Genomic DNA, 288,358 nt, shown 5'->3' on the forward strand with positions numbered 1-288,358 from the left:
GACAGAAATAATAAAGATCAGAGTAACACTTAACAAAATTGAGACTAAAAAACATACAAAGGTTCAATGAAATGGAAAGTTGTTTTGTGAAAAAACAAAAAGAAAATAGTAAACTACTAGCTACACCCACCATGAAAAAGGAGGTAAGACCCAAATATACAAAATCAGAAACCAAAAAGGATATGTTACAACAGAACCACATAAGTACAAAAGATCATCAAAGACTACCGTGAACAGCTAGATGCTAACAAACTGGAAAACCCAGAGGAAATGGATAAATTCTACTTATGGACCCATAAAACCTACCAAGATTGAATCAGAAAGAGAAAACCTGAACAAATCAATAAAATAGTGAGATTGAATCAGTAATTGAGTCTCCCAACAAAGTGAAGCCCAGGACCAAAAGACTTTATTACTGAATTCTATTAAACTTATGAAGAATATCTAACACCAATTCTCAAACTATTTCACAAAATTGTAGAGGAAAGAATTCTTCCTAATTTATTCTATAAATTGATAAATGTGCACAGAAATGATAAATATTGGGTGTGATAGATATTTTTAAATTGAGTTGATTCTTACATGTCATTTGCATGTAACAAAATATCACATATACTACATAAATATGTATGAATATATGTATTAATCAAAAATTACACATCAAAGACAATTTAAAATCCTTATTCTATATGCATCAGTGTGTGTGTGTGTGTGTGTGTGTGTGTGTGTGTGTGTGTGTGTGTGTTCGAGCTTTTCAAAAAGCTGGAACCAGTATTTTGGTTTTTTATTTCTAACAGATATATCAAAAAGTTTCAGAACTGTCTTATTATCTTTTGCTCTTAATACAATTTGTTATGTGGGGGAGTTTTTGAGAACAGGCTTAAGCCTTCCAAGGCCCAGTAGACCACACAGTTAAATATCAGTGACTAACATTTGTACTTTAATCATGATCATAACAATTTAGGACACATTTTTATTAGCTACAACTACTATAAATCTCACCAGCTAAGAATCTGTGTTTTGGTGCCACTTATGAACAAAAATGTTTTCTTTTGGCTTTAACATTGCAACGCACAGAGAAGTATTGTGAGTGCCGTGATACTTTTTATATATATATCAGATTAGCATAATAATTAATTTTAAAGAAAAAAAATAGGGAAAGTATACATAAAAAACTCTGACCTAGAATACATCTTGTCAACTCAAAAAATACCTGTTTTCAAGGTTTTGTTACCAGTTTTCTGGAGTAGAGGGCATTAAAATATTGCTTTTAACAAATTTCTTTGAAATGTTTGCAAAACTGCTTGGAAAAGCTAAGATAAAATTTCTTAAGAAATAAGCTGAAAAAAAAAAAAGCAGTAGCAAGACTGCTGAAATAAAAATGTCTGCTCAGAGTCAAGTATGAAGTGGTGTTAAAGAACAAAAGCTCTGAATTTGAACAAACTGAAGTTTTAATTCTAGGTCCATCAGCTGGTTTCTGTGTTATTTAATCTTTGTTCTTCAGTTTTCTTATTGTTAAATGAGTAAAATATGTTTTAATATCTCTCAGGATTTTAAGTATTTAAATGAAAAGTACTTTACATAGTATATTGCATATAACAAACTGTCAGTAAATGGTGATGATTTTGGTGATAATGATGATACTATTTTGGAGAAAGCAAGGCAAGAATAGGGCAGTGTTTTCTACAACTGGCTCATCAGTTCTCAGGCTTCACCCTCTTCCTATTAAGGCCGAATTTTAGAAAGATTTTTTTAAAAATCTCCTGGTCAATGTGTTAATAGGCTAATTTTGAAGGCCACTGGAATTTTGTATAGGTTGCTGGCATTCTACTGACTTTTGTGATGAGAAAGACATCATAACTGCAAAATATCTCAAAGTAACCAAGTAAAGAACTTGTGGGTGAATCATTACCTGAGCTCCTTCTTTGTACCGGTGTGCATCTCTAGACCTGGTGTGGAGGTTACCCTCCAGCTACACACAAAGCTAGTATGCTAATTTAAATAATTTCTTTAATGAAAAAATAGACCAGTGTTAACATTCTCTGTAAGGCTTATAAATTCATTGAAAAAGTAAATAAGCCTATGTTGATTCATAAACAATATCTCCAACTTCTGAAAATATTACCCAGCTATGAGCAGACTGAGACTCAGTGAGACCTGAGGCACAACTTGCAAACTCCACTTACCTTCATGTTTCCATTAGTGGTTCTTGAAGCCCACTCTGGAAAGCTAGATGCCACCAAGTGGCCAAAACCCTAATCCTGACTCTGCAGTTTTCAGCTCTGGCAGGGAAGGTGGATTCATGGACATTTCCAGGCATCCTTAATTGGGTAAGACTGAGCTCTGGGACGTCAATGAATGTGAATTGGATTGGAATGTAGAGAAAACAAATGAAATTCCTTCACTTTTAAGAAATGGCAGTGAAGATTCCTGAATCCCTTCCCCAGTCCATGTAATGTATTTATTTTAGGTACTTTTGTAACACTCCTATTCTCTGGACTCAATGTTGATCACATGTTCTGAGATGTATTCTATAAAGAAGCATCACCTCCTGTGATACACTCCAGATTGCCGTTCAGAGTAAGACATTGCATTATATGATGCACAATTTAAAAAAATCAGTTTGATCTCTGGGAGACTGACAGGGGGAAATAGAGTATAACCCTTAGCAGAACTTTTTGGGGAACAGCAATGACAAGACAATAATAATAATAATGTAACCCTTATGCAACACTTTATAATTTATAAAAAGCATTGCAAATGTAGTCTTACATTTCTAGGTTTGAGAAACCTTATTTTATTTAGTTTGATATTTATAATCAAAAATCAAACAAAAAGGGCAACATTAAGAAATTACTTGCCTAAATTTATCAACTATTGACATTGGATTTTTATTTCCAATTCTTAATTCACTTCATTACTTTAAGTCTAATATTTTCACTGTTAAGGTGATTTGATCACAATTTATATGTAGTAGGAAAATATTATCTGACTGAAACCCTTTGGTGTTGTTCCAAAACTAAATGTAATAGTTCCTTTACAGAGGGTTTTACTGAATTTGGCGGAGGAGCTAATTAACTGAGGCCTGAAGTAGGAGAGAACATCTTATTACTGATCATAATGTGTCTACACAGAGGTATTATTTATTGATTTCAACAATCCTTTCTGAAGTGGTAGTCAGAAAAAAATAAACTACTATATTTAACACAAAGATCATATTTCAAGGTCTTTTTCATGAGGAAGAAGAGCAAGTGGAAAACTTTATATAAAATCTTCAGCCATAATTAAAAAGGTAATAGTAAAACTCCCACTGAATTACATGGGAGGACATGTTGGTTCAATAATAATTACATAGTGTGTCTTAATAACACTCTAAAATCACTAATTAGATAATCCAAATGTCTTTCCTATGCGGTAGGGTGAGTACTGTCAACTTTGTTTTGTCAATGAGAAAATAAAAATGCCGAGTGGTTCCATGACATGCCCAAAGCCATGCAAGTGAGTTATGGCAAGCTGAAATTAGAATACTTAGCTCTGATTCTGTTATTCCTAGAAATTATTAATCTTTTTTTTTTTTCTACCAGTTTTTGGGCTAAAACATTGTTCTTTATGTTTTACAATTATTATTAATTCTGATTAAGTGTTTTATTAAAAGCACGTCATCCCACTGTATGTAGAGCTCCTTTCTTCTGGTGAATTCAAGAACTTGCAAGACATTTACAAGAGTGTCTGTCAAGATTGTATGACCATGCATCTATTTTCTGATTGATATAGCGGGAATAAAGGGGAGGTGTAGAGAAAATAATGAAATTTATGTTATAGGATATGCATACATGCATACCATGTACAAATACATGGGTATGTTTGCACATATCTTAGATTATAAAAACACACATACCTACACACATATACTCTATGCGACTCAAAGTCTCTCAGAATGTACTAATGACTATTTTGAACTGAAATTACTAGGGAATGAAATAAAGACACCCAAAAACATTTGTGGAAATAAACTAGACAAGAGCTACCAGCTATTTTAGCCTGAACCAGATATAATAGAAAAACTATTTTGGCTCTGGTTCCATTGTTGACATACTCCTTTAACCCCATTATCTCTCTGATGATACGTAATCAGAGAAGTAAATATTGCTGTATTAATAGATTCTCATACTGCTGATAAAGACACACCTGACAATGAGTAATTTATAAAGAAAAAGAGGTTTAATGGACTATCAGTTCCACATGACTGGGAAGGCCTCACAATCATGGCAGAAGGTGAAAGACACATCATACATGGAGGCAGACAAGAGCAAATGAATGCCAAGCAAAAGGTTTCCCCTTATAAAACCATCCGGTCTCTTGAGACTTGTTCACTACCACAAAACAGTATGGGAAAAACCACCCCAATCATTCAATTATCTTCCACTGGTTACCTCCCACAACATGTGGGAGCTACAATTCAAGATGAGATTTGGGTGGAGACACTGCCAAACTATATTATTCCACCCCGGTCCCTCCCAAATCTCATGTCCTCACATTTCAAAAACAATGATGCCTTCCCAACAGTCCCCCAAATTCGTAACCCATTTCAGCATTAACTCTAAAGTCTACACTCCAAAGTCTCATCTGAAACAAGGCAAGTGCCTTCCATCTATGAGCCTATAAAATCAAAAGCAAGTTAGTTAGTTACTTCGTAGATACAATGGAGGATAGGGATAAATACACCCATTCCAAATGGGAGAAATTGGCCAAAACAAAGGGGCTAAAGGCCCCATGCAAGTCCAAAATCCAGCAGGGAAGTCAAACCTTAAAGCTCCAAAATTATCTCCTTTGACTCCATGTCTCACATCCAAGTCACACAGATGTAAGACGTGGGCTCCCATGGTCTTGAGCAGCTCCAGCCAGCTTTGCAGGGTACAGAGTCCCTTCTGGCTGCTTTCCCAGTCTAATGATGAGTGTCTGTGGCTTTTCCAGGGGTGGAGTGCAAGCTGTCGATGAGTACCACTCAGGATCTGGAGGACGATGGTCCTCTTCTCACAGCACTATGAGGCAGTGCCCCCCACCCTGCATTTCCCTTTCTTACCACCCTAGCAGAGGCTCTCCACGAGGGCACTGCCCCTGGAGCAAACTTCTGCCTAGGCATCCAGGCATTTCCATACATGCTCTGAAATCTAGGCAGAGTTTCCCAAACCTCAATTTTTGACTTCTGTGCACCCACAGGCTCAACACTATGTAAAAGCTGCCAAGCCTTGGGGCTTGCACCCTCTGAAGCCACAGCCTAAGATATACCTTGATCCATTTTAGCCATGGCAGAGCAGCTGGGATGCAGGGCACCAAGTCGCTAGGCTGCACATAGCAGAGGGGCCCTGGGCCTGGCCAGTGAAACCCCTGAAACCTTGTTTTCTTCCTAGGCCTCCAGGCCTGTGATGGGAGGGGCTGCTGTGAAGACCTCTGACATGCCCTAGAGACATTTTCCCCATTGTCTTGGTGATTAACATTTGGCTCCTTGTTACTTATGCAAATTTCTGCAGCTGGCTTGAATTTCTTCTCAGAAAATGGGTTTTTCTTTTCTATCTCATTGTGATGCTCCAAATTGTCCCAGCTTTTATGCTGTTTCCTTTTTAAAACTGAAAGCTTTAAACAACATCTAAGTCACTTCTTGAATGCTCTGCTGCTTAGGAATTTCTTCCACCAGATACTTTAAATCAACTCCTTGAAGTTCAAAGTTCCACAAATCTCTAGGGCAGGGGCAAAATGCCACCAGTCTGTTTGCTAAAACACAGCAAGAGTCACCTTTACTTCAGTTCCTAAGAAGTTTCTCATCTCCATCTGAGACCACCTCAGCTTGGATTTCATTGTCTATATCATTATCAGCATTTTGGTCAAAGCAATTAAAATAATCTATAGGATGTTACAAACTTTCTCAAATTTCCCTGTCTTCTTCTGAGCCCTCCAAACTCTGCCTGTTACCCAGTTCCAAAATTGCATCCATGTTTTTGAGTATTTTTACAGCAATGCCCCACTACCCAATACCAATTTACTATATTAGTTTGTTCTCATGCTGCTGATAAAAACATACTTGAGACTGAGTAATTTGTAAAGAAAAAGAAGCTTGATGGACTCAGTTTCAGGGGTCTGGGGAGGCCTCACAATCATGATGGAAGGTGAAAGCCATGTCATACACGGAGGCAAAGAAGAGAGAATGAGACCCAAGTAAAAGGGTTTTCCCCTTATAAAACCATTAAATTTCACGAGGCTTATTCAGTACCACAAGAACAGTATGGGGGAACCACTCTCCATGATTCAATTAGCTCCTATTGGGACCCTCCCACAACACATGGGAATTATGAGAGCTGCAATTCAAGATGAGATTTCATGGGGACATGGCCAAAGAGCACTGGTTTCAGAGTCCAAGAACTGGTGTTTTTAAAGCCTGTCTTCACCATGTAAACTTGGGGGACCTCTTTAAAAATTCTTTTTCCTCAGATGTAGCATTAAACAGGTTAGGGACCACAACAAGTTGTGTCCTGCTAAAAATCTGCACATAGGCTATTTATTGATACATGGTTGGCACTGGGGGCCCTGTTGAACCACTGCGCCCCTTTCTTCATCCCAATCCCCCTACTTCTTCATCCACCATGAAGCTTCCCTCTTACTACATCATGTGGTCTGAGGATCCCATAAGATAAAGCGCAGGAATTCTTAAGTGGGTTTGGGGGGGTAGGATGTAAATATCTGTTACCAAAGGTGAAGTGGTATAAAGTAAAAACCAGAAAGGGGTGCAAAGTTATGAACGTGATAGCCACTAAGAAACTAATATGCAACTGCCAAAATTCCTGTGCCTTCCAAGATGAAGCATATATTTTGATTAAACTTGGTTATAATTTGGTTGTAATATATTAAGACCCTAGTAGACATGTGCATTTTCCATACGTGGGACACAAATTATTTTACTGAATTTTTAAACACCCATTATACCTTGTTTAAAACCTCTAGGAATAAGGGCAAGATACGTTTTGAGTGCTCATCTATAGCTGCCAAATTTCCTCTCTGAAAACTTCTGCCTTCAATGATCAGAATCAGTGGAGAAAGTTTAGCTTTATGTGGCATTTTCTTCCCTTTTATTTAGATTTAAAACTTTATAGTAAAGTAATAATAATAGCAAATACTCATACCGATATCTGTGAGCCAGATTTTGTTCTAGGCACTTACGTATCACGCCACTGAATTTTTACAATAACCCTTTTAATACACCAATTTTCCTCATTTTACAGGTGAGAAAAGTGAAGCCTAAAGTTACACAGCTGGTAGTGGCAGAACTGGAATTTGAATGCAGGTTGTTTGGCTCAAGTTTGTGTTCCTTAGTGCTTCATGATTCCACCACTTTGTACAAAAATAACACAACCCTCCAAATTTGATAAATGTTAACATTTGGCATGTTCAATGCAGATTACTTTCTTCTTTGAGTGGTGGCAAGATTATAAACAGAACAGAAACAGTTGACCAATACTTTGTGTCCCTTCCTGAGCCCATTGTTCTTAATAGAGCATTTCCAATGAGCCAACATTAGTCAGGAAAGCATTGGTTTCTTCATGAGTGGCACAGTGTGTCTTTGAAAATTCATGCCTGAAAAATCCCATAGGTATATTTGAAAATATGAGTTTTAAAAGTTTAATTATGGGTCAGATACTTTAAAATGCTAACATGTTCCAAATTTTGCTAAAAATGTATTCTTCATCAGACATTTATCTTTAATTGAAGGAAAAAATATGGATAGTACTGTATGGGATTCATAACCAGTACTGCCTCATTTTTTCACAATATATCATCATAATAAACTCTTTGATTCAGTTATCTTCTTTCAAGGTGTGCATTCTCTTATGGGCTTTGCAGTGGTATTCAACAGCAAGAGTATTATTGTCAGTGCTTTTGTATAATTTAAATAGTGGATTTAAGAGTTAAGATTTAAGAATTTCCATAATACCTCTCTGTTCTGTATAGCAAATAGTTTTCTTACATCAAAAAATAAAATCCACATTAACCTTTAAAATAAGATTGTTAAGATTTGTTGAAGCCCTTGATTTGCTATCTTTCCTAGTTCTTTTAAAACTCTGGTCAAAGTAATTTTAGCATGCTACCAAGCTACAGCAAAGTTTTATTGTGCTGTTTAATAGTTTCTTTGTTTGTTCATTTGTTTATTTATTTATTTATTGAGATGGAGTTTCGCTGTTGTTGCCAGGGTTGAAGTGCAATAGCACGATCTCAGCTCACTGCAACCTCCGCCTCCCAGGTTCAAGTGATTTTCTACTCTCAGCCTCCTGAGTAGCTGGGATTACAGGCGCCCAGCTAATTTTTGGGATTTTTAGTAGAGATGGGGTTTCACCATGTTGGGCAGGCTGGTCTCGAACTCCTGATCTCAGGTGATTCACCCCCCTCGGCCTCCCAAAGTGTGGGAATTACAGGCGTGAGCCACGTGCCCAGCCAGTTTAACAGTTAGTTTAATATCTACAATTCAGTGACTTCTGAATGTGAAATAAAAACTTACTTCTGGAACACATAGATTCAAGCAGCATCTTAATCACATATATTATCAAATTATTCAACAGTGTTTGTCAAGCTTCAATTCTAGGCACTTTTCTAGATATGGGGATACGGACATGGACAAAACCTCCTGCTCTGTGGAGCTTACATTCTAGTGGGGGGTAGGAGGGTTGCATTTTTTTTTTTTGAGACCCAGTCTCACTCTTTCTTAGGCTGGAGTGGAGTGGCGCCATCTCAGCTCACTGCAACCTCCACCTCCTGGGTTCAAGTGATTCTCCTGCCTCAGCCTCTCGAGTAGCTGGGACTACAGGCACACGCTACCACACCTGGCAATTTTTTAAAATTTTTAGTAGAGACGCGATTTCACCATGTTGAACAGGCTGGTCTTGAACTCCTAACCTCAGATGAGTTGCCTGCCTCAGCCTCCCAAAGTGGTGGGATTACAGGTGTGAGCCACCACGCCCAGCTGAGGATTGCATTTTGCAGGATTTTTCTGTCATCAGGAGAGTGGTCAGCTCTGTCTTTGGTGTCCATTAATAAGGTGAGTTACTTTCTGCTGTGGCTTGAATGTTTATGTTCCTCTAAAATTCCTGCATTAAAACCTAATCACCCACATGATAGTATTAAAAGATGAGGGCCTTTGGGAGGTGATTAAATCATGAGGGCAAAGACCTCATGAATGGGATTAACACCTTTAGGAAGGAGGCTTGAGGGAACTGGTTAGACTGTTTTGATCTTCTACCAGAAATGGAGCAGTTTATTTTGTAGCTTCTTGCAGGGTAGAAAGACTCATGTGAGGAAGTTTTGAAACAGGTAAATGCTGCCAACCATATTTTTAAACAGTACATAGCTTAGACAGGAGTTTTTAATTTGCTCTCTCTGGATGGACTTCAGGGTTCAGTGGAACCCTTTACATTATAAACAAAATTTTATCTACATCTGTGTTCCTCTCTTCGATCGCATTATTAAGGGAGATCAGTCTTTCTTATCTAAGGCCATTGTTGCTATTTTGGGTGGAATAATGCTTTTTCATGAGGTGCTGTCACAGGTTTCAAAAGACATATAGCATCCTTGGAAGTTTGTACAATACATTAAATGGAAGTAACAACCTCTAGCCTTTGTGACAACCCCAAACAACTCACGTATTCTCAGACGCCGTTTCAATCCAAACGATTTGGATTGAAAATCACTGAATGTTACATATTTCCAAAGAAGATTGAGGAGCATTGTTTTCCAAAGTTTTGATTACCTCATTGCTGAAGGGTTTTTTTTTGCTTATGGGATGATCTACTTATAGAGAATAGCTGAATGGGACTGGAAACCTCAGTTAGGTGGATTAACAGGTATTATGGGAGTATCTGAGAAAGGGAAGAAGTGTAGAAAGAAGGCATCAGAATGAGGTATCTGACTTTAAGTTCAGAAGTTCAAGTAGTTCTAGATGATGACAAAGTTTAACTGTGTCCATGGAAGGGAATGGCTCCTGTGGGTGGAGATGAATGTCATTAGAGATGAAAAGGTCAAGGGATAAAATGACCCATGTGGTTAGATGAGTTACTCATATGCGCATTGAAAAGACTCAGAACAATGGCAGGGCTTGAAATGAAAGAGAATTGTGCTAGGTAATATAATTTTAAAACATGAGGCTGACATCTGACATTTGAAAAGCTGTTCAGCTTTTCCAGTAATCACGAAAATACAGAGTAAAGAATAATTGGGTTCTGGTTTTTTTGCCAGGTTACCTACTGGGGACAGAGGACACAAATTAACACTCATGCATTACTGTAGGAAATGCTATGATCTTTTTGGAAGAAGATCTGGCAATGTATATTAATTCTTCTATTCCACTTTTGAGAAGCTATTCTGAAGAAATACACTTACCAGCATGGAAGCCACATAGACAAAGCTGTTTATTGCAGTCTTGATAGTATGATAAAAATCTGGAAACAATTAAAATATCCATCAACAGTGGAACAGTGTACCACATTATGAAATAGTAGGCACCTACTAAAAAGAACAAGTTAGAAACAAATGTTTTAAGAGAAAATATCTATAATATAATAGGTAATTTTTTTTAAGTTACAGAATTATGTGGAGTAAACAGAAGTAAATAAATTCTATACCTGTTAGTATAAAAATAGAGAAAGGTATGAATGTTTACCAATTTGTTCACTTGGGATATAAGATTGAAGAGAAGAGAGATTATTTCTACATCTTGACTTTTTTTTAACCTGTTTTAAGTATGATTATTACTTTTACCATTGAAAATAAAACTAACATAATGAGCAAAACAATCCGTTTCCTCAAAAGAAATTACAATTTTTTAAAAGGGTAATAGAAATATACATGTAAAGTAAAAGGCAGAAAAATTGATGATCCCTGAATGAGATCAATGAATTGAGTGTCTTGAGGACATAGTCTAAACAAAGAGCTCTTAGGATTTTTCTCATACCTCATAATATTTCTAAGGAAAAAACACCTATTCACATTTTAATTCAGATGTTGATGTAGAGGTTTTTTTGTAGTGAGATCTGCCTTGTGGGAAATTTTCTTCTTTAACCCCTGCATTAGGGGTATATTAAATTTTTTTTAAATTACTTTAGAATATTGACTCTCTAGTTTTGTAATAATTATAAAACAGTCTTTAGAAATTAATAGGCACTCCCTAATACATGTCTTGTTTCATTGCCCGAGAAGTATCCTTAAAACTATTATCAGTGTTTCTAGATACTGCCTGGAACCAATGCAGCGTTTCATAACACACAACCCCTCTCTAGTCTTTGGCTATAGAGACAGTATGACATGTTATGAAAATAGATAAGGAAAAATAAGAAACGGAAGGCATATGATAGGAATAAATCTCAACAAAAGTGGTAAAGAATTGCTGCATGTGAATAGCGTGCTTTGCAGAACCTGGTGTATAGAAACGACGCCTTCAGCACAAATTGTTATAGTATTACTGTTTTCTTTTCTCCACCCATTTTAAGCTAATAAATTATGTCAGCAGCTATAAACCTGGGAGTCATCAGTGAACTCCACCCCTTACTTCTAGTTTCACAAGAACCGTAAGTAGGTGAATAGGTTGCAGTAGGGTGGTGGCCCTGCCACATCCATCATGCCCCTGCCAGTCCAGTTGTTGAGCCAACAGGAGGCTGCAATGCTATAAGGAATAAAGCACAACTTCTACCCAACCCATTATCTTCAGTTCAACACAATTTGAACTTCACTTGTTACATGATATTGTAAGAGCACTGACATTGGAATCAAATCCTAGCTTTAGAGTTTATAATTGTATGATTTGGAATGCTATTTTCCCCTCCCATCATCAGTTTCTTGCCAGTCAAAATAGGGCTTATACCGTCTTCACAGAGTTTTTGTAAAGATAAAGTGAGAAAATATGTGAAAAGCTCCAAGTACAAAGCATGCTCAGAAAATGTTGCGTCTAAGCCAGTTATGGTACCTCACACCTGTAATACTAGCACTTTGGGAGGCCAGGGCAGGAGTACTTGAGCCCAGGAGTTTGATCAATGTGGGCAACAGAGGGAGAGGGAGAGGGAGAGGGAGAGGGAGAGAGAGAGAGAGAGAGAGAGAGAGAAAGAAAGAGAGGAAAAGAAAAGAAAGAAATGGAGGGAGGGAGGGAAAGAGAGAGAGAGAAAGAAGAGAAAGAAAGAAGAGATAGGGAAGGAGGGAGGAAGGAAGGAAAAAGAAGAGAAAGAGGGAAAGAAAAGAAAGGGAAAGAAAGAGGGAGAAAGGAAAGAAAGGAAAGGAAAGACAAAGAAGGAAAGAGAGAGAGAGAAAAGAAAGAAAGAAAAGAGAAAAGAAAAGAAAACTCTCCTCAGCCACCTGGCTTGCACCCTTTGATGCTGGCCTCTCATTCAATGCTTGACTCACTATCTAGTTCACTTACTTTTTGTCCTTCCTGGCCCTTTTGCTTCTCTAAATGGATTTTCTTTTCTCTGGAACAATTTTTCTTTCTTAAATATTCTGCCCCTTTAAAGTTATATCCACTAGAGGGCTATAAAACAAGATACAATCCACTCTCCCTGACCACATTTGGAATCAGAGGGTGTGATCAAGTAATCATAAAATGCTGAAAAGACTTTAGAAAGCATCTGATCTAACTCCTAACTTTAAGAATAAGAGAACTAGATATTTAAACAAATACAAACAGGTAATTGTTATATTTTTCAAATTACTAGGCCCCTGTATAAATCTGTAGTTAAAAAATAAATTTTACGTTCTTTTAAAAGTTTTCCTTCAAATTACTTATTAAAAAAAACATATGTGAGGGCAAATAAATCTCCATTATTATCAAAGGTAGTTTGTAGATCATTTTTGTTAATTCATTTCAAATAACTCAAAGTCCAAAATAAATCTACATGTTCACCATATTCAGTTAAAAATGTATAATGTCTAAATTTGAAATATCTTAGATACATTTTATTTTTTGCTTTAACATTCAACAAATTGAAATTTGTCTTTACTTAGATATCCAAGCAACTTGATGCTGTAATCACTTAATTTTGAATACCTATTCATTCTAAAATATACACAAACTATGCCAAGTGTTCATACTTACCTGGAAACTAATACAAAATCTAATAACATAATTGAAAAAGTAGCCTTAGGCAAATACTACATGCTATTGAAAGTATAGATTAAAAATTTAAACAACAAAGAATTGAGGCCAGGCACAGTGGCTCATGCCTGTAATCCAGCACACTGGGAGGCTGAGGTAGGCAGATCACTTAAGGTCAGGAGTTTGAGACCAGCCTGGCCAACATGGTGAAGCTCCAGCTCTACTAAAACTACAAAAATTAGCCAGAAATAGCTTGAACCTAGGAGGTGGAGGTTGCAGTGAGTGAGCTGAGATCATGCCACGGCACTCCAGCCTGGGCAACAGAGCAAGACTGTCTCAAAAAATGAATGAATGAATGAATGAAAAATCCATGTAAAATACACAGTCTAGAAGAAACTCTATATATTTGCTTCGGAGTTTCTTCTAGACTGTGTATTTTAGAGTCCATATGTCCAGAAAGACATTTTTTATTTTACTTTTCTTTAAAAAGTAAAATACATTATTCTCACTTTAAAAAAAATGTCACTTTGATGTTTTTGAGAACATATCTGACCCTAGACAATTCTACCACAAAAATTCTGGTGGCAGTGGGAGTTTTGTCTGTGTCTTATATCTGCACTAAAGGGCCCTGAGCAGCCAGAAGCTCCCAAATAAAATCCAGCAAATATGGAAGGTTCAAATATATTCTCAGGCTTAAGTTATATTTTAAGAAAAGGCACACATAAGCTGTTCTTAAACTGGTTCTTACAATTGGCAAAATTAAGCTAACACTTTTATATACATAGAACAAACTAAATTCTGATTTTTAACAGGAACTAGTGACTATACTGTGGAATTCTTGACTTTAGTAAAATGGGGAGAAGAGTTTTGTTGTTTGTTAAACAAATTTATGTTTAGGTGCTTAGAGCATTTTAGGAATCATATACAGGAAACTTAATTGGACAACTTTGAGAGGTAAGCTAAAGAAACTGTTCTCTCTCAATCCCCCAAATATTTACTTTTCATTTTATATCCCTGTGTTCCATTTTGATTGAGTGTGTGTGTTTTTTGGCTAGCAGCATCACCTTTATAAAAAGGACCAAATAATTTGCTTTGCCTGAAAATCTGGTTTGAGCCTTGCGTTGTAAACACTACCCATGATAAAGTGTTATGTATATTATATCATATCTTTGCTGTCAAGTAGGTGTGACTAATACTGGACTCCCCAGGCTACTCTCCCATTACCAAGTGTGCCTAAACTTGGATGCTGCTTCAGGCCACCCTCTCTCTGTGCCGCTCATTTCCTGAGTTCTCTTTTTCCCTCTGCGTGCACTCAATCCACTGGTGATGCCCTCTGGCTCTTAGGAGATTGTGCAAATTTCGTAGACCCCCTCCTGCACTCTAGACACACACAGACATTGCACCTACCTCTTCAAAAGCTCCCCTTGGATATCAAGTAGACACCTAAAATTAAACTGGTCTGAAACTGAACTCATCTTCTCTCTAAGGAAGGCTATACTCTACCATAGCCTTCCATATCTCAGTTGATGGTGTGTCCAGGCTTCTAGTTGCATAAGTCTATAACCTGAGTAAAACAATGACTGGAAAGTAGAGTGTAACCCATAATGCCAGATACCTAAAAACTAAGATAGGTTTGGATATTAGGATTGAATACATCATAAAATCATTAAAATGATGTCTGAAATGTTTAAAGATAACTCGTTTTAAACCTATGATTTAGATTTTTGTTGAATCCAACAGACTCAACAGAGTGACAGATTAAAAATGTACACTGACCCACAGGCTTGCCAGTCAGCGTGGCCAGGGGCCCTCTGCCAAAGTCAGCAGTGGCCCCAATAAGCTGGCAACCTTTGCATTTATTTAGTACAGATTAAATGACAAAGGCCTCAAATAAACACCATTAGAGTGTAATTAACATTGCCCACCCCGCTAGTAAAGAGCAGTTCTGCCCATGAATGTTCGAAAGTTGTCCTTAGTACCACGTGAATAAGCAAGGTATTCAGATAAACTCCTCTACATTCCCTTGTTATCTGCTCTATGCTATTATCTCCAGGTAAGATGGTTAGGCTGTGTTCAGCCGTAAGCTTCTTCCAAGGCTTTTGCAAAACCTTCTGGCCTTCCAAGAAAGTTTGCCTTTTCCAAAATTTCTTCCACTGTTCTGACCAATCATCTCCTATAGATTTTTACATTTTCATTTCTTTTGAATATATCACCTTTTTACAAGCTAAAAAACAGAATCAAATAAAGCAATCTGGTCCTCCGGGGATTCAGGAATCCAGGCTGAGTCTTATAATCATTATCAGAATGGCATCATAAAACAATGTGCTAGCAATAGGGCTATAAACTCGGAATCACAACCACTAATCCACATTTTTTCATTAGAAAACAACCAAAAGTCCAGTCCTTAAATGCATGATCTACAGAACTTTTTGATTTACAAAGGACAAAGTGATCCAAATTATATGTTGTCCAACCTATTGGTAGAACAGATCCAGAGCTGTCCACGATCTGGTGTTTGCATCTTAACAACTTGCTCTATGGAATAAAAAAATTCCTGGTTGCTATCAATAAGAAAGCAAGTAAAAAATATTACAGATGCATCAAAATGAGGCAGGAGAATAGGGTCGGGAGGCAGGCAACCTAAGAACTTCCTAGAACTAAGTCAAATGAAAACACTTCAGCTATGACAGGAAATATCCTCTTCATTTACATAGGGCATATAGTAAATAACCAGTGGAAACGTCTAGAAGGTATTTAAACCCCCTAAAATTCTGTAACACGCTCTTGAGCCCCTATGCTTGGGCCACGCTCACACTGTAGAATGTACTTTCATTTTCTTTCTTTCTTTTTTTTTTTGGAGGGGGATGGAGTCTTGCTCTGCCGCCTGGGCTGGAGTGCAGTGGCACCATCTCAACTCACTACAACCTCTGCCTCTGAGGTTCAAGTGATTCTTCTGCCTCAGCCTCCCAAGTAGCTAGGACTACAGGTGCCCACCACCATGCCTGGCTTTTTTAAAATTTTTTATTTTTAGTAGAGATGAGTTTCACCATGTTGGCCAGTCTGGTCTCGAACTCTTGGCCTCAAGTGATCTAACCACCTTGGCCTCCCAAATTTCTGGGATTACAGGCATGTGTACTTTCATTTTCAATGAATCTCTGCTTTTGTTGCTTCATTTTGTCCTTGCTTTGTTTGGGCATTTTGTCCAATTCTTTGTTCAAGATGCCAAGAACCTGGACACCTTCCACCAGTAACAAACCCACACTGATACTTATTTTGCAAGGTCTTCCAATAAAACATGATGGTAGAGATAAGTATGGGGGATAAAATACTTAGATATTTCAAAACTCTATTACCTCATAATAAGAAATTAGACATATGGCATTCTTCTACTTAGTATAAGAACAAATTGACAGTGAAGACTAAAAGAAATGCTCAACTGTAGTGAGGGTAGTGACAGCAACACTTTCTACTACAGAATCACCTCTCATTTTTGCAGTTAATATATCTATTCTTCCATCATACATATTCCTACTGAAAAACTTGTCCAGAGCTTTTGCCAGGGCCCAGAGATGGAAAACAGAGCATGTCCTAATTAGCTAATTGTAAGCTCAGTTAATATCTTTGGGAAGGGCAAATAAAAATCTAGCTATTGTTTTGTTACACATATGAAAACTACAGGGTTCCTTAGCCCTTTAGCTATAGTTTCTGCTCAATATCTTAAAGTTGGGGCAGTCCCACTGAGACTGATCTCCTCAGGGCTGAGGTGGGTGCTAGTCTTCAAAGTCTGGAATGCCATTGTAGGATCTAAAATCTCAGCAGGAGTGCCAGAATGCCAATGAGCAGGACTGGAACAATACCATCTGCCCCACCCTGGCTGATGTAGTGGACCTGCAGGAGAGAGTCTATGATAATGAGAAAGGCATTAATCAAAAACAGCACAGTGCCAAGTGTAATGCCTTATAAGGAATCATACGAGGGCTTTTCTTAAACTCAAGGTCAATGTAGACATTGTCTGTGCTGGGGGGGCTTGACTATTTCACTTTACTACTGACACACTGACAACTACATTCAAGAAGCAGATTCCAGTTTATCTTGCCACCAATGTTTCCTGCCTTCTAATTTTTCCACAGTCACACAGAGATTAAGTAGAAGAGTGATGACTCAAATCTCGGTTCACGTGATACCATAGCATTGCCTCTCCTCTTCCTCTGTGCAGCATTGCTCCAGGCTTCCTGCGTACTGAGAGCTCACTCACAGTTGGTAATACTCTAGGCCACATAGTCTGGCCCACTTAACAGCTGGCCATCCAGCAAGGGCTGTAGTTGTTTTTAATAATCCCTTTAGAAAATGTTTCAGTGGCTCTACACCAATTCTCTGATACTTAACCTTAATTCTTACTTTTAGCCCTTACACATAGAGAAGAGTGGTAATTTGATTGATTAATTCATCCATTCTGAGAACTAAGCTCTGATTTTTCTTATCTTGCCCAAATTCCCACCTAAAGGGTCTGGGGAGTTATACTCTACAAACCATAAATTCTCATCAGATGGGTTGTTTTTTTTTAATCCTATATATCCTGACTTACTTTCTGATCTGACTCTGGCATAACATGATGTAACAAAGAAAATAAAAATACCCCAAAACACGTTTCTTTGCCATATTTTGAAATGGCCCTACAAAACTGTCCTTTGTGGGAAAAAAATTTGCCTCTGTGAAGAATCTCTGTTAACATAGCTAGATATTTTTCTTCCAGGCCATCCCAATTCTGAAGCGATGAACTGAGAGTCTAGCACTTTTTCAAAGTCTGATTAGGAAACATTTCTCATACATTCTCTCTAAGGGCAGCCACTATGAGACTTCAATCTCCACAACCTTTTATCTTAACCTGAACATTTCCTTTCTGTGATCCCAGGTCTTTAGACAAACTCAACCAATTGTCAACCAGAAAATGTTTAAATTATCTATATACCCTCCCTTCCCCCACCACCTGAATTGTGCTGCCATTCTGGACCAAATTAAGTATTTCTTAAATGTATTTGATTGATGGCTCATGCCTCCCTAAAATGTATAAAACCAAGCTGCACCCAATCACCCTGTGCACATGTTCTCAGGACCTCCTGAGGGCTATGTCATGGGCCATGGTCATTCATATTTGGCTCAGAATAAATCTCTTCAAATTTTTTAGAGTTTCACTCTTTTCATAAACAACCAAACAAATATTCTTGAGTTCCTACTATGGTCCAGGCAAAAGGCCAGAAAAAATTCTAGAGCCAAACAAACAAAAACAAACCCCATAGTACTCGTCCTCATAAAACTGACAAACTAGTGTGAATAGAAATGGAAGGTTGGAAATATTAAAAAGTAATAGCAAAACTGCAATTACTTTTGCACCAACCTAATAGATGTTAGTCAAAGAAAAGTAAAATTACATCTGCGATATAATTGATACAAAGAAGGCAGTGCTGTTATGAGGATTAAACAGGAAAGAGATTTTGAGAAAGCTTCCCTGAAGAATTGAAGAAAGAACATTAATCTGCATGAAAGAATGAGTAAAGTTGATGAGGGGGCAGCTTTCCAGGCAAGTGGAATGACCCATGAAAGACTCTGTGATGTGAGGAGCATCTCCCATCTCAGGAAAGGAAAAAAGGACCCGAAGCACAGAAAGTGTGGTTCAAGAGGAGGCTTCAGGACAAGGGAATTCAGATTATGTATGGGCTTGTGGACAAAATTAAAGATTTTAGTATTTCCCAAGAGTTACTGAAAGTCATTGAGAGAACAATCACAGGATTAGATTTGCATTTGGAAAAGGTCACTGGCTACTGTGACTGGGATGGATGGACCCAAGAGAAATGTGTGCACACATGCAGCACGTGACATGGGTAAACATGTTCATAGCAGTATGCTGCTCTTAATAGGCCTAAACTAGAACCAGACCAAAGGATTATCAAGAGTGGAGTAAATAAATAATTGTGCTGTAAAAGTATTACCATATAATATGAGAATGAACAAAGAATTACACACTTCATGCACATAACATGAAGTAAAATAATGCAGAAAGATATAAACAATATGATCCTATCTGTATAAAGTTAAAGGAAGGCAAAGCTAATGCAGTGTTAGAAGACAGGATAATGATTATACTAGGGGTAGGAAGGGCTAGTAATTGAAAGGAAAGCAACTTAGGGTAGACCTTTGCAGTGCTGGCAAATGCTCTATTTCTTAACCTGGGTGGTGTTTAAACAGATTTGTAATAATGCATTAAGCTAGATGTTTATGTTTTATGAAGTTTTTATAATATGTGTAATATAACATTTTTAAATATTCAAGAAATTTTAAAGAATAAATTGGCAGAGTTATTGAATGGATGTGGAGAGATTAGTGAGGAAGCAATGGCGGTAGTCCAGGTCAGAGAAAACAGTTATGCTTGAACCTTGCTAATGATGGTGAAGATGGAGAGAGGAGGAATTATTCAAGGGCTATTATTTAGGGGGCACAATGAACAGGATTTAGTGGTGAATTGGCTGTGGAGAATGAGGGATGAGGACATGTCATGGATGATTACTAGGGTGAATGAGTTAGGTAGGAAAAGGGGCAGTCCTATGTTTATGAAAAGGGACAAAGTATAGAATCAATGAGGATAAGGGTAAGTTTTTATGTTTGGTGGCAGAATTGTAAAGGGTCAGTTGATTAGCCACGAGAAAAGAAAGAAGGGAGGGCTGGACATGTTCAGAGAGCAGGAAAAGCTTGAGATGAGTTGTACAGAATGGAACAGTGAGTGAACTAAAGAAACAGAGGAGGATTGCTGAATGGTGCTGAGAACGCTTTTGAAGGTGATCATCACGAATTTATAGTGAACTTGCTCCCGCAGCACTCAGCTTCTCTTGTCCAGGTATGAGGAGAACCAGTGATTAGGACCACACATGATTGAAATTTTGCCAGATGGGTATGATCAGTATAGTTTTAAGACAATATGATAAGTCAAAATATCAATGAAAGATTGTGATAAAACCCAATTTTCCATTCCATCTTAAGGACAGAGAATTTTCCATATTCACCTGCCCAGAGTTCCCTGAGAACATGGAAATTTATCTGAGAAGATGAGAGAGAGATGAGTATGACATTTGGACTCTTGGTCATAGGTGATAGGTCTCCAGAATTACTCCTCTCCTTTCTAAGCATAATTTCCATTGCCACTGCAGTCACATGTTACCAACTCTCTTTCCTTTTCTTGTCTGTTAATTATTACTTTTTTCCAAGTCCCTTGCTTTCTTATGTCCTTTTCCTTTGTGGGGATTGTACGAAACATGTAAGCATGAAGTGGACACATTAAAATTGTGTAGGAACACCAGCAAATTTGGATCTGGAAAAACTGAATTGAGAGGAACTTAATGTTTCAGCTTTTTGAACACATTATTTTTACATAGAATCCAGGCTTTAGTAACCATTAGTATCCATTGCAAAGACAGAAAGTCCATACAATTATGGCAAATGTCAATATCTGACATTTGTAACCTTGGCCCAATCTCAAATAAAGCAATTTTATCATTGGCATGTGCCTATCTCCTTTTTCCTTTCTTCTCTTAATACTTTATTTATCAATTCATTCAATCATTCTGTTACTTATTCCACAAACATATATTAAGTAACGACTGTGCATCAGATACTGAGCATTAGCTCAGTATCCTCTATCAACTCACAATCCTTCTGAGGACTCAAAAAGACGTTTCTCTAAAGATGATATACAAAAGGCCAACAGCATATGAAAGGATGCTCAATATCACTAATCATGAGAGAAATGCAAATCAAAACTACAATGAGATATCACATCATACTTATTAGGTTGGCTCCTATCCAAAAAGTAGAAAATAACAAGTGTTGGTGAGGATTTGGGGAAATTGGAGCCATTGTGCACTGTTGGTAGGACTGTAAAATAGTGCAGCCACTAGGAAAAACAGTACAGAGATCTCACATACACAAAAATAAAAACTCAGCAATTCACTCTAGGTATATATCCAAAAGAACTGAAAACATGGTCTCAAAGAGATAATTGTGCAGCCATATTCATACAGCACTATTCACAATAGCCAAGAGGCTGAAGCAACCCAAGTAAGTGGTTAGGCAAAATATGGTATATACATATACTGGATTATTATTCAGCTTTAAAAGGAAGGAAATTCTATCACATGCAACAACATGGAGGAATCTTGTGGACATTATGCTAAGTGAAATAAGCCAGTCACAAAAAACAAATACTGTATGATTCCACTTTTATGATGTATCTAAAGTTGTCAAATTCATAGAAACAGAAAGTAGACTGGTGGTTACTTGAAACTAGGAGTTGGAGGAAAAGGAGAGTTTAATGGATATAGAGTTTCAGATCTGCAAGATAAAGTTCTGAACATCTGCTTCACAACAGTATGAATATACTTAACGTTACTGAACTGTACACATAAAAATGTTAAAGATGGTAAATTTTATGTTATGTGGTTTTTACCAAAATAAAAAAGAATTCAGTAACTTAAATCCTCAAAATATTTATGCTGCTTTGTAATAAGCTTCTAGGGAGTTGTGTGTGTGTGTATGTGCATGTGTGTGTGTATATGTGTGTTAGGTTACAGGAAAATATATGTATAGAAGGTCCCTGTGATTGACTTATGATTTTTCAACTTTACCATTGTGTGAAAGTGATATGAATCCAGTAGAAATTGTACTTCCAGCTTCCAGTTTTGAACTTTGATCTTTTCCTGGGCTAGAGATATGCAATATGATACTCTCTTGCACTGCTAGGCAGCATCAGTGAACCTCAGTTCCCAGTCAGCCACTGATCAGAAAGTAAACAACTAATTCTCTATAGTGCACTGTGCTGCTAGATGATTTTGCCCAACTGTAGGCTACTTTAATGTAACTGAGCACGTTTAAGGTAGGCTAGACTAAGCTACGATGTTTGGTATATTAAATGTACTTTCAATTTACAATATTTTCAACTCACTATGTGTTTATCAAAATGTAACCCTATCTTAAGTCAAAGAGCATCTGTATCTGCTTGGATCTATGTTAACCTCATTTACCTATACCCTACCTATGTGAGTCTTGAAAACTTGTCTCATTTAAACAATGAGCTAGCCTAAACAAAGGGACTTTAACAATTGCTTCATCAGTCTTTGTCATTCTGGAAATATCAGCATCTACATGTTGAAAAATGTCTCATTGTATTAGTTTTCCAATAAGATGTCACTTGACTACAGGACGACTTTTGCACCTTCCCAGGTGAGTCCTCAGACAATTCTTTAGTTTTATACATTTGTAGGTCCAATGCATTTAAATCAAATTTTATATATAAAAATTAAATATACTTCATATATAAGGTTATGCCTTATTTATATGAATTAAACTGACAAATTTAATGATATAGCCAAGTTAATATTATTTCATGTTTATCAATATTTCATTGCCTCATGAATACATAATCTATTTTTAGGTATAATATTAAATCACATAAAAACTCACAGGTGAATACTTAATCTCTTGGTTGTCTATACCAGGTCATAAGTACTGAGACAAGTTACATAACTTTAAATATGTTTAACTTTGGAATTCTTGTTTACTATACAACTATAATTGTTTATATTTATTTTGCTTTTTAGAGCTATCCTGCTACGTTTATCTGCATTTTGTGGTAACATAAGAATTGCTTTTGAATGTATAAAACTGGCTCATTTTACATGATCTGAACTTGAGAAGCTATTTCTTAGGTTTCAAGACAACATGCTAAATATATGGGACCATCTACTGGTGAAGGATGATATAGTCCTATAGACTGGTTTTATTAGAACTTGTAATAGCCCAAGTTGAGGATCATGAGGACTGTGAAGCCCAAAAGCGTATAATCAGGAGAATCCTGCTGCCAATGTACGCTTATTACTTAAATTGCAGCAGAATTGTCTTAGGTAGAAAATACAAGAGCTGAGAAGGTACTACAAAACAAGTAAGTCATTTATATGGAGCCACAACATCTAACAGGCATATATTTGTTTAATATCAATACACTAAAGTATTTCATGAGGGCTCTGACAAGGACTGCCTTGTTAATCTCTGAGACCTAGCACAGTAACTGGTGGCTGGAAGTATTAATAAGTATTTACCTAATGAGTGAATGAATAATGACAACCAGGGTCTCAAAACTTTTGAAAATTTGCCTTATGTTCTCACTTTCCCAGAGGACTACACCCATAATTTATAATAAAAACAATACAAATATGATACGTTACATAAATTTCATTTTTAGCTGAAAAATGCATCTGTTTGGTTAACCAGAAACCTTGAGTCAGTAAAAATTACACTAATACTTGTGTTAAAAATAGTAATAATGAAAAATGACCTAAAATAATTAAAAGGAAGGATATGTGCAGTTGCATAGGCTTTCTAATCAAATATTCCTCATTTCAAATTTTAGCTCTATAGTTTGGCTATTTGATGAGGTTGAATGAATTGCTTAACCTTTCTCTCCTCATTTTCCTCTTTCCCTAAATTACCTTTTTGTGATGATTTAGTGAGTCTGTATATGCAATGCTTTGTGCCTACTTGGTACAATATTAATAATAAATACATCAATTGACTTTTTGTCTGACTGAGGGCGTTCGCTTTCCTAATTTTCAATGTCATAAGCATCTTTGAACAGGGACCACATTTTATTTAGTGATAGAATTTAGCACACTGCCTGGCATAGGTAGATACTTGATAAGTGTGTTGTATTAATAAAGAAAATAAATATTTAACTAATTATTTGGTGGCTATTGTCTATAGTTCTACACATGGTTATATACAATACAATGTATAAGTAAGGTATACATAGACATATATCCAACATGGCCATTTAAAGTATAGAAATAGGGTATTTTCTACCAGTGGAATAATTCGTAATTCCTTCGATTAATCTAGTCTTTTTCTTGATGGTTAAGAAATTCATAAGGAATCATGAACTCAAGTAAATACACATTGGATGGAAATTATATTATAAGGTACTCACACACAGCCACAGTCTCATTTAGCTACATAATGATTTTTACGATTAAGGGCATTTTTCTCATTCATTTTCATGATTATAAATCTGGTTTATAAATAGACGATTGGTTTTGAAAATTTCACACTATAAAATGTAAAGCAGCCCTGAACTTGGTAATCAGGAAAAGCATAACAATGAAGAAGGAATTGGTTTTTAATAAAAATATTTTATACATCCACCCAAAAGCACTCATGTGGCAAATGTTAGAAGTTCAATTGCAAAACATATTCAACATATCTAAATCTATGTCATCAGAACCGTAAATAGCCTAGGTTATATGAAAGTACCTTTCACTTCTAAATTAGGACAATTTTGCCCATAAAATAATTGTATCAAAATCATCTTTTGAAATCAATGATTTAATATATTTACCATCATTTTATGCATATATCAGAAGTGTGTAACATTCTCTGGATTTGGGTTTCAGTGTGTAACAGATTTTTCTTGACTTACTGAATCAAAAACTATTCCAAACAGATTGTAATAGGCCAAGTCTATTGCCAAATATGAAACTATACATGAAACAAATGTCTCAAATAAAAACTAACATATTCATTTATGCCTGTACAGACATTCCAAAATTTGAGACAAAAACCAAATTTCTATCAAGAGAAAACCATTTCCACTGTAAACAAATGTAAACTTTAGTTTTAAGGTATATCATTCTTCTTGATATTATTTGCTAGGGATTATTATATATCATCCTGCTTACAAGAACACAAACTGTTTTAGACTCATGCTTGGCATAACATTACATGCTATAGAAATATAATGCAACATTTTCATAGAATGCAACTTATTTTCCAAGTTTAGGAGTTAACTTAAAGAATACACGTTTTATAATCAAGCTCCATAAACTTACAGCTTTTTTTTCTGACCAAAAATATCAAATGTTTGGGCAAATAGATACAACATGGTAAAAGCAGTTTGAAACTTGAAACATTCCTTTTTCCTTTCCTCTTCTATTTCTTGCTATATTCAAAAATGGCTAGTTTCTCAGAATTTTTCATGTTTTTCATAAAATATAACTATAAGAATAGTAAAATATGATATATCCATTGGATCATTTGAAAACAACTGAATGGTATATAAATACAAGTTCAAAGCAGAGATGTTTTCCCCTCCAAGTTAAGGTCCTGAAAAATAAATTTAGAAAACAAATAGGCACAAAAAGTTCATGGAAAACATGTTCGTATTAGAACCTTAACATTTAAATTACAGTGTATATAGTTTTTAATGCAGAATTTTAGACATCTTTGAATCCTGTACATTATAAATAATGAGTCTTTTTTGCTTTAGTTCATTGATAAAATATATTAAATAATGACTAATTACAAATCTAATATTTGTTTTAGCATTCTTTTCAGTGTTTCAAAACACAAAATATCAGGTTTTTAAAAAGTATGTTTTATTTTTATATTATGAAAATTAAGGCATGAAAATTATACACATCTTTCACATGAGGATTTTTCATTTTCTTCTTATAGCTTTAACAGTTAACTTAAGACACTTGCCTCAGACTTTTCCCCTTATAGCAGTATAAACTGGATAGCTACTTTTGTAGAAAAGATTAATGAATAATTTTTAGCAAGGTTAAGTTTTGGTTCCATGCTTCTTAAAAAAGTCTTTAAAACCTGCCTCACTTTTCTAGCAGGAAATATTGGTAACTGATGAATAAGTAAGTGTTGATACCAACAGAAAATTTTGGACAAATATATTGATTATAATTTTATATTGCATTCCTTCATGTAAGTTGGTTACATTTACTGACAATTAAAAATGCACTCGTTATCACAGTAGAATTGAAAATGTGGAAATGTTATGATGTTCAATAATGACCATTATGAATGACTTCCAGGTACTCTGTCACCTGAGAAGGGCTAAGAATAACAGAGTTAACATATATTATGGCTGTGTCTCAACAGGCAATAAAATTCTAGGCCGCTAACAACTGATCATTCCAATATTCTTTTGGCCTATCAAAGTGGTGTTATAGGCAGCAAGAGATTGAAGTTTCAATATTAGCTTTTGTACTTCCAACTCCAGTGCACACAAATAGAATAAGATCTATTTCATATGACTAATCCATGCAGATTATTTCTCATTATGTTCAGTAAATATTAAATTTACCAAAACCATAATTATTTGCCCTTCTGATTGCTGATGCCTTAGAGGTATGTTCATATTGAGTAAGACTGCATAGTTGCTGAATGATTTGCTAACTTTCTTGGTTCATTTTAAACCACAGAACAATGATCTTTGCACTTTGTACTTAATTTTTACTTCTTATAAACAATAAATAGCAATAAGACTACCATACCAAATTTATTTTATTTTCAACACCTCATCTAATTTTTATTGCTATTATAGCCTAGATTGATTTAAAGGATAATAACGAAGAGTACTAAACCAGAGAGTAAAGAAAACTTCATTTGATTTCTGGATCTTTCCTTAAATAAATTGCACGATTAGGGCAAGTCTGAGTGTCAATTTTCTCAAAAGCAAAGTAGGAAAAATAATATCTGTCTCAAAACATTGCCACAAAAATTAAAGTGAAATGATGTAAATGGGGATTGTAAATTATAAAGTGCTATTCCAATGTATATGATTACTGTGATTCTCAGAATCTTTCAATTCTATTATATCACTGCAATTCTTAAAATCTGGAATCTCATCCTTGGGCAAAAAAACAAGCTGTGTATTTCTGAACAGAAGTTACAATAGATAATTCTATCAAGTAAATTATCAGGCTGAGACAAACATTGTTTGGATGCTCCTTTTCTTTTTCTTTTTTTTTTTTTTTTTTTTTTTTGAGACGGGGTTTATCTCTTGTTACCCAGGCTGGAGTGCAATGGCGCGATCTCGGCTCACCGCAACCTCCGCCTCCCGGGTTCAAGCAACTCTCCTGCCCCAGCCTCCTGAGTCGCTGGGATTACAGGCACGCACCACCATGCCCAGCTAATTTTTTGTATTTTTAGTAGAGACGGGGTTTCACCATGTTGACCAGGATGGTCTCGATCTCTTGACCTCGTGATCCACCCGCCTCGGCCTCCCAAAGTGCTGGGATTACAGGCTTGAGCCACCGCGCCCGGCTTGGATGCTCCTTTTCTATACTGGCAATTCTCTTTTTAAAATGAAAGGGCTTATTAAAAAATACTTCGGATTCCCAGTAAAATTAATTTGTTATATGTCCTCATTAAGATGTTTAAAGTCTAAAATTTTTAAATGTGGCATTTTATACATTTTAGCCATGCTTTTTTCTTTGAACCACTGCCATTAAAACAATTTTTATATTGAAATTATTTATCAAACTGTCAGCTATTTTGTTTAGTTGGCCACTAGCAATGATTAATATGAATTCTAGCTATTAAACCTAATAACTATAAATGGACTAAATGTTACTCATAGTTCTAATTTTATGCACTTGGTATCAACCCAAATGCTGCTCTAAACTTTTTTCTTTTCCAGAATATCCCCCATGTTTGTTAAGAACTTCAGACACATCACATATACATAGTAAATCTGGCATTCATCATGAATTCACCTAGAAAATCCTGCTTTACAAGTGTTTTAGGCCTTCACTAGGAATTAGTATAAGTCATAATGACTGACCTTACATAATACATTTGTTTATTTTTCTTCTGAAAAGTCAGATCATATACTTCCTTAATGCTAAAATCTTATAAAACATGTCTTGCTGCCTTTTTTTTTTTTAATCTGTGCTTAGCTTAACATACTTCATGCAATATAACAGAGTGTCTTTGAGGCTTTGTCTAATAATTAACTTTTGAAATGTGTCAAAACAAATTAAGATGTCTCATCTTCATTTTTAATTGTTTTCAGCACTGAGTCTTCTCCCAAAATTTTACATAGTTCATTGAGTCTCTGCTGCATTTTGGGAATTCCAGCTAGCTGAGATTCTAGCTTTTGTTTTTCTTCACTCAATGTCAAACGGATAGCAGTATCCAATTGTTCAAAGCGCCAACCTCCTTCACCATCAAACTGTAATAAATGTGTATGGTATTTCCTGCATAATTAAAATGAAATAAAATTATTAGCCATAATTTTGAAAAGTCATTTTAGTTGTAGGTTTATCATCCAAATTGATACTCAGGGGCAAATTTTAAGTAGGTGCCAGTTTACATTTGAGTTTTAAGGACATATGAAGAATTTAAATACTGTGATTTTTTTTTAAAAAACCCAAAGTCATTAATCTGATTTTTAGGAAAATATTATTATATTTTTTTATATTCTGGATGTATATTAACTCTAAAGGAAGACATGCTGTTGCATGTATTTAATTTATCTTCATAATTCACTATGACTCCTGAATAAATAGTAAGGAATACTATTTATGTATGGGAGTAAGGAAAAGAAGCTGAGGAAAGAAAGTCAACATTCAAAGGACATAGAAAAACTAAGGAAAATAAAGGAAATACAATAGCAGTTCATTCATACAACATCCTCTGAGAATGAGTTCTTCTATATAAGTAAAGTTTCTCAATAATTAAAGTTTAAAAACATTTTTTAAGACAACTCTTTGATAGAAGAAATATTTTAAAGATACTTCCACATTTTTATATAATTTAATTTCTTTCTCATGGCACAGTTTCATAATTAGGAACTTCACAGAGGTACAGAGATTATTTTACTGATAAGATAGGAGATGATCCATCTTGTGCTGGATGGGAGGCTGAGGCCGCCATTTTGTGGGCTATGCTATGTCGGGGATATTTGGTGACAGAAAAATTGGCAGAGCTGGTCCTGCATGGCTAAGCCACCTACATTTTGTCACTGCCGAAGTGGCCTATATTTTTATATGTCCTCCATTTTTCTGCCTTCCCTTATAGTTTTTCTCACTTCTTGCTTCCTTTTAAGATTTCATATATCATTAACTATGATTGGTGGGATTTTTTTCAAGTAATTTCCTCCTGCTTTTTAAAAAATTGAGATATAATTCACATACCATAAACTCATCCTTTAAAGCATAAAATTCAGTGGTTCTTAGTATCATCACAAGCTCATGTAACCATCACCACTAATTTCAGAACATTTTCTTCAACCTCAAAATAAACCCATTACCCATTAGCAGTCCTTCTCCATTTACCTTTCCACCCAGGCCCTAACAACTGCTAATAACCTTTCTGTCTTCTGTAGATTTCTCTACTATAGATGTTTCATATACATGAGATTATATAATATGTGGCCTTTTGTGAGTGACTTATTTGTAAAAATGATTTCAAGGGACAGAGGGTGGAGGAAGATGGTGGAATAGGACTCTCCAGTGATCATCCCCTTGCAGGAAAACATCAATTTGAACAACCAACTACACACAAAAATAGCTCCACAGGAGCTAGGGAAACCAGGTGAGAGTTCACAGTATCTAGTTATAAAACAATAATAAGAAAATAGTCATTGAAGTGGATAAGAAGTGCAGTTTTACATTCCTCAAGTCACCCATCTCCCAACCACAAAGTACACAGCTCAGAGAGAAATACCATCTACTTGGGGGAAAGAGAGGGATGTAAGCATAAGACTTTGCATTGGAACACACTACCAGGCCTGCCCCAGTAAAATGCAGCACTAGACAGGCTACTACAACCCCTCACTTCTGCTGATAACTGCAGACTGAGTTTCTGAACCTGCCTCAGGGCCAGACAGAAACCTGTAGTCCCTGCCAGACAAGTTCAATTTCTGGTTTGCATCACCACTGACCAACTAACTATAGAAGCTATGGGCTCCAGATAGCCCGTAGTGGCAGGCAGGACTGAGTGGCTGGGGGTTCAGATTTTACCTCAGCACTGTGCCAGCCTTAATGGTCAAGGGATTCCACCCTGGCACTGCACCATCTGTCATGGTCCTGGGCTTAAAGTGTTCCTGGTGTTGCAATAGCTGCAGTAATCACTGTCTTAGAAACCGTAACAGGCGACCTGCCTAGAATTTCTGGATAGGCTTACTGTTGAAGAAATTTCCCAGACAAAGCCAAGCTGTGCAATCTGGAATAAATTTATAGTTCTTTATTGTGTAGACATCTACTCATGACCACAGCGATCAAGAACAATCAGGAAAATGGGACTTACCAAATGGACAAAATAAAGTGCCAGTGACTGACTCTAAAGAGATAAAGATGTATGACCTGCCTGACAAAAAATTTTAGTTTTTTTTAAGTAAGCCCAGTGAATAATATGGTTTGTCTGCATCTCCACCCAAAATCTCATCTTGAATTGTAATCCCCATAAGCCCCACGTGTCAAGGAAGAGACAAGGTGGAGGCAATTGGATCATTGGGGGTGGTTTTCTCCATGCTGTTCTCATAATCATGAGTGAGTTCTCATGAGATCTGATTTTGGTTTTATAAGTGTTTGGTAGTTCCTCCTGCATTCGTTCTCCTTCCTGCCGCCTTGTGAAGAGGGTGCCTTGCTTCTTCTTAGCCTTTCACCATGATTGTAAGTTTCCTGAGGCCTTCCCAGGCATGCTGAACTGTGATTTAATTAAACCTCTTTTTTGTATGAATTACCCAGTCTAGGGCAGTTCTTTATAGCAATATGAAAACAGAGTAATACAGTAAATTGGTACAGATAGAGTGGGGTACTGCCATAAAGATACCCCAAAATGTGGAAGTGACTTTGGAACTGGGTAACAGGCAGAGATCGAAAAGTTTGGAGGGCTCAGAAGAAGGTAGAAAGATGTGGGAAAGTTTGGAACTCCCTAGAGCCTTGTTGACTTGCTTCAACCAAAATGCTGATAGTAATATGGGCTGTGAAGTCCAGGCTGAAGTGGTCTCAGATGAAGATGAGAAATTTCTTGGGAACTAGAGCAAAGGTGACTCTTGCTATGTTTTAGCAGAGACTGGTAGCATTTTGCTCCTACCCTAGAAATCTGTGGAACTTTGAATTTGAGAGAGATGATTTAGGCAGACAAAATTTCTAAGCAGCAAAGCATTTCAGATGTAACCCAAGTGCTCTTAAAAGGGTTCAGTTTTATGCATTCACAAACAGGCGGTTTGGAATTGAAACTCATGTTTAAAAGGCCAGTTGCAGAAATTTGTGTAAGTAATGAGGAACCAAATGTTAGTCACCAAGACAATAGGGAAAATGTCTCCAGGGCATGTAAGGGGTCTTCATGACAGCCCTTCCCATCACAGGCCTGGAGGCATAGGAGGTAAAAATGGTTTCCTGGGCCAGGCCCAGGAACTTGCTGCTTTGTGCAGTCTCAGAACTTGGTGTCCTGTGTCCCAGCTGTGGCTAAAATGGGCCAATGTACAGCTCAGTCCATTGCTTCAGAGGGTGCAAGCCCCAATTTTTTGTGGTTTACACATAGTGTTGGACCTGTGGCGCACAAAAGGCAAGAATTGAGGTTTGGGAAGTTCTGCCTATATTTTAGAGGATGTATGGAAATGCCTAGATGTCAAGACAGAAGTTTGCTACAGGGGCAAAGCTCTCATGGAAAACCACTGCTAGGGCAGTGCATAAGGAAAATGTGGGTTGGGAGCCCCCACACAGAGTCTCCACTGGGGCACTACCTACTGGAGCTGTGAGAAGAGAGCCACTGTCCTCCAGACCCCAGAATGGTGATCCAGTTTGCAGCATGCACCAGGAAAAGCAGAAGACACTCAATGCCCGTTCATGAAAGCAGTCAGGAGGGAAGCCATACCCTGTGAAACTACAGGGGTGAACAGCCCAAGGCTGTGGGAGCCCAGCTCCTGAATCAGCATGACCTGGATGTGAGGCATGGAGTCAAAGATTATTTCCAAGCTTTAAGATTTGACTGCTCCACTGGATTTAGGATTTGCATGGGGACTGTAGCCCCTTCATTTTGGCCAATTTCTCCTATTTGGAATGGTCGTATTTAGCCATTGCGTGTACCCTCATTGTATCTAGGAAGTAAATAACTTTGGACTTGAACTCTTAGGTTAATGCTGGAATTAGTTAAGACTTTGAGGGACTGATGGAAGGGCATGATTGTATTTTGGAAAGTGAGGACATAAGATTTGGGAGGGGCCAGGGTGAAATGATACAGTTTAGCTGTGTACCTACCTAAAATCTCATGTTGAATTGTAATCCTCATAATCTCCACATGCCAAAGGAGAGACCAGGTGGAGGCAATTGAATCATGATGGGGTTTCCCCCATGTTGTTCTCATGATAGTGAGTTCTCATGAGATTTGATTATATTGTTAGTGTTTAGTAGTTCCTCCTGAGTTCATTCTCCTTCCTTCTGTCTTATGCATAAGGTGCCTTGCTTCCCCTTCACATTCTGCCATAATTGTAAGTTTTCTAAGGCCCTCCCAACCATGCAGAACTGGGAGTCAATTAAACCTCTTTCCTCTATAAATTGCCCAGTCTCCAGCAGTTCTTTATAGCAGTATGAAAATGGACTAATGTAATAAACTTCAATAAAATACAGAGAAACAATTCAGAAGTCTATTAGATAAATTCAACAGATATGAAATAATGTTATTAAGCCAGAAATATTTGAGCCAAAAAATAAAATGAAAAAAATTAAAAATGCAATGGAGACATCAACAGCAAAGTTTGTCAAACAAAAGAAAAATATATGTGAACTTGAAAAGAGGTTACTTGCAAACATATAGTCTGATATGAAAACAGAATGAAAAGGAATAAAGAAAACTTATTGGAGTTACAAAATAGTATCAAAAGAGCAAATGTTGCTGGACTCAGCGGCTCATACTGCAATCTCATCAGTTTGGGAGGCTGAGGTGGGTGGATAACCTGAGGTCAGGAGTTTAAGACCAGCTTGGCCAACATGGTGAAACCCTGTCTCTACTAAAAATACAAAATTAGCTCAGCATGGAGGTGGGCACCTGTACTCCCAGCTGCTCAGGAGGCTGAGGCAGGAGAATCACTTGAGCCCAGAAATCAGAGGTTGCAGTGAGCCAAGATCAAGCCATCGCATTCCAGCCTGGGTGACAAGAGTAAGACTCTGGCTCCAAAAAAAAAAAAAAAAAAAAAAAACAGCAAATATATGAGTTGTTGCATTCTAGAAGGAGTTAAGAAACATAAAACTTTATAAATTTATAAAGCTTATTTAAAGAAATCATAGAAAAATTTCAAAATCTGGAGACAGATATGAATATCCAGGTACAGGAAGATCAAAAGTCTTCAATCATATTCAATCCAAATAAGACAACCCCATAATATATTACAATCAAACTGCCAAAAGACAAAGAGAGAAACTTGAAAGCAATAAGAGAAAAGAAGAAAATAACATGTAAGGGATTTTTAATATATCTGTTATCGGCTTTTTCAGCAGAAACTTTACAGGCCAGTAGAGAATGGGTTTACATATTCAAAGTGCTGAAGGGAAAAAAACCTTTCAACCAAGAACACTGTTCTTAGCAAAATTGGCCTTTGGAAATGAAAGAGAAACACTTTCCTACACAAACTAAAGCTGAGGAGCTTTATCACCACCATACGTGTTACAAGGAGTACTAAAGGGAGTTCTTCACATTAAAATAAATGATGCTAATGGGTAATAAGGAAACATTGGAAAGTATAAAACTCACTGGTAAAAGCAAGTACACAGTCAAATTTAGGATACTCAAATAATGTAATAGGGGTATGTAAATCACTTATTTCTTTAGTATGAAGGTAAAAAGACAAAACTACTAAAAATAATAGCTAAAGTAATTTGTTATTTTAAAATATAAAAATATTTTATATGCAATATAAAAATGTAAATTGTGATATTAAAAATTCAATTTGGGGAGACAAAGGGTAAAGTTTGTGCTTTTTTGCAACTTGTGTATACTTTAACAACTAAAATAATTTGTTAAATTATATACATTATAAAAAAAAGTAATTTGTGATATTAAAAATTCAATGGGGAGATAAAGGGTAAAAATTGTGTCTTTTTTGCAATTAAGTTAAAGTTGTTATGAACTTAAAATAACATGTTATAACTATAAGATGTTTTTATAAGCCTCATGGTAACCCTCAAACAAAAAGCTGTAACAGGTACAAAAATAACATGTTTAACTATAAGATTTTTTTGTAAGTATTATGGTAACTACAGAGCAAAAACCTATAGCAGATACACTAAAAATAAAAACAAAGAATTAAAACATATTACTAGAGAAAATCACTTACCCACAAAAAAAGACTGAGAAGAATATAGAAAGAAAGTATCTACAAAACAACTAGAAAGCAAATAAAAAAATGACAGGAGTAATTCCTTACCTATTAATAATTACCTTGAATGTTAATAAGCTAAGTTTGTCAATTAAAAAACAGAGTGTCTGGGCCAGGCACAGTGGCTCAGGACTATAATCTCAGCACTTTGGGAGGCCAAGGCGGGTAGATCACTCAAGACCAGAAGTTTGAGACCAGTCGGGCCAACATAATGAAACCCTGTCTCTACTAAAAAAAAAAAAAAAAAAATTAGCCAGGTGTTGGGTGGGAGCCTGTAATGCCAGCTATTCATGAGGCTGAGGCAGGAGAATCGCTTGAAACTGGGAAGCAGAGATTGCTGTGATCTAAGATCACAGCACTGCACTCCATCCTGGGTGACAAAGCGAGGCTCTGTCTAAAAAAAAAAAAAAAAGACAAAATGTCCAAATAGATTAAAATCAAGACTCAACTGTGCACTGCTCACAAGAGACTCACTTTATCTGCAAGGACAGTATAGGCTAAAAGTGAAGGAATGCAAAAGATATTCTATCTAAGCTATAATAGAGACCAAGAATGTTATTATAAAGGTGTCAATTCAGCAAGAACATGTACTAATTCTGAATATATTTGAATGCAACATCAGAGCACATACATATATAAGTCAAACACTCATAGATCTGAAAGAAGTGAACTACAATACAATAAGAGTAGGAGACTTCAACACCCTACTTTCAGCGATTAGATCATCCAGACAGAAAATCAACAAAGAAACACCAAACATAAGCTATATTCTAAACCAAATGGATCTAACAAACATTTAGAGAAAATTTCATCTAAAAGCTTCACAACATACATTCTTTTCAACTACACATAGAACATTCTCCAGGACAGATAATATGTTATGCCATAAAACAAGTCTTCACAAATTTAAGAAGACTGAAATTACATCAAGCATATTTTCTCTCCTCAATGGTATAAACCTAGAAATCAATAAATAAGAAGAACTTTGGAAACTTACAAATATATGGAAATTAAACAGCATGATGTTGGTTAATCAATGGATCAAAAAAGAAATGAAAAGAAAAATTTTAAAACTTTTCTTCAGAAAAGCAAAATGGAAACACAATATACCAAAATCTGTAGAATACAGCAAAAGCAGTTTAAAGGGGGAAATTTATGGCAATAAATACCTACATCAAAAAAGAAGAAAAATGTCAAATAAACAACCTAATGTTGTAGGTCAAGGAACTGAAAATCAAGAACAAATTCAAACAAAAACTTTTCTTTCTTTTACTGAAAGGAAACAATAAACATCAGAGTAGAAACAAAATGGTGACTGGAAAAAAATATGAGATAACAGCAAAAACAAAAAATCGATTTCTTTCAAAGATTACCAAATTTGATAAATGTTTAGCTAGAATAAGAAAAAAAGAAAGAAGATTCAAATAAATAAAATCAGAGATGAAAAAAGAGAAATCACAAGTGATACTACAGAAATTCAAAGCGTGACGAGACTGTTATGAAAAATTATAAACCAACACATTGATTGACCTAGAAGAAATAAATTTTGAACACGTACAACCTACAAAGATTAAACTATGTAGAAACAGAACATATCAACAGACAAATAACAAGGAAATGGAATCAGTACTAAAAAAAAAAAGTCTCACATCAAAGAAAGGCCCAAATGGCTTAACTACCAAATTCTACCAAATACATAGAGATCGAATATTAGTTCTTCTCAAACTATTCCAAAAATTGAAGAGGAAGGAATACTTTCAAACTCATTGTACAAGGCCAGAATTATCTGGATACCAAAACCAGACAAGAAGACAACAAGAAAAATAAAACTACAGGCCAATATCCCTGATGAACATAGATGCAAAAATCCTGAACAAAATACCAGCAAACTGAATTCAACAGCACTTTAAAAAGATCATTTACCATGATCATGTGCAATTAATCCTGGAGATGCAAGGATGGTTGAACGTATGCAAAGCAGTAAATGTGGTACATGACATTAATAGAAGGAAGGACAAAAAACATATGATTATCTTAATTACACAGAACCAGGATTTGATAAAATTGAACATCCTTTTACGATAAAAATGCTCAAGAAAACTAAGCGTAGGAGGAACATATCTCAACATAATAAAAACCATACATTACAAGTCCACAGCTAACATCTATAGTGAATAGGGAAAAGTTTAAAATTTTTCCTCCAAACCAGGATGGTGGCTCATGCCTGTAAATCCCAGCACTTTGGGAGGCTAAGGTGGGAGGATCACTTGATCCAAGGGGTGTTTTGGTTACAGTGAGATATGATCACACTACTGTAGTCTAGCCTGGGTGACAGAGTGAGACCCTGACTCTAAACAAACAAAGACACAAACAAAAATAAAAGTTTTTCTCTGAGATATGGAACAAGATAAGAACAATAATGCCCACTTTTGCCACTTACATTCAGTGTACTACTGAAAGTCCTACTCAAAGCAGTTAGGCAAGAAAAAGAAATAAAACACATCTGAATTTGAATGGAAAAAGACAAATTGTCCCTGCCTGCAAATAACATGTTCTTATATACAGAAAGTCCTAAAGGCTCCATCAAAAAACTGTTAGATTTATAGATGAATTCAGTAAAGTTGCAAGATACAAAATCACTATGTAAAAATTAGTAGCATTTCTCTACACTGACAGCAAATTGTGTGAAAAATAATTAAGAAAACAATCCCATTTACAATAACTAGAAAAAATTAATACTTGGGCATAAATATAACCAGGAAGGTGTAAGGTCTCTACAATGATAATTATAAAACATTAATGTAAGAAATCAAAGAGGACACACACACATAAATAAAATGCTATCTCATGTTCATGAATTGGAAGAATTAATATTGTTAAAATGCCCATAGTACCTGAAGCAATCTACATATTCCATTCAATCCCTGTGAAAATGCTGATGATATTCTTCAGATAAATAGTTTAAAATCTAATATTTGTGTGCAACTGCAAAATACCCAGAGTAGTGAAAAAAATTTTGAGCAAAAAGTACAAAGCTGGAGCCATCACATTACCTGATGTCAAAATATGCTACAAAACTATAGCAACCCAAACAGCATGGTACTGACACAAAAACAGACACAGAGACTGAAGGGATAAAATAGAGAACCCAGAAATAAATCCTTGTATTATAGTCAACTGATTTTCAACAAAGGTGCCAAGAACACCCTATTGGGAAAGAGCAGTATCCTCAATAAATGGTGGGAAACTGGATATCCACATGTAGAAGAATGAAATTTGATCCTTATTGCTCACCATATCCAAAAATCAACTCAAAATGGATTAAAGACTTCAATGCAAGACCTGAAATTATTAGAAGAATACATAGGGCAAAAGTTTTATGACAGTGAAATTTGGATGTTAAGTTTGAAATGACAATGAAATTTAGGCAATGAGTTTTTGGATATGACTTCAAGAGCATAGGTAACAAAAGTAAAAATAGATCAATGGTATTCCGTCAAACTCTAAAGCTTCTGCACAACAAAGAAAACAATCAACAGAATGAAAAGATACCTACCAAATTGGAGAGAATATTTGGAAACTATATATCTGATAAGGGAGTAATACCCCAAATATATAAGGAATTCAGACAACTCAATAGCGAGGAAACAACCTGATTACAAAATGGACAGAAGATCTGAACAGACATTTCTCGAAAGAAGATATACAAATGACCAATAGGCATATCAAAAATGCTCAACAACACTAATTATCAGGTAAATTCAAATCACCTCACTCTTGTTAGAATGGCTATTAGGAAAACCACAGAAAGTACTGGTGAGGATGTGGAAAAAAGGGAACTCTTACACACCTATTGTGGGAATATAAATTAGTACAGCCATCATGGAAAACAGTAAGGAGGTTCCTCAAAATATTAAAAATAGACTACAAAATGATCCAGCAATCCCCCACTGGGAATATATGCAAAGGAAATTATCTCAGTATGTCAAAGAGATAATTGTACTCCCATGTTTATTGCAGCACTATTTATATAGCCAACATATGGAATCAACCCTAAAGTCCATCAATGGATGAAAGGGTGAAGAATGTGTTATATATATACATGATGAAATACTACTCCACTGTAAAAAAGTATAAAACCTCGCCATTTATGAAAACATGGTAGAACCTGGAGGATGTTACAATAAATGAAATAAGCCAGGCAAAGAAAGACAAATACCACATGATCTCACTCATACCTGGTCATTCATATGTTGGGCAAGTCCCACCTTCAATGTATAATGATGGTTTGGCTCATCACTCTGGTCTTACAACATTATTTGATTTCTACATGGGGGAACCAACAGTGTAGGTGTTTCATACCATGAGATTCAAAGACGTGTTCTATATTACAAGCTGAGATAATATAATATTTCAGGGTTTATCTTTGAGGAATTGAAAAGAAACTGCTATTTTAACTGAAACTCAATTGAGATAATCTTTATACTATTTCCTTCACAAGCAGGATAAAGCTTAGGAAAGTGATGGTTATACAGCTACAACTCTACCCAGGAATCAAAAATTCTAATAAGCTTCTATAATTTTTTACTTAACACTAGTATTGATTTTAATCGTTACAATCAACAATTACTCATTTGTTGTTATGGGAAAAATATGATACATCTTTTCCCACTTCAGAAACCTACTGAGGGAAAATAAAAATTTCATTTTTCCTGAGAGAAAGAATAATCAGAAATGACAACCTAAAATGGCAAAGCTAAATAAAAAATCAGAACTAACATGGTATTTTGTTTTGTGGAGAAATGTACTGTGGGTAGCTACAATTAAAATGTGTTTCTTGTCAAAAGGCATAGCACAACAGATTTCGTTATTTACTTAAAAGACTCTTTATTCCCGCAATTGCGGGAAAAATGGCTATATATGCTTTCCATGCCTGCTAGAGCTACTTGAGTAAGGAACTGAATGGCTCAATAGCGTAATAAATTCATTAACACAGGTCAGAAAAACTTTAAGTCTAACACGTCCCAGCATGTGATTAATTTGGGAGAAAGTCTGGAAATTAAGGTTGATACCAAAAATGGCTCAAGAGTTCTGGCCTAGCTCTGTGTTATCCTTGATTCAGAGGATTTACAGGCACATGTCTTTATTGTCTTAAAGATCTAGGTCCTGTTGATCTTCTTCAGGATAAAAGTCATGGGAAGCATATTCATTGGCTGGATCCTAACTCATGCTGGACTAGATCCAGAAAATACATTTTTAAAGAATTCCAAAAAATCTTAATGTTTAAATTGAGTGTGAAAATAGATATCTTTTCAATAGAAATGAAATTCAGAGTCAAAGAATTTTGAACAATAAAAGCCTGATTAGATGCATACTATTTGCTAACAATTTTAATGTAAACATTCTTTATAAGGTCAGAGATCTAGAAGGGCTTCAAGGATAAATTCAATTTTGCTAACAATTTTAATGTAAACATTCTTTATAAGGTCAAAGGTCTAGAAGGGCTTCAAGGATAAATTCCAGTAATGCTTGCTACTAGGCTAGATTTGAAGGCATGTACATGATGACAACTTTGGCATGAAATCTGATCAGACACCTGCCACAGAATGCTGCAGCCAGAAAGAAGGGAGGAATCCTGTGCAGTCATTTGAAAAATAGGAGGTCAAAGCATATACAGAGTCAGTTACTAAGAAGTCAAAAGGAAAAATTTTGATTGATTAAATAGAAATGCAAAAGCAGAGAATGTAGTATTTATGGCCAATGCTTGAGATATACTTTGAGCTCCTCATAATAAGAGCTGTGTGCTATAGTACAGAGTGTGTCATCATGGAAGTATCTCACTTTTCTAGTTCTCAGTTTCTTCACCTGTAAAATGGGAAGCATAGGTTTCCTAAACTTCACTGGGTTGTTGTGAGGCTTAAATAAGACATACCTGGAACGGAATAAATGCTCAACTATTATGATGCTGATAAATCAATGGAAAAGTAGGGAAAGTGTAAAATTAGTATCTTTATTTGAAGGAGAAATTCAATATAGTTTTATGAGATATTATTTCTAAAAAAAATTCAGCTCATTTTTCTTTAAACCAAATAAAAATAAGCCCACCCCCCCACCGCCACCCATGTTTTCTCCACTTAATCCTTTGGGGGAATATCAAGTTGTGTGTACATGTAGTTTTCTCTGGATTTTACTTTTCTGAGTTTTAAAGAAAGGACTGAAAGAACGATGTACAGTACAATAAATATATTTTTTCCCAGTACTTGTTACTGGGTTGATAAATATTTTCCATTAAAATAAATCACTGGATTTTTCCATGTCTTTTAGGAATTATTGGAAAGTGATAATTCAAATAATATATTAATGATATTAGGTAGTAAGTATCTAAGCTACTAGTGTGCAACTTAAGAGAAATATAGGTAGAAAATAAGTTAAATACCCTACCCTCTACTGTAAAAAGTTTTGCAGTTATTTTTGAGAAACTTAAGGAAATTAGCGTTTCGAAACACTTACCAAAGAGAAGGTCTGTGTGTTATAGACAGTAAGGAAATTCCAGCCCCTTTTGCAGCCTGAAATATCTTTCCTTCAACATCAATGCTGACAGCACTGGTACATTCATCCAGCAAGGCATATTTTGGTCTTTTAAAAAGTACACACAAGAGTTAATTATTTTCCTATTTGAATTGTAATTGTAATTTTCTTTGGACAATATGAATTGCATTGCTGACAATTTTAGAGGAGCAAAAGAGAATATGACATTATTAAAGGCAATAAATGATAAAAGCAAACAAGTAGTTATCCCCCCTTTGGACTAGAACATCACATTTTTAATAAATTTAAATATATTTTCTGATGCTTTTAAAAATAATACAATAAGCTTTATTGTTTTGCAGATGAATGAATCATAAATATGAGGCTAGGAAAGATGAGGCAGGTCACTGAGTACATCACTCCTACAGGAGTAGGAGGCAGGTTCATTTCTGGTGAGAAGGGTCTGACTAATTATATGAAGAATACATTGCAATCACTAATTATCAAACTGGCCACAGCCCTGTTAGCAAAGATTTAATGAGAAGATTATTTTATCAGCAATGTGAATAGCTAAGCATTACTAATGGAATTTCATCACTATAAGACTGCAAGAGTGAATGTGCCTCATCTTACAATTTATAGCAGACATTTAACCTCATCATATTGGAACCATACTCCAGAATCACATTCTTAAGTGAAGAAGTAAATATTTTTCTAATTATATTGGACAATTTTTAAGTGTATTTTTTACTTTGATAGTGCATATCTGTTATCAGAGACACCCTATCACTTGGCATTGTTTCCTTCTGTTTATCCTCTCTCCTCTCATCTCACCCGCTGCTCTTACTTTTCTTTGACCTTTCCCTTTCTTCTTTCCAGTCCCACTGGACTGTTGGTACTTACTTAGCTTAGTTAATGGTAACAGAGTCAACTCTCACACTGTCATTTACTATTCAGTTTGGAGTTGAAAATCAGTATCAAGTATTTGTGAGGACAATTTCCTTTATTAAAAAATTCTGATTTTTAAAAATAAAATGAAGAGAAATTTTAAAAAATGAAAATTGGTAATTTCTTATCAGCATAAATAATTATTTGCCCTGTAAGTTACTGTTCTATAATGGATTTGCTTATTAAAAGGACCCAGTTACCTACTATACGTCCGGTGGTCAAGGCTAATAGATACAGGAGTCAAAGACTCTAACACTGTTCTACATGCAAAGAATAAGAGATCAGTTCCTGTTCTCCATGACAACGTTACTGGAAGTAACGTTACTGGTTGATTTTTGGTTACTGTTCTGGTATTAAGCATTACTTCTTTGTCTCAGAGTTATTTTCTGTTTCGTGGCTAATATTTTTAAGTAAAAAAGAGGAAGAATTAAAGGAAGTATAAAAGAGAAAGGTTGAATAAAATTTTCCTTTTGTGTAAAGCTCTTTCCAGTTACTAACTTGTCTATTGCATTTTGTTTTATTTTTCAGAGTGCTTTGAAGGAAACAGAGAAAATATGCCATTTTAGAATTAGAAAAAAGTATGTATCTTAAACTGTTGTCATAGCAACCCCTAGTCCAGCAGATGTAAGATCACATGTTTTAGTTTCCTTGGCAGTACTGCGGTGTGTGTGTGTGTGTGTGTGTGTGTGTGTGTGTGTGTGTGTGTACTTAAATATATCGAGCAATAGTTAATCTGGTACTGATATAAGTAAATAAGGCATTAGATGATATTGTTTCTCAGGTTTCCTTTCCTTTTTGCTTTGTGTATCATCAGTAGAATGGGCTTTGTGAAGGACTTAATCTACCTCCCTTAAGATAGGACTTTTTCAATCATTCTTGAGTTATTAAAACATTTAAAATCCTCTCAAAAAGTGAATACCATTGGGATGCTTATTACTTCCTGCTAAAGTTATTCATTTTTGCCAGCTCAAGTCTTTCACATCAGAATTCAAACTTTAAATCCTTTGAGAATGAGGGAAGGCAGTTTCCTATAGTTAAACTTTCTCTTCACTAGATTGAATATCTAAAATTCCTTTTATCTTTTGTCAAAAGATTGTGCTTTTAAGCTACTTGCTCTTCTTATAAATCTTTATATGGCTCACTGAATTTTCTTTCCATGGATATACTCTTGACTTACCTTCACTCATTATCACATTATATACAAAATATTTTAGATACACAAACACGAAGTATTTATTTCAGGTTATAAGTATGTGAAATCTCTTTGGATCAACAACTTTTATTAATGCCACTTGCTATTTATTACAAGGTTTATTTTATTAACACACTGATACAGTGAAAAATTTATGGCTAAATTTTGCATTCGCTGTATTATATTTCATTAACTATGCTGGTGATCATATTAGTGGATCCTTATGGCCTAGACCCAAACAGATTCAGGTTGATAGTGGATAACAGCTGGTCATAAATGCCAACCTGTAAAGTTTACTCTTGAATTTCATCACGTCTTCTGAGAAAGGGGTATTCCAAAATACATGTCATTAAAAATCCCAAGTTAGCAAAATTTAGTCTATATTTTTAGCTAGCCATATTCTTAACTGTACATTATTATAAATAACATGCTATGAACACAACTAATACTTTTTTTCACTAAAAATTCCAGCTAAACATGAAAATATTATTTAGTGCATGATTTAATTTACATGAAGTTATACAACAATCAAAACTAATTTAAGGTGATAGGAATCGGAACAGAAGTGTCTAGAGGGGACTGGATTGACAAGGAGGATGAGAAAACTTCTTAGGGTAACAGAAATGTTCTTTATCTTGATGGGGTATTGGTTACACAATGTAGAAAAATTTATAAAAGTCATTCAATTGTATACCTAAAATGTGTGTATTTGGCATATAAATTTCAGGACAATAACAATAAGCTCTGTTTATTATACAGTATTATAGAAAAGCACATAATTACATATGAAATAAAAGATATAAATTATAATATGTTTCATGAAAATAGCTGCATTAAAATAATAAAAACAACAACTAACTTTGTTTATTATCAAGACCGGTAAAAAATATCCCCCAATTTTAACAGTGTTTAAATGTTACAGTAATTTAAAATTTAAATAATTTAAAATATCCAAAATGCCAGTGCTAATAAGATAACAGCTAATGAGATAATAGCTAATGAGATAACAGATTTTTTTCTTTTTTTTACTTACATACATTTTCTACTTTTTAAAATGCACATAATTATATTTTAATACAATTTTTAAAATCATTTTCATATGCTATGGTCTTATTAAAAAGGCTGAACCCAAATCTCATCAAGCTCTTTGCTCTAATTTCCAGTTTACAGAAAAAAAATGAAAGACTGGGGAAAGATAAAGGACCCCTAGATTTACCTGATAAGGTAGCAATGAGGTAAATCTAGAACAGGCAGCATTCTACAGGACAATTAACCCAGTTCCTTCAACAAGTCAAAGGTATAAGAGGTAGGTGGGGCCCAGGAGGAGGAGAGACTCTTTAGATTAAAAAGGAATTAAGCGAGGTAACAATAAAACAATAAAATGCCATGTGTGAAACTTGTTTAGATCCAGGTTTGAACAAATCAAGTGTAAAAAGATATTTTTGAGACTATCAGGGAAACTTAGGATATGAACCATTTATTAAATGACTTTAAATAATATTACCAATTTAATTAGATATTCTTATATGTTATTATATAAGGCTATATTCTAATATTTCATAGACTGTTGTCAAAGTATTTAGGGAAAAATGTCACAATATCTGTGATTTGCTTTAACATACTACAGAAATAAAAAAATGAGTAGGTAAATCAAGTGTAGCAAAATGTTACACTTGTTGAATCAGTGTGATGAGAATATGGAGTTCTTACAGCAATTTCTCTTTTTTGATGAAGTTTGACATTTTTTCCATAATCAAAGGCTTTTAAAAAATGAATAGCCAACTGATTGCTAAGTGTGGGACAACTGATTGCTACATGTTCAATAATACATACTTGATATAATTTTTAAAGTTCTCTGCAAAAATGTTACTACTTTCACTGCAACTCACTCAAGAGTGCCGCATCTGCCATTATTTGTGGCCCATTCATGCATTCATGTACATAACTCTTTGGTCTTTTTTGCCCAAGACCTAAGTATTAAAAGTGAGTAAAATAGTTTCTGACAACCTTCTGTACTGCACAACTGAGGCTCTCATTGCCAGAGATCTAAGAGGTGAAAAGAAAAAAGGAAGAAATCAGGCGAATCAGAAGGACTTTAATATTTCCTTCCAATATCTTGTGCTTGGTATCCTTAAACTCAACAGGGTATAAAGCTGGTTGCAATTAAAAATGTTTTATCAGAAGCAATTGTTTCCTGCCTCTCAATTTTCCTCAGTCCATTGAAACCTAGGCAGAATGGTCCCTTTTTCCATTGACTATAACTTTGATTTCCAAGGGGAGAGCATTACTTGGTTTAATAGACTGCTAAATGGTCAAAAACTTGACTTACCTTGAATTTAAAAATTTAATTCAGAAAATATAACTGAATGTCTACCTATTGGATTTACACAAGTATTTTAATGATTGTATATTCTTCATATTTTAATATTTGAAATACAATTTATTTTATTTCATTAAATAAGTTGTATGAAATAAATTTATTTCATAAATTATTACATAAAAACTTTTATTTCATAAGTTTTATGAAATAAATTTATTTCATAAATTAAGCTTTATCATATAAAAACTTAATTTAGTCCTCTGTATATATTATTTCTATATTACTATACAATAAACAGAGCTTATTGTTATTGTACTAAAATTTATATACCAAATACACATTTAAATTAAATTGGAATTAAAATTCTTCATATTTTAAAATTAGTAATCATTCATTCAAGCTTAGGATACATAAAAACTTAATTTAGTCCTCTGTACACATTATTTCATCTACCATTACTCAACATGAAAGAAAAAGAAAAAATACTTGGAGATTCTACTATGAGAAAAATTAATGTAAGAAATTTAAAAACTATAAACTCTATGCAGTAATTTTATAGTAATATTTTTTAAACTAAAGATAAAGACAATAAATCCTGTCCAAACATTTGTTGTTATTGTTTGGGTTGGTTACAACAATGGAATAGTAGTTACCTGAATTTAATATACTTACTTATGATAAAACATACGAGCCATGCCCATTCTTTGTTTTTCCCCTCCTGACAGGACATCTTTCCAGTCCATAACAGCATCCCATCCTTAAGAAAACAAAAATATATACATTTGATTAAATCGTTTGTTTAATTGTTACTGTTTCTACCCTAGACAAGTGATTCCTGACAAATCCAAATTGTCACCATGAAAAACTTGGTATTTTACAGAACATGTGCTTGGGATAAATGGCAGAGCTTCATGTATAAGCATTTTGTTTTAGAGTTGATATTGTTTTGATGGTAATAATTTCTTATATTGACAAATGATCTTATAAGAATTCTAGACACTGACACTTTAAAATTGTTGTTTGTTTCTCAGTGTCTCCAGTGGGTTGATAGGCTTATACTTATTTTGGTGGGAAATGGGAGAAAAGACCCAACAAATTTTCATAGGTCAATTGCAAAGTCTATGAAAGGAACTAACTTAAGTGGCACCCCTGTGCCTAGCACTTTATGTGAGTTTTGTCATATTTCACAGTTTTGTAAGGCAGATTTTATTTTTTGCATTTTATAAGTGAGCAGCCTATAGTTCATAGAGTAATTGACATGTCTAGGTTTATACAATCAGATGTCAGAACTGGGATTTATGTTTAGGTATATCTGATGCTTTGACTGTTTTTCCATGCATGCTATTTCTTAAAACATCTTAATTGTTGACTTTCTATTTGATACTTATTTAAAAAGCAAGGATTCTATTTTTCTTACAAATAGAGTAGGTCTATGTATATTCATATGGAAATGTGCCTAGAATATCTGTATTTTAAAAATCAACTTTCAGAATTGTGTACATCATCATCTTTCTGTAAATAAACACATAGACACTTTCAGGAACAGAAATAGATTTATTTCCTCAGTTACCTATTTTTATGAATTCTAAAAATTTTACAATAAGCCTACCTTATTTTTGTAATTAGATTTTTAAAAGAAGATTACTTAAAAACAAAACCATAGTTCCGTTACTGGAGAGTCAGATTTTCAAAGAAGAAAATGACTGCCAAAACATAACAGTCACTTAGAGCAAAATTTCTAAATCGTAAGTGTTCAGGACTTAACTCTCCTCTTTGGAAACAATCCATATTCTTTGCCATCTTTATACTTATTCAGCTGAATTTTTACCATTATTAAAATCTTGAAATAATCTTGGTCAATAGGAAAGAAAATAGAAAGTGTAGTCTTCATTGTTTTGTGTGTACTGTGTATCTGAAAAGTCAAATTATCGAAAATGATTATTTGATTCTTCTGCTGGTCAAAATAAAAATTTGGACTTGTTTTTGAAATCCAAAAGATCAGAGGCCTGATGAAATAATATACATTAGTTCTTAAAGATAAAATGCATCTTTATATTTCTTACCATCTTCTTCCTTTAAAATTACCACTACAAAGTACATAGCATTAAAAAATATATAAAAGCATAAAAACGAAACAAAAAACAATGGTTGACTGATGGAGATAGATGATAACTGGATAGAAGGAAACAGGAATCAGATGTTTTTAGGGTACATTTAAAAATACCTTTTCATTTATAAATTATGTAAAAGTGTTACTCCAAAAATTAAATAAGCAAAGGCATATAATAAAAGTAATGCAATATATGAAAAGTTACCAATAAAAAAATATCTGGAGTGAAAAGAGACTTTCTCTGTTTCCCAATAACACCTAAAATCTCATTCTCCAGAGGGGATCACTGTTCATTTTCTTGAGTCTTCCAGAAATTGTCATTTCTTAAAATACACATAGGAAATAGACATATCCTTAAAATTTTATATTAGGAAAAATAATACTGAAATATCATCTGATTTAGAGTTTTTCCTTCTGGGAAAAACTGTTGAAATAAAACTTTCCCTGTGATTGAATTTCATAGTATTTATGAAATATATGTGATGATTTGAGAAATAGATTTGGATTACTACGCAGTGGAGAAATATTCTGGGCTTAACATTTTTTTTCCCTGCCCACTGAAAACATGGCACAAGAGATAGTATTTGGGTCGAAGAACATTTTAACTTTTACATATTTTAATAATCGTGTTCTTTGTTCTACTAAACCCAAAGATTTTTGTAGGCCCTAGTATTGCATGATCACGGAACACATAAATCAAAACTCTGAGTCATAATGTTGCCTCTGATGCTGATTTAATGAGACCAAGTCAGCAAAAAAGAGAATGATTTTCCTGCTTCCTAGAGATGCATATGCTTCTTTCGTTCTGCCCATTTGTTAACCCTTGTATGCTTTCCTGTTTTGTAACCTAGTTGATGGAATGGAATGTAGTTTGTAATTCCATTTTTATTATACTAACCAAAGGATTAGCTAGTCTAAATAGAACGTCAGTAGGCTTCTTTCTAATTGAGTAATGTACTTGCAAATTTAAGTGTTTTCCTGCTTTGCTTAAATATTTCAGGTTTAAGAATTAAGCAAGTAAAACAGGTTTCCTTGAAGTTTTTTTTGTATGCAAGGATATAATCGTTTTTATTATTGTTTAAAAAGTTAGGGAGTACCATAGCGTAGTGGCATACCCTAGCATAGAACACGGACTTTCAAGTCAGATCTGTGTTTGAATCCCTGTCCCAAAACTTGTCATGGGACTCTGAGTAAGTTACTAAGTTTCTGAAATTAATCTTTAAGATGAAGATAGCAAAACCTATGTCATTGTAATATTATGTATATTAAATATTAATATATACAAATTCCACATAGTAAGCACTCAAAAGCCCATAACATTTGTGATTACATTTTTAAGTTTGAAAAATTCTTGGAAATAATTCTAGAATTTCTTGATGACTTCTAAAAGAATATAATATCTCATGTGTGTTCTAAATATCTATTAGATTTCAAACTTCCTCAACATAACTTGCCTAAGATAAAGATGTAGTATTTATTCTACCACAGTCTTTTGAAACTCCAAGGAGTTGGACCTCATGAAACAAAAAACCAATCTGCTTTCCATATATAGTAGGAATTACAAATACCAAAAAAATTAAAAGTATTTTTTTTGCCTGCCTTGATTGTTTATTGTAAGGATCAAATGAAATAATGTATGTGATATTGCTATATAAAACATCAAGCATTATCACACAAAGAGAAAAGATAGTATCAATATTACAACTACTAATATTAACATTAGCTACTAATTCTTCTTTTTTCTTTTCGGAGTTTCACTCATGTTACCCAGGCTGGAGTGCAATGGCGCGATCTCGGCTCACCGCAACCTCTGCCTCCTGGGTTCAGGCAATTCTCCTGCCTCAGCCTCCTGAGTAGCTGGGATTACAGGCACGCGCCACCATGCCCAGCTAATTTTTTGTATTTTTAGTAGAGACGGGGTTTCACCATGTTGACCAGGATGGTCTCCATCTCTTGACCTCGTGATCCACCCGCCTCGGCCTCCCAAAGTGCTGGGATTACAGGCTTGAGCCACCGCGCCCGGCCAATTCTTCTTTTTTCTTCCTTTTTTTTTTTTAAGACGGTGTTTCACTCTTGTTGCCTAGTCTGGAGTACAGTGATGCAGTCACACCTCACTGCAACCTTGACTTTGCAGGCTCAGGTGATTCTCCCACCTCAGCCTCCCAAATAGCTGGGACTTCAGGGGTGTGCCACCATGCCTGGCTAATTTTTATATTTTTTTGTAGAGAAGTAGTTTCATCATGTTGCCCAGGCTGGTTTCAACCTCCTAGGTTAAAGCTATCTGCCCTCCTGAGCCTCCCAAAGTGCTGGGATTACAGGTGTGAGCCACTGAACAGGTATTGCCCAGCTGCTAATTCTTGTGTACTCATATGCCGCTGTGCTAAAGTTTTACATACTTATTTAATTTATTGAATTTAATTGATTTAATCTTCACAAAAAACGTATAAGGTAGATATTTAACCTCATTTTATAGTTGAAGATACACAGAACAGTGCTAATCAAGATTTAATTCCAGAACTCTGAGTTAAAAGCCCATATTCTCGATCACTGTATTACTACTAATACAGTGGGCTAATAATGTAAGTGGGCTGTGAAATAGAATATAAAATCCATTTAAAATTAAACTTGGGGTCTCATTTGTTATTTCAGTCATTTTTCTAGATTACGGATTGTTAAACTACTTGAAAGTGTGACTATTATTATTATTATTATTATTTTAACTTTTAGGATTGGGGGAACATGTGAAGGTTTCTTACACAGGTAAACATGTGTCATGGGGGTTTGTTGTACATATTATCTCATCACCCGGGTATTAAGCCCAGAACCCAATGGTTATATTTTCTGCTTCTCTGCCTCCTCCCACCCTCCAATCCTCAAGTAGGCCTGAGTCTCTGTTGTTTCCTTCTTTGTGTTCATAAGTTCTTATTACTTAGCTCCTACTTATAAGTGAGAACATGCAGTATATGGTTTTCTGTTCCTGCATTAGTTTGCTAAGGATGATTGCCTCCAGCTCCATTCATGTTAACACAAAATACAAGATCTCATTCTTTTTTATGGCTGCATAATATTCCATGGTGTATATGTACCATATTTTCTTTATTTAATCTGTCATTGATGGGCATTTAGGTTGATTCCATGTTTTTGTTATTGTGAACAGTGTTGTGATGACCATTTGTATGCATGTGTCTTTGTGGTAGAATTATTTATATTCCTCTGGGTATAAACCCAGTAATGAGATTGCTGGGTCAAATGGTAGTTCTGTTTTTAGCTCTTTAAGGGATTACCACACTACTTTCCACAATGGTTGAACTGATTTATACTCCCATCAACAATGTATAAGTGTTCCCTTTTTCCCACAACCTTGTCGACATCTGTTATTTTTTGACTTTTTAATAATAGTCATTTTGACTAGTATGAGATGGTTTCTCACTGTGGTTTTCATTTGGATTTCTCTAATGATCAGTGATATTGAGCATTTTTATAATATGCTTGTTGGCTGCATGTATGAACAGAAGTGTCTGTTCACGTCCTTTTCCCACTTTTAAATGATGTTTCTTTCTTGCAAATTTGTTTAAGTTCCTTATAGATGTTGGATATTAGACCTTTGTCAGATGCATAGTTTGCAAATATTTTCTCCCATTCTGTAGGTTGTCTGTTTACCCTGTTGATAGTTTCTTTTACTGTGCAGAAACTCTTAAGTTTAATTAGATCTCACTTGTCAGTTTTTGCTTTTATTGTGATTGCTTTTGGTATCTTTGTCATGAAGTCTTGGTCTGTTTCTATGTCCAGGATAGTATTGCCTAGATTGTCTTCCAGGATTTTTATAGTTTGGGGTTTTACATTTAAGTCCTTGATCCATCTTGTGTTGATTTTTGTATATGGTATAAAGAAGAGGTCCAGTTTCAGTCTTCTGCATATGGCTAGCCAGTTATCCCAATACCATTTACTTAATAATGTCTTTTCCCCATTGCTTGTTCTTGTCAGCTTTGTCAAAGACTAGATGATTGTAGATGTGTGCCCTCATTTCTGGGTTCTCTCTTCTGTTTCATTGGTCTGTGTGTCTGTTTTTGTAACAGTACTATACTGTTTTGGTTACTGTTGCCTTGTAGTATAGTTTGAAGTGGGAAGGCATGATGCCTCCAGCTTTGTTCCTTTTGCTTAGGATTACCTTGGCTATTCAGGTTCTTTCTTGGTTTCATATAAACTTTAAAATAGTTTTTTCTGGTTCTGTGAAGAATGTCACTGGTAGTTTGATAGGCATAGCATTGAATATGTAAATTGCTTTGAGCAGCATAGCCATTTTAATAATATTGATTCTTTCTATCCGTGAATATGTGATGTTTTTCCATTTGTGTCTTCTTTGATTTCTTTGAGCAGTGTTTTGTAATTTTCATTGTAGAGATCTTTCTACAGATCAGCTAACCTCTCTGGTTAGCTGTATTCCTAGGTATTTTATTCTTTTTGTGGCAATTATGAATGGGATTGCCTTCCTGATATGGCTCTTGGCTTGGCAGTTGTTAATGTGTATAAATGCTAGTGATTTTTGTACATTGATTTTGTATCCTGAAACTTTGCTGAAGTTGTTTATCAGCTGAAGGAGCTTTTGAGCTGATACTATGGGATTTTCTAGATATAAAATCATGTGTCTGCAAGCAGGGATAGTTTGACTTCCTCTCTTCCTATATAGATGCCGTTTATTCTTTTCTCTTGCCTGAATGCTCTGGCTAAAGTGTGATTATTATTATTAAATTATTTGGAAGTATCACTAAGCACAGAAAGAGTATCATTAGACCATACTTCTATTTTAAGCTTACGTGTACAAATGTTATTTATACTGTTTCAAAAATGTTTTATGCTGAAAAGCCACAATACAGAAGTTTCTAACTTTAATTCTCTATGTGCTACTTGAAAGCAAAAATGATATTGGTAAGATTGTGGGTCTGAAAGCAAAAAAAAAAAAAAAACCAAGTTCTGTGGTATCAACTTATCAAATTATTTAATTTAATGTTAGCCAAGAGCTTGTAAGGCAAATATTTCTGTCACTGACTTTACATACATCTAGACTGGCAATGGCCTCAGGGACTTTGTACATTCACATATAAAATAAATGAAACATTTTTTAAATGTTAGCTGCACTGACATGGAGACTTGATAAAAACCTAGTGTGCTGCATTAAACATAACACAAGCAGAAAAAGAAATGTAATAATGGAACAGCAATAAATCTCCATCTTTACACTTATGCGCTTATTTCTGATTATAGCATATGTTCTAATTAAACCACAGACTACATATATATTCAAGCTTACTTTTTAAAAGTAACTCTCTTCCCGCCACCCAAGATGCCGAAAGGAAAGAAGGCCAAGGGGAAGAAGGTGGCTCCAGCCCCTGCTGTCGTGAAGAAGCAGGAGGCCAAGAAAGTGGTGAATCCCCTGTTTGAGAAAGGGCCTAAGAATTTTGGCATTGGACAGGACATGCAGTCCAAAAGAGACCTCACCGCTTTGTGAAATGGCCCCGCTATATCAGGTTGCAGCAGCTGAAAGTGCCCCCTGCAATTAACCAGTTCACCCAGGCCCTGGACCACCAAACAGCTACTCAGCTGCTTAAGCTGGCCCAGAAGTATAGGCCAGAGACAACGCAACAGAAGAAGCAGAGGCTGTTGGCCTGGGCCGAGAAGAAAGCTGCTGGCAAAAGGGACATCCCCACTAAGAGACCATCTGTCCTTCGAGCAGGAGTTAACACCGTCACCACCTTGGTGGAGAACAAGAAAGCTCAGCTGGTGGTGACTGCGCACGACGTGGATCCCATCGAGCTGGCTGTCTTCTTGCCTGCCCTGTGTTGTAAAATGGGAGTCCCTTACTGCATTATCAAGGCGAAGGCAAGACTGGGACGTCTAGTCCACAGGAAGACCTGCGCCACTGTCGCCTTCACACAGGTTAACTCGGAAGACAAAGGTGCTTTGGCTAAGCTGATGGAAGCTATCAGGGCCAATTACAACGACAGATGCGATGAGATCCACTGTCACTGGGGAGGCAATGTCCTGGGTCCCAAGTCTGTGGCTTGCATCACCAAGCTCGAAAAGGCAAAGGCTAAAGAACTTGCCATGAAACTGGGTTAAATGTACACTGTTGAGTTTTCTGTACATAAAAATAATTAAAACAATACAAATTTTCCTTAAAAAAAAAAGTGAAGTTAAATGCATTAAAAAAGAATGATGGACTTTACCTCCTTCTCTTTGAACTATGTGATAGAGATGGACATTGTGTAGGATATGTTCTAGATCTTGATCTGTATAACCTTTATCATGCATATCATCCACTGAATCAGGGTAAATGACTTGATCCCGAAGGCTTCCAAGAGACATATATGGCCTGTAAAACACCAAACACACAAAAACCCTGGTGGAAAATCATGTTAACTTACTCAGTGTTACATCTTGGTGGTCTGAAAACATCAGCAAAGACATTAAACCCTACAATTCCAGGATGATATTTGTTACCCGGTAATGAGTACTTATCCCGCAGGCACTGATAACTGCTAAACAATACCGTTATGTTTACATAAAATCTTACTGACACATGGACACAAGAAAAGCTTCTCCAAGAAATCATCTGACATTTTCTTTTTCTAAAAAATTCTATTTTATTTTTTATTTTGTAGAGACAGGGTCTCGATATGTTTTCCAGGCTGGTCTCAAACTCTTGCCTCAAATGATCCTCCTAACTTGATCTCCCAAAGCACTGGGATTACAGTTGTGAGGCACAGAACCCAGCCACATTCAACATTTTCAGCAGAGAAATTCTGTATATACTTTGTTTCACTGTTTTTGATAAATATTGCTTCTGTAATTTATCTATAATTATTTGGGTTACATATTACACAATTTGGGTTTTGACCCAGCAATGCGAACATACAAAACAACAACAACAAAAATAATTCATAGTAAGAAAGACACATATTAAAGCTACCTTGAGTTTCTTACTTATCATATTGGCAAAAATTCAACAACTTGATAACTCACTGCACTGGCAGGCCTATGGGTTAAGGAGCGTTCTCATACTACAGTGAAAATGCAGAATGGTACAACTCTTAAGAAGGGGATTTGGCAGACTGACAGAGCATTTGCCCTTTGACCCACGTCTGGGAATTTACTCTGAAAATATACTTCTAAAATACAGAAAAAGATGCATAAAGTTATTCATTACAGCTTATTTGTAATAGCAAAATATTGAAATACAACGTAAATACCCATGAAAGGAGGCTGATGGAATAAACCATAGTACATCCACCATGCAGCTGTAAAAAGGATGAGGAAGGCTCCCAAACTGATATAGAGTGATTTCCACGATATATTGTTAAGTTGAAAAGCAAAAGCAGGGTTTCTCCACTGCGGCACTTTGGTTTATTGAATCAGATAACTCCTTGTTGCCGAGGGCTATCCTGTGTATAGTGGGATATTTAGCATTATACCTGGTGCCTACCCACTAGATGTCAGTAGCACCCCTTCCTGTAGTGAACCAATAAAATTGTCTCCAGATATTGCCAAATGACCCTGGGGGACAAAATCTTCCCAGTTGAGAACAATTTTTATGTAAAAAGAAAGCAAAATGAAATATATACATACCCATTTATCTTTACAAAAGGAAACACGGGAAGAGTAAACCAGAAACTAGTGAAGTTGGTTAGCCCGAGTATCCGTTCTATTAATACAGTTTTTACTTTTGGAATCCCATCAAAGTGTTCTTATTCAATAAATAAATAAAATTAAACCAACAAAAATGAAGGAAGAGACCTTAAAATTGAACACAACAAGAAACAATTTAACTGAACAGTATATCCAAAGGATAAAGGAACCTCACACAGAGGGGGATGGAGGTGGGGATGAATTAATCCATGCAACTTTTGAACTTGGCTACATAATTTCAATGTCAAAGAATCACATGGAAATCTTGAACTTTATTTACAAGTTTATTTTTGTTAATGATATAGAGGTAGCAATTCTGAAACTATTTAATGTATATTATAGGATGGATTAAGTAAGTAAACGGTTTGGTAATGTTAGGAGCAAGGGTTCTCACTGTGGAAGAAGAAAGATACAATCATGCTATGTGAGAAGGCAAGAGAAAAACTCTACCATTTAATTTGAATTTGAGTATCAGTATGAATTTATATTTTTTAACAAAAAAAAATTTCTAGCCTTATCCACATCTGGAACATTCTAATATTATCCTCTGAGAAGCACACAACATCATTACAGTAATGTCATAAATTCAATTGTGGACCCAAAAAGATCTATCTTAATCCAGACCCCCTATATCTGTAACTGAAATCTTATTTACAAACAGAGTCTTTGCAGATTTAATTAAGATTCTTGAAATGAGATCATTCTAGAATAACCAGATGAGCTCTAAATCCAATAAATGCCCTTATTTAATGAGAAGAAATCCAGCAAAGAAAAGAAAGCCATGTGAAGAAGGAGACGGAGATGGGAGTTACGCCACCACAAACCAGGGAATGCTTGGCACCATCAGAAGCTGGAAAAGAGGAAAGAAAGAATTCTCCCCTGGAGTATTCAGAGGACGTGGATTGCAGATACTTTGACTTCTGGTACTCAGGAATGTGAGAAAATAAGTTTCTGTTGTTCAAACCACCAAGTGTTTTGGTAATTTGTAGCCCTCAGAAACTAATACAAATAGTATTTCCATAAAAAGTTTATAACCTGAATCACATCATGGGGAAACTATCACACAAACCAAAATGGAGCTATTCTCTTTAAAAAAACAACAACAACAAAAACAGTAATAGTCTCACACTCTCTAAAAATATCAGTGTCATAAAAAAGAAATGCTGAGAAACTCTTTCGATTAAAATAAACATATAGACATGGCAACTAAATGCAATGCATGACAATGGATTGGGAAAAACAAGTTGAGTACAGTGTTATGACAATTGGTGAAAGTTAAATGTGGATTGTATTTTAGACACTAATATCAATGTCAAATTTCCTGAATTTGATGAGTATACTGTAGTTACACAAGAGAATATCTCTATTCTTTGAAAATATACCCTAAATTAGTTAGGAGTAAAGATTTATGATTACTGCAACTTAATTAAAAAATACAAGGTGCGTGTGTGCCTGGAGAGAGAAAGAAAGAGGAGAGATTTTCAAATACAAAATGTGTTTTACAGATGAATTAGTTACCTATTTTCCCATGGTACACAAGCCATTAGGTTGAAGGATAGACAGCACAAGCTTATTTTATAATATATTTAATTATTATTTGAATTCCAAATGTTTATATTTATAGACACATATTTCACATATCATAAAATTCACCCTTTTAAAGCATACAGGTCAGTGGTTTTTAATGCATTTGCAAGGTTATGTAACCATCACGACTAATTCCAGAAAATTTTTTTTCTTCATCCCAGAAAAAAATCCCATACCTAATAGCAGGTATTTCCTATTCTCCCTTCCTTTCAACCCTGGCAACCACTAATCTATTTTCACTCTCTGTGGATTTGCTTGTGGTGGATATCTCAAATATCCGGAACCAAACAATATGTGGTCCCCTGTGATTGCCTTCTTTCCATTAGTATAGTGTTTTCAGGTTTGTCCATGTTGTAGCATGTAACAGTTCTTTTTTTGGCTAATATTTCACTGTAGGCCATATTTGATTAGTCCACTTATCAGCTGACGGGTATCTTCATTTTTTCACTTTTTTGTGTTAAGAATAATGGACATATGCCAGCGAATGAAAATACTGAAGCATATAATTTTTAGAGAAATTGCCAGACTTTTTTTCTAAAGTGGCTACATCATTTCTGGCTGCATTTCTTGTATCATATCTCTCTCTAAGGCTTTCCCTTCTGCCCTCTTCTTTATTTTTCCCTCCCCAGTATAACTGTATTTACAAAAAATAGGACACATAGTTATGCGTTTGTGTAGATTGTCTTAAGCATTCATATAATATGACATTAACTTAAATTAATATGAAATAATAATAGCATAAAATAGAAATTAGTCATCAGAGCCAAGGAGCAGTTTTAATTAAGTACTCTGAGACTACTCAGAAGAAGAAATACATAGAATCTCAGGAGAGAGTCCTTTTGCTGCCTTCCAAGGTGACATCAGCTCCAACTTAATATAAATCAGAAGCACAGATATTCTCCCACCATAGCATAAAACCCCTATATAATTAGGTCTAAAGAATAGCCATAATACAATATACAACTGAGACCACAATGATAAAAATACATCAGCGCATTCATTTTACAAGTGTTTCTACAGGATTCTACCACAGAACTTGATTAATTGGCAATATTTGATGATGAAATTCAATTTTATACCTATATTTCAGAAAAGGCTGGCAATGTAGAATCATGATTGTGATAACTGGTTTTGGAGAAATGATTCTAGGGAATCATTGTAATGTCACCCAAAGTCCAAGCTAGAGGTAACTCATTTGTAAAATAACTTATTTTAATAATTATATTTGTTATGAGAACTAAATGAAACAGTGGCTTTTTATGGAGCTAAGTGAAGCAATGGTAGGCACACAATAAATGACATTATGAAGGCAAAAAAAGATCATTTCTACTTATGCTTATGTTCTCTACTTAGGTGAAAATGTAACATCATAAAAAAGAATGAATACAAAAGATTTCTATTTGGCCAGACAAGAGACTGGTGGTTTTTATTCCACAGTAAATTTTTATTGTTCTTGACATGACTGAGAATTAAGTACCTAAATATGTAGATTTTAGATTATATTCTGTTAAGTACTCATGAGAATACCTCATTTATCTAGAAGCTATTTTTATTTAAATGATGTAACAGAGTATTTTGTAAAAAATACTTGGAATACCATGTATTAATAGTTTACTGGAGGAATTTATGGGGCCTCAGAAGTATCAGAATGCCCCAGGATGCCAAGTGTTTTCTTTGTAACAGGAATTTGGAGGAGCAAAACTGTATAATTTCTTCAAAAGTCTAGTTTAATACTATTTTTAATTTCCTTAGACCTTTTGAAATCAGCCAGTTTTCTTTAATGAAAAGATATGGACATTTTTTTCATAAGCGCTCTTAATTTCAAGGCAAAGCAAAATAAATTATGGTTTTACAATGCTTAATTTCTTATTGAATTTGTAAAAGTCTAACAATAATATCTTAAATATATACTCCTGAAATTAGAAAACAAAATTTTAGCTACCTTTTTAAAAAATTTAATCAGGGGAAGATTTCCGTAAAATACCAAATCATAATATGATGCTAAAGAGCTGCAAATGTGCCCACGTTATTTGTCATCTGAGCTATTGTTATTTACATGATGAGTATACCAACTGCTCACTTTGAAAACTGATGTGAATGAGAATGTTGATGAACACATAGAAAAGTATTCATAGGATTATATATTTATTGAGGACTCATCAAATATTGCTTTATTAAAGTTCCATTTTCTGTCAATTATTGTTTTATGATCACGTGAAATGGTAAAAATAATACATTCTATATATTTTTGATGTGAGTAGCAACTTAGAGACACTTAGGTTTTTATTAATATAATGATTTAAAAATATTATAATGTTAAAGTCACCACTGAATTCTCTGGAAAGACAGTGTCAAGAAAATTTGGAATGATATTTACTCAATTTGAAAGCACAAGGAAATGGAGCGCCCTATATCCAATGTTTACATAATTAGTTTGTATGTGATTCTCTTTCCAGCTCTAAGGTATGGAATTTAACATTTTGAATCAGTTCAAGTTTCTGTAGTCCTACCAGTGTTATACATAATAGATAAGCACTCAAAGTACCCTTTACTAAACTTTCCTTTCTAGATATATAGACATTCAGATTATCTTCTAAATATTTCAGGTAGACAAATTACCATGTCAGAATGTTACTGGCTCACTTGCTCTGGCTCATTAGAAAGGGGATCCTGCAACATCTTTAACATAAGCAACAAAGGAAAGGAAATGGTCAGATTGCTTCTAATTAGTAGCTGTCAAAAAAGAAACATAAACTAGTTTTAATTTACTTTCTGTAAGTAAAACCCAGAATCATCTCTCTATGTTATAGGAAAGATATCAGAATAAATCCATAGGTATCACGTATCATTTAACAACTAATCCTTATTTAAACAATTATAATTTCTTTTTGCTTGGCAATCTAAAATTCTTTCAAACGTATATACAGTTAAAATTCAATTATAACAGTAAAATTATTTGAGATAAAATTCATTCCCCATGATTATGGCTTTTTATAGTTTTGCTACTGATGTCTCAAGGTGCTTTCATACTTTGCATTATAGTCCCACTGTTCTGTGTTAACATTTAAGTAATCTGACAGTGATGATTTTTTTGGTAAAATGTATTGATGCTTGCTAGAGTTACTTTTTTATTATCCTCTAAGACAAAGCTAGAAAGAAGGGGAAAACATTGAGAAATGTTAGCTGTGTCTTTGTGCTTGGAGCCTCTGAATGACGCAAAATTCTAAACATTTCCTGAATTAAGAGCCAAAAAATAATTCAAATCCAGAGGAGAAAAGTGTAACATGAAAGGTCTATATGCAGAGAAAACAACATTTTAAAAATAATAATATAAAATTTAATTGGAACAATATTGATAAAAATTTTGCAAGAATATTAAATGTATTTAAGGCATGAGGTGTGTTAAGAGTAATGTTCCACTGAGTACTGCTGTGTTGCTGTAGCAATAAGAAGTTAGCAACCTGAAAGCCATAAGATTTAATTATCAATAATTGATATAACTACACATACTGGGACCAATCATGTCATCAGATTTTTTCATGCATAGAAAGAACTAGATTTGGGTCATTTATACTATTCTTAAATATGTGACAAAAAGAAGAAATATTGAAGTGAAGATAGATATTTACTATTACTGAAATTATATCTTTAGGATAAGGTATTTCTAGGTTCCAAAACAGAGATAAGAATAGCCTAGGAAGAGCAGGGAAAAGGTTTATTTCCAAGTAATAAAAACAGCATTAGGCTGGGCGTGGTGGCTCATGCCTGTAATTCCAGTCCTTTGGGAGGCCAAGCCAGGTGGATCACCTGAGGTCAGGAGTTTGAGACCAGCCTGCCCAACATGGTGAAACCCTGTCTCTACTAAAACTACAAAAATCAGCCAGTGTGGTGGCACATTGTAATCCCAGCTACTTGGGAGGCTGAAGCATGAGAATCTCCTGAACCCTGGAGACAGAGATTGCAGTGAGCCGAGATTGTGCCACTGCACTCCAGCCTGGGTGATAGAGTAAGACACTGTCTCAAAAAATAAATAATAATAATATCAGTGAAAGAATTAAAGTCTTGCTAAGCTGTTAAAATGCAAATTTCTCTAAAAGTCAACCTTAACAATATCCTTATATCAGATTACCATTTAAATTGCTGATATCTGACCTATAAAAATTGCAGTTCTATATGGTTTAATCTAATAATAATGAAACGAGGAAAACTTTTGAGTGACAAGGAAGATTTTTTTCATTATTACTTTTATAAATGAAACCTTAGAAAAGTTAAAGATTTTAAAAAGTATTTTTAACATTCTTCCAAGCAATAGAAAGCTATAGAAAATTGTGTTTACATTTATAGATCTCTTAAAGAGAAAAGGAGATTTAAAACAACTGAACTGTACCAACTACTAAACAGGAGGAACTAAAATGTACAACTTATATTCTGTCAACTGACTGCCCAAAGAAATTTATACAAAAGTTACTTGCTGTAACTCTTAACAATCAGAAAGCAAGGAATACAGCAATCCTACTGAGACTTCCTTGTGGCTAAAATAATTTTCTAAAAAAGGACATGTTAAATGACAGATATTTATCCCCGTCATAAAGAGGATTATGCAACATACCTACTGCAAGCAGCAAAATAAATAGATTGCCCATAATTAATGTAAGGTACCAGACTGTCTTGGCAGTGGAAACCAAATCTGTGGAGACGTTCATTCATTCAGTCAATCACTGATCAGATATTTACTGCGCAATTACAACACATTTACTAGGAGCCTACCAGTGCTGTACAGAGACATGTGGTTGCCTTTTCTAGCTTTTATTCTATAAAAGTTTGTTCAACAGTGACTCATAATGGGCAAAGTCTGTTCCAGTAAAGCCCCTACTCGCCAAGCCCAGGTTTCCTTACTTTGAGGGCAGCAGGACAATGGATATGTAACCTACATATGCATTGGTACAGTACATAGGTATGGAGTTCTGTGAGGAGGCCTGGATTAAGCCACATCACATTCCTCCTTTATTCCAGTGGCTTTCATAAACCCATATTCCACTCTGGCAGTGGCCTACTAACCTGCCTTTTTCTTAAATAAACACACTCTTTGTCCTCAAGGGGTGCACCTTGTTTGCCTTTTGGCAGCTAGATACTCATTAAGAATCGACAGATCCAAAAGCTAGAGACCCAGAAAAAAATTGAGATCAAGATATTTAAAAGAGCATTCCCCAGATTCTTACTTAGATCCTTTTCCAGACCACATCCTCATTTTAAAAACCTGAGACTGAGATAAAAAGAAGAAAAGCAGAGATCTCACTGAGAATATTTTAACAGCACACTTTCCTTTCACAGAGAAAGGAGGCAAATCAGTTCTGATCTGATTTCATGTGCTTTCTAGTTTATAGTCATCATCTGGTTTTATATGTGTGGGTTAAACAATGTTGATATATAACAAATAGTTCCCTGATCCCTACAAAGAAGATATCTTGGATTTGGAAGTCATTTATATCGAAACAATAGAAAATGGAAGTTCATAGTTTTTTATTTTTGTCTATTTTTTATTTTTATTATTTTGAGATAGCATCTCACTCTGTTGCCCAGGCCGGAGTGCAGTGGTGCAATTATGGCTCACTGCAGCCTCAACTTCCCACACTCAAGCAATCCTCCCACCTCAGCCTCCTAAGTAACTGGGACTACAGGTATGTTCCACCATGCTCGGCTAGTTTTTTATTATTTGTATTGACAGGGTCTTCCTATGTAGCCAGGGCTAATCTTGAACTCCCCGCCTCAAGTGATCATCCCATCGCAGCCTTCCAAAGTGCTAGAATTATAGGCATGAACCACTGGGCCCAGTCCAGAACTTCATATTTTAAAATATCTAAAAACCTTATTTGGTGCACGTATTTCTTAGTGTGCAGGGCAGTTGTACCAATGTTGGTATTAACGTCATGCAAATCCCTTCTGCAGAATTTCTTGAAACAAAACACAGTCTTCACTCTGTTGCAAGAGACAATCTCTTCCTTTGATGACATAAAGGATAAGTCATGATCTTTTTGTGGAATAATACATCCTGAAAATTAAGGCTTGCTTATTTTATATCTCAGCTAGAATTCTGATTTAAAATTAAGGGACTATTTTTGAAAACTTATTTAAAATTTTATAGAGAAATGAATTTTAGAAGAATAGAAAAAAGTAGATAATATAATTTAACGTGAAAATGAATTGAACACCATTTAATTTTTTAAAATTTCACTTTCATGTGAGAATATAGCTTCCTTCACCTTAACATATCTGAATGATGTCCAAGTACTTATGTTAAAATATATATTAAAATTGACTTAATTGCCCTCTGCATCCGGAATTATAAGGACCTCTGCCTCCAAACCACAGCTTGACATTAGTACAGATCAGCACACCAAGAGAACAACCTTAGCTGCCTTCCATAGAGAAAGGAGGCAAATCAGTTCTTCTGACCTTATCTCATGCACTTTTTAGCTAATAGTCATCTGGTTTTATGTGTGTGGGATAAACAGTGGTGATACTTGCAAGGTCAGGATAACAGTAGCAATTTTTTGGGCCGGGGACGGTGGCTCACGCCTGTAATCCCAGTTGGGAGGCCAAGATGGGCAGATCACAAGATCCAGAGATCGAGGCCATCCTGGCCAACATGGTGAAAACTCGTCTCTACTAAAGACACAAAAATTAGCTGGGTGTGGTGGTGTGCACCTGTAGTCCCAGCTACTTGAAAGGCTGAGGCAGGAGAATCGCTTGAACCTGGAGGTGGAGGTTGCAGTGAGCCAAGATCGCACCGCTTCACTCCAGCCTGGCAATACAACAAGACTCCGAAGAGGAGTAATTTTTCATAGACATCCCCCCGTTGATACCAATAACCAAGGCAAAGTGACTTTAGGGTAAGACACATCTGAATTCAAATTCTAGCTCCAGCATTTATCCAGAATTTATATTATTTAGCTAGAGGACTTCAACCTCTTTAAGTTTCCTCACAAAATAGGGATACTAATATCAACTTTATAGGCTTTCATACAGAATAATAAGAAACTTATATAATATGTGTAGAATTGTGACTAGCACACACTAGTTGTTTGATACATTCTAAATCACAAAAATTAGCAATACCCCAGAGATGCTAAATCTGGTTCAAGAAGCCTAGGACCCATCAGTTATCTCAAGAGGTCACAACATTCTCAGGATAAAATCAATTTTAATTCACATAATTTTAAAAACACACACACACTATATCATTAAAGGAGAGAAGTAGAAATGTCATCAAAGAAAATACTGTCAATAAAAATAATAAAAAGTTAGCCGGGCATGGCGGTACCATGGTGAACCCAGGAGGCAGAGGCTGCAGTAAGCCTAGTTGCACTCCAGCCTGGGTGACAGACTGACACTCTGTCTCAAAAAAAAATTAAAAAAAAAAAAGGAAAAAACCAAAACATAAAATGCAATAAAAAATAAAAAGAAAAAAGGAAAACAGTTGGAGAGTACAGACATTTTTTAAAAGTGAGGACAAATTATAAAAAATGATACCTTGTTATTTCTCAGAAAATTGGAAAAGCACTAGAGACTTTATTATGATTATCTGAGAAAATATTTAAGATCAAACACAGCAGGGTATTTTTCGCCATAAGAAGATGCTTAAATATGATAATTTCATTAATCTGGGAATGAGAGGCAGTGAGTATAGAGGATTTGTATTCAAAGACTTGGTATAGTCTAACTCTGGCTCTGAACTTCTGTATAACTCTAAATAAAGTCTGTAATCTCTTTGAAATTCAATTTAATTACTTAAAAATATTCTATGTAACATAACTTATGCAGAGCATAATCAATATGTATTATTCATGCATAAGATAGAAATAAAGTTATTATCTGTATTTAACTTCCTATACAATCTAATTAGTAATGTTACCATTCTTGTTTACAATCAAGTTTAAGATTTTTATGTTGCATTTAATTTTAAAACGTGATTCATAACTTTATTAAGTAGTATTTATATTTAATCAAAGAGATTAAGTAACATGGTACTTGAACATACAATCCTGTGAATGAAGTAGTAGTTAATAGAAGTAAATAAATATTGAGCTGATAAGTAAAATGTTACTCATGATTTCAGAATATCTCCTGAAGAAAGGAAACAAAATATAATAAATGTTGTGGAAGCAAGCTACAGTCATCTTTTATTATACTTTTTGAGAAGCAATTTAACATATACAATTGTATCATTTACTTATAGAGAGCAGATTGAGCTCCTTAGCTAGAGACTGGGAAAACAGCAAACCTCCAAAGTACTAAAAAAACCTTTAAAAATTAAGTCAAAGAAAAGGAACAGTGCAGCAATGCATAAGGACCTTGAGGATGAGCACTATTATTTCCAGTATGTACTGATGACTTCTTATTAGTGGGGATGAATCTAATAAATGCTTTCTTTTCTCAGCATGGCATATTAGAGAAGAGTGGGAAAGAGCAGTGTGCTATCCAAAAGTGTCCAAAAAATGAAAACGAAAACTTCTTCTTACTTGAATCTCTGGTATTTCTGTTTCGAAATTGGAGAAACTGATGCAATTCATGGCAACTGTTCAAATCTTGAGTTACTTTCAAAACTCAGGTCAAATGACACGCTGGTCTATTTTTCCTAATTTTGGACATCCATAGCATTTCTTGACTTTCTTGAGGCACTTATTTCTGGTTTTCATTTCAGTTGGTTGAATGTTTTTGTTTATAAACTAAATGATACATAAACATCATAATAAGACTATATCCTCGTTATTGTCTATCCTGAGAAGACTAAATGAAAAAAAAAATACTTCTCTGACACGAAGCACAATACTCCAGCCATTTCTCCCTCGCCCCCCTCCTTTTCCCCCCTTTTCTTTCTTTTAAAAAATGTTTGGTCAGATTTAATTCTATACTTATAATAGAATCCTTCTTTCGCCTTTCCTAACCTTTTGCTTCTCAGACTCCAAAGTCATGGATGGGCAGAAGTATATACAAGTTGCCTTTTTGTACAGACTTGTGGGAAGCCTGAATCTATTTCAGATCCTGTGGGCCTTAATATTTGGGCCTATATAGTAAGTTTGAATAGTAAGAAAATTATGATTAAAATTTCTTTTTCAAGATATTTCTGCCAAGGACAGGTAGGTAGTGAGAGGGTAAGTGTTAGGATTACATGATGGGTTGGTGCCCAGGATGGAATTGGTTCCATGACCCCAGAAAACACCAAAGTCCACAGATGTCTTTCTATAAAATGGCCATAGTTTTTGTATATAACCTACATACATCTCCCTATATACTTTAAATCATCTCTAGATTACTTGTAGTACCTAACACAATGTAAATACAATGCATTGGTTTTTTGTTTGTATGATATTTTTATTGTTATGTTGTTTTTAGTGTTTATTTTAAAAATATTTTTGATCCTTGGTGGATCGAATCCAAGGATATAGAAGCTGCAGATACAGAGGCTGGACTGTAATGTGATGTACGCAAATAATCTTCTGGAGTATTCTTTTTAAAAACAAGCACAAAAGAAAGCAAGATTTTGCTCTGAGCAAAATCTATTTTGTCAGCAAAGATCTATTATCATCCGTCTTTCTTCCTTCCCTCCCTTCCTCTCTTGCTTCTCTCCCACTCTCTCTCTACCCCCAACTCCCACTAAATTTCCAATTTATTATTTTGGTGCCTGTTAACATACTATAAAATTTTGTTAGCAGGTGAACAAAATAAACAAATAAAAGGATGGGTTTCAGGTCTTTCATGGATGATGACAGAAACTTACCAGGGCATTAGGAAGTAACAAATAGGCCATAAATTAGTGGATTTGTGAAACTGAGAGCAGGGGATCAAAAATCTCTCCTTAGGGACTTGGAAAACTGCAATAAGAATTGGATAAACTACAACGAGAATTGACAGAAGAAATTTAGGATCTATATCCAAGTAAAAGACTTTTCCAGAGGGTCAGGATGGCCAAGATAGGAGAAAGCAGTAAGTTTCAGTCATAGGCTTAAAGGGTACATTCACATGGCTCAGAAATTCCTTTTCAAACAGCCTAAATTTCCAGAATACTGTTTTAAAGTACTATCTGAGCAATATTAAGCATTTTACCATATGCCATTCCATAGATTTAGAGTAGCTAATCTACATTTTTGATGAAAATTTCTTTTCAAAAACATATCAGCTGTTCCACTAATTATATATCTCATCATTAATGAAGATAGGATAAGGGGAAGCTGTTTTGAGACTAATTTATCTGCCAACATTTTTGTGTGTGTGTATTCTTAAAAGAAAGCAGAGATTTTCTTTTATCTGGTTCTCATTATCAACACTGCTAAAGTATTAGATAATACTAACTGGGAAAACATTGAGGTGATTTCATAATTTCTTAGAAATTCAGGTTTCCAAGTTTACAAACTGAGCTATAGCAGCATTCTTTGGGAAAATTTGGTTTAAAAACTAAACGGTCTAATATATTTAATTAGAACTTTTCCTTAGCAGTTCACTTCTTTCTTCTGTACATTACATGACATCATTATAAATCCACCTTTAGAGAATACACTCTATTTTTCTCCCATGCAAGTAACAATCAGTATACATTCTGATCAAACCATAAAGAGATTCATCCTCTACCCAGAAGACTTTCAATCACAAAAAGTGAATACAGGGGGATTATTGTAAAGGTCTGTTTTATGTCTTGCGAAGTTCATACGTAAGTCTCAATTCTATATTGAAATTTCCTTTTTTTTGCTGCCAAACTAGTAGCTAACTTGTATTTGATTACTATGAATTAATGCAATAAATTAGATTATAATATTCTAATGAGAATATCATAAGGCAGTTACCTACCAACAAATATTTTGAAATAGGTTGCATAGCAGCTTTCACATCATAAAAACATGTGAGATTATTTTTTAAATGTACTTGAAAAAATCAGCAGCTTTTAGAATGTAAGAAACAAACACTACATTTAGACTCTTAGTTTACATATGCATTTAAATAAATTCTATGGTTTTTGCAAGGATAATGATCCTATAAAACTTAACATATGCTCAAATATTTATGTTTCTAAAAGCCATATAATCAAGGTAAATGACTTTTAGTAGTAATTATTAAAATGCATTTTAGCCTTAAAATTAGAGTTCTCATGGTTATTTTTCTCCTTAACTAGATTGTGGTTGATCTTTTTGGTTAGGCAACAGTAAATTTCACAACTAAAAAAAAGTTTCCTTGTGATTTATGTTTGTTGCAAAGTAGCATAGTCAAGTTTCTCTGCAGGCAAAGGCTAGAGTTTCTTCACTTTTATTCGCTGCAAATGTCTTATATTATTCAGGCCAAAGTTATATTCAACAACTGCTGCTAAAAATATAAAATTTATTTATATGATTTTACTTGCATCAAGAGGCTATAATTCTATAATATAATAGAAAATGTTCTTCATAATTCTATGCCTTCTAACCTAAATATAAAATTAAAATCAGACTACCAAATCAGACTAACACAATAATGTCTAAAACAGAAACTTTTGACAGTATAATTTAGCTTTCAGAATCAGAATGTTTCCCTAAGGAGTTGAAAGCATAGACAAAGACAATGCTTCTGGTGTCAGAAGATGTTATCTATTTTGTGTTAAACACAAATATCTATGTCATTGCTCATGTCCAGCATTTTCAGCCAATGCAGTTCTTCATTCTTCTGTATACCAAGCAGCTTCCTACTACCACCATAAGTCTTACTTTAAAGGAAAAAAAAAAACATACACACACACAAAACCTCATCTGCCTAACTGCTATGTCTGGTCTAAAAATTAGGCCAGTAGACAGGGTTGCACAGTACATTCAGGCAAAGGCAAAGGGAAAAGAGAGACATATGAGTGCACCAGACTTGATGTCACTTTTATGTTTGTGCTCGTGCTATACTTCCAGCTTAGGCACTTGTTAGATTCCACAAAACAGTCCTCTGACATAGTAGGAGTACTCTACGGAATACCTATGTAACCAGGGTGATGACAGATGGAAAAATTACTAAGTCCAATTAACATGAGGAAGTTCTTCAAATTTCATCTTCTCTTATCCAAAATGAATATTCCAAATTCACAAGTGTATAACTTTGAGTTTTAGACATTTCTAAATTGTTCCCAGGGAATATGACAGCTAAAGAGTTCTGAAGAAATAATGTCCTTTTTCTATGCTTACATGATACTCATTTTTACAGTAAAATATTTTACTTAAGAAAGTTACAAACCCTTAAGTAATCATATAGCATGATTGTAAAGTCTATTTCATGGAGTCTCAAACATAAATGAACAGTTTTAGAATATATAAACGTGTGCAGCTTAATGGAGAGAGTTGTATACTTATTCAGGTGTTATTTTTTTCTGTGAGAAGAGATAATCTGATATCTTAGGCAATCTCATCATTCTCTGGAACAGCCTGCTTCTTATTTCTTGAGACTAACATCTACAGTCTTTGAGTATTCATTCCATCCAGACAGATGTGAAAATGAAAAGGAGTGGTATTGTCCTAGAGAGTATTACAATCAAAGCAGTAATAGAATATTTTGGGCTCTGTGAATTTTTACTTCCTTAATAGCTTCTCTTAATACAAAAATCCTTATAGATTAACTGAGGAGCTTAGGAAAGCAAGACAATTCAAGAGCTAAAAGAAATTTTTTCTTGTAATATAAAAAGATATGCCTACCTTTGTGGAATATAAAACATATGTTGAGGGGGCGGTTTATAGAGGACTCCTTCATACACAGGCCAGAGCCCACTTAGAATTCTGAAGAGAGAACTTTTCCCACAACCATTGGGACCAGTTATCAAAAGATGCATTCCTTCTTCTACCTAAAGTAAGAAATATAATTACAAACTGCAATAGTTTAAAATGATTTCTTTTGGCATCATCTAAAAGTGAATTTTTTTTTAATGTTCAAACACATGATAACCTCAGATGGGTAAGATATCAAAGAAAAATATTTCAGTGTTGAAAACAAGTTTGGCTTTTGACTATTCTCTGAAGCTAAAAGCATCATACAATAATTCAATTAGAAAGAAAATGGATCTTCTTGAAATGTCCACTGGCTTTCCAAAATTGTAATTTAGGTCTTGTTATCAGATACCACATACACACGGAGAGAAACAACTACATGGGAAATAAGGCAAGTCATAAAAATTTAAATAAAAATATATTACATTAAATGTTTATATTGATAATTGATTAAATTTATGTTGAATCCAAATACAACTAACAATTAACTGCAGCTATTAGCCACAAAGCACAGTTATCCAAGGCATTGGCTGGGTTGTTTAATTTTGTACTTCAGCAGTCTGAAATGCTCCAAAAAATCCTAAGAGCCCATAATCATAAGAGCCCAAATTATGCTTTATTTGCAGATGGAGAAAATACATTTAACAAACCAAGGACAGAGGAAAGCAAGAGGACTGTAACTTAGCCTCATGGCTAGGGATGAATTAAAACACACACACACACACACACACATATAGAATATTACATATATGTTAGTAATACATACATAATATTCATCAATAAAACAGAGGTTATTTATTATCGGTTGGATGCTTCCCTTTATTTTCTCTTATTTATTATTTAAATTTAAACTGTTAAATTTTATGAGTTCCCATTCCACACCATAGGATGAAGAAGTTGTTTTATTATGGTATTTAAAGGGTACTGTGAAGAACGAGCAATAGAAACATCATTTAAAAATTTTATTTGCTTCTACTAAGAGCAAATGAAATTTTATAACCAGTGATACCCAAAAAATAAATATCAGAAATTTACAGCATGTCTGTTGATCTAGCTTTGTATAGAAAAAGACCAATACTCAAGTATCAATAATGTAGAATACATAATACTGAAACTCAAAGATGAAGGAGTATTACCTTGTTAGCATACCAAGAAAAATCTCACAAAGAACCTAGGAAAAACTTATTTTGTGATCTGCCTGTGCTCTTTCAGTAGGAAAAAGGCTAAGGGTTTAATTTTGTAGAAGCATAAATATTTTTCAAATGATTTTAAAACAACATACATACCATGGTGAGAAGCAGATTGGCAAAATATCTTAATAGGGCCTTTCTCTATTAGAAATTCTCAGAAATCATTCTGAGGGGGTAACTGGAGACTTTCTACATTAATATTAATATTTTCTCAGCATAAATTATCTGATGTTTAGTAAACAGTGAGACAAAAAGAATTCTCACACTAACTTTTCTTCTGCAAATGATTTTTAAATTTTTTTAAATTTTCATTTCTTTATTTTGAGACAGAGTCTCACTCTGTCTCAGGCTGGAGTGCAGTGGCATCATCTTGGCTCACTACAATCTCTGCTTCCTGGGTTCAAGTGATTCTTGTGCCTCTGACTCCCGAGTAGCTGGGATTACAGACACTTGACTCAACGTCCTGCTAATTTTTGTATTTTTAGTAGAAATGGTATTTCACCATATTGGCCAAGTTGGTCTTGAACGCCAGACCTCAGGTGATCTGCCCACCTCAACCTCTCAAAACATTGGGATTAGAGGCATGAGCCACTGCTCCTGGCCTGCAAATGATTTTTAAATCCTGAAGGCTAACAAAGGTATGAGATCCTTTCCCTAGAAACTTATTTTTCAATCTATGCAGAGGAAACAGAACTTTCTATTATATTTTAGGGACCTGAGAATTTAAATATAATTCTCTGAATTAGACCAAGAAAGTGTACTTTGCTAACGTATATCTTTTCACAACTTCAAACCTTCTAAGATACTTTCACTAGATGGAGTATTTTTAGCTTAGTTCATTTTACATAAAAGAAACTGAGCTGTAAATTTTTCTGCAGACTGTGATATGTCCATGCTAATGTACTTAGTAGGCAAAGCTCAAGACATGCACACTATTTATTTAATAAATAGAGCAACAAGAGTTGATATTATAGACCTATCCTGACCAAAAAAAAATCCCTCTCTATAAAATTATAAATTATAAATTATGAAACCATTAATAATAGTTAAATACGCTATGTATGCCATGGGTACCTAATCAGTATTTGTGGTCAGATCTTAGTAATGAGACCACCTTATAGGTCTATACATGGAAAAATAAAGTCTGACCAAATTGCAGCTAAAATACAATTTCTTTAAATTGACTGACACAGGATTTTATCCTGTTCAATGCTGCTCATCTTCTCCTTTCAACTCTCAGTAACCCAAAATATTTGCAAATACATCTTTAATAATCAAACCTTGACTAAAGTCCATACTAAAATAATTAATTAGCATATGCATTGTCATTTTTGTAATTCTTTTATCAAGTTAAATCACGTCTTTGAACTAAGCTCAACTTGCTGTAATAGTCAATGCTTATCAGCAAATTATTTTGTACTTCAATCCCAAAATGTGTATTTGAATTTTATAATGCCTTAAGCCAGAGTTTCAGTTTCTTAAATACTTTTTAGTTTTGTAATCCATATATAAGATATGAAATAACAAATTATTATCAACAGAATTAAAAACTAAATTCCAATCCATAAAGCTTCTGATTATTTTATAATAATATATTAGTACATGTAATCACTTTCAAAATTTAAGTTACAGAATGTATATTGACAAAATAAAACTTGCTTATGACCTCTATTTATATTTTAGTGAGTATATTACAGTATAGGCTTTTAAAAAAGTAATTCCTATAAGGCAAAAAATTAAAATTTATTTCCAGGTAAAAATTTCTGATGAAATTTCCTATTGTTTCCCAAAATTACCTTGTGCACTATAATTTTGATTTTCAACCTGGCAATAAAGCAGTAAAAATCAAATTTCTCTTTTTCTCTCTGCTTTCTGAAGAATAACTGCTTCTGTAATTGAGCCACTGTGCATACCTTTCTTGACTTCCCCTTTCCAAATGCTCCTCCAAGTATTTAACATAAGGTACATGAATTCTGAGTTGTTTTGTATTAGTGTGATGGCAACAATCAGAAGATTCTTGAATATCATCTTACTTTGAAGTTTAGCCTGGAAGCCACCACTTCTCCTGCTGGTGTAATTATGGGAACATTTTCACAAATAATTCCATGATCCACATCAATAACTTTTCCTGTAATTAAGAAAAGTGTAAGACACAAATGTTATCAAAAGTTGCTGATTAAATAAATTATAATGCAGTATAACAGGTAAATTCAATTATAAAAACAATTCACAGTAATAAATCACAAAACAAACGTAAATGTAAATATCCAGACCTGAAGCAAATTTGATGTAACGCAAATTTGTACATATTGACACACCTACTTGGAAAATCTTTCCGAGAAACATTGTTTTATAATAATTGAATGTCAACAACATTACAGTAGCCAAGTTATACAATCTGGAATGACCCAGCCATAATTTTTACAACTACTCTATTTCCCTAAATTAACATTTCTTATAGAAAAAATTACAGTGCTGCAAAAAAGAGAATTAAAATATAGAATAGTGAAATTTTAATGAATACATAACCAAACAATTTTAGAAACAGTATAATGAAGAACAACATGATATTAGCTCTAATTCTATTTGTTAGTTGAATTTTTAAAGCAAACAATTCATTATGCTCTATGTGTAGTTTCCAAAAATAATTTGGAAAATCGTGTCCTAAACAAAAGTAGCATAACACTGTGTTTTTATGAAAATGTTAGTCACCACCTCTCAACTTGCAATACTAATATTAGAGGTTGCTGTTTAAATAATGTTGGTTATTTATGTTGGTTCCTTGTAACTACTAAAAGCTATCTTCTTAAACTTTGGTTCTGTGTATGAACCTTAAATATAGGAAAATATAATAAGAGCACTTGAGTTTAATACCTTTAATTGCCAATGTGTCACTGAGAGGTAATTCCACATTAGCTCCATTCTTGCTATGGCTTTCAGACTCTTGAATAACAGCGGTTCTCTTATAAATGCCTCTTTTTACTTCATCAAAGACCCAAAACATATTGTACACTCGAGCAGTGTAGCCTGCTAATTCAGTGATCTAAAACCAATGCAGAGAGATAAAATAGAGTTTACCCGACAAGATTTTAAATAAATATATAATCATATAAGCTTCTTGACTTAAAGATCCTACTTTATCATACATGAGACAGAGATAATACATCTGAAAACTAAAACAAATGACAGTGCAAAGCTTACCAAAAGAGCACGATAACACAATATGTTTGATTGAAATCGTAAAACATATAATATGCAGATTTCAAAATATTAATGAGACTTAAGGATCTTTCAGTCAAATTTCTGTTGGCCTCTGTTTACATGATGAAATTCATTTCCAAAAAATTATAAATTTTGTAAAAAGCTTAAGATCATTCAATAAAATTATAATCTTTTATTTTTAGTATCTTTTTTCTATTTAAAATAGAAGGATTTAAGTAGGAGAAAAGTACCTTTTTTTCCGATTAGGAAATGAATGTTTCTGAGCTAAATTGATTGTCAAAATTCCTATATTTGGCAGGATACCAATATTGGGAGCAAGCTCAATGCAAAGCTTCAAATCCTTTTTTGTATAATTCCCACAATCCAGCTTCTCTTGAAGCCAAACATGATTTATATGCCCAAAGAAAAACATTGAATGATTATCTTTTTAGCTAAGATTATAAGATGAGATAAATCTCTAAGTCCACAGGGCTCCATGGAATGGTGCCTTGTTCCTATTCTGTCAACTGTTCATTTCAGTTAACCTCCTGCTATTTTTCTATTAAGAGAACGCCTTGCTATGAGGGTACTGTGAAAGGTGATTCATTTCCTATCAAGAACGTTTCTCAATGAAAAAGAATGCACAAGAACTAAGGATAGTTCTTGCATAAGAATAAGCAAGACACATCAGAAATAAATGTTTCTTAATAAATTTCAGAATGATACAACAATGCTGACATTTATGTATGATTTCTGTGTATGCAAAACATAAGCAGTAAATGAGTAGGTATTACTGTTAAAAGCCTTTTACCACACATCTCTTCTGAGAGATCTGTAATTACACTATCATTTCTATATGTTGATGTTATAGCTATTTAGATGATAATTTCTAATATCTGGGAGAAACTCTTGAGTTGCCAAGTAGAGGAAAACATATTTAAAGATTAACAAAATATAGATTCAAGTGAAACCAAGGAAAATATAAATATTTGCATAGAAAAAATCCAAAACCAGAAGTAGAAGTCAATTCAAGAAAGGCAGGAGGCAATAAGTCAGTGGACCAGGATGGAGTGTAAAGGCGGCAGGAGTGTCTGAAGAAAAGTAAGAATGTGCCTGTAGACAAATTATTTTGGGATGCAAGACAGGGAATTTATCTTAGAACTCTAAAAGGAAACCTGATTCCTCTGGTGCTAGCAGAGACAGCATGGTGGGTGCTTTCACGTGCTGTCACACCAGCACAAGAATTTTTAGAAGTGAATATTTTAAGATTAAAAGTAAATTCAGGCAAAATAAAGCAAAATGCAATCATTTGTTGAGTTGGAGACAGTTTAAAAAAACTGGTTTATATCATTTCTCTAACCTAGGTACCACAATATTTTAATGTGTGATAAACAAAATTTTGATTTGTCATTTAGTTTTAATATTAAGTAATTCATTACATCAACATATCCCAAAAACTGCGTCTCCAGATTATCAAAATTACTATTTGATTTAAAAAAAATTGAGTTACTTACTAGCCCTTTGTAACTCTTTTATATAGTTTATTCAAGTCTGATTTAGTATGCAGCTGAATTTATAAGGATGCGCTAGAAGTTACATGGATATGATAGCCGTAAGAGTAATTCGTAAGAGAATAACTTTTATGGGAAAATTATGTAATGTCTGAATTAAGTAATTTTAACCTTGGCCCAGTGGTAACTGCAGGTCTTATTGCTATTTTGTCAACAAATATTTATTAACCACATACAATATTCTAAATATTAAAATGGATATTGAATGTAAAGATGAGTAAAACAGTTCTTGCTTCAAGGAGTTGAGTGGTGTGATGCAGGCAATAGACAGTTACAATGTGGTAAAACATCACACATATACCAAGATAAACGCTAAGGAGGAAGACCCAAACTCTGTAGGAAGAACAAAGAATGGTAAGAAGGTATTACCCATTTAATGAAAGAAAGGTAAAAGTTTGCAAGATATATAAGAAATGTTATTATTAGCTAACATTTATTGAGCGTTTGATATGTGCTGTTTTGAATATTCTACAGGTATCAACTCACAACAACCCCAAAAGTCAATGTTACCATTTTCCCCATTTTATAGATGAGGAAACAGAGACATAGATGCGTTAAGGAACTTGACCCAAGTCACATAATTTGTAAATGCTAGAGCAAAAATGAAAATTTAGGCACTCTGGCTCCAGAGTTCAGACCTAGGGTTTTCTTTAAAATGTAAAAACAAAGATGTCATACAACTGAGATAAAATGGGAGCAACTGATATTGTAAAACACAAAGGATATTAGCAGCATCACACCTGGGAACTGCTGCCCTTAATCTTGATTATACTCAGCAATTTTTGGCAGAGAAAAGATATGTTTCCAAAATACTCAGTATACTTGGTAATTTACATTTTGGTTTATTTCATAAATTTTATTTTAATCAAATTGACAATAAGAAATGCAAGTACCTCTTTGTATGAAGACATAATCCTTTCAATAGCGTCAGCTCCAGAGGCCAGTAGATTTCGAGCAGTGGTAAAGGCTTCTGTCCTTTCACTAACCATAGCTTGCTTTTGACCATCCTCTAGATATAAAAGCAAATTACAAAACTATTGAGTTTTTTTTTTTTTAGTAACTTAATGTTTTATACTATGCAAACTAAATTGTGGCTAAACAATCACATATTAATTTTTCATTAGTAATAGCAATTTTCTAGAAATATAATGAATTATTGAAAACACAGTGTTTGTGCTAGGTGCAATGGCTCACACTTGTAATCCCAGCACTTTGGGAGGCCTAGTCGGGCAAATCACTTGAGGTCAGGAATTCAAGACTACCCTGGCCAGTATGGTGAAACCCTGTCTGTATTAAAAATACAAAAATAAGCTGGATATGGTGGCGTATGCTTGTAGTCCCAGCAACTTGGGAGGCTGAGGCAGGAGAATCACTTGAACCCAGGAAGTGGAGGTTGCAGTGAGCTGAGATCATGCAACTGTACTCCAGCCTGGGCCACAGAGTGAGACCCTATCTCAAAAAAAGAGGAGAGGAGAGGAGAGGAGAAAAGAGAAGAGGAGAAATAAAAGAAAAGACAGTGTTTGTATCAGATTTTGTTTAAAGTTCTTCTTGTGTTAGTATTTTTCTAAAAGGAGAGTTGGGACAAATCAATCGAAAGGAACTAAGACCATTTTCATTCAGCATTCTTTCAGCCCTTTCCATATCTGACTTCCTGCCTTTAAGAGGCAGCCATAAAGTACTGCAGGGCAGTGGCTCACTCCTGTAGTCCTGGCAATTCGGGAGGCCGAGACAAGCAGATCACTTGAGGTCAGGAGTTTGAGACCAGCCTGGCCAACGTGGTGAAACCCCATCTCTACCAAAAATATGAAAATTAGTTGGGCATGATGGCAGATCACTGTCATCCCAGCTACTTGGGAGGTTGACTCATGAGAATCACTTGAACACTCCAGCCTGGGTGACAGAGTGAGAACTTGCCTCAAAATAAAATAAAATACCTACTGGGCAATGAAATAGTATTGATCTGGTAATTAAATATTAATACTACTAACTTCAATATAAGGAAACATTTATGGTGTGGTTTTTAAATAGGAATGCAAATTAGCTGATTAGCATAATCTAGCCTCTGTCTACCTTTCTCAATCATCCCTCACCGTATGCTCCAGCAGCACCCCATACATGACATACTTTATTAGTCCTCTGGTATATGTGATTTCTTCAGACTTTATCATACTTTCCTTCCTTTCTTGCCTCTTTCTCCTTCTTTAAGAGATACACTTTAGTAAAGATTTTCCTGAGAATGTTTGTCACTTTTAGTGGACTATAATTTCTTTGAAGGTCAAGAGTGTGTGTTTTATTCTTTATTCCTAGTATTCAGCATAGTGTCTAACACATAGTACTCTGTAATGTGTATTGAACGGGTGGATGAGTAAATGGATGGATGGATGGATGGATGGATGGATGGCTGGATGGATGGATGAACATCCTAAATTACTGTCAATGCAGAATTACGGTTAAGAGTTTGGAATCAGACTAGGTTTGAATCTAGGTTTTATTCCTCATGAGCAAGTAGTAAGGTAAGCAGGGCAAGACACTTACCTCGTCACACCTATTTTCTCACCTGTAATATGAAGTACATAACTATCTTTCTCTTAGAGTTCTAAGGGCTATTGGTGGAAACCAAATGAAGTGTTAGTCCAATACATGGCCCACAGTAAGTGCTCTAATTATCAGCAGTTAATATTTTTTCTAGTTATTGTTGCTATTGTTGTATATCCGCTCAATTTTTTTAGTATTCAAAATTACATTTCCAGGTTGTTACTTTAATGTTTCCATCAACTTGATTCTCTAGTTGGTCCTTCTATAGATTGTCTTCAAAATTCCAAACTAGATATTATAAATTAAGGAAGAAAGTAGCAGTGATATAGATGGCCACAGGCCCATTTTGACATTTATTTCACTCTAATTTATCTCAAAGGATTTCAGTGCAAAAATATAATTTGTATCTTGCCATAATTACCAGATATTTTTACTTTCTTTGCTCATAGACAGCTCAATTTATTTTGAAAGGATACCTGCACAATATAAGGTAAAATTTACCCAGCATGTATTTACTGGACACCTAAATGTACAAGAAATTAGGCAAGATACTGTGGGATGTAACAGGAATAAGTGTGATTTTCAGATATTTTTTTCCCGAGGGAGCTTGGAGCTTGGTAGAAGAGAGATGCCAAATTCCTAAACGATTATGCAGGGAAGCCTGCAATGCAAGGGGTTTGGAGAAGGCAAAAATTATTACTTGCTTCCAGAGACAGAAAATGCTTCATGGAGGAGTAGACTTTGAGAGATGTCTTGAAGATGGCATAAAATTTTAATAGATCACAAGTACTGCGTAAGCAATGGCACAGAGAAGGGACATGTCAAGTAATGCTAATTGAATGACAAATTGGTTAAGTTTGCAGTATGGGTTGATGTCAAGCACTAATTTCACTGAGTATCAGAATCACCGTAGTTCACGGAGACGTTTTATCATAGTCCAACGTGTCCTTTTCTAGCCCTACTGCTAATCACCGCTCTAGAGAACTACTGTTAGTCCCCTTGAAGTTAATTAGTCATTTACTTAAAGAAGGAAAACAAAAAGGCTGATGAGCCTTGGTATAAGGGAGAAGCAAAAGATGTGATTACATAAATAGACTAGGCATGGAATATAGATAGTCTTAAAGACATGTAAATGTGTGATAAAATTTAGACTGCCACAAAAAGAGTACCAAAATAGTAAATTGCTGTGTCAGTTAAAATGCTAAGAATAGTTTTGGCTCATAGAAAATCTGGCTGACAATCTAAAATAATTATGGGATTTTATGAATTTGGGTTAAAAGGGATTTTAATAGTATTTTTCATTGACAGCCTCTGTTAAGAGGAAAAAACATTTGCACAGATGGACTGGCAATTCATGTGGCTTGATAATTTCTGTCTTGCTTTGGCAGATTAATGCCAATTGGGTATTCTTCATGTTTTTAGCAATAAAATAACAAAAGCCTCCCCCAGATTTTATGTGGCTTTTCATTCTACTAGTTGTTCTGTGGCAGGTACTGTGAGAGCATTGCCAGTACTATTTTCTTAGGCATGCAGCAGCCGATTGCCTGACCTCTAAGACATGGCCAGATTCCTTAGTGTCAGAGATATAAATCTGTGACCTAAAATACTAAGCAGTTTTTATTCTAGGTCATTGCATTCTTTTTGTCCTCACCAAATATTTTAGCTATTTTGTCAAAAGTTCTTCATTTAAGGATTTCATATTTAACACTATACCTGTTCATTTTACTGCTAATTTTGAGCTCTGATAGTAACAAGTACATACATGGTCACATCTCTTGTTATTTCACAGAAAAGATGGGAAAGAATTTTAAACTTAAGGTTATACCTTTTGTATTTATCATAACCTTTAGAACTTACATCACAAAGAGTGAAGCATAATATAAATTATGAACTTTAGTTTATAAGGAATAAATATTGGTTCAGCAGTTGTAATGAATGTTCCTCACTAATATAAGATATAAGTCATAGGGGAAACTACAGCGGGAGAGGGTACCTTCAGATAAATTTTTGTAAATCTGAAACTTATTTAAAGAAATAAGGTATATTAATTTTTTAAATAAAAAGTAAGTTTATTCTTCTACTTTTTTCAAACTTATTATCTGAGTTTATTTCTCTTCGTTTATCTTTCTCTTTGTCATCTTGACAAATGTTGACAAAATTTACAACCTGCACCTATCCTCTGCCATATATAAACATCCATGCTAAATGACTGAAGATCTGAATGTGAAATTAAAAACCAAGGAAATTTCTAGAAGATACAATAAGGAATATCTTTATTATGTTGGGTTAGGCAAATATTTCTTAAATAGGACATAAAACCACTAACTACAAAGAAAGCTATTGATGAATTAAACTATACTAAAAGTATGACCTATTATATATCATTAAGAGAGTGAAAAGGCAAGACACAGAGTGGGAAAATATATTTGAGATTAAATGTGTGTGCATGTGTGTTATGTGCATGTGAGTTGTGCATGTATATTATCTATCCAACAAATGACTCATTACATAATACGTAAAAGTTTTACAAATCAATAAGAAAAAACTGATAAACCAATGTAAATATTAGCAAAAGACTTACAGGCACTTCATAACAAAGGCTATCCAAATGTCCAATAAATAAATAAAAGTACTTAACATCATTAGTAATTAGAGAAATGCAAACTAAGGCCACAGTGAAGTACCACTATACACTCAGGAGAATGTCTAAAACGAAAAGCCAGGCAAAGATGTGGAGGAAATAGAACTCTTACATATTGCTGCTGAGAATGTAAATTCAAAGAACTTCTTTTGGAAAACTGTTTTACAAAATCTCCTAAAGCTGAACCTATGCATAGCCTGTAATCTAACAATTCTACTTCTAGTTAAGTGCCCACAGATATGTATATATACACCAAAAGATGTGGACAAATTGTTCTTAGCAGCACTATCACTAATACCCACCAAACTAGACACAATCTAATATGTACTAACAACAGAATAGTTAAATAAAGTGGTATAGTTACACAATGGGATGGTACATAACAATGAGAATAAAAATACTATGGTTATACTCAGTAACACTGATGAAATTCATAAGCATAATACTGAGTGAAAGAAGCTAGTCATAAAAGAGTATGCATTGTATAATACTATTTATATAATTTTCAAACTAGCAAATACTATTTGATCATGGGTAGCAAATGCTACTTCATAGTCAGTATACTCTGTGACAACTCATTAACTGGTACACTAATGATTGTGCCCTTATTGGCATAAATGCTGTTCTTTAAACAATAATAGGCACTTATATGCATACCTAATCAGAGTATTAAAGTATGCCTTTGATACGTATTGATAATACTGCTGTGTTCATTGGTCAAAAAGAGTGCAATTATATCCAAATTGGCCCACAATATAAAATAACATTTCAACAATTTGGCACTGGAATATGAGACAATAGTACCACAGAAGCTTCGATATAGTCTTATTGGAGGTACATTTTAGGAATAAAAGCATCACCCATGCTACTGGAGTACAGGCAGTGTCTTTCAGTTATTCCTGATATTCTACTTCACACTCCCAGATCACACACATGTGGACATTACTGGCAGTGCTGGTAGCTCAGACGGTCTTTTTTCCTGCCTGTTAGGTGTCTGTGATAAGATACTGACAGAGGAACCAATACACAGCTTTCACTGGCTTCTTTGCTCAGAATAGCCTTTGATATCAAGAGAAAAAAGGCAGCCTACTAATGTTAAAGAGCTGAGGTTGTAGACCTCAGATAACTATTCTCCTCACATAATTTCAGTCATTCTCTTAATATTAAGTAAAGTGATAGCCTTTAAAAATAATATAATAGAAACTCTACATAATTAACCACTTCAATGCCTCTTGATCAACCATTTGGTCACACGATTACTCTGCCTCAAACTTCCCCATGTTTCTTATAGAATAAGTTCCAGTGTGCTAATATGGTGGCGGCATGATGCAATAGAAAATAGCAGTGCATCTGGAGTTACATAATGCCCTCCCTCTTTAGGGCTTCCAATAACTACCTGTGTGACTTTAGGAAAAGCTGTGGCTCTAGAGTAGATGGCCTTTAAACTCCTCTTCTGATGTAAAAATGCCATGTTCTATATGTAATTTTATAACGTGAATTTGAGTACAAACATAATCCTGTCCTTACCATAAGATTTCACTTAAAGTTTTAGGTAGAGAGTACAGCAAATCTGCTATCGAATAATTTTTCCTTTCCCTTCCATCAAAAATTATGCAGGTTCTTCTTCCTATCTCCTTTTTCACCTCTGAATTCCTGATCACTGTCAAACCTCTTGCTTCTTTAAACTACAAAAATGATCATGTTAGCAAACACCTATTGAATATCTGTGAGACAGGTCTTGTTCTAAGTTTTACATATCTGATCTTCTTTAATGCTTGTAACAACCCTGCTATCATTTCTGTCATTTTCGAAATAGAAATGGCAGGACCCAAGGTTACATGATTTGCCAAGGTTCCCAGCCTAGAAAGCAAAAAAGCCAGCATGTTATCCAGGAAATCTGACTCAGGAGCCACAGGGTAAGAATATGATAAATATTAAAGATTGTTTCTACCTAGATTCTTACTTAGACAGGGACTGTTTCAAAGCACATTAAGTATGTTACATGTAATTTTGTAAAAATTTTGAAAGATATGTATAATTATCTCCATAGTTAAGGTAGGAAAACCGATGCATATAAAGTGTATGTAACTTTCCCAGGAAAGGATAACTGTTAAAAATGAGAGGCAACATATGAACAGTGGCCTTCTTTTTTCTATCTTCTTTTCCCTCCTCTATTTTACATTTTCCCCTTGCCATTTCTTTCTGACTCACCTATTTTCTACCTTTTTTTTTTTTGCCTTAATATACATAGCATCATGTACTTTATCTCTAACGTAAGGGACCACTAAAGGCATAAGTATAAAGTATGACTGAAGAGTAGATTAGAATACGTGGTATATAATTACAGGAACTAAAACCTTGAAGATATACTCTTCTCTTAAAAAAAATTCAGCCAGGCCAGATGAGGTGGCTCACGCCTGTAATCCCAGTACTTTGGGAGGCGGAGGGGGCAGATCAGCTGAGGTTGGGAGTTTGAGACCAGCCTGACCAACATGGAGAAATGCCATCTCTACTAAAAATACAAAATTAGCTAGGTGTGGTGGTGCATGCCTGTAATCCCAGCTACTCGGGAGGCTGAGGCAGGAGGAGAATCACTTCAACCCGGGAGGTGGAGGTTGTGGTGAGCTGAGATTGCACCATTGCAATCCAGCCTGGGTAACAAGAGTGAAACTCTGTCACACACACACACACACACACACACACACAAATTGGCTGTGTGTGGTGGCTCATGCCTTTAATCCTAGCATGAGCCTTTGGGAGGCAGAGGCAGGTGGATCACTTGAGGTCAGGAGTTCAAGACCAGCCTGACCAACATAGTGAAACCTTATCTCTACTAAAAATACAAAAATTAGCCAGGCGCGGTGGCAAGTGCCTATAATCCAAGCTACTTGGGAGGCTGAGGCAGGAGTATCTCTTAAACCCAGAAGGCAGAGGTTTCAGTGAACTGAGATCTCACCGCTGCACTCCAGCCCGGGTGACAGAGTAAGACTCCATCCTCCCTAAAAAAATTCTTTTGTGTAAGTAAAGTAACTTGATATTTTCTTGTGTTAAGTCTTTGTATGAGACGTATGTTTAGTAAATACATGCATATACATGCAAACATTATAAGCACCTATAGCAACCTTTTATATTGCAGATTTTGAAGAACATTCTCAATGTTCTGTCATATGAATTCATTTTTTATCTATGAAATTCTTACATTTTCTCTGTATAAAAATTTTCTTTTGAAAGAAGCTTTAGGAAATACTTTGTTTCACTTGTCTCAGTGTGATTACTGTATTTCAATATAAAGTTTTAACGTTTCTTTAGTTTAATATGGTATTTTCAGGATTTGTAGAATTTATTTTTAAACACATTATCACATCTTGTTAAGTAAGCTTGTTAGATTATTTGTATACATTGTTTACTTCTTACTGGTCTCTGCGGGGTTAATTTGTCACCAGTAATAGCTGCATTCTCACCGTTCTGTGCTGAATACTCCAGGGTTTTCTAATAACTCCAGTGTGTCCAAGTACTGACTAACAAAACTACACTATAATCTTGCCTACAGAGTTGTCTCTAATATGCATTATATATGAAATTTTTAATGAGTATTGCTATTTTAAGAAATGACTTTTTAAGTGAATAGCTGATAACTTCTGATTTTTTTTAGTAAAACTAACCTTAATACCATAGATTTGAAAGCGCCTTTTTCTCTCTAATACTCTTTTGAAAAAGTAATCGTATTTCATTATGAAAGGATTATGTCTAAAATACTGTTACTAACAATGCCTTTTTCAATATAAACTTTTTTAAATGAAATTCTTTTTAGCAAATTTTGAAACATAAAACCAGAAAAAATTCAATTTTCTCAGTGGTCCAAATATACTATCTGTTACACAATTCATTTGTGAAGTATAATTGATATATGTATACCATTTGCCACAAAGAAAGGCTGACAAATACTAACTTACTAAAATGAACATATTTATGTTAAGAATAACTCAACTTTGACAAGTGTTTTCGTAAGGATTGGTTAAAACATTGAAGCACTGTTTCAGAACATTAAGGCATATTGTAATTATTTACTTGTTTTTATTAGATCTCTTCAAAGAAATAACTATTAATCCTTAATTTTACACAAAAATAACTATAGAACAGTGTAGATTCTGTAACAATGTTCTTAGTTTTCTGGTGGTAATAATTGTCACCTTTTGTTTTCTAGGTAATAATTGTCACTATATATCAACTATAATATGCTCTGTGCTTCAAAACATTATTCAATTAAGTCCTCACAACAATTCTCTGAAGTATCCTTTCTGATTCTCATTTTACAAATGAGGAAGCTAAGGTATAGAGAGTTTCATTAACATGACTAAGAGGATACAAGTAGGAAGAGGGGGAACTAAAAGTTGGACAAAACTCTGTCTCACTCTAAAGCCTATTCTTTTGTCTAGATCCTTCAACACCAGGGCCAATTTTAGTTCTGTGATTTTTAAGGAGGAATGCCTTATTTTAGGAAAAGAGTAGAAAATACTTCTTCAATTAATTCTTCTCTGTTCCAACCCATTAAGATCCAAACTCCCATCCAAGGATGATACAACATGTTAACATTGTTTTTTCTTCCTTGCCCTTATCTTTCTTAGTTATTCCGAAGAATGAAAACTGTTATTAAAAACTGTGGAGACAGTGATAAGATAGAATTAGCCAGCTGCAGCTTGGCAACTGCCATTCCTACAATACCACCAAATCATGCCGCATAGGAAGTTATCTGTATTATTCACAAGTAGAGGAGCCCTTGTTCCACGGCATATAAGCATTCCCTGAAACAATACTTTTGGTTGCTCATTGCAGTCAACTGACTTTTCAAATCACAAAGCAGGGCAAATTCAGTTACAGAATATTCGTAGGCTAAATGTACAGGATGTGTAGAACGCTTATAACACACAAGGAAACTTGTGTTATACTCTTTCTGAGGGTACTAACTTGTTGAGGTTAATTATAAACTAGAGAATCATCCTATATTAGGCAATATAATTAAAACTGCTCAAAGTCAACTCCCAGAAACTTGCATCAGAGATCTCTGAAATATCTCAGAACTGGGATCGTCTCTGAGCCACTGTCTCCTTATTTCATACTGCTGGTGTTATTACTGGACTCTAATGTCTGCCGTTGTTTCTGACCATTAATAACTGAAATAATGACTATGTACACAGTTTAGCTCGCATAAAACTAGCAATGACACCTTAAAAGAAATAATGTTAAACATATATTTGAGATTAAGCATAAATGTCATTACCACCATCTGCAAAGCCAGTTGCAGTGATAATAGGTATAGCCACCATAATTAGTCCACTGCTGCTCCAAACATACTTCATTAGGAACTGTTCTATCATGATGTACCACAAACGTTTGGATAAAATGAGGTTCATCTGATCTGCTAAAGCTTTGTAACTTTTCTGAAGTTGTTTCATTTCTACCTATAGAGGGAAAAGAGATAATAATTAACCCAGGATGAACTATAAACATAAACATTGCCTGTGCTTGAGGACTTTCTTTAAAGATATATGCCTATTCTTCTGTTTTTCTTAGTATGGCATTATCTCTGCCTCTTAACAACCAAACAATGCAGATTAATACCAGTATTAGTTATTATTTAGTTTTGGTCACGTGTATTATGTTAAAAAACTTATGCTACTCAGTGGATATAATGTTGGGTATAAAATACATATAAGTAATTTATAGTTATGATATTTAAATTATATGTATAAGATGTTAAAATTAAATGATATTATGTAAGACATGAATAAACAATTGTTAGCTTTGTCCTTGATCACACCAAAAATAGCTGAAAATGGACACATGACATACATATATATAGATTCCACTTTTGAACTGACTCAATTTGTTAGATTTTTGTCTTTTATGCAAGAAGTGTAAGCATACTATAATTTATGTCATTGAATTCAAGAGTTCAAAAAGAATCACAAATCAATATGCTACAGTACAACATATGAGGTCAATTTTCAAGAAGTCCTAAATTTGCTTTAAATATTCTTTTTCAGATTGCTACTGCTACTAAAAAAGCACTGATAATTACAGATGCTTTAAAAATTAAATAATTCTGCGTGTTGATTGACACGCCATCTTCAACAGTAGAACACTTTTATTTTATTTGCCAAGTCATTTAAATTAAGATTGCATTGCCTTCAAAAATTTCTGTCTTATTTCATATTCTGAAGTTAGCTTCATGCAATGCAAATACGTATCATTGGGTTGTCTTAGGGATCTGCTTAATGTTGAAAATCTTTAATAATTAAAAACAACATTCTGAAACTCCTTTTGTACTCCTCATTCCTTGTCTAATCTCAGCTTTTATTTTAAAGCTAGACAAAATTTCATTTCACTGCCTCTTTTCATTTTATCAAAATATAGTGCTGAACATGAACTAAGAGTAATAGAAATTCCATTTTGAGAGACACTCTTCTATACTTCTTAGGAATGAGGATGTTCCATATTGAGCAGACATGCAAAATCGTTAAAAATGTCTTTTATAAGAAATCATGGTTGCCTCCAACTCTTTGACAGCAAAGGAACAACAAAGAATATCATTCTAAATTTTTCACTTCATTGGAAATATGTTTAGTCTTAGTTTGCAAATATACATTTTCTTCTGGTAGGTGCTTTAGGACCACCTGCCAAGTTGGGATTTACATTTTAAGAAAATGCCTTAGAAATAATTCTGAGCATATTTGAGTAACTGAGGCTAAGTTCCTTTTTTAGAGTGTTGCAAATTTTATTCTCATGAAACTTTAGATAAATTTGCACCCTATAATTCTTTAACTAGTTACAGTTAAACGGGGTAAGGAAGCATACATTTTAATTCAGGTTTAGATGTCAGAGGAATCTAAGACACTAAAGAAGTGGGTCCATCAACAGGACAACAGATGGTATCTAGCACCGCAGTGGCAGCTTAAACAGTCTCACATTTCACCCATCACCTTAATTTCTATCTTACCTTATGTCCTCCGTAAAAGGCAATTTCTTCTACATTGGCTATAATTCTGGAGTGCACATACCGCAAATAGCCTTTTCTATGAGCTTCCTCTGCTACCAGTTTGCCAAATTTGGGAGAACAGGCTTTCAACACTTTAGCAGTGGCATATACCACAAGTCCTGCTAATAGGGTGGGCCCAATTGGGCTTGCTCCTCTGGATGTAGCAGTTTGGATGAGTGTATAGGAGGTCAGGATTACATCTAAAATAGGTTTGGTCAGATTGGAATACAAGTGAGCCACAGATTGGGAGAACATCATAATATCCTCAGTAAGAGATTGGTCAGGGTTTGCCAGCCTCCCATCCATATTAATCACTTTATAATAAGTCTGATTTGTAAAATAGGTTTCATAGGCATGGTCTACTAGGCGAGTTCTGAAGGCCAAAGCCAATTTGCATTCCAGGTACCTTATTGCACTGTTGACGAAGGTAGCAGGGATGGCAATCATAAGCCACTTGATTAATTTGATGATGAAAGTCCGAGGCTTCTTTTCCACAATGCTTTTCACGATTTTTCCATCCAGACCAGCCACATAAATAGATAGAAATGTTCTTGAGATTAGAGCCACTGAGTGCAGGCAGAGCCACCCTGTTTCAGTGGTCACAAGTTTTGGAAACAAAATTTTCCGAAGTTCTAGTAGCTGTTTGAAGAAATCTGCATTCACTCCAGGAGAAGGTTTTTTACAAATGCCCTCGGTGCAATGCAGTATTTCTGTATTCTCTGCAGCAGGGTAAGCTGCTTCTTTTTTCTTCCCGTGACCAGATCGCTTTAAACGCTTGCCAATGATGGGATAGAGGGTTTTCAGAGCATATGCTGCAGCCACCAGGCAGGCAGCCCTCTTAGCAGCACTCGATCTGGTCCATTTCACTCGATCAGCTGCTGCATTTAGCATATGTGTCATTTTCCCAGTTACCCAAACCGGCTTCAAAAAAAATTTGTTTTAAAAGATCATGCTCCACAGAAATTCCCAGCAAATGTTTCAGAAAGTCCTACAGCGTCCCATAGTCTGCAGCGTTTCTCGTCCACTGTTTTGTTTTTAATTTTGCTCTGCTGTGAGCAGACGCAGCGGGGCTCAGACTCCACTGCATCTACTGGGGATGATTCTCTCAGAAGCTCGAGCTGCACCAAGCTCCTCCCTCCCAGGCCCCTCATTGGCTGTGAGGGCGGTGGGACCTTGGAATCCTCGCAGCTTCCCTTTGGACCTTGAAAATGAGGAGAGAGCAAACCGAATTACATCCTTCCTTAAACAGGAGTTCAGAGAGTTAAATGTCTATTTTTGGAGAGGTCGAATCAGGCCAGCGGCTGGCGAACAAAACCGGCTCTAGCTACTGAGCATGCTCAGTGTCACTTAGAAACCCGCAGAAGTTTCAGAATATACATCACTTCGGTAAGATTTCAGTAGATAAGATACCGTAAACAGAAGAGCAAGCAGAAAGGGAGATTTCCAAGAGTTTTAATGAGACTAGGAGGGAGAAGGAACCACGGAATGGGGGAGGAGGGACAAGAGGATCAACATAAAATGAATATGAAAAGAGTATAGAATGAATCTGAAAGGGATCAGAAAAGAAAGTGACATGTGGGAGGGGCACTGGAGAATGCCAAATTTCAAATACAAACATTTGGATCTGTTCAGGTTCCCCCACCACCAGCTTTTTGGGGGTCTATGATTTCACATAAGGTCTCAGACCTAATAGACAAGTTGTAATTGAGGGTATCCCTTGTAAATAAATAGGATAAAAGTCTTCTGTGTTACAGAACATAATTATTTGCTGTGCCTCTAGCCCCTCTTCCTTCTCCCCCTCCATCCTACTTGTCCTTGTGATAAAAAATCTTCCAGCCCCCATAATTGGAGATCTGATGCACTTATATTTATTTACAAGGTGATGACTACTAAATAAATGAGAGCAATGTTTTTTTTTTTTTTTTTTTTTTTTTTTGAGACGGAGACTCACTCTTGTCGCCCAGACTGTAGTGTAGTGGCGTGATCTCAGCTTGCTGCAACCGTTGCCTCCAGGGTTCAAGTAATTCTCCTGCCTCAGCCTCCTGAGTAGCTGGGATTACAGGTGCCTGCCACCATGCCAGGCCAATTTCTGTATTTTTAGTAGAGATGGGGTTTCTCCAGATTGGTCAGTCTGTTCTTGAACTCCTGAGCTCAGGTGATCCTCCCACCTCAGCCTCCCAAAGTGCTGGGATTACAGGCATGAGCTACCGTGCCCAGACTGCAATGTTCGTTTTTACTACTCCCATGTGTTAGGGAGTTTTTATTTGGAGTTAGGTAGCACTTATAGTCAGAGTTTAACCATTTGGGAATTCAACGGGTGTTGGATAGTGGAAATAGCTTATCTAGGACCTTACTTCATTTTTTCAAGAATTCCTTGTCTTTTGCAAGTGTCTGTTTTGTTTGTTTGGTTTAGCTGTAGAGATAATCTACTGGCTACCTTTTATTTCCGTTTCGTTATTTGATAAAAACCAAGAGTCTTCAAAAAAATTGTTCACATTCATAATAAAGAATATAAACTGTTCAACAGTCAAGGACAATTCTGCATATTTTAAAATATGTAACCAGCTTTTGTTTGAGACAGAGTCTCACTCTGTCACCCAGGCTGGAGTGCAGTCACACGATCTCCACTCACCGCAGCATCCGCCTCTCAGGTTTGTGCCTCAGCCGCCCCAGTAGCTGAGATTACAAGCACATGCCACCACACTTGGCTGATTTCTGTATTATTTGTAGAGACGGGGTTTTGCCATGTTGGCCAGGCTGGTCTCAACCTCCTGTTCTCAAGTGATCCATTTGCCTTAGCCTCCCAAAGTGCTGGGATTACAGACGTAAGCCACCACGTCCAGTCAAGAACAATTTTTTTAGTCAAGGCTGAGTATATTTTTGGATATGCAAAAGCCATTTTTTTGCTCTCCATTCTCCCCCTACTCCACCTCATTAAAACTCTCAGAAATCTCCCTTTCTACTTGCTCTACTGCTTTCGATATCTACTGAAATCTTACAGAAGTGATGTATATTCTGAAACTTCTGGGGATTTCTAAGTGACACTGCGCATGCTCAGTAGCTAGAGCCGGTTTTGTTAGCCAGCAGCTGGCCCCCAAAATACATAAACATCAGAAGCTTAGGAAAAAGCTAGGACAGATGTTGGTCAATTACAACTGGTGGGCCAAATCTAGCCTGCCACTTAATTTTATATGACCCTTAAGCTAGGAATGATTTTTACATTTTTAAAGTGGTTGAAAATACATCAAAAGAAGAATATTTCGTCCTGTGAAAATTATATAAAATGCTAATTTTTATGTTTGTAAATGAAGATTTATTGGAAAGCAGTCACATCCATTAATTTAATTTCTGTCTGGCTTCTTTCAAGCCGCAGCAGTGGTTAAATGAATGCAACAAAGACTGAAATATGTACTATTTGGCTCTTTGTAGGAGTTTGCAAACCTCGTGCTTGAATATAAAACCCATCTCAGTATTAAATGATCTTCATTACTGAGTTTATCACAAATAAAGAACTATCCTCACTTTTATAAGTAACTACATTCTTAAATTTTTAAAACTTATTTCTTATGTACTTATATATTTAAGTCTGACAATCATCACATATCTCTTCATTTGTTTGTATTCAATTCAGCAGATTTACTGACACATGAGTGTCAAACTTATGCAAGTCTTTTTGATAGCTGGCCATATTAGTAGCACACGCCATCATCCTATTAAGACTTTTTAAGCCTGTATATACAGATAATAGTGGTCATGGAAGTTATTGTCAAAATCTTTTATTCCTAAGCTCTTGTTTTTGTTGTTTGTATACAAGATAAGGTTGCTTTTCATTTATGTCACATCTCCTAACAGCTAAACAAAAAAGGGTTAGAAGTGACAGGACAGGTGAAGGCCAGGGTAAACCTAATTGGGGGTGATGGCAGGATGTTATTAGGCAGAATATCGAACACAGAAGGATGCAGGGGTCAGATAGCAGCTGGCAGTCGAGGCAAGTGGTGTACAATGCATACAATCAGAGGCAGCCATATCAGGGGCGGAGCATGGCAATGAGAACTCTAGAAGCAAAGGACACTAGAATTCAAACAGGACTTAGCTGGAGGTAGGTCAATTTACCAACTGATAATGAGGTTGTAGTGCAGGAACAAGCTTTCAATATCCGGAGGGAGAGAATTGTGAGAATGAAGAATTGTGTATGAGGAAAATGACCAAGCAGAAGTTTTAGTACCTGAATCGTGGTACAAAGAAGGTTGAAAGTGAGTTACTTGAACTGTGGAAAAAGTCAATGTGAGATTTGATTTGATGTTGAGCCACTTACGTGCAGACCTAATGCTTAATCATTTAAATTTCACTCCCACCTTACTGTGCTCTCAAAGATAAGAACTGGTCCTAGTGTGAGACTAGGCACAAGCCTTCAGATAAGGCAGAGGAAGGATTCAACAAGACAGGAAGCCATATTGACAATTGAGTCAGAAATATATGGCATTTAAGTTAAAACTAAGAATGTCAAGGTACTTCTTTCAGTTTTTTCTTTTTTTGAGAAAAAGCCTCACTCTGTTGCCCAGGCTGGAGTGCAATGGCACAATCTAGGATCACTGCAACTTCCGCCTCCCAAGTTCAAGTGATTCTCCTTCCTCAGCCACTCGAGTAGCTGGTATTATAGGCACCCACCACCACGCCCAGCTAATTTTTGTATTTTTAGTAGAGATGAGTTTTCCCATGTTGGTTAGGCTGGTCTTGAACTCCTGACCTCAGGTGATCCACCTGCCGCTGCCTACCAAAGTGCTGGGATTACAGGTATAAGCTCCCACATCTGGCCTTCTTTCAGATTTTTCTACTGGTGGAATAAAATTAAAGCTAAAAGAATGTAAATTTTGTTTGAATTCCAAACTAAATTAGGAGAGAAAGAGGAGAAAAAAATCATTTGTTGCTGAAGTAAAAAACATGCTTAGGCCTAATTTCCACACAAATGTCTTAATTTTATGTGTTTGTATGAAAAAATATTAAATTTTTTTAAGAGGGGAGAATTCATGTTAGAAAAGATCTTGAATAACAATGAGAATAATTTTTAAAATTAATAATTTTCAAATCACTGTGCTCTCATGTGATATTCTAAAGTACACTACCAATATTCATGTAAGAGATGGATTAAATGAATTATTTATATAGAAGAATACAAATTAGAGACTATATATGTTTTATGAACTGTAAAACATTAGATATTATTTTTGTGACAAAGAGAACTATATATACATGTATACACATAAATGTATAATATAATATATGTCATATACATATATATTATATACATGTATAATATGTATGTGTTGCATGTTCAGATTATGAATCTCCAGAAAGCAAATAATTTTTAGAAATAGGTAAAGATAAATTGTTTAAGGTTTGAGAATTTTGAATGGATTTCCTTCTCAACAAATGTTTAACAGTATTTCATCTGTGCTATATTGCCTTCTTGAACTGTTTCCTTACCCAAGAGATTACCTAATTGCTCTACTGGTCCTAAAATAGCACAGTTTTGGACTCTCTTATTATCTATCAGTCATACTAGCCTTACTCATGGAGGCAGAAACAGCACTGGAAATGAGATCTTAGATCAACATTTCAGCTGTTACACATAAGTTGCTAATACCTAGTTCATAAGAAAATGTGTTTTTCTGTGGAAGCCCTGGTAATTATCTTGTCTGAATATGTATCTCATAGGATAATCTTTCCTTAGCCTAACTCACTGCCTCCCTGTGACTAGAAGGAAAGAAGTAACTCTAGTCAGGGAGAAGAGATGGTCCATCCAACTCTCAGTTCTTTTTAAAATTTTTGTGTATGTTTCTTTTTAATTTTAATGGGTACATAGTAGGTGTATATGTTTATGGGGTACAGGAAATATTTTGATACAGGCATGTAATGCATAATAATGACATCAGGGCAAATGAAGTATCCATCACTTCAGACATTTATTATTTCTTTGTGTTATAAACGTTCCAATTATTCTCTTTTAGTTAGTTTAAAATGTGTAATAAATTATTGTTAATAGTAATCATCCTGTTGTGCTATCAAAACTAGATGTTATTCATTCTAGCTAAATAAATTTTTGTACCTGTTAACCATTCCCACTCCCCTTACCCCCCACTAACCTTCCCAGCCTCTGGTAACCATCACTCTATCTCCATTAGTTCAATTGTTTTAATTTTTGGCTACCATAAATGGAGTGCCAGCTCTAAGTTCTTTACTCAGCAACTTGGTCAACCTCTCCTTATGTCCCTTCACTCACAATAAAGAAAAAAAGAGTCAGTTAATCCCTTAGCAAATTATTTCACCTTTTAGTTAACTTAGTCAACATGTTTTAAAATGTTGAAAGTAGAAAAAGCTAATACGCAGGGCCATAGCTCCTACCTTGATTGTATGGTTTTGTTACTGAGAAACCAACTCCACATCACGGTCTAATATTCTCTGAAATGCTGAATTCACTTGGTCTAATTCAATTTCAGATATACCTTGGTGAATTTTGTCATAAAAATCAGGATTTATATGATTGAACAAGATGTCTACACTGGGACATAACCCTATTCTAGGTAATATTTTCCAATGACTTAACCAAAAATCGATTATTATATATCAAGTTGTGAGGTCTTCCCCAGGTTATGTTCTGGAAAAAAAAAATGACAATTTAAAAAAATGTACTTTGTGCATTTATTTAGATGAAGAGATGCCTAGTTTCTAATAAAAAATTATAGGACGGTTTTTAAGATAAATGTTTTGTAAGAATATACAAATATAATACAGAAATAAATAGCATAGTTCCATTTTTGTTTTGAGATTTGTTTTCAGTCAGGATTTTAACATCTTTGGACCTTTATATCTAGTTAAGTTTTGATCAAGCTCACTTAGAAACTCAATGCACAGCATGGTAACTTACTACACTGCTATGTTTCTTATAAACACCTGTTTACGGAATATTAAAACTGCACATGAAAGACATTTAAGAAATTTGGGTATGGACTAATATATGGAAACGGAAACATCATTTTTAGGGTTAGAGATCCTTAACTTTGTCCTTGCCTTCCTTTTCTTTCTCAAGTCTGGTCTCTCACTCGGAAAAGACTTACAGAAACGTGGGTCAGAACTAGATAAAATTATGGTGGAGATGGTTTGAAACACTAACCCTGTGGCCCCTGTCAGTTATTTAGGCTTCCATTTATTTAGGCTTGCCTTGCCTCAGCGATTAAAACGTTGTCAGCCAAGCCGGCTGCTTTGCCACAGCGTCCCCTTGCGGCCGCATCAGAACCGGAAAGAGCCCGCAGAGGCTGTCGGGAGGTTGGGCCTTAGCCCTGGACCTGAGGAGCTCCCCGGGGCACAGAGGCTGTCGGGAGATTAGGCCTCAGGCCTCAGAGAAGAAGGAACCTCCCCGGAGCGCAGATGTTGTCTCGGGGCCCTGGAGGCTCCCGTTGAAGCTGCGACTTGGTGCACAGCTGAGATGTCGTCTGAGCTCTAGACATAAGGACCACCTTGCCAAAAGATTTGGAGAGATGAATTGGGTCGGGGGGTCCCGGTAAGTTGTGCGGCTGGAGTTGGAGACTGGAACATTCGTTCCTACGACACCTCTTTCTAGTTCCTGGCGGAGAGGAAACAGCCTTAGCTGGAAAGAACTTGGTAGGAAAGGGTCTTTTAATTGTTATACAAATTGGGATGGAGACTCTAGAACCGCGTCTCTATTCCTAAAACAAAAGTAACTCAGCTTCTCCCCACTGCCTTTACAAAGGCTTCACCTGTGGGGGCCCCTGTGAGTGACTTCCCTGCTGCCCCTCCTCCCCTTCTCCACGGCCTGTTCCTGGTTATTCTGAAGAGGCCTTTTAGCACCTGACTGCCCCTGCTCCCTTCTCCACGTCCTGTTCCCTGTTACTCTAATGAGGCCTTTTAGCACCTGAGCCCTCCCCACTGCCTTCTTTCCCTGCTAGCACCTCTCGGGTTCTTCCGAGTTGATATATAGTCTCTGCATGAATTTGGAAATTATTGTGAAACAGCCTAGTCCCAGCTGCACTTAAATCAATGGCAGGACAGCAATATCACCATAAATCCAAATTATAGTTTGTATTTCAAAGGGAAGTAAAGTGAACAGTTTTTAAACACGTTTTTACTTGAATAACTTACGAGATAATTTGCCATTTGTTTTGTATTTTGATCATATAAAGTGTGATAGATTGACGATTTAATTTTATACAACCTATTGTTATTGACCTTAAAAGTCCAGCTGGTTGGAAATCATGTGGGCCTGTAATTTCATTTGATCAGAATTCTTGATGAGAGGGATGGTTTTGATTGAAACGAGAAGCCATTGAATGTAATTTTTTTTTGTCACAAGTAGACCCAGGACAGTAATTATATGGTTAGATTATAATGCATTTAAATTATAAAGAATTTATCAAAGGAAAGACAGCTTGTGTATTCGACAAGTATCATAACTATGCCTGATAATTTGAGCATGCATTTTTATTTTGTTGAAGAATATGTTAGCATTCTAAAATTTCTAAATTTTAGAAATTTACCTGTATTACTTCTGGCTGGTGTTCTGGCATCAGAATTGTACTTTGGAGAAATGGGAAAATTTACTTACAGGCTTCAACAGGATTTACTTGATACATGATTATAATTTGATGTTTTTGAATTTAACATTCTTTAAAATATCAAAGAGGATTATATGAAATAATTTTACAAATGCTTAGTGCTATCAAAATGTAGATGTTGCTATTACGCTGACATATATTACAAACTTTTATGGCTATCTTGGAGTAATATTTTAGTTGCTGTTGGGAGGATACAAAAACAATATACTGCAGGAAACATGTAATCTAGGACTGTGTTTCTGAAAATGAGGTGCAGTACCTGGAGGTGCAGCATTTGGAGATACTAGGTACCAGGGGATTTAAGAAACATGGTAACATCTCCTTGAAGCATCAGTTTTAATCAGAGATTAAGGGAAAACATGTATTTAAATTTATACAGATGCCAAAGTCAAAATGTAGAGACAAATCTCTGAATTTAACGTTTTATTTGGAAATGGTAGAATTGTAATTCAGGGCATATACAAAGTAAGTCTTTGGTATGTCTGAAGCACAAAGAAAAAGGTGGAGATTTTACAAAAAGAAATGTTACATACGGTTTTGAAAGAAAGTTCACTGGCAAGCTCTCATTGGTGGATGATGGTGGCAGTTTAATCATAGACTCCTGGAAGGTCATTTTAGTAGTTATTTGCTATAACTGGTCATAGGCAGTTTGAGCAGCTTGGCTTGCAGAGAATCAGATTTTTGGAGCAAGTTATGTGCCCTGAGTGCCTTTTCCTCCAGGCACCTCAATTCTTATGTGTTTGGACATCACATGAATAACTTAATTTGTGTGATCAACTTTCACACAAACATGGATGCAGTGTAGAGTGAAATGAAAAACTCTTGTGAAATGTTCAGATAAACTGCAATTTTAAGTAAATTTTACTTGGTGAGAAGGGCTTCTTAGGGTAAAGCCTTAGATTAGTAATAAAAAAAAAATTGGCATCTCTACTTTCTACTGTTAGAGTAGGCAGGGGTAGACAAGATTAGTTGATCTTGGCACTCATAGTGTCCTAAAGGGCCTCAATCTGAAATAGTGCTTTTAGTAACCAGTGGCAGCTGATTGGAGCTAATAGGATAGAAATTTTAATCTTTATTCCAAACCATCCTGGAGTACTTTTTTACTCCCCTCCATTGTTAGGGATGTTTTTGGTTGAATATTTTAAGAAGAACTATTAGGAACTTAAAATATAAACAAGTGAAGGGATTGGAGAGCAATTATAAAGTTCCTTCAGAACAACTCCAGAGCATTCAACAATAAGTAATTCAGTGAATATATTTTTTACCTGTTTAGGGAATTGGTAAGCTGTACAGGGGAACTCAGGAAAGAAAAATACATCTGGTTCACAAAAAGAACCTGTAAGAGAATGTTGAGATTAAAATTAGATAAATCACTATAATAATGGATGTTTAAATAGTACTTGGTATTGTCACAAGCACTGTACTAAGTGCTTCTTATTTATTTGCTGTTAAGAACACTATGAAGTACATACAAGTATTCCCATTCTACTGAAGGGGAAACTGAAGCATAGTTAATGTTAAGTGACTTGACCAGAGTCACCCAGCTAGTAAATGGCAGAGTCAGAATTTGACCCCAATGTGCTTACCCTTTATGCTATGCTGTATAGAAAGACAAGTGCCACAAAGTTCATAAAAGTACCACAAAAAAGGACTGTGGAAATTCAGAGAAATGAGAAATAGGAAGTTACATTAAGTCTTGCAGGACAGAAATAGTGCACAAAGCAAGCACCAAAGGGAAACCATGGAACGCTGGTTCTTAAAAGTTAAAATGGAGGTGAAATAAATAATTGATCAAATTGAAGATCTAGTTTTTAGCAAGGCTTCTTAGGAAAGGAAAAGATGGGTTGGAAGGAAAGGTATTAACTTGAAAAAAGTTTATTTGTGATACTAGGTGAGTCTGCATTAAGATACTTAAACAACTTCAGACCTTGTTATTACTGGATAAAGAAAATGTGGCACATATACACCATGGAATAGTATGCAGCCATAAAAAAGGACGAGTTCATGTCCTTTGCAGGGACGTGGATGAAGCTAGAAACCATCATTCTCAGAAAACTGTCACAAGAACAGAAAACCAAACGCCGCATGTTCTCACTCATAAGTGGGTGTTGAACAATGAAAACACATGGACACAGGGAGGGGAACATCACACACTGGGCCTGTTGTGGGGTGGGGGGTCTAGGGGAGGGATAGCAGGGCATGGGAGGATTGGGGAGGGATAACATTAGGAGAAATACCTAATGTAGATGACCGGGGAATGAATGCAGCAAACTACCATGGCATGTGTATACCTATGTAACAATCCTGCACGATCTGCACATGTACCCCAGAACTTAAAATACACTTAAACAGTTAATGAAGGGCTCTCTATAAAATTTTTCTCAAGTGAATGAAGCAAATTTATGTTTTAGTAATAGCAACCAGATTGCATACACTAATTTGAAGTAGATTGTTCTTGGATATTATAGAAACCTGATATATTGGGTTTAATTGCACAATCATTTGATAGGACTGTCTTTACAGTTTTATAGTTGCAAAGATCTTTACAGCTTTTCTTGTATAAACCAAACTTGGCATTTTACGCTTTGCTACTCTTCAATTTAGGGACGTTACCAGTCATATGTAAGACGCCTTTTTGTGAGGGAAGGAGCCAGTGGTTAGGGAAGAAATCAGCTTCCCTTATTTTTCTTTTTTAGTTGCTTACTTAGTTTGACTTTAGTGTTTTGGGTCTTGGCCATCTTTGCAAGATACTGTCAAACCAAGGTCTCTCATTAAGGGCAAACAAATGGATCTAAGAAATTAATTTACATGTATATGATAGTAGTTCCCAAGCTACTGTCTATAAGACTTGCTAATCAGTGGTAATAGCAGGTTTTTCAATTTAATGGACTTTTTCTTTTTTCCTGACGTTATATCCTTATTAAATCTTTTGATACTAAAATGTCCCCTTCTATTTTAAATCCTTTTTATTTTTTGACAAAATTAAAATATCAATCTTTTGTCAGGCCCACCAGTTAAACATTTTGTTTTGACTTATCTGGGAATCAGTGACCTACAACTCTCACATTTGTTTCGTATTTGCTAGAAGTCACCACTGAGTCTCTGTATTTTCTTATCAGGTTGAAGTGCAGATTTGAGAGATGCCACAGTAAGCATTGATCCATTATTAGTTTTGAAAAGATTCTTTTATTTTCTTGTTTATTAATCAGTAACTAGTTTCACCAAATTCTTAGTTACTTCAGGTATGAAGGTGGTAGTAAGAAAGACCGAAGATAAGACATAACTAGACTTGGGCCTGCAAAATGCTATTCAGAATCAGATCCACTATAGATCTATAAATATACCACTATACAGTATAAGATTTTTTTAAATTAGGAAGGTTTACTTTTATAATTCAGAGTGGAGAATGCAATCAATGTCATAAGAAAGTCCTAGGTAAAGTTCTGTTGGAATTTAGGTGAGTGAGAGGTTACCATTTGTAAATGTAACCCTAGATCTAGTTTACGCAAAATATTACTGAGTGCGATGTACCAAGCACTGTGCCAGGCGGAAGTACAAAGTAAATGAAATTTGGTTTTTTTCTATAAGGTTGTAGTATATTGGGGAAGAAAAGTATGACTTGCCATTAAGCTAGAAAATATTTAATGTCAGAGACCAAAATAGGATATAAAAAGTAGATAATGTGAACCATAGTAAAACACAGAATAGTTTTAGCTGAGAGTTTGGCTACTCAGAGACAAGGACAAAAGAAGGTTAAATGGAGAAAAACAAAAAAGGAAAGCATTACCTAAATAGTTGGAGATAATGTCTGCATGGCTGCTTGATGGTGAGCTTGTAAGCTAGACAAAGAAGTTGAAATTTTATATTGAGGAGTCATTCAAATTCAGAAGCCACATATTAAAAATGGTATCTTGTGACTATTAGTTTGTGGTGTTAGTGGTATTTAGGTTGGAATAGTATTGAATGACTTCAAGATAGTGATACCCATTAGTATTCTGCTAGGGAAAAAAAAATGTAATACTATTTTTCCATTTTCAGATATAACTATGTTCTTCAAACTCAATCCATACAAGTCCTAATTTGTTTTGTATGGATCACAGGCTATGTAAATTTGGGTTAATCATTAAACTTTTCCATAAAAGAGCAGATGTGCAGAGCCCTGTTTATGGAAAAAGAATATGAAATTATTACTACAAAATTGGATACAGGGCCTTGGAAGAGGCACATTCAGGTGAGGGACCATGAAACTTAAGCTTAGTTAGCATTACAGTAAAGTAGCCTCTGTCTCTATGCTTCTTTATGTTTTTTTCACCTCTTAAATTTGGATAATACATGTACAGTGAACATCATTCTAGTTTGCCTGAAACAGCCAAGGTTTATGCCTGTGGTCCTAGTAGCATGCCCAGTTTAACATTTGTCTTGGAGTGTTTGGTTTTTTTTAACTAAATATAAACTACCATTAATAGTTCTATTAAAATAAGCTCAGATAGATTCAATGAACATTCTGTTTTTTTTTTTTTAAACCTGCCTGTTTCTTAGTGTGTGAGCCATATGTACAATGAAGAGTGTTCTCACTTTAACATGAGGTTAAATCTGAAAGACATCTAATGGTAATACAGTTGTCTTTTCCTGATACTTTCCAGATAGAAATTAACAACTCCTTTTAAAGACACCATAATGGGCACTTGCTCATAAAATGGAAGTGTGCTGGGACATGAGCAGCTAGACACAACTAACTTGCTGGGTAGGATGGGAGGAGTATTTATTGCTGCTGTCTCTGCTGGCCACGTAGTGTACCAGCTCGTTATACCAATGCATGAGAAGTCTGAGATTTGTGTATCTCCTTTGCTTGGGTTGGGGTCAGTAGGAGACATGGGGATTTTAGATTAGGAGTAAATGAAATGTCCAGAGAATAGAGGCTTATTAGTCCTGTCAGAGAGGATACAAAGAATAGTGTGATGGCTTTTGCTATAGCGGGTTTGTCAACAACTGTTTTTCCATTGTTTGGCAATGCTTTTGCAATAAATCTTTTCGAGAGCAGAGAGCTCAAATGAAGGAAAAGTTAATACAAAATGAAAATTTAACTACTGATACTTTGTTTTCCAAGGATATTGGTGATGAACCTGTGAATTGTGCACAAAATGTTTGCCAATATTTAGCATCCCCACAGTTAAATTACTGACCACATGAAAATATGAAGACACAAATCTACTGAAAAACCATCAGAGTTTACTTTCAAATTCAGTAGTTATTTTGAGGAGATTATAGTTGCAGACAAAATTTAACATATATAACTGTGGAAGCCCAATCTGTGAAATATGAGTTTTAATTTACATCAAATTACTTCTAAACTAATTCCAATGATTTTGATTTTTTTCTTGTGTGTATTCAGAAATAAAAGTGATAGCTGTAAATGTGTCTTTTATTAGCAGAAATTTATAAATGACCGAATGATGCCAATTTTATGTGTCATCAATGCTGCAAACAGAAAATCAGCTAATTCCAATAATTTTTTCATCTAATTCATAAAATCAAAGAAATATTCTTAAAAGTTCTTTCTGTCAAAGATGAAACATTCCAATATATCATTAATGCAGTTATGAATTTAGTTACGTTCACCATTGAAGATAAAATTATTTTTGCATTGTATGAATACAAATTTTGTGGACCATAGCATAAAGGATAAAATGGAATTCTTACTAAATTATGTAACCTGCATAGCTGAGATATATTTGGAATTGGTTGTGGTTTACATATGTTAAATAGTTGCATCAAAAGAAGCTTGACATTTTACCAAATAGAAAATACAGTTGTTAAAACATGAATTACTCTATATGTATACTTTATATATTCATTAATATAACTGAACTACAGTATTTTGAGTGAAATTGATGTTGTGTATAAAGGAATGCTTTAGTACGTTACAAGCCTTTTCTCTTCACTTCTGTTCATTAATTGAATTTCATGAACATTTGAGTCTTTGAATAATTATAATTATGTTGTAAATTAATCTATGGGTCTTACAATGTCATTGAACATTTTTATAAACAGGTACTCTATACTTTGATGGCATTTTGTTCAAATGCAGTTGGAAATTTTTATTTAAAGCATTCTATGACTGGGCTGATCAAAAATTCAACTTTTGAAGCTTTTATTAAATTATAATTATTGGAGATAAGGCTTTTAAAATGTAATTCTGCACAAGATTTAATTTTGAAAATTTATTTTTGCTATTCAGATATATTGGAATATTGTGACTGGTACAAATGTTTTGATGGAGTGCCTACTTTTAATTGGTTAATTTTTTATTTTGTAGCAGAACAGAATGCAATTGAAGGAGCCTACAGTTTTATAGCACCTAAATTTAGATAAATATTTAAACGAATCAGATATTGCTGCTTATTTGTCACATTTTATCTTGTAAAAAATGAAGTGTAAATTGAATGACAAAGGTAGTACTTGTGAAAATATTTGGGCTAAATACTTAAATACAAACAAAAATTGAATAGTATCTTCCATTTGGCAAAATTTTTTCTGAGTTTGCCAGGTACTTCCTTATCTTTAGACAAAGTATTTTCTCAGTTAATGTGAATTATGCAGATTCTTAATTGAAGATTCAACAGTTTTAAATTTGTTAACCAAATGCAATTTTAAACAATGCAGGCAATTTTATGAAGGTTTTTTTTTTTTTTTTTTTTAATTGTACTTTAAGCTCTTGGATACACGTGCAGAACGTGCAGGTTTGTTACATAGTGTATACGTGCCATGGTGATATACCGTACCCATCAACCCGTCATCTACATTAGTTATTTCTCCTAATATAATCCCTCCTCTATCCCCCTACCTCTGACAGGCCCTGGTGTGTGATGTTCCCCTCCCTCTGTCCATGCATTCTCATTGTTCATCTCCCACCTATAAGTGAGAATGTATGGTGTTTGGTTTTCTGTTCTTATGTTAGTTTGCTGAGAATAATGATTTCATCCATGTCCCTGCAAAGGACGTGAACTCATCCTTTTTACGGCTGTGTAGTATTCCATGGTGTATATATGCCACATTTACTTTTTCCAGCCTATCATTGATGGACATATGAGTTGGTTCCCAGTCTTTGTTATTGTGAGCAGTGCCGCAATAAATGTGTGTGCATGAATCTTTATAGTAGAATGATTCATAATCTTTTGGGTATATATCCAGTAATGGGATTGCTGGGTCAAATGGTATTTCTAGTTCTAGATCCTTGAGAAATTGCCACACTGTCTTCCACAGTGGTTGAACTAATTTACATTCCCACCAATAGTGTAAAAGTGTTCCTATTTCTCCACATCCTCTCCAGCATATGTTGTCTCTTGACTTTTTAATGATTGCCAATCCAACTGACATGAGATGGTATCTCATTGTGGTTTTGATTTTCATTTCCCTAATGATCAGTGACGATGAGCTTTTTTCATATGTTTGTTAGCTGCATAAATGTCTTCTTTTGAGAAGTGTCTGTTCATATCCTTTGCCCACTTTTTGATGGGGTTGTTGGTTTTTTCCCGTGTAAATTTGTTTAAGTTATTTGTAGATTATTGATATTAGCCCTTTGTCAGATGGATAGATTGCAAAGATTTTTCTCCCATTCTGTAGGTTGCCAGTTTACTCTGATGATAGTTTCTTCTGCTGTGCAGAAGCTCTTTAGTTTAATTAAAGAGCTCTTTGAAACTTAACTGTAAGCATTATAATGGTCTCTGTTCGTTACCTATCCTTTTTCTTCTTGTCAGTAGTTACATTTTAAAAGATTTATATCGACAAGTTTATTTAGGAATGTAGAGGTTTTATGGTATTTATAATACTGCTTATTAAAATTCAAATCCATATCTAGCTACCTATAAGACTAGCAGGAATGTTTGTGTGGAAACCTTATGAAATTTTTAGCTATAAAACTAGTTGCCAAATTGCATCTAAGTACCAGTTTAGTTATATATGTATACATATATATGTTATATGTATATATGTGTTATAGATATATATACATATATACATTCGTACATACATATACAGTTATGTGTTGCTTAGTGACAGGGTTGCAGTCTGAGAAATGTACTGTTAGACAATTTTGTTGTTGTGTAAACATCTTAGATTGTACTTGCAGAAATTGAGGGGGCCTAGGCTGCCACACACCTATTCTATTTGGTATAGCCTTTTGCTCCTAAGCTACAAGTCTATACAGCATGTTACTCTACTGAATATTGTAGGTTATTATAACACAATGATAAGTATTTGTATATCTAAACATATCTTAATATAGAAAAGATGCACTAAAATACCACATAAAAGATAAAAACTGGTACATCTATATAGGGCACTTACCGTGAATGGAGCTTGCAGTATTGAAGTTCATCTGGGTGAGTCAGTGAGTGAATGGTGAGTGAATGTGAAGCCCTGGGACATTACTGTATACTACTGTAGACTTTATAAACACTATACACTTAGGCTACACTAAATTTATTTTTAAAGATGTTTTTCTTCTTTAAGTAATAAATTAGCCTTAAGCTACTGGAACATTTTTTTACTTCATAAACTTTTAAATTCTTTATAACTTTAGATTCTTTTGTAATAACACTTCGCTTAAAACAAAAACACATTGAACATCTTTGTACAAAATGTTTTCTTTATATCCTTAGTCTGTAAGATTTTTTTTCTATTTTAAATTTTTTAAAACTTTTCAAACTTCTTTGTTAAGAATGAAGACACAAATGCACACATTACACACATTAATCTAGGCTCATATATGGTTAGGGATCATCAATCTCATTGTCTTCACCTCCACATCTTGTCCCACAGGAAGGTCTGTTTTCAGGGCAATAACATGCATGGAGCTGTCATCTCCTCTGATAACAATATCTTCTTTTGGAACACCTTTTGAAGTACCTGTCTGAGGCTGTTCTACAGTTAACTGTTTTTTAAAAAAAATTAGAAGGACTATTTGCTAAAGTAACAATAACAAATATAGTATAATAAATATGTAACCCAGTAACACAGTCTTTTATCATCATTATCTAATATTATGAGCTGTACATAATTGTATGTGCTATACTGTTATACCACTTACAGTACAGTAGGTTTATTTATGCCAGGATCACCACAACATGTTAGTAATGTTTGCTACCATGTTATGACAACTAGGCAATTACTGAATGATAGGAATGTTTCAGCATCATTATACTCTTATGGGACTACAGTTGTACATGTGGTCTGCCCTTGACCAAACCATTGTTACGCAGTGTGTGATGTTATTTATTCCTTGAAACTTAACTGTAAGCATTATAATAGTCTCGATTCATTACCTACCCTTTTTTTTTTCTTGTCAGTAGTTACATTTTAAAAGATTTATATTGACAAGTTTATTTTAGGAATGCAGAGATTTTATGGTATTTGTAATACTGCTTATTAAAATTCAAATCCATGTCTAGCTACGTATAAGACTAGCAGGAATGTTTGTGTGGAAATCTTAAGAAATTTTTAGCTATAAAATTAGTTGCCAAATTGCATCTAAGTACCAGTTTAGTTATTTTGATGAAAATATGTTAAATGTTTCGAGACTCTTTCTAAATTTTAGAAACAGTTCTATGGAACTATGACTGTATTCATTGTTTCTTCTTGAACTAATGATAATGCAAATAGCTGGAAATATACTTCTGTGTTGGGATGTCATTTGCATTCTAAAATACCTTCCACTGTATGACTCAGGAAATGGCTGTTCATGTTTATGATTACAGCTTGTAGCTATGGAACAGTGTTTTCTGTGTGAAATACTGCAGGAATTCAGTCTCTAAGAACTTATTTTAATTAGGCTGTGTATTCTAAATATTAATTTTTGCATTCGTGGTTTAGCTTTTTTCCTTAATACCTTTTTTGTGAATTCATACTTATCTGAAAACTTTTTCTTTGCATTGTAAGAGAAGTTATTTAAAAGCTTTAACTTTCTAGCATTTATCATTACTATTCCAAACACATCAGGTCGACCTGCTTTAGTTTTGTAGAAAGCCGATGTAAGTACTTTTTCTAGGCTAGTTGCTGTCTTGAATGTTAATAACTCTACCAGCTAACAGTGTTAGATTTTTTGATGGTTTAGGTTAATTTTAATTTCAGTGTGATACAAACCATAAAATACTGTTTTTCATTTGCTAATTACTACTCTATTAATTTTCTGTAAATTTTTTACTTTTCATCAAGTTTAAGATATTATTATAAGATTTTAACAGTCTGGAACAGTTTCTTTTGCATGGCAGGATGCCCCTAAGAAAACAAACTGATCAAGAAACTAAAAAGCAAAACAAAACAAACGAAGCAAAAAAGAACAAGGTTAAGACTGACAGTGTAAGGTATTTATATGACCCTCATAGTATTTAATTCCTAACAGTTTCAGTATCTCCTGCACACTCCATGTAAAATGTGCATGTTAGTGTTTTTTTGAAAAAAACATTTCTTTGGCAACTTTATTGCCTTTGTGTCTTTTTTATTTATTTTTTTAAATAAAAGTATTTTTTTTTAGCATTTTCCTTTAAACTTTTCCTTACTATGAAGAATAGCAAGGAGCAGAAATGCTCTGATGCATTTCTATAATAAGCATGGTTGTTTTTCCCTCTCCCTATACTCCTTTTTTCTCCTTTCTTTTCTTTCTCTTCCCTTCTCCCGCCTTCTCTCTCTTAACCCCTTTATATTTTAAAAAAATATCTTTTTTCTTTCTTAGGGAAGAATAATATAACAGATGTCTATACTACTACGATCTGGAATAGATAACTTGTGGAGTATTCTATGAGGAAGCTATGACCTACAATTTTCTTTTAAGTACAAAATGATTTTGGATCAATACCTATTATAATGACAACTAATATTGTTTATTCATACTTTCATTGAAAAAGATGATTGTACGTATTTCTTTAAAAATTCATTTTCCAGAAAAGCACAGTAATTACTGTTAAAAGAAAAAGATGAACCTCATTTCCACTGTCTATCTCACTCTCAATTCTCTAGTAATTCAAATTTCAAGACAAAAATTAGGGAAACATATATTTTAATCTGGTTGAATGTCATACTACATAAGTCGAAGAATGTAAAACAAAGTTGAAAGCTAAGTAGGGGCATGCTATGGAAGTCATATCCCTAAATTATAATCAGAGCTGTGTTATAAAGCAATTACTTATGTAGTAAAATATATTGGAGAACATTTGCATAAAATCAAAGAGACCCTTTACAGTGTAATTATGGTAGTTGACTGCATGTATAATACTGCAGTAGTCAATATGGAATGCCTTTAGCAAGAACTACTAGGGAATCATTGGCGAGTCCTTTTCATTATGATTTATTTTTGTCATATATAAAGTTCCAGCTTGTTTCCCCTAGTATTTAGGAAATATAGTCTCTCATGACTGTTGTCTTATTTTTATATTAGCCTAAGAAAACCACAAGAAGCAACTATTAAGGAATACATATATCCTGACATAGCCAAATAAAAATGACTTTTGGATCATTATCGATTTTGATTTTAGTGTGGCTGTGTAGTAGACATTTGTGTTCTTTGGCAAACCAGTATCTGAGGCCCCTGTTTATGTGTGGTATATCTGTCTACCACTGTAGGAGTTTTGGTGATAGGTACAGGCCACCATCCTCTACAGAAGCTGAAAAAACAAACAAGCCTAGATACTTACTTCCCAGTCTGTTTCGCAGCTAGTGAATGGGTACATTATCTAAGCTCAATTTTGGTGCTCTTGCCTTGAATCAGGAGTTAGTGACCCAAAGTAGGAACTGCAGTGCACCTGTTTTAGTAGTAGACAGTTGCAGGGGCTGCAGCAGGATTCACTTTACAGGGACAGGGATGCCAGGGGAAGTGTTGTCCAGGAGTGGAAGTATTACCTAGTATTCACCAGTGTCAGCAGTGGTATCTTTATGAGACTAATTGTTGCATGATTTTGGCCATATTCCCAAAGCTGCCTAGACTTCTTTGTTCTTGTCATTTGACAAGCATGCCTTCTCAGCAGGTCTGTTTGGCTATTTTTATTTTAATAAACTTATTTTATGTTTGAATCAGCCAAATATGCTTTCTATTGCTTGTAAGTAAGAATTCTGATTGTTGCACTCTTCTTTAGTGCAAATAATTGAGAATTACTATATTCAGGAAAATATTTATGTGGACATATGAGTCTATTAATAACAGTGATAGCCTTAATAATCTAAAGTGTCCTGTTTAAGAAATGACCTTTGACATATATGTCAGAATCATTTTTCATTTTTCACTTCAGTCTAGTGATTGCTAGGCTGTTGGAGATATTGGTCTTAAATTCTTTTTTTTTTTTTTTTTTTTTGAGACGGAGTTTCGCTCTTGTTACCCAGGCTGGAGTGCAATGGCACGATCTCGGCTCACTGCAACCTCCGCCTCCTGGGTTCAGGCAATTCTCCTGCCTCAGCCTCCTGAGTAGCTGGGATTACAGGCACGTGCCACCATGCCCAGCTAATTTTTTGTATTTTTAGTAGAGACGGGGTTTCACCATGTTGACCAGGATGGTCTCGATCTCTTGACCTCGTGATCCACCCGCCTCGGCCTCCCAAAGTGCTGGGATTACAGGCGTGAGCCACCGCGCCCGGCCAAATTCTTAATTAGTTTTTTTCTTAGGCACATAGTGATGGGCATTAAGTAGTATGTAGAATTTGGTGATAGCCATGAATGTACTGTCATGGCTGATTTACTATAAGAGTAAATCAGACACATGACGCGTACATACATGAAGACTATATTTACTTTGATTTCTTCCTAATTTTACTGAGCTCTATGACATGGAAACTGCTTATACAATAAACATTTATTTTTGTTATCCCCTTTTAATTTGGGTTGTGCAATATTATTGCCAGCTTTGTTATACTTTTTATATGTCTGAACTTTGAAAAGCCACTTTGCTTTCTGTGCATAAGCTTTGCAAGTTTTAAAATGATGGAGATTATAGTAATTTCTCAGGTCCTCCTCAGTCTTAGCAAATGAATCTGTAAAATGTAATTTTAAAATACACAAATAGGATCAAATTAAACTTAAGAGTTTCTGCACAGCAAAAGAAATAATCATCAGAGTGAACTGGCAACCAACAGAATGGGAAAAAATTTTTTCAATTTACCCATCTGACAAAGAGCTGATATCCAGAATCTGCAAAGAACTAAAGCAGATTTACAAGAAGAAAACAAACCCATTCAAAAGTGGGCCAAAGATATGAACAGACACTTTTCAAAAGAAGACATTTATGAGGCCAAAAAACATAGGAAAAATTGCTCATCATCACTGATCATTAGAGAAATGCAAACCAAACCACGTTGAGACACCATCTCACGCCAGTTAGAATGGTGATCATTAAAAAATCTAGAGACAACAGATGCTGGAGAGGATGTGGAGAAATAGGAACACTTTTATACTGTAGATGGGAGTGTAAGTTAGTTCAGCTACTTGACTCAGCAATCCCATTACTGGGTATATACCCAAAGGATTATAAATCATTCTATTATAAGGACACATGCACATGTATGTTCATTGCGGCACTGTTTACAATAGCAAAGACCTGCAACCAACCCAATTGCCCATCAATAATAGACTGGACAAAGAAAATGTGGCACGTATGCACCATGGAATAGTATGCAGCCATAAAAAATGATGAGTTCATGTCCTTTGTAGGGACATGGATCAATCTGGAAACCATCATTTTCAGCAAACTGACACAAGAACGGAAAACCAGACACCACATGTTTTCACTCATAGGCAGGTGTTGAACAATAAGAACACATGGGCACAGGGACGGGAACATCACACACTGGGGTCTGTTGGTGGGTGGGGAGTTAGGGGAGGGACAGTGGTGGGTGGTGAGGTTGGGAGGGATAACATTGAGAGAAATGCCTGATGTAGGTGACGGGGGATGGAGACAGCAAACCACCATGGCATGTGTATATGTATGTAACAATCCTACAAGATGTGCACATGTACCCCAGAACTTAGCCTATAATTAAAAAAAATTCAACCTCTCTTCATATTAAAAATCCTCAACAAACTAGGCATTGAAGCAACTTTCTTCAAAATATTAAGAGCCTTCTTTGACAAGTCATTTAATTTTGATGAAGTTCAATTTATGTTCAGTTTATTTTTGCTGTGGGATAGAAAATCATGCACCTTTAGGGTAAAACTGGGTAGAATAGAAAAATATTAAAAATTTACTTCTTTCGCTATTTTAAATGAATTTTACCTATTCAAATTGCTCAATTAAAATTACTGGCTTTGTTGGGAAAATAGACACATTCAATAAGTAGCAAAGTCTGGGGTGTTAAGTGATTGCCATTGGTATAGTTTCTGAAAATCATTGGGGAAAAATGAACAACTTTATATTCTCAGTTGACATACTTGAAAGGCAATATAAGGCATTTTTGGCTAAGAGCTCCAATAGTAGACATCCTGGATTTGAATTCTTCTTCTACCACTTATAAGCAGTGTGACCTTGGGGAAGTTACTTAACCTATCTCTGCCTTAGTTACTTCATCAGTAAAGAGGGTACAGAAATAGAACCTACCTTATGGAGTTACTGTGGAATTAAATGAATTTATACATGTAAAGTGTCTGAAGTATGGTGAAAGATATATGGTATTTATTATTAGTGATTCTTATTTTGATATTAGATATTACATAGTTAAGAAACACTCTCATTTTATTTATTCTTACATAAATCTTCAGTTTGAGATCACAGTGTTATGCATGTCTAAAAGTTATGTAGATCTGCTAATACTGTCATGAATATTTTTTAGTGTTCCACTGTTATAGTGCAAAGATTTTATAACCATTAAATACTGCACTATCATTGGTATTCAGTGCTTTATTTGGCCTAAGGATTATAGACATGAAGCACATCCAGAATGACCAGGTTTTTTTTTAAAAGAAGATGCTATTGTCTGAATTTTTGTGTTTCTCCCGACTTCCTATGTTAAAATCATAACTCCCAAGGTGATGGTATTAGGAGGTGGCGGCTCTGGAAGGTGATTGGGTCTCAAGGGTCATGTCTTTGTGATTCAGATTGATACCCTTGTGAAAGAGGCTACATAGAGCTAGCTCACCCCTTTTACCACCTGAGGGTACAGCAAGAAAGTGTCATCTGTAAACAAGAAAGTGGGCCCTCACCAGACATTGAATCTGCTGGTGCCTTTATCTTGGACTTCCCAGCCTCTAGAACTGTGAGGAATAAATTTCTCTTGTTGGTAGGCTACCTGACTTTATGGTATTTTGTTATAGCAGCCTGAACAGACTAAGACATAGACAGGAGATTTCAAGTACATGTACATGTAGCCGATATATTAATGTAACTGATGTTGCTCTAGCAATAAACTTCAGATTTCCTTAGATCCCAAGTAGATTTCAACTTCCTCTCTATTCTCTGCTGATTTCAGTAGAATGTTAAATATAAAGAAAAAGAAGAATATTGACCAAGAATATTGCTATCAGATAAGAATATTTCAGGGATCTATTCTTTCCAATACACTATTTATTTATTTTTGCTTAGCTTGGCATTATAATTCAGATTTATTTTATACTTAATTATTCATCATAGGTATGCAGTATTTTTTATTAGATCTTGGATTTCATATCTAAGAAAATTTTGTGAAAGATCATACTATAAATACTTTAAGAATATTTTTATAGTTCCTTTTAAAAATATTCAATGTTACTACACTTTTAGATTTTAACTTTAGATCTTTAATTCAGGTAAAGTGGCAATTGTCTTAAAGGTCATTTCTTTAATCATTATATATTTTATTCTGCTTCCCTTTTCAGGTCCAGGGTTCTGATCAAGCAGGAAAGGAGAAAGCAAAAGGTAAAGAAAAAATGTTTTTATTTTTATTAGCCTTATGAGAACAATAACCTAAAGTGTTTTTCCACCACTAATACATTCACCTCACTGAAACTGGAGGCCATTTTCCTTTCGTCTTCTACATTCTTGTTGATAGCTTGATTAGCACTCATTTTGCTCAGTCAGAGACTTGAAGATCATTGTTGATTCCTGCTGTCCTTCTAGTTCCAAAATGTATTCCAAATCTGACTGTTTCTCACTACCTGAGTATTGGTTTTCTAATTTAAATAACCATTTATTACCTAGAGTCCAGCAATGGTATCATAACCTGTATACTACTTCCACTTATTTTGTCTTTATTTTTTATTACTTATTGCATTCCATAGTAAGGTTGAGCATGGATATACCTTACAGCTGAGCAAAGAAACTCTTGTATATGTGCACTTTGGGATACATACAAGATTTGTTTGGGTCATTGTTGTGCTGAAATAGCAAACGGCGGGGGTGGGGGGGAGAAAGAAGGAGAAAGAAGCAAGGGAGGGAAGGTGGGGAGAGAACCACTCCAACATCCATTAGCAATAGAATTGTAGAATGGTTAAACAAATCATGGCATATCCAAGTAATAGTACAGCAGTGAAAATACATCAGCTTAATGCAGATGAATCTCAAATACATAATGTTGAGCAAAAGAAGACACTCACAGAATATAAACAGTAAGATTCCTTTTACCAAAAGTTCTAAAACAGAAAAAACCAGTAATGTTAATGTGATCAAAGGTAGTAAAATTTAAAGAAAAACAAGGGAGTGATATGAAAGCAGGAGGACAGGATAGTGGCCATCTCTGGATCCTTTTCCTTCCCAGCTATCTTCTTTTATATTGCATCCCATTCGTTTCTCAGTCATCTTGCTAAGGTCAACAGTGAACTTTATGTTGTTCAATTGAGTGGATATTTTTCAGTCCAGCTTATTTTATTATGTCATCATCTTCTACACAGTTTGCATTCCTTTCGTCTTGAAACAGATTCTTTCTGTTCTTTCTTTGGTACATTCTCCAGATTTTATTTCTGTCTCTCTGGTTGTTCCTATTTAATGACTGTTCTCAAGTTAAAATTTGATTAGTTTCTGAAAGTTTTCTAGTTCTTTTCAAATTGTTTTCTAGTTGTTTTTACCAAGTGAGACTTGACCAAAAAAAAAATTGAGCTCAATCTTGTCAAGTAAATCAGTTAGTGGCATACTTCCTTCTTGGAACAGAGATTAGAGGCTGTCATTATGGCTATAGAATATGGGACAAATTTCTTTAACATGTTTCTTGGAATAAAGGCTTAGTCCCTTTGACAATCTTTGTATTGTTCTTCCCTATTCCTGGAACCTTATACTCACACCCTCTTTGGCTAACTCTGAATCTACATCTATCTTAGAACTCATTGCCTAAGAAATCTTCCATGTCCTTCTCCCCTCCCGCTACCCACCCTGCCCCCCAAACAATAATTTACATACCTTTCCTAGGATTTGATACCATCCCCAATCACACTCAGTTGTATTTATTTGTGTCATCATCTCCCTCACTATGGTCTTATCCATCACAAAGTACAGTGCCTTTGTACTTTGTACAGAGCAACTAACATCTTCTTAATTCCAGGACACAATTGTAAGATCTAGCATTGACTGAATTATTGTTTCAAGGGGGAAAATATTTACATCCTGAAGATCCTATTATTTCATTGCTGAAACATAGTGTGATCTTTAAAAATATTTTTAGTCTAATTTGGGGTTCCAGATCACTCAAATGAAATATGAACGAATACCTTTTATCTATGTTATTTTGTAAAATAAGACATTTACTTTTTTGTGTGATGATTGACAAGTCTCTTATAGTTCTTTCAAGATTTTTATAAACTTAAAAGCTATAATTAACAATATTCTAAGATGTTAATGTGAAAGAGTCTCAACTCTTCAAAAATAAATAGAATATGTAACCTTTGAAATATGACCTCTTGCACTAAATGTGTTGCCATCTTGGCCTTTTCTCATTTCTGACAATTTCATATTTATAATTATATTTATATAATTATTTTATGAGTTATTTAATGGAAGAGATGTTTTCACAATTTCTTAATATCTAGCAATAATAGTTTGATATATAAATATTAGTTAATTGTTAAATGAATCAATGTTATCTGAAAGAAAAAAAATGGCAGTAAGAAAGAATAATAATTCAAACAAAGAAAATGAAAACTGGATAAAGTGATAATTATGTGCAAGCCTGGCTAAAAAACAAACATCTAGGAGTCATGGAGGGATAACAAAGTAAATGAAATTGACTTTGGTTGCAGATTAATTTGCACATAGCTTTTTTTCTTCATTTCTGTTGACTTTTAATGGCACTCAACTGCATATTTTTAAGGTTTTCTGTATCTGCAGAGTAGCATACTTCGTAAACAAGTTTTTAGCCTGTCAGAATTGTTGTTCTGTTATTAGATTTTTTAATCTTTCTATATACAGATAATTTATAATCTTTTGATTTCAGAGAATAGCTTCATAGCATTCTGTTTTAAAGGTTATGCTTAAGGAAGCTCATAAAAGGCTGTAAAATTTAGTCTTTAGACAAACTGCAAATTATGATTAATTATAATTTATAAACATATAAAGATGATGTCACAAAATGTAAAAATAATAAGTCCATGACTTAACATGATTGCTTTTTTATTATTTGTAAATCTGTCTAACAACACATGGTCGCTGCATTATTTTTAATTTTTAATTATTTTAGGAATATTTTGAAAAACATAGGTTAAAATCAAAAATGAAATCACTGGGAGTTTTATCTCCTCTCAAAAATTCTGCTGTCAGCTTAGACATTCTTAACCTCTACATGGTAAATCAGATATCTTGCAAGAAGAAAATTCCTGGTAAGTCATTCTAATTGCGTTCTGTTTTGAACTTGATGTGATCATAATAATGTTTAGCCTTCTAATTAGTTTATAATTTTTGAGGTCAAAGTATGTGGAAAGTTAATTTTAAAATTTGGTTACTCTCTTAAATTATATGCTTAGTTAATATCTGCTTAAAATGTTTCGTTGCTTAATCCATTTATTTTTATTTTCATGTTTTTGTATATGCTATATAAAATTACTTTATTAGGTGTCATTCAACTTACTATAGTATAGTTGTTACATTATTCTGTACAGGCAGGTAGTTGCCAAAGTTTATCTAGAGAGCAGGGAATAATTATTAATACATGTCAACAAATTAACTATTCTTTACTGTTTAGAGGACAGGTATTAAAGGAAGAGCTGGAAAGATTTTTGCCTCAATGACTAGTGTCCTATGTCATAACTTGAATTATTTCTTACACATTCCTGGGATGTTAATCATAGCAGTCTAATATTGCAAAATAAAGTCCATTTTGTCTTACATTTTGATTCTTTAAGTAAATAAGAAGTTTAATTAGAGTATATTTTTACTCTCTCAGAGGAACTTGTGTCTGATATTTAATTTTTAAAACCAGTGCTAAAATGAGAGTATAAAAATAAGACAATTTATCATGAAGGTATAGAAATTGATCAGATATTTCCTATTAATAGTCCTCATTTCCTTTCTTCATTTTTTTCTCCCTCCATGGATAACAGGTTACACAAGTAAATTTAGTTATACTTTAGAAAGAATAAATACATTGTTCATGGACTTGGGGAATAAAACTTTTTGTTCTAAATCTTTTTGATGTATTTACCTTTATTTCCAGTTGTAGGAGAATAAAAAAACATTTCCTCATCTATTGCTAGGTTTATGGCTAAAGTCTCAATAACAAAAGACAGATTAACAAGAGAAAAATCATACAGATTTATTTAGGAAGTTTTATGTGACACAAGAGCCTTGATAAGAAAGCTAAGATCTTAATATTGGAAGAAATGGCTAAACTTGTGTATTTTTCATGCCAGGTTTAATGAAAAGTGGACAGTCCTCAAGAAGTATGATTGGATTTTTATAAGAATGATCAAATAGTAATAACCTGAGGGGATCTTAGCAAGGCCTTTTTGTTCAGATTCTTCTTTGTGACTCTGTTTTCAGAGACAGGGATCTTATTTTCCTCCTGGTATAACCAGGGCACCTCTCAAATGAGGGTTTTCTGGCCTGCTTTGGGGAAAATCTGAGAGTAACCTTCCTACTTGTGCTGTTCTCTTAAATGGCAAGATGCCTTATTTGGAGATAATGTCCTGAACCCCAGCACTTTCTTTTCATTTATTTCTTCAGCATATTTTTATTGGCTACCTATGATAAGTACTCTATTGGGTACTGAGGATAAAGCAGAAAACAAGCTTTATTAGTCAGGACTCTTGGCTGTAAATGACAGAAATTCAAAACATATCTTTTTACTCCTTTAACAAGAAGAGTGATGGTGTGATGGACCTCAGAGACAACTTGAAACAGGGACTTAAATACTAACAAGATTCTTTTTTACTTCAGTTATTAACTTTTTTCTCTCAGACTGTCTTCATCATTGAGGCTCAAAACATGGCCTTAAGAAACGAATATTACTCATCTCCTCTAATTTTGCCACCAGAGAAAGACTGCGAATTATTTCTCTAGTCCCACATTTTAAAATTCCACTGCAAGAATATTGCCTTGTGCTACTGGTACCAATCTCACAGTGAAACAATTTCACTTATAACTAGCAGAATGGGATACTATTATTGGTTTATCTTTAGTTGGATGGCTACTGCCAAATCACTTATTTTATCCAGAGAGGCAGAGTTTTATTTTGTTTTGTTTTTAAAGACAGGGTGTCACTGTGTTGCCCAAGCTGGTCCTGAACCCTTGGCCTCAAGCAATCCTCCAACTACAGCTTCCTTACTAACTGGGATTATAGGCATGAGCCACTGTGCCTGGCTTAGGGCAGAAATTTTATAAGAAGAAATAAAATCTACACCATAACTATGTATATAGTGGCGGTGGATGTATCACAAAAATAGAGTGTGTAAAAGTACTGACTAGAGAAAGACAAATATATAATGCTGTGGGAATATATAACATAGTGTCTAATATAGTCTGAAGGTCAGAGAAGTCTTGATGGAAGAAAAAGTGGAACTAAATTAATAGAGCGCCTATAATGAGGAGTACATAAGATGATGAAAAATATTTTAAAATCTCTGTGATAGATGTTTATATTGTAATGACTTATTTTAGCACTGGTAGAATATAAATGTTTTAGTGAAATTTCTTAGGTCTACATTTATTTAGTGAACATGATATATTAAACAATACTTTGATAAGATTTTTTCTCATTTTAAAATTATATCTTTTTTGTAGAAACTGTAAGAAAACCAACCCATGTGAATATGAATAGAGACATAAAAATGCCCCTAAGAAAGCGTGATTTAGAACTTCCAATGTCGCCTCACTGTGTACCTTCTAAACTCTGCCTTGATGATACAGAAAACAAGTAGGTTTTAGCTAGGATTTATATTATTAGGTGTTTAAACTGGTTATCATCAACACTTTTATTCTTTGGAATATGTGTAAAGTACTTACTTCCTACCTCCATCTTTTGTTTCGTTGGCTGTTGACAGTATTATACAACTATTAAGACCTTCATCAAATGATCCAGATTTTGTACACAGAGTTTGACTTTCCTTATCATAAAAATGTTTATCTATCTCTAGTATTAATATAGGTTTTATAAAACTTAGTAATATTATGAACCTGTAATGATTTACTTAGATTTTTATATGTTTTGTCTAGGACAGTATGAATTTTAAATATATAAAGAGATGGTCAATTTTATTTCCATTTATATTTTTAACTTTAAATTTTTCTTTTCATTAGTGTAAACTATCAAAGACTAAGTAGCAAGGAAGATCTTGGCCCAGTTCAGGTGAGATTAAAAAAAAAAATCTGTAAGCTATTTCAGCAATTATGACATGCCACCTAATGATCTAAGTGTCTGAATACTGGAGAAAATTATTTTTGAGAAAATTTTGAGTCTTTAATTCTTTTAAAAGCTTTCTGGTGTAGGAAAGCTATGCCTTAAGAATATTTTAATTGATTGCTTATGAGAATCCCTTTGGACTGCTGGTAATGTGACTAGACGTATGTTTGCATAACATTTGATTCTGCTTGTTACTGATGAGCTGCCAATGATAATTCACTTAGGAATTCTTACTTTGGGCTTATGTGATTATTGAGCAATTCATGTGTTCAAACATAGTAACCAGATTACTTTATATCAAATTGTGATGTCCAACTCTTGCTTGGATCGCAAGATTATTTCTCTTTCCAAGTATAGCAAATACTTTTCTTAGCAAATAAAATTTTAATTAGAAAATGCATAGATTATAATTAAAGCTTGAGACTTTAACATCTAATGTCTAACAGCTCATATTGTTAGCTGTCATTTTTTTTTTACCGTTTGAATTGCCAGAGTTAAACTAGATCAGAAAGATAATGGCAATGATACTGAAATCTCTTTGAAATCTTGTCACCTGGATTGTGGATTAATGAAACTCCAAGTTCCTGTCTTTAGAAGGTAGCCTACAGGAATGGAGCTTGAGGATGGAGAGGAGCAGGAGCAGGGAAGGCAGAGGGAAAGGTGCTCTTGAGTATAGCCTTCACTGATAACCACTCTAGTCCTAGTAAGTTCTGTCAATTACTGATGGGTTGCCTTGCTTTAGGACTTTTTCCTTTGCAACCACTGCCCTTTTCACTAAATTTTACTATTTTTACTATTTTGACTTTCTTTTTCTCTAGTTTATGTATTTTGGTTATGTAAATGATTTTATCTTCTTTCCTATAGTCACAAAGCATGGACTCATATGGTATGCTTGACCCTCAGTTGAGCAAAATAGAGAACTACAGTTTCACTCCACCATCTTTTTCATCAGAGTTACCTTCTAACAGACATATTTCAAAACTAAATTTCACACCCAGAATAGCACCTACTCCTCAGAAACTTGCATATGAAAAAAAGCAGAATGACCAGGTACTTTTGAATCATTAGTTCTTAGCATTTTATATCATTGTATTTTCATGAAACCTTTTTCTCTTTTTATAAATTTTAAATATTTAGATTTTGAATTGCTATAGATATAAACAAATTAGGAGGTAAATTAAAGATAATTCCTTTTAGGACAAAGACTTAGTTCTCTGCACTGTAGAAGATTGTGAATCTCAAAACTGGAGTATTTTTTTTTTTAATCTTGGAATTTATCATTCTCTTGGAAAATTGATAGTAAAATTGAAAGTAGCTCAGTGTGTTATAGAGTAGCTGATGTTTGTAATCACTGTAATTGATTAGTTGGTGATATCATAATGACCCAATATAGGAGATATGGAAAGCATCCTGTGAATAGCAATATACAGTTTCAGAGATGTCATAGTAGTCCCTTAAAGTGTGAATTGTGATGGCTTGAGCTTGATTCTTTTTATGATTTGAAAGATGACGAGTTTTTATGTGAAGTTTTTCAATTAACCCTATTCAAATATATTTATATAGAGATATATAGTGCTAAAATATTCAATCATTGTGTTCTCTAAAGTTAAAAATATAACATAGATATTAAGACTCTAAAATACATCTCTCATAAAGCATACTGGGAAATAATCTAAAATTAAATATTACTATACTAATGTCTAAGGGTAATGAGGAAAATGGTTATGTAAACACTATGTCTTTTTAAAAGGAATACTTAGTTTTGAATTTCTCCCATTTTTAGCATGCAGTGGTTTTATACCATATTTATATATGTATTATCTATAAATCAATTTATAATTATAGTTTTAAATTGTATAAATTATAGCTATGTATTATAGTATATCAGTTATATATATGCTGTATGATATAGCTATATGTAATTCCATTTTATTAAAGTCTTTATTAAAGACTTCCCAGATAAGAGAAAATGAAGTATTATATTCCAGTGACCCATGCTAGCCTTATTATAAAGGCCCAATAATTTTCGAATGATGTAATAAAAGACATTAAATTACCCATTCAGTTTGTATTTCATAAGACAAAAACCTACATTCTAGTTCAGCTTATAACTTGTCCTTGCTCTGTTACATAGTTTAAGGACAGAGGATAAAAACCTGTTTAATTCCTTTACATAGTTTAAGGACAGAGGATAAAAACCTGTTTAATTCCTACTTAATTTTCTTGCCTTTACATATTATATACTGCAGGTTAATGATGAACTCCAGAGAGGTAAATAACATGCTTAATATGGTAAAAGACTGAAAAGAGAAATGTCCCTTTTCAATCATAGTGTCATGTCATGAAATACTAGGGAAGTGTTCAATAATGTACTTGGAGGAATTTTGAAAAAAGTGAGAATAATTAAAATTATAAAATACAAAAGAAAATGGGTTGAAAAACAAGTTAGAAGAAAAAGTGGGTTGGAGTTTCCTGATCCTTGGTTAAGTAGTATTTATCAAATATGTAATACTATATTCTCTTCTCTTTTTTTGTTTTAAGGAATAGCGTTTTGCACCTCTGCCACTCCCTCTCAGATATATTATTTAGCTGAGTCGTTAGTATCAGCTCTCTCTGACTTTGGTCTGGTTTTTTTTTCCCCAAAGACTTTCAGTATCTCTTTCTGAGCCTCCCCCCAACCCCGGCCTTTTTTTTCCCGACAATGCTGTCATTGGTGGGTTTGGACTTCTCATTTCTATGTTTCATGAGTTATAAATCAAATATATGACATATATAAATTATTGTTGAATAGATTAGTGTTTGGCCAATATAATAAGTTACATTTATAGGGTATTTCCACATTAACAAATTGATTATCTTATCTGCTTTTAATAAGTTGTTACATACTATCCCCCTTTTGAACTGAATAATACTGATACTCAGAAAAATAAAAGTAGGAGTCTAAAGTTACTCAGTAAATGGAATAATTGAGATAAGTACAGCTGTTTTCTTGGGACAAATTATTGTTTTCTGTCAGAGAAATTTAACTTACAGTTATTCAAGATCCTGGTGCCCTGGGTTTTTTAAAATTTTTTTTTTTTTAACTTGGAGAAAATGATTAGCTTACCATAATATCAACTCTGTTATTTTAAAAATTATTCAAATACTGGCATTTTTTTGGGGGGGGTTTAGGAAAGTGTTTATTTTATTTTCAATAAGTAAAATTACTTTCTTTTAGATTATTTTTACGATTTTAAAACATAAATGTAATTCGTTTGCATGACATTTTATGGTATGTATGTACATTTACTATTTTAGCAATTTCTTCAATTTTTTTTTTTTTTCAGCTCAGTAATGTTAACTGTTCTGATTCCTTGCTTTCCAAATTAAATAAAAGTCAAGATGTTCTCAGTCCCTCACATAAAACTACACAATTTGGGACATTATTTGAAAGATTAAACAGGTAAGCAAAGAAGCTGAAGGAAATAAGCTTTAGGATACTGTACTTTCATTTAGAAATTTGATTTTAATGGACACAAATGTTTTTAGTTAAAATATAAGCAGTCCTAAGTAATACTTCTAGAAAAAAAAATCACAAAGTAAAATTTATCATTTAATTAAAATAGGTAAGTAATTATTTTCTAACATGAACATCTGAATTTCATTTATTTAAGTGTTGTTGTTGTTGTTATTGTTTGAGACAAAGTCTTACTCTTTCACCCAGGCTGGAGTGCAGTGGCACAATTAGTTCACTGCAACCTCCACCTCCTGAGTTCACGTGATTCTTGTGCCTCAGCACTTGAGTAGCTAGGATTACAGGCGTGTGCCACCACAGCTGGCTGGCTAATTTTTGTATTTTTAGTAGAGAAGGGGTTTTGCCATGTTGGGCAGACTGGTCTCAATTCCTTGGTCTCACGTGATTTGCCCACCTTGACCTCCCAAAGTCATTTATTAGTTTTAAAATTATTTTGGACAAAGGTATTTTCCCATTTTGTAATCTCCATGAATTGCTGTTTTATTTTTCTGCAAAAATGGTGATTTCTTTTTCACATTTTTGGTAGTTGAACAGAATCCCACTTTCATTTTCTAAATGTTTGTATATATAGTACAATAATGCCACCTTATCCACAGGAGATATATTCCAATACCCCCAGTAGAATCCTGAAATTGCAAACAATGCCAAACCGTATATATACTATTTTTTATTTTTTTTTATGCATACATACCTATGGTAAAGCTTAATTTATGTTAGGGACAGTAATAGATTAACAACAATAACTAGTAATAGAATACAACAATTATAACAATATACTGTTAAAAGTTATAAGAATGTGGTCTCTTCTCTTGGTCTCAAAGTATCTTACTATGTATACTGTACTTACCTATTTTTGGGCTGTGTTTGACTATAGAAAGCAGAAACTACAGAAAGTGAAACTGTCATTAATGGGGAATTCTGTGAATCCTAGACTGTTGTTTTAAAATCTATTAAGCTAAAACCAGTTTGACCCACTCCTGGTGAAGTGATGAGAAACCTTGACTCTGTCATCCTTTCCTAGTTTCCTTATTTTAGTAAATGTCACCACTTTTCACTCAGTTGCTAAAGCCAAAATAAAAGTTGTCCTGATTCCTTCCTTTCCTTCAACTCTAAATATCCATTTCACCAAAGAAGTGTTTGTCATTTCTGTATTTTAATAAACTTTAAAATTATCTACTTTTCTGTGTCTCTGGGTTCCATCCCAGTCTATGCCATCATTTTTTTTTGCCTGGAGAGTTGTAATACCATGTAACAGTTCTTTTTGTTTTTTTGTTCTGAGATACATTTTTGAAAAAGTTTTATGAATGTATAATTGATATAAACTAAACTAATTAACTGTGATAGTGAACATATGCACTTTCATAAGTTTTGACACTGTCAAAGATAATGACACATGAAGACATTTATTATCCCCAGTAATTTATTTGGGTACCTTAATCCCTTTTCCCTGTTGCTTCACATCCCTTACACCTATCCACAAGCAATCACTGATCTGCTTTGTGTTGCTGTAGATTAGTCTGTGTTTTCTATAGTTTTAAATAAGACATCGTATACCATGTTCTTTTTAGTTGTTTGACCTCTTTTCACTCAGCATAATTATTCTGAAATTTATCTGTGTTGTTTGTTGTGTGTATCTATAGTTCATTCCTTTTTATTGCAGAGTAATATTTCATTGTATGGACATAGCACAACATACTCATTTAGCTGTTCATGGGCATTTGGTGTTTCCCCCGGTTTTTGGCTATTCCAGATATACTTGCTGTGACAGTTCATGTATAAGTCTTTGTTTTGACATATACTTCATTTCTCCTGGGTGCAAGTAGAATGACTGGATAATGTGGTAGGTATATGCTTAAGTTTTTAAAAAACTACCAAACTATTTTCCAGTGGTATTTGTATCATTTTTACATTCCCATTTACAATGTATGTGCATTGCAACACATCCTTGTCAACACATGGTACAGTCAGTCTTTTAAAATTTAACCCATCCTAGTCAGTGTATAGTAGTATCTCATGTTTTTGGTTTGCATTTCCCTAATGACTGATGATTTTGGCATTTTTTCATGTGCATATTATCCATTTGTGACTCTTTGGTGAAGTGTTTACCCTTTTTATTACTGGTACCTTTTGAAGTGCAAAAGGTTTAATTTGATGATGTCTGACTTACTAGTTTTTTCATGCATTAATTGTGCGTGTGGTGTCAAAACCAACAAATCTTTGCGTAACCTAAGGTCATGAAGGTTTTCTTCTGTTTTATAATTTGAGATGTTACATGTAGGTCTGTGATTCATTTTGAGTTAGTTTTTATGTGTTGGGTGTGGTAAGAATCTGAATCCATTATTTACATTTGTGGAAAGGAATATTTTTTCCTTGGTTAATTACTTTGGCACCTTTGTCAGAAATCAATTGACTGTAAATATACAGATTTTTTTTTTCTGGAATCTCAATTCTGTTTTGTTGATTATGTTAGCACTACACTGTTTTGGTTACTGCAGCCTTATTGTTAGTTTTGAAATCAAGAAATATATTAGTCCAACAATTTTTCCTTTTTCAAAAATGTTTGACTTTCTTAATCCTTTGCATTTCCATATAAATTTTAAGTTCTGCTTGTCAGTTTCTGCAGCAAAACCAAAAACCAGAAACCAAGCCTATTTGGATTTTAAGAGATTATTTTGAATTTATATATTAATTTTGGTAGAGTTGCCATCTTAACAATAGTGACTTTGCCAGTCCACAAGCATAAAATGTTTTTCCTCTTTCATTTTCTTTAATTTCTTCAATAATGTATTATGGTTTTCAGGATATAAGCTTTGTTTCTCTATTCCTAGTATTTTTTTTTTATGGTATTGTAAATGGAATTACTTTCCTAATTTCATGTTTGGATTGTTCATTGCTAGTGTATAGAAATACAATTAATTTTTGTATATGAATCTTGTATCTTTTGACCTTGGCAAATTTATTATCTTGTAATAGTTGAGTAGGGTTTTTGTTTTTTATCATGGTGGAATATATTATCCATAAATAAAGATATTTTTACCTCTCTTCAATCTGAATTTTTTTTTTTTTTTTTTGCATTTTGAACATGGTCTTAGCCAAAAGGCCAGGGAGCAATTTTAAAGCAATTTTTACTTCTCTTTCTTGCTTACCTTCACTAATTAGAGCCTCCAGTACAACGCTGAATAACAGTGGCAAGAGCAGATGTGCTTATTCTGTTTTAGGGAAAAAGCATTCAGTCTTTCACCAGTAGTTATGATGTGGTCTATACGTGTTTCTGTAAGTGTCCTTTATCAGGTTGTGAAAGTTATTGTTTCTAGAGCATTGAGAGTTTTTATCATGAATTTTGTCAAGTGCTCCTTCCATGTCTCTTGAAATTATCATGTTCGTTTTTTTCCACCTGTTAATATATAACAATTTATTTTCAGGTGTCTAAGCATCTTGTATTGACAGGATTAAAAACTGCTTGGTGAATACCCTCTCCATAAGTTGTTGGATTTTGTTTACTAATATTTTATTGATAGTTGTTGTGTCTATACTTATGAAGAATATTTGTCTGAATTTTTCATTTCTTTGTAATTATCTGGCTTTGGTATCAGGACAATACTGGCCTCATGAAATAAGTTGAAAGTTTTTCCTCCTGTTTTATCTAAGAATTTGTGGGGGGTTGGTATTACTTCTTTTCTAGGTATTTCTCTGAATTCACCAGTGAAGCCATCTGCACATGGACTTTTCTTAGTGAGAACACTTAATTACCAGTTCATTTTCTTTACTTGTTATGGTCTGATCAGATTTTCTAGTTTGCTCTTGAGTCTATTGTGGTAATTTGTGTTTTTCTAGGAATCTGTCCATTTCATCTAAGTGGCATGTTTTGTTAGCATTAAGATGTTTATAGTGTACACCCTTAAAATCCTTTTAGTTTCTGTAAGGTTGGTGGTGATGTCCCTTCTTTAATTCTAGATATGCGTCCTTTCTCTCTTTTTTTATGTTGAGTGTAGCAAAATATTTTTCAATTTTAGTGGTCTTTTTAAAGAACTGAGTTTTGTTTTAATCAATTTTCTTGATTATTTTTCTGTTTTCCATTTTTTAAGTTCTACACCAATGTTTATAATTTTCTTTTTCTGCTTGCCTTGGATTTAGGTTACCTTTCTTGTTCTAGTTGCTTAAGGTGCTAGCTTAACCTATTCATTTTATATCTTTCTCTCTTAGTGCTGTTTATATGTCAACTAATGATTGGTCAGAAGTTGTGTTTAAACAACTAGACCTAATAAAGCTTCCTCTTGTATGCAAGACCTCACATTCAGCCAAGGAAGAATATATACCTGAGGCTCTCTTTGGTCTCTCCTGAGTGTACACACAGCCTTATACATGTATGCATCCTCCTAGATTATGACTATTTGTTTTCCGTATTTCTCTATGAAATTTCTTTATGGTTTTTGCTTGCTCTCGAATATTTCAGCCTCAGGGAGCTGCAGCGTTGGACTTCCCTGATGGTTTGCCACTGAAAGTATGGTTGTTTTTGATGCCCTTCCATTATGGGGCTGTCCGATCTGTAACACTCATGGATCTCGGGGTGGAGTGACGATACAGCTCCAGGTTAAAACTCTATGGACACCTCCTATTTCTACTAAGGCTCAGTACTTAAAGTTCTGCTTCTCAGTTTATTGTGTGCCTTTGGCTACTTCACACATTCTGAAATGGTAGATTTTGCACATTTTTTCTGGTTCTAACATTGCATTTAGGGGAGAGTCTTTGCCAAATTGCTTACTCTATCATCTCAGGGGGTCCTGCCCCAGATCGTTTTTTTGTTTTTTTTTTTTCTTTTAATATTAAACCAACCTTGTATTCCTGGGATAAATGTCACCCATCACAGTATGTTATTCTTGTTATGTATTCTTGGATTTGATTTAGTAAAATTTTGTTAGGAAATTTTGCATTAGTCTTCATGAGGAATGTTATTTTGCAGGTTTCTTTTCTTACACTATCTTGGTCTGATTTTGATCAGCATAATGCCAATGTCATAGAATGAGCTGGGATGTACTCCATCCTTAATTTTCTAAAAAAGATTGTATAGAAAGCATATATAGTCATGTGCTGCATAACAATGTTTAGGTCAACAATGAATGGCATATGTGATGGTGGTCCCATAAGTTTATAATGGAGCTAAAAGTTCCTACCATCTAGTGACATCATAGCTGCTAACATAACAAGTTGTAGGACAACTTGTCACCCATGTGTTTGTGGTGGTGGCGGTATTAACAGAGCTGCCAGTCATATAAAAATATAGCATATACAATTATGTATACTACATAATTGATAATTATAATAAATGACTTGTTAATGGTTTATGTATTTATTATTCATTGTTATTTTAGAGTGTGCTTCTTCTACTTATTAAAAAAAAAGTTAATTGTAAAACAGCTAGAGGCAGCTCCTTTAGGAGGTATTGCAGAAGAAGGCATTGTTATCACAGGAAATAACAGTACCCTGCGAATCAGTGTCCCTGAAGACCTTCCAGTGGGACAAGATGGGCAAATGAAAGACAGTAATATTGATGATCCTGACCCTGTGTGGACCTAGGCTAATGTATGTTTAAGTCCTAGTTTTTAACAAAAAAGGTTAAAAGTAAGGAAAAAAAATTTTAATTTAAAAATAGAAAAAAGCTTATAGAGCAAGAAGAAATAAAAATATTTTTGCACAGATGTACAATGTGTTTGTTTTAAGCTAAATTTTTACAATAGAGTCAAAAAGTATAGAAAATTAAAACATAAAGCTACAGTAAGCTAAGGTTAATTTGTTTTTGAGGAAAGAAATTTTTAAAAATTACTAAAGCATAAGCATAGAGTGTTTATAAAGTCTACAGTAGTGTATGGTAATGTCTGAGGCCTTCATATTCACTCACCACTCACTCACTGACTTACCTAAAACAACTTCTATCCTGCAAGCTCCATTCATTGTGTCTTTTGCAGATGTACCTTAAAAAAAATTTTTATGCTCTATGTTTTTACTATATGTTTTCTATGTTTAGATACACAAATATAATTGTGTTGCACTTGCCTAAGTATTGTGCCGTAGGCAACTGTGCTGTAGGGAATACTGTACAGGTTTCTAGCCTAGGAGCAGAAGTCCATAATATATAACCTAGGTGTGTAATGGGTGATGACATCTAGGTTTGTGTAAATACACTCTTTGATGTTTCCACAATGACATTGCCTAAGGACACATTTTTTAGAATGTATCCTGTTGTTAAGTGATACATGATTGCAATTTCTAACTTAAATCATAAAATTAATTAGTGAAGCCATGTGAGTACTGGTGTTCTTTTTGTAGGAAGGTTTTTTATTATACTTTTAAGTTTTTACTAAACACCGGGCTAGTAAATCAGATAATTTGTTCTTGTGTGAGCTTTGGCAGTTGTGTCTTACAAAGAATGTATTTGTTTTGTCTACCTTGTAGAATTTATTGTCATAAGGTTATTCATAATATCCTCATTGTTTGAAATCTTTACCATCTGTAGCACTGTGTTCTTTCTCATTACTGAGATTATTTTTCTCTATTCTCTATTTTCTTCTGACTACTCTGATTACAGCAGTATCAATTTTATTTATGTTCTCACAGAATTATCTTTTAGTTTCATATCTTTTATTTTCTATTTTTAAAAATTGGATTGAATTCTGCTTTTCCATTATTTCCTTTTGTTTGCTTATTTTGCATTTAATTATATCTAGTTTTTTCAAGTTAAGAGGTAAGGTCATTGGTTTGAAACTATTCTTCTTTTCTAACGTAGGCATAAATTTAGGTTCTTTAACCATAATTTGGAGCTATAAATTTTCTACTAAGTGCTGCTTTTAGTGTATCTTACAAATTTTGAAATATTGTTTTTATTTTTATTCAGATCAAAATATGTGTTTGTTTATTTGTTTTTGAGGTGGAGTTTTGCTGTTGTTGCCCAGGCTGGAGTGCAGTGGTGCAATCTTGGCTCACTGCAACCTCTGCCTGCCAGGTTCAAATGATTCTCCTGCCTCAGCCTCCCAAATTGCTGGGAATACAGGTGCCTGCTACCGCACCCAGCTAAATTTTGTATTTTTTTTTTTAGGTACAGATGAGGTTTTACCATGTTGGCCAGGATGATCTTGATCTCTTGACCTCGTGATCTGCCCACCTCAGCCTCCCAAAGAGGTGGAATTGCAGGCTTGAGCCACTGCATCTGGCCCCAAAATATGTTTTTTTTTGTTTGTTTGTTTAGGCAGAATCTCCCTCTGTTACCCAGACTGGAGTGCAGTGGTGTGATCTTGGCTCACTACAACCTCTGCCTCCTTGGTTCAAGTGATTCTCCTGCCTCAGCCCCCCAAGTAGCTGGGATTACAGGGCCTGCCACCACGCCTGGCTAATTTTTAAAAATATTTTAGTAATGTCAGGGTTTCACTATGTTGGCCAGGCTGGTCTTGAACTTCTGACCTCAAGTGATCCACCCACCTCGGCCACCCAAAGTGCTGGGATTATAGGCTTGAGCCACCATGCCCAGCCTAGACCAAAATAAGTTCTAATTTTTCTTTGGATTTCTTTTTCAATCCATGTTGTTTAGAAATTTGGTGTTTGGTTCCCCGAAACTAAGACTTTCCCATTATCTTTCTTCCTTTGTGGAAAGTGAACATACTTTGTATGATTTGATCATTCCAGATTTATTGAGATTGGTATTGTGGCTAAGAATATGGTTTACATTTAATATGACAATGTGTATGTTTGAGTTTAAGTCTGTCCTCTTGCTATTTGTATTTTATCTGCCCCTTTGCCTCTTTTTCTACTTTTATTTGATTTAAGTATTTTTGTGACTTCTTTTGGTCTCTTTTTTTGTTTATTAGCTGTAATTCTGTTCTATTATTGATTGCTTTAGACATTATAGAATATATATTAATGTATCACAGATTATCTTCAAATTATAATATCAAGGATAGTATAAGAATCTTGCAGTAGTATACTTTTAATTTCTTCTCTCCTTTGGCCTTTATATTATATTCATGCACTTTATTTATGTGTATGCAGTGTTGTTTTATTTTAAATAAAGGTAAATAAGAAAATGTTTTTCTTATATTTAAGCACAGTTATTATTTTTAGTGGTCTTCACCATTTAGTGTAGATCTAGTTTTCCATCTGGTGTCATTTTCTGTTTGAAAGACTTAACATTTCTTATGTTGTAGATGTGGTGGTTATTGTTCTAATCTTTGTATATTTGCAAATCTTTATTTTGCTCTGTTTTTGAAAGATGTCTTTTGACTTGGTGTAGTTTCCAACTAGAAGCTTGCTGTCATTATCCTAATATCTGTATATTTAATATAATTTTTCTCTTAAATCATGATTTTTTAACCACTGATTTCTATTCTTTGATTAAGATATTTTTTTCTATTCTTTTTGTTTGGGTTTTGTTGATCTTGGATTTATGGACTTACTATTTTTATCAAATTTGAAATTTTTTTAGCCATTGTTTCTTCAAATATTTTTTCTGACTCCTTTCCTTTTCCTTGGGGGACTCAATAAATTAGTCTACTTGAAATCTCAGTTTACTGATGCTCTTTTATTTTTTCCAGTCTTTTTTCTCTCATTGTTTTATTTTGTGTAGATTATATTGCTATATCTTCAAAATCCCTAATTGTATCTCCTGTGTTGTCTTATCTGCTGTTAATCCTATCCAGTGTAATTTTCATCTCTAGAACTTTGATTGAGCTTTTCTTTTTTTTTTTCCCATTTATTTATTTTATTGCATTTTAGTTTTTGGGGTACTGCGAAGAACATGCAAAATTGTTTCATAGGTACACATGTGGCAGTGTGATTTGCTGCCTTCCTCCCCATCACCTACATCTGGCATTTCTCCCCTTGCTATCTCTCCCCAGCTCCCCACCCCCCACCGTCCCTCCCATATTTCCCCCCAACTGACCCCAGTGTGTAGTGCTCCCCTCCCTGTGTCCATGTGTTCTCATTGTTCAACACCCGCCTATGAGTGAGAACATGCGGTGTTTGATCTTCTGCTCTTCTGTCAGTTTGCTGAGAATGATGGTTTCCAGGTTCATCCATGTCCCTACAAAGGACCCAAACTCATCGTTTTTGATGGCTGCATAATATTCCGTAGTGTATATGTGCCACGTTTTCCCTATCCAGTCTATCGTCGATGGGCATTTGGGTTGGTTCCAGGTCTTTGCTATTGTAAACAGTGCTGCAATGAACATTCATGTGCACATGTCCTTATAGTAGAACGATTTGTAATCCTTTGGATATATACCCAGTAATGGGATTGCTGGGTCAAATGGAATTTCTATTCCTAGGTCCTTGAGGAATCGCCACACTGTCTTCCACTATGGTTGAACTAATTTACACTCCCACCAACAGTGCAAAAGTGTTCCTATTTCTCCACATCCTCTCCAGCATCTGTTGTCTCCAGATTTTTTAATGAGCTTTTCTTTTTAATCTTCCATGTATCTATTAAGCATGTTCAGTCTTTCTTCTGTCTTCTTGAATACAGGAAATATAGTTATGATCACTGTTTTAATGTCCTTGTCTATGAATTCCATTATTTTTGTCATTTTGTGATCCGTTTTTAATAATTGATTTTGTTTCCTACAGATTTTCTCTTTCTTTTTATCCCTGATAATTTTGTTGGATTCTATACATTGTGAATTTCTATCTTTATGGTTATTGGACATTTTTATTTTCCTGCACATCATCCTGTAAATTGTTCAGGTACTTGGAAACAGTATGATCTGATTGAGGCTTGCTTTTACGTTTTGTTAAGCAGCCTTCAGTTTGTAGCTAATTTTGCTCCACTGGTGAGGCAGTACCCTTCTGAATACTTTCTTGATTTCCCTGGAATTATGAAGTTTTCCACTGTAGTGGGTGGAAACAAAATTTTCCCAGCCTTAGTGAGCACCTGTGATTTTTCTATTTTTCTCATCTTGGGTGGTACTTTTCACAGCTTTCACCAATTACTTCACATGCATGTGCTGATTAGTATTTAGTTGAGCCCTTGAGAAGAACACTGTGTAGATCTCCAGAGTCCTTACTCTTTGAAGCACTCTCTAGCTGGGCTCTGAGTTCTCCTTCCTTGTTCTGTGGCTTGAATATTCTCCAGACAATAACCTAGGAACAATTGTAGAGTTCTCCTCATTTGTTTTCTGTCTCTCAGGGATCATTATCTTGCTTACCTGGTCTCTTGTGACTGAAAACTGTTGTCTCTTATATTTTGTTCTTTTTTTTTAAAAAAAAATTTATTGATAAATGTTATTTAATATTATACATATTAATGGGGTACATGTGATATGTTGTTACATGCATAGAATGTGCAATGATCAAGTCAGGGTATTTAGGACATCCATCACCGTGAACACTGATCATTTTTATGTGTTGAGAACATTTTAAGTCCTCACCTCTAGCTGTTTTGAAATGTACAATAGATTTTTGTTAACTACAGCACCCTACACCACTATCAAACATTATAACTTATTCATTCTATCTAATTATATGTATCCATTAAACCTCCCTTTATACCCCTTTCTTTCCCTCTGCACACATACCTGCATCATTTCCAGCCTCTGGTAACTATTATTCTACTCCATTCCCAAGAGATAAACTCTTTTAGCTTTTACATGTGAGTGAGTACATGTGCTATTTGTCTTTCTGTGTCTGGCTTGTTTCACTTAACATAATGACGTCCAGTTCCATCCATGTTGCTGCAAATGATACAATTTCATTCTTTTTTAATGGGTGGATAGTATTCTGTTTTGTAAATTTACCACATTTTTATTATCCATTCATCTACTGAAGTATACCTAGGTTGATTCCGTATCTTCGCTATTGTATATAAGTGCTGTAATAAACATGGGGGTGCATATATTGTTTTGATAGACTGTTTTCCTTTTCTTTGGATAGATACCCAGTAGAAGGGTTGCTGGATCATACTGCCATTCTATTTTTAGGTTTTTTTTTTTTTTGAAAGTCTGCACACTGTTTCCATAATGACAGTACTAATTTACATTCTCACCAGCAATGTATGAGAGTTCTTTTTTCTCCATGTCCTTGCCAACATTTGTCATTTTTTAAAATGATAGCCATTCTAACTGAAATAGGAGGATACCTTATTGTGATTTTGATTTGCATTTCCCTAATGTTTAGTGATGTTGTTTATAGACCTTTTGGCCATTTGTTTGTCTTCTTTTGAGAAGTGTCTTTATCATTTGCCCACTTTTTAATGGGATTGTTTGTGTTTTTGCTGTTGAGTCATTTGAGTTTCTTGTATATTCTGGATATTGGTTCTTTGTCAGAATAATAGTTTGCAAATATTTTCTTTCATTCAGCAGGTTGTCTCTTCACTCTGGTGATTGTTTCCTTTACTGTGAAGAAGTTTTTATTTAACATAGTCCTACTTATCTATTTTTTTTCTTGTTGTCTCTGCTTTTGAAGTCTTAGTCATAAAATCTTTGCCTAGACCAATGTCCTGGAGTGTTTCCTCTGTATTTTCTTCTAATAGTTTTATCATTTCAAGCTATACATTTAGATCTTTAATATTTTGAGTTGATTTTTGCAAATGGTAAGAAATAGGGGTCTTCCACATATGGATTTCTAGTTTTCCCAGCACCATTTATTGAAAGTGTTCTTTTCCCAAGATATATTTGTGACACTTTTGTCAACAATCAGTTGACCATAAATATATAAGTTTATTTCTGGTTTCTCATTTCATTCCATTGGGCCATGTGGCTATTTTTGTATCAATGTCATGCTGTTTGGTTACTATAGCCTTGCAATATATTTTGAAGTTGGGTAGTGTGATGCCTCCAGCTTTGTTCTTTTTGCTCAGGATTGCATTGGCTTTTTGGGCCCTTTATTGGTTCCATACAAATTTAGGATTGTTTTTCTATATCTGTGAAAATTTCATTGGTATATTGGTAGGAATTACGTTGACTCTGTATATTGCTTTGGGTAGTATGGTTATTTTAACAATACTCATTATTCCAATTCAGGAGCAATGGATTCCGTTTGTATCTTCTTCATTTTCTTTTATCAAAGAGTTGAGTTTTCTTTGTAGAGACCTTTTATTTCCTTAGTTAAATTTATTCCTAGGTATTTTATTTTAATCCCTTGTAGCTCTATAATGAGATTGCTTTCTTGATTTGTTTTTCAGATAGTTCATTATTGATGCGTACAAATTCTACTGATTTTTGTTTGTTGATGTTTTGTCCTGCAGCTTTACTGAATTTATCAAATCTAAGCGTCTTTTTTGGTGGAGTTTTTAGATTTTTCTAAATATAAGATCATGTCATCTGTAAAGCAGGACAATTTCACTTCCCCTTTTCCAGTTTAGATGCCTTTTGTTTCTTTCTCTTACCTCATTGCTCTGGCTAGGACTTCCAATACTATGTTGAATAGGAGTGATGAAAGAGCATCCTTGTTTTGTTCGAGTTCTTGAAGGAAAGGCTTTCAGGTTTTTCCCACTCAGTATGATAACTGTAGGTTTGTCATAGATGGCCTTTATTATATTCAGATATGTTTCTTCTGTGCCTGGTTTGTTGAATGTTTTTATCATGAATGGGTGTAAAATTTTATCCCATGATTTTTCTGAATTAATTGGTAGGATAATATGGTTTTTGTCCTTCATTCTGTTAATGTTTTGTATCACATTGATTGATTTGCATACGTTGAACTATCCCTATATCCCTAGGATAAATTCATTATTATCATGTATTATCATGTATTATGTTTTTAATGTACTTTTGGATTTGGTTTGCTGTATTTTGTTGAGGATTTTTATGTCTGCTCATCAGGAATATTGGCCTATAATTTTCTTTTTGTTGTTGTGTAATTGTCTGGTTTTGATATCAGAGTAATGCTGGCTCCATACAATGAGTTAAGAATGAGTTTCCCCCTCTTCAATATTTTGTCTAGATGGTCTGTCTTATGCTTAGAGTGTGGTGTAGAAGTCTCCAACTATTATTGTATTGGTGTCTCTATTTAGATCTAATAATATTTGCTTTACGAATCTGGATGCTCTAGCGTTGGGTACATATATATATTTAGAAATGTTATATCCTCCTGCTGAACTGATCCTTTTGTCATTATATAATGACCTTTGTTTCTTTTAACTGTTTTTGACTTAGAGCCTTCTCACTTTTGGTTTCCTTTTGTGTGGAAAATCTTTTTCCTTCTCTTTACTTTCAGTCTATATATGTCTTCACAGATGAATTGAGTTTCTTGGGAGTAGCATATAGTTTGATTATGGTTTCTTATTCATTCCGTGAATCTATGTCGTTTAATGGGAAATTTTAATCAGTTTGCATTCAAAGTTATTCTTGTTATGTGAGGACTTATTTCTGTCATTTTTGTCAATAGTCTTCCAGCTGTATTGTATTTCTTTTGTTCTCTTATTTATCTCATTATTTATCTTAATGGTTTGATTTTTGTGGTGTGGTAACATTTGAGTCCCTTTTCTTCCTTATCTATATCTTTGATCTACCTGTTAGTTTTATACGTTCATGAATTTTCATGATGGTAGATTATCATCCCTTCACTTTGAAGTGTAAGATTCACCAAGCAATTCTTGTAGGGTAGGTCTAGTGGTAATGAATTGCCTGTTTTTTTGTTTTGTTTTGTTTTGATTTTTACTTGGGAAAGTTTTTATTTCTCTTTTGTTTTTGAGGGATAACTTTGCTGGGTATTTTTGGCTACCAGAATATATCATCCCTTTCTCTCCTGGCCTGTAAAAATTCACTGTTAGTCTAATAGGGGTTCATTTATATATGACTACCTTTCTCTTGTTTTTAGAATTCTTTGTCTTTGTCTTTTTTTTATTATTATTATTCTTTTGAGACAGAGTCTTGCTTGCTCACTGCAACCTCTGCCTCCCAGGTTCAAGTGATTCTCGTTCCTCAGCCTCCCGAATAGCTGGGACAACAGACGCGCACCACCACATCCAGCTAATTTTTGTATTTTTAGTAGAGACAGGGTTTTGCCACGTTGGTCATACTGGTCTTGAACTCCTGACCTCAGTGATCTGCCCACCTTGCCCTCTCAGAGTGCTGAGATTACAGGCGTGAGCCACTGTGCCCAACCTGTTTTTGACTTTTGACAGTTTGACTATAATGTGCTGGGGGATAAGACCTTTTTTAGTTATATCTCTTTTGGGATCTTTTAGCTATCTGGATCTCTAAATTTCTTGCTAGTCTTGGGAAGTTTTCATGTATTATTTTATCAAATAGTTTTTTTTATGCCATTAAACTTTTCTTCACCTTCTGAGATACTCAGCATTTGAATATTTTGTCACTTTATGGTGTCTCATGTCAACGTTGTCTTTCGACATTTCTTCTTCCTCTTTCTATTCTTCCTCCTCTTCTTCTTCCTCTTCTTCTTTCTTCTGCTTCTGCTTCTTTTCTTCTTTTTATTCGTCTAACTGGGTTATTTTGAAAGACCTGTCTTTAACTTCTGAAACTCTTCCATTTGATCTAATCTATTGATGATTCTGATTATATTTTTCATTTCATTCATTGACTTCTTTAGTTCCAGGACTTATTTTTTGTGACATCTCTCTCTTTGTGAATTTCTCATTTATATTTTAAATTGTTTTTCTGATTTCTTTGTATTTAATCTGTGTTCTTTGTTACTTCACTTAGCTTCTCTTATATCATGATTTTGAATTTTTTTCAGGTATTTCATAAATTGTTTTTTTTTTGTTAAAATCTGTGGTTGGAGAATTATTGTCTTCCTTTGAAGGTGCCATATTTCCTTTTTCATGTTTATGTTCTTTTAACTGATATATGTGCACCAGATGTAATAGTTTCTTCTTGTGATTTTTTGGATTGACTTTCATAGGGGAAGACATTTTCCTGTCGGTGTATTCATAAAGTTGGCGGGGAAGGGCACTTGGATTTTGATTCTGGATACATGCAGTAGTGTAGCCTCTGTATAATTTCTTCAACTCTACACACTGTCAGTGGTGTCTGATTTCCTCATTGACTTAGGCCACAGAATTATTAGAGGAAGCTGTGGTGAGATTTTTCTGGGAATGGGATGCCAGGTTGGCCAGTCTTTGGGCCCCACTTGTGGCAATTGCATGCTAAGTGTGCCTGTTCTTGAGTCTCTAGTTAGCGTGCTTAGGCTCTGGTGTTGACAGATCCAGGTCAGCCAATTCTTGGTCTTCCTGGCAACTTGCTCATGTTTTAGTTGTGTTAGTGGCAGACCAGGTGAGTAAGTCCTTGGGCCGCTATAAGGTGTATGTGGTGTGGGTGATGATAATCATGGTGGTGGGACAAACAGCCCTCAGATTTCCAGGTAGCACTTGGCGATAGTGGTGGCTTTGACAGGTTGGGTTGGACAGTCCCTAGGACCCTGGGTGGCGTGTGTGAGTGGGTGCTGGCACTGGTGGTAACAGCAAGCTAGGTAAGCTCATCCTCAAGCCGGCATCTCTGTATTCCTTCCCAGGGCAATCTGCAGGTCTCTGGATGGTAGATTGGGCACTGGTGGTGGGTTTTCTGGGCCTGTTGTTAGACTCAGGTGGTATGCATACATGTCTGGAGCAAGATGTTCCCCAGGCCCTCAGGTGATGTGCTTGGGCACTAGGGGTTAGTGCTAGGTAGGGCAGGTCTCTTCTTAAGTCCTTAGAGTGGTTTACATGGGTACAGGCTATGGTGGATGGGGCAGGAGAAGCCCCAGGACTCTAGAAGGAATACTAGGGCCCTGTGGTGGCAGGGGATGTGGGGCTGTTATTAAGCCCCCGATGTTGTATGAGTGTGCACCTGGGGTGACTGATGGAGTGAGCCAATTCCTGGGGCCTCGAGCATCATGCTTGGGTTTGGCAGATGCAGGGGTGTGTGGAAGGGATGGTGCCAGGCTAGGTGGGCCTGTCCTCAAGCCCCTGATGGTACATGGGTGTAGGCTGTAGTGAACAGGGCAGGGTGATCCCCAGGGCTTGAGCAGCGTGCCTGGGTGGCAGTGACAGCAGAGGCAGTGGGTGGGGAAAGCCTGTCCTCAGGAGCATGCAAGTGTGAGGTGGCTCAGCTGCAAGGGGGAGGCAGTATCTATCTGTGGTAGATGCCTGAGGCAGGCAGATTTCAGGCTCTTTGACCCTTGGCAGTGGCAGTTGGTGGGGAGAACCTGTCTTCAGGGCATGCACAAGTGTGTGGCTGCCCTGTCACTGGGAAGGAGCTATAAGTGATAGCAGTTCCAGGCTGGCAGTTTTCTGGCTCTTGGGAGCACATGCTTTGGCACCCTTTGTACCAGGGGTAGTCTTCCTGGTGTGCTACAACACCTTTTCCCTAGTGTGCAGGGCACTGTGGGCTAGAGTACTGGGGACTCTGCTGATCCACAGGGTTTAACTGGTGTCTTACTGTTGCACTCATCCAGGTGGACATGGGAAAATGTCAGTGGGTGCTCTGAATGCTTCAGACTTTGGCTACCAGAGTTGGGGGTAAAAAAACTCTTGTGTATGCCCTGAAAAATATAAAAGATATAAAGTCTTGGGAACTCTATGGTCCCATCTATCACTTGAGAAACTTGAAAATTTATCCTGGCCAGTGTAGGGCAAGCTTATATACCCCTTCTAACTGCCACAGGTTGTGCTCTCTTGAAAGTGCCACCTCTGGCCTGGAGGCCAGCCAACTCAGGCCATTACAACAACTCAGAACAAGCCTGCTCCAAAGGAGGAGAAAACAACAGCTAATTCCACCATTGCAATATCCTGGCTCTCCAGAGGTCCTGAGTGACAAATTCCACGTTGACAACTTCACTGTTGCATAAGCAGCATTCGAGAAAACTAGTGCACTAAACAAAACTACAACCAAGGACTCCCACAGAGTCCATGTCACTCCCCTGCCATCTCCACTGGAACAGGTGCTGTTATCCATGCCTGGGAGACATGAAAATGTATCACATCATCACATCACATCACAGGACCTTTTGCAGACATTCTCTAGCACCAACCTGGAGCCTGATAGCCTCACTGGATGGCTAGACCCAGAAGGACAATAACAATCACTGCAGTCCAGCTCACAGGAAGCCCCATCTGTAGGAGGACAGGGAGAGCATCACATCAAGGTATCACCCCGTGGGACAAAAGAATCTTAGCAGCAGCCCATGAGTACCAGATCTTTCCACTGAAACAGTCCACCCAAATGAGAAGGAACCAGAAAAGTAATTTTAGTACTATGATAAAACAAGTTTCTGTAACATCCCCAGAAGACCACACTAGCTCTCCAGCAATGGATCCAAACCAAGAAGAAATCTCTGAATTGCCAGATAAAGAATTCAGAAGGTTGATTATTATGCTACTTTAGGGGAGGTACTGGAGAAAGGAGAACACCAACTTAAGGAAATTAAAAAAAAAAAAAAGAAACAACAACAACAACAACAAAAAAAGCAGGATATGGATGAAAAGGTCTCTAGAGAAATAGATGGCATAATGAAAAGACAATCACAACTTCAGTAAGTGAAAGACATCCTTAGAGAAATACAAAATGCACTAGAAAGTTTCAACAATAGACTCAAACAAGTAGAAGAAAGAACTTGAGTTTGAAGATAAGGCTTTTGAATTAACCCAATCCAGCAAAGACAAAGAAAAACTAATTAATAAATAATAAATGAACAAAGAATTTGGGATTATGTTAAATAACCAAATGTAAGAATAATCAGTGTTCCTGAAGAAGAAGAGAAATCTAAAAGTGTGGAAAATTATTTGAGGGAATAGTTGAAAATAACTTACCTAGTCTTCTAGAGATCTAGATATTCAAATATAAGAAGCTTAAAGAACACCCAGGAAATTCATTGCAAAAAGATAGTCACTTAGGCACATAGTCATCAAGTTAACTAAAGTTAAGACCAAAGAAAGAATTCTAAGAACTGTGAGACAAAAGCATCAGGTAACTTACAAAGGAGAACCTACAATATTAACGACCGATTTCTCAGCAGAAACCCTACAAGCAGAAGGGATTGGGATCCTATCTTTAGCCTCCTTAAACAAAATAATTATCCACAAAGAATTTTGTATCCAGTGAAACTAAGCTTCATAATGAGACATAAAGTATTTTTCAGACAAACATATGCTGAGAGAATTCACCACTACCAAGTCAGCATTACAAGAAATGATATAAGGAGTTTGAAATTTTGAAATTAAAACCTCAAAATACACCAAAAAAGACTTCCTTAAAGTGTAAATCTCACAGGGTTTGTACAACACTAACACAAAGAAAAAAAAATACCAAGATATCCAGGCAACAACTAACATGGTGAATAGAAAAGTACTTCACATGTCAGTACTAACATTGAGTGTAAGTGGCCTAAATGCTCCACTTAAAAGATATGGAATGTCAGAATGAATAAAAATCCACCAACCAAGTATCTGTTGTCTTTAAGAGACTAACATAACACATAAGAACTCACATAAGGTGAAGAGATGGAAAAAGATTTTTCATGCAAATGGAAACCAAAAGCAAGCAGGAGTAGCTATTCTTATACAAAACAGACTTTAAAGCAAAAACAGTTAAAAAAAGACAAAGAGGGACATTATATAATGATAAAAGGATAAGTCCAACAGGAAAATATCACAATCCTAAATATACATGCACCTAACACAGGAGCTCCTAAATTTAAAAAACAATTACTACTACACCTAAGAAATGAGCTAGATGGCAACACAATAATAGTAAAGGATTTCAGTACTCCACTGACAACATTAGAGAGGTCATGAAGACAGAAAATCAACAAAGAAACAATGGGCTTAAACTGTACCCTACAACAAAAGGACCTAACAGATATTTACAGAATATTGTACCCAACAACTGCAGAATATACATTCTTTTCATCAGTACATGGAACATTCACCAAGACACACCTTTAGATAGGCTACAAAACAAGTCTCAATAAATTTAAGAAAATAGAAATTATATTACATACTTTTTCAGATCACAGTGGGATAAAATTGGAAGTCAACTCCAAAAGGAACCCTTAAAACTGCACAAATACATGGAAATTAAATAATCTGCTTCTATAGGATCTTTGGGTCAACAATGAAATCAAGATGGAAATCTAAGCATTCTTTGAACTGAACAATAATAATGACATAACCTATGAAAACCTCTGGCGTATAGAAAAGTGGTGCTAAGAGGAAAGTTAATAGCATTAAATGCCTAAATCAAAAATTCTGGAAGTGCACAAATAGACAATCTAACGTCACACTTCAAGGAACAAGAGAAACAAGAACAAAACAAACCCAAACCCAGCAGAAGAAAAGAAATACAAAGATCAGAGCAGTACTAAATGAAATGGAAAGAAATAGAAAAAAAACAGTACAAAAGATAAATGAAACAAAAAGGTTGTTCTTTGAAAAGATAAAATTGATAGACTATTAGCAATATTAATAAAAGAATAGAAAAGACCCAAATAAGCTGAATTGGAAACAAAATAGGAGATATTACAACTGATACCACAGAAATACAAAATATTATTCAAGGCAACTATGATCACCTTTACACATACAAATTAGCTAACCTACAGGGAGATTGATAAATGATAAATTCCTAGATATATACAACCCTCCTAGATTAAACCAGGAAGAAATAGAAACTCTGAGCAGACCAAAGAAGACAAGTAGTGAAACTGAAACAGCAATTTTAAGTATTGCTAACAAAAGAAAAAGTTTGGGACCAGATGGATTCACAGCTGAATTTTATCAACCATTCAAAGAAGAACTGGTACCAATTTTACTGAAACCATTCCAAAGGATAAAGAGGGAATCCTCCCTAAATCATTCTGTGAAGCCAGTATCTCCCTAATACCAGAACCAGGAAAAAACATAACAAAAAAAGAAAACTAGAGACCAATATTTCTGATGAACATAGCTGCAGAAATCCTCAACGGATTGCTAGATAACTGAATCCAACAGCATATCCAAAAGATACCATCAAGTGGTTTTCATACTAGGGGTGCAGGGATGGTTTAACATACATAAATCAATAAATATATACAACATAAACAGAATTAAAAACAAAAAATGATCATTTCAATAGATGCAGAAAAAGCACTTGACAAAATCTAGAATGCCTTTATGATTAAAACCCTCAGCGGAATCAGCATAAAAGGGTTATACCTTAAGATAATAAAAGCCATCCATGACAGACCCACAGCCAACATTATACTGAATGAGGGAAAGTTGAAAGCATTCCCTGTGAGAACTGAATCAAGACAAGGATGCCCACTTTCACAACTTCTATTTAACATGGTACTGGAAGTCCTAGCCAGAGGATTCAGACAAGAGAAGGAAATAAAGGGCATCCAAATTGATAAAGAGGAAGTCAAACTGTTGCTGTTCACCAACTACATGATCATCTACCTAGGAAACCTTAAGGACCCATCCAAAAATCTAGATCTGATAAATGAATTCAGCAAAGTTTGAGGGTACAAAATCAATGTACACAACTCAGTAGCACTGCTATACATCAACAGTGACTAAGCTGAGAATCAAATCAAGAACTTAACCCCTTTTACAACAGCTGGGAAAAATAAAATAGGAATATACCTAACTAAGGAGGTGAACAATCTCTATAAGGAAAACTACAAAACACCTCTTAAAGAACTCATAAATGACACAAATAAAAACACATCCCATGATCATGGATGGGTAGAATCAATATTGTGAAAATGATCATACTGCCAAAAGCAACTATAAATTCAGTGCATTTCCCATAAAAACACCACTAACCATTCTTAGAAGAACTAGTTTAAAAAATCATAAAATTCATATGGAACCCAAAAAAAAACCATATTGCGCTAAAGCAAGACTAAGCAAAAAAAAAACAACAAAAAAAACCAAATCTGGAGATATCACATTATCCAACTTCAAACAAGACTACAAAGCTATAGTTACCAAAATAACATGGTACTGGTATAAAAATAGGCATGTAGACAGAACAGAATAGAGAACCCAGAAATACAGCCAAATACTTAAAGTCAACTGATCTTCAACAAAGCAAACGAAAACAAAGTGGGGAAAGAACACTCTATTCAACAAATGGTGCTGGGATAATTGGCAAGCCACATGTAGAAGATGAAACTGGATCCTCATCTCTCACCTTATACGAAAATCAACTCAAGATGGATCAAAGACTTTAAGACCTGAAGCCATAGAAATTCTGGAAGACAACATTGGAAAAACTCTTCTATACATTGGCTTAGGCAAAGAGTTGATGACCAAGAACCAAAAGAAAATGCAACAAAACCAAAAATAAACAAATGGGACCTAATTAAACTAAAAATATGCACAGCAAAAGAAATAGACAACCCAGAAGGTGGGAGAAAAATCTTCCTACACTATGCACCTGCAAGTAGTAATATCCAGAATCTATAAGGAGCTCAAATCGGCAAGAAAAAAAAATCCCATCAAAAAATGGGCTAAGGACATGAATAGACAATTTGCAAAAGAAGATATACAAATGGCTGAAATACATATGAAAAAATGCTCAGTCTCACTAAAGATCAGGGAAATGCAAATCGAAAGCACAATGCAATGACCACCTTACTCCTACAAAAATGGCCATAATTAAAAAGTGATAAAATAATAGATGTTGGCATGGATGTCGTGAAAAGGGGATACTTTTACACTACTGGTGGGTTTGTAAACTAGTACAACCACTATGGAAAACAGCATGGAGACTCCTTAAAGAACTAAAACTGGAACTACCATTTGATCCAGCAATTCCACTACTAGGTATCTACCCAGAGATAAATAAGATATATGAAAAAGACACTTGCATGTGCATGTTTATAGCAGCACAATTCACAACTGCAAAAATATGGAACCAGCCTAAATGCCCATCATCCAACAAGTGGATTAAGAAAATGTGTATGCGCGTGCGTGCGCGCGCACACACACACACACACACACACACACACACACATACATACACACATCGTGGAATACTACTCAGCCATAAAAAGGAAATTATGGCATTCACAGCAACCCGGATAGAGTTGGAGACCATTATTCTAAGTGAAGTAACTTAGGAATGGAAAACCAAACACTGTATGTTCTCACTTAAAAGTGGGAGCTAAGCTATGAGGACACAAAGGCATAAGATTGATATAATGGACCGGGCATGGTGGCTCATACCTATAATTCCAGCACTTTGAAAGGCCGAGGTGGGGGGATCACCTGATGTTAGGGGTGAGTAGTTCGAGACCAGCTTGGCCAACGTGGTGAAACCCTGTCTCTACTAAAAATGCAAAAGTGAACTGGATATGGTGACACACACCTGTAATCCCAGCTACTCAGGAGGCTGAGGCAGGAAAATTGCTTGAACCCAGTAGGTGGAGGTTGTAGTGGGCCAAGATCATGCTACTGTACTCCAGCCCGGGATGAAAAGAGCAAAATTCCATCTCAAAAAAAAAAAAAAAAAAAAATTGAGAAAATGGATTCTGGGGACTTGGTGGGAGGGGTGGGGGATGGGAGGGGGGAAAAAAGACTACACATTGGGTACAGTGTACACTGCTCAGTGATGGATGCACCAAAATCTCAGAAATCACCACTGAATAAATTATTCATGTAAGCAAACACCACCTGTTCTCCAAAAACTATTGAAAGGATAATAAATAAAATAACGATTTACATTTATAATATGCTTAATATCTTATAAAAAGCATTTACCTCTTTTTTATGTAGAGTAATAGATATTTTTCTCATGTTGATGGTGTATATTAGTGCATACTATAGATGATACCTTTTGGTATAGCAAAATAGCATCATTCTGTCTAAAACACTAATAAGGCCCTCATTGAGAAACAACATAGGATCATGAGCTGTGAACATTCATGGGTAAAACATTAATCTCTTTAACAACAAGCTGAGTTCTTTTATCTCTATCACCAATACATGGCCTAGTACCTGGAACAGAGTAGGTGATCATCAAATATTTGCTAAATGACTTAAAAATAGACTGGAAATCAGGGTTTTAGCAATCTGTGTTTGTTTGTTTGTTTCTGATTTTTTTTGATATCTCCAACTTCTGGAACAACCCACTTCCAAATAAATTTGTAGATAGTCACCGACTATAAAATAGGAAACATCTTGATTTATTATTATTTTCCATTATAGTTTTGATTCTTGTACGCAAATTGGACTTAACCTAGAATTATTATTTTTGCATTAGAATAGAACTTACAAGCTATCTAATTCATCAAATTGGTTTTTATATAATTCACCTTAGCTCTTGGTTTTATTACTTATGTACACGTTTGTGTTTACATTGCTCTTCCTTGGGAACTTTATAATTGTTTTTTATCCATATTAGATTGAAAAATATGTTATAATGGTCTCATAACTATTTGATTTTATGTGTTAACACTGGTGATAAGTTTTCTCTACACAGTCTTCAAAATATCTTTCTCTGGTTAAATGGAACAGCAGCGACATACAGTGGTTGTCTAGTTTATATTTTAGATTTTATTACAGAAGATATACTATAGGTTGGTCATGTTTTAATTAAACCACACGCTAACATTTTATGTTGTAATAAACTGACCATAGAGTATTTTTATACCCAATAAGTCATTAGAAGAGCACATTAGACAAATTTTCACCCAAAGCAATATTATTTATTTAAATATAAAAATAAAAATAGAATCTAGGTAAATGTTAGTAGCAACTAAATGTGTCCTCTAAGAATTTAAAGGAAGTGTTTCTAAATACAAATTATTCATGCTTTTTTTTGATAAATATGTTTTTGTTTGTCCCAAAGTCCAGGAAATAGGAATTTACTTAATAAACGACCTGCTATAATTATGGATGAAGATTGTAGAAGCATGGATGAAAGAAGACAGTCAGACTACATTACTGAAAAACACTCAATACAGCATATTTGGGGGGAAAATGGAAAAGAAGTTTCACATTTTCTTGAAGATGTGAACCAGTCTATTCCTAACCTTCTATCAGAGCATTGTGACTCTCTTGTTAGTCAAAATATGATCAATTTATTAAACATAGATCAGCAAAGGATAAAAAAAACATTTAACAAATGTGATTCTGATAGTTTGGGAGATATTTGTGTAGTCACTAGTTCTGATAAAAACCATTTCAGTGACAGATACATTAGAAACATTTTTACAGTTCCAGAGTTGACTTTTAGTAATTCAACTCTGAATAAAACAAGTTATCCAGAACAATGTCAGCCAAACAAGAAGTATCAGAAAGAGTACAACAATAATGAAAGAAATGATCTTAATACATCTATTGAGAAAGATTACTACCCAACCAGCTCTGAAAGAAAAGGTTGGTATTGTACCTGGAAAATCCAATAACCTATTCTTTTTTTACTTTCATCTTTACTATACATATTTGTACATTTATACATACACACGTCTCATATTTGTATGTGTGTTTATGTGTTTGGAGGAAAACAAAACCAAAAATAGAATGGCTTTCTATTATATAACATTGCAGACCAGTGATTTTCCTCTGTATGTGTCATGGTAATATGCTTCAAATTAAAAAATGAAAATAGACTATGCTAAGTTTTTAACTTCGTGCATACTTTTATTTTTTAAGGAAAACTTGAAAATGATTACAAAGAGAAGACGTCACAGAAAAGCATTCAGAAATATCCAGTGAACTCTATGTAAGTTTTTAGGTAAATCTGGGGAATACAAATCAAGATCTAGTATGATGCATGATGAAGGTTGAATTGATGCAAAGTGAGGTAGGGGTATTGCCATCTGAGGGTGGGCAGGCAACCTGGTCTCCAAGGAGCCATACCAGAAGTCACAATCTTGATAATATCACCCCAGTTGAGAGTGTGGTGCTCATATTTGCCAGCTCCCAAATACCTTCTTATCTAATAGTATTGATTAGATTTGAGGAAATTGACTCAATGTGTCCAAGAAACTCATATCCACCAGAATGTCAATTGATTAAGAAATAGGTAACATGCATAGGAAGCCTTATTGACATGAAAAAGCATGTTTTCTTACTTTCATACAGCTCTCAATGGGAAGGCTGCTTGCTGGCTTGGTATAGAAGTGCTACAGGGAGTGATAGAATTCAGATGTTAGTGGCATAAGCATATCAGCAAATTATAGGACAGTGTACATTCTAGGAATAGAGTACTCTCCTCATTGCCAACATTTTCCTCTCACAGACTCCATGTTTTCTCTCTGTTCAAGATTACAATCTCGTCTACCCATACATTGAAAACAATTATGTTCCACCAGATTTTTCTTTCTCCTCTTGCAGCTGGTATACAAAATGTTCTGAATTTAAGGTGATTTTTACACTCATCCATTATGTGTTGATATTAAATTTATTCCTTGGAGTTTGAGAACTGTCTTCCAGGCTTTTCTGAATAATGGCCTGCAATTATAAGTAACTAAAAAAAAGTTTATTTTAGCTAGTAGTTTCTGAATAGTCCTAACTTTCTTGGTAATAATTGCAGTTTAGCCAAATCTTTCTGATTGGAAATCATGAACTAGAATAAATTTATATTCTGGAAGTGATTTCTTGTGGAATTATTAAAAATATTGATTGATTAAAAAGATGCAGTTTTAACAGAATTGGCATATAAAATTAAAACACAGACTTATGAAACATTTTATTAAAGCAATTTAGAACATGGTTCTCAAGCCTGATTGAAGGTCAAGATTACTTCAGGGAGTGATTTTAAACTATAGAATACAAGATTGACCTCTACATAATAAGTGGGCTCCTTGGCATGAAGCTTATGAATCTTTACTTTTAAAAAAGCTTCCCATACAATTCTGATCTGAAGCCAAGTTTGGGAACTATAATTTAGAACAGTAATTCCCAGAGGGAATACAGCAAACTTTAATACTGCGTATTTATAATCCTTAGGGGAAATACACCTTCGGAAGAAATGCACTCTAAGCAGTCATGGGACTTTGGACTTAATGAGGTAAAAGCACAGTTCTCACATTTTCTTCTCAATTAAGTCAGTTTATGTTACCATATCATATTTCTGTATTTACAGGTCCACTTTGATTTAAGGTTAACATTTATTCATAAATTTTTTAGATGGACTATTTTTCTTATGCTTTTTTTTATTCTGAGGAAATTATAACTTAGATCTAGAAACAAGAACACATATTCAGAGACTGTTATATGCTTTGAGACAAACCAATCCTGAGGACATTTTAAATACTTTTTTTAAAAAAGTATTACAAAACTACTTCTGTATTACTTCATTCTTGCATTACTATAAAGAAATACCTGAGACTGGGTAATTTATAAAGAAAAGAGATTTAGTTGGCTCATGGTTCTGCAGGTTGTACAGGAAGCATGATGCTGACATCTGATTGATTTCTGGGAGGCCTCAGCGAACTTGTAATTATAGCAGAGGGCAAAGGGGGAACAAGGAGTCTCACATGGCAGGAGCAGGAGCAAGAGAGAGTGAGTAGGGAGATGCCACAGACTTCTAAATGCCCAGATTATGGGAGAATGAACTCACTATTGTGAGGACAGCACCAAGTAGGATGATGCTAAAACATTGAGGAGAAATCACTGCCCCCCCCATGATCCAATCATCCCCCACCAAGCCCCACCTCCAACACTCAGGATTACAATTTTATATGAGATTTGGCAGGGATATAGATCCAAACTGTATCATTCCACCCCAGCCCTTCAAATCTCATGTTCTTCTCACATTGTAAAATATAATCATGCATTTCCAACAGTCCTTCCAAGGCTTAACTCATTCCAGCATTAACTCAAAATCAAAGTCTCCTCTGAGACAAGGCAAGTCCCTTCCATCTATGAGTCTGTAAAATAAAAAAAAAAAAAAAAAAAAAGGAGTTACTTCTAAGATTCAATGGGGGTGCAGTCATTGGATAAATATTTCCATTCCAAAAGAGAGAAATAGGCCAAAAGAAAGGGGCTACTGGCCCTGTGCTAGTCTGAAACCCAACAGGGCAGTCATAAATCTTAAAGCTTCAGATAATCTCCTTTGACTCTGTATCTCACATCCAGACACATTGGTATAAGAGGTGGATTCCAAAAGCCTTGGGCAGCCCCACCTCTATGGCTTTGAAGGTTCAGCCCCTGCAGCTGCTTTCATGGGCTGGTGCTGAGTGCCTGTGGCTTTTCCTGGAGATAGGTGCAAGCCGTCGGTATATCTACCACTCTGGGGTCGGGAGGATGGTGGCCCTCTTCTCATGGCTCCACTAGGCAATGCTTCAGTGGGGACTCTGGGTGGGGGCCCCAATCCCTCATTGCCTCTCCACATTGCTCTAGTAGAGGTTCTCCATGACAGTTCCTCCTGTGCAACAGACTTCTGCCTGAACATCTAGGCTTTACCATACATCCTGTGAAATCTAGATGAAGTCTCTCAAGCCTTAACTCTTACACTCTGTGTACCCATAGGCTTAATTACCACATGGTAGCCACCAATGGTTATAGCATGCATCCTCTGAAGCAGCAGACTGAGCTGTACCTGGGCCTATTTAAGTCATGGCTCAAGCTGGAGTGGCTGGGATACAGGAATTAGTGTTCTGAGGCTGCACAGAGCAGCAGGGCCCTGAGCTGGGTCCAGGAAACCATTCTTGCCTCCTAGGCCTTCAGGCCTGTGATAGGAGGGGCTGCCATGAAGATCTCTGAAATGCCTTTGGGGCCTTCTCCCTGTTGTCTTGGCTATTAGCACTTAGCTTCTTTTAACTTGTGCAAATTTCTGCAGCCTGCTTGAATTCCTTCCTGGAAAATGGGCTTTTATATTCTACCACATGGCCAGGCTGCAAATTTTCCAGACTTTTATTCTCTGCTTCCCTTTTAAATATAAATTCCAGTTTTATATCATTTCTTTGCTTACACATAGGAACATAGGCTGTTCATATGAAGCAATTGGTCCATATCTTGAATGCTTTGCTGCTTAGAAATTTCTTCTGCCAGATATCCTAAATCATCACCTTCAAGTTCATAGTTCCACAGATTCTGAGGGCAGGGGCACAATGCTGCCAAGTTCTTTGGTAACACATAACAAAAGTGGCCTTTGCTCCATTTCTCAATAAGTTCCTTATTCCTATCTGAGACTTCCTCAGCCTGAACTTTGTTATCAATATCACTATCAGCATTTTCAGCATTTTTGGTCATAGTCTTTCAGCCACCAGTCTCTAGGAAGTTCCAAACTTCCCCTTATCTTCCTATCTTCTTCTGAGCTGGCCACATTCTTCCAACTTCTACCCATTACCCAGTTCCAAAATTGCTTCCACATTTTCATATATCTTTATATCGAAATGCCACTCCTGGCACCAATTTTCTGTATTACTCTGTTCTCACATTGCTATAAAGAAATACCTGAGACTGGGTAATTAATAAAGAAAAGAGTTTTAATTGGCTTACAGTTTCATATGCTGTATGGGAAGCATGATTCTGGCATCTGATTGGCTTCTGGAGAAGCCTCAGAAAAATTACAATTATGGTGGAAGGTGAAGGGAGAGTCAGGCATCTCAAACAGTAAGGGCAGGAACAAGAGAGAGTGAGACAGGAGGTGCCACACACTTTTATCAAACCAGATCTCATGAGAACAAACTTCACTATTGTAAGGGCAGTACAAAGGGCATGGTATGAAACCATTCAGGAGAAACTACTTCCTAGGATTTAGTCACCTCCCATTGGGTCCCATCTCCAACACTGGGATATAATTTGACATGAGATTTGCTGGGGGGCATCCAAAGATCCAAATTATATCATCTTTCAACAAGAAAATGCTTTAGATTTCAATGTGCTATGTAGTTTTGTATTTGTCAGCGCATTGAAACATCTATAAACACTGGTTATGTAATGTTATAATACCTTGCCATAATGAGGGTGTAATTTTTGCAATAGTGCTAGGAAATTTATGTAGTTTATTTCTAATCGACAGGATTCTGAGTCACTTAAGTCTTCACAGCAAAAGAGACTGAAATTTAGAGAGATTAGATAACTTGTTTGAGGTCACACTCTCAAGATAGGAAAGCCAGGATTCAAACTACTGTCTTAGCTGACTCGATATTTTCAACTATACTGTTTTCCCTTTTTCCTTCAATAAATATTGAGTACATATTATGAATTCATTTAAAGCCACTTATTGAATATCTCTTGTATGCTAGACACTGGGGATAAAATGACCCTTTGTTCTCAAGATTATAATTTAATGCACTAGTCTCTGCAAGGTACAGAGATGAAAGACTTGGAACCTACCTTTAAGAAGTCTTTATCTAGTGGCTAGTAAGAAAGAGAAAAAAATATAATGCATTTAGATAAATTGCTTGAATTGAAGTTTGTATTGGGTTATTAAAAAAAGACTTCTAAGTTTCATCTGTAAACATAAGGAAGATGTGATGGAGGTAACTTTTGAGCACAGTATCAATAAGTGGTTTATAAATGATGAAACTGGGAATAAGTAGCAACAAACAAAAAAAAGATGTCAGAGTATAGCCTGTTTTAGAAATTTCAAGTACCTTGTTTCATTCTAGTTATTGTTATAGCTACTATTTATAATACTAATTATAAGGAGTGCAGGAGTGGCCAAGGTAATTCTGGACAATAGAAAGAGGTAGGTCATAAATGGCCTCGTGTGATATAATTCTTGATTATTAAACAGAGACCCATTAAATAAACTTCAGCAGAGGAATAATGATGACATCAGAGTAATTAAAAAAAGTTGACTCTGGTAACAATGAGGAGGGATTTGATAAGTGGAACAACTCAGGGGAAGAAATAAGGAGAGCTTGAAGTTTTGCAATAGTAGTAAGGATGAAAGTGAGAGAAGAGATTGAGATCTAGAATTGGTAGTACTCAGTTACTGGTGATTAGTTAAGAGAGAAGGAAGAAATTGTGGAAGACCTGGATTTATTTATTATTTGGGTAAATGGGTAGTTGATGCAATTATGCCACTGAACAAGATTGGAACCATAGGAAGAGGTGGCAGGAAAGGTTAACTCTCCAACAAAATTCATTTTATTTTTTTGTAGAATGTGCCCTTTTTAATAAAATAGAACTGCACTGTGAAATGGCTTCCCAGCCAAGGAACATGTTTCCTAACATCCATCCATGTATGTATGGCCATATGGTTAGATCTCATTAATGAAATGTTAGAAGAAGTGATGTGCATCATTTTAGGTCAAGACTTAAAAGGGAATTATTTTTCCATGCTGTCTTTCTTTTGATGGCTAGATGGCAGTGAGGCCCAAGGGATAATGGAGCCATAAGATGGAAAGGACTGGGTCTCTCAATCACTACATGGAGGAAAATTGCCTGCTTACCAGCAACCCTCACTTTAGATTATTACACAAGAGAGAAATGATTGTGTTTGGCATTATACATTTTGTGATATACTTTTTAAAAATAATACCAAGCATTACCCTGATTCAGAGGAGAAGCGGATTTCTGAGAGAGATAAGTTTGACCCACTGAGCTCACATGAGGATCTTCTGAAAAAAACCCGTGATCTACGTGGAGATGCATAGTGGACAATTATATATACAGGGTTTGAGATCAGAAGAGATTTTTAGCCTTTAATTAATAGATAATTGACTACATCCATGTGTATGATTCTTGAGAGAAAGTGTGTAGAAGAAGAACAAAATTTTTCAGATGCCTGAGAAAGCACAACATTTCAGATTGGAGGGTGTGCAGTATAAGAGGAACCAGAAACAGGCTGAGATTGAGCTACTAGAGATGTTTGAGGAGTACTAGAAGAATAGTGTCATAGGAAAGAAAAAGGAGATACTTTCAAGGAGGAGAATGTGGTTAGTAGTGATGGATGCTGAACTGTTACTCCTTTAAATAATTCATATTTTCCCAAATATGAATAATATAGATGTATCCTCTAAAAAGATGCATTATCAACAGAGTATAATACTTCAAAAACAAATTCTGTTTCACAACACCTATGTCAAAAAGCTAGCAGCTTGAATGTAGCTAGAACTAGTCAAAAAAGAGAAAAGCCCATTGGTGTAGCCCAAAAGGAAACAGGTGCTACGAGGAGTTCTTTGGGTAGAGCAGGTGTTGGGACTTTTAAATTGTGATGCCTGCCCATGGCCAAAGGTGCAGTAGAACCCTGACTAAAATTAGATTCTACCAGAGGGGCCAAGGCAGGAGTCACCAATAAGACAGAATGAAGGGGTAGGAGCAGAAAGAAGGCTGGGTTGCACTTGCCCACTGGTTAGGTAAAATTAAAACTGGTAGATTCTGCTGAGGAAGAATTGATGAAGAAACATATGGGCTAAAACAGGCTACCAGAAAAACCTCTTGGACGGGGACATGCGGTGTTCTCAAGAGCCTTTGGTGGGAGTGGAAGAGAATAGGAAAGAACAAAATATTGGAGGAGTATAATTACTTAATTTTAAAGGATTAATAGAGGAATAAAGTTTAAATACAGTTGTTAAAATGGGAAGGCAATCACCAGAGAAGTGGAGACATGGAAGAACAAAATTCAAAAGTGATGATGTCACACTGGGAAACCTGATCAAGATGGGAAGAAATGAAATAGCAATTCTATATGAAGTGTATGGAATGAAACCCACTTAGCAATTAACATATTGAGTATGAATTTATATATTGAATATGAATTCTTTTCAAGATTGAAAGAATATCAAATTATGAAGAAAAAATCCATATAGTTTATAAGAAACATATCTAGAATATAATAAGGTTGAAAGCAAACAAATAGGAAAATGCAATATAAATGCAATAAAAAGCCCATTCTGGAAAGAGAAAAATAGGAGATACCACTCTTCTGATCCATAGCATCTATAAAATACTACTGGGCATGCATTGTGAAGGCTTGCCATCCTGGAGAATGGAGGAAGCTTGTGAATAACTTAGTGTCTTATCCTTTGGGAAGATCTTTGAAAAAATGAAAAAGCTTCTGGTAATCATAGTAAAATGCAGCTAAAGACAGACAAGCATAGTAAGGCAATTTGGAAATTCGTTATTCTTTACTTAATTTCCTAAGTTAGATCTCTCCTTAGATAAATTCCTTAGATCTTCTTTAGGGCTTACTTAATAAATCATGTTTGCAAATGTACCATGGACTTGTAGAAATTTATTCTATATATTCTCTATTGGCAGGATATAGCATTATAGATAGACAAAATAAAGGAGAAACTGTCTAGCCGCTTGCCAAACCTGACTCCCTTTTCTCTTGGACATACAGCTAGAGTATATTTCCCAACCTCCCTTGAAATTGGTTTAGACATGTGACATAAGTTCTGGTCATACGCAGAAGTAATGTAAACTACTGCGGGTCCTGGTCCATAAAAATCTTCCCCCAAATCTTCCACTTCCTTTTCCCTTCTGCTCTGTGATAACAATATATTTATTAATAGAAGCCACTAGTTTAGGGCCTGAATAACTACGTGGAGCATAGCCCTTTCTCTAACCCCACTATTTTACCATTTAAAAATCTTTTCTCTTCAACACAGGACACATTCAAGCCCCAAACCTGCGACAAAAACACAAAACTTTCAAGAAAGCTCTACAGACCCCAAGGCGGGCCTGTACTCCAGTGATCTGTTTGCCCTAAAGAAAATCTAAGGAATTTATCTAAGGAGAGATCTAACTTAGGAAATTAAGTAAAGAATAACGAATTTCCAAATTGCCTTACTATGCTTGTCTTTCTTTAGCTGCATTTTACTATGATTACTAGAAGCTTTTTCATTTTGTTAGTAATTAATTTCTTGGTAAGTGTCTATTCTGTTGCTTACTGTTTTTAAACCAATTTGAATTTCATTTTATTGTTCACCACAGGCAATTTTTACTTTGTGGTTTTAAAATAAACCATGTTGAACTGAAGTAATGTAAAAGAAAAGTACTATAAAATGAATTGGTGGTATAAATAGGGTAGATCTAAGTGAACATTATTATGTATACTTTGGAATTGTTAACATTTTGGTTTTCTCCTAGATTCTGATGGAAGAAGGAAGAATATGTTCTTTAAAAAGCAGGCCAACATCTACTGAGAAAATCTGTCAGTATAACAGTATAAGTTAATTTTATTTTATATGAAAAACTAACAAACAGAAATCAGTTAAATTTTAAGTGATTTTTTAGATGTTTGCCAACAAATATATATCCTGGATATTTTAGTACCACTAATGCAATTGACTCTTTAAAATCACCTTTATATTTTCTTAAATATACATAATGAGTACATTAATGCATATGTACAATTTAGCAAATAATAAAACAGATAAGCCTTGTATTCACTAGATAGCTTACAAAACAATGCAATACTTTGGAAGATTTCTTCAATTGTATTTCATATCCTGCCCTCTAGAGGTAACTATTATCTTGAATTGGTTTTTTGTTATAACACAGACTTTCATTGCTTTATTTTTAACTTTGTACACATTGATCCAACTCTATATATTTTTCTGCAACTTGCTGTTTTATTTTTTTACCCAGTATTATATTTCGTGGTTCATCCACTTTGAAACTTGTAGCTCTAGTACATTCATTATTTTTCCTGCTATACAGCATTCTATTGTATAAATATATCACAACATATGCATTTTCTAACAATGGATATTTAGGTTGTTTTGAATATTTTGCTTAGGTTGTTTTGAATATTTTCCTATGATGAACAATGCTACCTGGACTATTGCTGACATTTCTCCTTGCACACATGTATAAAATGTTTCTCTAGGAGTAGAATTTCTACTCGTAGAAATTCTTTAATGTCTAAGAGTAGAATTGCTAGATTTATGATATGCACATCCTTGCAACTTCAAGGTAATGCAAAATTATTTTTCTAAATGGTTATGCTAATTGTACGCCTCTTAGCAAGGGGTAAGAGTCTTAGTTGTTACATGTTTTCACTAACAGTATCTCAGTCTTTTACTATTGGTAATCTGATAGCTCATTGTAGTTCTAATTTATATTTCTCTGATTGCTTATTAGGTTAACTGGCCATTGATATTTCATTTGTGAAATGTCATTTGCTCATGTTCCTTTTCTGAAGTTTGGTTTTCCTTCTGGGATGTGTCTGTATCTCATCCTATATGTATTTTAAGTGTCCTCGATGCTTACTGCTTGTAGGCTTGTATGTATCAAATACTTCATATTTGAGTGATTTTTTAATTCTATACTGTCTTTTTACAGACAGAAGCTTCATGTTGATCTGGTACTCTTTTAAGTATTCTGTGCTGGCATAGTCCTTTATGTTATCTAGTCTGATGGAATACCTTGAAACTTTTTATGATTTATGTTTTTGAATATATAAAATACTAGTCCAGTTTCTTTTCTTTCTTTCCCTTTGGACAATGTTTTTTTCTTTTTTATAGTTTATGTTCTGGGGTACATGCGCAGAACGTGCAAGTTTGTTACATAGGTATACATGTGCCATGGTGGGTTGCTGCATCTATCACCCCATCATCTTCATTAGGTATTTCCCTTAATACTATTCCTCCCTTATCCCCCCATCCCCTGATATCCCTCCACTAGGTTCCAACCCCCTCAACAGGCCCTTGTGTGTGATGTTTCCCTCCCACTGTCCATGGGTTCTCATGTTCAGCACCAACTTATGGGTGAGAACATGAGGTATTTGGCTTTCTGTTCTTGTGTCAGTTTGCTGAGAATGATAGTTTCCAGCTTCATCCATGTCCCTGCAAAGGACATGAACTCATCCTTTTTTATGACTGCATAGTATTCCATGGTGTATATATGCCACCTTTTCTTTATCCAGTCTATCATTGATGGGCCTTTGTGTTGGTTCCAAGTCTTTGCTATTGTGAACAGTGCTGCAATAAACATATGTGTGCATGTGTCTTTATAATAGAATGATTTATAATATTTTGGGTATAAACCCGGTAATGGGATTGCTGGGTCAAATGCTATTTCTGGTTCTAGATGCTTGAGGAATTGCCACAATGTCTTCCACAATGGTTGAACTAATTTCCACTTGCATCAACAGTGTAAAAGCATTCCTATTTCTCCACATCCTTTCCAGCACCTGTTGTCTCCTGACTTTTTAATGATCGCTGTTCTAACTTGCGTGAGATGGTATCTCAATGTGGTTTTGGTTTGCATTTCTCAAATGAGCAGTGATGATCTTTTCATATGTTTTTTGGCTGCATAAATGTCTTCTGGTCTGTATCTCTGTTTTGGTACCAGTACCATGCTGTTTTGATTACTGTAGCCTCATAGTATAGTTTGAAGTCAGGTAGTGGATGCCTCTAGCTTTGTTTTTTGTTTTTTTTTTTTTTTTGCTTAGGAGTGTCTGAGCTCTTTTTTGGTTCCATATGAAGTTTAAGGTGGTTGTTTTCCAATTCTGTGAAGAAAGTTAATGGTAGCTTGATGGGGATAGCATTGAATCTATAAATTACCTTGGACAATATGGCCATTTTTACAATATTGATTCTTCCTAACCATGAGCATGGAATGTTTTTCCATCTGTGCCCTCTATTACTTCCTTGAGCAGTAAACAGATGGAAAAACATTCCATAGATTGGTTTGTATCCTTATCCTCCCTGCCCTGTTTAATTCTGCAACATGAGTGGGGTTTTTTTTGTTTTGTTGTTGGTTTGTTTGTTTGTTTGTTTTTGCTGCTTTCTGGTTTGTCATTCCAGTCCATGTTTTTAAAATAAATCCTAAAAATATATAAGTACGTGCATAATCCATGAGTCTCAGTTTCCTGCCTTTATCTAAATGTAATATAGAACACTTTATAAAAGAATTAAGTGAATTTATTTATTTAATAAGATATCTTATAGAGTCCTCTGTGTTAGTGCTTAGATATTTCTTCATCCTATACTAATGACTGCTTAGTAGTGCATTACATACATGAGCTGTTTGTTCAGTCAACACCCTATTGATGGACATTTGGGCTATTTCCAGTATACTTATTAGTACTATAAGTAAACAACTTTGTATAATGTTTCTTATTTGTGGAGGTACATTTTCAGGGTAATTTCTGGGAGTGGAATTGTTGAGTTAAAGGAGAAATATGCTCGTATTTGATAGATATTGCCAAATTTCAATTTGACATTTCTGGACCCCTGGACCAGAGGGGAGCCTACTGCCCTGAAAGGTGACTCCCAGGCCAGGCATCATTCACCACAAGCTGACCAAAGAACCCTTGGGTCTTAAGGGAACATCAGTGGAACTCTGGCAGTATTCCTTGTGGGCCTGGGTTGTGGTGACCATGGGATAAGATTTGTCTGCCTTTGGAAAGGGAAGAGTGGGAAGGACTGTGTCTTGTAGTTTGAATGTAAGCTCAGCCCCAGTAAAATAGAATACAGGTAGACTTCTATAGTTTGTGACTGTAGTCTCTGGTTTCCAGCTCTGAGGCAGTACTTCTGGATCCATCTGGGGCCTGGAGGAACTTATCACCTTGAAGGGAAAGACACAGGCCTGGCTGGCTTTGCCACCTGCTGATTATAGAGCCATAGGACCTTGAGAAAGCATAGGCATAACCAGGTAGTTGTTAGAATGGACCTTGTTTGAGAACCAGTGCTGTGCTTGTTTAACATCTGACCGAGCACAGTCCTGATGGTTGTAGCCATGGGGATGCTTATGTCACTCCGCCCTGAACTTCAGGTGGCTCAGAAAAGAGAGAGAGACTGTTCATTTTAAAGAAGATAAGGGCAATGATAAGTCTCTGCTTGGTAATGCAGAAAATTTTCCCAGATACTGTCTAAGACAATCAAGGCAGTATGTCTACAAGTCTGCAAGAACCACAGCATTACTGGGCTTGGGGTGCCTCTAAAGAAGATACAGCTTAGATCTCAACACCCAAGTCCTATTTGAATTCCTGGAAAGTGTTCCCAAGATGGATGGGAACAAGTCCAGACGGTGAAGACTGCAACAAATAGCTAACTCTTCAATGCCAAGATACAAACAAACATCTACCATCCAGGATAACGAATTCATCAGATGAACTAAATAAGGCACCAAGGACAAATCCTGGAGAAATGGACATATGTGACCTTTCAGAGTATTCAAAATAACTGTTTTGAGGAAAATGAAATTCAAGAAAACAAAGAGAAGGAATTCAGAAATCTATCAGACAAATTTAACAAAGAGATTGAAATAATTAAAAAGAATCAAGCACAAATTCTGGAGCTGAAAAATGCAGTTGACATATTGAAGAATGCATTAGAGTCTTAATAGCATAATTGATCAAGCAGCAGAAAGAATTAATTGATCAAGCAGCAGAAAGAATTAGTGAGCTTGAAGCCAGACAGTTTAAAAATACACTGTCAGAGAAGACAAATGAAAAAAATAAAGAAGAATGAAGTATGCCTACAGGATCGAGAAAATAGCCTCAAAAGGGTGAATCTAAGAGTTATTGGCCTTAAAGAGGAGGTAGAGAGAGAGGGGTAGAAAGTTTGTTCAATGGGTTTAATAGTAGAGAACCTCCCAAACCTAGAGAAACATATCAATATCCAGGTATAAGAAGGGTTGTAGAACACCTAGCAGATTTAACCCAAAAAAGACTACCTCAAGGAGTTTAATAAACTCCTAAATTTCAAGGATAAAGAAAAGATCCTAAAAGCAGCAAGAGAAAAGAAACAAATAACAAACAGTGGAGCAGCAATATGTCTGACAGCAAACTTTTCAGTAGAAGCCTTACATGCCAGAAAAGAGTGGCATGACATATTTAAAGTGCTGAAGGAAAAAAAAAACACCTTTTACCCTAAAATAATATATCCAGTGAAAATCTCTCTCAAACAGAAAGTAGAAATAAAGACTTCCCAGACAGACAAAAGCTGAGGGATTACCAACACCAGTCCTGTTCTACAAGAAATGCTAAAGGGAGTACTTCAGTCAGAGAGAAGAGAAAGTGAATGAACAAGAAGAAATCATCTGAAGCTACAGAACTCACTGGTAAACAGTAAGTACACAGAAAAACAATATCATAACACTGCAAATGTGGTATGTAAACTCATATCTGAAGTAGAAATACTAAATGATGAACTAGTCAAAAATAACTATAACAACTTTTCAAGCCATAGAGTATATAATAAGATATAAATAGAAACAACAGAGAGTTAAAAAGCAAGAGAATGAAGTTAAGGGGTAGAGTTTTTATTAGTTTTCTTTTTGCTCATTTGTTTATGCAAACAAGTTGTTATCAGCTTAAAATAATGGGTTATAAGATTGTATTTGCAAGTCTTATGATAAACCAAAATCATACAGCAGATACACAAAAAATAAAAAATAAGAAAAGTAAATTATATTAACAGAGAAAATTACCTTTACGAAAAGGAAGACAGGAAGGAAGGAAAGACAAGATCACCACAAAACAGCCAAAAAACAGACAACAAAATAGCAGCGGTAAGTCATTACTTATCAATAATGACATTGACTGTCAATGGATTAAACTCTCCAATCAAAAGACATAGAGTGGCTGAATGGATAAAAAACAAAACCCAATGATCTGTTGCCTATAAGATACACATATCACCTATAAAGAGGGACACAGACTGAAAACAAAGGGATGGAAAAAGACATTGCAAGCCAACAGAAACAAAAAAAGAAGAAGAGTACTATATGTCTATTAGACAAATTAAATTTCAAGGCAAAAAATGTAAGAGACAAAAGAAGGTCATTATATAATCCCTGATGCAATTAATGAAACTTAATCCCTAATGCAACAGTGTTAAGAGGTGAGACCATTAAAGAGGCAGGTCATGAGGGTTCCATGCTCATGAAAGGGGTCAATTCAGAAAGAGGATAAAACAATTTTAAATATATATGTACCCAACACTGAGGCACCCAGATAGATAAAGCAAACATTATTAGAGTGAAAGAGGGAGAGAGAGAGACCACGATACAGTAATAGTTGGAGATTTCAACATTCCACTTTCAGCATTAGACAAATCTTCCAGAAAGAAAAACTGATGAAACACCAGGCTTCATCTTTACTATAGACCAAATGGACCTGATAGATACTTGCACAACATTTCATCCAGTGGCTAGAGAAAAGACATTCTTTTCCTCAGCATGGATTATTCTCAAAGATAGCCATATGTTAGGCAAGAAAACAAGTCTTAAAACATTTTAAAAAATTGAAGTGATACCAAGTGTCTTTTCTAACTACAATGGAAGAAAACTAGAAATCAATAATGAGGAATTTTGGAAACTATACAAATACATGGAAATTAAACAGTTTATACCTGAATGATCAGTGTGTCAATGCAGAAATTAAGAAGGAAATTGAAAAATTTCTTGAAACAAGTGATAATGGAATCACAATATACCAAAACCTGTGGGATACAAAAGCAGTACTAAGAAGGAAGTTTGTCACTTTAAAAGCCTACATCAAAAAAGAAGAAAAACTACAAATAAACAACTTTGGTATATATCTTAAAGAACTAGAAAAGCAAGGGCAAACCAAACCCAAAATTAGTAGTATGAAAGAAATAATAAGGATTAGAATAGAAATAAATGACATTGAAACAAAGCAAACAGTTCAAAAAATCAATGAAACAAAAAGTTGGTTTTTGAAAAATTAAAATTAACAAGCATTTAAGTATACTAAGAAAAAAAGAGATAACTAAATAAATAAAATCAGAGATGAAAAAGGAGACATTATAACTGATAAAACAGGAATGTAGAGGATCATTAGTGGCTACTATGAATGACTATATGTCAATAAATTTGAAAATCTAGAAGAAACTGTTAAATTCTTAGACACACTGAATCTACCAAGATTGAAGTATCCAAAACCTGAATAGTCCCATAACAACACTTAACTATATTGAAATCATAATTAAAAGTCTCCCAGTAAAGAAAAACCTAAGACTTGAAGTCTTCACTGCCAAATTCTACCAAACATGTAAAGAAGAACTAATACCAATCCTACTAAAAATAGTCTGAATAATGGAGGAGGAGAGACTACTTCCAAACCCATTCTACAATGCAGTATTACCCTGATACCAAACCCAGACAAGACATCCAGAAAAGAAAACTACATATCAGTGTCTCTGATGAATATTGATGCCATAATTTTCAACAAAATACTAGCAAACTGAATTCAGCAGTACATTAAAAAGATCATTCATATGACCAAGTGGGATTTATCCCTGGGTTATAAAAATGGTTCAAGATATACAAATCAATCAATGTGATACATAATAACAACAGAGCGAAGGACAAAAAAACTTATGAACATTTCAATTGATGCTGAAAAAGCATTTGATAAAATTTAACATCCCTTCATGATAAAAAAAAAAAAAACTTCCAAAAAAACTGAGTATTGAAGAAACATACCTCAATATAATAGCAGCCATATATGACAGACCCACAGCTAGTATTATACTTAATGGGGAAAAACTGAAAGGCTTTTCTCCAAGATCTGGAACATGAAAAGGATACACACTTTATTTTTATTCAACATAGTACTGGAAGGTCTATCTAGAGCATGAAACAAGAGAAAGAAACGACAAGCAAATTGGAAAGAAGTCAAATTATCCATGTTTGCTGATGATGTGGTCTTATATTTAGAGAAACCTGAAGACTCCACCAAAAACCTATTAGATCTGATAAACAAAATCAGTAAAGTTGCAGGAGGCAAAATCAACATACAAAAATCAGTAGCATTTTTATATGCCATCAGTGAACAATCTGAAAAAGAAATTTTAAAAGTACTTCTGTTTACAGTAGCCACAAATAAAATTAAGTACCCAGGAATTAATCAAAGAAGTGAAAGAGCTCAATAATAAAGACTATAAAACACTGATGAAAGACATTGAAGAGGACACCAAAACATGGAAAGATATTCCCTGTTCATGGATTACAAGAATCAATATTGTTTAAAATGTCTATACTACCCTAAGCAATCTACATATTCAATGCAATCCCTATCAAAATACCAATGACATTATTCATAGAAATTGAAAACCCAATCCCCAAATTAATATGTAACCACAAAAGACCAAGACTAGTCAAAGCTGTGCCAAGCAAAAGAAACAAAACTGGAAGAATAGCATTTCCTGACTTCAAATTATACTACAGAGCTATAGTAACTAAAACAGCACGGTGCTGGCATAAAACAGACACATAGGCCAATAGAACAGAATAAATAACCCAGAAACAATTCCACACATTTCCAGTGAACTCATTTTTGACAGAGGTGCCAAGAACATGCACTGAGGAAAAGATAGTCTCTTCAGTGAATGGTGCAGGGAAAACCGGATATCTGTATGCATAAGAATGAAATGAGACCCCATCTCTCACCATATACAAAAATCAAAATCAATTAAAGATTTAAATCTAAGACCTTGAACTATGAAAGTATTACAAGGAAACATTTAGGAAATTCCCCAGGACATTGCTTTGGGTAAACATTTTTGAGTAATACCCCACAAGCACAGGGAACCGAAGCAAAAATGGGCAAATGGGATCACATCAAGGTGAAAAGTTTCTGCACAACAAAGGAAACAATCAATAAAGAGACAACCCACAATGGGAGAAAATATTTGTAAATTACCCATCTGACAAGGGATTAATAAACAATATATAAGGAGTTCAAACAGCTGTCTAGGAAAAAATCTAATTATCTGAATAAGAAATGGGCCAAATATTTGAATAAACATTTCTCAAAAGCAGACGTACACATGGCAAAGAGGCATATGAAAAGGTGCTCAACATCATTGATCATAGAAAAAATACAAATCAAAAGTACGATGAGATAGCATCCCACCTCTGTTAAAATGATTTATATCCAAAGGACAGGCAATAACAAACGCTGGTGAGGATATGGAGAAAGGGAACCCTTGTACACTATAGATGGTAACATAAATTAGCACAACCACTATGGAGAATAGTTTGGAGATTCCTCAAAAAAACTAAAAATAGAGCTATCATATGATCAAGCAATCCCCCTGCTGGGTGTATACCCAAAAGAAAGGAAATCAGTACATTGAAGAGATAGCTGCACTCCCATGTTTGTTGCAGCACTGTTCACAATAACCAAGATTTAGAAGCAACCTATATCCATCAACAGATTAATCGTTAAAGAAAATGTGGTACTTGCACACAATCTAATAATTGAATTATACGCAATCTAATGCTAACAATTATCATTGTTTTATAATGTTTGATTTCTTGAGAAGTTACACCCCTCCTTGCATTTTTTAAAAAGTTTTTTTTCTGGTTATTCTTGATTACTTCTTCATATAACCTTTAAAATCAACTTGCCTTACTCCAGAAAACATCACAAAAAAAGAATGATCCTGTGATTTGCAACAGCATGGATAGAACTGGAGGTTATTAAGTTAATTGAAACTAGCCAGGCACAGAAAGAAAATCAACACATGTTCTCACTTATTTGTGGGATCTAAAAATCAAAACAATTGAGCTCATGGAAATAAGAAGTTAAAAGAATGGTTACTAGAAGCTAGGAAGGGTATGGGGGGGGCGGTCAGGAGGGTGGTGATGGTTAATGGGTACAAAAAAATGAATTAGAATGAATAAGACGTATTTGCTAGCACAACAGGGTAACTACAGTCAATGAAACTTCTTTAATCCATGTGGAGTTTAAGTTGATTTAAGGTATAAGGTTTCTATCAGTCCAAGTTTTAAAAGTACATCTTTTCCCTAGATGTATTTTTGGGATACTACCTTTTGTATTTGTGATACTACCTTTTTTAGATACTAACTTTCCATATGTAGCTGACCTATTTTGTGGCTTTCTAATTGTTTAATTGGTCTTTCCTAATTTTCATGTGCCAGTACCGTACCACTTTTATTATCATTGTTTTATAAATGTTCAATTTCTTGAAGAATTACATGCCCCTTTGCACTTTTTAAAAAGCTTTTTTTCTGGTTATTGGATTCCTTTTTCATTTAACCTTTTAAATCAACTTGCTTAACTCCAAAAGAAAAGTTTCAATTTTTATTAGGAAACTGTTAACTGTCTGTATTAATTTAGTGTGAATTATTATCCTAATGATGTTGAGTAATCTTATCTAAGAACATGGGATGTCTTTTCATTAATTCAGCCTACTTTTTTATATTTAGTAGTTGCTTAAAATATCTTTAAGCACTTTCCTGAAGTTTTCCTCACATAGATTCTGCATGTTTCTTGTTAGATTTATCTGTTGTGCTTTTTGACACACACACACTCACACATACACACGCACACACATACACACACACAGACAGCTACTTTAGCATGAATATACATCCTGTGTTTCTATATTAAGATTCTGTATTTGGGACTTAGGCTCATGTGGTTTTTTTCATTTTACCAAGAGGTTTTTTTTTTTTTTTTCCCTTGTGAGGTAGTTTTGATGAGTCAGTAATTTGGGAGAGAATGATTCTTAGCATCTGTGGGAATTATTATTAATTTTTACCCATATGTCTTTTTGCATTATTGTTGCAAAAAGGCATGCCACATAAAATTTATCTTCTCAACAGTTTCCAGGTGTACAATACAATATTGTTAACCACATGCACGTTGTTGTGCAACAGACCCTCGTCCTGTCTCTTACACCCCCTAAACAACAATTTCTTACCTCCCACTCCCCCCAGCCCCTGACCATTACCATTTTACTTTCTGTTTCTGTATTCTACTTACATACCTAGTAAGTGAAATCATGTAGTATTTGTCTTTTTGTGACTGGCTTGTTTCACTTAGCATAATGTCCTTAAGATTCATCCACGTTGTAGTATATAACAAGATTTCCTCTTTTTCATTGCTAAATAGTATTCATTTGTACGTGGATACCATATTTTCTTTATCCATTCTTTCAGTGATGGTCATTTAGGTTGTTTCTGACTCCTGGCTATTATGAATAATGCTACATTGAACATAAGTATGCAAATATCTCTTCTAGATCCTGCTTTCATTTATTTTAGATATATACTCAGAAGTTATATTGCTGGATTGTATGGTAGCTCTAGTTTTATTTTTTTTTTTAGAAATCTTCATATTGTTTCCATTCTTGCTGCCATTTTACATCCCTACCAGCAGTACAAAAAGATTCCAATTTTTCTACATCCTTGTGAATATTTATTATTTTCTTTTTTTAGTGTTGTTGGTCACCCTAAGAGGTGTAAGGTGATATTTCATTTTGATATAGATCTTTTTAAATGGTGAATTTTACTAATTGATTTTCTAATTTGGACCATCTTAGCATTCCTATAATAAATTTCATTAAGACCTTATGTGTTATGATTCTTTGCTATTCTTTTTATTCTGTTCTTTTAAAAAATTTAATACTTTTTAATTCTAAGATTTTTGTATTGGTATTCATAAGTGAGATTTCCCTGTAGAGAGTGTGTATGTGTATGTGCTGTCTTTATTAGATTTTGATGTTGATGTTATACCAGATATACAAAAGTTTTTAAATGTACATAAAGGCAAAAATTGAGACCATTTGAAAGCCTTCTTGGAACTTGAGTCTTTTGCTTCTCTATCCCAATTTCACTGCTTTATTGCAGATCATAATCACTTCATACTTACTCAGTTAATCTTCTAACTGACCTGATTTTATTGTCTCACCTTTGTTTACTTCATCCTTAGGTGACATCATGGATGATCTAAAATGTACCTCCATTAATATTTAGAAATATTTGCACATTCTTTTCCCTCTGTCCCATGTTTTTCATCTTGTCTCTGAAAATTGTTTATTCGTCATTCAAAACCTACTCTCTATACTTGTGTTTTCTCTATAAATTGTCACCAAATCTCTTTCCCTAGAGTTCATCCCACTTAGCTGTCTACTACTTTTGTATCTTTTATGATGTTACATCTTATTTTGTGACTTAAAAAAACTTATATCTTTCTTCACTGAAAGATTCTGAACACTTTGAGGGTTGTGACCATGTGTCCCTAATAACTATCACAGCGCCTTACATAAAGTAGTTACTTTTTAGTTTTCGTTTTACAAATTTTTTCCATAAGTTACTGGGGTACAGGTGGTATTGGGTTACATGAGAAAGTTCTTTAGTGGTGATTTGTGAGATTTTGGTGCGCCCATCACCCGAGCAGTATATATTGCACCATACTGGTAGTCTTTTATCATTCTCTTCCCTCCCATTCTTCCCCTCAAGTTCCCAAAGTTCATTGTATCATTCTTATACCTTTCTCTCCTCATAGCTTAACTCCCACATATCAGTGAGAACAGACAATGTTTGGTTTTCCATTCCTGAATTATTTCACTTAGAATAATAGTCTCTGGTCTCATCCGGGTCACTGCAAGTGCTGTTAATTAATATCTTTTTATGGCTGCATAGTATTCTATCATATAGAGAGAACACAGTTTCTTTATCTTTTTGTTGTTTGATGGACATTTGGGTTGGTTCCATGATTTTACAATTGTGAATTGTGCTGCTATAAACATGCGTGTGCAATATGTTTTTCGAATAATGACTTCTTTTCCTCTGGGTAGATATCCAGTAGTGGGATTGCTGGACCAAATGGTAGTTCTACGTTTAGTTCTTAAAGGAATTTTCATGCTGTTTTCCATAGTGGTTGTACTAGTTTACATTCCCACCAGCAATGTAGAAGTGTTCCTTGTTCACTGCATCCACGCCAACATCTGCTTTTTGGTTTTTTGATTATGCCATTCTTGCAGGAGTAAGGTTAGGTATTGCACTGTGGTTTTGATTTGCATTTCCTCAATCATTAGTGATGCTGAGCATTTTTTAAATATATTTGTTGGCCATTTGTATATCTTCTTTTGAGAATTGTCTATTCATGCCATTAGCCCACCTTTCAATGGGATTGTTAGTTTTTTTCTTACAGATTTGTTTGTGTGCCTTGTAGATTCTGGATATAGGTCCTTTGTCAGATGTGAAGATTTTCTCCCACTCTGCGGGTTGTCTGTTTACCATGCTGACCGTTCCTTTTGCTGTGCAAAAGCTCTTTAGTTTAATTAGGTCCTGGCTATATATTTGTTTTTATTTCATTTGCGTTTGGGTTCTTGGTCATGAAATCCTTGCTTAAACCAATGTCTAAAAGGGTTATTCATGTTATCTTCTAGAATTTTTATAATTTCAGGTCTTATTCAAAGCATCCAGTTTGATACATTTTCAGTATCTGCTTAATACTGTTAGATCAGGTCTTAGGTTTAAGTCCTTAATCCATCTTGAGTCGATTTTTGTATAAGGTGAGAGATGTGGATCCAGTTTCATTCTCCTACATGTGGCTAGTCAATTATCCCTACATGTGGCTAGCCAATTATCTCCTACATGTGGCTAGCCACCCATTTGTTGAAAAAGGTTTCTTTTATCCTCTTTGTTTCTGTTTGCTTTGTTGAAGATCAGTTGTCTGTAAGTATTTGGGTTTATTTCTGGGTTCTCTATTCTGTTCCTTTGGTCTGTGTGCCTATTTTTATACAGTGCCATACACATCCCATGCTCATGGATGGGTAGAATCAATATTGTGAAAATGATCATACTGCCAAAAGCAATGTACAAATTCAATGCAATCCCCATCAAAATACCACCATTATTCTTCATAGAATTAAAAAAAAAAAACAATTCCAAACTCCATATGTAACCAAAAAAGAGCCCACACAGCCAAAGCAAGACTAAGCAAAAAATAACAAACCTGGAGGCATCACACTACTTCATTTCATAGTATACTATAAGGCCATGGTCCCCAAAATAAGTGTTTAATTGTACTTAATTTCATTTACATGCCCTTTTCTGCACTGTTAAAGGTGAGAACATTCATTCAACAGACAGTTTTCTTCCTTTCTAATGACTATGGATTTATGGTACCTATGGACTGAATGAACCTGTGGTGAAATGCCCCTAAATTATGTTGTTAGTAATAATATCCTACCCTTCACTTTTGTGTAGTCTGCTTTCTTTTGTCAGGGATAAACATGCTTTGTGGGGTATAAATTTCCTTCTAGAATGATGAAATAAGAGTATCAGGAGTATCAGAGTTCAGCTAAGTTCTCTCTGTCTCTCCGCTGACTGAAACTAGATTCTGTTACAGAAAGCATCAATCATGGCCTTAGGTACTCATGATTTATTGCATATAGGAGGACATGTAATCTGGTATGTGTTGTTGTTTCATGTTCTGCAGCCTTTTGCTTCTCTTGATAGCTGACCCATTTTTGTAAACAAGGGAAGAGGAGTGGTTGAAGCTCTGGTTGCTCTTTGTAGTTTAGACATAGTAGAGATTCATGACCTATATCCCAATCCCATTTTAAAACTTTATTTGCAGTTGTAAACTCACAATATTAAGCAGATACTGAAAATGTATCAAACTGGATGCTTTGAATAGGTTTTGTTCACAGGGTTTGATTGCACAGTAAACTTACATTTACTAGATTGGCAAATGTCTGATGTGTTAGGACTTAATAAACTTGGATAACTCTTCCTTCCCTCAGGTTAACACTTTAAATTATTTGTTCATAAAATATAATTCATATGTTGGAAAAATCAATCCAATTTCCTCTCTTCTGTTTTCTTCACTTACATTATATAGGCTTATTTTATTTGTGGATACAAATCTTTTAAGAGTAGAATAAACCCATAAACTCTGTCAGAATTGTAAGGTGCCAAGTATCCACGATTTTAACTAATTTTGTAACATTTTAAAGTGTTGTGTGTTGTTAGATAAATTTGTTTTATCAGCAGATAACTCCTGCCTGGGATGTGTATGTTGTAGAGTATTAAAAAATACAATTATTGATGTATTAAACCTTTATTTTTCAGCTCTTGATTCTGCACAGAGTAGTCAGTCTACCAGTTACTCTCCAAGACCAACAGACAGCTGTTTCAGTTCTAGTTCAGAATTGGTAAGTTATGCTTGTTTTGTTTATTAATTTATGCTATATTAACAATTGTTTTTCTCATGGTCTAGCTTTACCTTATAAAAATGTCGAGTCAATAAATAGCGGAAATAAAAAAGTGTAAACAAAAATATGTACAAGTATTTAAAAACATAGGAAAGAAAAATGTAAATAAAAATAAAATAAAAATGTAAATGAATACCATTCCTCACATTTATGAAAATAATGCTTTCATTGCTATTTACAGATCACTTTTTATCAACATATATGTGTATACACACACACACACACACACACACACACACATACACATTATGTGTGTACAGTTTATCCTTGAACAATACAGGGGTTAGGGATGCTGCCCAGTCAAAAATCTGAAAAATGTTTGACTCCGCAGAACTAACTATTAATAGCCTACTGTTAGCCAGAATCCTTACTGATAACATGTGCAATTGATTAGCACATGTTTGTTTGTTGTATATATTATATACTGTATATAATAAAGTAAGCTAAAGAAAAGAATATGTTACTAAGAAAATCTTAGGAAGAGAAGATATATTTACTATTTAAGTAAGAATAGATCATCATAAAAGTTGTAATCCTCATCATCTTCACATTGAGTAGGATGAGGAGGAGGACGGAGAGGCAGTGTTGATCTTGCTGTCTGATTGGTATCAGAGGCAGAAGAGGGTGGAGGAGGTAGAATGTGGGGAAGGAGAGGCAGGCATACTTGGTGTAACTTTATGGAAATACATCATTATTTCTGTCTGACTTTTGATTTTTTGTTTCTATAGTATGTTTTTACATGGTACCAATCCTTATTCTACTGTTTACTTTAGCTTCACAGCCTGTATCATAGAAGGGTCTATGTCATAAAAGAAGCCAAAAGAGTCTTGAGTAATCAACACTTATGCCAGATTGTCTGTCAGTTTGTTTTCTGGCACTGCTTCTTTTGTGTCTTCTTCCTTGTTGTCTATAACTGGTTGTTAAGTATTCATCTCCATCAAGTTGTCTTCTGTTAATTCCTCTGGTTTTGTGTCTGTTAGCTCTTTAACTTTTCTAAGCTCCATTGAAACCCTTCACCTTTCCCTTTTTTTATTTTTTGCTGTATCCACAATCTCTTTCATGATTTTCTTAATGAGCTCTTATAAATTTTATGAAGTCATGTTAGATGTCTGGAACAGTTTTCTCCTACAGGGATTTCTTTTCTGAGTCTTGATGACTTTCATGGCTTTTTCTGTAACAGTAATGGCATCTTCAATGGTATAATCCTTCCAGACTTTTATGATGTTCTCTTTCTTGGGTTCTCTTCCATTTCATTGACCATCCTTTCCATAGAGCACAATGTATAATGAACCTTAAAGGTCAGTGTGACCCCCTGATCTAGAGGCTGAAGATGTGCTTGGAAACACATAAACTACTTTAATGCCTTTGGTGTTGAACTCATGGGATTCTGGGTGACCAGCGCCATTGTCAATATCAAAATAACTTTAAAAGGCAGTCCCTTACTGGAAAAGCACTTACTGATTTCAGGGACAAAGCACTGATGGAACCAATTCAGAAAAAGGGTTCTTGTTTTCCAAGCCTTCTTGTTGTGTCACGAAGAAACTAGCAATTGGTGTTTATCTTTTCGTTCAAAGCTTCAGGGTTAGCAGCGTTATAGATAAGGGCAATCTTGGTCATAAACCTGACTGCATTAGACAAAACAGTAGAGTTAGGCTATCCAATCGTGCCTTAAATTCTGGTGCTTGCTTCTCTTTCTTACTAATAAATATCCTTTGTGGCATTTTTTTTTTCCTGGAATAGGGCACTTTTGTTCCCATTAAAAACTTGTTTAGGCAGATACCCCTTTTCCTCAGTGATTTTCTTTAATGGAATCTGGGAATGTCTCTGCTGCTTCTTGGTCTGCAGAAGCTGCTTCTCCTATTACCTTTACGTTTTTTAAGCAAAACCTATTTCTAAAATTATCAAATCATCGTCTGCTGGCATTAAATTCTCCAGCGTTAGATCCTTCACCTTCCTTTTGCTTTAAGTTGTCATAAAATGGCTTCACAAATCTTGACTCATATTAGAGTCTAAAGATCTGCCTTTCTCATAGCAATACTGCACCCACATAAAAGCTATATTTTTAATACAACATTAAAAGGTATTTCACAAAAAGTACATTTTCCTTCACAAGTTTCCTTTTCTTTTTTAAAGAACTATACTTAGATTTAACTTTTACTGGTGTATATATAAACTCATGCAAATGAGGCCTTAGGAAAGAGGGGTTGACTGTCTTTCAGTAGTGTGTTCTCAACACTATATTACAGTGTTCTCTATTTGTTAACTAGTTTCATTTCCTGAAATAAAAGAGCAAGTAATGCATCCCTAAAGGATCCTGCTTAGATTTACATTTTAATTGTGTATGCAGAAACATATTATGATAAGTACTTATGAACAAAGATAAGAAATATCACTTAGGTGGGCATGGTGGCTCATGCTTGTAATCCCAGCATTTTGGCAGACTGAGGTGGCCAGTTGCTTGAGCCTAGGAGTTCGTGACCAGCCTGGGCAACATAGCAAAAACAAATACAAAAAATTAGCTAGACATGGTGGCGTGTGCCTATAGTCACAGTTACTGGGAAGGCTGAGATGGGAGAATCACCTGAGCCTGGGAGGTTGAGGTTTCAGTGAGCCGTGATTGTGCCACTACAATCCAGCCTGAGCAATGGAGTGAGACCTTGTCTCAAAAAAAAAAAAAAAAAAAAAAAAAATTCACTGGATAACATGTTGTCAACACTAGATTACAAGGTTATCTATTTGTTAAACAGTTCAGTTCTTTGAAAGAATATAACTCAAATTGTATCACTAAAGAAGCATGTTTAGATTGAACTTTTATTTATTTTTATTGATGTATAATATTTGTACATATTTAATCGAGGTATATGATATTTTGTTACATGACTTGAATGTGTAATGATCAAGCAAGAGAATTTAGGATATCCATCACCTCGAGTATTTATTTCTCGGTGTTGGGACCATTTCAAGACTTATCTCCTAGCTATTTTGAAATATACATATTTTTTCAACTGTAGTCACCCTAATCTACTATTAAACATTAGAACTTATTCCTCCTAACTGTATGTTTGTACCCATTAACCAACCTCTCTTCATCTCTCCCACCCCCTGACACCCACACCTTTCCCAGTCTCTGGTATCTCTGTCATTCTACTTTCAATCTCCATGAGATCAACTTTTTAAATTCCCATTTGTGAGTGAGAACATGTTATGTTTGTCCTTCTGTACATCATCCTTATGCTGGATTTATATATTTTAAAATGACAGGAAACTGCAGGTGCAGATCCCAGTTTATAGTACACATCAAGCAGTTCCAGCAGTTAATGAATGTCATGACTTTTTTCTGCTTCTTGGAAGTGCTGCCAGCATCATTAATGGCATTTTATGTGGCTCCCCTGATATTATTCAAGGTGTACATTACTGCACTAAACATAGTGAAAAATATGCAGGAACCACAAGAGATCACTTTTTACCAATATTTGCGATTTACTGGAGAGACTGCAACAGCAATAGGAGGTGGCTACGAAATTATTACAGTAGTACAGTATGTGCTAGAGTAGTTTTATGCAGTCATAATTGAATACTGCATATTTGTTTACACTTCTCTGTGTTTGTTTACATTTGTCTTGGTTGTAAATGTGCCACTTATGGACTGTGTTTGTATGCATAAATTTTGATAAATTTTAACTTTTCATAATAGACTCATATATATTTTAGAGTAGTAAATTATAAAATTAACTACCATCTACATATATTTTATGCATTCATGATATACTTAACTTTTTCTTATGTTTTTTGAGATTTCTCAAATTGTCATAAATCTTCAGAAAGTTTTCTAATATATTTATTAAAGAAAAATGCACATATAAGTGGACCTGTGCAGTTCAAACCTGTGGTGTTCAAGGATCAACTGTGTATACACACATGGTATATAATATATAAAATGTATATAGATAAATTTTGTTTCTTTTAAGAGGCCTTTTAAAAGAACCCATTCACAGTAATTAGAAATGTAAAATAACCAAGAATAGATTTAAAAATAAAGTCTTTAGGTTTAGATGTAGAAAACTGTAAAATGTTATTGAAAACTGAAACCAGAATAATTGGAGTGACAGTATATTCTGCATGAGAGTTCTCCATTGTTGATACATCACATGTTTAAATGGAATTCTCCTTCATTCACTCTTTCATCTTCATTTCATCTACCTTTTGTCTCTAATTCACCATCCAAGCAGCTCTTGCTAAAGACATCAATGACTTCTTTGTTGCTAAATTCATTGGATACTTTTGAATTTATCCCATAAGAACTCCCAATATTGGTGTAAATGATTATTTTTTAAAAAACGTTCTAACTCTTCACTTTGTGATAACACATTGTCTTGTTTTTCTTCATACTTCTCTGAATGCTACTTTATGCCTCTGCCTACTTTTCCTCTACCCTTCCCCCTATATAAATGTTATAATGTTTAGAGTTTGACACAGGATCATCATCTTCTTCTGTTAATCTGTACTCTAAACCTTAGGTGATGTTACAGACTCCAGTGATTTTTTTTGTACTGTCTGCATGATGACAGTTCTTAACCTCATCTTTATTTAGATGTCCAATTTTTCATTGAACATATTTTTGATATTTCACAAAAATCTCCATCTCTTTATTCCTCAAACTGAATACCCCTGGTCTTCTCCACAAATGAGTTTTTCTGACATTTCCCATTATCAGTAGATTCCTTTTCTGTCTACCCACATGTTCATGTCAGAAACTTAGTACTTCACTTTGTCTTTTGTCTTGTCTACCTCCTTCAACCAATTCATTCTGACACCTAATCTAATCAGGTCAATATTTTTTCTTGAACTATTGTGGTTGTTTCCTAAGAAATATGTCTACTGTCACTCTTGATCCACTTTCTTCTTGTTAGCAACTATCATGATCTTTTGCAAACATAAATTGAATCATGTTATTTTCATATGCAACTCTTCAGTGGATTCCTATTTTACTTTAGCATCAATATCCTTTACAGTGACTACCGGCCATGTGTGATATGACCCTGGCTAACACTTTTAATTTCTGATAGTGTTCTCCCTTTCTCTTCCTGCCCCATGTTACTGACATTTCACTTTCCTTAGCTTTTCAGTGTCTTTTCTGCTTCAGATTTTTTATACAATCTGTTTCCTCTACCTTACTCTTACTCATCCTTCAGGTCTCATCTTAAATATGTCACTTACTAGAAAAGTCCCTCACTGGCTCCCCACTCTAATTAGGCCTGTAACTTATATGTTCAAAGCGCCTAATATTTGTTCTTCCTAACAATTTTCTCAAATTGTAATTATATTTGCAAGTATATGATTTTTTGACTAATGTCATTTCTACCCATCAGAATGTCTACTCCAAGAGGGTCACATTATAGATGCTAAATGAATATTTGTTTGAATAAATGAATGCATTGAGCTTGTGTGCTCAGCCAGTTTTAATGCTATGTCATATGCTTACTTCTGATGTTTCGGTGTCAATCAGCTGAAGCCTATACTCCATTTTATATTTAGTTTTTTATATTAACTTTGCATTTTTAGCTTGAATAATCAACACTTTTACAAGATTTTCATTAAAAGAGTATTTTTATTCAGTAATTAAGAGATAATTTTTTCACAAAGTTTGAAAAATTTATTCTTAGAAAATTAAAATCTAGATGTATTAAAAAGTTCTTAGTTTGACTTTTTATATAACAGTTGAGATATGTATTGCTACTTAACTTTTCTGTTTGATTTCCTATTAGACGATGTTCTTCTTAAGTTATGTTATCTTCTTAAGATATATATATGTTAATATATATATTAAATATATATTAAATTATAAATAATATATAATAAATTATAAGTAATATATATTAAATATGCATTATTTAATACATATGTATTTATGTATATTATATGATATATATTTCATTGGACTAGGCCCATAAAACATACACAAATAGTTATTTTTTACTTAATGAGTTAATAAATAACTGAACAGGTTATATGTATTAGCTGTTCCCTTCAAAGGTATTGCTTCTACTCCACTCTTTTTAAGTAAAGGAAGAATGTGCTGCATATCATTTCTTCTGTGTGAAAGAGTAGAGAGATGATATAGCCTATGATTAGAGGGACTGATAAAAGAAAAAAGTTCCTTCTCCTTTTTACCTTTTTTGCATTTTTATTACAAATATTATTGTTATGCTATTTTAAAGTTCATGACCTCCTGGGAGGTGTGGCAGATAATTGGTTGAAGACTCTTTGATGATATACCTGCTTTGAGTTGTAACTTGCCACACTCTCTTTTGTATTTAGAAAATTTCTATAGTAGGGATTTTAAGAATGTATCCTTTAAAGTGATTGAATGTATTTTTTAAATTTAAGCATGGTTTATAGCAAAATTATTAATTTTTTTTTAGCTATCTGAGGATGAAGATCAAATATCACAGCAAATTGAAGATTCAAATAGGATGCCCATCAAAACCAAAGAAACAACTAATAATTTTTATGTAGAAAGGATGGAAAAACTTTCAGGTGATAGGATTGTTAAAAACAATGACAAAATTCATAAACAGAATGAGAATTTCTACCAGTTCTCAGTGAAATGTAATACAGATCAGTTTACGCAGCCACAGTGCAATTCAGCACACATCTTACAAAACAAAACCAATAGTAACTGCATTCTGCAGGCTGCAAGATGTGATGTAGGGACACAAACAGGGAATGAATCTGTAATGGAGGAAAAATTAGATGCTGCCATACAGTGTAATCTAATTTCAAAATGTACATGTAGAAGTGTTGTTTCTCTTTGCAACTTTGAAAGGTGCAGTGAAAGTATTAAGACAGATACCACTGGAGGGCAGGAAATCCTTAAGAACAAGTAATATTCTAAAATCTCTACCTAGGATGTAGAATTTCGCTTGCCCTTAGAAAACAATAGTAAATGTTGAAAATTTCATTATCATGGTAAGAAATGAGAAAATGTAGCTAAGCACAAGCTGACAGTGTTCAGAGAGTATATTCATGTTAAAACATTTTAATATTATTAATGTATGTATTTAACTTTCATATTGACATTTCATTAATAGCTTTGGTATATGGCAGAGTTTTTGGAAATAATAGTAAATTTACTAGCATTCTTATGTATATTCAGTATATTAAAATGATTTGCTGTTATGGGTTTAAAATGTGCTTAAATGCTTTCTTCCTTGTTGCATTTATTTAAATATTCTTTCTAGTTGCATCTTCTGGCAAAAATGTTCTCTTTCAAGATTTTAAGATAGAAAATAATACATAATATATTTAATGTCCTCGTTATAATAATTTTTTTATCCATTTCTCTTTAATATTTTGTTCCCATTTAATTCTAGCATTAATGTATAGATAATATACATATCTTCTCTTGCATGGCATAGTTGTTTTTGTTGGTACTGGTATTAATTCAAAGGAAATGTCCTATAGGATTAAAAGATGTTTTAACGCTTTTAAAAAAGAATTGTTTGAAATTGAAAAATAATGATTTATGTTACTAATTTTAATGATGCTAAGATTCTTTTCATAAATATAATAAGATTTCTTATTTCTAAAATGTAGGCTTTGTTACTAACACAACACTGATTTTGTATCAAGGTTTTGTATTCTTTCAAGGCACACAGAAGAGGGCATTTCAATATCTAACTGAACCCCAAATCAAATTGTTAGAGGTTTCTGTGCCTTTAAAGAAAACAATGGTTTCGTGTTACATTTTTATATACAGATATGTCACTCAAGAGTGTGTTTTGCAGAGATGATTTGGGGCCTAGCAATTTAGCATCACCAATTGCTAAAGTAGCAATCTTCAGATTTTTAGCTAGTTTTAGGAAGGTTTTTTTTGTTGCCTGACAGAGTACAATAAGCTCCTAAGTATTTTCTTCCAGCTTAATGATCAACTCATGAAAGGGGAATATAATTAGCGGATATATGTATGCTGATAGTTTTTCAAAAGGCCAGATTTTTATCTTGATACTGTATGAAAGGTACTCCATTGTGGACTAATTATCCCGAGCATTATTTTGGAAAATACTGCACTGTATAGCAGTGAAGACTGATATATAAAAAAAGAAGATCTATATGGTTGACAGTACAATAAACTTGAGCTGTGAACCTTGGGTTGGTTTCAAGCATCAAATCAACTGATTTTTTCCAAACATCCGTCAAAGCCTAGTAATACTGAAAGTACCTTAATTACAAAAGTTCGCACCTAGTTCTGTTTATATCAATATCATAATGTAGCAGTTAAGCTCAGTAAGATGAAGAATTTCAGGGCTTTAAAAAATGCAGCGACCGCTCACGGTGAGAGCAGAGGAAGGTGCAGTGCAGTAAAGAATTTAATCTTGCCTCAAAAGAGGTCTTGCCATTGCCCTTGGCTTCTGAGAGGTAACCTTGAAGCCCTTGGAATGTCATGGCTAGTGAGTGTCTTTATTTGTCTGGGAAGCCTGGGCCAATTTAGATAGTAACAATATGATTTAGGATGGAGACATTGAGTAAAGCAGTAACAGCTTGCCTTCTTAAGGGGTCAGAAACTGAGATTGGATAGTCAGCCACACCACTGTGATTGAGCCCCGGTAAAGACTTTGAATATCAAGGCTCAGGTGAACTTCCCTGGTTGGCAATACTTCATGTGAATTATGACAGTCATTGACAGGAAAGTAATACTGTCCATGACTCCATGAGAGAGGATGACTGAAAACTCCCCATTTGTTACTTTCCTAGACTCTGTCCTTCTCTTGGTTGGTTTTAACTGGTTCCCTTTTCCTATAATAAACCGTAACTGTGAATATAATATCTTTGAGTGTGTTCTGTGAGTCCTTCTAATGAATTACCAAATCTGAGGGTGGTCTTGGAACCCACAGACTTGCTGTTGGTATCAGAAGTAAAGGCAGTTTTATGGACGTTTCCCTAACTTCACAATTGCTAATTCCTTAGATGCTTTAAGGAGATAAATATATTCAGGGTGGAAAGTGAGTATAGATTTGCACGATAAGCCATCTTATGTAATTATAACATACTTCTGAAAATGCATTACTGGTTTGGACTTTGTCTTGGTGAAATCATTTGATGAAAATATAAATAAACAATTGAAGTAGACATTGTTTTTCATTCCATGTTTGTAATTTAATGTTTATAAAGCAGAGTAAATTCTAGCTAAGTTATATCCAGATGAAACAAAATGGAAACTTAATGATTCTGCACACATTTCTAATGTAAACTGCCAATCACAATGACTTCAGATAAGATAGTATATATTCAGTAAGGGCTGATGCTATATAGTATTGTGCTGGAGTTAATGTTTAACCATATTTGTGAAACAGTACATTGTTTTGGTCCACAACAACTCTAGGAAGTTTCCATCTGTAATAAGATGAGAGGGTATCTTTAGGGGTAGTTTCATGTAATTTACTTTTAAAGCATGTATAACAATTGTAATTTATTTATAATTTCTTGGTTAATGTTTATTTTCCTCCTTGACAATGTAGCAGTGTAGCAAATGCTGTCTGTGCCCTGCTCACATTTCCTGGGCACCCCCCATTTTCATACATGCCAGACTGACTTGCAGCTGCAAGTGCATGACTCGTTTCCTAAAGGGTTTCTTTTGGCTGCCAGTACCTCTTCTGCCTTGGAGGAGGCAGATGGAAGTACCAAAGTGTTAATGCTGTTTGAGTGCAGTTGTTTTAAACAACAACTGAATAGGAATTGGTGAATGAATACTTCTCCCTTGCCTCTTGGGCAGGATAAGTCTTTGAAAGTGTGTTCTACAACTCTGCTTCCTCAAAAGTATCCACTGACCAGTAACGGTAGCATCAGTACTGGTTGGGAACTGGCTAGAAATTAAAATTTGTGGAACCCACCCCCAAATTACTGAATCAGAGCCTCAGGCAGTAGGTCCTGGAATCTGTAGAGTGATGTCTGTGCTCTCTCATGTTGGAAAACCCTATTCCTGCTGAGTTCCTCAGAAGAATTAACCTTAAGTTGCTTATAATGGTAACTTGTTTAATAACACACACTTTATTACTTTCCTTATTTTCCTGTCTGTCTCCTTTCCCACTTCCATGTGTTTCTTGATTTCATACCCCAAACAAACTGTATGTACATGATTCCTTGCCTCATAGTTTGTTTTTGGGGCAAGTCAAATTAAGACAGGCAGAGATTGTGGCAAGTAGATGAATGAATTGGCTTCATAGGTATATCTAAAAGGTTAACCTTGCTAATTTTTGTAGTTTTACCATTCTCTAGTTTCAGATTTCCATTTCTGCCATCTGCTGAAAATTTAGTATGTGAGTGAAGTGGCATGTAGGTACAAGTAAAGAGATAATTCGAGAAGTGAAATATATATATAGAAGGATAAATTATCAAGAGAAAATAAATAGAAAATATGAAAGAGTGGTTAAACAATAAGGACAGAATGAGAAGCTTTATGTGTTTAATTGAAGTAACACAGTATAGGAGAGAGAAAAAAATAGAGGCATAATTTGAAGAGATAATACCTGAGAATTTTTCCAGAATTGATCTTTTATATAATCTACAGATTCAGGAAGACCAGCAAATTCCAAGTGGGATTTAAAAAACTGAAATATATATTCTAGTCCCAACATAATAAAATGACGGAGCCTCAAAGTCAAATGAAAAACAGAAAACCACTGAAGAGAAAGACTACTTTCTTAGAAAAGACAGCTACAGTGTCAGATGACTCACTAATAGCAATGATGGAAGCCAAAAGACAGTGTAATAATACCTTTCAAATGCTGATAGAAAATAATTGTCATTCCAAAATTGTGTTTCCAGCCCTAGTTTTGAAATGACAAAAGTAGCCACTACTAGCATGAAGGATCTGCTTCTGTAGGATTTGGTGACTTATATTTAGGGTCTTTATATTCTATATAGATAAGCACTTTCACTTTTGCTGTAGGAAAGGTTTTTCCTGATTGTGTCTCTCTTTGCTCTTCAACCCATATGTTCAACCATTTTCTTATTTCTTACATGTCTTTAGGCCTTTTTAGAGACTTCATAGCACTTGAAATGGCTTTAGCCACAGGCATTTGTTTTATTTTTGCAGTGCTGTCTCTGTTGGTCTACAGTGTGTATCCCTTTATGCCTGTTGCTCAGGAGATACCATGTGTTTTCTCATTTCTTTCAAAAGGCTTTATTTCAAGCTTCTCTTGAATACTTAATTCTTCTCATGCACTGCTTGAAATTTTAAAATCAGGACACGTAGGCATATTTAGGAAGTTGAGTGACTATGTATATTTTATATGTGTATAATATATATCATAAGCTATATATAATATAATTGATATCTATAAATGTCTACAATGTGGAAGAATAGCAAGACACAAACTTATGAGATAATACGCACAGTGAATTGAGGTAGCTGGTAGGCGTCTGAGGGGTGTGCGTGTGTTCATTTGGTGTATTATGTGGTTCAGTTCTGATGGGCACAGGTTTGTGTGTTCACCTGGTATTTCTTATGGGCACAACTGCATATCAGCCAGTGTGATACTTGCATTATGCTCAAATTGTTTCCAGATATGTCAGTCATATGGAAACAAATTTGCCTTTTCAAAACAACTTGGACCAGCAAAACTATTTTCCCAGTCTGTATTGTCTTTTAATTTTCTTTTTCTTTTTTTATTTCCTTTTTAAAAAATTACTTGCTATAACTTAAGTTCTGGGATACAGGTGCATAATGTGCAGGTTTGTTACATAGGTATACATGTGCCATGGTGGTTTGCTGCACCCATCAACCCATAATCTACATTAGGTATTTCTCCTAATGCTCTCCTTCCCCTAGTCCCCCACTCCCTGACAGGCCCTGATGTGTGATGTTCCCCTCCCCTGTGTCCATGTGTTCTCATTGTTCAACTCCCACTTATGAGTGAGAATATGGAGTGTTTGGTTTTTGGTTCCCATGTCAGTTTGCTGAGAATGATGGCTTCTGGCTTCATCCATGTCCGTGCAAAGGACATGAACTCATCCTTTTTTATGGCTGCATAGTATTTCATGGTATATATGTGTCACATTTTCTTTATCCAGTCTATCATTGACGGACATTTAGGTTGGTTCCAAATATTTGTTATTGTGAATAGTGCTGCAATAAATATACGTGTGCGTGTGTCTTTATAGTAGAATGATTTACAATCTTTTGGGTATATTCCCAGTAATGAGATCGCTGGGTCAAATGGTATTTCTGGTTCTCGATCCTTCAGGGATTGCCACAATGTCTTCCACAATGGTTGAACTAATTTATACTCCCACCAACAGTGTAAAAGCGTTTCAGTTTCTTCACATCCTCTCCAGCATCCATTGTTTCCTGACTTTTTAATGATCTCCATTCTAACTGGTGTGACATGGTATCTCATTGTGATTTTGATTTGCATTTCTCTAATGATCAGTGATAATGAGCTTTTTTCATAGGTTTGTTGGCTGCATAAATGTCTTCTTTTGAAAGGGTCTGTTCATATCCTTCACTCACTTTTTGATGGGGTTGTTGGTTTTTTTCTTGTAGATTTGTTTAAGTTCTTTGTAGATTCTGGATATTAGTCCTTTGTCAGTTGGATAGATTGCAAAAATTTTCTCTCGTTCTGTAGGTTGCTTGTTTACTCAGATGATAATTTATTTTGCTGTGCAGAAGCCCTTTAGTTTGATTAGATCCCATTTGTCTATTTTGGCTTTGTTGCCATTGCTTTTGGTGTTTTAGTCATGAAGTCCTTGCCCATGCCTATGTCCTGAATGTTATTGCCTCAGTTTTCTTCTAGGATTTTTGTGGTTTTACATCTTACATTTAAGTAAGTCCATCTTGAGTTAATTTTTGTATAAAATGTAAGGAAGGGATCCAGTTTCAGTTTTCTGCAGATAGATAGCCAGTTTTCCCAACACCATTTATTAAATAGGGAATTCTTTCCCCATTGCTTGCTTTTGTCAGGTTTATCAAAGATAGGATGGTTTTAGATGTGTGACATTATTTCTGAGGCCTCTGTTCTGTTCCATTGGTCTATATATGTGTTTTGGTACCAGTACCATGCTGTTTTGGTTACTGTAGCCCTGTAGTATAGCTTGAAGTCAGGTAGCATGATGCCTCCAACCTTGTTCTCTTTGCTTAGGGTTGTCTTGGCTATACAGTCTCTTTTTTGGTTCCATATGAAGTTTAAAATAGATTTTTCAAATTCTGTGAAGAAAGTCAGTGGTAGCTTGATGGGGGTAGCACTGAATCTGTACATTACTTTGCACAGTATGACCATTTTCACAATAATGATTCTTCCTATCCACGAGCATGGAATGTTTTTTCATTTGTTTGTGTCCTTTCTTATTTTCTTGAGCAGTGGTTTTTAGTTCTCCTTGAAGAAGTCCTTCACATCCCTTGTAAGTTGTATTCCTAGGTATTTTATTCTCTTTGTAGCAGTTGCGAATGGGAGTTCACTTATGATTTGGCTCTCTGTCTATTAATTGGTTGTATAGGAATGCTTGTGATTTTTGCACATTGATTTTGTATTCTGAGACTTTGCTGAAGTTGCTTATCAGCTTAAGGAGATTTTAGGCTGAGAAGATGGAATTTTCTAAATATACAATCATGTCATCTGCAAACAGAAACAATTTGACTTCCTCTCTTCCTGATTGAATACCCTTTATTTCTTTCTTTTGCCTGATTGCTCTGGCCAGAACTTCTAATACTATGTTAGCTAGGAGTGGTGAGGGAGGGCATCCTCGTCTTATGTTGGTTTTCAAAGAGAATGCTTTCAGTTTTTGCCCATTCAATATGATATTGGCTGTGGGTTTATCATAAATAGCTCTTATTATTTTAGATACGTTCCATAAATACCTAGTTTATTGAGAGTTTTTAGCATGAAGAGCTGTTGAATGTTATCAGGGGCCTTTTCTGCATCCATTGAGATAATCATGTGGTTTTTGTCATTTGTTCTGTTTATGTGAAGGATTGTATTTATTGATTTGCATATGTTGTACCAGCCTTGCATCCCAGGGATGAAGCCGATTTGATAGTGATTAATAAGCTTTTTGATGTGTTGCTGCATTTGGTTTGCCATTATTTTATTGAGGATTTTCACATCGATGTTCATCAGGGATATTGGCCTAAAATTATTATTTTTGGTTATGTCTTTGCCAGGTTTTGGTATCAGGATGACGCTGACCTCATAAAATGAGTCAGGGAGGAGTTCCTCCCTTTCTGTTCTTTGGAATAGTTATTATGAAGAAATGGTACCAGCTCCTCTTTGTGTACCTCTGGTAGAATTTGGTTATATACAAAGAAATGGTACCAGCTCCTCTTTGTACCTCTGGTAGAATTTGGCTGTGAATCCACCTGTTCTTGGGAGTTTTTTGGTTGGTATGCTATTAATTGCTGCCTCAATTTCAGAAGTAATTATTGCTCTAGTCAGGGATTCGAATTTTTCCTGGTTTAGTCTTGGGAGGGTGTATGTGTTCAGGAATTTATCCATTTCTTCTAGAGTTTCTAGTTTATTTGTGTAGAGGTGTTTATACTATTCTCTGATGGTATTTCTGTGGGATCAGTGGTGATATCCTCATATCATTTCTTATTCCATCTATTTGATTCTTCGTTCTTTTCTTCTTTATTAGTCTGGCTAGTGGTCTATCTATTTTGTTAATCTTTTCAAAAAACCAGCTCCTAGATTCATTTATTTTTTTTGAAGGGTTTTTTGTGTCCATCTCCTTCAGTTCTGCCCTGGTCTTAGTTATTTCTTCTCATCTGATAGCTTTTGAATTTGTTTGCTCTTGCTTCTCTAGTTCTTTTAATTGTGATATTTAGGGTGTCGATTTTAGATCTTTCCTGCTTTGTCCTGTGGGCATTAGTGCTATAAATTTCCCTCTAAACACTGCTTTAGCTGTATCCCAGAGATTCTGGTACATTGTGGCTTTGTTCTTCCTGGTTTCAAGAACTTATTTCTGCCTTAGTTTCATTATTTACCCAGTAGTCATTCAGGAGCAGGTTGTTCAGTTTCATGTAGTTGTGTGGTTTTGAGTGAATTTTTAAATCCCGAGTTCTAATTTGGTTGCACTGTAGTCTGAGAGACTGTTATTATTTCCATTATTTGGCATTTGCTGAGTGTTTTACTCCCAATTATATGGTCAGTTTTAGAGTAAGTGTGATGTGGTGCTGTGAAGAATATGTATTTGTGGATTTGGGGTGGAGAGTTCTATAGATGTCTATTAGGTCCACGTGGTCCACAGGTGAATTCAAGTCCTGGATATCCTTGTTAATTTTCTGTCTCGTTGATCTGTCTAATACTGACAGTGGGATGTTAAAGTCTCCCACTATTATTGTGTGGGAGTCTGAATCTCTTTGTAGGTCATTAAGAACTTGCTTTATGTATCTGGGTGCTCCTGTGTTGGGTGCATATATATTTAGGATAATTAGCTCTTCTTGTTTCATCAGTCTCTTTACCATTAATGTAACGTCTTTCTTCGTCTCTTTTGATCTTTGTTGATTTAAAGTCTGTTTTATCAGAGACTAGCATTGCAACTGCTGCTTTTTTTTTTCTTTCCATTTGCTTGGTAAATATTCCTTCATCCCTTTATTTTGAGCCTATGTGTGTCTGCACATGAGATAGGTCTTCTGAATACAGCATACCATAGGTCTTGACTTGATCCAATTTGCTAGTCTGTGTCTTTTAATTGGGGCAGGTAGTCTGTTTACGTTAGGTTAATATTGTTAGGTGTCAATTTGATCCCGTCATTATGATGCTAGCTAGTTATTTTGCCCATTAATTGATGCAGTTTGTTCATAGTGTTGATGGTCTTTACAATTTGGTATGTTTTTGCTGTAGCTGGTACTGGTTTTTCCTTTCCATATTTAGTGCTGCTTTTAGGAGCTCTTTTAGGGCAAGTCTGGTGTTGACAAAATCTCTCAGCATTCGCTTGTCTGTAAACCATTTTATTTCTCCTTGCTTCTGAAGCTTAGTTTGGCTGGATATGAAATTCTGGGTTGAAAATTCTTTAAGAATGTTGAATATTGGCCCCCACTCTCTTCTGGCTTGCATGGATTCTGCAGACAGATCTGCAGTTAGTCTAATGGGCTTTTGTTTGTTGATAACCTGACTGTTCTCTCTGGCTGCCCTTAACATTTTTTCCTTCATTTCAACCTTGGTGAATCTGATTATGTCTTGGGGTTGTACTTCTTGAGGAGTATCTTTGTGATGTTCTCTGTATTTCCTGAATTGGAATGTTGGTGTCTCTTGCTAGGCTGGGAAAATTCTCCCGGATAATATCCTGAGGAGAGTTGTCAACTTGGTTGCGTTCCCTCTGTCACTTTCAGGTACAGCAATCAAATGTAGGTTTGTTCTTTTCACATAGTCCTATATTTCTTGGAGGATTTGTTCATGCTTTTTTCATTATTTTTTCTCTAGTCTTCATGCTTTATCTCATTGAGATGATCTTCAGTCTCTGATACCATTTTTTCCACTTGATTGATTCAGCTATTGATATTTGTGTATGCTTCACAATGTTTTTGTGCTGTTTTTCAGCTCCATCAGGTCATTTATGTTCTGTAAACTGGTTATTCTAGTAAACAATTCCTCTCATTTTTTTTTCAAGGTTCATTGCTTCCTTGCATTTGGGTTAGAACATGCTCCTTTAGCTTGGAGGAGTTTGTTATTAATCACCTTCTGAAGCCTACTTCTTTCAGTTCATCAAACTCATTCTCATCCAGTTTTGTTCCCTTGGTGGTGAAGGGTTGTAATCCTTTGGAGGAGAAGAGGCCTTCTGGTTTTTGGAATTTTCAAACTTTTTGTGCTGGTTTTTCCTTATCTTTGTGGATTTATCTACCTTTTATCTTTGATGTTGGTGACCTGCAGATGGGGTTTATGTGTGGGCATCCTTTTTGTTGATGTTGATGCTCTTCCTTTCTGTGTGTTAGTTTTTCTTGTAATAGTCAGGCCCGTCTGCTGCAGGTCTGCTGGAGTTTGCTGGAGGTCCACTATACACCCTGTTTGCCTGGGTATCACCAGTGGAGGCTGCAGAACAGCAAAGATTGTTGCCTGTTTTTTCCTCTGGAAGCTTCCTTCTAGAGGGACACCTGCAAGATGCCAGCTGGAGCTCTCCAGTATGAGGTGTCTGTTGACCCCTGCTGGGAGATGTCTTCCAGTCGGGAGGCGCAAAGATCAGAGACCTACTTGAGGAGGCAGTGTGTCCCCTAGCAGAGCTCAAGTGCTGTGCTGGGAGATCTGCTCTCTTCAGAACCAACAGGCAGGAATGTTTAACTTTGCTGAAGCTACACCTACAGCTGCCTCTCCCTCCAGGTGCTCTGTCCCAGGGTGATGGGAGTTTGATTTATAAGACCCTAACTGGGGCTGCTGCCTTTCTTTCAGAGATGTACCTGCCCAGAGAGGAGGAATCTAGAGAGGCAGTCTGGCTATAGTGGCTTTGCTGAGCTGCAGTGGGCTCTACCCACTTCAAACTTCTTGGCAGTATTTTTTACACTGTGAGGGGAAAATTACCTACTCAAGCCTCAGTAATAATGGATGCCCCTCCCCTCATCAAGCTTGAGCATCCCATCGCATGTCAACTTCAACTTCAGACTGCTATGCTGGCAGTGAGAATTTCAAGTCAGTGTATCTTAGCTTGAAGGGCTCCATGGGGGTGGGACCCACCGTGCCAGACCACTTGGCTCCCTGGCTTCAGTCCCCATTCCAGTGGAGTGATGAATGGTTCTGTCTGGCTGGTGTTCCAGGCACCACTGGGGTATGAACAAAACTCCTACAGCTAGCTTGGTGTCTACCCAGATGGCTGCCCAGTTTTGTGCTTGAAACCCAGTGCCCTGGTAGTATACTAGGGGAATTCCCTTAGGCATCTGAGAGAATTTCCTGGACCATGGGAAAAGCATAGTATCTGGGCCAGAATGCACCATTCCTCACAGCACAGTCCCTCATGGCTTCCCTTCTTGGCTAGGGGAGGAAGTTTTCCCATCCTTTGTACTTCCCTGGTGAGGCAGCACCCCACCCTGCTTCTGCGGGCCTTCTGTGGGCTGCACCCACTGTCTAACCAGTCCTAATGTGATGAGCCGGGTACCTCAGTTGGAAACACAGAAATCACCTGCCTTCTGTATTGATTTCGCTGGGAGTTATGGACTGGAGCTGTTTGTATTCAACCATCTTGCCCAGGAATCGTCTTTCAATTTTCTTAATAGTGTCTTTTGAAAAGGGCAAAAGTTTTAAATTTTGATAAAGTCAAATTTAACTTTTAAAAAATATTGATTGTGGTCACAGAAATTTTCTCCTGATTTTTCTTCTAGAAGCTTTGTATTTTTAGTTCTTATATTTGGTCCTATGATTCATTTTCAGCTAATTGTTGTGGTGTCTGTAACATAGGGTTATTAGGGGTTTTATATATATATATATATATATATTTTTTTTTTTTTTGGTATAGATATCCAGTTGCTCCAGCACTATTTGTTGAAAAGACTACTCTTTCTTAATTAATTTTGCACTTTTATCAAAAATCAGTTGACCATACCTGTGTGTTTGAACTCTTTATTCTGTTTCATTGATTTATATATCTCTTTTTACACCAATATCATACTGTCTTGATTATAGTGTAGCTGCTGCTTCTTTTTCAAAATTGTTTGGGCTGGACTTGGTTGTTTGCATTTCCATAGGAATTTTTGGCTACAGCTTGTCAATTTCTACCAAAAATTCCTGGTTGGATTTTGATAAGAATTGTGTTGATCTGCTCTCTCAATTTGGAGAAGGACTGATACCTTAATAACATTTAGTTTTATAATCAATGAATATGCTGTATCTCTTTATTTATTCAGGTTTTCTTCAATTTATTGCAGCAGTCTTTTGTCCAAAGTGCAACTTCTTGAGAAACATGAAAGTTATTTTAAGCCACTAACTTTTGAGGAGTTTTTTTTTTTGACCCATAGTAGATAACTGGTAACACTTTTTTCGTAGCTGGGAGTGATGTGCTAGCATAACAAAACCACAAAACATGTGGCTTTAGGACTAGGTGGTGGTCGAAGCTGGAAGAACCTTAAGATTGTTAGTTAAGGTCTAAGGGCCTTAAAGAGATTCTTAGTGTAACTATATGGCCCTTGAGGTGGCTCATATTTCACAATTTCCTTCAGTGAGGGATGAAAGGAAATTAAAGATAATGTTATTGAAAGTTGGAAGGATTGGAATATTTATTACATAGTGACATAAAGTTCAACAGTATCACCTGAAGTAATATGGAAAATAGAAATAGAAAATAAGACTAGACAATTATGCTGATTTTCAAGGAGAATGTTGATGATGACTCCTGGTCTCTAGCTGCCTATTATAAAATGGCAGATAAGAGTGTTAAGCAACAAAAAGAACTTTAATATATAAAGAAGCCAGAACTTGCTGGGATCAAAAATATAACTTCCTCATTGTAGTCTCTTCAGATGGCAAATGAGGCTAAAATTAAGAAAAGCCTATTGGATGAAGGTCAAATTTAGGACCTTGTCATGAAAAAAGTAATAAAGATAATTGTACAACCTTTTGCAAAGATTTGAGGTAGTATTTTATTCAGGTAACTTTCTCTAAGGATCTTGAGGGACATGCATTGTAGATTGCCTCTTCTAAACAATAGCGCTTATGAATGTCAGGGTGCTTTCCTATAGTAACCTTATGGAAACTAAAGGTAGAGAAATGCTTATCTTGATGAATTTTGTGGGTGTAACTTTGGCAGATGGGGTGAACCCCAGTATGATTCATGTGAGACCCACAAAGTTTTAAGAGAAGCATACTTGCAGAAACACTGCTAACTTGGACTAAAAGGGACAGAGGCAGATAATTACAAAAGGAGAGCTTTGGAATTCTGAAGTAATTCTAGTAGGAAGCAGGTTGAGAAAACTACTTAGCTGCAAACATTTTTTAATGGAAAAGGATGACTTGAGGAGGAACTGTGAGATCAGAGGATAGAGCTAAGACCCATGGAGATGCTATGCTGCATTATCAGACAGCAGACCTGAGTCAAGGAGCCAATAGTGTGAGCATGGCAGGATTACAGAATTGTTATGGACTAGTGAATCCTGTTTGCCTTTCTTTTCCTTCCTTTTCAATGGGAAAGTCTGTAGTAATTATCCTGTGCTTCTTCCACCATTGTATGTCAATGTGTGAAGGACATATGACTTGTCTCTTTAGTTCACCAGGTCTTTGGATTGAGGATAACTGTACTTTATGAGCTGTATTTGATAAATGATATCTGAGGAGATTCATCCACACTGGTTGCCTAAGTAAGTGGAGTATATTTTGCATGTGAAAGGAATATAAAAATGTGTGTCCAAAGGGCATGTTTGCAATTTCTTTCACACTCCTTCCACAGAAGGTGGTGTCTATTTGCCCTTCCCTTATCTGTGAACCTTAATGACTTGCTTCTAACAAAACAGAATGAGGAAGAAGTGATGTTGCATGGTTTCCAAGGATATGTCATAAAATGTGATAGAATTTTCAGTGGGCATGCACACTCTCTCTTTCAGGACACATTCCATGGGTGTCCTGAGCTGCCATTTAAGAAGTCTGGCTACCTAAAGCCTCCACGCTGGAGAGACCATGTGGAGGGACCACATAGTGATTAAGGGTAAGATGCCTGAGAAGCCCCAGCTTTCCCCAGCCCCAGCCTTTTGGGTCTTCTCAGCTTGAACACTAGATGTGCAGCCCCAGTCCATGGTGAGTAGAAATGAGCTGTCCCTACTAACCCTGCTCAGATTTCATATTTATGATAAGATATGTTGTTTTATGCAACTAAAAGTTTGAGGTGGTTGCTACACAGCATTAGATAATTGGAACAGAGTACCTTTCACTGTCTTATTCTCCTTAATGCTGTATTTACTGTTGAGAGCCAGAACTGTGTTGCATTACTTTTTGTTTTTTAACATGTATGGCTCCAAATAATGTTTTTTTTTACACAGTGGAGACTCAATAAATCCAGTTGGTGATATTAAACACATTGGAGCACAACCCAGAATATATGCACCTGGCTTTTAAAGCAGGTCTATTCTAGCAATGTTTGGATTACTTTACATTTCCCCTTGAAAGTTCGTTCTTGTTGCTTTGTTTACCTTAGTTATGTTCTACCCTTTGCTTTAGTTCAAAAACTAGTATCTAGCATTTCTTTTACTTTATCTCAACTTCTACTCCTTAACCTAAATTTGCCTCATGGCCTGATGATGATATTTATAAAATATATTGAGCTATATGTAAGTTTTATAAGGTCAAGAGCCACTGTATCTCCCTGAAACAGTGCCTAGTACAGAGTGTTTACCCAGTAATCATTTCTTGATTTATCATAACTATATAGGAGACACAGAAGCAACTTTATATGCATACCTCCTTTAATCCCCACAACACATTATTAGGATTTTTATCCCCATTTTGCAGATAATGAAGTTGAATAAGCTAACGAAGTGATTTTCCCAAGTCAGTAAGTCAGTAGTGGAGACAGGATTTGAATCAAATGTCTGACTTCAAAGCCTATGCTCTAATGACTGATTTTTAACCATAAATTCTGGCATATGTTAACCATAAATTTCTAGCAGTTGAATTAGGTATTATCCATTGACTTTGCTTACAACATGTATTTTATTGGATATTTGGCCATTGCTTCTCAAGAACTTATGCCTTGCTTGTCCCTGATTTGTGTGTTGCTACATTCCATCCTATGGTTCACATTTGAGTGTCCGTGGAAAGAATCTACCAAAATGTGATTAACTATGCACATGAAATTCTGAACTAAGAAGACCAATTTCATTAACACAGAGAATAACCTGTCTAGATGAAAAACTTATGAAATCTAACATTCACTGGAGTCATTTAAATGTTGCCATGCTTGACAAAAATTAAGATTTGTAGGGGCCGGGCGCGGTGGCTCAAGCCTGTAATCCCAGCACTTTGGGAGGCCGAGGCGGGTGGATCACGAGGTCAAGAGATCGAGACCATCCTGGTCAACATGGTGAAACCCCGTCTCTACTAAAACTACAAAAAATTAGCTGGGCATGGTGGCACGTGCCTGTAATCCCAGCGACTCAGGAGGCTGAGGCAGGAGAATTGCCTGAACCCGGGAGGCGGAGGTTGCAGTGAGCCGAGATCGTGCCATTGCACTCCAGCCTGGGTAACAAGAGCGAAACTCCGTCTCAAAAAAAAAAAAAAAAAAAAAAAAAAAAAAAAAAAGATTTGTAGGAATGAGTGAAAAGACCTATGGTAATTCTTTTTTAATGTTAGATTTCACACTCTTAGACTTGGACATTTTAAATCTTCCAGTTATACCAGAAAATGTTTTTGTTCTGTTAAGCTGAAATCACTTGCTCATGTGGAGTCTGTTTTCCTGTTGCATGTTGGCATGAGAATTAACTCTGTTTCCCTGCTCTTGGCCATTTGGTCCTCACCTTTTTGTGTCACTGAACATGTATGTGAGCAATATTTGCCACCTTCTATCTTTTAAGAATTTTTATTCGTATGTCATTTATGAATTAGAGAAAGTGAATGCATAAAAACTGAGAGAAATTAGCAAGGTAAACCAAGAGAGCAGTTAGAAACATTTGAAAAATCAAAATGCAATGAGTATAAAAATATCTTTTTCATGTCATAACCTAATTATACTGACACCTGATTATGTTCGATAGTCAAATCCCATTGTCCTTAATAATTTATAATGGGAAACTACTTCATTTTGGCTAAGATCAGATTCAATGGTTATTATTTTCTTGGACCACTTTTAATTGGAAATAACTTCATCTGACTTTACAGAAAGCGACCTTAATAATTTTTGGAGCTTCCAACATTTGTTTAATATGTATGAAAGTAAAATATTTCAGTGTATATCTTAATCTGGGAGTCTTTTCTAAATTTTACAGCCAGACTTACTGTATATTTTCAAATGTCATTGCCATATACTGAGCAAGTTTGAAAAATGGGAGATTAAAAAATCAAGTGGATATATTTCCAATTCAATCATATTTTTATGATATGAAATAACAAATATTTTATTAGAAAATTTTTCCAAGTAAAATAGCTGATAAGATTATGCTATTGAATTGAGATGCAGAGTTGCAATTCTGTTTACAACTACAACTTTTGCTCTTCCTATAAAAATGTACTTAACAACTATTTGTAGAGGACTTACCATGTGCAAATAAATGCCTAGAGGCTATGGAAGATACAGATTAGTAGAGACAACCCCTTTCTCTATGAGTTCTTAATTTAATAGAGTATTCATTCCTTTATTCATTCAGTCCTTTAGTCAGTAAACAATATTGATTGAACACCTACTGAGTTCAGGTATTGCCAAAGCAATGATCACACATTAGAAGAAAAGATAGAACTGATCCCTAGCCTTCAAAACTCATGATCTATTAGGAGCTCCCAAATAAAGAAAATACAGCAGAATAGCATGATTGAATTATTTACTCATATTGAGTTAAAATATGTCACTTTTGGCTGGGATGCTCAAGGAGGTCTTTCTTGAAGTTATACTTCTAAATCGTATAAGTCACTACATGAAATAAATGCTCAGAGCATTCATGTTTTGAAATTAATTACAAAAACCAAATGCAGTACTGTAGATTGCCAAAATGATCATAATTTTCTACCCCTTTCTGTATTCCCATCTGGTAAAACGTGATGTATTTTCTTTTATCAAGAGGTGTAATCTGTTTCTCTACCTCTGGAATTTGGGTATGCATTGTGACTTGATTTTGCCCAAAAAATATGGCAGATGTGAAGTTGTGACAATTCTTAGCCTATAACTCAAGCTTGCATGCTTCTGCTCTCTTTCTTAGAATCCCTCTCATCTTCCATGGATAAGTCTGGGCAAGCTTATTCATGAGAAGACATGTGTAGAAGAGAGATGTGCCATCCCAGCTGAGTCCTCTTAGGTAGCTGTCATACAGCCAACATAACTGTTGATGTCATGTGTTAGTGATATTAGGAGTTATGGCAAGAGCTACCCTTATAGGACCATTTGACATTATCAAACCACCAAATTGTGTATTTGTTGCTATATACCCCTACATTTTAGATGGTTTATTACACAGAAATAACTAGCTGATATGCCAGTTAATAAAAATCTTCCTAATGCTTTAGAGTTGGGGGCAGTAGCACAGGTAATAGGTGAAACTGCATGTAGGAGAAAAAATTTAATTACCAAGCTTTTAAGACCATTTATATGGCATATGTATTTCTGGGGAATCTTTTTTTCGCTAGCCAATTTTCTTTCCTATAGTGAATTTTTGTGGCAAATGTGGAGTTAGGATTGAAATTATTCATAGGCTATATTTCTTTCCAAAATGTTGTCTCAAATTAATAGGAAATAGGTATTTATTTTCACAAAAACAGCATGCTATATAAGTTTTTAGTGTTTTTTGTTTTATTTTCTGGGCACCACTTTACAAGGTGTAAGTGATACATTAAGGTTTTATTCACTTGCATCTTGGGATCACTTGCAAGGATAATTTGTGATGAAAAATATAAATGGGCCACAGAGAATCAGTGAGACTCTGTGCTGTGTTATAGTTATTGAGGAAGAAAGAATGGGAGACTTGGGCTCCAAACAACTGTATATATCTGTTCAGAAAATCTAATTTCCTTTGTGTTTTTAGAAGATTATTTTTAATCTTCATAACTTTTTTATTGCTTCCCCAAATGTGAAAACACAGCTGTTTAATGATTCTTTTTGTAACAAAATTAAAATTGATTTGGATTCCTTTGTTAAAGGAAACCTTATTTTTATTGGCTGAATAAACCATATTTTAAAACTTAATGTAATATTCATAATTATGTATGCTTCTTTACTTTTTTTTTTTTTGAGACAGAGTCGTGCTCTGTCACCTAGGCTGGAGTGCAGTGGTGCAATCTCGGCTCACTGAAACCTCCGCCTCCCAGGTTCAAGTGATTCTCCTGCCTCCACCTCCTGAGTAGCTGGAATTACTGGGCTTCTTTACATGTTCTTAACATGTTCTTAATTTAGAGAAAACATGGGTAGAAGAGATAATTTCAGGTTTTCTTAAAATATCCAAATTTCTACCTGAAATAATTTTTTTATGCATTCACAATGTTCATTATATTTACATCAGTATTACTTTGTAACTCGAACTGGACATGGGTCAGTTCTTCTCTTTTTTAAAAAGCAACATAACGTAGAGCCTACCTTAATCCTAGGGACAGACAAGCATATCAGTAGACTTCAACCAACCTGAGCATCATCTTGTCAGAGAATATGATAAGAATGTTATGTCTCCATTTCCTTGAGGAGGATAATTATTACTGAGGATAGAAGAATTTTATCATGTAGTTCATTTCACAGGGCTTCAGATATGAAGAAGTGTAGAGAGGTGTTAACGGACAAACCAAACTTTGCAAAACATTTTAAAGAGGTTTATTTTGAGTCAATATGAGTGACTGGCCTGAGAAAAATAAAAACCCAAGAAGTCTTGAGTACATGGTCCCACAGTTTGATTATACACATTTTAGGGAGGCAGGAGTTACAGGTGAAGACATAAATCAAGATATGGATAGTATGCATTGGTTTGGCCTGAAAAGGTAAGATATCTTTAAGTGGGGGCTTATAGGTTATAGGTGAGTTTCCAGAATCTTTAATTTGTAATTGGTTAAAAGAGTAAGTCTCCGTCTAAAACTTGAGGTCAGCAGAAATAAGTTTTTACGATAATGAAGCTGTGTCAGTCAGCCACAATATACTGGATCAAAACAACCTGTTTAGCAAGACTAATGGCCTGCAGCTATGATGTAACCCTTGCCTTTCATGGCCTTAGGTCTTGTTCTTATTGCCACAAAGAGTCTGTTTCATCAGTCTATGATCTCTATTTTAACGATAATGCTGGTCAGTTGTGAGTAAATTCCAAAATGGTAGAGGGTATAATGAGGCTTGTCTAACATCCCTTACCCTCATGGCTGATAACTCAGTTTTTAAGGTTTCTCTAGGGTTCCCTTGATTAAGAGGGGGTCCATTTAGTCAGTGGGGGGATTAGGATTATATTTCTGGTTTGCAGGTAGGAGTCAGTACAGTGACTGTGAACATTTTCTGATTTGGGATAAGCAAGATAGCTTTTTAAAAAAGGCCACTGTGTCAGTTTCTTTTCCACAGTTGAACATCTTTTTTTCTCAAGGGAGGAAGAGATCATGTAATTGCCAGATATACCTTTGTTATATTTATTAAGTGTTGATAAATTAACTCTAACATCTAACAGTTTGAAGGCTAAACTCTTGGCACCTTCATATTCGTTAAGATTTCTGATTAAACTTCAGAAATAAAGGTAATTTTTAATTTTTTTTTTTGTTTTTAAAGGTACAGTTGTCTTGGTGACAGCTTATCTTTACCATGTGTCAAGGTGAGCTGTCTTGGAGCTTCCGGGTAGAGGACTTCTCTGCCTGTGAAGACCTCAGAGAAGGCTTCAATGTCTTCTGGTCATTTGCCCAGTAGTTTTTCCTGGTAGGAAATGGTTTCTTAATTCATGTAAAAAGATAATGTGTTTGCCTTAGCTGGAATTTTTCATGTTGTATTTTACAGAGTTGTAGAAGCTTATTCAGTTTCTGGTCTGGCAGGTAAGGAGCTTGGAAGTTACACACTGTCCTCACAAGGAAAGTGCTAAACAAACTGAAAATCACTAACTCTTCTATGTGAAAAGTAAGGTCACAGGGAAATTGCTGTCCCCCAAATTGGAGAAACAGACAGATGGATAGAGAGAATCACTCTTTACCAGAGCAGAAACCTAAGTAGAAACCTCCATGGGAACCAGTGCCTGGACAGGAAAACCTAAACTATAATAGGCAAATTGCTGGAAGCTCAGTATGAACAAGTCTGAACTAAAAACTCCATGGGGCCCAGTGATAGTGAGGACACCTCCCCCTTCACTGACACATTTTTTAAAGTTTTACTTTCACATATTCTGTAAACCAGGTTTATAGAATGATGATGGGAGAAAAGTCCCCTTGTGCTTCTGGTAGGGGGAAGAGAAAATCAAACATTTTGAAATATGCCAGAGGATTCTGTCGCTTTTAATAAAGCCAGTCCTCAAGAGAAATTCTTTTATCATGGCCTAACTTACTAGGGTTTAATCAGAGCCTAATTGACTTTGGGGAAAGGAATACTGAACCCCAGCCTACTCTAGCTGTCCTTTCCCACTTAGAGGGAGAAAAAACTGAGAAGCACTTGTGAGGTTCACAGCCCAGGGCACTGGCTAACTAAAAGACTGCAACATAATCATAGAACTATAGAATGCTTCTTCTTCCCTCATATCTTATCACCATGTCACCAAAAGTTTACTTGTCTGAGTTTCTTTAACCCAGTACAGTATATCTAGCTTTCAATGAAAAATTACAAGGTATACTAAAAGGCAAAAAATACAATTTGAAAAGACAAAGCACTCATGTATCAGACTCAGATATAGCAGGGATGTCAGAATTATCAGACTGACAATTTAAAACACTATAAAGGCTCTAGTTGAAAAGGTAGATAACACAAAAGAACAGATGGGTGAGGTAAGCAGACAGATGAAATTTCTAAGAATCAGAGGTGCTGGAGACAAATACGCTGACAGAAATGAACAATGCCTTTGACGAAGGGCTTGTTGATAGACTGGACACAGCTCAGGAAAGAATCTCTGAGCTTAAGTCTATGTCAGTAGAAACTTCCATAACTAAAATAGCAGAGTAAAAAGATCAAAACAATAAAAAATAAAAAGGAACAATCTCCAAGAACTATAGGGCAACTACAAAAGGTATAACATACATATAATGGGAGCCCCAGAAGAGAAGAAAGAGAGAAAGGAACAGAAGAAATAGTTGAAGCAAGAACGTCAAACAAAACCCCACAGATATAGGAAGCTGGATAAATGCCAAACAATGATATTAAACCCCTCAAAATTGATAGCTAGGCATATCAAACTTTAGAAAAATCACATTAAAAATATTGAAAGATCCAAAGGGAAAAAAAGGCAGCTATAAAGGAATAAAGAATTACATTTGCCTTCTCCTTAGAAACCATGCAAGCATGAAAAGAGTGGGGTGAAACACTTAAAAAAGAAAATCCACCTGTCTGAAATTCTGTATTCTGAGAAAGTATCCTTCAAAAGTAAAGGTGAAATAAGACTTTTTCAGAAAAAATTGAGGGAGTTTGTTGTCAGTATACCTAACTTGCAAGAAATGTTAAAGAAGTTCTTCCTAGAGAAGGCAGATGATATGGGTCAGAAATTCTGATCTGCACAAAAAATGGAAAACTATTAGAAATGGAATGAGTGAAGGTAAGTTGATCTAACAAATAACCGTTTGTTTAAAATAATAGCCACCATATATCCAATTATTATAGCTTATGTACAAGTGAAGTGAAGGACAGCAGTGAAATGAGGGTTGGGAGGAATTAGGAATAGTGTAAGGTACTTGCTTTACCCACAGAGGGGTATAGTGTTTTCTGAAAGTGGATTTGGATAAGTAGTACATTGCAAACTCCAGGGCAACCACTAAAAACAGTGAAGAAAGAAATGTAACTGATACACTGGGAGAGAAAATGGAATAACATAAAATACTCAGTTAAAACCCAAAATGGCAGAAAAAAAGTGGAAGACAAAAATTGGAACAAAGTACAAGGGCAACAAATAGAAAACACGAATAGACATGGCAGATAGACATCACTTCAAAAGTTAATGCTTATCTAAATACATGAAGTATGAGACACTGTCAGAATGGATCCAAAACAACACTCGACTATATGTTTTCAGGAAACGTACTTTCAATATAAAGACGTGTAGATTAGAAGTAGAGATGGTTAGCATATACCATGCTAACACTAATCAAAACTAAGCTGAACTGACTATATTAATTTCAGATCCTAGACTTCAGAGCAAGGAAGTTTGTTAGGTTTCTGGGTTAATTCATAATTGTAAATGTTCCATAAACATTTCAAAACTTCCAAAAACAGAGTCCTAACTAAATCCTGATTCTTTCACATTTGCCTCCAAATTACACTGTAAGCTTTTATCCAGTTGTCAGTATGTCAGTAGTTAGACTTTAGTTCTTAAATCCATAACCAGTGACCCTGCAGGAAGAAAACCGTACCAAAATTTTTAGGTCGAGACAGCTACTACAATTTTCCATGATAAAGCACATTGTAAAAAACAGTAAAGGGTACTGGTTAAAAATGACTTCTGCCCCAATTAACCTTGGTCTAAATTCAGATTTACAAAGCTGAACTACTTAATGTAAGTGACTACTTCTTCTAACTCAGTCCTTTTGTAATTCATAAAATAGGGGTGATAATAGTGTTTTGGATATAGGGTTTTTGTAAGGATAGAATGAAATCATGGATGTTAAGTATCTAGCACTTATTCTATAAAGAAAATGTATAAATGAGTGTGTTATTCTATAAAGAAAATGTATAAATAGAATAATTATAAAATGCAGATTCCACCCAACTTTATCTTAATATTTAATGATTTTTTAAATTATGTTTTCCTGTATGTTTTATCTTAATATTTAATGATTTTTTAAATTATGTTTTCCTGTGTTTTCCCATTTAACAGGAATAAGAAACTATCTAAATGTATCATCCAAATGTATTTATGTAAACACGCATGCATTCATATCCTGTACAGATTTGCTGTTTGATTAAAGCAGCTATGCTATGCAGAGGTTCACTGTGAAGCTTTTTTGTTGTTGTTAATGTAAGCATGGTGCCATGGTGCTGTTTTAATCTTTTGTTTTCCAGCCTGGGAAAAACTTCCGCTATTCCTTTGCTGGCTGCAGGAATGCTTGAGATGCATGCACCTATTCATTTTAAAAAATTTATAGAGCACATACTATATGTCAGGCACTGTATGAGGTGCTAGAGAGGCAGTAGTGAATAATTCCATGCTTTCATGCAGTGTATCTTCTAGTGTGGAATCCTCAGCACCCAGGCCATGGACTCGTACTGATTGTGACCTGTTAGGAACCAAGCCATGGAGCAGAAGGTGAGAGATTGGCAAGTGAGCATTACCAGCTGAGCTCTGCCTCTTGTCACATCAGTGGAATCTTATGGGAGCACAAAAACTACTGTGAACCGTGCATGCAAGGGATCTAGGTTGTGCACTCCTTATGAGAATCTAATACCTGGTGGTCTGAGGTGGAACAGTTTCATCCCAAAACCATTCCCCCACCAACCCCCAATCTCCCAGATCTCTGGAAACATTGTCTTCCATGAAACCAATCCCTGGTGCCAAAAAGTATGGGGACTGCCATCCTAGTGGGAGAAACAGGAAAGAAATAAGAAAAGTAACAATCTTCAAATAATGATACTGTGAAGAAAATGAAAGAGTGACTTGGTAATGTATTCATATGAAAGGCACGATTGCATTACACAGAATCAAGTCAGGCTCTGGGAAGACAGGATTTTGAGCTGAAAATGACAAGAAAAGAGCTGGATACATAAAGAGTAGGGCAACAAGAATACCAGGCAGAGGCAGCTACCTGTACAAGGTCCCTGAGGGGGAAATAAGACAGTTTTTCAAATCCCTGAGCAACCTGCATGTACATCCATTTGATCATTTTATTATTCACTAGATGAACTTACCATTTAAAAGAACACACCAGATTCCTTTTTAAAGTGTTGATTCCAAAGTTCTGTGCAGTGGTTTCTAAACTATTGTGTGCTGAAATAAATCACCTGGAGAATTGTTGAAAATAGTTTCCAGAGCTGTATCCTCTGAGAATCTGATTCAGCAGGTCCTGCAAGGCCTATGGATTTGCATTTGTAACAAACTCAGGTGATGCCAATGCTAGTCTGAGCACCATTCTTGGAGAACTGCCGTTCTAATGTATGTTTTGTGAGCTTAGTATCTACTTACTAAAAGTAAAGCACACCAAAATTTTCTTTGGTGTAAAAAATTAACTTATGCTGCATGCTGATCATGAAATTAGTTTTTGGAGGTGCAGTAGAAAAGCACACAAAACATTAAAGGTTAAAAGAAGTAGCTTCGATGTTTTATACTGCATTCAAAGCATCTATAGTAAGATAACCTTAATTTCAATACAGTTATTTAGTGAAGGGTTAATATCACTGTTTTGGTTTGAATCAGGTTTCAAAAATTACTTTTTAAAACAGAGTAAAAACTTCAAATGAGAGATTACTGATTTGAAAGTTATTTTATGTCTTGACTGTGAGATCATAGAAATTGTGTATTTAATCCTGTTAATCTGGGGAATATAGGAAGGTTGTTCTTTTCATCAACTGCCATTCAGGAGGATGCATATGGAAAAGAGAGGGAGAAAGGAAGAAGGACATCAGCCTAGTCAGCCAGATCAGCTCAAATCATTCTGGTCAATGGGAGGACATATGTCAAAGAAGCCAATGTGCTCCTGTTCCTAGTAGTTGTTCTCAAGAAAGGACTTTATCAGCAAAGTGCCTGTGCTTTGAACGTTGTGACCTTCATATCATCAGGGATAGGATACGGATGATGAAACCCAAAGCTAACAGTTATCCAGTCCTTACTATATGCTACTGCTCTACCTGCTTTACATGATTCATTGATAACCCTCACAATGCACATGTGAGGTAGATGGTAAGCACATCTCATTTTATAGACAATGAAAGTGAGGCATAAGAGTAGTTCAGTAATTTATGGTACTAGGCAGTAAATTGAAAAGCTGGCATTCAAATCTAGATGATTTGAATTCAGTCTGACCTCTTAGATACTGCATTATATTGCCTAATATTTGACAAGAGTCTATAAATGAAGATTTTTAGGATTTGTTCCTGTAATCCAGGTTAAAAATGAGGAATCCAATTTTCTATGCATTCTTTTACGTTATAATGCAAGAATTCCACAATTTCTGTTTTAAATTTATCTTCCTAGGTCTGAAAAGATGATGTTCCAAAGGAGCACATAGAGAGAAAGACTTTTGGTGAGTCACTGCAAAGAAGACTTTGTATAACTTTTTATAACTTTCTAGTATGATCTTCGGCAATTGACAAAAATATTTTGAACTTAAGTTTTAACACCTGGAAAAGATATGACAGTGTTTACCCCACAGGATTAGACAATTAAATGAGGGTTTTTCTGCCCACTGATACTGACATGTACTGCACTATTCAGGTGTCCATTATTCAGGTGAATGGGCAATTGATAGGTAATTTGTGGGATTTTCAAGGGTCATTTGACTCGGATTTTTGCCTTACCTGCTGACATTAAGAACCTTGGTTAAATGTAACTCTACTGTAAGCCTTTGAGTGACAGTAGGTCTAGAGTATTCTAGAAGATCTCCTTGGGCTATTTCTAAGAGAGGCTTTGGAAGACACACAACTAACTATGGAGATGTGTCTAGAGACTGCCAATATCAAACAAGTGTACATTTGCTAATTATAGTTATGATTGAGGCAGAATGGCAAGGGAGAGCAACAGAGTCCCAAAAGGAACTGTCAACTGGTCTTCCAGTACAATTTTCATTTTCACTTACAAAACAACAACCAAAGATAATTTTTGAGAACTCAACTTAATGGTTCACGTCAATATCTGGTTCTCACAATAACCAGAATTATTACTTCAAGGGTTCCTAAGTACCACATTTCACAGTTTTACATTCACTATTTAGAATAATTCTTTAGAAAAAAATGTAGGTATTATAAAATATTTTTTAAAGATGATTAATCTTATCCATAATCAAAATAAATAAAATATTAAAATGCGTAGGACTGCATGAATATATAGAGGCAGATTGTCTTTGTAGATGCTTTAACTATCTAACATGGATCCGAGGAAGATAATTTAAAAAATAAGTGCAAGGGAAGTTAATGAGTAATGAATTATTTTAACTTTTATTTGATTATTTTCATTTACAGTTCTGGTGCTGACACTTTTTTTAAAAAAAGATTTTAATTTTATGTAAAGATTGAACTTCAATAAAATAACTTAAAAAACATTTACATGTATATCACTAAATCTCCATAAAATATACAATACTTTTGATACAGCATAGGCTAGGATGACTTTGAAGGAGATAGTACATATTCATAATTTTTAAGAGATATCTCATATATCACTGTGGGAATAAATATTTATATTGAATTTGCCAAGACATCTGAAGTATTAAATACTATATAACATGCACTCAGAAATTAAAATATACAGTTTGAAAGACATATATTTTAAAAGCATAAAACTGTGATTTGATTTAATCTAGGTGTACATCGGAGCTTCTAAATAGAAATTTGAACATTTATTACAAATAAAAGATACTTTAACATCAAGTAATACATAGTCCAAAAGCTGCTAGGAAACAGTTTAGATGTGTAGAATATAAATTTCTACTTTGGCTACAGTTGTCTCTTCTTTTTTAACCTTTAAATGAGATGGAATAATGTTAAGTTTGCTGAAACTTTACAAAATCGTTACTCATTAGCTGCATGATCCACTTCTTTTTCTCATTTATACTGACATAACAAAATCAAACACATGAACTGTCTAAAATAAAAATGTGAATATTACTGCTAAATGAAGGTTTTTAAAAATTCCATAGACCAAATTACTCAAGTACAACAGACTATATATTTTGTATAAAGATTTACATAAATTGTTTTACACTCACAAGCAAATTATCGGGATAAAATACTTTCATGAAATTCTGAACATCAACATTCTTATAAAACACGTCTTTGATGATTATTGGCACACAAAAACTTCCTTCTCCAGAGAAACAATATACAAGAAAGAGTTGATAGCAGTTAGCTATTTGGCATTTTTAAATGATTGCTATTTCTAGAAAAATAGCAGCAGTATTGCTCACCTAGAAGAGCTGAATGTACCGACAATTTATAGACTGCTACAACCTGAACCATTTCATCAAATTGGCTTAACATTATTGTACACAAAGCTAAGAAGACTTGTAAAAGTGACAGAAAACAGGATGTAAAATTAATCCAGAGAACAATTCTGAGCCTTCTCATTGGCAGCAGCTACATATGAGCTGTAAATTTTATCCATAATTTAATGCATTTTGCTATAAAGCACATATATTATAAATTCTCTGCTCCTGGTCTGATATAATCATCTTTTTTTTTTTACTCATAGATACTGAAAAGGTCTTAATTTGGTAACTGAAAACTTATCATAAGTGAATAAAAGTCAGTTGTTAGGTACTTATTACAATTTGAAAATTTTTAACTCTGAATGTGGTAAAAAATATGATTATAAAAAAACCTCATTAATTTTTTTATAATTGTGATGATGAAATAAAACCAAAATAACATTCCAACTCTCTCTATTGTATTACAGTATTTTATGAATTGTCCTAGTGTCACTAAATTGTGAGACTTTCTTAAACATATGGATAGTATTTTCTAAAACATTTGTCCATTTCCACCGACTTCTGGATCTGTGAGTTATCATAACAGATTTTCAATATTATTTTGTTGTTGAAAAGCAAAAGGTTAAGTTGCCAGCTTATATTTTTCCTGATCGTTCTTCCCCTGTATAACAGATATTAAAATTACAGTAAAAATTTCATAAATTCCTTGTTTTTACTGATTTCCCCTTTTAGAATGAACAACTTAGTATTTAGACTCTTATGTGCTAAAATCAGGTTCAGTGGTAAAATTAAATTCTGAAAAAATACTCAGTATTCTTACGGTATTTTCTATCAGGAAACCACTGCATATGGCTGGGAACAAAATTTAAAATGGACATATTACCTTTTATTATTTTTTAAGTCTTTTACATATATATTAAAAATAATCATGTTTTGGGAAATGATTAATTTAGGAGCAACAATCAATTAAAATTATTAGGAATGTTTACATTGAAGAAAATTATTAATGGCAAATCCTTTTGACATATTCAGCCCTATGTGTTTATATGCAGACAAAATAATACATCCTCTTAAGTCTAGTGCAGATCAGCCATCCAGCTAAGTCTCAGTTGGGATTTGGACCATCTTCATTATATTTTCCTAAAACATAATATACCTCTGTCAAATCTGCAGCACATTTCAAAGGAAATCTATAATTTTGGTTGAAAGCAGGATATGTAATCTATGTCTGTTTTAATATGGTAGGTCAAATCACATCCTATATAAATTGTCCTACAAAATATATATTTGATAATACTTCAAATGGAATGTTTTCAAGTTGATAGTGATAGCCAAATATGCAGGGAACTTAAAAGGTGCCTAATATAAAAAAATCTGCAAAATTTAAACATTTAATTTTTAATATACTATAAATGTTCACCAAATCTAAAAATAATACCCTAATTGTATAAGGTTCCTTTTCAAGTAGTTATTTGTTTCTAAAAAGTTATAAATAATTCTTATACTGTGCCTCTCTGTCTTATACTTCAAAGATAAGGAATATTATCTTTAACACTATATAAATAACAAATAGTCCTTTAAAGAAGGGGCTCAGGCGAGTAAGGGAGAACTGTGGCTAATTTTCCCTGTTATTATGTGCATTTATGGTTATAAAGTTGAAAACATTGTTTTCTTATAGCAGGGAGAACATGCCATGTTCTGCTTTAGGAAATAACAAAAGTCCAATTTCTCCTTTAATAAAGTTACTGTGCATCAGCCCAGCTGAGTCATAAGTATATAATTAAGGCTATGTATACAATAAAGAGAAGAATTGAGGCAATTATTTTGATAAGTCCCAAAAATAAAATTTTTAGAGAGCACTTTATTGGTCTAAATATTTTTTCTCCTTGTATTTTGACTGTACCACACAGTAGCTCATTTTTCACTTCAATTTACCTGCGTAAAATATGAGATAATATCAATAGAATAATAATTTTCCCTATTAAATCATATCTGCTTTTCTGAGGAAAAAATCAATGCTAATATTCCCTTGGAAATCAATTGTTAAAGCACCTAATTCAAGGCAATAACCTCTCTAAAATATTAAATTTTTTTATTATATGAAATGACCAAAGAGAGAACACTTTTTTGTTTTTGGTTAAAGAATTTTTAGGCCACTAATGTGACTGTTTAAGCATACATTATACCTCTGGTGACTTAGAGAATGAACAGTCTCAGCTTGATAACTGTGATAGGAAGAAGCCAGATGTTAAAAGAATAGAATATCTTGGAGACTGGCAGAATATGGAGATAGCCACCTTTTCTCTTCAAATACAGTACCTTATTAGATGCATCAAACTGATGTATTCCTAACTGGCCACAGAAAATTCATTCATATTTTTCTTGGAACTATCAAGTACTTTTGTGATCAAGTAATTCTGTACATATTATATATTTATTAATAGAAAAGCAAAAATTAAGAGTTTAGTGATGCATTACCATAAAAACCAATGAAAACTTTGGAAAGGCATTGTAGAAATATAGTTAAGTCTGCATTTCTTATAGACATGTGCTATATTAGAACCAATACTCTATTCCAATAAATAGGAAATCTCAATTTTTAGACAAGAAAGAAAAAAACTAAATGAAGAATAAGAAAAACATAGAGACAGATCTATGTATCCTTGTTTTTTTTCTGGTACATTCTCAGGGAAATGAGAGAAGTGTGCAAAATAAAAACGAGTTTATGCTCTTAAAGTAAAACAAAAAAAGACAAGTACTATTAAATAATAATACGTGACAGTTCCCTTAGGAAGAGTTAATAACAAGAAAAAAAGTCCCATTATTTTAAACAAACACCAATAACAGCAGGATTATTTCTGCCAGTGATTTCTTTCCTCTTTTTTGCTTTGAAAATTATTGTTTGAATAAAAGAAAGGGGAAAAATAATTTGCTTGCAGCTATGTATGTAACACAAATGAAGGCACAAAATAGTAGGACTCCAGGGCCAATGAGGAAGGTGTAGTCATTTGGGCATGAACAAAAACTGACCTTGATATACAGTTAAAGATCCGGCACTATTTTGCCTTTATAATTGCATACCTAGTGACTAACCAATTTGGGATCCATAGAAACCTTCTCTGTTACTTTCCGACCATAAAAGATACTTCTCAAAACTTGCTGGCTTGTCTGTGCAAATGTATGCCTTATCACTGATGCAAAAAAAAAAACAAAAAAAATATGAAAATAACCCCTAACAAATTATCTTTTCATAATGTTCAAAAGCTAGTGTGCAGAGTCAATCTCTGAAGAGCTCCCAATATCTGAATTGGAGAGAAACAAAAATGTGGAATCCAAAGGAGATAGGGACAGCTGTGCCCTTGTAGGAGGCACTTTGGAATTTGTTGATAAAAGCGTAAATGGAATTTAGTTTGTAACAGCTGATCAGAGACAAGCCACTACTCTCTGTAGGAAAATTGAGGGCCAATAGGCCATCTTTTGACATAGAACACCCTTGGACAATCTCCCAGAATCCTTTATAAATATATTATGCATATGTAATTTGACTAGATTAGCACTGACTCTATTTGCCACTAATAATTATAAATGGTCTTAGGAAAAAAGGATACCACTGAAGTCACAATATTCATTTTAGACTATTTCAGGAAGGCAATACACACATTTGCTTAAGAAGCATTAGATTAAAATCTCTGTAAATATTTTTTAAAATATTCCCTGTGGAAAAAAAAAGTCATCATGGTTGTACCTCCTAATCAAGTTTCTAGAATATAAAGTGAATCAAAACTAGACTGTGGAAAGAACCAGATTAGAAGCAGGGCAGTGAGGTCACCAATTGCTGTTCTTCTCCCCAAGTTTGTTTAAATAACTAAATATATGAGCAGCTGAAAATTATTCCACATCAGAAGCATCATTGTCAGAAAGATGATAGTTACTTCCCTTTACCCGAATATATTCAATATATCTCCCTTCATCAGAATCTGAAGTGCCACATGTACATAGCCTGTTGTCAAAGAGTGATTCAATTTCCTCTAGTTTTTTGCCTTTGGTCTCAGGAAGACAGCCATAGATGAAAATGAGTCCCACAGCAGCAAATCCAGCATAGAGGAAGAAGGCTCCTGCAATGGAAAATAATAGATACATGAATATGAATATATAGAGAGAGACTTAAGTTGGAAAGAGTACTTGATTTTGAGTTTTTTTTTCTGGTTAGTCATGCATAACCACAGTAAGAAATGGGACCAAAAATTACTACGAGCCTGGTTTACTCCAGTTGTTCCAACCCTGTGAATATGACACAATGTATCTTTCTAAACTCAAGTTTAGAAACTCAAGAATAATTGAATTTCTAATTTACATCTGGGCTAATAGACTGAGCTCAGCTGTAAGTTTGGCTTTGAAGCCCTTCCTCACTTTCCTGATTAGAGGGAATTACTCTCTTCCATGTGCTATCACAGGATGTTGTTGAGACCCCTAAAATAACAACCAAGAAGTATTATAATTATGTACACACATGTGTGCTTGCCTTGTCTATTACACTAGAGGCATTTTGAGGTCAGAAGAAGTTCCTTTCTTATTCATCTTGTGTTTCCAGAATGAACTACAATGATGACATTGCAGAAGGAATGCCTCGGTCGAATTCTCCATCATTCCAGTTTCTCATGTCATCTTTAATTTTTACCTTACTCTCATGACTAACATCCAATCTGTTAGGAGATCCCATTGGTTCTACCTTCAAAACATAATCCAAAGATGGCCACTTTTCACCACTTCCATTGATAACGGTGGTTTAAGGGCCATCATCTCTCATCTGGATTATTGCAACAGTCTTCTAACTGGTCTTCTTGTTCTTTTTCTTGGACCTTGACAGTCCATTTTTTTCTCCATAGCACATATCATCATCTGTTATACTATGATGCTTACTAATTTGTTGTTTCCCTCCACTAAAATGTTAACTTCATGAAGTCAGAGAATTTTGTTCTGCTGTAAGTTTATGCATGTCAATGCAGCACAGCCAGAAATACATATATATTAGCTAGTTTGTTTTCTAAGGGTCATGATAGCAAGCTAGATGGATGAGATATATGATTGTATGACTTGTTTATATTCTCTACACATTTCCAAGATGGACTTTTAAAATAATTGAATTCTGACCAGCCTAGCCAAGATGGTGAAACCCTGTCTCTACCAAAACAGACAGGCAGGCAGACACACACACACACATCATTGAATTCTTTGAATTCCCAATTTAAATATAAGAAACTATACTTGTAATTTTGATGGTGGAAAACAACTAAGTATAATGGATCCCCTGTCTTATTTTAGGCCTTCAGTCCAGATCATCATGTGTATGAGATGGGGGAAGTAAGATGAAAAACTAATGTGACAATTGGCTGGAGAAAGGATATCAGATTGGGACTAGGAAGGTCTGAGTTTAAATGTTGGCCATGTGACTTCTGGATAGTCATTTAACCTCTTCTCTGGGCTCTGTTGCCTCATTAAGTAAAATAAGAGGGTTTCTCAGCTCCTATTTAAGTGTTGGCAATTTATGATTCTATAAATCTTACAGCCAAAATCAGGAATGTGTATAGGAGAGACAGTTAAGAGATGCTTGAAAGAGAGACCTGCTCTTCTGTTTCTGTGGCAAAGGTAGTATCCTTGAGGGCAGAGTATATGGCTTCTTTGTCTTTGGTTCCCAGTGCCTGACGCATTGTGGGTTTAGAGAATGAATGTGCCCTTATTGACTGCCAGATGGAATAGCATCGGGTAGCAGATCTGAAATAAAGGGCTAAACTAGACAACACACAGACATATTCCAAAGTCAAGCTGTAAGCTGAATAAACATAGAAGTTAAAGAACTGAATAATTTCCTCAGTTTTGCTGAATCCTCAAAGTTAAGGACATATTAAGAATACTTTCTTAAGAAACTGTTTTCAGAATATCCATTGAAACATGTCTTGAGAAGGCTCTAGAGAAACTATGGAGGAAAATTCCTGCTGAATCGGCCACCCAACCCAGAATCTGCTACGTGGAATGCAGAGCCATGACAAAATAGAAAGGAAGCAGAGGTAAATTGTGAGACATTAAGAAAAACATAAAAAAGTTAACTAAAGATATGATTTGTCAGAGCCATATTATTCTTTAAGGAACTGAACTTGTATAAATCAAGTCTTTGCTTAATAGCAATACAACGGGGTTTACAAATGTAAGGCTCTTGATAGGATGGGCTGTGTCCTCACCAAAATCTCATTTTGAATTGTTCTTGGGATAGTGAGCTCTCATGAGATCTAACGGTTTTGTAAGAAGGATTTCCCCTTTTGCTTAGCACATCTCCTTCCTGCCATTATGTGAAGAAGGATGTGTTTGCTTCCGCTTCCACCATAATTTCAAGTTTCCTGAGGTCTCCCAAGCTATGCGGAACTGTGAGGCAATTAAACCTCTTTCCTTTATAAATTATCCAGACTCGGGCATTTCTGTATGGCAGCGTGAGAACAGATTAATACAGTAAATTGGTATTGCAGAGAGTGGGGGTATGGCTATAAAGATGCCCGAAAATGTGGAAGTGACTTTGGAAATGGATTACAGGCGGAGGTTGGAACAGTTTGGAGGGCTCAGAAGAAGATAAGAAAATGTGGGAAAGTTTTTTTTTTCTTTCTCTTTTTTTTTTTCTTCTTCCAAGAAGAAAAGAAAATGTGGGAAAGTTTGGAACTTCCTAGGGACTTGTTGAATGGTTTTGACCAAAATGCTGATAGTGATATGGACAATAAAGCCTAGGCTGAAGTGGTCTCAGATAGAAATGAGGAACTTGGAAATTGGAGCAAAAGTGACTCTTGTTATGGTTTAGCAAACAGATGGCATTTTACCTCTGCCCTAGAGACCTCTGGAACTTTTTGAGCTTGAGAGAGATGGCTTGGGGTATCTGGTGGAAGAAATTTATAAGTGGCAAAATGTTCAGGAGGAAGCAGAGCAGAAAAGTTTGGAAAATTTGCAGCCTGACAATGCATTGGAAAAGAAGAACCCATTTTCTGGGGAAAAGTTCAAGCCTGCTGCAGAAATTTGCATAAGTAACAAGGAGCCAAATGATAATCACCAAAACAATGGGAAAAATGTCTCTAGGTCAAGTCAGAGACCTTGTGACAGCCCCTCACATCACAGGCCTTGGAAGCCTATGAGGGAAAAATGGTTTCATGGCCCAGGGCCCAGGGTCCAAGGGTTCCCTGCTGTATGCAGCCTAGGGACTCAGTGCTGTGCATCCCAGCTGCTCTAGCCATGGCTAAAAGGGGCCAAAGTACAGCTCAGACCATGGCTTCAGAGGGTGCAAGCCCCCCAAGCTTCGGCAGTTTCCACATGGTGTTGAGCCTGCAAGTACACAGAAGTCAAGAACTGAGGTTTGGGAATCTCAACCTAGATTTCAGAGGATGTATGGGAATGCCCGTATGCCCAGGCAGAAGTTTGCTATAGGGGTGGAACCCTCATGGAGAACCTCTGCTAGGGCAGTATGGAAAGGAAATGTGGGGTGGGAGCCCCCACACACAGTCCCCAGTGGGGTACAGCCTAGTGGAACTGTGAGAAAAGAGCCACTGTCTTCCAGACCCCAGAATGGTAGAGTCATTGAGAGCTTGCTCCATGCTCCTGGAAAAGCCACAGACAATGCCAGCCCATGAAAGCAGCTGGGAAGGGGGATGTACCCTGCAAAGCCACAGGAGCAGAGCTGCCGAAGGCAGGGAGAGCCTACCTCTTCCAACAGTGTGATGTGGATGTGAGACAGAGTCATTGAGATCATTTAAGAGCTTAAGATTTGACTACCCCACTGGATTCTGAAATTGCCTGAGGTCTGTAGCCCCTTTGTTTTGGCCAATTTCTCTCATTTGGAAAAGGTATATTTATGCAATGCCTGTACCTTCATTGTAATCTAGGGAGTAACTAACTTGCTTTTGATTTTATGGGCTCATAGGTGGAAGGGACTTGCCTTGTCTCAGATGAGGCTTTGAACTTGGACTTTTGGGTTAATGCTGGAATGAGCTAAGACTTTGGGGGACTGTTGGAAAGGCATGACTGTGTTTTGAAATGTGAGGAAATGAGATTTAGGAGGGGACAGGGGAGGAATAATATGATTTGGCTGTGTCCCCACACAAACCTGATCTTGAATTGTAGCTCCCATAATATCCATGTGTCATGGGAGGGAGATGGTGGGAGATAATTGAATCTTGGGGGCAGTTACATCCTTGCTGTTCTTGTGATAGTGACTGACTCCTCATGAAATCTGATGGATTAATAAGAAGCTTTTCCCATTTTGCTTGGCGCTTCTTCCTGCCATCATGTAAAGAAGGATATGTTTGCTTCCACTTCTGCCATGACTGTAGGTAAGTTTCCTGAGGCCTCCCCAGCCACGGGGAACTGTGAGTCAGTTAAAAACCTCTTTCCTTTATAAATTATCCAGTCTCGGGCAGTTCTTTGTACCAGCATGAGAACTGAGTAATATAGTTCCTTTCATTTCAGTTTGGTTCACATTAAATATAACAAGGTTATATATTTTTTACCTTGAGAAAAGAATGAGAAAATAATACCGGGTCATCTGGAATGTCTGGCTGAGTGATATAGTGAGAGAAAGGCTACATGGCTCTATGGAGAATGTGGGCCTGAATTTCATATAATTACCCATGCTGAATCCTTGGACAGAGTTTCTTAAATTCTCTTGAACTCTGTTTCCTGATCTGTGTAATAAGGAAAATAATTCTTGCTTTGCCCAACTGTCAAAAATAGAAATAATATATGTTTCCATGCCCACTAGAATTCTAAATATTGGTTACTCAAAAAAGTGATGGCTGGATTGTTAAATTCTACTAAATGACCAGGAAAGGAAGAGTTGCTATAAAGAGACAGAAAAAGATTAGTGTGACTAATAAATTGGGATGTTTTCACAAAAAAGGGTGATAAGGTATAAGCCACACTAATAAATTGATAAGCTGCCTCTTGGAGAATCGGGGGAATTTTGACACACACACAAAATGAAAGGAGATGAAGTGCTGTATTCTGAGCACAGATAAGCAAGGCTGTGAAAGTAGGAAAAGCAGGGAGGGACAAAAACTGGATGGTAATTATGATGAAGACACAGAAAAAAATAAGTGCAGATGGTAAAATATTTTAGACTAAACTAGACTTCTAAACTACAAAATCTGTAACAGCAAATTCAGTTTGGCTTTATAAATATAATAGTATATATTTTGTCTTTATCGTTATCTTTCACAATTTAGCATAATTAGAAGTAACAAATCAAATCTGTCAGTGCTAAATTCCTATAGTTAAAAGGATTAGTTGGATTAACAAGATTCCCAAAGTTGATTATAGATTCTTGCTTGTGACCTAGATTCCCAAAGCTGAATAATATCAAGGAATTCCTATTAAAATACAAGATTGTTTTATAAAATCTCAGGAATCCAAAGCAGGCAAATGCCAAAACTGCCTACTCAGTGTGGATTCCAATGGTAAGACCTGTGGTTAATTCATGTAGGAGTGTGGTCCGACCTGGGAGACTGTGACCTGTTCCATGTCATGGTCAAATCAATCACGTAACTCAGTTTCCCATTTATTCCTCCCTTGGAATGAAAATGAAAAGAAAAATGTCTGTAAGGAGTCCAACAGGACTACTGAACAATGTAGATATTCTTCACCTTTATTCTAAGGAAATAAATCTTATTAGAGCCCTAAATTAATTTCCAGATTAAAACAACTCTTTAACTGAATTACACAAATTGAGGACTCAAAGGCCATGTTTGATTGAATTTCAGTAGTACCTCAAAAGAGAAGCTTTGATATAATGCCCTCCAAGGGATCTCTTTAGCCACATGTGCCATATATAAAATGGCATATTGGTGATATTTCAATAATACTTTTTAGTAATAAACATTATTGAATGAGGGCACAAAGAAGACTTGTATAAGCAATATGGTTGAGGAAGGAATCAAATTTTGAGATCTATGAAACAGTTAAAAAAAGGAGGTAGCAAAGAAGACATAGCTATTTCCACAGAAATACACTATTAGGATGTGTATGTATTAAATCAGGAACATAAATGCATAGCTTAGATAAATCAGTAACATGTAGATTAAAATGACATACAAAAAGGGGAAAAACTAGCCTGAACAGAACTATTTTTCTATTACTAGAGAGTACTAGACCAAATGGACCAGTGTTCTGACATGAGAGAAGCTTAATGCAAAGCAAAATGCTTTCTAATGGTTTGTTTTTGAAAGAATTCTGCTTATGCCCTATTTAAATTTCATTACTGTTGCCTCATGTTTCTCTGTAAGGATAAAGTCAAGAAAGAGGAGCTTTGCTGTCAAAAGTATAATATAATCATGTAGACTTTTATTATTTGGTCTATGCCTTTCTATGAAGAATGCTTTCTCAGGATTCCAGCATATGTTTAGGTCTTCAAATATTTAAGTGTTCTCAAGAATCAGTAAACAAGGAAATAATTATTGTGCTCATATTTATTATGTCATGAAGATAAGTTCAGGAATTTATAGAAAAATTTTAATTGCCAAATGGGATCCAGCTGAATATAATAAATATATATACAGTTTTAAATGCCAGTGCATTTCCTTTTCAAGAAAATAAGTATTTTCAAATGTCCTAAGTGAAGATTAGGAGAGAGAAGAGTTTTATGAACATAATAAAATCATTAGATAAATACTATTAACCAAAAGAAAATACCAATTCAGCATGTTCAGAAGAGACAGGGAATAGATTTTTATAATGTTTCATCATATTCAACATTCGTCTACAAAAATTTATCCATGTGCAAGGTCTAGAGGGAAATTTATACCACTAAATGCCCACAAGAGAAAGGAGGAAAAATCTAAAATCGACACCCTAATGTCATGATTAAAAGAACTAAAGGAGCAAGATCAAACAAATTCAAAAGCTAGTAGAAGACAAGAAATAACTAAGATCAGAGCAGAACTGAAGGAGAAGGAGACACAAAAAACTCTTCAAAAAAATCAATAAATCCAGGAGCTGGTGTTCTGAAAAGATCAACAAAATAGACCACTAGCCAGACTAATGAAGAAGAGAAAAGAATCAAATAGATTTAATAAAAAATGATAAATGGGATATCACCACCAATTCTACAGAAATACAAACTACCATCAGAGATTACTACAAACACCTCTGTGCGAATAAACCAGTTAATCTAGAATAAATGGCTAAATTCCTGGACACTTCCATCCTCCTAGCACTAAATCAAGAAGTTGTTGAATGCCTGAATAGACCAATAACAAGGTCTGAAATTGAGGCAGCAATTAATAGCCTACCAACCAAAAAAGGTCCAGGACCAGATGGGTTCACAGCCGAATTCTACCAGAGGTACAAAGAGGAGCTAGTACCATACCTTCTGAAACTATTCCAAACAATACAAAAAGAGGGAATCCTCCCTAACTCATTTTATGAGAACTACATCATCCTGATACCAAAACCTGGCAGAGGCACAACTAAAAAAGAAAATTTCAGGCCAATATCCATGATGAACACTGATGCAAAAATCCTCAGTAAAATACTGGGTGGCCGAATCCAACAGCATATCAAAAAGCTTATCCATCATGATCAAGTCAGCTTCATCCTGGGATGCAAGGCTGGTTCAACACTTGCAAATCTGTAAACATAACCCATCACATAATCAGAACCAAAGAGAAAAAGCACATGATTATCAATAGATGCAGAGAAGGCCTTCAACTAAATTCAACAGCACTTTATGCGAAAAACTCTCAATAAGCTAGGTATCAATGGAACGTATCTCAAAATAGAGCTATTTATGACAAACCTGCAGCCAATATCATACTAAATAGGCAAAAACTAGAAGCATTCCCTTTAAAAACAAGATAAGGATGCCCTCTCTCATCACTCTTATTCAACATAGTATTGGAAGTTCTGGCCAGGGGAATTGGGCAAGAAAAAGAAATAAAGCGTATTCAATTTGGAAAAGAGGAAGTTAAATTGTCTCTATTTGCAGATGACATGACTATCTATTTAGAAAACCCCATTGTCTCAGCCCAAAATCTCCTTAAACTGATAAGCAACTTCAGCAAAGTCTCAGGATACAAAATCAGTATGCAAAAATCACAAGCATTTCTATATACCAATAACAGAGAGAGCCAAATCATGAGTGAACTCCCATTCACAACTGCTGCAAAGAGAATAAAATGCCTAGGAATACAACTAACAAGGCATGTGAAGGACCTCTTCAAGGAGAACTACAAACCGCTGTTCAAGAAAATAAGAGAGGACACAAACAGATGGAAAAACAGTCCATACTCATAGATAAGAAGAATAAATATCATGAAAATGGCCATACTGCCCAAAGTAATTTATAGATTCAATGCTATCCCATCAAGCTACCACTGATTTTCTTCACAGAATTGGAAAACACCTTAAACTTCATATGAAACCAAAAAAGAGCCCACAAAACCAAGACAATCTTAAGCAAAAAGAGCTGGAATCATCACGCTACCTGACTTCAAACTGTACGAGAAGGCTACAACAATCCAAAAAACATGGTAGTGGTACCAAGACAGAGATAAGACCAATGGAACAGAGGCCTCAGAAACAATGCCACACATCTACAACCATCTGATCTTTGACACACATAACAAAAACAAGCAATGGGGAAAGGATTCCCTATTTAACAAATGGTGTTGGGAAAACTGGCTAGCCATGTGCAGAAAGCTGAAACTGGATCCCTTCCTTACACCTTAAACAAAAATTCATTCAAGATTGATTAAAGATTTAAACATAAGACCTAACACCATAAAAACCCTAGAAGAAAACCTAGGCAGTGCCATTCAGGACATAGGCATGGGCAAGAACTTCATGACTAAAACACCAAAAGCAATGGCAACAAAAGCCAAATTAGACAATTGGTATCTAATTAAACTAAAGGGCTTCTGCACAGAAAAAGAAACTATCATTAGAGTCAACAGGCAACCAACAGAATGGGAAAAATTTTTTGCTATCTACCCATCCGACAAAGGGCTAATATCTAGAATCTACAAAGAACATAAACAAACTTGGAGGAAAAAACAACTGCATCAAAAAGTGGGTGAAGGATAGGAACAGACACTTCTCAAAAGAGGGCATTTATGCAGCCAACAAACCTATGAAAAAGAGCTTGTCATCAAGCTCTGGTCATTAGAGAAATGCAAATCAAAACCACATTCAGATACCATCTCACACCAATTAAAATGGTGATCATTAAAAAATCAGGAGACAACAGACGCTGGAGAGAAGGTAGAGAAATAGGAACACTTTTACACTGTTGGTGGGAGTGTAAATTAGTTCAACCATTGTGGAAGACAGTGTGGCAATTCCTGAAGGATTGAGAACCAGAAATACCATTTGACCCAGCAATCCCATTACTGGGTATATACCCAAAGGAGTATAAATCATTCTATTATAAAGACATATTAACACATTTGTTTACTGTGACACTGTTCACAATAGCAAACACTTGAAACCAACCCACATGTCCATCAATGACAGACTGGATAAAGAAAATGTGGCATATATACACCTGGGAATACTATGCAGCCATAAAAAAGGATGAGTTCATGTCCTTTGCAGGGACATGGATGAAGCTGGAAACCATCATTCTCAGCAAAATGACACAAGAATAGAAAACCAAACACCGCAATTTCTCACTCATAGGTGGGTGTTGAACAATGAGAACATGTGGACACAGGGAAGGGAACATCACACACTGGGGCCCGTCATGAGGTGGGGGACTAGGGGAGGCATAGCACTAGCAGAAATACCTAATGTAGTTGACGGGGTGATGGATGCAGCAAACCACCATGGCACGTGTATACCAATGTAACAAACCTGCATGTTTTGCATATGCATGTACCCCCGAACTTAAAGTATAATAATAAAAAAATTATTGATGTATTTATTCATTTGACAAATAATTTTCAGTGCTTATCACGTGGAAGGAACTGGGAATGTAACAATGAACAAGGTACAGTCCTGGCCCTCCAGGGATTTATGTAGTAAATCTCCCTCTGGTAGAGGGAGCTGGGGGCAGACAAACCTGTTCTTGCAACGAGGACTGATAAGTGCCCAGAACACAGAATAAAGTTGGACTGTGGGGAGATCAGAGAAGGTCTTCTGGGAAAATGGTCTAAGCAGCAGGCATTCCACCTCTACCACAGGGACTTAGGAGGAGATTAGAATGAAACCTCACACCATGAATAATCCTATTGCAACCTATAAAGTCATGTGATCAATGCAGAAATCTTTTTTTCTAAAAAGCAGTCTTTTCACTTTAGTAAAAGTGAATTTCAAGTAGCTCCCCAAAGTATTTTCCTGACTCAGCCACTAAGCACTATTGTTTTTTATTTTGAATTATGGTCTCCACACATTTGCATTTGAACAGTTCCGTCATATTTACACTTTCGCAAGTGATAAGTGCTGGTCTCAGAGGACACTGAAATGCACATGCATTGGCCTGGGCAGCAATGGTGATACCGTGGAAGGTATGGCCACAGCACAGAATACTGTTAAGTATCTGGGGAAGATACTTTCAGCCCTCCTCAGATTCTGCTCTTGGACTTGACGCTATCCCTGTCACAGGGTATCTCAATGGCCCTAGACTCCCTGCCTACATCTTCTTTACAATTTTCTGTTTTTAGGTTTCAGTGAAACTACAAGCTATGCTGTAAAGAGTTCCACCTGGGGAGATACCTGGGAGATGTCCGAGTTAGGAGACAGCCCTAAGCACTGTGGGAAAAGAAGCAATGCTGTTTAGGATAGGAGAATCCCTCTTTTCTTTCCCAGACACATTTCCAAGGCCTTTGGAGAACGAGAAAGCCACATGGAGATACTTCTAACAGCAAAACATAACCACATACTCTCAATCACAAATGATATTATAGTATATCTAAAAATAGAGTAATAAAAATAAAAACAAAACTATGTTGGAAAAAATATTCTCTTACCATAGTATGTAAGATACTCTGCTGTGTGTAAAAATGTTAGTGAAACCAGGACATTGAAAATCCAGTTTATTCCAGATGAACATGCATTTCCTGTACTTCTTGCCCAAAGGGGATATATTTCAGAATTCACAGTCCAAGGCATCGGTCCCATTCCTGAGAAATAAAATATTAAAAACTTCAGTAAAATAGCATGTAAGATATTTGAAAAATTATAGTTTGTCTACTCTAAAAAGAGGAATTAAATTAATGCAACAGTAAAAAAGCCTTTGTTTACCAGGTGCAAAGAAAACAAGATATAAAATAAGGCCCAGAAGTGCAGTCCAGGAGTATGGCGTAGGGCAGAAATTGAAAGCCCAAAATATGTCTTCTGTTTTGAACTTGGTTTCATTTTCACACCTGAAAAATAATGCAATATAAGTATTAATGTTTTAGGCTACAGTTGCAGAAATTCAATATGATCATATTTATGTATTTGGAAATTCCTAAATGTTTAAAAAAAAGAGTCCAAAATGTTTTTCTTAAAAAAAATAGGAACTGAATATGCAGTATTAGATCTCAAGCTCACATAGGAATTTTAAAGCTAATTCAAGAGCAAAACAAAGAAGGACACTATGTTTTATAACCATTTCTCATAAATTAGACATGATTTCTAGTTAGTCCCTAGAAGCTGTAGTAACACTTCGGTACCACTGAGAGTCAGTATGTTGTAGCAAAATTTGCAATCAGGACAAGATTCAAATTTCAGAGCCAGATATTTTTCATCAGATAAAATGGGGATAACACTTTGCAGACTATTTTAAGAATTAGAAGGGTAACCTGTAAAAGGTGATGGAGTGGATGATGAGGGAAGTAACTGATTCTGATTCCAGATAGCCCTCTCCCTTCCTGGTTTGTGTCCTTGCTTGGCTACCTGTCACTCCCTGATGACCTTGCCTTCTTAATCCATAGTAAAGCAAAGCATCCTAAAGTTTGATTAATTCTGAAGTTGAACTTCCAATTCTTTACCTTAATTGCCCCTGAAGATATTACCAGCCTCAAAAGCATTCCTATCCCCTATTGTCAATTTAGACTATTGTTCTGTCTCCTTCACCTCAAACTTTGAACCTTGTCATCGAAGCCCTATTGTTATAGTATTTATGAACTCATCATAACATTCCACCTCTCTTGATGATTTGGGTGCCTGCTCAGTCCTCCTCCTTTCTTCTCTTGCCACATTCATTTATTTTTAGTTCCTCTCCTTGTATGTCTCCATCAGACCTCTTGAGTGACCAGTGTCGATCAACAGTAATATTTTGAAAGGAATCTTTTTTTCTGAGCAGGTCTCCACAGTGGGTTAAAATATTCACTAAACTATGCTGTAAACATAAGTGTTGTCATTTAGGCTTTGTTGTTTCATTTATAGAGCACAAGTTGAATAGATTCAGCGAGTCTTAAGGGCTCTAGGATTTTTGGAGTGGCAAATGAGCATTGGCTTCAACTTAAAAGTCACCAGCTGCATTATATCCTAACAAGAGAACCAGCCTGTCCTTTGAAGCTAGGCATTGACTTCCCCTCTCTAGCTGTGAGAGTCCTGGATGATATCTTCTTCCAACAGAAGTATTTTCATCTCCATTGAAAAATCTGTTGTTTAGTATAGCCACCTGATACGATTTGGCTGCATCCCACCCAAATCTTATCTTGAATTGTAGTTCCCATAATCTCCAATAACAATAACATTATCTTGGAGAATCTTGTGGGAGAAATCCAGTGAATCATGGGAATGGTTACCCTCAAGCTGTTCTCATGATAGTGAATGAGTTCTCATGAGATCTGATGGTTTTATAAGGGGCTTTTCCCCTTTTTACTTGACACTTCTTTTTCCTGCCACCATGTGAAGAGGACATGTTTGCTTCCCCTTCCTCCATGATTGTAAGTTTCCTGAGACTTCCTAGCCCTGTGGAACTGTGAGTCAATTAAACCTCTTTCCCTTATAAACTACCGAGTCTCAGGCAGTTCTTTATAGCAGTGGGAGAATAGGCTAATATACCACCTTTATCAGTTATCTTAGCTATATGTTTTGGATAACTTGATACTGCTTCTCCATCAGCACTTGCTGCCTCACCTTGCAACAAGGTGCAAAGTGAAGACAGCTTCCTTCCTTAACCCTCATGAATCAACCTTTGCTAGACTCAAACTTTTCTTCTGCAGCTTCCTCATCTCTCTCAGTCTTCACAGAATTGCATGGAATTAGAGACTTATTCTGGATTAGGCTTGTGCTTAAGGGAATTTTGTGGCTGGTTTGATCATCTATCCAGACCACTCAAACTTTCTGCATATCAGCAATAAGGCTGTTTCATTTTCTTATCATTTGTGTGTTCACTGGAGTAGCACTTTTAATATCCTTTAAGAATTTTTCTTTTGTAGTCACAATTTGGCTATTTGGTGCAAGAGGCCTAGCTTTCAGCCTATCTCAGCTTTCAATATGCCTTCCTTAGTAAGCTTAATCATTTCTAGCTTTTCATTTAAAGTGAGAGTCATGCTACTATTCCTGTCGACTGAATACTTAGAGGCCATCGTAGAGTTATTAACTGTAGTATCTTAGGGAATAGAGAGGCCCCAGAAGAGGGAGACAAAAAAGGAAATGGCTGGTTGGTGCCATGATCAGAACACACACAACATTTATAATTAAGTTTGATGTCTTAATTATTACGGGTGCAGTTTGTGATGCCCCACAACAATTATTATAGTAACGTTAAAGAATACTGATCATCATAACAGATATAATAATGAAAAAGTATGAAATAATGTGAGAGTTACCAAAACATGATACAAAGACACTAAATGAGCACATATTGTTGGAAAAATGGTGCCAGTACACTGGCTTGATGCAGGGCTGCCGGAAAACTTCAGTTTGTAAAACAAAATGCAATGTCTATGAAGTGCAGTGATAGGAAACACAATACAATGAGGTATATACTGTTTTCACTGGCCTCTAGAATCCATTCTCCCTCTTTTTTTCCCTGCCATTTTCACCATTTGAGTTCTCAACCTGGTGTGGCATTATTGACTTCTTTCAACAACCACTTCTCAGAAACTGACCAGTGTTATGAAACCATGCTGTTGGGCTCCATTAAAAGTTCATGCTGCTGCATCTCAGTTGGTTCTCTAATGATGCTTATTTTATCCTTTATTGTCTTCTCTAATGAATTATCTGTTTATCTTAGAGTAGACATTGAGTCAACTTCTGTTAACTATTGACTCAATTAATTAAAATATTTCTTACCATCTTATAGTCCTGAAATCTTTCTGTTTCCTATGTAGATGAACTTATCTCCTTTTTTTTGAGAAAATTTATCAATTTTAGTTGAGAAAAATAAAATAAAACCAGGAATCTGGAGATGCTTTGGAGGACTTGATACATATGAATTTGAAGAACAGATATTTTAACAATTTTAAGGAACTGAGGATCATTAATTTAAACATCAATTTTTCTCTATCAACTTCTACTTTTCTATATTTTTCTCAATATTTGAGGAAGAAAAAGCTTTTGACAAAATATTGTAGGTAGGCTTCCTTCCTCCCTTCAGGGGTACATGTGTCTCACTCTAAGGACTGCCCTTCTTATCAGTGGTCTTGCATCTCATTCTTCTGCCTCCTCTTCGATCACATTCCACCAATATCTCTTCTTTTTCTGCCCTGTTTAGTTTCTTCCTACTTGAGCCTTCTCTTCGGTCTACAATACACAATGTCTCTCCTACTCAAATGTTCAACCCCTCTCATATTCCTACAACTAGCTCTCCTGAAATACCAGAAGTTTATACTCATGAGTTTTTCCTGACTACGTACTCCTCCTTTCACAGCCCGACTCTTCCACCTTCCCAGATGCTGGCTAACTCTTACATGGTCTCTTTTCCTGGATATGTTCACACAAAAGTAATCAATTATCTCCTAATCTCCAAATTCAGGTTTCTTGTCTTAATCTTGATGTTCTTTGATTACTCTGTGATGCTTGGTATTTGCTGACAACTCCCCTTCCTTCTCTTCCCTCTTTGCTTTTATATCCGTATCTCCTTTTTAGCTCTCTGACCTATATGTATTCATTGCTTTTTACAGTGCCTCTTCCTCTTCTCAGCCTCTAAATATAGGTGTCCTCTAAGGTTCTATTTTGGGACCTATACCCTCTCTCATAATCATCTCATCTAATTTTAGGACTTTATAATTTCCATGTGGATGGTCCTCAATAGTTTATTATGGCCTTGATCTTTCTCCCAAGTTCCACTGATGGAATTTAGGTACTTAAATACCTAAAATAGCAGAGTTACTATGAACAGTTACATCCAGCCATGACTCAAATGCAATGTAACTACAATGAAATGACTTCTCCAGGAGGGAGCATGGGGCTGCTCTGAGTTCAAATCGTGACTCTGCCACTTACTAGATATATTCATTCCAAAACTTATATAATGAACATTTTCGTGTGTCAGACATAATGTCAGAGATAACAGCTATGAACAAAATAAACGGCGCATTTACAAAACCTTGAGTTTAGTGGGCACTGGCATGGTCTGGTTTCCCAATCTATAAAATCAGGGAAAGGACTGTATCATGGTCTGTTGGGAACATTAAATATTTCCGTTTGCATAAGCATAGAACATCTGCATACTCAGTGCTTAGCACACTGCCTGGCATGTGGTATATGAATAGCATAAGTATTACTTTACTAGTGCCCCTCATGACATTTCTATTTTAGTTAACACCACCTTTCCCTAAATTAGAATGGTTTAAAATCTTGGATTATCTTCATTTTCCTCTTATCCACTTTTCTTAGGTCCTTTACACTTTTAAGTCCAAGTAAAGAAGAGTGGCCAAGACTGAGTGTCAGCATTGACATCCTAGGTTCGGATCTAGGCTGGGACACCCAGATGTGAGGCTAGGATATATGTGACCTCTAGGTGCTTAACATCTCAAAGCTGTGTCATCATCTGTGAAATAAGGATTTTCCTGGCACCTACCTTAAATATTTTGATGCTTATGCTAGATAATGTACACAAAGAACTTTACATGGTATAGGCAAGAAATAATATTTCCTAGACATAATTTCTTGAATCTGACTTTTCTATTTGCGTTACCACCACCCTAATTTAGATTCTTTGTATGTGTCCCATCACCTGCCTCTGCCTTTCAGGGAGACCAACTCTAGAGTAACCCTGATGATTCCTATTTCCCGATTTTCTTTTCTTTTCTTTTTGAGGCGGAGTCTCACTCTGTTGCCCAGGCTGAAGAGCAGTGGTGCGATTTGGGCTCACCACAACCTCTGCCTCCTGGGATCAAGCAATTCTCCTGCCTCAGCCTCCCGAGTAGCTGGGACTACAGGTGTATGCCACCATGCCCAGCTAATTTTGGATTTTTAGTAGAGACGGGGTTTCACTACATTGGCCCTGCTAGTCTCGAACTCCTGACCTCATGATCTGCCAACCTCAGCCTCCCAAAGTGTTGGGATTACAGGAATGAGCCACCACACCTGGCCTGTTTCCAGATTTTCATGCCTTGTATAGTTCCTTCTCCTGGAGTGTGAGAGTGTCCTGGGACTTGCTTCTAACCAACAGAATATACAAAGGTGACAGGACATGTGTAATTAAGATTCCAGTGTTGTTGACCTTAAGTCTGTCATTCCCTTGCTGGTTTTGGAGAAGCGGGCTGCCATGTTGTGGGATGCCTATGCTGGGAGACTTGTGGAAGGAACCGAGGGTAGCCTCTGTCCAACAGCTAGCAAGAAACGGAAGTCCTCAGCACAAAGCCACAAATTACTGAATTCTGCTAACAAAAGTAAATCCTTCTCCAGCTGAGTCATAGATGAAACCATAGCTCCAGACTGCACACTGATTGTAGGCTTGTGAGACCCTAAGCTATGCCTGCATTCCTGACCCACAGGAAGTGCTATATTATTAATGTGTGTTGCAGTAGTAAATGAATACAGTTTTCCTGACTTTCCTGCTACTATCATTCTTTTCTTCAAACTCACATCCCACCAATTTAAAGCGCCCTGGCAACCTCAGTGCTCAAAAAGCTCCATTCTCCTTATTCCAGCAGTCTACAAAATGGCCTGTAAAATGTGGCTACAGCCTATCTTATTTTGTACTTCTATACACAATCCTTTTATCCAACTAGATTACTTATTTTCTGAACTTACATTCTAGACCCAGTATCTCCTACTCATGACATTTCCAATAACTGAAGGCAAACTCTTATTCCTGACATCTACTGTCAGTGTCTACCATTAGTTCCTACCTCCTCACTCAAGGCCTGTATGGATGCTACCCATTCACCTGTATGAAATATACTTTCCTTCCTCTCAACTCCTTTTCATTTTCCTCATCTATGTCATTATCATGTAGTGCTCTGTATAGTCATATGTTAATATACTCCTTCTGCTGTACGGAGATTTCATCCCAGACAGTACAGCATGGCACAGGGGTTAAGAGCACAGGGTCTAATATTAGAACTGCATGAGTCGTATCTCAGTTCTATCTCTTATCAACTTTGAAACTTTGGCCAAGTTACTTAACCTTCCTGTCTCAATTTTCTTGTAGAATAAGATTGAGTAATAGGACTACAAAGATTAAATAAGGGGATAACTGCTTGGCACATAAAAAATACAATCTATAATTATTTGCCAATAGAATAGTCACCTATTTAAAAAAAATCTATTGTTCATCATAATACCCTATGTAGAGACAAATGTTGAATGATGAATGAAGCTTTCACATTTGCATTTGTTTAATTGTGAGTAGAAAACAGCATTAGATGTCCCTTGACCAATAATCCCCAATAATGAAATAGTCTTTCGAGTCATGAAGATCTTAAGAAAATAAGAAAGGGAAGAAAAAAGGCAGGAAGGCAATAAGCAGGCTCCTGTAGGGAGCAATACTTACAAATAAGGAAATAACTAAAATTCACTGAACAATTTCCTATTTACTCTTTTCGTTATTTTCACAATTCCTTGGGTAATCTCTTTCTTTGGCCATGGTAAGTAGGACATTTTAGAGTGGACTCTGTGCTTGCCCGGATGAAGCTTTTCACCATCTGGCTACACACGTTTACATGCACAAAAAAGGCCAAGTAGCCCCTTGTCATCCTCGTGCTGATTTTGGGAAGGCACTGCAGGCACTGACTTGGCTGAGTTACACACTCAGCAATACGTAGATAGCTAATGACTGAGAATGTGACATCACACCTGACCTTCAAAATATAAACAGAAATACCAACTAAAAAATGAAAACGCAGATTTCAAACATTATCACAAAATATCCTCATGCTTTCCTGGCAACTGCTGGTAGAAGAACATAATGCTCCCAAGAAGGAGCAAAAATACTTTGACATCAGTGTGTGGGTTGGGATTAGAAAAAGTCATGCTCTCAGATGTGGCACCTCTTCACCACATCCTAGAGCAAAACCTGAAAATGACTGCAATAATGGGAAGCTGCTCAGAGGGCACTGCAGTAGACAAAGCAGCAGAATTGCATGCAATCAGGTGAAATATGTCTCATTTTGGCAGAGGGAGAGAACTAATCTTTACCAGCAGAATGACTAGACTAACACCTGACACATCGACCAAATAAATCATCAGTTCCCCATTCCAATCATGAAACCCACAGTATTCCCTTTAGTAATACCATCTAGAAATTAACAACTCCGTTTGAAGGTGGAACAATGCTTCCCTGCCCACTCAACACCCACCAAACTAGTTCATACGTAGAGCTATTTCTGCCTTTTTTAATGTTACCTCTCCACCATCTATATATCTGTAGAGTTTTAAAACTAAGAAATAACCAAAGGAACTTAAGCAAATATACAACTGTTCTTGCCGCAGTTAGCCATAAGTAGTATATTCCTTCCTTCCTACACAGGACATGCTGTCTATATTGCCCCTTTATTCTCTATGATGAAATAATTTGACTGCTCCAGGTTTATATATGGGAGTGGGGTAAAAGAAATAGGACCTGTGTTTAAAATACAAAACTTCCAACTTTATACATTCAGTCCTAATCACTGATAAATTTATATAAGTTCATTCTCTTCCCAAAGTTTATAAAAGATCCAGATTTTTGGAACAGGGGAGAGCTTACTATAATTTTCATGACACATCTACCGTTGTTCTACTAGGTTTACTGTACAAGCTTGCTAATTCTTTATTGAAGAGTGTCAGTGAAGCACAATTTTATTTCCAGGTCCTGATGCAAGACTATGATTTTTCTGTTTAAGGTCCCTAAGCTATCACTTTAAAACATAGATATCCCTCTAAAAGTTAACTCTAATAGTTCTTTATTGATAGAAAGTTAACCCTAATAGTTCTTTATTGATAGAAATTTATGATAATAATTACACAATTACAATTTGAGGGTAGTGGTGAAAAGGTACCTAGGAAGGCATAGAGTATGTCTCTAGGATAGGACACCTTCATCTTATCTGAGGAGAACTAAAGAAGCAAAATCCTAATTCCCAATCAGAGAATTAGGATGATGTAAATTTCCTATAAGCAACCCAAGTTATAAGAAATTCTAAATTTTGGGCATTCCATCAAAGCAACCAGGAAAACTTACTGTTATAAACTTGGCCCTTTACTTCCCAGATACTTTCAATTATTGTTCAGTAGGCATATTTCCTATTTAATAATCTAACATGAAATAAACTTAAGGGTGGCAAGCTAGCATTTAAACTCTAATAACATTTCTGTGGTTTTGAACAATTTAAGAAACATATGGTTCCCTAGCTTGCAGTGTGCAGACCATGTTGAAAATCTTGCTTTTTAATGATTTCCCATTGTCTAGTCCTTTATTTCTTTTTGTAATTTTCCTGCAGAGGATTGTCATTTAAAGGCAAGACAAAAAAGCTATTCTTTTGTCAATTACTATTATTTTCTAATAAATCCTTATTAAGACAATTAAATCACAGACATGGGTAAATTTCAAAAGCATTAGAAATTTGGAGCAAAATAAATCATTGCACCTAAACTCCTTATCAGTATATCAGCTACCTTATTCACCCTAAGTATGGAAAACAGATGAATGGAATCTAGACAGACGCAAATGAAAACAATGATAACATTTAAAAGTTGTGAGACTACAGGGATACTGGTACCATCTCTAATTCTGGTAACAATTTAAATTGGCATAATCTCCTTATGGAAAGAATTTTGGCAATTTGGACATTAGAATATGCATCCCTTCTGTCTCAGTCTGATATCCAAAGTGTATTATCTTTAGGAAATCACCTAAGTGGGAAATTATATGCTTAACAATGTACTTTTCTCTGTACTTTCATTTAACACAAGATTAACATAGATAGAAAATTAGAAAGCATAAAAGTCTCCCACAGTGGAAGGGTAGTTAATGCAATTAAGGTACAACAACTGAATAAAAAAGCAGCCACTGAAATAATTATTTTAAAGGAGACTGGGCCAAAACCACAAAGGTTGGTCTGGATAGAGGACTGTTGAAAATGAAGTTTTAGGTAACGTAGGTGTCTTTCATTTTGGCACCAAACTGGCCAACAAGCAACGCAATAAGTGTATGCAAAATCCAGGACATGAGGATGTGGTAGTGGCCTACTTCTCTCTCTCCAGTTCCTCCTATGTTCCTGAAGTTCTGTGGTCAGTGTGAAAGTAACAGGCTGCTGGGTCAGAGGAGCCCTGAACTCTGCCTTGGGGAGGGTCCACAATGGCATTTGAATGGTCTAAGAAAATGTTTCAACTCTATTAATTCATAAGAAAATACTTTGAAATTCTTTCTCTTACTGCGTCATCAGATCCAAAGCAAGCAAGGCCATGGCCTACTTCATAAAGTCTACCTGGAAACATAGAAAATGTCACAAAGTTGGCAGTGGAGAAGATATCAAACTACAAATACTGCCTAGAGAATAAGTTATGTAGATAAGAGTGACTGGAAATATAAAAAATTAAGGGAGGAGAAGGTCATTTATTAATTAATGATTGTTTTCATGGTTGAACTTAACCAGGTTGTGTGTCTCTTATTCAAAGTACTTGAGACCAGAAGGGTTTTGGATTTCAGATTTTGGAATATTTGCATTATACTTACTGGTTGAGCATCCCTAATCCAAAATCCAAAATGCTTCAATGAGCATTTCTTTTGAGCATCATGTCCGCACTCAAAAAGTTGGAATTTTGGAGCACTTTGGATTTTAGATTTTTGGATCAGGAATACTCAAACTGTAGTTGTTACAATATTAATTTGAGAAGATGGGAGAAAGTTTGGTGACCCATAGACAGCTAATGTTGGGCCTCTTTTTCCATACTGTTGCTCCCCTCTACAATTTTTCCCATAATAAAGTCAGGCATTCCAGTTATTAGCCGTTCTCCTGCTTCAGCTGGCACTGAAAGAAAGGGAATTACACATCTTCTCCATTGTGTGCTTCCTTCATATTGACCAAAGGCCTCAAAATGCTGGTTTCCATATTTATACTACACGGTCACTACACTGCTTCCCCACTTAGAAGCAGTAGGGCCTGCCTCTGCCGACACCTGACGGGCCCCCTCGCCACCAAGCACAAGTGGTAGTGCTCTCCCCCAAGACCTGCCTGTCTGGCCATTACTATGTATGACACAAAGGCCACCAACAGCCTGGCCAGTGCCCTAGGAGGTAGCTTGGCAAGGAGTGGGTGCTTTATACCAGAGAATGATGTGGCAAATGGTTATATTCTCTCTCTCAGGATATCTGAAGAGGACAGAGTGACACAGAAGTGGAAATGACAGAGCCAGTGAGCAGAAGCCAGTAAGCAGAGGCCATACTGCAATAGAAGCCATGAGGTAAAGAAGGATCACAGAGCTGACAGTGACTGGGGAAAATATAGACAAGAAGCACAGATTGCTGCCAGTCTGCTGAGCCGTAATCTAGATTTCCATGAGTTTGGGATGGGTGAAGTTGAGATATTTTTCCTTTTTTTTTTTTTTTTTAACTTTCCTATGTACCTTTATTATAAAACTTTCATTAACTGAGGAAATCAAGCATGTCTCTTTTCTGCTTAACATGAAAAGTTGTAACAAAGTGATGGCTAGGTTCTAAGATAGTGATTATTGATCCTGATTTTGAATTAATAAAACCCCACAGGTTTTTCTATGTTGGCTGTGCAACTCCATTCCTATTTTTTTCCCCAATTTTTTATAGATACAGCATAAAAAATTAAGATGACTTTTCTCCCTTTTCCATTGCTGTGGAAGGTAATATATTAATACTTATTCCAACTATGCTGTACTATACTGCTCATATTTTATGAAATTCCTTTTGGAATCATATTCAGAATCTACTTGTTGCTCCAAAAAAAACCTTATTTTTTCCTATTCTACTTATGGTTCACTTTCCTTTCTTCCCTCTTCCTTTATTTCTTGCCATAATGAGCCAATTACATGAGGGACTCTGGGTGAAAAGGAGAGACGTGACTAAACTGAGTAAAGGTAGGGAAACAGTCAATTGAAATAATGGCAACAAACTCAGGATAATTTCATTTGTATGTTTTGACTCGAGTTATGAGAAATAAAATGATTATTTTTAGATAAAGGTCATCAAATTATAGAAATCTACATCGGAGAAGTGATACAGAAGAGACATGCTGGGAAGGGAAGAATGTGGTCCCTTTAAACGATATGGAAGGGAAGTGCTGGGTAAAGCAGGGTGTGGTCCCTGGCTAGGGCTCCACCCCTGGCCTGGGCCCATGGACCTAGGTGAGGACAGACATTTGTTTTTTTTCCTGGCCAAATGTTCCACTTCCCAAGACCACCTTGGCCTGCCACAGCCGCTTCCTATGCCTATAAAAAAAACCCAAGACCCTAGAAGGCAGACACACAGGTGGCTGGACATCGAGAGAAGCACATCAATGGAGGAACACACAGGTGGCTGGCCAGCAAGAGGAAAGCATCGACAGACACCGGCACTGCCGGCAGGGCCACCGACTGGCAGAACGACATGCAGTTTGGCTGTGGCAGTTGCAGGACAGCCCAGGCCACTGAATAAATAAAACCTGCTCAATAAAACCTTGCACTGATTCTCCAAGCCCACATGTGATCCGATTCTTCGAGTACACCAAGGCAAGAAACCCAGGATACAGAAAGCCCTCTGTCCTTTCTTTAAGGCATGGGTCTAATTGAGCTGACTAACATTAGCCACCTATGGATGGCTAAACTAAAAGAGCACCCTGTTACACACGCCCATTGGAGCTTCAGCCGTAAACATTCAATGCCAGATGCTGCTATGGGGTTGGAAACACACAGCCTGCCCGTCTGTATACTCCCCTAGAGGTTTGAGCAGCAGGGCACTGAGGCAAGCCACACCTTCATCGTATGTCCTGCAAGGGAGACAAGGGAATCTTTCCCATTTTAGAAGATTGGAGAACACTGCATCCAACATATTCATTTTATAGATAGCAGAATTGAAGTCCAGTGAGGTTGAATGACTTACCAAAGTCTCAGAGAAAACTGTAAGTAAAACTAGTCTTCAGTAGCACCCCGCTCATAGGCCACCCAGCTGAGGGGCTAGTGGGCACTGAGATCCAACTTATGCCAGCCCTTGGGGGCCAGCCACAGGGATGACTCTTCCTGGGGGAATGTGTCTCGTATTCTAGTCATCACAAAAGCATATCACAGGGACAAAGTTATTTCTTTGGAACAGTGCACTCATGTGAGGGCCACTCATAACCCTGTTTTAAAGAAATAACTTTATCCCTGTGATAAGTTATATTAATTTTATATTGTGTTATTTTGGTTTAAAAATGGTTTTTATCATTAAATAGTTATTAAAGTATTATTACATTAAATTATTAAATTACTGGGAACCAGTAAAATAGACTCTATTGAACTCATTGTCTTCATTCATTTCTTCACTCATTTATTTGACACGGGAGTCTATACATTGCCCCAGGGGTTGGACATCCTTTAAGATATCAAAGCAAGTGGCTATCAAATACCAATGATTGAAAAACAGCAAGTCTGCAACACAAAACTATTTAGCAACATCTATAGGGGTATAGGAGGAGTTTAAGTTGGCAGGGCTTCCAAGAAAACTCTGTTTATATAAGTTTGGGAGTTACTTTTTAGGTTAAGAGTTTAATAATGAGGAAGGGAAATGTTTGAAAAACCATGAATTGCAGGAAAAAGAACCAGGGAGTCAGAATGAAGACATAGGTAATACCTACCTTTGTGACAACTAGAATACAAGACACTTTCCCCCAGGAAGAGTCATCCCTATGGCTGGCCCCCCAGGGCTGGCATAAGGTGGATCTTGGTGTCCACAAGCTCTCAGTTGGGTAGCCCGTGGGCGGGTGCTGCTGAAGACTGGTTTTGCTTACAGTTTTGCTCTGAGACTTTGGCAAGTCATTCAACCTCACTGGACCTCATTTGTGTTACCTATAAAATAAACATATTGGATGCAGTGTTCTCAAATATCCTTCTGAAATGGGAAAGACTGCTTAACACCGCCATCTTATTGCGGCATCCTTCCCAAGTTTCAGTTCAGAGAGCTGATGTTTTTCCATACTTACGGGTTTACTCGATTGCCTGAGTGGGTGGGCTCGCATAGGACCCTGGTTTATTTTAGGGACTTTTATGACCCTCACTAGATAGTGAACTTCAGTGAGAGCACCATACCTATTATCTCCCTCTTCCTTCTCTAGGCCTCATGGGCTAGTACTTGGCATAACATTTTACACACAGTCAATTGCTCAATAAATGTAAATGCAAATGTCAATTAAAACACTTATTTTTTTGCTTCCCATTTGGCTGATCTTTTGTCGTCTGACAATTTCTTCACTACATGGTAAGCCTCACAGAAGACACATATATGCTGTCGAAATTTCTTGAACTCTAAGAAATCTGTGTCTATTTAATTTAAAACATGCCTGCCTGGGGTGGTAAAAGGAGAGACACATTTCTTTACCATAAGTGTTGAAAAATCCATCTGCATCATCCTAAGGTTTAAAAATTTCAAACTACACCAGTATTCTGATTTTATTTTCTTTCCACTGCAAGAGTGCCTGCACAGTATCTGCAGGTGCCTGAGAATGAATGCAAGCTGATTTATCGCTGTGGGCTATCGTGATGCAAACAATGGCATACTTTGTTTATTAGATTCTTTTCAATCCATTCTACAGCTGTTTTCCATCAAATGTGAGTTCTTTATGAAAGTTGTGCTCCCAACAGAAATGTCCTTAAGTAGGTGTAACTTCCTCATTTGATGAAATTGACTAACGTTTGGATAGGGCCTTACCATAAACAAAACAGTTCACATATATTAATTCATTTAATTCTGATGACCATTCAAATTCCCATTTTGCAAATGAGACAAGTCTTTTTTAAGTATAGTGACTTTCCCAAGATTACACAGTGGCGGCAGTGTTTCAAATCCAATATTCTGTTTCTTTCTCCTTCAACATAATCATCCTACCAGTTCAGATATATGTGGAAACCTCTCTTGAGGTGCATTATTTTTTATGGAATTTGAATGGAAAAAGAGATGAAATGAAAACCGCTTGAAATCTCCCCTAAGTTAGCATTCTTTTTAATAACAGCAGTGAAGTAAGCCCCGGAAATTTCATCCAGAAATGAGCAGAATAAAATGCTTCTCGAAGAGCATTAGGAATTAAAATGAGCGGCATCTTGGTAGGTCTGAGCCTCTGTGTCCTCTATATTTTCTTTTGACTGGGTATCCATTTTGCCCCAAAAGCACAAAACAATAATTAGAACAGAAAGGATGCCTGCATGAGCTGGAAGTTAAAATATCATATAACAATCTCAATAACTAGATAACTCATTTGAGAGCAGTGATGTCAATCCTACAAGTGTATTACAAGGAGAACAGTCATTCTAATGCAATAAGATGGCAGTGTTAAGCAGTCTTTTAATAATACATACACAAAAACATAGAGCTACATAATGATTTTCTCTGATACAGTCATGTCAGTAAGGAACTAAATTAAAAAAAAAACTTCCCCTAGAAGCTGCTTAGAGAGTGAGAATACATAGTGTCTCAACAATTACTTAAAATAGAACTTGTGCCAATAGTTACTGACATATAAGAACTTTGTAAATAATGAAATGGAAAGTCATTATAATAAAACTGTAAACTGTAAGGCAGTTTCACATTATTTCATCTCAAATTACCGCTAAAGTGAAAACATAATAGCTTTACAGATTAAGCATTTTAACTGCAATTGCCTTTTTTTCTCACTTCCTGATTTGTATAGAAAGTTCTAAAGCACCTTACTATCAGCAATGAAGCAAAACTATAAAACTGAGAAAAATCTGTCTCAATCCTTCCAAATCAAAGATGAGTTTTCTACCATTTGGGTGAGTGAATAGCTTAACAGGTCTATTAAAATTCACTCTATCCTCCCTTCTAATCTGTTCCTGGCACTGGAGCAAAGAAAATCATGTCACACCTACTGTCACACCCAGCCTCCTAAACAGAGCCTGGTTTCCACTGGGGGTGCCCCACACAGTCTGGCCTGCCCCTCTCCAGCCTTCCACAGCGCCTCCTCCACATCACCTGCCACTGTCACCACTATGCCCCAGGGTCTGGTACGATGGCAGGCACACAGTTGGGGCTCAATACATATTTGTTTAGAATCATTTTCACCATTTGATGAATGTAGCAAAATACTGTCTCACAGTTTTGAAGTTTCCTTATTTTCAAAGCGATTTTATGTAAGGAGAGAATGAATTAGTAATTAAATTTATCCTTTATTCTTGACATGACTTTCTATATTATAGTCCAGAGCAAGTTTTGAAAGTTGTATTTTAATACCATAATTACTTCTAACACACACAAACACATACATAGGCATACAACATAAAAGAGATACTCGTAGACATTTGTTGTGTTTCTCTTTAGAATAGGTGGAAAGGATATGGTAGCAATGGGCAAAAGTTAGTGGGTGGGCTTGCATAGGACCCTGACATATCCTGAAGGAAGGGATTTAGTACATTTGTCTGTATTTGCAGAGGTGCCTAGGAGATCAGCTTTAATACCTGGTAATAAGTAATTTTCTGAATAACTAAGCAATGGATAATCTTGAGGTATAGGTGTCTTATGAATACAGGAACTGGAAATTACCCAATGTCTAGGCTCTATCTTGGATTCTAGTAAAAGTAACTATAGTTGTGGAACTATGGGGTCAAAGTAACTATAGTTACGGAACTATGCCTAGAAATAGGACCAAATCTTAGGACATAAAGACAAAAATCTTGGGGGAAAGCATATTTTAACTTAAGGAAGTCTTGCTATGCTTTGATTATAAAGTAATGGGCAGTCTGCTGTTGAGAAACCTTCGCGTTTACCTTGTGTAGAAGATTCCCCAGTGATATGGTCTGGCTGTGTCTCCACCCAGATCTCAACTTGAATTGTATCTCCCAGAATTCCCACGTTGTAGGAGGTACCCAGGGGGAACTGAATCATGGGGGTTGCCAGTCTTTCCTATGCTATTCCTGTCATAGTCAATAAGTCTCAAGAGATCTGATGGGTTTATCAGGGGTTTCTGCTTTTGCTTCTTCCTCATTTTTCTCTTGCCACCACCAAGTAAGAAGCCCCTTTTGCCTCCCATCCTGATTCTGAGGCCTCCCCAGCCATGTGGAACTGATTAGTCCAATTAAACCTCTTCTTCTTCCCATACTCAGGTATATCTTTATCAGCAGCATGAAAATGGACTAATATAGTAAATTGGTACGAGTAGAGTGGGACATTGCTTAAAAGATACCTAAAAATGTAGAATTGACTTTGGAACTGGGTAACAGACAAAGGCTGGAACAGTTTGGAGGGCTCAAAAGAAGACAGGAAAATGGGGGAAATTTTGGAACCTCCTAAAAACACGTGAATGGCTTTGAAAAAACTGCAGATAGTGATATGACCAATAAGGTCCAGGCTGAGGTGGTCTCAGATGGAGACGAGGAATTTGTTGAGAAATGGAGCAAAGGTGACTCTTGTTATGTTTTACCAGAGACTGGCAGCATTTTGCCCAGCCCTAGAGATCTGTAGAACTTTGAACTTGAAAGAGATGATTTAGGGTATCTGGCAGAAGAAATTTCTAAGCAGCAAGGCATTCAAAAGATGACTTGGGTGCTGTTAAAAGCATTCTGTTTTAAAAGGGAAACAGAGCATAAAGAGAACCATGCAGTGGAAAAGAGAAACCCAGAGAAATTCAAGCCTGCTGCAGAAATTTGTGTAAGTAGCAAGGAGCCTGATGTTAATCCCCAAGACCATGGGGAAAACGTCTCAAGGCCATGTCAGAGACCTTCACAGCAGCACCCCCCATCACAGGCCTGGAGGCCCAGGAGGAGAGGTTTCGTGGGCCAGGCCCAGGATCCCCCTGCTGTGTGCAGCCTAGGGAGTTGGTGCTCTGTGTCCCAGCAGCTTCAGCCACAGCTGAAAGGGACCAACGTAGAGCTCGAGCTGTGCCCCAAGTCTTGGCAGCTTCCATGTGATGTTGAGCCTGTGGGTGCACAGAGGTCAAGAGTAAAGGTTTGGGAACCTCCGCCTAGGTTTCAGATGTATGGAAACGCCTGGATGCCCAGGCAAAAGTTTGCTGCAGGTGTAGGGCCCTCATGAAGAACCTCTGCTAGGGCAGTGCAGAAAGGAAACGTGGGGTTGGAGCCTCTAAACAGAGGCCCTACTGGGGCACTGTCTAGTGGAGCTGTGAGTAGAAGGCCACCATCCTCCAGACCCCAGAATGGTAGATGTACTGATGGCTTGTGCCATGTGCCTGGAAAAGCTGCAGACACTCAGTGCCAACCTGTGAAAGCATCCGGGAGGGTGGCTGTACCCTGCAAAGCCACAGGGGTCGAGCTGCCCAAGACCATGGGAACCCACCTCTTGCATCAGTGTGACCTGGATGTGAGACCTGGAATCAAAGGAGATCATTTTGAGCTTTAAAATTTGACTGCTCTGCTGGATTCTGGACTCGCATGGAGCCTGTAACCACTTTGTTTTGGCCAATTTCTCCCATTTGGAAAGGCTGTGTTTACCCAATACCTGTATCCCCATTGTACCTAGGAAGTAACTACCTTGCTTTTGATTTTACAGGCTCATAGACAGAAGGATTTTTTTTTGTCTCAGATGAGACTTTGGACTGTGGACTTTTGGGTTAATGCTGAAATGAGTTAAGACTTTGGGGGACTGTTGGGAAGGCATGCTTGGTTCTGAAATATGAGGACATGAGATTTGGAGGGGCCAGGGGCAGAATGATATGGTTTGGCTGTGTCCCCACCAAATCTCAACTTGAAACATATCGCCTGGAATTCCCATGTATTGTGGGAGGTACCCAGGGGGACGTAATTAAATCATGGAGGCCTGTCTTTCCCATGCTATTCTCATGATAGTGAATAAGTCTCACGAGATCCAGTGGGTTTATCAGGGGTTTCCGCTTTTGCTTCCTCCTCATTTTTCTCTTGTCCCTGACATGTAAGAAGTGTCTTTCGCCTCCTGCCATGATTCTGAGACCTCCCCAGCCATGTGGAACTGTGAATCCAATTAAACCTCTTTTTCTTCCCTGTTTTGAGTATGTCTTTATCAGCAGCATGAAAACGGACTAATACACCCAGAAAGGTCTTGGGCTGGTCATGTGTTCTAACTTATAAGGGAAGGGGTTACAAGGCATCTGGAGTGCATTCAAAATAGGTCCTTGCATATAAAGCACAGGAGATCACGATACTCAGCCCTGGAGCTTAGGACAGTCAATCCATCTGGCTGCCCTGACCACAGCACAGCAAATCAGAGTCATAAACTTTTAGAAATTGGGGAAACGTCAGACAGAGGGTATTAAATCTGGGCTCAGCCTTGGTGAGTGAATCATTCTTTGCACTATCTTTACTCAAGGGGTTAAGTGGTCTATATCTAAATCCGCTCTCTCTTATAACAGGTACAATGACTGTTTCCTCAGACAGAACTCACGGAATTGAGATTTTAGTAAATGAACTATTTTGAGCTAGTTCTTTGCCCACTTGCCTTTGTTCTTGTCATAGTGATCATAATAGCCAAAACATTTTTTAAACAGAGACATAGGCATATTTTCTGTGTTTTTTCCTTTTTTTTTTTTTAAAGTAACACTGAGGTTCTGTAATTTAGTAAAACAACATAGTCTACCTAGATGTTAAGGTGAATCTCTGTTCTATATATTAGGAGTGACTCAATCTGGTTCAAAGCTGCAGAGGAAATTAGATGGATTTTGGTATATGGCTAGTTTTATACGAAGGTTAACACACAAGCCTTGCATTGTAGCAGACTCAGGTTTGAATTCTGGCTTCACCACTTACTACCTTCCACCAGTAGCCTCCACAAGTTACTTAACCTACCTAAGACATGATATTTTCATTTAAAAATGCTTTCATGAAATGACATTGGTATTAAAGCAACAGTAATTATTGTTGTTATGATTAAAGATGTATGCATTCTGCCAGTCCCAAGGACAGAAAGGAATGCTTTTTCTTCTATAAAGTTTACACAGTACAATATTCCCTGTGGATACAATGTGTTCTCTAAAGGAGAGAGAAGTCCTTCATCTGGATTTCTAGGAGATTATTTTTTTCCTTCAGTTTATTTATCTCAGGCATAGTATTTTTGTTAATCTTTTAATCATATTTTGATATACTTTCTTGGCTTCCTCTTTAGTTCCTATTAAAACAAGTTTTATCTTCATGCAATCACAAAGTTATGCATTTCTATTTAGTAATGTAAGCATTATCTTTGGTAACGTTAGGATAAATTTAGCTTGCAAATGAATGAATAGCAAGGGTAAGAGACAAGAGAAGGCGTCTGTTAAGAAACGACATGATGTTAGGTGAATGAAAACAGTTGGGAGGCCTAGTTTTAATTTCCTCATTATCTAAAAACCAAATGGTCAACTGCACCAAATTTACTGATAATTCACTTTTATTTGCTAGCCATGCATCCATCATGTAAAGAGCAGGATTGATGAAAAGAGCAGTATTATCACCTACAAAATGTACTTGGTAATAATGTAATATGTAGTATTGCCAATTCCATTGTAGAAATTTGGCCAAGGAATGAGAATGTAGTAATTTATGAATTCCAAGCACAATTACATAATAATACAAATAATATTCTATTACTCATACTTGTTGGGGTACATAAATAAAAATTATTCTACCTCTAGGTGACTTACGTACAGTAGTTCACCTTTACATGTGAGCAATACCTTCCAAGATCCTCATACCTAGTACCAAACCCTATAGATGCTTTGTCTTTTTCCTATACATATAAACCTATGAAAATGTTTAATCTGTAAGTTAGGCACAGTAAGAGATTAACAACAACAACTAATAATAAAATAAAAACAATTATAAGAGTATGCCAGCATCACTATTCTTATGCTTTGGGGCCATTGTTAAGTAACATATGAGGGTTACTTGAACACAAACAGAATGATACTGCAATGGGAGATCTGATAACCGAGAAGACTATTAAATGATTAAGGTGCAGGTAGCTGAGATAGCATGGATATACTGGACAAAGGGACGATTCATATCCCAGGTGGGAATGAGCAGAACGGCTTATGATTTCATCACACTTCTCAATGGTACACAATTTAAAACTTATGAATTGTTTATTTCTGAAATTTTTCATTTAACATTTTTGGACTGTGTTTGGCTACAGGAAACTGAAACCATGGAAAAAGAAATCATGGATAAGGGAGGACTACTGTACATCAAATGGACCAATCATGGCTTTCTGCATGTGTAAAACTTTAGGAAGCATCTAAAACTTTCCTAAAATATGCAAGCTTGCAAGTTTAGGTCTGTAGTGATATAATGATGCTGATATTTTGATAAGCACAATTAACAGAATGCTGATTTGTATTGGAAAGTAACTCAACAATCGAAGCTGCCCTGCAACCTAAATTTCCAGACTCAGACTTCAACTACTCTTCTACGTGTAGCTGTCTTATCACCATAAAAAATATTTTGATATGCCTCCTTAGAGTTCTTTTCTAATACGTATTTAAAAATCTAATCTGTGTCTCTGTGTGTGTGTGTGTTTGTGTGTGTGTGCGTGCGTGTGTGTGTGTGTAAGGAAAATTGGGTTGATGCCATAGTTGTTTTACAGTTTATTTTAACTTATTAAAGTCTTTCATACATACAAAGAAGTTATCTAGGTATACTTTAAAGAATGATAATAAGATAATCACCAATTTACTCACCAACCAGCTTAGGAACTATATCATTATCAGACTTTAGAAGCTCTCTATGAACCACTTTCTGATTGGATCCCCCTCCCTTGACCCCAGAGACAATTACCATCATGAGTTTTGTGTTATTTATATCCTTGTTTTTCTGTACAGGATATTTTCTATGCCTGTACTCCTAAAAATACATATCACTTGGTTGTGTCTGTTTTTGAACTTAATGGAATATATGATTTATTTAATTACTTGTTTCATTTAGTATTATGCTTTTGAAATTCATTCAGGTTAATGCCTTTAACTACAGTTTATTTTTGAGTACACCATGATATATACTTCTATGAAAACACGTCAGACTATCCCTGGTGTATTTATCCCCCTATTCTTGTTTCCAGTTTTTAAAAATTACAAATAATGCTGCTACGCACATATTTTTAACATCTCCAGGTACATGAGTGCAAGAACTTCTCTAATAAATACAGGGAAACAGAATAAATAGAAATGCGGCATTATACGGTATGTGCACACAGTCAATTTTATAGACAATACAAACTGTGTCCTAAGAAGCTGAAACCATTTAGATTCTCACTAGCAGTGGAGGACAGAAAACTTTGTACTACAACCTAGCCAACATTTCTTAAGTATACATTAATCTCATTGAAAAAAATGGTATGCCAATATAGTTCTAAATTGCATTTTATTGATTAAGAGCTTGATCCCCTATTTCACATATTTATTGGCCATTTGGGTATCTGCTTTTATAGAGTGTCTATTCTTTCCTGTTTTCCAAGTGGACTATTTGTCTATTTCTGATCGATTCATAGGAACATCTAGACATATTATAAATCAGGATTGTTGTTAATATACATGAGACACAAATATAATTTTAAATTTTCTATTAGCCACATTCAAAAAGTAAAAAAAAAAGTGAAGTTAATTTTATTTAACCCAATATATCCTAAATATTTTAATTTCAACATGTATTTAATATAGAAATTATCAAGTTACTGTACATTCTTTTGTTTTCATACTAAGACTTTGAAATCTGACATGTATTTGGTATAAGACACTGCACATGCTCAAACATGTGACTTGTGGCTACCCTTTTGGACTGCACAATTCTAGATACTAAGCCTCTGCTACGTGTATATACAGTAACCTTCAGTATTCGTGAGGGAACTGGTTCCAGGATCCCCGTGGATACCAAAACCCACACATATTCAAGTCCTACAGTTGGCCCTATGGATACCAAAAGTCAGTATATGTGGGGTTTGCATCCTGCAAATACTGTATTTTTGATCCTGTTTTGTTGTAGATGCAGAACCCACTGATACTGAGGGGTGGCTGTATTTATTGGAGAAAAAAAAAAACCCCACATAAAAGTGGATCCACACAGTTTAAACCAGTGTTGTTCTAGGGTCAGCCGTATTGTAAATTTATATCAACATGGGGCTTTTCTTTTCCACTTTCTCTATGGTATCCAAAATTATAAACTTTAAATAGAACCAAAATTATAAACTTTAAGTAGACATTTATCTATATTTTCCTTTATGCCCTGTATTTTCTATAACTAGTTAGCAAAATCTTTCATATTGTCTGGGCCATAAAGATATACAATGATTGTCTATTAAAAGTCTTACAGTTTATAAACACCACCATCATATATGTAGATCTAATGGAACCAACACAAAGAATGAGTGAATTTAGCAAGGCTGCATTTTATAAAATTGGTACATAAAAACCTACATACTATTTATACATAATGAAATAATTGGAAACTGAATTAAAGAAAATTACATTTATAATGGCAGTAGAAAAGGAAATAAATTTGATAAAAGACATGCAAGATTATACATTAAAAACTAGAAACCATTGCTGAAAAATATTCAAGACTACATAAATGCAGAGATGTACCTAACTTATGGATTTATTGGTAAAGACATTAATTCATCCCAAATTGATCTATAGAGTCTACGCAAATCCAATCAAAATCTCGGCAATATAAGCTGACTCTAAAATTCATATGGAATTGCAAAGGATGTAAATAACCACAACATTGTTCTTGTCTTAGCCTCTTGAGTGGGGGTACTCATACTATTTGGAAATGACTGTTGCATGTGCATCCCTGAGAATCTTTCTGATGTGAAGCCAACCAGAATCTCTTCTGCATGGACAACATGGCTTTTACTAGAATATACTCTGCATTGGGTGGATAGGGCTGGGACCTCTGATTTTAGGCATTCCAAACAGAAACTGAGTCTTGGCTCTCAACAGTTCTCCAGATTATTCATGCACCTGCTCTTCCTCTTCATAAGAAGTCCTCCCATTAAATGCATAATTTCTATGATCATTAAGCTATACAGTGACATAATTTCCAAATAAATGATCCCAGAACATTTTCTTGAACAGAAGTACAAGGAAACTTTAACCCTGAAGTTCACCCTCCCATTCTAATGACTTTTATCTCAGAGAGCCCATTATGATTGGTCAGTGTTGATTTTTGTGCACGTTGGCCAAGAAGAGGGATGTGGAGAACTGTAACATTTTCTGCTCTGAACCTAATACCTACTGTCTTGTTCTTTGATACTGAGAAAGTAATGCACTCCCTCTAAATTACTCTTTTGAGCTAGCAATTCCTAGAACACGATGTATGGCCTGGGATGGGCCAAACTGAAAGGAAAAACAACTCCCTTCTGCAAGATTGCAAGACTTGCCTGAACGGTGCCCACCAAACTTGCTGCTCTCCCTTTGTTGCTTTCGTGTTTTTTCCCCTGCAAAACCCTCTCATTCTTGAAGTTTGAATAAAATAAATTTTCTGTTGCATTTTGAGATTTAAAGAATTTTTGACAAACAGACACTTTTTACTTTTGTAAGTTGAAAGATATTTTCACTGGGCATAGAATTATAAATTGGTGTTGTTAAATTAAATTTGGCCTAGAGCTGCCTCTTTACATGTTTTAAATTCTGCCTAAAAGTTTCCCCATACATAATTAACTAAAACTCAACTTGGTATATAAATAGACTGTAACCTACTCTTGTAACAAGTAGCCAAGTCTCAGCCAATCACAGGAGCCAAACTTCAATCAACCACAGACAACTGTTCAAAGAAGGCAAAGGCAGGTTCAAATAAGGCAAAGGCAGACCTGTAACCAATCCAGCTGTTTTTGTACCTCACTTCCATTTTCTATACATCACTTTCTTTTTTCTGTCCGTAAATGTTATTCAACCATGTGGCAGCCCCGGAGTGGCTCTGAACCTATTCTGGTTCTGGGGGCTGCCTGAGTTGCAAATTGTTCTTTGCTCAATTTGCGAATCATTCTTTGCTCAATTAAACTCTGTTAAATTTAATTTGTCTAAAGTTTTAACTGTGTATTTTCTCTCAGCGCATGAAGGATAAAATTAAATTCTCTTCTGAAGAAATGAGCTGTCAGTCTAATTGCTCTTGCTTCAAGATGGTTTCTTTTTCCACCCTCTTTAGCTGTTTTTAAGATTTTTCTTCCTCTTGTTGTTGTTCAGCAGTCTCATTCTAATGTGTTTGGTGTGGATAGTGTCTTACTGCTCGGATGCTTTGTGCTTCTTAAAGCCATGGGTGCAAAAATTTGGGAATATTCTCAGTTACCATACATTCAAATATTGCCTCTTCCCGATTCTATCTTTCTAGAACTGTCATTTGAAGTATGCTAAACTTACTATTCTAACCTTTCTTACATCTTGATCTCCCACCTCTCTCTCTTTCTCTGTGTGTGATATCTTTTCTTTATGTTTCTTTGAGTTTCATTCAGGAAACATTTTTATATCTTTCAGTTCACTAATTCTTCTGAGTCAAATCTGCTGATAAATCTATATAGTTTTAAACTTATCATTTATTTCTTTTCTAGAATTTTTATAATTATAGTTATAAATCTGCTTATTGTCTGCTCATATTGCCAAAATTCTATTTTTTAAACATCTTAAACATAGTGATTTTATATTTGTCTAATAAATCTAATGCCTCTAATCTTTTCAGGTCCAGCTGATGCCTGGGTGTTTCACTGCTTCCTACTCATGGTGCCTAGTTCCCTTGTATATTTTACGCTATGAGTTACTCATTTTCTTTGGGCTTTTATCTATGGAATGATTTGAGGCTTGGATTGATGTTGTTATTTCCAGAGAGAATTTACATTGGCTGTTGCTAGACATCTGGAGGTGCAGCAGAGCCAGAGCTACTTGAGAGTAAATCCTTACTAGAGGTTTAATGGACACAAGAAGCATAAAGTCAGGCCACATAAAAGCTGATTTCTGGTTTTAAATTATTGGGTTAGAGTGTTTCCTCTTCTATCCAAGCCATGGTTGAGGGAGAAAAGCTTCCTTGTTGTCCTTTGATGCACTGGGAAATTTTTCTTTTATAATAGTTTTATTGAGATAATTCACATATCATAAATTCATCCTTTTAAAGTATATAACTCAGTGATTTTTAGTATATTCAGAGTTGTGTAGCCATTATCACTATCGAATTTTAGAGCATTTTCCTCATCCCCAAAAGAAAACCTACACCCATTAGCAGTCACCCCCAAACCTCTTCTCCCCTTAGTCCCTGGCAACTACTAAGCTACTCTCTGTCTGTATGGATTTGCTTATTACGGACATTCCACATTAATGGAATCATACAGTATATTACCTTTTGTAACTGGTACTAGACCTAACATGTTTTCAAGGTTGTGCATGGCAATTTTCATATTTCATTCACTCTCACAATGCAGGGGGTAGCCCTTAACATCTTAATATATCTGTGTATGACCATGTGACTAAATTTTTACCATGGGAATGTGGGCAGAAATACAGTACAATTCTGGGTGCAGTAGTGCATGCCTGTAATCCCAGCTACTTGGGAGGCTGAAACAGGAGGATCTCTTGAGCTCAGGAGTTTGAGACCATCCTGGGCAACACAGTGGGACCCATCTCTAAAAACAAAGCAAAAAAACAAAACCCAAACAAACAAAAAAATAAATGAGGTATAAAACTTCTGGGCCATTTCCTTAAAAGCAAGCTTCTTGCGCCCTTTTTCCTTTTTCCCCTCCCATGAGCTGGCAAAAGGTCTTGGTGGTGGTGAGCTGGCAGAAGCTAGCAAGTATAATACCCTAGAGACTGCTGGAAAAAGAGAGGAAACCCAGGCCTTAGATAATCTTGTGGTGAACAGCCAGCCAGTAAACCTCCAGAATATAACATGATAAAAGTAAACTTTGTTTAGATGGGCCTTTTGGTTTCAGCAGTTCAGCCTATATGCCAGGTAACAATAAGAACGCAGCACTGTTTATTTTATCATTCCCCTGCTAGATGGTTTTGTACTATTTTTAATAATGATAACGCTGCCATGGACATATATGCACCTTTGACTTCCTCTCTCGTTATTTCCTTATAACACATTTCTAAAAGTGAAGCTGCCTATTACAGAATGTGGACATTAAGTCTCTTAAAACATATTGTTAAATATCCTATTAGAAAAATAATTTGTTTTATGCTGGACATCAGTGTAAAAGAGTGCTTTATGGTTATTTAAAAAAACTTAAAACATAATTACCTAAAAAGTACTACTTGATAATTTGTGTAGGCATTGGATAATGGAAACTATTCAATAGTAAGTACTAGTTAATAAAACTATTCATTTTGTTATTTGTATACATTCTGATGCTATGAAAACACCACAAAATTTCAAGCAAGCATGCAAGCCTGATTTAAAGTAAGCACACAAACATCCCTAAACCTTTCAGCTGGGAAACGATGGTAAAAACTGTATTATGTTTGCAATGTAATTATCTTTAAGTACATTGAAAAATGCTAACATTTTCAGCATACACTGAACTTATTTTGGGTTTCTGACTTGTATTTCCTGCTCTATAATTATAATGTTATTTTCTTATTTCAGCCCAGTATTTTTCTCATTTATATGTTGGTTCTGTAGCCGGATATGGTTTTCTGTTTTCATAAATAACAGCAATATGGGATATGAGTAAGTGGTGATTTTACACAAAATGAGGAGGTAATCTAATAACCCATTTCTTGTAAATAAGCTAAATATTTCCATCAAATTCACATAGATTATGAGGACAACTTCGTCCCTTTTGTTGTCTCTCATTGGTAACTTTTATTTTGTGAGAATGAAAACCATAAAGCTGATAATCTAATCATATTCCAAGATGCAAGTATGCTTTCAAATAAAATGAAAAGCTAATGGATACATGTTATAAACCAGTTATGATAAATACACACACACACATGCACACACATGGATGCATACTCAAAACCAGTCATAATACAACCTATGTATTCCATCCATGTAAACATAAAAATCATTGTTTTAATTAAAGAATACTTCTAATGAGATCTGCATTTGGGGCTGTGAGAGTCAGCCTCCAGAATGTCCCTCATTGATCTTACATCCTGGTGTTCATGCCCTTGTGTAGCTCCCACAGAATGGGGTTAACCTGTGTAATCAATTTGATATTATGGAATGAGGGGGTGTGACTTCAGAAGCTAAGGTCAAAGATATGACGGTGTCTGTCTGTCTCTTTCTTGGATCACTCGCTTTGGAGAAAGCTACCTGCTATGTCATGAGGACAGCCTAGCTGCCCAATGGAAAACTCCACATAAAGAGAGAAATTAAGGCCTGACAACAAACAGCATTAACCTGCCAGGCACAGGAGGAAGCCACCATGGAAGTGGATCCGTCAGCTCCCTTTAAGGCTTCAAAGAACTGGAATCTCATGAGAGATACCACCCCAGAGCCTCAGCTCAGCTACTCCTGGATTTATGACCCAAAGAAACTGAGTGAGACATAAATGTTCATTGTTTGAAGTTGTTAAGTTTTAGGGTCACTTGTTACATAGCAATATATTACTAATATAGGGGCTTTGGAATATTAAATGAAGATCAATTTACTTGAATAAGAAATAGAAAGCAAAAGGAGATACCTTAATTAACAATAAACTAAGATCTAGATCCCCACGTAACTATTAATTCATCAAAAATTTACAACATACTTACTATGCCTAAGAGCCCTTCCAGTGTTTCTAACTGTAAAGCAAGTGCTTCTGTCCTGAGTAGGCCTCCAGCTCCTGTGTTTGGCCTCCCAGGAATGCCCTGGGCTAGTACTGAAAGACTCAGGAGACAGATCACATCCATTCCAGTATTTCTTAAACTTTTGGGACGTTTCTCATGACACTTTTAGAAACATAAAAATCTCTTACATTCCTTTAGTACTAAATGAAACTCAAGATACTTTTTTATAAAGAATATTCATTATCTATTAATTATGACATATAAACATATAAGGTTAATAAACTATTATGTATTTTATGTAATCTAAACATATAATTTTATGAATCCAACAGCTTTATAATTATAAATTAAAATTACAGTTTATAAGTTGTCCCCAAAATAAATCAAAGTAGTAAAACAGGGTGCTGCTTGTTTCAAACTATATACAATCCCACCATCTTCCATCTTCTCCCCACTATCCCCACTTCAGGTAATACAACTACCTCAAGAATTAAGAATTAGTGTACTTTTTTTTTTTTTTTTTTGAGACAGTCTTGCTCTGTCACCCAGGCTGCTGGAGTGCAGTGGCGCAATCTCCGTGCACTGCAACCTCCGCTTCCCAGGTTCAAGTGATTCTCCTCCCTTGGCCTGTTGAGTGTAGCTGGGACTACACTCAAGTTCCACTACACTTGACCATATTTTTTGTATTTTTAGTAGTGATGGGGTTTTGCTATGTTGGCCAGGTTGATCTCAAGCTCCTGGCCTCAACTGATCCGCCCACCTCGACCTTCCAAAGTGCTGGTATTACAGGCATGAGCCACTAAGCCCAGCCTGTTCTGTTCTTTAATCTTTGCCATTAGCATCCCCTACATGGCCCATTTGTAGAGGAACCTACCTAGAGTAACCTCTAAAATTATAGTAAAAATAAGCATCATTTCCATTAGAACTGGCAAAGTAGAGTAAATCAAATAAACAAGTATGATAAATCAACAACAACAAAAAGGCAAAAACCAACTCTGGCAGTGGGCTAAAAGCCTGGTCAAAAAGGGAGTTGAGGAGGGATAACATGGGGAGAAAGGCCAGATATAGGTGATGGGGAGGAAGGCAGCAAACCACACTGCCATGTGTGTACCTATGCAATAGTCTTACATGTTCATCACATGTACCCCAAAACCTAAAATGCAATTAAAAAAGTATTTTATTCTTTTTGATACTACTGTAAATGTAATTGTTTTCTTAATTCCCTTTTTCAGGTTGTTAGTGTACAGAAATATAAGTGATTTTTGCATGTTGATTTTGCACACTGCAGCTTTGCTGAATTCATTGATTAGCTATAGTATATTTTTGTTAGTCTTTTGGTATTATATACATATAGGATCATATTATCTGTGAATAAAGATAGTTTTGCTTCTTTTCCAAAAAAAAAAGATTGGAAAAATCAAGGCCATTAAACAGTATGTACAATTAATAGCAATTCAAAAGGTAGAGAATGCATGTCAGTAAAATGGAACAACTGAATGCTTTTTAAAGTTAGAATGTGTTTTGAGACAAAGCAGGATAATACATTCACATTGCTAAAGTCTAGCAACTGAGGAGAGCTGGCTGGATCATGAGTTCACATGCTTTGGAAAAAAACTTAGAACTTTCGGCTGATAGGTGCAGAGAGAATCAAATTTACAGCAGAATAATTAGTCACCTGTCAGAATCCTTGGAGTAAGAATTATTCCCCGTCTGCAGTGAAGCAGCCGATATGTACAAATTAAAGACTGATGCCTACCTTTTTTTGCAATTCAATGAAAAACAGATTTTTGCTGAGTAAACGTATATGTAATGTTTACTGTGATAGTTGGATCTATCCCAGTCTTCTAGGTACATTAAAAAATCAGGACAACTCTCAAACTGCCACTGAGCTTCCCAAATGGGTAATATATCTTTAAACCATTGGCATTTTTGCAGAAAGGTAATTGGTGGTGATATGCTTTGCATGGCAACAGTATACAGAAACATAATTTGTGGCTAAAATCTCTTCTGAGAATAATATAAATAGGAATACAACTTATACTGAGTAAGAATTGGCAAGGCTATTTCCAAGGGGGGCTTGAAAGAACTGAACTGCTGTAGGTAGCAGAGGCATAAACAAAACAAAGCAAACAGCCATAAAAAAAAAAAAAAAAAACAGTTTTCCCAGAGAAAATGGCAATCTGCTTTAGAGGGCTGACCTCATGATCAAGTCTTATTTTTCTTAGCACAAATTTAAGATTCAAATTTGGGACATATTCCATTTAAGATTATTTTAAAAGTCAAGTAGCTGAATACAAAGATCATTAAAGCAGGAAAACTCACCCCAAATACTAGTCCTAGGAAACAGAGGGTAGAATTGGAAGTCAGCAGACTTATTTTTCTTTTCCTAGCTCTGCCACTAATTGGTTTTCTGAATTTTTGCAAATCAATTGAACTGTATGGGATTCAGTTTCCTCATCTATAAAAGGAAAGGGCTGGCTTAGAATCCAAAATTCACTGGTTTGTGCAAAATCAGATCAACTGGAAGTGGAGACCAAGAATATTATGTTGAAGAAGATTCTTGGGCTGCTTGGAGACTCATTAGGAAAGCAGACTTTATTTACTCATTACACAAACTAACTATTGAACCAGGCACCATTCTAGGTGCTGCAACAGCAAACAATATGGCCATCCTCATTCCCATAGAGCTTATAATGTAGTATCTGAAGATAGCCAATGAATAAGTAAGCAAAGAATTTCACATAGTGATAACTGTCATGATGAAAAAAGTACAAAAGTGATATAATAGAGAAATGCTAAGTGGGGTTGGGCAGTTGATGGGCTGGTCAGGTAGGGCCTGCTGGCTTCATGGTTGTGTAATCTTTGTGAGTGCATAGGACCTGCCTTGTGCTTAGAAATCCCTATTTGATTTAGAGCTCTGCTTGTACTGTCCTGAAATTCTTAATTTTTTTTTTTTTTTTTTTTTTAAGACAGAGTGTTGCTCTGTTGCCCAGGCTGGAGTACAGTGGTGCAATCTTGCTCACTGTAACCTCCACATCCTAGGTTCAAGTGATTCTCCTGCCTCAGCCTCCAGAGTAGCTGAGGCTACAGGCGCGTGCCACCACACCCAGCTAATCTTTTTGTATTTTTAGTAGAGACAGGATTTCACCGTGTTAGCCAGGATGGTCTCGATCTCCTGACCTTGTGATCTGCCCGCCTCGGCCTCCCAAAGTGCTGGGATTACAGGCGTGAGCCACAGCACCTGGCCAAAATTTTTAAATCATTTTTAACAAGGGGCCCTGTATTTTCATTTTGCATGGAGCTCACCATATTATGTAGCCTGTCATGTGGGGATGTGCGATCTGAATGACAATAAGATGCTGGACATATGCGACGTTGGTGGAAGTGAAGAAATGTATTCTCTTCCCGGGTCCACAAAGGGGCACAGTTTCAAGGGCAAGAACTTCCCAGCACCATGCCTTCCCCCTTCTCCATCTGGGGATTAGAAGTCTGTGTTTAAATTTTCACGTGGCAGGAAAGAATCAAAGATTAATCACTCCAGCGGAAGTTTGAGGGAACTTTTTTCATAGGCCAGGGGGCTTGGAGGAGGAGGAATTCCTCCCAGGTTAGAAGTCCCCTTCTTCCATAACCCTTTGAATTCCATATTTGGGTCCCCTTCCACAATCTTCATGGAAGCTTTCTCTCATCTTTTCTCTCCTTTTTCTCTTTCTGTGCCTAAATACACCACTTTCTGCAAAAACTCTTTGGGGTCTGATATTTACTTGTGAGCACACCACGCCTGACGTGGTCTCCTCTCCCTTTCTTAGGTGAGTGAGAGGCCAAGAGACTGGAGCTCAGTGGGGAATAGGGAGCGAGCTAAACCTCCCCTGCATCCGGGTCCTGGAGCCTGGCAAACAGGAGGGCATTCTACGAGTAAACAGTAAGTGCAACGTAACCTTGGTATGTTTGAGAAATGGAAAAAAGACTAAGATGGTTGATGCAAGAAGTAAGAAATACAGTGGCAGGAAATGATGCTAGAGAAATAGGCAAAGGCCACTTCCTACAAGGTCTTGTAGGAGACTGGATTTTATCTAAGTACAAACATAGTGTACTTGATTAAAAGGTATACAAGAAGAGATACCCACACACTGGCAGTGAGACACAAACTTGATTGTCTCTGTGTGAACTTAGATTGAGACTGTATCTATATATCTATATAGAACTATGTGTATATATAGTTGCACATTTATGTATGTCTATGTATATACACATATATAGTTACATATCCATATCTATAGATGAGAAGATACAGAGACATAGATAGATAAGAATATGTAACTATATATTGAATAGGTAACAATATCTCCATCCTGAGAATTTATAACCACAGGCCAAAAATCTTATATCAGATTGAGATTTCAATGAATAATCTAGGAACCTCCAAGTAGGGAAATTAACATCAAAATAAAGTATGTCATAGGACACTAAAGCCCTCTAGGAAGGGCAACTCAGTGTGGGATCATCCAAGATAATTACATTGGAAAAGAAGCCTCACTATAGTATCTTCCATGGGCCCCTTGGGATACAATGAAAACAGAAATCTCTAAATTTATTTATATTAATTTTCAGAAAAGAGAAGTAAAGTACAACCATTCTATGGGCTCCTACCGCAAGCACAGGGTAGAAGGCAGCCATTGTAAATGCTCCCTTATTCTGGGGACCAGCCTATTGGTTGGTGATAACCCTGTGTCACCTAAAAGAAGCAAATGCAAAAAAAAACTCTCTAGAAGGACAAGCTCTCAACAGAGGTTGCACAGGATTGCCACAGATAAAACCTTGATGAAAATAGACTCACATGACAATTATACAAAATCCATGAGGAAACAATCTACTATGATCAGTAGCCAGTAGATGACAGCAGTGGATAACAACAATAAAGAGCAGAGCCACAGGCACATTAAACTTTAGACTATAAAACTATCACTTAGGAGCAAAAATAAGGATGAGTATAATTATTTAAAGGAGATATCTAAAAATTTTTAAAAAATAGCTACTGCAGAAACATTCAGATTTATAAAGTAATAAAATGTAACTTCTTAAATATATATATATATATACACACACACACACGCACACACACACACATACATACACATATATAGTCAGACAAAAGAATCCCTCAATAGATATGCTAACCAGCAAATTGGAAACATGAAGAAAAGCAGTGAACTGGATGAATGATCTGAACAAATTCTTCAGAATATGGCACTAAGAAATGAAATGTGTGAACAAGAGCTTATGAGACAGGGAAGGCAGAATGTGATGGCCAATGTGCATGTAGCTGGATTCCAGAAGGACCAAGAGAGAAATCTGGTAAGTAATATTTGAAAATGTAATGGCTGAGAATTTATCATAACTGATGGAAAACAAGAATCTTCATAATTAGGAAGGACAATGATCCATTCCCTGGATAAATAAAATTACACGTCTAACAAGGTACATCATTATGAAACTACAGAATTTAAAAAAAAAAAGTGCTCAAAGCATCCAAAGAAAGGACACAGTACAGGAAGAAGTAATGTATGAATAAAAATTAAAGATTTGACAAGAAATTACGAACAAAATCTGGTGTACATGTGGGTAAACGTAAACATTCTGTGACTTGATGAAAAGGCAGTTGGTTAGCGTGGTGGGAAAAAGAAAACACTAAATATGTATTTAGGCGACATACCCACACACAAAAACAGTTGAAATATTTATGAAGAAAAAGTGATATAACAAGCAAATATTAACAAAAAGGAAATCAGTAAAAATGCAATAACTTTTAAGGCAAAAGTAGTTATCAGGGATAAATGACATTATAATAAAATGCTCATTCCTTCAGAGAAATAGTTCTAATCTTATAAACACCTGATAATATACTTCGAGCTATGTGAAGCAACACTGAATAATTTCAAAGAGAAAATGACAGCTTCACAATCATAATGGTAGAGTTTAACAATCATTCCCAGAAACTGCTAGATTAGTAATAACCTACCTGTCAAAACCAATTTACTATACTCGTGTTATGCTTATTAAACAGCTTTGGTATTCCCTGATTTCTCTGCTTGTAGCTTATTCTGTAACTTTTATATGAATATGGCATAAGGGAAAGGGGACACAGATTGGTTAATTAATGTATTTATTCAACAAGTATTTGCTAAGTGACTTCTAGGCTCCACACACTGTTCTAGCCTGCTGCGTTACAGCACTAAACAGGACGTCTCTCCAATCATGGAGCTTACATTCTAGGCCACACAGAAAATAAATGGATAAACATACAGAGGAGTTTATATTTACATGTTAATAAAAATATGGAATTATATACACTAAAGAGAAGCAAGGTAAGTAGTATTAGGACGTCAGTATGGGTAGCTCTGTTTTGACAGGGCTCTCAGGGAAGGCACTATGCTGGGCAGAGAAAAAAACCACTGTGCAGATACATGAAGACTTTGGCACTTGACTGCGAAGTGCCACAGTCTGGGGGAGAAGCCCGCCAGAGGGAGAGGCCTTCCAGAGAGAGAAGCAGGCTGGGCAGGCAGCTGCAAGAAGAGTAAGGGTCGCCAGCGGTGAGGGGGCCAGGAAGACACAAGGGCAAGCCAGGCCAGAGAGTTGTGTGTTGCACGTGGCCAGAATGTGTAGGGCTCTGCAGGGCATGGGCTTTTATTTTAAATGATGTGAGAAGCCACTGCAGAGTGTTGAACAGAAAGTGGCGTGTTCTGGCTTTATTTGAAAAGGGTCAGTGTGGCTGCTCTGCTTTGCAGAAAGAGGCAGGGGTTGGGGCTCATGTTGCAACACCAGTTAGAAGGCATCTGTAATAATTCTGGGGTGGTTGGACCAGGCATAAGAGGTAGAAGTGGTCTAAAAAAGTGGAACTCTGGGTACATTGTGAAGGAGCACCCACTGGATAAATGACAAATCTTTCCAGCCTGCATTACACTCTGTCTCTTAGGTTAATGCCTCTGTTGGTTTTTCTTTCAGACTTTATTCCAATAAGCCTGAAACAGTGTATTTAAAAACTGATATATTTAAAACATGCTAAAATATTTTTAAAAGGTTTGGAGAAGTTGCAAATACTGCTATCAGTACTCTTTAAAAACAAAAATCCATTCTGCTTAAATAATCTGCTAACTAAAATGGCAAAGGTAAGTGAAGGGAGTTGGAGGAGCGACACTTTCTCAGTAACTTAGGCATCCAGGAACCCAGGTCTGAGTGGAAAAGTAAGAGTTGAAGTTTTAGACAAGCCATCTAGAAAGGGAGTTACCCATTTTTTTTTTTCTCTACTCTGTTGCTGAAGGGACATTTTGGAAACACAGGCAGAGAGCAGAAAGCTGTGGTCAGCATTTGCTTAGTTTCACAGGTAAAATTGGACCGAACAGCAAGAGACAATTAATGGCTGGTCTATTCATTAAACACTTTCCTTAGCAATAGAAGATTCCCTGCAATTTAACTTCTTTCTGATATTGATTGCTACCAGAAAAAGCTTACAGTGACAGCAATTGTAGCTGCAGCAGAACTGATTATTTAAAATCATAAAATCAATTTGTATACAAATATATGCCAAGTTTCACAAAGGCTCCGATAACATGACTTCACAAACTGAAAATTAAGAAAAAATTGATGACAAGTTTATATTTCAGAGTTGATTCTCTTTATCTTGCCTGGAACCTCTAATGCTGAAAGATCAGATCAAAAATTCTAAATGCACTTTGAAGGGAATGAAGGATATGTCAGAAGCGAAACCTTTGCCCAACAAATGGTAAGGTATTTTTAACAGGAATATCTAACTGACCCTTGGTGCCTAATGAATCAGTCACCCTTTTCCACTAACAGAAAAAAGTGACATTCTGTTCCCTGAACAAGGCACCTTTTCTCCTGAATGCTGCAGGATATATATTTTCCCTGTGATTCAATTAGAAGCTGCGCAGGCTTCTATCTGATTGCATTTATCATTACCTGCAAATTACAAGAGTCTACAAAAAGTGATGTTCTCAGTTGCAATAAAATCTAATCCAAGGTGTTCCATAAAAGAAGTTCCACTGTACTTGGAATATAGCTTCTTCAAGCAAACTTCCCTAAACAGACTCAGGAAAGTATCTTAAGGTACTTTAGATGGTAACAGAATGTTAATATATTAATATTTGAGAATTCTTCAAAATGCTTGAATTATACTGTGGGAAACATTGGTTGTTATAGAACAATGAAATCAAGATAGCTGACACTAAATTTTTAGCAGTTAAAATTGGAAACAATCCATGTGTCTTTCAAATGGTGAACTGTTAAGAAAACTGGTATATTCATGCTATACAATAGTACTCAGCAAGAAGAAGGTATGACTACTGAGACATATAACATGAATCTCCAGAGAATTATGCTGAGAAAAATTCAGCATATTATGAGAGAATTATGCCAGTCCCCAAAGGTTACAGTCTGCATGGTCCTATATATTAAATGTTCTTGAGATGACAAAGTTCCAGAAATGAAAAAAAAAAAAAAATTAGGCTGGTGCAAAAGTAATTGCACTTTTTGCCACTGAAAGTAACTGCAAAAACCTTGATGACTTTGCACCAGCCTAAACAGTGGTCATGAGGAGTTTTTGACAGGGCCACGGAGGATGTGGGGAGTGGAGTGTGCTTATAAAAGACCACCAGGGATCTTTGTGATGATAGAACATATCTTGGCTGTACTGGTAGACGCACAAGCCTACATGTAATCAAACTGTATAAAATACACACACATGCATAAGTAAAATGGAAAGTCTGAACACAATCAATGGATTGAATCAATGTTAATCTCCTGATGTGAAACTGTAGTACAGTTATGCAAGTTGTTATCATTCAGGGGAACTGGGTAGAGAGTACGTGGGATCTCTACATTATTTGTTAAAACTTCATGTAAGTATATAATTATTTTAAAATAAAAAGATTAATTAAAAACAAGTAAAGGGTGGCTACAAGACTTGATAAATACCAGCTTGGCTATTCATTTACTTTCAAAAGTACTTACTGTTAAACCTGCAGGTAAGTAAGCTACAAGCAAATAAATTTGATATTTAAATACATGATTTAGTTTTTCTATTTCTTTTTCTGTTTTGGAAATCTGTGTCATCAGGAATTTTGTCAATTTCTTCTAAGTGTGCTTTTTAAATTATGATAATGGAGAGTTGGGTCTTTTTTTCCCCTAGGTGAGACCAGCTATAAAAGTTGCCTAAGCCAACTTTTAATAATCGAAACAGGAGAATCTTGTCTGTGATGAAAAGTGCTACCAAATGCTGTTTGCTTAAAGTAGAATTAGTTTGCCCTTTGACAATAGCTAGGAAAACATAATTTTATATGCTATAATTCTGAGAAGCCAAGAAATCCATTACTTTAATCACCTATTGTGAATAATATACAAAATACAAAGTGTACCCATTTTGTGTATAAGTCAATTAGTTTGACAATGTATAAACCCATGTAACCACTACCCCAGACAAGAGAGTAAACATTTCTATGACACCAAAAAGTTCTTTCATGCCCAGCCCTAGTCAATAACAGCTATTTCTGATCGATAGAGGTTTTGCTGTTCTAGAATTTTATATAACCTCACCAACATTTTTTATATAAACTCACCAACATTTAATATTTTATATAACCTCACCAACATTTAATATTTTGTCATTTTCATTTTAACTATTCTAGTTGGTGTGCTGTAGCATGTCACCATGATTTTTTTGCATTTCTCTAATGATTAATAATGTTGAACATTATATCTATGTGCTTATCTGCCATCTTATAGTCGTTTGTGACTTGTCTGTTCAAATCTTTTGGCCTTTTTTTTGAAAGGTTGCTTTATTTATCCTATTTTTATGTTGTAAGAATTCTTTATTCATAAGTCCTTTGTTAGATATACTTTTTGCAAATAATACTTCTAGTCCGTGGCTTGGGATTTTCATTATTTAACAGTGTCTTTCAAAGGGTAGGCAATTTTAATTTTAATAAACTCTAATATATCAGTTTTTCTGTGTGTGCATTTTGTGTACTATCTAAAAATTACTTGCTTACCCTGATGTCACAAAGGCTTCCTCCTATGTTTCCTGATAAATGTTTTATGATTTTAGCTTTTACTGTTAGGTCTATGATATATATTGAGTTATTTTTTGTTTAGGGTATAAGAATTGAGGTCCATTTCCTCCACCTGCACCCAAAATGTAGATAGCCAACTGTATTAGGACCATTTGTTGAAAAGACTATTCTTTACCTATTAGATTAATTTGGTCTCTTTATTGAAAATCAATTGGCCATACATATATGGATCTATTTCTGGACTCTATTCTGTTCCACTGATGTTTATGTCTATACTTACCAATACCACATAGTCTGGATTACTGTAACTTTATAGTAAGTCTTGAAATCAGATAGGGCATGTCTTTCTCTTTCAGGAATGTTTTGGCTACTCCAGTTCTTTTGCATTTCCATATAAATTTCAGAACCAGCTTGTCATTTTTTATAGAATTGTTTATAGGGATTATGATTGGAATTAGTTGAGTTGATCTATAGGTCAATTTAAAAGGAACTGACATCATAACAATATTGAGTCTTCTAATCCATGAGTGTGATCTATTTAGTTAGATCTTCTTTAATTTCACTCAGTAATATTTTATGGTGTTTAGTGTAGTGATCCTTTATTTCTTGCTAAATTTATCTTTAAGAATTTCATGTTTTGATGATGTGATTATCCTTTAAAATATTTCATTTGCCAACTGTTAGTAATAGAAGTAAAATATATTTTCGACATTGACCTTTTTTTGAGATCTTGTTACATTCACTTATTCTAGTAGCATTTTGCAAAAATAATGCTATCTGAAAACAGAGTATGTATATCTTCCTTTCTAAACTGTATGCTGTTTCTTGCCTTATTACACTAGCTAGGGCCTCCAGAAAAATGTTGCATACAAGTGTTAAGAGTATACAAAAATTAAGAAAGATTAAAGACTTAAATGTAAGATCTAAAACCATAAAAACCCCAGAAGAAAACTTAGACAGTAATATTCAGGACACAGGCATAGGAAAAGACTTCATGACTAAAACACCAAAAGCAATGGCAACAAAAGCCAAAATAGACAAATGGGATCTAATTAAACTAAAGAGCTGTACAGAAAAAGAAACTATCATGAGAGTGAATAGGCAACCTATGGAATAGGAGAAAATTTTTGAAATCTACCCATCTGACAAAGGGCTAATATCCAGAATCTACAAAGAGCTTAAACAGATTTACAAGAAAAAAACAACCCCACCAAAAAGTGGGCAAGGGATATAAACAGTCACTTCACAAAAGAAGACATTTATGCAGCCAACAAACACATGAAAAAAAGCTCATCATCACTGGTCATTAGATAAATGCAAATCAAAACCACAATGAGATACTATCTCACGCCAGTTAGAATGGTTATTATTAAAAAATCAGGAGACAAAGATGTTGAAGAGGATGTGGAGAAATAGGAACACTTTACACTGTTAGTGGGAGTGTAAATTAGTTCAACCATTGTGGAAGACAGTATAGCAATTCCTCAAGGATCTAGAACTCGAAATACTATTTGACCCAGCAATTCCATTGCTGGGTATATACCCAAAGGAGTATAAATCATTCTATTGAAAGGACACATGCACATGTATGTTTACTGTAGCACTGTTCACAATAACAAAGACTTGGAACCAACCCAAATTTCCATCAATGATAGACTGGCTAAAGAAAATGTGGCACATATACACCACAGAATACTATACAGCCATAAAAAAGGATGAGTTCATGTCCTTTTCAGGGACATGGATGAACCTGGAAACCATCATTCTCAGCAAGCTAACACAAGAACAGAAAATCAAACACTGCATGTTCTCTTTCATAAGTGGGAGTTGAACAATAAGAACACATAGACACAGGGAGGGAAACATCATACAATGGGGCCTCTTGGGGGTGGTGGGGTTAGGGAAAGGATGGCATTAGGAGAAATACCTAATGTAGATGACAGGGTGATGGATGCAGCCAACCACCAAGGCACATGAATACCAATGTAACAAACTTGCACATTCTGCATGTGTGCCCCAGAACTTAAAGTATAATAAGTGTAAATATTCTCACCTGGTTTTCAATTTTAGAGGGAAAATAATCTTTGGCTATTAAGTATAATATAAGCTGGAGGTTTTTAACACATGTTGTCTATCAGGTCAAGGAAGTTTCCTTTCACTACTAGCCTTCTGAGAGTTTTTATCATTAATGGATTTCGAATTTCATCAACTTATTTTCTGTATGTATTAAGATGATGTTTTTCTCTTTTCTCCTATTATAATAAATTATATCAATTGATTACCAATGTTAAATCAAACTTGCATTCCTTTATATTGCTGGATTTAATTTGATAAGTTTTCTGTCTATATACAAGGGAGATACTGCCATGTTCATCTAGTTTCCCTTATTTGTAGTTTTTGGGTAGCTTTGGTAATGAAGATAAAACCAACTTTATAAAATGAGTTGGGAAATTTCCCCCACTCTGCTCCTTTCTGAAAGAGTTTATATAGAATTGACATTATTTCTTTTTAAAATATCTGGTATAATTCACCAATGCAGTTTTCTTTGTGGGGAGATTTTTAATACAAATTTGATTTTTAAAAATAGATGATTTAGTTTTTCTATTTCTTTTGGAAATTTGTGTTACCAGGAATTTTGTCCATTTCTTCAAAGTGCTCTAATTGTAATAATAGAGAGTTGGGTCATCTTTTCTTCTTAAACGAGTCCAGCTATGACACTGATCTCTTCAGCAAATTACCTTTTGATTTCATTTACTTCATCTACTGCTTTTACATTTTATATTTTGTTGATTTCTACTATCATTATTTCTTTCCTTCTAATTACTTTGGGGTTTAGTCACTCTTCATTTTCCAGCTTCATAATTGGAAGCTTAATTGATTTTAAACCTTGCAAAAATTTCTAATACACTTAAAATATAAGTTTGCCGTGTAAAGCTAAAATACTGCTTTAGCTGCACCCTAATGTTCTTGATATATTATAATTACATTTTCATTTATTTCAAATTATTTTATAATTACCTTGTGATGTCCTTTTTTACAGCATGGGTTATTTAGAAATGTATTGTTTAATATTCAAATATTTAGTAATTTTTGTGAAAACTTCTTTTTACTAATTTCTAAGAAGTTCTGTTCTTAGAGGAATATACATTTAAGAATTTATGTCTTGATGAATTGGCCACTTTATTATAAACCATCCTTCTTTATCTCTGATAATTTTCCTTTATCTGGAGTCTTTGTCGAATATTAACAAAGCCACTTCCGCTTTATATGATTAGTGTCGTATGGTATGTCTGTTTCCATCCCACTTTTTTCTAGACAGCGGAGAGTTGTATGTGTTTTCATGTCTGGTTGGACAACTCTGTCTTTTAATCGAGTTTCTAAACAATTTATATTTAACATAGTTAACCAATAGAGTTGGGTTAAATCTGTAATTTGTTTCTTCTATGGTTATCTCATCTCACCTTTGCTACTTGTCTTAGTCTGTTTAAGCTGCTATAACAGAATGCTATAGACTGGCTCGCTTATACACAAATGTATTTCTCCAAAATTATAGTTGTTGAAAGTTTGTTATGGGTATATCAGGTTAATTATATTGCTCTCTCTACTTTTGAATATACTTGAAAATATTTGTAATAAAATAAAATTTTGATATGATGTCAAAATAAATGCTGACCTAAATCAAAGACAAACATATTTTTAAGATACCTAAGAAACAAATAGAATAAATAAAATGGAATGCAAAAAATATCCAATTAATCCAATAAAATAGATTTTAAAGGGAGGGCAAAAGTAATACTACAGGCCGGGATTTTGGAGTCTGGGGAGTTCAAGATCGAGGCACAAGGAGATTTGGTGTCTGGTGAGGGACTGCTTCTTGGTTCATGCCATCTTTTCTTTGCACCCTCACATGGTGCAAGGAAGAGGGAATCTATCTGGGGTCCCTTTTATAAGGGCAGTTATCCCATTTATAATGGCTCCACCCTCATGACCTAATCACTTCCCAAAGGCACCACCTCCAAATACCCTGACATGGGTACTAATTTCAACACATGACTTTAGGTGTTGGGGAGACAAACATTTAGTTTGTAGTGTTACTTTTTTTTTTTTTTGAGATGGAGTCTCACTGTTACCCAGGCTGGAGTGCAATGGCATCATCTCCATGCAACCTCTGCCTCCCTGGTTCAAGAGATTCTCCTGCCTCAGCCTCCTAAGTAGCAGGGATTACTAGTGCCCACAATCACGCCCAGCTAATTTTTTTTTTTTTTTCTTTAGTAGAGATGGGGTTTCACCATGTTGGCCAGGCTAGTCTGAAACTCCCAGCCTCAAGTGATCCGCCTACCTTGGCCCCCAATGTGCTGGGATTTCAGGCTTGACCCACCACGCACGGCCTGTAGTATTACTTTTGCCCTCCCTTTAAAATCTATTTTATTGGATTAATTGGATATTTTTTGCATTCCATTTTATTTATTCTATTTGTTTCTTAGGTATCTTAAAAATATGTTTGTCTTTGATTTAGGTCAGCATTTATTTTGACATCATATCAAAATTTTATTTTATTACAAATATTTTCAAGTATATTCAAAAGTAGAGAGAGCAATATAATTAACCTGACATACCCATAACAAACTTTCAACAACTATAAACACATAGCCAATCACATTTCATCAAAATTGCGACTTACTCCACCTCTCCTGGGTTATTTTGAAGCAAATTTCAGATATCATATTTCATGTTACTATTTCAGTATGTATCTCTGCAAAAACTTAAAAAACATATAACAGCATGATCTAAAAAATTAACAATAATTTCTTAGGAACATCAAATAATTTCTTAGGAACATCAATCACTGTTCACAGTTCCCTGGTTGTCTTTAAGTGATTTTTTTTTTCAGTTCATTTGAATCAAAATTCAAATAAGGCCCATTCCTTGCCAACATTCTGTTTTTATTGGAGTAGTGGGGGATGAAGCAGCTTCACGGAAACGTAAACACACTGCTGCTGCCCCTACCATCTACAGATCTCAATGTGATTTTCGTTTGATTTACAGTAGTAATTAAAAAGATGTAATTGGAAATATTAACTACACAGAAACCCTACAAATGCACTGTAAAATTGTAGTTTCCATTTTATGCTCAAGCATGTCATTCTTGGAAATTATCTGAAGTCTACACAGCCACATCTTGGATAACTCCATATTTCGAAAGTTTCAATCTTGGACAATTTCCAGTATGAGTGATTTCGTATATTACTTCATCTATATAGTATTGCCAAAATCTGTAAAGCTATCATCATATCTTCCAAGAGGAGGAAAAATGCTCATGAATATTCTCTTCACTTTTGCCTATACTCTTTTCTTTCTTTGTGGTAATTAAGAATTAATTTAAAATGTGAGGTCTAGGGACAATACTTCAAAACATTAGTCAACCACTCTGATGTGGATTGTACTGCTGGAGTTTTAATGTCATTACTTTACCTCCCTAGGAAATGAGCTAGAGATGCAGACAGCAAGTGTAATAGCTTATGAGGAATAAGCTCATGAAAGACACTTAATGAATTATTTATTCACAATTTCCTCTTCGTACTGTTTTAAAAAAACTAGCCTAAACTTTTCCAAACAGAGAGCAAAGAGAAAACATTTATTCCTTTAAAAACAACACAAGAAAGCTGTAGCCGCTCTTTATTGTATCAGATAACACACTGGTTCACTAAAATTAAAAATTCCGATAATGCTAAACACTGTTATAACTGTATAGAATTTAACCAAAATTAACAGATGACAGTTATTACAAACTCAAGAATGCTTTGGCAGAAAAAAATGAACTCCTCTTTTATGGTAAAATCCTTGCATACTTAAGAAAGAAAAAAAAAAACATTTTAAAGAGAGGAAAAACATAAACGGCTGTCAGTTACTAAATTTGGATATCTCACACAATTATGCCTGCCATCCCTGCATGTACAAACCCTATCTATCCTTCAAGGCTCAGCTCAAACACTACTAAGAAGGAAATTTTAAATTTCACATTTCCCAGTTATATATGCATTATCAGTCAGTTTATACAGGCAGAAAGGTATGATCAATTGTGGAGCTGAGATTTTCAAGTGGGTCTTTAAAAATTAAATCAAGTTTATGAATTCTTTTCACACTTTTTTTTACATTTGACTTTTTCAGTGATCTCGGGTGGTAAGCAAGATCTAGTGTTATTACTTTCTTCTGTTTTAAAGATCAGCAAACTAAGGATTAGTAAAGTAAAATAAATGATCCAAGTCCATCTTCTGCTCAGTTACTGAGTCCAGACACAAATCAAAGTCATCAGCCTCCAGGAAGTGTTCTCTTTATGTTATACCAGAGCTAACCTGCCCATTTATTGTAGACTTTTCTGCAAGAAACTTCCTGAGTTCCATATGCCCAAATATGAGTCAAAAATAGAAAAAGAGAAAACAGAATAAAGCAGGGGATACTGTCTGAGCTGTATTGGATATGATGATGGTCTGGCCTTTATTGTTAACTATTGTCATTTCTACTACAGGTTTTTCACAGACTGGCCTTCTCCACTTGATATATTATCATCTGGAAGAATAAAGCGGACAGGTTATTTGTCAAAACAGCTAGAGGACTGGTAGCCTGGAGCATTCTTTCTTTTACGGATTACTATCCTTTCACTAATATTCACATGCACTGAGAGATTTCTGTGTGTCCAAGCATAACGTCTGGCAGAGAGAACAACATTATCCCAACTTTGCCCTTGAGAAGTTTCCAGTTTGGGCGACAATAAGAGACACACCGGGATAAAAATAACCATAATGCAATAATTACTGGTTATACCTGGAAACCATCATTCTCAGCAAACTGACAGAAGAGCAGAAGATCAAACACCGCATGTTCTCAATCATAGGCGGGTGTTGAACAATGAGAACACATGGACACAGGGAGGGAAGCACTACACACTGGGGTCAGTTGGGGGGAAATAGGGGAGGGAGTGTGGGGGGTGGGAAGCTGGGGAGAGATAGCAAGGGGAGAAATGCCAGATGTAGGTAATGGGGAGGAAGGCAGCAAATCACACTGCCATGTGTGTTCCTATGCAACAATTTTGCATGTTCTTCACATGTACCCCAAAACCTAAAATGCAATAAAATAAATAAATGGGGAAAAAAAAATAAAAAAAAATAATTACTGGTTATAGACAAAGCACTGGAAAGCAGTTCTACCAAAGGGCAGGTAGGGGAAAATAGAGCGTTTGAAGTAATAGCTGAAAAGTATCTTAACATATGCTAGCTACAATGACATAATTCCGACATTCCCGGTCTGGAAAAAAATAAATGTTGTTTTAGTTATTAAGTTATAGCACAGTATAACATTCTATAAAAGAGAGCCAACTGTCAAATAAATATAGCCAAATAAAACTGGAAAAGTAGTGTGTTAGTGTTTCAGAGTCAGTGACATAAAGTCGTAGATTTCTATAATATTTTCTGTTCTGAGTATACATCTTGTTCAAGAAATGCAATTAGATGTTCAAGTCTTACTCAATTAGCTATTCTCTAGACTTACAACGTCCACCAAAACCTAACAGTAACATTTGAATCTATGAGGCATGTAATATGTCCTGGGCTTATAGTGAGCTGAGGTCTGAAACAGCTTTGCCTATCCCTTTGTACGTTTTGTGAAATGGGGGTTTGTTTCTGGGTTGGATCTATGCTTGTTATGATTCTCAAATTAGCACATGATGTGCTACAGAACAAAATAGCACATTTCTTCTAGAAACAAAAATTTCCTTTTCTCACTGATGGTGTGAAGGATGAGATGAAAGGCCATAGGTTGGAGTGGCCTAGATAAATCAAGGGTAAGTAATACAAGGCTTATATGAGTAAGCTGGACATGGCTGAATTTTAGGGAATAAAGGAAAATTCATTTATTTAAAAAAATAAAATACTAGGATAAAAAACAAACAAAGAAGCCTGTCCTTTCATGGGTCTTCTTTGGTTATGGCTGCAAGAACCTCTCACCATTTGCCTTCATCCTTAGTTCCTGGAGATAAGGTGGTGAAAAGCAATGCTCTACTGAATTCAGAAGAATTCTAAACAATTGAAAGATCTTAAGAGCCTGAAAGACTTTCATAAAAATGCCTAGAAGAGCAGATATTTTGAGCTTTTTTTTTATATCCTATACACTGAGTATGCTTTATCATTTCCTTTTATCTTGGGCAAATGTATTATTCCAGTGTGGGTTGGGTCATTCATACTTTCAGGATACCGAGAACCACAAATGCCTTGATGGGAACAAATAAGTAGGTGGTAAGTGACTGTATCTTTCTCTTTTCATAACAGCAGCACACAGAGAACATCTCATTCAACTTTTAAGGTAGAAGATAAAAGAAGAGTGTATAGTATTGGGAAAAAGTATACTAATTTCTTTGAACATCTCTCACAGGAGTACTCAACAAATTCATTAGAAAGTCTCTTTTGAAAGAATCAAACTCATAATCTGTTCCAGGTTGCTCATTTTGGGGGTGGTCCGTGTGTGTGTGTGCTAGGGTGGGATGCAGCAGGTCATTAGACAATGTTACACTGCTGTTACAAGTGCAGGCAAACCCACAGAATGATCAGCTCCATTCCTGTTTCCACTTAGGATGGGGTGTCCTGGCTTCTAGTTGTGGGTCATCTGCTCCACAGATTTGGGCTCTTAGTAACTTATATTGTATCAATACCTTATTTAGTGAAGAGACATTTTCTGGCCTAAAATGAAACTTTTGCATTACAAAACACCAAGCTTTTATAGAGGCCAGCTGAGAAACACAACTGATGACTGCTAAGGAGTTTAGTGAAACAAAGGTACAGAACCCTTTACCTATATTCAAAAATGTTAGTTGTACACAGTAGATCATAAAATCTAACTACTATATCAGTTAATAATCATTTTAATTTTTACATACTTTATATGTATTTTAAAATATCTACAGCCAATATATGTAGATACCAAACACTAAATCTATGAAAAAAAACTCAAAGCTATCAATCTTATCAGGACTTTGTCAATATATCTGGGGCAATTCTACTTACTTCAAAGGCAGTTCCTTGCCCAGCAAGGAGAGACCCACAAATGAGAACATTCACTACAGAGAAGGCTCTGTTCTTTTTTTTTTTAAATTTATTTTATTGCATTTTAGGTTTTGGGGTACATGTGGAGAACATGCAAGATTGTTGCATAGGTACACACGTGGCAGTGTGATTTGCTGCCTTCCTCCCCATCACCTACATCTGGCATTTCTCCCCTTGCTATCTCTCCCCAGCTCCCCACCCTCCACCGTCCCTCCCCTATTTCCCCCCAACTGACCCCAGTGTGTAGTGCTTCCCTCCCTGTGTCCATGTGTTCTCATTGTTCAACACCCGCCTATGAGTGAGAACATACGGTGTTTGATCTTCTGCTCTTTTGTCAGTTTGCTGAGAATGATGGTTTCCAGGTTCATCCATGTCCCCACAAAGGACACAAACGCATCGTTTTTGATGGCTGCATAATATTCCATGGTGTATATGTGCCACATTTTCCCTGTCCAGTCTATCATCAATGGGCATTTGGGTTGGTTCCAGGTCTTTGCTATTGTAAACAGTGCTGCAATGAACATTCGTGTGCACGTGTCCTTATAGTAGTACGATTTATAATCATTTGGATATATACCCAGTAATGGGATTGCTGGGTCATATGAGATTTTTTATTTCTAGGTCTTATGTCCTGAACTGGCCTCCAGGATACGCATTTCTTGAACTTGTATAGGCTTGTCTGTTTTTCTTCATTCTATCTTGTCAGTGTTTGTGTGTGTGTGTGTGTGTGCTTTGTCCTTTCAAATAGAATCTCTTGATAATAACAATTTCCAGCTCTTTAATTTCTACAAATGTTTCCTAAGTTACATCTTGCATTCCTGTACTGCCAGAGAGCCCTCTGGGCCACTCCTCTGACTCAAGTGACATCCCGGGTGGGATCCCTCCTCCCAGTTATGCCTAATGTGTTGTAGTTTCCCAGATTCTTCCTCCCTCCTGGATCTGGGTAGACAGTAACAATCACATACAGTTTTTTAGGCTTAATTGCCGTGGCACAAAATATGTTTCCTGGTTTGACCGTCTTGAAAAAGCTATTAAATATGCACAGAGTTCCTAACATCATTTGACTTCCCAGTGGTCATATACACCTAACACTGAGGAGTTGATTTTTGAAACTTTTCTGTGAAATCACAGGAAAAAAATAAAAATCAGTTGGCAGGGGAAGACATCTAATGTTGATCTGTATCTTCTTAATTTCTATTTAAAGAAGCAAAGTCATAATAATCAACAATTACTTGCAAAAATGTCCACTGCTATCAAGATATCAGATAGGATCTCTTATGAATCAATAAAGAACTTAAAATAATATCTGAGTTAGCAGGGAAGAGGATGCTCTGAGTAATTACCTTCTTTAACTCTAATTTTATTAAATGTAGCTTCTGTGACATAGCCCAAGGTCAGCATGTATCTCTGCTTTGTAATCACCTTTGAAATTCTGTTTCAAGTGTGTCTAACTGTCCTAGTTAATGTCTCCCAAGTTTTTATAAATACCAAGGTTTGCTATACTATCTTAGGTTAAAGTTTGTTGAACAATTAAGTAGGCAGAATAAATGTGGATGTTTCATATACCAATAACAACTACAGTTTGAAAGCACAGATGTTGAAAACTTTCTACAAATTTAAAATATTGTTATATGTGTAAAAATTGAAATATAAAATATTGACTTAACTCTGATCCACCCCTTTTCTTCCCTGGTTCTCCTGAACAAAATTCTGATTGCCTGTTTTCCAAGACAATAAATTAAAAAAAAAAAAAACATAGGTCTGCATAATCAAGTATTTCCGAAAAGGTCAATGTTAAACCAAAGAAGATGATTTTCTACTATGAATCATAGTTTTCAGACAACCTGCTTGCACCCCACAGAAAGCAAAACAGAATAGTTATATAAGCAAACAGGTTCCTGTCTCTGAGGCTTCAGAAGTTTGATGGTTGAAATGATTTAATAAATGGGTCTCCATGCATCACACTTGCAGTCTCATTTTTTTAAGCCTTAAATGAAATTTTCATCAAGAACAATAAAGAATATATACTATATTTATATGATCCTAAAAATGTCACAAAATAAATTCATGGTTTATAAATATTTTTATCGTTTGGAGAATTTTTTCCTCATTTATATCATAGAAAGTCCAAGTAAGTCACAGTTATAGGACCTTCAACATTATTTTAAAACATTTTAATGTGGTAATAAATACTTTAAATACTTACAGTCTATATCTTGTATCTGAAATACTTTGTCCCATAATTTACTTTAAATTTTTATTTATTAAACCTTCCACTATTTGACGTTCCTAACAGCCCGAAGTTGATTTCTAAAACTCACTCCAAATTTGCACATATTACAACAAATTTTTCATTTACCTTTTCTCTCAAATGTCTTTGACCCTAAGCAGTACACACTGTAAATACTTTTCTTTCTCTATGTATTTTTAAAAGGAACATTCATTTCTTTAAAATAATTTTGGAGTATGCTTGTGTAACTGTTACGATCCACCTCTTAGATTATAAATCTTAGGTAGTAATGTCTGAGTCTTTTTAATATGCTTTCAATTAAATGTGCTGGCTTTCTGAATACATTTGAAAGGATAAATCTCCTTTCAATGCAGAGGAAAACAACAGACATTGCTCTAGCATAGAGTCAAAGCCATGGGAACTATAAAGCACACTTGGTGTTCACTGTGCAATATTACATTTTTAATAGCATGTAGCACAATGTCAAATTTCAATGCTATAAAATGGCCACAGGAAAAACTCTTTATATTTCCAAGTATAAATGCCATACCAATTTGAACAGAGTTTAAATTCTATTATATAATCCAAACTACCAATAATTAAGCATAATATTAACATTGATGGGTTTGTCCATGCAGAACAGCTCTAAATCCAATCTTTCCCCTATAACTCATTTACCAAATAAATGACAGCAATAAGAAAAAAATGTAATTTTTGGAGGGTTATAGGGAACATGTGTCTCTGAAATGAAAATAAAGTTGGTTAATCCTTGGCACTATTTACTTTAAGGATAAAGTTCCTAGATGAAATAAGACAGCACTCATCCTAACAGAAGACAAGTGAAGATGGAGTGAAGGGCACTATCATGAATTTTGCTTAGAAATTTTGACGACAGAGTTTTGCATTATCACAATTTTCAGGTTGCCATTTTGGCATTGTTTTGAAGCTGTAGGAATTGTGATTGGTACTGGTTCATGAATGTCTATGCATATTCTGATGCTAAACCATGGATTTCTATTGTATAAACTGTACCAGTTATACACCCAGATCACATATAGTGGAAAACGATTTTACGTTATGAAACAGCATTGAAACCAAGAGTAGAAAGGACATGGATACCACTGGTATGTACAGAGGCAGTGGTTCTATTTGAATAGTCAAACTTTATTTCATATATCTGTCCAGCAAAAAGCTTTTTTAGATTATTTGGATAGCTAAAGCTACCCTTTGTTTCTGTACCACAGCAACATGTATAATCTTCTGTTTAAAGTTTTAAATTAATATATATAACAATATCTAAAAATGCAAGCACCATTCTTCTATATCCCTTATATTACTACGGTTCCAAATGCCTTGCCCATACTTGTTCTTTATAAAATTCTTTACAATTTTTCCTTCCTTCTTCTATCAGAATTTTATCTCCTAAACCTAAAGCTACTCACATTAGCCCCTACTTAAAAACCTTAATAGCTCTCTGCTTCCTACTGCAGTGTTCCCCAAACTCATGACATTTGGCAATTCCTTTCAACATTTTTTATCCTTTCTTTTACTGCCCTGTATTATTTGTTTAATAGTTTTCTTTAGAGTTCCCTTTACAACTTAAATTTTTAAAAAAATGTTGTACCCTTCCACAGCAGAATCCAGCTTATCTTGCTGTATCAGTCACAAGACAATAGATTATGTCAGAGTAACAAAAGAGATCAAATTGCAGTGGGATTTACAAAACCCAAGCTTAATGCAGTGCTCATACCGCAGGTCTGCCTCAGGTCAGTCATGCTTCTGTTCCACATTTTCTTCACCATGTGACCAAATCTAATGGAACACTTTCTATTTTAGGACATGGCCAACTATACTGAAGAGGGAAAAGAGGATGTGGCAAATCCTTGTTTAAAACTCCATGCCTTAAATCTTTGGCTCAGAAATGACAGATTGGTTCCACTCTAATTTCCTTGGCCAGAACAACTCATGTGGGTAAGACCGAATGCGCAAAGGAAATATAATCCTTGCCTTGGGAGTGGCAGCAGATATTCTGAACAATAATACAATCAACCACACTTGCCAAGAATAGAAGATAGTTACATAAAAATGGAATGAAAAGAACATTATTAATTTCTAATTAGATAATGTTTCCTGCCCAAGTGTTAAAATCATGCTAGCCAAATGATTTTCTTCTTTACAGGCTGAAAATATTGAACTCACTATATGATACAATATCCTATCCATGTCCAGGTATCACATGTAATTCACCTAAAAATTACTGGCAATATGATTCCCACACCTATGAAAATGCATCTATAAAAAACAAATTAAGATCTCTAAGTATGCCTTTTTGATAATCTGATCTAAACTCCTATTTCCTGTATTGGCTCCCGCCATGCATTTTCCTTTCTCTTGTTCTCATTGCTTTCTCAGCCCCCTTTTAAATAAAAGCCAAGCTCCCCAGACTTCATCTCCGCTGTGTACCTTCTGCTGCTGAATTGCACCAATGTTTGATATACCAAGATTCAACATAGTTATCTTACATTCACCATGCACATGCAATTCAAGCTTTGGCTTTTATCCTTATAATAAAAATCTTACAGTCTTCTTTAATCTTTTTTAGTGAAAAATAACGCACAGTCTACTTTCCAAAGGAAATGTGAAGAAAAATTTTAAAAATATAAAAGGAACATGGGTTGACTAGAAATATTAAGTTTCGACTAAAAATGAAAGGTAGTTAAATATACTATGAATATCACTACTTGGATAAAACTACTAAAAAGTGTTTATTTATTATTACAATTAAAAGTCAGCTAAAGCCTGTGTGGTGGCTCACGCCTGTAATCCCAGCACTTTGGGAGGCTGAGGTGGGTAGATCACAAGGTCAGGAGCTGGAGACCATCCTGGCCAACATGGTAAAACTCCAGCTCTACTAAATGTACAAAAATTAGCCGGGCATGGTGGTGCATGGCTGTAATCCCAGCTACTCAGGAGGCTGAGGCAGGAGAATCGCCTGAACCTGGGAGGCGAAGGTTGCAGTGAGTTGAGATGGGGCCACTGTACTCCAACCTGGAGACAGAATGAGACTCCATTTCAAAAAAGAAAAATAAGAAAACAAGTCAACTAAGAAATTGGATAAATTAATATGAAGGAAGGAGATAAATTATTCAGAAATGTTTTGGTCTTTTGATTTGTAGACTTCGCAACATAAATAGCATTAGAGTCTGCAACAGTCACTAAATCCAAGGGAGTCTAAGTTTCTGAACTTGAAAAACTAATAGCCTAGAGATATGAGATATCTGAATTTATGGGTAGATGAAACTTCCAAACATATTACATGCAGCTACAGATATTAAAAAGAATAATTTAGCATAATGACTTCTATTTAAGCAGTAACATGAAGAAAAGTATAATTTTAAAAGTCAAAAGGATTAAAATATTCTATATTAGACACTATACTTCTCTCTATAAAATTTGTTGGTAAAAATTAATTTTGAGCTACATTGTTATTAATTTAGGAGCAAAACTGGAGGTTTTTCTATCTCTTATATGACTGATAAAAATACATCAGTCCCGTATATGTTAATGATAAAATAAATTTCAATTTCTAAATACAAAAGTGGTATCTCTTTAAAAAATTTTAAAGAGGCTACAAAGGAAAACTCCCTCTGTTTTTGCTATTTGGTATAGTTTTGTAATAAACTTGATCTTATGCAATCACCATAGATAAACTGCTTCCCTGGCATACCAGTGAATGTTGGGAAATATGCTGAATATTACTTCTAATCATTTTTAGCCATGATGATGATGATGATGATAGATGGGGTCCTGCTATGGTGCCTAGGATGGCTTCAAACCCCTGGGCTCAAGTGATCCTCCCGCCTTAGCCTCTTGAGTAGCTAGGACTGACAAATGTGCCATTTCACCTGGCTTCTTCCAATAACTTTTAAAAAGTGCTTTTCACAAAGAATGGCTCAAAGCAGAATGTTTGAAATAATATACTGAAGTACATGGTTAAGTGTTACTTTTAAACTGTTTTGTAGTGTTTTTATTAGTACAGGTAAACATTAATGCTTTGTGTTAACGTAAATTACATTACTTTCATTTTTTTCTTCCATAAGTTTCCTTTCCTGGAAATAAGTATGGATGCAAAAGATGTAACTAAAATGAAGTGGCTGGAACACTATATCCTCTCATTTATAACTGTGACAATTTTAAATCCTTATGTGTTTTTACAATTATTGACTGAATGCTTGATGTATACAAAACGCCAAAGGTTTAAAAACAGGGCAGAATATAGAAATTAGAATTTATAATTTAGAAGCAAATACACATCCAAACACAGATTGCTATCATATAAAAATATAATTTTCATATAAATTACACAAATTTCATTCCTGTTCAGGGGTTTTGGATGGTCCTAGTTAACTGGTTTCACCAGTGGCAATTTTTCTTCCAATGTGGTCTGATGCACTTCACAGACCACATTGAGACTTCGATACCGAATGATGTTGAACATCAGCAATTTATTCTAGCTGCGCTCTTACAAACTGGATAGTGGGAGCAGGTGGGTGGCATGAGCCAGATTCAATCAGGGGTCAAATGACCACCCATCCAGGAGGGTCTCCATCTGGAGCCTATTCTCAGAGCTTGGGGGATTCTTCCCCTTTCTTATACCTGTATTCAATATGAGTCAGTTACCAGGTGTTTTGTTCATAAAAGGAGGTTAAGCTAGTCTTGTAAGAGTAACTTTGTTTAAATGTCTATAAGAGTTGCATCTGTGCTGAGGTGGACTTCTCTCCTGGAAACCCCCCACCGGGTTGCCTCACACGGCTACTGCTAAGTGGCACACAGTGTCAGTCTTGCAAGGTGTTCCAGTAGGATTTACGGTTCTCATTAATCTTATAGCCATGAAATGTCTCTTATAGTATGCTACAACCAGGGGAGTGCTAGAGCCAGCAGGAGACAGAATAACCATTGTTTTCTGAGGCTTATCACAGAAATTACAGGAAAAGGGGACATCTTATCTGAGCAAAAAAATAAATAAATAAATACGATTGCAGGCAGAGATCAAGGAGGGTAAAGTCTAGAGAGAAGGCACAGAGTGAGAAAAGACATAGAGATAGGAAATTATAATAGATATTAGGGTAACGATAAGGGATTTAAATTGACTAGAATCTGTGTGGAAGAGTGGTGAAATGCTGGGAATACAGGCTGGGTCTTACATCAGAGTGCAGCTTTGAGAAAAATATCTCTGCTGAATGAATATGGTAAACAATGAATTGCCAAACAGGGAATCTATCTAGCTATTTTAGTGTTTCTAATTACAGAGCTAAAGTGCTATATTATAGGAAACAAATATTGAATCAGCACATTAAGAAAGTGTCCCTCACTGGCAATACTATTTTAAATGGTCAGGAGGTTTGAAGTTCCACGATAGATTATTTATGGTTTCGTAAAACGGAGAGTCAGGAGATCGGGAGGTGGATAAACAGGCAAAAATAAATACAGAAAAAACATTCTAATGCCTTTATCCAGTAAGTATGATTTGTCAATAACATGCTTTCTTTCACTTAGAAATTGGAAACTATCTGAATCTGAAAATATGTATCATTCCACTACTCAGTTGTTGCTCCCCTAAAAGAAATGGACTTACTGGCCTTTTGCCTTTGAGAAAGTCATTCAGACCCTCTAAGCAACACTATTCTCATCTGTAAACAGGGTGTAGAAACCACTCACTTCACAGAGGTTCAGAACTAGTTTTGGAAAGTTAGATTTTTTTTCTTGAAAACCGTCCATTTATCTGTTTTCAAAGGCACTGGAGAACACTGTTTATAGCATTCTCTTATGAATTTAAAAATCTTTACTATTTGTTGTTATACGTCTTTTTTATTCTAAATATTGTTTGTGCCTTCTCTCTTCTTGATCGGTACTGCAAAAGGTTTCTACATTGTGTTAGTCTTCTCTAAGAACTTTTAATTTTCGATCCTCTCTACTACTTCTTTGCTTTGCACTTCTCATCCTCTGCTAACTCTAAGGGCTTACTCCATGTTCTACTTCTAACCTCATGTGCATCTGCTTAGTTATTTTAACATCTTGTTTTGCACTGTGATTTATTCTAAATCTAGTAATTAATTTGAAGTTGCTTTTTGGGTGTTTTATTTTTAGTTTCCAAGATAAAATAGAAGGGGTGACAAATATGTTTCTATTATTCTGCAGTTTCATTGCATTTTTATTAGAAAACATGTTCTGAATGATACTATTTGGATTTACTTATAATTTACTAAAATATCTATACATTTATATAAGCTTATTGAATTTACTCTTTGTGCTTTAACATGGTAAATTTTCATAAGTGTTCCATGTTTTCTTGAAAAGAATGAAACTCTCTACATAAGGTTCTGTTTGACTCTCCTATCAAGCTTGTAAATTTTCTAAACACTCTAGTCTTTGCTATTTTTTGTCTTTTCAACTTAGTACTTATCTAGTATTTTCCTTCCTTTTATTTCTATAACTGTTCTGTGATTGTCTCCTGTAAACAGCATACAATTATATTAAAAAATTCAATATGATAATCCTTGTCTTTTACAATTGTGCTTAATTGGTTTGTTTTTATTGTAAAAATAGTTAAATTTAGATGTAATTTTTCTGGTTTTTTTTTAACCTCTTTCTGTCTTATTATACTTCGAGTCTCTTATTTCTCCCTCTGATAGTTCATATTTTAAGAGCTTACTCTTATACTTTTAACATCTATATTTAACAAAAAACTAAAAAAGAAAAATAGAAGGCTTTTTTCTAAAAGTTTTCCTACCACATCCTATGTTATTTCTCTAGAATTTCAGCTTCCCAAGTGTTTTTTTTGCAAAAATTGCTGAATTATAACATATATATGCCTCATATAAAAAGACATATATACTGCACAAATCATAAGAATACAACTTTCAGTATAATTTAAAAATATACTATTTTCTTTATTTCTTTTAAAGTCTCTTTCAATTTTTGTGTGTGTGTGCAATGCAAGGTTCTTTAGGTATTCATTTGTCCATCTGTCAGACCTGGTGGCTTTCGTGCCTCCAATAATTGGTGTGGTTTCTACTAGGTTGTTGCAAAAGTTAACTGTGGTTTTGGCATTTGTTTTTGCCATTGAAAGTAATAGTAAATTGCAATTAAGTGTTGCACTAGCCTAATACTCTGACTGTCTTTCTGTATTTACCAGGAGTTGCTTCCCGTGGACATCTTATGTACACTGAGTACTGATAATTCCATGTGATTCCTAACATGCCTCTCTGGATGTCTCCAGTTTAGGACCTACTTTTCATTCAATTTATTTATTTTAGTGTTTATATTTCTCAACTCATGGTTCTCACTTCACAAAGGCACTGTGAAATGAGAACACACACTCTGTCATAGCAAAGGCTCTTGGTTTTGATTTCTCATGTGTGACATTATTTCCAGTTGTAGTCCCATGTGATCAGCAGAGAAGTCAGTAGCTTTCCAAGCCCAGTCTAGTTAGAATTTTTCTTGTCCCTATTTGAGAACCTGGATAGTGCTTTACAGCCACAGAGGCAAGGCCTGGAGCGTATCTCCCTCAGAATTAAAAACCCTAACCTCTCACCTGGAAGGCCTATATTCTTTTCTGATATTCCCAGGTGGGCTCACCACTTACACTCTTTTGTGGTACTTGGCGATTTTTTTCAAGTTCAACAGTGCATTAAACTTGTATGTGTGTGGGATGCATGCTGGAGGTATGGGGTAAGGTAATGGGCAGAAGATTTTCCTGCATCAGTTCAGTCTACTACATTTTCTAAAAGTCTACTAAATAATTTTTTTTTAAAAAAGGTTTCAACGAAATTTAACAAAGTAGATATAGAAAGGCATGCTGAGTGGACCTTTAAAGTTCTGTTTCCAACTAATCTCATACTATACAGACAAATGATTTTCATTATATTGACAATTTCAGAGTTCATCAACATTATTATACTATTTCCATCACCAATGGTGTTCCCATTCCACCTGGTGTCTTTTCAGGAAACACAGCTACAGTTAGAGATCAGAATATATGGCTATGAATTTCCTCAATACTTGACCTTGAAATATCTATAGACAGTGTATCTCTAGATGTGAATCCAAGGTAATGGTTGATTCTGCCCTTAGAGCTCCATTCCATGAACTCTATCAACCAAATCACCAACCAATCAAGAAAAATATGTACTGATTATCATATATACTGTATATGATTTTACCTATAAGTGAAAAATCTATCTGACAAATTTTTCATGGTGAACACCCTGCCTTTTTGCTCTTTTCTAGCCAAGACTAAGGACGTGACCAATAGCAGTGGCTCACCTAGAAGGGGCACTGTTGTTCAGCACAAGGAAGAGTAAGAAAACATGGCTGTCTTTTCTTTCTTTTTTGTAAAGAGTTTGAGACTATTCTAAGAATATGCTGTGAACATTGTTTTTTAGTTATGTTTATTTTTGCTACTTAGTTTTATTATCTGTGTCTTACTTTTCTCTATGTGCAGCTATGGGATGGTATAAAAATACAAATAAAATGTAAGAGTGAGTTGTTAATCTTTCTGAAATAAAGGAATTAATAAACATTTCTACTAAAAATCTGTATGATTTGTTGTTTGCAAAAAAAACCAAAACTCCTGCTTTGAGGCCTCCAACTTCTAACCCTTCTACTGAAGGTAAGAAAAATATCTAATTTTAGTGCTTTCCTTATTATTTAATAGACAGTACTAATAAGTTTATAAATTAATTATGTAAAATACTGGAAATGACATACATTTCTTTGTTTAACAGATTTCATAGCATGTTCATAATTCTAGACTAGGAGTAACATAGAATTTTTCCCCCTATTGGCAAAAACAAAACTCTAAAGATTTAAAGCTATGAATCAGTACATCTAGAGATATTTGATCAGTTAACTCACTAAGCTTGGCTTATGAAAGCTATAAAAGCTTTAATAAAAAAAGCTATTTTAAAAAAAAAACTGTTTTGAGTGTTCATTTAAAATACTAATTGTAGTATCCTCTGATGGTAGTGTATATTTCTGTGGGATCGGTGGTGATATTCCCTTTATCATTTTTTATGCTCTCTTTTCTTCATTAGTCTGGCTAGCAGTCTATCTATTTCATTGGTCTGAAATTAAGGCAGCACATAGTAGCCTGCCAACCAAAAAAAGTCCAGGACCAGACGTGTTCACAGCCGAATTTTACCAGAGGTACACAGGGGAGCTGGTACCATTCCTTCTGAAATTATTCCAAAGAATACAAAATGAGGGAATCCTCCCTAACTCATTTTATGAGACCAACATCATCCTGATATCAAAATCTGGCAGAGACACAACTAAAAAAGAAAATTTCATGCCAATATCCATGATAACATTTATGCAAAAATCCTCAATAAAATACTGACAAACTGAATCCAACAGCATATCAAAAAGCTTATCCATTATGATCAAGTTGGCTTCATCCCAGGGATGAAAGGCTGGTTCAACATATGCAAATCTGTAAACGTAATCCACCACATAAACAGAACCAAAGACAAAAGCCACATGGTTATTTCAATAGATGCAGAGGCCTTTGACAAAATTCAACAGCCCCTTATGCCAAAAACTCTCAGTAAACTAGGTATCGATGGAATGTATATCAAAATAATAAAAGCTATTTATGACAAACCCACAGCCAAAATCATACTAAATGGGCAAAAACTGGAAGCATTCCCTTTGAAAACTGGCACAAGACAAGGATGCCCTCTCTTACCATTCCTAACAACATAGTATTGAAAGTTCTGGCCAGGGAAATCAGGCAAGACAAAGAAGTAGAGAGTAATCAGTTAGGAAAAGAGAAAGTCCAATTTTCTGAATTTGCAGACAACATGACTGTATATCCAGAAGACCCCATTGTCTCAGCCTGAAATCTACTTAAGCTGATAAGCAACTTCAGCAAAGTCTCAGGGTACAAGAATCAACGTGCAAAAATCACAAGCATTCCTATACACCAGTAATAGACAAACAGAGAGTCAAATCATTAGTAAACTCCTATTCACAATTGCTACAAGGAGAATAAAATACCTAGGAATACAACTAACAAGGAGGTGAAGGACCTCTCTGAGGAGAACTACAAACCACTACTCAAGGGAATAACAGAGGACACAGATGGAAAAACATTCCATGCTCATAGTTAGAAAGACTCAGCATCATAAAAATGGCCATACTGCCCAAAGTAATTTAATAGATTCAAAGCTATACCCATCAACCTACCATTGACTTTCTTCACAGAATTGGAAAAAACACTTTAAACTTCATATGGAACCAAAAAGGAGCCTGCATAGCCAAGACAATCCTAAACAACAATAACAAATAATAATAATAATAAAGCTGGAGGCATCACACTAGCTGACTTTAAACTATATTACAAGGCTGCAGTAATCAAAACAGCATAGTACTGGTACCAAAAGACGAATGGAACAGAACATAGGCTTCAGAAATAATGCCGCATATATACAACCATCTGATATTTGACAAACCTGACAAAAACAAGCAATGGGGAAAGGATTCCCTATTTAATAAATGATGTTGGGAAAACCAGCTAGCCATATGCAGAAAGCTGAAACTAAAGCCCTTCCTTGTATCTTATACAAAAATGAACTCCAGATGGATTAAAATTTTAAATATAAGACTTTATACTATAAAAACCCTAGAAGAAAACCTAGGCAATACCATTCGGGACATAGGCATGGCAAGGACTTCATGACTAAAACATTAAAAGCAATGGCAACAAAAGCCAAAATAGAAAAACGGGATCTAATAAACTAAAGGACTTCTGCACAGCAAATCAAACTATCATTAGAGTGAATCAGCAACCAACAGAATGGGCAAAATAATTTTGCAATCTACCCATCTGACAAAGGGCTAATATCTAGAATCTACAAAGAACTTAAATTTACAAGAAAAAAACAACCCCATCAAAAAGTGGGCAAGGGATATAAAGTCACTTCTCAAAAGAAGACATTTATGCAGCCAACAAACCTATGAAAAAAAGCTCATCATTACTGGTCATTAGAGAAATGACAATCAAAACCACAATGAGATACCATCAAACACCAGTTAGAATGGTGATCATTAAAATATCAGGAGACAACAGATGCTGGAGAGGATGTGGAGAAATAGGAATGCCTCTATACTGTTGTTGGGAATGTAAATTAGTTCAACCATTGTGGAAGACAGTGTGGAGATTCCTCAAGGACCTGGAACTAGGAATACCATATGACCCAGCAATCCAATTACTAGGTATATACCCAAAGGATTATAAATCATTCTACTATAAAGACACATGTACACATATGTTTACTGTGCACTGTTCACAGTAGCAAAGACTTGGAACCAACCCAAATGCCCATCAATGATAGACTGGACAAAGAAAATGTGGCACATATACACCATGGAATACTATGCAGCCATAAAAAAGCATGCGTTCATGTCCTGTGCAGGAACACAGATAAAGCTGGAAACCATCATTCTCAGCAAACTGACACAAGAACGTAATACCAAATAATGCATGTTCTCACTCAAAAGTGGGTACTGAGCAATGAGAACACATGGACACAGGGAGGGTAACATCACACACTGGGGCCTGTCAGCGGGTAGGGGGCTAGGGGAGGGATACCAGAGGGTGGGGGATAGGGGAGGGATAACATTAGGAGAAATACCTAATGTAGATGACAGGGTGATGGATGCAGCACACCACCATGGCACGTGTATACCTATATAACAAACCTGCATGTTCTATACATGTACCCCAGAACTTAAAGTAAAATAAATAAACAAAATACTAATTGTATTTTTTTCACATATTTCTTTGTAATTAGCATATTTAAAATGTGGTCTGGATTTTCACTCAACTAACATATAATTTACTTTTTCTTTGGAACAGTTCTCTAATAAAATTATTACATTATACTTTATAGCTCCTATGAGACACAATATTTTATTACAGATTTCATTGCCTTTATCAGTACTATGAGTACACAAGATAAGAGCATATTATTTTATAGGAATTTAGAACACAAAAGCTGTATCAACATTTACACATTTTATATGTCTGGATAGAAATGTTAGTTCATAAATCTGCAGAATATTTATTTTATATTACTATTTCATTTATGCATCTCCTACAAACCAAAAAGATTAAGATTTCTAGCCTCCCAAGCTAGTTACATGCCAGTGATTACCAACCTTAATCCTTATTTTGCTTAATTTCACTGAACTCTGGAAAAGGCCTCTAGGAATACAAAAATAATTCCATCAAAGAACTTAACATGATAGTAATTTTTTTTTTTTTTTTTTTTTGAGATGGAGTAGCACTCTGTTGCCCAGGCTGGAGTGCAGTGGTGTGACCTCAGCTCACTGCAACCTCTATTTACTGGGTTCAAGTGATTCTCCTTCCTCAGCCTCCTGAGCAGCTGGGATTACAGGCATGTGCCACCACTCCCAGCTAATTTTTGTAGAGAAGGGGTTTCACCTGTCTCAAACTCCTGAGCTCAAGTGATCTGCCCGCCTCAGCCTCACAAAGTTAGGATTACAGGCATGATGCACTGTACCCCACCTAATGTGATAGTAATTCATTTTGACTTTACAGTTTTCTTTCATTTAAAAGATTGGGAGTTTGGAAATACAGTGTAATGAAACAATATGTCATGGTAGAAATTGTCTTGGCAGTATTTGGGAACACCTGCCTAAAACTAAAGATCCAACTCCTATACCTAATTAGGGAAATCTGGATCTCCAAAAGTCTAGGCCTGAGTGCTTTCTATTCTGTGTGAAACACACAATTGCAATGCTTTTCATCCACTATCACCAGTATACGCTGCAAAGTAATGTAGTTTTGAAGGTCAGTTTAAAGGAACTGCAAACACTCTGAAAACTTAAACTTAAGCCTCATTTCGAAATATTATTATATATTTGCATGGTAAAAAGAGTCAAATACCTGCCCCAGGCTGCCTCATTTGTAGATGCTTTATTAACTGGAACACAGGAGGAGTCAATGACAGTTGATTTGTTCATCTTGTAGCAGAAACCACAGTCTGGATCCAACATACATTCATTACAGTAGCTGAAAAATGAAAAGAGTTATCGTTATGTTGGCAGAGACAACTGGTGCTCACCATATACTGGACTCCATGTGCTTCTCTGCATTTTCCACTCTTTTGTGCAGTAAGCCCAAGGCCTTGCGACTTGTTTTGGCCAAGGAAACTAACATGTGCTGAGCCAGGTGAGAGCTGGCTGGTCTCTTCAAATTCTCCCTGTTTTGGCCCCGGCAACTTTGGAGGCTGCTTTGAGCTGAAGGAGGCTTGGATCTGAGAGACTGAATGTAGAAGAGTCTCCATCAATCTGGAACAAATAAACTTGCTTTCCTAAACCACTGAGATTTGTTACCAAACCGTAGACTGACTCATTGTGATCCAGCCCTGACTGTTCCAAGTTGCATCAAAGCATTCATTTCTCTTAATTGTCTACCTCATACGCTATCTATTTTAAAAACTGAAAATAGTTTTTTTTCCAATACATATCCTGAAAAAGAAAATTCAAACAATGAAAAACATTATGTCTAAAAAAAACCCTTAAAAATACTACTACTCAAACATGGCCATTGTTAATGTCTTGGTGAAATCTGTGCTTTCAGCAAACATATACTGAGTGTCAATGACACATTATTCTTAATTTAAAAGAAGTAGGTATAGGAACAAAGACTATCATCTAATCACATCTGCTAATTGGATCACAAATTCATAATCAATTACTAATTGCTCATTTGACAGCAGTATTCTCACTGTAGAAAAATTCTGAAGAAGCAAAAACCTTTAGAGGGCAGGGTTTGCCAACTAAAGCCTACATCAATATCATGCTTATAGGATGAGTTTTCTCCCTGTCACACAGTCATTTTCCAGACAAAAATTCTGGAGCATTTTACAGATGGCAAGCACATTCAGGGTGCCACAGATACTAAAGATGAATCAGACAAAATCCATGCTGTTTTGTAGATAAAAGGCAAGCATGAGAAACAGAACAATGACAGTATTTTGGAAATTGGGTATGAGCTACCTGGGACAGGGGCCGATTCATTTAACTATGAGAGCTGGGAACCATTTTAGATGTGACATTGGAACCAGATCATAAAAGAAATTTACCAGGCAAAGAGGTAAAGCAAAAGGCGTTTCAGAGAACTGCTTATGTTGTCATTAAAGATCAGTCAGCACGCACTTATGAAATATCTACTGCATACAAGTAATGATACTAAGGGTTGTGAAAGGAGAAACACGTCATCTGAAAAAGACATACACGTTGTTTGAAAAGACTGAGAAAGAATATTTCTTAATGTTCAAAATCAAAATATTCCTTTGATTCATTTACCTAAATGTGAAGGCACTGGTGATATGGTTTATATATTTGTGACTTCCAAATCTTATGTTGAATTGTCGTCCCCAAAGTTGGACGTAAAGTCTGGTGGGAGGTATTGAATCGTAGGGGCAGATCCCTCATGAATGGTTTAGCGCCATCTTCTTGGTGATGAGTGAGTTCTCACTCAGATCACATGAGATCTGGTTGTTAAAGAGTCTGGAACCTCCCTCTTCTCTCTCATGCTCCTGCTTTCACTATGTGAGGTGCCTGTTCCACCTGAGCCTTCCACCATAAGCTTCCTGAAGCCCTCACCAGAAGTAGTTGTCAGCACCATGCTTCCTGTACAGGCTGCAGAGCCATGAGTCAATTAAACCTCTGTTCTTTATAAATTATCCAGTCCCAGGTATTCCTTTATAAAAATAAAAACAGACTAATACAACTGGCCTGGTTTAAAAATTAGATTTGTTATCATTTCAGCTTCCTCCTGTAAACTCTTCCTGAGGTAGACAGTCACCCCTAGTGTTGAATGAGACTTCAGCCCTAGACAAAAAGCAAAAGAGAAGCCATTCAAATGTACTGAGAGGTGATTCAGTAATGTAAATATAAAATTTTCCACACCTGTGATAAGCATGTTAAACCAAACTGAAGGCTTTAGAAGTAAGTACCCTGAATGTCTGGCTTTGAGAGCCAGGCTAGGCTAATTTGGAAAGGGAGATAATTTCTACTAGTATTTTATTTGTGTATTCTGTCCATATGAAATTAAATTTAACAGTGTTAACTGTTTCAGTGGCCTTAAATAATACTCATAGGGGAAAGGTCAACTCACCCATTTGCAGAGAAATTATTCTCAATTTTATTTATCTGAAAACATGTAGTCCCTATAAAAGTCCAAAAAGCATAATGATAAAGGCTATTACTGAGAACTTCTTGTGTGTACATTTCAGACATATGAGATGTCATTCATAACAAATAACTACCTCCATTACTTAAGCATGACACCAGCTTCCCACTTTTCCTGATTACTTATTAAATGATCTTCCTGTGACCTACTATGTGACAGGCACTATTCTAGATGCTGGGACATGTGAGAGAACAAAACAGTCACTGCCCTCATGAAGCTGATCTGGGTATTAGACCTCCTGATGACCACCAGTTAGCTAACCCCTCTACGTGCTCTCTATTATCAGTTTTATCCTTTCTTTAGCCTACTGATCACTACCCATCATGTCAATATCCTAAATTTCCCTTCTCCTCTATCATTCCACTATACCCATCTAGCAAAAATCCTGCCCTATATGAATGCAAACATTTGCCTTTTCTGTGACTTCACCCTCACAGCCAAAAGTCGCTGAAGGAATCACACAGAGCAGTTGAGTAGCTCTTCTATAATTCATGATCACCAGCCTCAAACGGATTCTCAACAAGCCTTATTTAGATGGCTTTAGTCAATATGCAAATCATAAAGCTGCTTAGCCCCTTGATTTCTAATTCTTTGCTTCCGCTTAACTTTCTCCACATCTTGGAAGTTATTATCTATGACTGGGTTCAGGAAACTACAGCTGCTGAGAAAAATCTGGCCTACCACTTATTCTATTAAAAAGGTTTACAGAAACACAGCCACATCCATTTGTTTACTTACTGTTTATGACTGCCTTCATGCTTTAAGGAGAGTTGAGAAGTTGTAACAAAAATGATGGCCTGCAAAGCTGAAAATATTTCTTATCTTGCCCTTTACAGTAGAAGTTTGCTGATCCCTTATCTACAACACCTATATAGATCCCCTGTGCAGATATTTCACTCCTTTTGTTCAAATTCCCTAACCTCCTTACTCCAAGAACAACTGCTCTTCTACCTCACAGAAACCTTCAACATTCCCCACCGATCTCTCATTCACTCCATGGCTTCGCTTCCCTCTCTATAGAACCTTCATGTGAATCCCCTCTCACCAGATCCTCAATGTCTTCATATTTAGTTTCTTCTATTGCAGCTTCCCTGCAGAGCTTCATGTTTGGCTCTTTCTGATCCCTTTTCTACCTCTAGACTATTCTGTACTAGCAGAGAAATAACACAACCAGGCATATTGATACAAATATACATTCACAGATTTCAACCGTACCTGGATACTCACTGTTGCCAGGAAACTTTTCCTGTCCCTAATATAGATAGATTTCCCAAACACCCACAACTCTCTTCAAATCGCAATCCTTATTCCTCCACAACTTTTTTAGAAGATGGACTTGTATTCATTGGGCTCAGAACATGCTACTCCATAATATGGCACCTTGGAGCTTATATCATAACCTCACCACTTTTGCCTCTGAAGCATGGTCATAAAAAAAAAAAAAATCTTTGGGTTGTGTGTGGTGGCTCACACCTGTAATCCCAGCACTTTGGGAGGCTGAGGTGGGCAGATCACAAGGTCAGGAGACAGAGATCTTCTTGGCCAACATGTTAAACCCCATCTTTACTTAAAAAAAAAAAAATTAGCTGGCTGGATCATGCCTGTAATCCCAGTTACTCAGGAGGCTGAGGTAGGAGAATCACTTGAACGAGGGAGTCACATCAGAGGTTGCGGTGAACCGAGATCGCACCACTGCACTCCAGCCTGACAACAGAGCAAGACTCTGTCTCAAAAAAAAAAAAAAGAAAGAAAAAGAAAAAGAAAAAAAAGAAAGATCTCTGACCTACATTCTCTGAAAGCAGGTCCTAAAACCCTCAGCCTCTACACCCAGAGGCCAAGAGGAATCTGAACAAACAGGCCTCGCCGAGTTCTTCCCAGGTTATTACCATTAGATATTACCTTTTTGTTCTCCACTCTTATTTCCAACTACTGTTCATAAAAATACACTTTTCCCTGGGCACAGTCTTTATGTCTGAAGTCTGTGTCACATAAAACTTTGGTTAAATACATTTGTTATGCTTTTCTCTTGTTAATCTCTCTGTCACAGTAATGCCCATTGTGACTCTTGAGGTACGTCAAGAAAAGATATTTTTTCTCCCTTACATCTTACCTCTCAGCAAAAACCTGAAGGGACTAGGCATGAATTTTCTGACATTCAAAGTCAAAAACAAACAAAAATATCTACATCCATATCTGTCCTCACCTCTTTTCCTCCAGCCTCTGAAAATCAAATGTTCAAACTCATGGACCAAACTTTTAATTTCATTTCTCTGGCTGTAACCAGGACCAACACCAAGTCTCACTAGTAATTTTCTTCCCTTTATCTTTCCAAACCTCTCCCAAAACATCCTCCATAGTGTATGTGCAGGTGTAAAGCCTTTCATTTATTAAAAAAGCATGAAAACTATTCCTTCTGCTACTCCATACTGCCCCTTCAAACCATTTCATTCAGGGAAAGGAGGTCAAGTATTAAAAAGGCTTCCATTTCCTTCCCATTCCAAGAGTGGAGCTCTGTGTGGGAACTGATGTGCTTATCTGGACTACGCCCCTCTCTGCCTTGGTCTTCTGGAGGCAAGACAAGATTTTCTACCACTCTTTCATCCTTGACATGGAATTTCTTTTTCATCATATAGACAATCATATGGCAAAATTCTTCCAAATATTATAAGATTCCCAACTTCAACTTAACATTTAGAAGGTAGCAAAAACTTTAAATATTCTGGGGAATCTGCTAATTGACCTTTTACAGAGAGCATGTATTATAACAACAGTTTTAACAATGGCATTTTTACAGAGGAACAACTTCTACAAGTGGCTAACTGTATTTTTCACTCAAGATTTGCTCTTTAAGCCTTTCTTGAACATGGCCTGATAAATTTATGTAAGGTCTTCTAAATATAAAAACTGAGAATTTAAATACATTGGCACAAAGTCAATGCTCATAAGAATATTCTAAGCATAGACTGAATTTTGTGTGTGTGTGTGAAAAGCAGGTATTGGGCATTAAGGCCTATTTGTCCCCTTTCATAGTGTGACCTGGACTAAATTCTAAAATCTAGACTTCAAAGATTTCTCTCTCAAGAACACACAATCTCTTACAATCCACCCAGTTCCAAGATTGTATATGAAAAAAGAAGACAGAAATACCTATGATCTAACCCTAAATTCACACAAACTTCAACAATGTAAAAACCTATTAGAATGTTGCAACTTCTCATAAACATTTACTCTTACATACTAATTTCAAGGGCAGAAATTATAGGTGTGCTGTACATGAGGAAACTTTATAAGAGAAATAAATATGAAAGTATTTACATAAGGACTATGCCTTATAAAAGGAATTACAGAATTAATTAAATAAAATGATATACAATTTAAATTTCAGACTAATCCAAATTTAGTAAAGCTGATGGAGATGACCTTCACTGCAGAACATACAATGCTCTTTACTGACTGGTAAGCAAAATCGATTCTGAGCACCCAATGGATAAGGCCATGGTTACCCAACTCAGTATCTGTAGAACGGCATGGAGCCCACCACAGGGTGGATCCCCAATATATATTTATTAAATGAATCAATGCACAACAGCTCTAGAAATAAAGGCATTCTTATAGGTTTATAAGCTAGTTTGTACTTTGTTTGTGGAAAATAATTTTAGGGGGTACATGAATTAAGGTAAATATATTAGTAATTTTAAAAATGAAATATAAAGAAGGCAAAACTAATTGTCAAAGGGTATTTTAAGCTAAGCCTGGTTGTAACCTGACAAGCCACAAATACTTGATTAACACCCAAAGTGGAACTGGTTGGTAATTCTGACAACTCACTTTCAGAAAGCAACAACGGCAGCAAAGGTATGGGGGCGCATGGCAACATGTTCAAGCTTATGTACATGGCATTTGAGGTCGGGGCATGGAAAATTACTGAGGCACTGTGTATGTTATTTGTGCATGGGAATGAAATTCCTTGACCCTGAAAACAGGACAGGGAGTGGAGTGTGTGATGTGATAAGGAGTGCTGAAGACAGTCTCCTAAGAATGCAGGGCGAGTGTGTACAAGGTCACAGATGCCTCAGCTACCCACTTTAAATTACCATCTTGTGGAGGTTTGTAGGCAGTACAAGCCCTTTCAATAAATACTTGGTGGTCTCTCTTGGAAGAGCGCACCATTAGCCCCGCTCAGCTGGAACTGTCTGAGTACTTCATTCTTGACGTTCACTGCAAGCTATAAGGTCTGCAACTGGTGCCCCCAACGTGATCACCTTGAATTTACACTTAAAAGGAGAGCTCATCAATTTTGGGGGAATCCTGGTAAGAGGCAGTCCTGACTCCAATCAGGAGGATGGGCTGCACATGTAAAACATCATGGGTCAAGAAATGACCAAAGAGCAGAAAGTATTTTTTAAAACAGTGCAACAGCTACTTAAGGCTTTCCAGTGCACTGTAGACCCTGGAGCTCTACATAAGCAAATGCTCTTCATTCAGTGGGAATGCTCTTGGTTTCCTGATCAAGGAACCTTAGATTTGGAGTTACGGGAGCAGGTAGGTCACTGCCTGAAAGGAGGATATGAGCAAGGTCATTTGACTAATGTTACTGTTTTGACCACCTGGGCACTGGTACGCCCTGCGTTGTATCCTTTTTATCTGCCAGATTGTGGTGAGTCAAACCATCCATCTTCTTCACCTGAAGGGAATTCGGGAGATTTAAAGGAGAAGGAAAAACAGAAAGCAGAACAACAGGGAGAGGTTTCTCTCTCCACTTCATTCCCTTCTATGGGGAATAAGGAAGATATTTTTTCTAGTGAGGATGACAGAACAGAGCCTTTTCCTCCCCCTATAGAAAAGCTATTGCCTTCTTTCCTCCACTCTTAAAGGGACCTGCATCTGTTGGCTCCATTCAGGCAACAGTGCCTCCCATTCCCCTTAAAGAGGTTGAAGGCAGTCCAAAGGACAGTTCTTGGGTTAAGACCCCCGGTCAGCGGACATCTATATGATGGATGCTGCTGGAGGGGTGCCTCCGGGAGGGAAGAAAAGTGGCTGATTCCGATTGTCTTCCTAATATGCAAGTTCTCACTTCCTACTTCCAGCATCGACCTTTCTGGCCTTGTCTTTTCCCTGTTTCCTTGGAGTATCAGGGAAAGTTGCATGCTGCCTCCTGGGTTTTATCCCAGAAAGCTCTGGCTTTCTTGGGCCTGGGGCAGGAGAGTTGCTAAGATGCCATGGAGTGCACATTTAGTCACTGGCCATCTAGGCGAGTTGCCCCTTTCTGGGTTTGTGGTGACAAAGGGAAGCCAGGCCGAGTCCCCGGGTGGCTGCAGGCAGCTCCAGCCGGTCCTGAGAATCCTCCTCACCAT

At 35.6% G+C, this 288,358-nt stretch overlaps 3 protein-coding genes and 1 non-coding gene across 5 annotated transcripts in view; 1 reads left to right on the forward strand and 3 right to left on the reverse strand.

Annotated features, from left to right (window-relative positions):
• Nucleotides 1-23,786: 23,786 nt before the first annotated feature.
• On the reverse strand, nucleotides 23,787-88,957 carry ABCD2 (ATP binding cassette subfamily D member 2). 2 transcript variants are annotated; one of them, XM_032248329.1, is made up of 11 exons: nucleotides 87,593-88,957; nucleotides 85,874-86,054; nucleotides 76,313-76,428; nucleotides 73,522-73,690; nucleotides 72,681-72,775; nucleotides 69,389-69,534; nucleotides 53,651-53,796; nucleotides 45,989-46,073; nucleotides 40,839-40,964; nucleotides 27,294-28,206; nucleotides 23,787-26,966 (listed from the first exon to the last, which is right to left on the reverse strand). In XM_032248329.1, the coding sequence occupies exons 1-10, from the start codon at nucleotides 88,529-88,531 to the stop codon at nucleotides 27,987-27,989; spliced, it is 2,223 nt and encodes a 740-aa protein (XP_032104220.1). In that variant the 5' UTR covers nucleotides 88,532-88,957; the 3' UTR covers nucleotides 23,787-26,966; nucleotides 27,294-27,986. The 2 variants fall into 2 exon arrangements, with proteins under 2 accessions (XP_032104220.1, XP_032104221.1); XM_032248330.1 differs by lacking the exon at nucleotides 40,839-40,964 and having other exon boundaries at nucleotides 87,593-88,819.
• CUNH12orf40 (chromosome unknown C12orf40 homolog) lies at nucleotides 88,939-176,841 on the forward strand. The gene is made up of 13 exons (XM_032248331.1): nucleotides 88,939-89,017; nucleotides 112,088-112,127; nucleotides 114,874-115,012; nucleotides 117,411-117,543; nucleotides 117,927-117,975; nucleotides 118,894-119,079; nucleotides 121,356-121,471; nucleotides 145,294-145,823; nucleotides 146,100-146,169; nucleotides 147,399-147,459; nucleotides 154,443-154,506; nucleotides 169,164-169,246; nucleotides 175,729-176,841. The coding sequence occupies exons 3-13, from the start codon at nucleotides 114,907-114,909 to the stop codon at nucleotides 176,191-176,193; spliced, it is 1,863 nt and encodes a 620-aa protein (XP_032104222.1). The 5' UTR covers nucleotides 88,939-89,017; nucleotides 112,088-112,127; nucleotides 114,874-114,906; the 3' UTR covers nucleotides 176,194-176,841.
• Nucleotides 176,842-205,251: 28,410 nt separating this feature from the next.
• The window catches only part of SLC2A13 (solute carrier family 2 member 13), a 351,790-nt gene continuing 268,683 nt past the window's right edge, over nucleotides 205,252-288,358 (reverse strand). The window contains exons 7-10 of the mRNA XM_032248333.1: nucleotides 280,692-280,817; nucleotides 218,383-218,504; nucleotides 218,109-218,261; nucleotides 205,252-207,236 (exon numbers count right to left, since the gene is read on the reverse strand). Of these exons, the coding sequence (XP_032104224.1) occupies nucleotides 207,010-207,236; nucleotides 218,109-218,261; nucleotides 218,383-218,504; nucleotides 280,692-280,817 (628 nt within the window). The 3' untranslated portion in view covers nucleotides 205,252-207,009. The remainder of the gene's footprint in view (nucleotides 207,237-218,108; nucleotides 218,262-218,382; nucleotides 218,505-280,691; nucleotides 280,818-288,358) is intronic.
• On the reverse strand, nucleotides 268,039-268,170 carry LOC116530443. Its single transcript, XR_004260002.1, has one exon. It is a non-coding gene; the product is annotated as a small nucleolar RNA SNORA22 (small nucleolar RNA).

The sequence above is a fragment of the Sapajus apella genome, unplaced genomic scaffold (assembly GCF_009761245.1).
Source record: "Sapajus apella isolate SASKATOON/1434 unplaced genomic scaffold, GSC_monkey_1.0 scaffold66, whole genome shotgun sequence".
NCBI classification, from domain to species: domain Eukaryota; kingdom Metazoa; phylum Chordata; class Mammalia; order Primates; family Cebidae; genus Sapajus; species Sapajus apella.

Coding starts and splice junctions, on each gene's coding strand:
- ABCD2 (XM_032248329.1), bottom strand. CDS start 88,531: ATGACACATATGCTAAATGCAGCAGCTGATCGAGTGAAATGGACCAGA. Junction 86,055..87,592: donor CCTTTTACGGAGGACATAAG/GTAAGATAGAAA, acceptor TTCCCTCTATAG/GTAGAAATGAAACAACTTCA. Junction 72,776..73,521: donor TGACACATTGGCAATTAAAG/GTATTAAACTCA, acceptor TCTTAATTACAG/GAAAAGTTATTGATGTGGAT.
- CUNH12orf40 (XM_032248331.1), top strand. CDS start 114,907: ATGAAATCACTGGGAGTTTTATCTCCTCTCAAAAATTCTGCTGTCAGC. Junction 119,080..121,355: donor AAAAAAAGCAGAATGACCAG/GTACTTTTGAAT, acceptor TTTTTTTTTCAG/CTCAGTAATGTTAACTGTTC. Junction 147,460..154,442: donor GGGACTTTGGACTTAATGAG/GTAAAAGCACAG, acceptor GTTTTCTCCTAG/ATTCTGATGGAAGAAGGAAG.